The sequence below is a fragment of the Salmo trutta genome, chromosome 2, assembly GCF_901001165.1.
Source record: "Salmo trutta chromosome 2, fSalTru1.1, whole genome shotgun sequence".
Lineage (NCBI taxonomy): Eukaryota > Metazoa > Chordata > Actinopteri > Salmoniformes > Salmonidae > Salmo > Salmo trutta.
The window spans coordinates 60,091,236-60,352,076 of NC_042958.1; the positions used below are offsets into that span (position 1 = coordinate 60,091,236).

Here is a 260,841-nt window from a genome sequence, read left to right on the forward strand (position 1 = left end):
TCTCTCTCTCTCTCTCTGTCTCTCTCTCTCTCTCTCTCTCTCTGTCTCTCTCTCTCTCCCTCTCCCACAGCATGGCACAGTCTGTGGACAGTAACCTGATCGACAGACGTATCATTCAAATGCCCAGGACAGTGTAGCAGTGTATACATGCTACCTTCAGATCACATTGGGAATAGTTTTTATTTTGGTAAATGACAGAACTGCAAACAGAGTGTAACTGTTGGGGCTCTCGCACATTGCTACATACTGCCTGTCCAATCCACATTACAGTAACAACCTCTTGCCTGTTCATGTCCTCTCAATGCCCCCCGTCACAGTTTCATTTCATGACGACTACCAAGTCATATCAGATAGCTCTTCATACAACGTGGTCATATCAGTTGTGTTACTACACTGTCAGGTGTTACTGAACTGGCCCTTTCAGTCAGAGGTGAGGATGGTGAGGATGTTGAGTGTTTTCAACATGCACGCCTGTCTTAAATGTATCCAATGCATTATTTGGTGCTCTGTGGGAGTGTGTCGCTGTGACGATGGAGTGGATACAGTGTATTGATAGATCACGCAGCTGAGCTGGGTGACTTGGTGCGGAGAGACACCCTTCACACTTGCCCAGTGTGTAATCAGTATTGACCCAGGGCATGTGTGTGTGTGTGTGTGTGTGTGTGTGTGTGTGTGTGTGTGTGTCTGTCTGTCTGTCTGTCTGTCTGTCTGTCTGTCTGCAGACATGTATGGCATCCTGAAAGTGGAATTTAAGTGAAAACGTGGCGGTCATTTCCTTCTGTGTTGAACTTTACTTATTAGGTTTGACAAGGAGATCAACAGGTGGCCTAATTTATTGTTTTCTTCTCCTCTGTCTCTGGAATAAAGCAAAACAGTGAGTCATCAGTAAGAGCCTTTCAATTTCAAATGTCTCTATGAAGGTAGTCTTTCTGAGGTCTGTCTGGAGGATATAGCACATAACCGTAAATCATTTTCCATCCTCGTTATAATGCAGCAGTGCCTTGTTTGGTCTCAAGGTGTTTAAGAACCATTTCAACCTGTAGCTCTCCTGGCTATTGATGCTGTGGAACATTTTACTGCGTTACCCTTGACAACTCCGAGCAGCGACATTATATTTGACGACGCTCGGCGAGGCTAGCACGCTCTCCTTTTCTCACATTTATCAGAGAGCCAGTCATCAGTCAAACCCTAAAAGAGATGACAATTACTCAGGGGGAGGAGGAGAGTGAGAAGACTCTAAATACAGCCTGACTGCGTTACAGCCCATCTTTATCACTTTATGAATCATCAGCACAGTGGCTGTTTTTATGGTGCGTTTGAAAAAATACCATTTTTTTATGTTATCTTTCCCTTTTTTGAGGGTGATCTTTCTTTTCCCCCAAACTCAGCCTATCCTCTGATGTTATCTGTCAATGTGATCAGGGACAACCTGACTCTTCATAATGGTAATCTAGAGTCATTTGCATTGAGATGATGATGAATGCTGTCAATTAGCTGGAGGTCTAGAGGACACTGGATTCTTCAACGCGCCACTGCGTGAGTTTGCATTAGACTTCACTGCACTGTTGCTGCAGTGCCTCACTACGGAGTGTGAGTAAAGAGCACAAGAACAACACCAGTGAAAGACAGGTGGTAGTGTATGTACTGCATAGCAATTCTTCACACATCCTTTGCGCGTGAGGGTTTGGTCTCCTAGGGAGAGGTGTGAGTGCGTTATATGGCTTCCATGGATACAGGGACCATACATACAGCATCACGAGCCATGTTGTTTTGCCTGGTGCTACACTGGCGACTACCGCCATGGTGAAAGACAGGAGAGCGCTCCAACCGTCCCTCGCTCATCCAAACAGAGACCCACTCTGACCATGACTCATCATGAGAGAGAGGTCAAGAGAAGAGAGAGCGCTATAGAGAGAGTAAAAGATGAGAGAGCGCGAGAGAGGACCAGAGAAGAGGGAGATAGCGAGAGAGAGAAAAGAGGAGAGAACGAGCACAAGAGACAAGAGAGAGACTATGAGAGAGGGAGAACACAAGGGAGGAGAGAGAGAGCAATAGATACCCACTCCTGCCAGCCAGCTGTACTCAGCAGCGAGATCTAATTTGCATTAATCACCGGGCTCCTATGAACAAGTGTTTGATTAGCGTCGTCAAGAACCAGGCTGGAGGTGTGGCTAGCGTTTGATAATTATAATAGGGATCGTGTCATGTCACCCCTTTCCCAATGACCACGACGCCCAAAGACACGTCTGTCTGTGTCCCAAAAGGAACCCCATTCCATTTATAGTCTAGTACTTTTACTAATAATATATGCCATTTAGCAGACACTTTTATCCAAAGCAACTTACAGTCACGCGTGCGTACATTTCACTCATGAGTGGTCTGGGAATCGAACCCACTTACCTAGCATTACAAGCGCCATGCTCTACTGACTGAGCTACAAAGGACCACATTCTGTATGTTATTATAATTAAGTGGTTTTGACCAGGGCCCATAGGACTCTGGTTGAAAGTAGTGCATTATATAACAGGGTGCCATTTGGGATACAAACTTCATCATTCTACTAAGGGTTATTGATTTATTACACACTTTGTCAGTGTGTATCAGATTCTACAATGTACTATACAATTTTATAGTAAGTAACCGAAAGGTTGCTGGATTGAGTCCCCGACCTGACAAGGTATAAATCTGTCGTTCTTCCCCTGAGTAAGGCAGTTAACCCACTGTTCCCCGGGCGCCGAAGACGTGGATGTCGATTAAGGCAGCCCTCCGCACCTCTGATTCAGAGAGGTTAGGTTAAATGCGGTTGACACATTTCAGTTGAATGCATTCAGTTGTACTACACATGATCGAGGGATAGTACTGTGTGTAGTATAGCATTCTACCGTATACTACAAAATGTTATATTAAGCACTACACAATCGAGGGATATTACAATGTGTAGTATAGTATTCTACAGTATACTACACAATTCTATAATAAGTACTACACATGATCAAGTGATACTACAATGTGGAGTATTATATTCTACATTTAACTACAGTATTCGATAGTAAACAGTAGTATTTTTTAATGTGGGTGTATCCATCAAAACTCTTTAACCACCAAGTTTTTTGAATGTGATTTACAATAAAGACATGTCATTTCACTGTAAAAATGTATTACCTTTTATTGTGCCATGAACACAACCAGCCATGATGTTTTCATCTGATTGTTTTACATTTACATTTTTTTTTTTTAAGTGATTGTCAAACAAATCACTTCAAAAAGTAGGTTGCCTTTGCACGTTCATCCAAAATCATTCCAGCATCCAAACAGTGCACTGTGCGCCAACTTTCCTTCAATTTACAAGTGGCTGAAACTCTCAACGAAGAAAGCATCCAAGCGAGTGAAACGGCGCCCCTCTGTCTTACTATATGTAGCCCATGTATCTGATGCTGTCTGGCCAAAAAGAGTATGACATGCCATACTCTTTTTGGCTAGAGAGCATCAGATACATGGGCTACATATACATGTACAGGTCCTCTGCCTCAACAATGAGGGCAGTATTATCAGCAGCACTTATCTTTTTACTAAAGAAATGCTCATTCCGCTGTGGGTTTTTGGTTTTTCCTTTAAATTAAGATCTAGACAACCAGGTGAGGGGAGTACCTTACTAATTAGTGACCTTAATTAATCAATCAAATACAAGGGTGGAGCGAAAACCCTCAGACACTCGGCCCTCCTTGGAATGAGTTTGACAAGTGACCTAGAGTCTAAGGGCCCGGGCCTGGGTTTCTACAAAGCTAACATATGGAATTGTTTTAAGCAGTTTTATTTTTCACGTTAGGACCCCTGTAGATATAAAAATGATAATTAGATGAAACACTGAATTCGGCCATACTGCTATTAGCCCATAGAAATGCATTTATTAACAGATTCATACATGGAAAAACAGTCAAATTAAATAAAATTAAAGTATGTTTTGAAGTGTCTGTCCTGTATCTAAAAGATATAAGAAAGCTCAGTTTTTGTTATTTTATATAATTCCAGTGGAATTACCCATATACCTTTTATAAAAATGCCCTATTCACTTCAATTAATATGCCTTGAGTGGAGCATGAAGGGGCCTCAAGTGGATAATTTTTTTAAACACTTTTTTCCCCCAGCTCATGAGGCCCCTTGATGATGTGAAGCCTGAGGCAATTGCATCTTCTGCCTAATGTTTAGTCCGCCAGTGGGGGTATCCTCTGTCTGGAAATGTGGATGACTATACACTAATAATGTATCGTCCCCTCTCTCGCTACTTTACCTTTCAACTGAGCTGCGTAGCCTGCTACCAGTGACGAAAGCAAAGGCAAAAGAACAGATCATCTCCTCATCCCACACCGGATATAGCTCTATTGTGTAAAAGCCCAGGACAGCGCTGAACTGTCCCCCTCCCTCCCTCCCCTGCTCTGGCTGTCACTAAGCACCCCAATTACATTACTCTCCGTGCCTCCCGGCTGACAGCGCTATTTCAGGCTTGGGGGGCCATTTCATTCCTACTCTCTTCATTTCAGCCATTTCCTTCGTAATATGGCTGTGTGAATTAAACATGATTAGTGATGTGATATCACCGTTGTTATCATGCACGGCACTGCCTGGATATACCTGAGATGTACTGCTGAGAGAAACTATTTACCAAATGAACTTACCTAACTTTGGAGTTTTGATGACAAGTGCCGAGATCAACCCTGTGTACAGAATTGTACTGTGTATTATTACTGTGCAATGAGCCATGCATGTTTGTATCATGTCAGGCTATAGACGGTTAATGCTATTGCATCATTCCCTCTTCCTGACCTCTCTCGCTCTCTGCTCTATGCTGTGTCCAGAAGGAGGATAATGATGAAGCTTTCATTTATCTGCTGTAACTAGCCTTCGCACTCTGCTCGACCTTCACTGGCACGTCCATTGAATTTTCACTGACCTCTTAAGCAAAATTACAGTTAACTGACAAAATAAAGGAAACACCAACATAAAGTGTCTTAATAGGGCGTTGGGCCACCACGAGCCGTTAGAACAGAGTCAATGCGCCTTGGCATAGCTTCTACAACTGTCTGGAACTCTATTGGAGGGATTCTTCAACAAGGAATTCCATCATATGGTGTTTTGTTGATGGTGTTGGAAAACTCTGTCTCAGGCACTACTCTAGAATCTCCCAAGTGTTCAATTAGATTGAGATCTGGTGACGGACAAACACATATTATCTTGCTTTGTCAACTCCATAAACACTGATCTGAGTCCTGTCCAAGACTAACACTGCAGCCCCGGTAAAAATCTTCCATCCAACGAATTGTGTCTCTGTTACGGCATTTGAATTTATATGACAGCTCTTAACGTACCACAGTTTCTGTACGTAAGAGCTTAAAAATGATTTCTCAATGCAAATAAAGTTCAGTTATAGCAGAGAACGTTCCCATTAGATTAGGTTTTAAGGAAATTGAGCATCTGGTTTGGTTGAGTGGATGCTGGTGTAGTAAATTCGATAATTTTTCAGCAGCACTCATAGATGACTACTGCAGTAAGAGTGTTCACTGTTCAGTGATAAAAATAACTGTCGTTACTGTATATTATCGTTTAGCCCTTCCACTGTTCACTGAAAAAGTCTCTGTCTCACCAATTTCTGCACTATTTCCAAGCAGTTTCTTAACTTGAGATTGTGAATTCCTCACATCTGAAAATGTGTATACTTGGTGTATTGACTAAAGCTTGTAATTGAAGAAAGGACTGTGAAATTGGTTTATTAGATGAAAAGACACTAAAGCTGTCTTTAGTGATATGAAAATACTCATTCTTATTTAACCTTTATGTTAGCAGGGAGTCCCATTGAGACCAAGGTCTCTTTCCAAGGGAGCCCTGCATTAAGACGTCTTAGTAATACAGTGCATATTAGTTTCCCAATTAGTCCACACAATGTGCTAGAAAACATAATATTATTGAATTTATTGGACACCATGTCATTGACTTGGTAGAATTAAGCCTTAAGGGAGTATGAGACCAGTATGAAACCATTATTAGAACAATAATGATTCATTTAGTTGCTTATAATTTGAGAAGATCAATGAGGATAGATGGAGAAGAAAATACTCCTTGGTGACGGATTAGCCACTTTTCATAAAATGACCTCGAGACATCGCTAGAGAAACTAGCATTGTCAAGCTGTGACAGGAAATGCTCAATTAGATACAGCCAAAGGTTACCTGTTCTGTGACGTTGTAGAAAGGTTTAATATGTGCTATGATGGGACCTGAGCTTTTCTAATCAGGTCACATGGTCCTGGAAAAACTCTATACACTATACACAGATACAGAGAAAGCAACATGATTGGACGATAAAACTCACAGGGTTTGCATCATGTAGTCCTTCCCTATGGAACCATAGGCCAATTTTTTTTTAAATTAGATATTGAGTTTATTGATTAACTCCAAATAATACTTTTGGATTGAAAAAGTCTAGGTAGCCTAGTCAGCAAAAGTTTGAATATAAACCACATTTTATCCCATTCACATTTAATCACAAACAAATGGGCTATAAATACACAACGTTACGGGTTAATTTACCCTGGCCTGAGCGACAGGGTGCATAGTAGGCTAGACCAGGGTTTCCCAAATTCGGTCCTGGGGCCCCCCCTGGGTGCACGTTTTGGTTTTTACCTTAGCACTACAAATAACCAACTCATCATCAAGCTTTGAATATTTGAATCAGCTGTGTAGTGCTAGGGCAAAAACCAAAACGTGCACCCAGGGGGGCCAGGACCGAGTTTGGGAAACCCTGGGCTAGATTATGCAGCTGCTGTTAGTAGCCTGCAGTTGATCAGACTGAAAAATAGTCTTGTTCTGATCTGATCGGTCAAGACGTGCAAAGAGCCTGCAGCAGCAGCACTCAATGTGAAGGACAGAGAAATTGTGCGTGAGTTGACAAGTCATGAAGCACATCGGTCTAAAAAACAGCACTTTGCCCCTGTTTTTATCGGTTTGGGTCAATATATTTCATTAAACTACATAAAAAGGGGTGTGGCGCTGCAAATGCCGTCTCACCACAAGTTTTCTGGTGGCCCTACTGTACACAATTAGGTGAACCTCGCATACTGTATGTAACCACCAACTGAAAGTGTTGTTATTGTAGCATTTAGCATTAGCATAGTCAATAGAATAAACAGCCTGAAAGTTTTGTTATCGTAGCATTTAGCATTAGCATAGTTATTGGCTCTTTCGGATCTCTAGGAGCCTGTGTTACATAACAATGTCACTACTATTCACTACGTATCTATATCCTCGTTAATGCTAATGTTAAGTCTATGGCGACTGAGCTAGCGAAGCGAAATTAGTTATTTAGGAAGTTGCTGTGTTGGGGGAAAAAGCCTTGCGTGCTCCTATGATGAGAAACGCGGCTCGGCTCTCAACTCTCGCTCATTCCTGTGTTCCGGACAGTTTATGAGCGACCAGCGCCGGGGAATTGTAATAATTTACTGTCCATTGGGGCAGAAAGGCAACCCTATTGTCACACGCAGTTATGCAAGCGAGACTCTATTTGTGGCTCATTATGACTGGGTGGTCAACTGGTGGATTGCTGTTGGATCAATGCAGGGTCTGAGTACACTCTATTAAACAGGATGAACGGGAGCTTTCACGCTCCAGCGATGTCCAAGCTCTTGGCTCTGTATCGCAGCCTCAATGACACGGAGGCCGGGGGGTTGTGAGGGACGGTAGGCTAGCTACTGCAGGCCTTTTTCAACATTCAAACTTTTATACATTCAAACAGAAACAAAAGAAAGAGTGCCCAACAACAACTGAATGCTCAATTTTTATTATTTCTTTCCCTCCACTTTAAACTCTGTATTAGTTCTTAAACTACAGCATACATGTGTATAGCGTTTGTGGGACTCATCAGTTTCTTTTAAGGATATGAATTTGTCCCAGTATAGCAGCACTGTATAATTTCTGCCTTAAAGGGTCAATCCGCAATTGAAACAATAACAGAGTTTCACCCCGCCACTGTTTTGGTAAAAAACTGAGGGGTGGGCTGGAAAAATGTAACCAATCGCAAGTGTATAGACAGCAATATGAATGCAAGGACTGATTATAGTTTTAACCATGCTTTGAGGCTATACAGTGTTTGTTTACATTTACTTTGTTTACTGACATTGGAGTAAAACAAGCTTATACTTTGGGTTCTGATGGGGTACGACAGTTGAGCTAAGCTCATGAGGCATTTATACATTAAATTCTTCAAGAATCAATGGGTGCATATCATTCAATTATAAGTTTTAAAAAAATGGAGGTAGCAACTGCAGATTGCTCCTTCAATTGCAATAACATTAATGTAAAATTACACTAGCATTCTGCTGACCTTTTATCTAACCATGTAGCCACATCACATAAAGGCGTCTCACAAGCATCACTATCTATAGTACAATATCAGTGCTTATAGTGGTAGTCTACGGGTAACATTACAACAGCATTTTGATAACGTTCCATCTAACCCTGTGCCTTTTTTCTCCACATGTATTCAGGACCTCTAATTACCTAATGGGCTGTGCTAGGCTCAGATTGGCAGGTCTTTGGGGGCCTCGGCTGGGTCTAGGGTTTTCATTCTGGCCTCCAGGGGCCCGATACTGACAGCCAGGATCCCGAGAAAAGCTCCCGCCTGTCTGTCTATTGCCAGCCACCCCCAGGGGTGTGAAAAATAATCGGCTCAGGATCCTGTTTCCCCTCTATCACCCTTACACCCTGGCGCCCCTACTTTCCAGACCCTGACCTCTAGCCCTGGCTGGCTGAAATGATGCACTTTCTTCATCCTCCTCTTAAAAGTGCATTATGCAGAAATCGCTCCGCCATTTCCTGTAGCAAAAATTTGAATAGTTCATCTAATTTCAGTTTATTTGACAAAACAAGCAAGTATAGTGTAGAAAATCATTGTAACATCTAAACCGCTGTAATATATATTTTCCATAACCCAAAATATTGTATTTTCAGCAGTTTGAAGCTGGTGTACAAAACTGAAATACGCAAAAACAAAACTTAAGAATGTGAAGCATAGAAATAGCACACATAGAACATATCTACTGCTTCTTAGACTTGCTTGTATGAGAATGACAGATCTATAACTCACATTTATATGTGAATTTGGTCGGGTCGCTTTAAATCCTCCTGATACTGTAATCCTTCTTTATGTAGCCGCGCCCACTTGACCCAGTTCGTGATCGAGCATAATTGTTTTTCTACTTCCGGCCCATTGTCAAACAAGCAAAACCATCGTTGAATATTCAATACATTTGTCAAAACTATTAAATAAAGTGTGCAGAATTTGTAAGGTATGTTAAATTATGTAAAAAATGTAAACATGCGTTTTCACTTAGTATAAGCACTCGGAAGCCAGCGTTAGCATAATTAGTATTCTCATAGACTTAACATGGCGGGCTAGCTAATTAGCATATTAGACTGTATCATTATAGATACTGGCTGTATCCCTTTAAAATCAAATATCAATACTTGAAAGGACAATGTTGTTAGATACTGAATATCAATGACAAAAGACAGAAACGATGCCAAAATGTTTTTATGTAGATAACACTAGAATATTTGCAATCTGTTGTGCCACAAAGCTAACTAGCTAACCTGCCATGTTATAGACAAACTCCACCCAAAAACAATCTTTTGATATTTGTTTCATTAGTCCATTGTTGATATAGTCCCAAAATGTTTTGCTTGTCAGCAATCAAGTTTTCCATTGGCCATTTGATTAATTGTTCAGCAGTCTTATGGTTTGGGGGTAGAAGCTGTTAAGGAGCCTTTTGTACCTAGACTTGGTGCTTTATGGTTGGATGCCGAGCAGTTGCCATACCAGGTGGTGATGCAACCGGTCAGGATGCTCTCTGGTGCAGCTGTAGAACTTCTTGAGAATCTGGGGACCCATGCCAAATCTTTTCAGTCTCCTGAGGGGAAAAGGCGTTGTCGTGCCCTCTTCACGACTTTCTTGCTGTGTTTAGACCATGATAGTTCATTGGTGATGTGAACACCAAGGAACTTGAAACTCTCGACCCGATCCACTACAGCCCTGTCGATGTGAATGGGGGCGTGTTCGGCCCTCCTTTTCCTGAAGTCCCCGATCATCTCCTTTGTCTTGCTCACTTTGAGGGAGAGGTTGTTGTCCTGGCACTACACTGCCAGGTCTCTGACCTCCTCCCTATAGGCTGTCTCATTGCTGTCTGTGATCAGGCCGTTGTGTCGTCAGAAAACTTGATGGTGTTGGAGTCGTAGTTGGCCACGCAGTCGTGGGTGAACAGGGAGTACAGGAGGGGATTAAGCACGCACCCCTGAGGGGCACCTGTTTTGAGGATCAGCGTGGCAGATGTGTTGTTGCCTACCCTTACCACCTGGGGCAGCCCGTCAGGAAGTCCAGGATCTAGTTGCAGAGGGAGGTGTTTAGTCCCAGGGTCCTTAGCTAAGTGATGAGCTTTGTGGGCACTATGGTGTTGAATGCTGAGCTGTAGTCAGTGAACAGCATTCTCACATAGGTGTTCCTTTCATCCAGTTGGGAAAGGGCAGTGTGGAGTGCGATTAAGATTGCGTCATCTGTGGATCTGTTAGGGCGGTATGCGAATTGGAGTGGGTCTCGGGTTTCCGGGATGATGGTGTTGATGTGAGCCATGATCAGCCTTTCAAAGCACTTCATGACTACTGACATGAGTGCTACGGGGCGGTAGTCATTTAGGCAGGTTTCCTTGGCATTCTTGGGCACAGGGACTATGGTGGTCTGCTTCAAACATTATGTTAGCTAAAGTAGTCTAAAAGGCAGGCAGCCCTTACTTACTGTATGTAAGGACATTTACCTCAATACATACAGTGGGGGAAAAAAGTATTTCATCCCCTGCTGATTTTGTACGTTTGCCCACTGACAAAGAAAGGATCAGTCTATAATTTTAATGGTAGGTTTATTTGAACAGTGAGAGACAGAATAACAACAAAAATATCCAGAAAAACGCATGTCAGAAATGTTATAAATTGATTTGCATTTTAATGAGGGAAATAAGTATTTGACCCCCTCTCAATCAGAAAGATTTCTGGCTCCCAGGTGTCTTTTATACAGGTAATGAGCTGAGATTAGGAGCACACTCTTAAAGGGAGTGCTCCTAACCACAGCTTGTTACCTGTAAAAAAGACACCTGTCCACAGAAGCAATCAATCAATCAGATTCCAAACTCTCCACCATGGCCAAGACCAAAGAGCTCTCCAAGGATGTCAGGGACAAGATTGTAGACCTACACAAGGCTGGAATGGGCTACAAGACCATCGCCAAGCAGCTTGGTGAGAAGGTGACAACATTTGGTGTGATTATTCGCAAATGGAAGAAACACAAAAGAACTGTCAATATCCCTCGGCCTGGGGCTCCATGCAAGATCTCACCTCGTGGAGTTGCAATGATCATGAGAACGGTGAGGAATCAGCCCAGAACTACACGGGAGGATCTTGTCAATGATCTCAAGGCAGCTGGGACCATAGTCACCAAGAAAACAATTGGTAACACACTACGCAGTGAAGGACTGAAATCCTGCAGCGCCCGCAAGGTCCCCCTGCTCAATAATACATATACATGCTCGTCTGAAGTTTGCCAATGAACATCTGAATGACTCAGAGGACAACTGGTGAAAGTGTTGTGGTCAGATGAGACCAAAATGGAGCTCTTTGACATCAACTCAACTCGCCGTGTTTGGAGGAGGAGGAATGCTGCCTATGACCCCAAGAACACCATCTCCACCGTCAAACATGGAGGTGGAAACATTATGCTTTGGGGGTGTTTTTCTGCTAAGGGGACAGTACAACTTCACCGCATCAAAGGGACGATGGACGGGGCCATGTACCGTCAAATCTTGGGTGAGAACCTCCTTCCCTCAGCCAGGGCATTGAAAATGGGTCGTGGATGGGTATTCCAGCATGACAATGACCCAAAACACACGGCCAAGGCAACAAAGGAGTGGCTCAAGAAGAAGCACATTAAGGTCCTGGAGTGGCCTAGCCAGTCTCCAGACCTTAATCCCATAGACAATCTGTGGAGGGAGCTGAAGGTTCGAGTTGCCAAACGTCAGCCTCGAAACCTTAAATGACTTGGAGAAGATCTGCAAAGAGGAGTGGGACAAAATCCCTCCTGAGATGTGTGCAAACCTGGTGGCCAACTACAAGAAATGTCTGACCTCTGTGATTGCCAAAAAGGTACTAAGTCATGTTTTGCAGAGGGGTCAAATACTTATAGCCCTCATTAAAATGCAAATCATTTTATAACATTTTTGACATGTTTTTCTGGATTTTTGTTGTTGTTATTCTGTCTCTCACTGTTCAAATAAACCTACTATTAAAATTATAGACTGATCATTTCTTTGTAAGTGGGCAAACGTACAAAATCAGCAGGGAATGAAATACTTTCTCCCCCCCACTGTAATCATGACAGTGTCATGTACAGTAATACAGTATAACCCGACAGTATAAATACAGTACCTGTTGACCTTATTTCCCCTCTGGGGCTTGGTGGCTTCTCCTGTTCATTATAACAGATGTTGTCACTCATGGCATGCATTTGCTCTCTCTCTACTGACTCCCTTTAGGCGTTTCTGCCTGCTATTTTTAGAGCACAATTCATCAAAAACATGCTCATGTTTTTTTACACAACCACCTGTTCCCCACCTCTTCCGATGTCAAAGTGCTGTATCATTATTCTATAACTGTTTCTACCAACGACTGAGGAGTGAAGGTGTGACAATGTACAGTATATAAATAGCTGTTTCAGCTGAACATGTTAAGAATGAATTGATCTACTTTCTCAATAGAAATTGTAAACAAACATAAAACCGTAGGGTTTCATCATATCAGCCCACATCATATCCTGTTATAACCAGGACAGGGGAGCGAGTCGGAGTGTCGTGAGGCCGCCAGAGTTCTGTGTTCCTCCTGTCTCTCTGCCCTGACCTTGATGCCTTAACTGCGATATGATTGGACAGCTCCTATGGAGCCCCCAGCACTGAGCTCAGGAAGGGGGACTGTCGCAGCGCCAGCCCCAGGAAATCAGGCAAAGCCAGGCAAAACCAGACCAGGTCTGTCTGAGTACAGAGGTATACTACAAAGAAGGATCAAGGAGCTATATAATACCAGTTAACTAAATATTCTTAAATAACTTTAAAAAAAAAGATTAACTTGAAATGAGCATGTTCTAATTGACCCCAAAAAATTATAATCTAAGTTTAGCTTTCTTAATGAACCAGACAATCAGCCATTATTTCTGTCTATTTATTAAAGTTAGCTGGCTAACTCATTGATCCTGCTTTGTAGTATTTCCTTCAGGAGGTTATCAGATTCTGATTGAATGTTTTATTAATAGTCTAGTCAATGGAAGCAGTGATAGTCAGATAACATGCTGAGTTTGTGATTGTGACAGGAATGGCAGTTATAGAGTAACTGTTGTCTTCCACTTAGGTAGCATTGTGTGTGTGTGCTTGCGAGTGTGTTTGGAGCTATTTGTGGCAGGTCTGAGCTCTCTGGGAACCTTTCCTCCATCTGTCGATTCCACACAGCCTAGCCCAGTGCAGAGTACAGGCCTAATTTGACCAATAGGGTCGTTCCACAAAATGAGTGCCTTTTGCATCCATTTGATATTTTAAGTATAAATTGTGTACAAATATTGCATTTTAAAAGTCTGTTATATGAAATGAAGTGATTTTGAATATGAATAAAGACTTGCTAACGTGCTAAAAATCTGTATTTTAACATGTCCCTCTGTGCAGCCTCTGTGGCGTTTTTGACACACTTAACCCCAACATTTCTCCAAGTTTCACCATCATTGTAAAGCACTAGTTATTTTGTTGCTTTGACAAAGTCATTTGTGAAGTTGATTACTTATTTATTGTGATTAGTGAATCATTTTAAGGTAGAAAAAAAGGTCTCTTGTTTTAAATTGTGAAGTGTTCCTTTTTTAAAATAATTTCAAAATAAACATTGAACATCTAATTGTCAAATCATAGTGTAAAAACAGGTGAGCTGGTCCTACTCTTTTTTTGCCATTTTCTGGTGTTTTATGGTGGAAAACTGAGTGGGTTGAGCATAACAAATCAACGCATAGATAGATAGACAGGCTAGAAATGTTTTAACAATGTTTTTTGGGGGGAAGCTTTCATTCAATTGCCCCTCCCTGTCGCACACAACAAGCTTCCATTCCCCCTGTCACAAGGGGATTTATGGTTGATTTAAGATGAAGTCGTCAACCCTGTTACTTTGTCATTTTGTGATTTAACTTCTTGAGATGGGAAAACATGTTTTTTATTAAGTTGAACATGTGGTTTTTATGACAGAATGTTAAAATTAAGTGAAATGAAGCGCTGTTTTTTTTCCCTCACCAAGTTACACAACTCAAAAGGCACCTACCTAATTGGTGGAACGACCCATCAACTGACCCTGTTTCACACTGGCACCATGGAGTGCCTGCATACTATTGTCTGTTAGCATCTAACCAGTCTCTCTCTCTCTGACTGTCTTTCTAGCTCTCTCATGCTATCTATCTTACACACCCCACACACACACACAGTCTGTGGATATAATCAGATTTACAAATGTAATTGCACAGGGCATTTTTATTTAATTAACCTTATAGATGCAGTGTCATTGAGAAGCTCAAGAGGATGGAATATAACATTTATATTATGATTAATACAAGACAGGATGAAATGATAACTATTTTATTACATCTAACTGAGTTTAGACTGTTGAAGTCGTGCACTGTTTTCTTTATTATATACTGGTTTGACATTGAGGAACATTGTAATATGCTGAACAAGAAAACAGACACATTGCCTAACAAAAATGAATTAAACAGTGAGTCATATGGCCGTTTTGTTCAGGCATATGGTGGTGTGCCACAAGCCTCACTTGCTCGGGGCGTTTCTGGAACAGGAGAACAGGGGCCATTGATAAGGCTGGGCTAACAAGCCTTGGCACAGGACAGCCAGAGAACAACTGACAATGGCTGGGAAGGAACCGCTTACCTCTTCAAGATACGTCTTCCAATGCAAAACTGAATGAAAGACAAGGATGAAATGATTTTGTCACATTTAGAATTGATCTCAATCACAGAACTAATGCTAAGATGCTAATGTTGCAACAATGGCATATCATTTTATCCAAAATAAATGTAGCGATTATTTTACTCATTAACGGCTAAAACGCTCCAACAATCAGGCCTGTATGGACCTCCTTTGTACAATATTATTAAATCAGTCCTTTTACCATAGTATTACATCACATTATCTCTATACACCCTCTAGATTACAACAAACTCAAATCAACTTATCTTTTCATTTACCTTTATCCTATGGATCCACAGCAGGGGGCCAGGGGACCAGTGGAGTTAAATAAAGGTAAAATAAAATAAGACAACAGAGGACAGTACATGAACAAGATGTTTTACTCTCAACAACAGACGCTTTGCCTGGAAGTTAGCTGAAACCAGGGCAGGGGCCATAGCTGACCGTTGTGTCAGCCCTTTTCTCTCCGAGGCTTTACATTCATTCACTGCATCCGATCCCAGAGCGGGGCCGCTCAATGGCTCCAGTCACCAGCTCCAAAGTCCAAATATGTCCCCCATTGTTCCCGGGATGTCACGGTCTTGGAAATGAGCGGACCAAGGTGCAGCATGAGTATAGTTCCACATATCTATTTAAGTGAAACTAACAAAACAAAATAACAAAACTTACAAAGACCATGAGGACGTAGTGCCCAAACACACTAACAAACACTCAATATCCCACAAAACACGTGGGGAAATAGCTACCTAAATATGGTTCCCAATCAGAGGCAACGATAAACAGCTGCCTCTAATTGGGAACTACATTAGCACCAACATAGAAATAGATATACTAGATCACCCCCTAGTCACGCCCTGACCTACTACACCATAGAGAACCAAGGGCTCTCTATGGTCAGGGCATGACAGAACCCTCCCCCCAAAGGTGCAGACTCCGGCCGCAAAATCTGAAACCAAATGGGGAGCGTAAGGGGGGTGATTAGTGTCGGTGGCGGCTCCGGTGCAGGTCGTAGTCCCCGCCCAGACCCGGATCCGGCCATCGCGCCGGGCTGAACGCCGTGCCTGGACTGGGCACCGGCGCAAAGGAGGGCTTTGGCCATGGAGCTGGACTGGACGGCGTGCCTAGACTGGGTCCCGGCACAGAGAAAGGCTCCCGCCATGGAGCGAGACTGGACACCGTGCCTGGACTGGCCACCGGCGCAGAGGAAGGCTCCTGCCCTGGAGCTGGACTGGACGCCGTGCCTGGACTGGGCACCGGCGCAGAAGAAGGCTCCGGCCATGGAGCGGGACTGGACGCAGTGCCTAGACTGGGCACCGGCGCAGAGGAAGGCTCCTGCCATGGAGCAGGACTAGACACCGTGCCTGGACTCTCCGGACCGTTGACCTTCACTGGAAGCTCCGGGCCGTTGACCTTCCCGGGAAGCTCCGGACCGTGGACCGTCGCAGGAGGTTCCGGACCGTGGACCGTCGCAGGAGGTTCCGGACCGGGAACCATCGCCGGAAGCTCTGGATTGGGAACTGTCGCCGGAAGCTCTGGACTGTGAACCGTCGCCGGAAGCTCTGGACTGTGAATGCGCACTGGAGGTCTAGTGCATGGAGCCGGTACAGTTGGCACCGGACTGGTGACACGCACTTCAGGGCGAGTGCGAGGAGGAGACATAGGACGTACCGGACTGGGGAGGCGCACTGGAGGCCAGAAGCGTGGAGCCGGCCCAGGTTGCACCAGACTGCTAACCGGATCCTCTGGTCGAAAGTTGAGCAGAACACACTTGCACAACATCTCTCTCTCTCCCCCAACTTCCCCATTGCCTCCCTGACGGTCTCTGGCTCTTCAGGGCGAGTGCAGGGAGCAGGCACAGGACGTACCGGGCTGGAGAGGGGCACTGGAGATCTGATGTGTGGAGCCGGCACAGGTTTCACCGGACTGATGACATGCTCCTCCAAACGCCTGCGTTGCCGCATACTCCTAGCTAACTCCATTCTCCGATATCCTTCCTCACACTGTTCCATCGATTCCCAGGCGGGCTCTGACACTCTCCTTGGGTCGACCGACCACTTCTCTATCGCCTCCCTGACGGTCTCTGGCTCTTCCCTCTGCTCAGCCGCCAGCTCCATGTGCCCCCCCCAAAACTCCCTTACCTCATTTTCACGCTGCTTGGTCCTTTGTTGGTGGGATATTCTGTCACGGTCTTGGAAATGAGCGGACCAAGGCGCAGTGTGAGTATAGTTCCACATATTTATTTAAGTGAAACTAACAAAACAAAATTACTAAACGAAACAAAATTATTAAGGTCAGGGCGTGACTAGGGGGTGATCTAGTATATCTATTTCTATGTTGGTGCTAATGTGGTTCCCAATTAGAGGCAGCCGGATTTAAAGGATGGTCCGGGAATAGGCGAGCATGCACATGAAAGCGAGGAATTGCGTTTGCAGTGAGTTGCGAATAATTGTAAGGTGTGCATGTCGATGCTTTGTGAATATGCTAGTGTGCCACTACAGACAGATCTAACCTATATGTCAATGACCCAGGGTAAACCCATAGGTTCACTTTCCAAGTCAGGATTAGCAGAACTGTCATTAGTTCACTGTCTTCTGTTTGTGGATGTAACAGCATAAGGAAACTTGCATAATGCATAAAAGAGCATAAGACAAAAAAGAAAAGTAATACGCCTTGTCACTAATTTAACATACTTTACCCATACTCTTTTAATGGGAGCTGTTAGAGGAGTACAATGAACATCCATAGAATATCCCCTGAATAAATCCACTCTCATCTTAAACAAGTGATTATCATAGTCTATTTGAACAAATGTGAGCTCATTAAAGACTCCCATCACTTCTGTGCCGAGTTCTCATTTTCATTCAGGGGGCCTATGCGGTAATAGTGGGGAGGCGCTTAGGGGAACCTCTGAAATGCTGTCAGATTCACTGACTTTGGTCAGTGAATCTGACCCTGGGTTAGTGTTAGTAACATCACCCCCAGGATTAGCTAAAAGGCTACAGAAGCAGAGTGAGAACTTCCTTCATATGCTAGCAAGTGGGTGCTTCTGGAGACAGCAGACATTAAAAGGATCATCTAATTTAGTTCAGCAAAATTACATGTTTCCTTACGCACCTGTAAATGTTGGGTTCCTACGATTTCTAGCCTACACTCTTAGGGAAAAAAAGTGCTATCTAGAACATTAAAGGGTTCTTCGGCTGTCCCCATAGGAGAACCCTTTGAAGAACCCTTTTTGCTTGCAGGTAGAATACTTTTGGTTCCAGGTAGAAACCCTTTCTACAGAGGGTTCTACCTGGAACCCAAATGGGTTCTCCTATGAGGACAGCCAAAGAACCCTTTTGGAACCCTTTTTTCTAAGAGTGTGGCATCTTGATATCCCCAACTACAACAGTGGGCCTGAACTAAACACACATATTACATAAACCATCACACTTCCCTCCAAAACATTCCTAATTTCATCTCCCCCCACTACAGTGCCTTTCCCCATCAAAGAAAAACTCCTAACCTCTCTCACATTCTTTTTTTAAAGGTATCATCTGCCTCTACACCCATTGAGGACTGGTGCTGCGCAGTGCACCTTTAACCCAATCCAACACAGCAGGAGACATTGGGGTGGACTGGTGGGGTGGTGCTCATTACCAAAATGAGCCCTCGGGTGAGTCCTCATGTCACCATTAGGTTAAGGCCTTTAGAGGTATGAAAGAAGAGGTGCCAACGGATAGTGCACAGTGAGCTCTATAGCACACTAAAAGGGGAGAGGCTGCCATTAAAGTCACAATAGACTGTGAATAAGACCCAGGAAACTGAACACCCTCAGGTTTTGTCTCACCTCTAATACCTCCTGACCTTTTGTAACCCCCTAAATTGGATTGCTGATAAACATACAAATTGATCTGGGGTTTCTGGAATGGGTGGGTTTTAGGGCTCTGAGTTTTTCCTGACTCACTAGACCTGACCAGGAAAAGCTCATGGCCCTAGTAATGAGACAGTTGGAGTGATGTTGCATTGGTATGTACTAATGTAGGGTCGTGGCCAAAAGTTTTGAGAATGACACAAATATTCATTTTCACAAAGTCTGCTGCCTCAGTTTGTATGATGGTAATATGCATATACTCCAGAATGTTATGAAGAGTGATCAGATGAATTGCAATTAATTGCAAAGTCCCTCTTTGCCATGCAAATGAACTGAACCCCTAAAAAACATTTACACTGCATTTCAGCCCTGCCACAAAAGGACCAGCTGACATCATGTCAGTGATTCTCTCGTTAACACAGGTGTGAGTGTTGACGAGGACATTGCTGGAGATCACTCTGTCATGCTGATTGCGTTCGAATAACAGACTGGAAGCTTCAAAAGGAGGGCGGTGCTTGGAATAATTGTACTTCCTCTGTCAACCATGGTTACCTGCAAGGAAACACATGCTGTCATCATTGCTTTGCCCAACAAGGGCTTCACAGGCAAGGATATTGCTGCCAGTAAGATTGCATCTAAATCAACCATTTATCGGATCATCAAGAACTTCAAGGAGAGCGGTTCAATTGTTGTGAAGAAGGCTTCAGGCGCCCAAGAAAGTCCAGCAAGCGCCAGGACCGTCTCCTAAAGTTGATTCAGCTGCGGGATCGGGGCACCACCAGTACAGAGCCTGCTCAGGAATGGCAGCAGGCAGGTGTGAGTGCATCTGCACGCACAGTGAGGCGAAGACTTTTGGAGGATGGCCTGGTGTCAAGAAGGGCAGCAAAGAAGCCACTTCTCTCCAGGAAAAACATCAGGGACAGACTGATATTCTGCAAAAGGTACAGGGATTGGACTGCTGAAGACTGGGGTAAAGTCATTTTCTCTGATGAATCCCCTTTCCGATTGTTTGGGGCATCCGGAAAAAAGCTTGTCCGGAGAAGACAAGATGAGCGCTACCATCAGTCCTGTGTCATGCCAACAGTAAAGCATCCTGAGACCATTCATGTGTGGGGTTGCTTCTCAGCCAAGGGAGTGGGCTCACTCACAATTTTGCCTAAGAACACAGCCATGAATAAAGAATGGTACCAACACATCCTCCGAGAGCAACTTCTCCCAACCATCCAGGAACAGTTTGGTGACGAACAATGCCTTTTCCAGCATGATGGAGCACCTTTCCATAATACAAAAGTGATAACTAAATGGCTCGGGGAACAAAACATCGATATTTTGGGTCCATGGCCAGGAAACTCCCCAGACCTTAATTCCATTGAGAACTTGTAGTCAATCCTCAAGAGGCGGGTGAACAAACAAAAACCCACAAATTCTGACAAACTCCAAGCATTGATTATGCAAGAATGGGCTGCCATCAGTCAGGATGTGGCCCAGAAGTTAATTGACAGCATACCAGGGCGGATTGCAGAGGTCTTGAAAAAGAAGGGTCAACACTGCAAATATTGACTCTTTGCATCAACTTCATGTAATTGTCAATATAAGCCTTTGACACTTATGAAATGCTTGTAATTATACTTCAGTATTTCATAGTAAAATCTGACAAAAATATCTAAAGACACTGAAGCTGCAAACTTTGTGGAAATTAATATTTCTGTCATTCTCAAAACTTTTGGCCACTACTGTACTTACTGTACATTACTGTAACAATGAATTATGAGCCTGACACATCCTTGGATGAATGCAATACATTACTGGACAGTAGATATTTATGGCATTAGATATAGAGTATTTCTTCCTGATTTTACATTATAATGATTCACCAAATGTGCACTTCATAACCAGTAGTTGGCTTTTCCTGCACACACCTGCGCCTCCTACCCCAGGTCCCTCTGTGAACCTCAGGTGCAGAACTTACTGAAAACCTTTACTCTATCCAATCTATGCCTTCAGCCTATCCACATCACCTCTCTCAGAGTCACTGGCTCACTAATGGGCCTCCCTCACCCCCGGTGTCAGCTGGTTTGACGTATCTGTACCACTATTAAGATTAAGATCACTTTATTGGTCAATTGCACACAAGATCCAATCGAAATTTGACTTCTGCTATTAACCCAACCACTCTGAAAGAAAAATACTGTACATACACATTCAGGTTTTTTGGGGGGGGTGAGTTGTGGGGGGCTGCCACACTGGGCGCTTGCATAGCTGTTGTTGTGGGGGGGTTAAGTGTTCAATGGCATCTGGGATTTGATACCAGCAATCCATCCATCTGAACAGCATTCAGTTTTGAGCTCCTGTATCTAGAATAGGTAAGGGTTAAGGTTAGGGTAGGGATTAAGGTTAGGGTAGGGGTTAAGGTTAGGGTTTAAGGTAGGGACGTCCTAAGGAACCCGGATAGCACTGTCTGTTCTGTTTGTGCTGCCACATATGGTCATATGGTCATTGTCACGCCAAGGCTAGTACACAGTTTGGGAGAAATGTGTCGTAAGAGCCTTGCTCGAGGATTATCCATCATTGTTGTATCAGAACCTTTTGGTACGAACCAATAACAGTGTAGGACAATAAGATCCCCAGCGACGCTGCTCCATGCTCTCCTTTTTTTAGGTCTTGCTTTATTTTTGGCTTTGTCCGCCATGCACAAAAGCCCTCAAGTGCCCGTACTGATCGCAACTGTACAGCGAGCGACCTCATTGGTCCGGTCATTAAGGCGTGACAGACGGGGCTCGCTGTACCATGAAGCATCACGCCTCATATTGGGGACGTGCAGCGTCTTCTCACTGCTGAGAGATGTAATTCCTGTCACACTGAAAGACAGTGGAAGTGAAAGTGGTTATGGGTATACTGTACATTATTGTTTTCTTGCAACAACCCAAAATTATGCAAAATTGCTCAACTACATTGACAATGAGTTGTGTCAAGTTTTAATACATGCTCATTTTGACAGCACTGTCTGTACTCCTCACAAAACACCATAAGTTATAACAATGTTACCATAAATGTTTTGATATAACAATACAACATAATGTTACAACAACATTATTATAAAGTCACTACAAAACAGAAAAACCTGCAAGGCCACAGTAAATGATGAACAAACCACAGGCCACAGCATTTCATCCCTCAGCAGCTATAAAGTATCCTCTAATTAGTCTAATTGCAGTGAGAGGAAGGAGAAGGTTGAGGTGGTATGAGGGCTCCACGGTGGCACCCCTCGTCCCCATCTCTGACACATCCACCATCATCACCTCCACAGCTTTGTCAGAGCCATGTCAGCAAGTACCAACTCTATCCACTAGATCTTATTTCCTGAAAACCATCTCCTTTCTCCTGCTAGGCTCGTGGTTTAACCCCCGTGGAGAACCCATAGTGAGGGTTAAGTGAAAGTGATAGGGATAGTGTGTAGGCCTATGTGAAGTTTCAGCAGCAACTGCCTGGTGGCAGGTAGCTTCGCGGTTGGGCCAGTAACCGAAAGGTCACTGGTTCAAATACCCGAGCAGACAAGGTGAAAAAGCTACTTATCCCTAATTTGTTCCACGGGTGCCTACTACTATCGCTGACCCTGTAAAACAACACATTCACTGCACCTATCCAGTGTATGTGACAATAAAACATATACTTGATATACAGTGGATTTAGTCTACACACCCCTGTTAAAATGCCAGGTTTTTGTGATGTAAAATAATGAGACAAAGATAAATCATGTCAGAACTTTTTCCACCTTTAATGTGACCTATAACGTGAACAATTCAATTGAAAAACAAACTGAAATCTTTGAGGGGGAAAAATAAAAAATAATAACCTGGTTGCATAAGTGTGCACACCCTTAAACTAATACTTTGTTGAAGCAACTTTTGATTTTATTACAGCACTCAGTCTTTTTGGGTAGGAGTCTATTAGCATGGCACATCTTGATGTGGCAATATTTGCCCACTCTTCTTTGCAAAAGCGCTCCAAATCTGTCAGATTGCGAGGACATCTCCTGTGCACAGCCCTCTTCAGATCACCCCAGAGATGTTCAATTGGATTCAGGTCTGGGCTCTGGCTGGGCCATTCCAAAACATGAATCTTCTTCTGGTGAAGCCATGCTTTCGTGGATTTGGATGTGTGCTTTGGGTCGTTGTCGTGCTGAAAGGTGAACTTCCTCTTCATCTTCAGCTTTCTAACGGACGCCTGAAGGTTTTGTGCCAAAATTGCCTGGTATTTGGAACTGTTCATAATTCCCTCCACCCTGACTAAGGCCCCGGTTCCAGCTGAAGAAAAACAGCCCCAAAGCATGATGCTGCCACCACCATGCTTCACTGTGGGTATGGTGTTCTTTGGGTGATGTGCAGTGTTGTTTTTGCGCCAAACATACCTTTTGGAATTATGGCCAAAAAGTTCAACCTTGGTTTCATCAGACCATAACACATTTTCCCACGTGCTTTTGGGGGACTTGATGTTTGTTTTTGCAAACTTCAGCCGGGCTTGGATGCTTTTCATTGTAACCCTACCCCATAGCCCATTCATATGAAGAATACAGGAGATTGTTGTCACATGTAGCACACAGCCAGTACTTGCCAGAAATTCCTGCAGTTCCTTTAATGTTGCTGTAGGCCTCTTGGAAGCCTCCCTGACCAGTTTTCTTCTCGTCTTTTCATACATTTTGGAGGGACATCCAGTTCTTGGTAATGTCTCTGTGGTGCCATATTTTCTCCACTTGATGATGACTGTCTTCACTGTGTTCCATGGTATATGTAATGCTTTGGAAATTCTTTTGTACGCTTCTCCTGACTGATATCTTTCAACAATGAGATCCCTCTGATGCTTTGGAAGCTCTCTGCGGACCATGGCTTTTGCTCTGAGATGCAACTAAGAAAATGTCAGGAAAATCCTACTAGAACAGCTGAACTTTATTTGTGATTAATCAGAGTCACTTTAAATGATGGCAGGTGTGTAATGACTTCTATTTAACATGAGTTTGAATGTGATTGGTTAATTCTGAACACAGCCACATCCCCAGTTATAAGAGGTTATTGTAAGGTTTTTATTTTTCATTTTTCCCCCTCAAAGATTTCAGTTTGTTTTTCAATTGAATTGTTCACATTATAGGTCACATTAACAGTAGAAAAAGTTCTGACATGATTTATCTTTGTCTCATTCTTTTACATCACAAAAACCTGGCATTTTAACAGGGTTGTGTAGACTTTTTATATCCACTGTATGTTTTATGATGATGATGATATTGATAATTACTGGTCGGTGACCAAACCCTTTCAGTGATGTCAGAATCTTTGATAATGTTAGTTGATTCTGGTTTTCAGTGAAATGAACACTTATGATATTTAATTTTCACTTTCCCCTTCACTGGCTACTTGAGTAAGGCACATAACTTTCATTAGTGAAATGGAAATTGCCATGGAGTAGCAACACAATGACATACACAACATACAGTGCATTTGGAAAGTATTATGACCCCTTGACTTTTTCCACATTTTGTTATGTTACAGCCTTATTCTAAAATGGATTAAATAAAACAAAATCCTTATCGATCTACACACAATATCCCATAATGACAAAGCGAAAACAGGTTTTCAGAATGTTTGCAAATTTATCCCAAATAAAACACAAAAATACCTTATTTACACAAGTATTCAGACCCTTTGCTATGAGACTCGAAATTGAGCTCAGGTGCATCCTGTTTCTATTGATCATCCTTGAAATGTTTCTTCAACTTGATTGGAGTCTATCTGCAGTAAATTCAATTGATTGGACATGATTTGGAAAGGCACACACCTGTCTATATAAGATCCTACAGTTGACAGTGCATGTCAGAGCAAAAAACAATCCGTGAGATCGAAGGAATTGTCCGTAGAGCTCCGAGACAGGATTGTGTCGAGGCACAGATCTGGGGAAGGGTACCAAAACATTTCTGCAGCATTGAAGGTCCCCAAGAACACAGTGGCCTCCATCATTCTTAAATAGAAGAAGTTTGGAACCACCAAGACTCTTCCTAGATCTGGCCACCCAGCTAAACTGAGCAAATGGGGGGAGAAGGGCCTTGATCAGGGAGGTGACCAAGAACCCGATGGTCACTCTGACAGAGTTCCAAAGTTACTTGGTGGAGATGGGAGAACCTTCCAGAAGGACAACTATCTCTGCAGCACTCCACCAATCAGGCCTTTATGGTAGAGTGGTCAGACGGAAGCCACTGCTCAGTAAAAGGCACATGACAGCACGCTTGGAGTTTGTCAAAAGGCACCGAAAGGACTCTCAGACCATGAGAAACAAGATTCTCTTGTCTGATGAAACCAAGATTGAACTATTTGGCCTGAATGCCAAGCGTCACGTCTGGAGGAAACCTGGCACCATCCCTACTGTGAAGCATTTTGGAGGCAGCATCATGCTGTGGGGATGTTTTTCAGCAGCAGGGACTGGGAGACAAGTCAGGATCAAAGGAAAAATGAATGAAGCAAAGTACAGAGAGATCTTTGATGAAAACCTGCTCCAGAGTGCTCCGGACCTCAGACTGGGGCAAAGGTTCTCCTTCCAACAGGACAACGACCCTAAGCACACAGCCAAGACAACGTAGGAGTGGCTTCGGGACAAGTCTCTGAATGTCCTTGAGTGGCCCAGCCAGAGCCCAGACTTGAACCCAATCAAACATCTGGAGAGACCTGAAAATAGCAGTGCAGCGACGCTCCCCATCCAACCTGACAGAGCTTGAGAGGATCTGCAGAGAAGAATGGGAGAAACTCCCCAAATACAGGTGTGCCAAGCTTGTAGGGTCATACCCAAGAAGACGCAAGGCTGTAATCGCTGCCAAAGATGCTTCAACATAGTACTGCGTAAAGGGTCTGAATACTTATGTAAATGTCATATTTCCATTTTTGTTTTTTATAGATTTGCGAAACATTCTAAAAACCAGTTTTTGCTTTGTCATTATGGGGTATTTTGTGTAGATTGATGCGGGGGAAAAAACGATTTAATCCATTTTAGAATAAGGCTGTAACGTACACATTTTTGGGAAAAAGTGAATGGGTCTGAATACTTTCCGAATGCACTGTATAACTAGCCTATTAGCCTGTAACTGTTCCAAATATTGTCTATTTTTGCAGGTGAAGTCTGAGAAACAAAACCTTGCATCACATTGATTTCAGAGTCCATGCACACCCAAAGAGTCAGAAAGGAAACATACCCAAGTCTAAACCATCAATCCATCAACAGAAATGAGCACTACTGCTTCCCCTTCTCCTCTCATGTTGAATCAACAGAGAACAATGGGAAGGATCTTATGTTAAAAACAGACCAATCATAATTCTGAGTGCCCATATAGGATCTGCCGTAGTCATGTCACAGACGGTTGATATCAGATGTCAATATCAATATCAGTGTTGCCTATATTAGCTACAGAAACAGATGGACCATTATTAAATAAACATGAATGTGGGGCACTGTATTCAGTACACAGTTACATTCTATATGTATTTTTTTTTATCTGAGCCTGAAATCCTTCAAAAGCAAACTAGATATGAAGTCTGAAAGAAACTGTAAATCACTTCATTTCTGTTCATCCTCAACTTCATCTCAAACTCTTCTGAGTCATTGGGACAGTTCCTGTCAATCCCAAAGTGGATGAGAAAGTTTTATAAAGTGAAAATAGACGACGTTAGAGAGAAAGAGAGAGAGAGAAAGAGAGAGAGAAAGAGAGAGAAGAGCGAAAGCGAGTGAGAGCGAAAGAGAGAGCGAACGAGAGAGAGAGGGCAGTGTATGGTGCTGTCACTGAGGCTCAGTGTCTTTGTGTGGTGTGTTGTGAGGACTGAGCCTCGTGTCATGTTGAGTTTCCGAGGCAGCAGGACACCAGTAAGAAGCCTGGGGATTGGCCGAGCCCCCACTGATAGACCACCATCTCTTCTGGCCACTTTCAGGACAAGTGACCTTAAGCAAGAGTTACTGTTTTGAAAGAAAAGCAACATGACATTTAAGCCCCATGCAATCTTATTAATTGTATTTTTAAATCATCACTGTATGCCTAATGCATCACTGTGTATTTCATGAAAATAACCCCCAAAACATTTTCTATCATTTATTTCCCTGAGCCTCCTTTAGCCATTGAAATTATCAATCTGATCATGTAGGTGTGTTGATACAAATTGATACAAAGCCCTGATAGGATTGGCTAAACCAGGGGTGTCAAACTAATTTTGTCCCAGGGGCCGTATTCAGTCTTCAACGAGGTCCAGAGGGCCTTTCCTCGCCATCAAAATTAGCTTTGTTTTGGGAATTTTCAGTACTCCTTGACTGTCTAGCTTTAATTTGGGTGATTATTAGTGAGCTGGACACAGTCACTTTAAAGCATATTGAGTTGCCCCCCCTCCCCACTCCCCAAATAACATCTTATTTGTCTTTCTTCTTCAAAGCGGGTGGATACATATGCAAATCAAGATGACTGGTCATTGGTCAGAAAATCAGATTGTGATGTCATGCTGTGGGCCAAAAACTCCATCACACACCTGAACAGGCAGATTTTTTTTTTAAAAAGCTCTTTGACTAAAAGGGCATTATCATAATTTTCACAGTGTCAGAATGTTATTTCAACTTCATAGTGTGGAAATATCATTTAAAAAAAACTGAAAAATCACTGTCCTTTTTAATGTTATTACGGATTGTTACTCATCATTAATCAAGTAATGATTCTCATAACACTTCTTAAATAGTATTTTTTACAATAGCAATTAACCATTTATCCTGCCATTGATAGTGATCTTTACAAAGCTTGATTGACAGAATAATCAGCATGAACAAAATGTATGTAAAACTGTTTTGTTTAAGAGATGTTATCTCCTTGCCAGTAGGCACAGCAATGCTACATGACAACACAGTATTCATACCCCCAAAAATATGCATCTGGCAAGGTCAAATCTATGTGAGACACACAACGACCCAGACAACCCAGACAGTGTCTGTCAAAGTCAAATGTCCTTGTGCCTTCGGGGCTATTCCCCTCAGAGATAGAAAAAGTACTCAATTGTCATACTTGAGTAAAAGTAAAGATGCCTTAAAATACTACTTGAGTGAAAGTCAAAGTATTTGGTTTTAAATATACTTAATTATCAAAAGTAAATATTGTATTTTTTTTTTTATATACTTAATAAAGTAAAGTCTTTTTTTTTACATTTACGGACAGCCAGGGGCACACTCCAACACTCAGACATAATTTACAAATAAAGCATTTGTGTTTTGTGAGTCTGCCAGATCAGAAGCAGTAGAGCTGACCAGGGATGCTCTCTTGATAAGTGACACATCTCCTTTGCATAGAGTTGATCAGGCTGTTGATTATGGCCTGTAGAATGTTCCACTCCTCTTCAATGGCTGTGTGAAGTTGCTGGATATTGGCAGGAACTGGAACACGCTGTCGTAAACATCGATCCAGAGCATCCCAAACATAATCACTGGGTGATATGTCTGGTGAGTACATAGGTCATGCAAGAACTGGGACATCTTCAGCATCCAGGAATTGTGTACAGATCCTTGCAACATGGGGCCGTGCATTATCATGCTGAAACATGAGGTGATGGCGGTGGATGAATGGCACGACAATGGGCGTCAGGATCTCTGTGCATTCAAATTGCCATCGATAAAATGCAATTGTGTTTGTTGTCCGTAGCTTATTCCTGCCCATACCATAACCCCACCGCCACCATGCGGCACTCTGTTCACAACAGTGACATCAGCAAACCACTTGCCCACACAACGCCAAACTGCCTGGCACAGATGAAACCGGGATTCATCCGTGAAGAGCACAATTCTCCAGGGTGCCAGTGACCATCGAAGGTGAGCATTTTCCCACTGAAGTCAGTTACGATGCTAAACTGCAGTCAGATCAAGACCCTGGTGTGGACGACAAGCAAGCAGATGAGCTTCCATGAGACGGTTTCTGACAGTTTATGCAGAAATATTTTGCTCGTGCAAACCCACAGTTTCATCAGCTTTCTGGGTGGCTGGTCTCAGACAATCCCACAGGTGAAAAAGCCAGACATGGAGGTCCTACGCTGGTGTGGTTACACGTGGTCAGTGTTTGTGAGGCAGGTTGGACATAAGCCAAATTCTCTAAAACAACATTGGAGGCGGCTTATGATCGAGAAATTAACATTCAATTATCTGGCAACAGCTCTGCTGGACATTCCTGCAGTCAGCATGCCAATTACACGCACCCTCAAAACTTGAGACATCAGTGGCATTGTGTACTGACAAAACTGCATATTTTACAGTGGCCTTTTATTGTCCCCAGCACAAGGTGCACCTGTGTAATGATCATGCTGTTGAATCAGCTTCTTGATATGCCACACCTGTCAGGTGAACGGATTATCTTGGCAAAGGAGAAATGCTCACTGACAGGGATGTAAAGAAATTTGGCCACAAAAGTTGAGATAAACAAGCTTTTTGTGCATATGGAACATTTCTGGGATCTTTTATTTCAGCTCATGAAACATGGGGCCAATACTTTACATGTTGCGTTTATATTTTTCCATTACATCCTTGCCTTACCTTTAGTTGTGGCTGGAAATATGACATTCTTGCTCTGCAGCTCCAAATTTACAGAAAATATCAGTATCACAGAAGCCACTAGTTACTAGCTAAGCATTATTCAACAATGCAAGCAATTTTTCTTCTAAAATATGTTAGCTACACTGTTGAATAATTCAACCAAATTACAATCTTAATTAATGCAACAATCTACAAGCATGTGCAGACAATTTAATGGTTTATGTTCTCGTTCGTACACATATTAAATGTAGCTTGCCAGAAACAATACAGCACAGCTAGCTAGCTACTGATGCTAGCAATGTTAGCATATCAGACCCCTCTCATACAAATATGAAAGTACAGTAACGTTATCATACAGTCTCGTTCATACTATAGTACAGAGATTGCACGGTAGCAAGCTAAACAAAATAATTTTGGCATTCTCCTTAGCTAGCTACATCCTAATAGCTAGCTTCTAGCTAGTTAGTTGAAAGCTGACATTAGCTGAACTAGAAACCCCTAGCTACATTACAGTTTCAGCATGTAAAGTTACCTTAGAACAAACCAGACTTAATTTTATTAATATCATGGAAGTCATTATCTGAGGTAATTTGGACTGAAAACATTGATAATTCCTTGTTGAGTTGATCAGCTTCTTGATTACGTTGCTAGATAATATGGATTCTTGCCCCGACTGTGGCTCAGAGCACTGCAGCCAACGGGAAAAAAACACAGTTGAGTTTCCTTTTCTGAAAGCCACCACAACAATTTCAGAATGTAACAGGCTTTTACACTGTTACATTACTTGAAAATTCAATAAAACAAGTCTCAAATATACTGCTCAAAAAAATAAAGGGAACACTTAAACAACACATCCTAGATCTGAATGAAAGAAATAATCTTATTAAATACTTTTTTTCTTTACATAGTTGAATGTGCTGACAACAAAATCACACAAAAATAATCAATGGAAATCCAATTTATCAACCCATGGAGGTCTGGATTTGGAGTCACACTCAAAATTAAAGTGGAAAACCACACTACAGGCTGATCCAACTTTGATGTAATGTCCTTAAAACAAGTCAAAATGAGGCTCAGTAGTGTGTGTGGCCTCCACGTGCCTGTATGACCTCCCTACAACACCTGGGCATGCTCCTGATGAGGTGGCGGATGGTCTCCTGAGGGATCTCCTCCCAGACCTGGACTTCAGCATCCGCCAACTCCTGGACAGTCTGTGGTGCAACATGGCGTTGGTGGATGGAGCGAGACATGATGTCCCAGATGTGCTCAATTGGATTCAGGTCTGGGGAACGGGCGGGCCAGTCCACAGCATCAATGCCTTCCTCTTGCAGGAACTGCTGACACACTCCAGCCACATGAGGTCTAGCATTGTCTTGCATTAGGAGGAACCAAGGGCCAACCGTACCAGCATATGGTCTCACAAGGGGTCTGAGGATCTCATCTCGGTACCTAATGGCAGTCAGGCTACCTCTGGCGAGCACATGGAGGGCTGTGCGGCCCCCCAAAGAAATGCCACCCCACACCATGACTGACCCACCGCCAAACCGGTTATGCTGGAGGATGTTGCAGGCAGCAGAACGTTCTCCATGGCGTCTCCAGACTCTGTCACGTCTGTCACGTGCTCAGTGTGAACCTGCTTTCATCTGTGAAGAGCACAGGGCGCCAGTGGCGAATTTGCCAATCTTGGTGTTCTCTGGCAAATGCCAAACGTCCTGCACGGTGTTGGGCTGTAAGCACAACCCCCACCTGTGGACGTCGGGCCCTCATACCACCCTCATGGAGTCTGTTTCTGACCATTTGAGCAGACACATGCACATTTGTGGCCTGCTGGAGGTCATTTTGCAGGGCTCTGGCAGTGCTCCTCCTGCTCCTCCTTGCACAAAGGCGGAGGTAGCGGTCCTGCTGCTGGGTTGTTGCCCTCCTACGGCCTCCTCCACGTCTCCTGATGTACTGGCCTGTCTCCTGGTAGCGCCTCCATGCTCTGAACACTACGCTGACAGACACAGCAAACCTTCTTGCCACAGCTCGCATTGATGTGCCATCCTGGATGAGCTGCACTACCTGAGCCACTTGTGTGGGTTGTAGACTCCGTCTCATACTACCACTAGAGTGAAAGGACCGCCAGCATTCAAAAGTGACCAAAACATCAGCCAGGAAGCATAGGAACTGAGAAGTGGTCTGTGGTCCCCACCTGCAGAACCACTCCTTTATTGGGGGTGTCTTGCTAATTGCCTATAATTTCCACCTGTTGTCTATTCCATTTGCACAACAGCATGTGAAATTTATTGTCAATCAGTGTTGCTTCCTAAGTGGACAGTTTGATTTCACAGAAGTGTGATTGACTTGGAGTTACATTGTGTTGTCTATTGGGACATAAATTATGAACTTTTTCAAACAAAACTACATTTGTTGGGGACCTGGAAGTGCCTTCTGATGAAGATAATCAAAGGTAAGGGATTATTTACAATAATATACAAGAGTAGATTTGATATTAGATTGTTCCAAGATGGCGCAGACCTGTATTGCTAGCCTATTTCTCTGAGTATAGCATCCCCTTTTATTGCAAAGTGTGATTTCCCAGTAAAGTTATTTTTAAATCTGGCAATGCAGGTGCTTTCACGAGATGTTCATCTATAATTCTTTGAATGACAATATTACATTTTAGAAATGTTTTCGAATAGTAATTTAGTAAATTGTAGCGCTCATTCACCGGATGCATTTGAGGGAAAATAGTTTCTCAACGTCACGCGCCGATGTAAAATGCTGTTTTTATATATAAATATGAACTTTATCGAACAAAAGAATGCATGTATTGTGCAACATGATGTCCTAGGAGTGTCATCTGATGAAGATTGTCAAAGGTTAGTGCTGCATTTAGCTGTTTTTTGGTTATTTGTGATGCATGTGGTTGGTCGGAAAATGGCTATGTGAATACTTTGACGATATACTCCTCTAACATTATCTAATGTTTTGCTTTTGCTGTAAAGCCTTTTTGAAATCGGACAACGTGGTTCGATTCAGGAGAGGTGTATCTATAAAACGATATAAAATAGTCCTATATTTAAAAAAAAAAGATTACATTTTTCTATTGTTCGGTTATGAATATGGCGAAATGATTTTACGCTGGATGTTGATCCCGCATACGGGACGGAGAACATCAAGAGGTTTTAAGTGTTCCCTTTATTTTTTTGAGCAGTGTATAATAAAAATGCCTAAACGTTTTAGCTGTTTAAAAAACATTACTCTGCTATTATAGGAAAGTTGGGCTCAACAAGACAATTCGACTTACTCTGCTCTGCTTAGAGAGTTCAACTGCCGGGCGAGTGTCGTGCGCGACCTCTGGAGGTAGTGTTCGCGACGTGAGAAATCCTCAAGTTTACATTACAGTGACGTCTCTCGAGAATCTATACCTCTCGAGAATCTCTCAAGAATGTCCTTAATCCTCGTAAACGTGAAAACTTTACTATCTTTACTGCTGTAGCTTTTGGGTTTCTTGTTTCTCTCCTTTTCACTCTAGGGAAAATTGTGTGATCTCCTGGGTAACTGGAGCTCTGCTGAGGAGATGATCGGTAGGCAGGGGTTCTCAGGTCTAATCACACACACAATGTCAACACACTGGAAGTCTCATGACAAGATGTCGCCGACAGACACGGTTGCCCTGTTTCTAGCTCCTTGCCAACTTTGCCATATGATTTTGTTTTGTGTGTGTTATTTCTCACGTTATTTGCTCAGAACATTTCTTGTATTATTACCTACAGCCGAAAATAACTTTGGGATATTAGATCGACTGTCACTCACCAGAAATTATAGCAGAAATTGGGCTTCACTGACATGGATCCTTTGTTTGAACTTCCCGAGGCAACTCTATTCATCCTGGGGGCTGCACCAAAATGCTGAGACCAGAGAAAGGGGAAGAAGAAGTAGGGCCCTAGTCAGACTCAGGCGATGTGCATACCATCCACCGCTTCCGAGTATATTACTTGCTAACGTTCAGTCCCTGAATAATCTGAGGCCACATTTATTGTAGGTGGGGACTTTAATTAAGGAAATCTGAAGAAAACGCTACCGAAAAACACATCTCCTGTGCAACACACGCATAGAGTACTCTGGATCATTGCTACTCTCCCTTCCGGGACTGCTACAAGGCCCTCCCCTGCCCTTCCTTCGACAAATCAGATCAAGCCTCCATTCTGCTCCTCCCAACCTATAGGCAGAAACTTAAGTAGGACGCACCTGTGGTAAAGACTGTTCAACGTTGATCTGACCAATCGGAATCTATGCTTCAAGATTGTTTTGATCACTGGGAAATGGGAAATGTTCCGCTTCGCCTCTGAGAAAGGTATCGACATATACACTGACTCAGTGCCTGGGTTCATCTGGAAGAGGATAGGGGACGTTGTTCCCACTGTGACGATTAGAACGTATCCAAACCAAAATAGATGGATAGATGGCAGCATTCGCAAAAAACATATTTTGCAGGTGTAGTGAAATGCTTGTGTTCCTAGCTCCAACATTGCAGTCATATCTAACAATTCACAACACAAATCTCAAAGTAAAATAATGTAATTAAGAAATATATAAATATTAGGACGAGCGATGTCGGAGTGGCATTGACTAGAAAACATTAGAATACAGTTGAAGTCGGAAGTTTACATACGAGTTTTAATGACTCCAACATAAGTGTTTTTCAACCACTCCACAAATTTCTTGATAACAAACTATACTTTTGGCAAGTCGGTTAGAACATCTACTTTGTGCATGACAAGAAATTTTTCCAACAAATTGATTCCAACAAACAGACTGATTATTTCACTTATAATTCACTGTATCACAATTCCAGTTGGTCAGAAGTTTACATACACTAAGTTGACTGTGCCTTTAAACAGCTTGGAAAATTCCAGAAAATGATGTCATGGCTTCATCATGGGTAAATCAAAAGAAATCAGCCAAGGCATCTCAAGCCATGTCCTCAGAGCTTGTAATGTCAGTAGGCTACAGCTATGCTTTGGAGGGGGAGGGGCAGGTAGTCTACACGCACACACACTGGCAAAGATTTTCAGCTGGCAGGCAGACAGTGGAAGACGTTTCTGATTGTGTAACGCGGGTCGTATAAAGGGGACCAAGGCGCGGCGTGTGAAGTGCTCATATTACCTTTAATGAATACACTTAACAACAAAACAACCAAACAGTTCTGTCAGGTCCTACAGACAAAACGGAAAACAACTACCCACAAAAACCCTGGAAGAAAAATCCCTACTTAAATATGATCTCTAATCAGAGGCAACGAGGATCAGCTGCCTCCAATTAGAGATCAACCCAAACAATTCCAACATAGAAATAGAAAAACTAGAACTTAAACATAGAAAACATAGAACAACCCAAAACACCCCATCACGCCCTGACCTACTCTACTATAGAAAATGACATCTTACTAGGATCTTACCCCCCTCCCAAAGGTGCAGACTCCGAATGCAACATAATCAAAACCCAACAAAACAACCACAAAACACAAAGGGAGGGTAGGGAGGGTGACAAAAGTCTATGGCGGGTCAAATGCAGTCCACATAACCTTAACTTCCAGCATAGGAGGCGGCTCCGGTTCTGGGCGTACACCCCGCTCCACCCGCTGATCCTTCTGCTTTATTACCACCTGACCGTGGATCGTCATCGAAGGAACCGGACTGTAGATCATTACTGGAGGTTCTGGGCTGCGGGCCGCCGCTGGAGACTCCGGGCTGGGGAGCGTCGCTGGAGGCTCCGGACTGGGGAGCGTCGCTGGAGGCTCCGGACTGGGGAGCGTCGCTGGAGGCTCCGGACTGGGGAGCGTCGCTGGAGGCTCCGAACTGAGGAGTGTCACTGGAGGCTCCAGACGGAAAGCGACGCCGGAGGCTCCGGACTGGGAGGCGTCATAATAGGTTCCGGACTAGTGACCGTTGCTGCTGGCTCCATGCCATGGATCATCTCTACAGGTTCCGCGCCATGGATCAACACTGGAGGCTTCTTACCCTGGATTATCTCTACAGGTGCTGGGCCATGGATTATTCCTACAGGCTTTTGCCAAGGATTATCTCTACAGGTTCCGGGCCATGGATTACCTCTGCAGGCTCCGGGCCATGGATCATCACTAGAGGCTTCTTATCATGGATTATCTCTACAGGTGCCGGGCCATGGATTATTCCTACAGGCTTTGTGCCATGGTTTATCCCTACAGGCTCCGGACCATTTATAGTCCCTCCAGGCTTTTTGCCAAGGATTACTTCTTCAGGTTCCGGGCCATGGATTACCTCTTCAGGCTTCGTGCCATGGAATATCCCTACAGGCTCCGGGCCATGGATCATCACTAGAGGCTTAGTGCCATGGATCATCTCTACAGGCGTCGGACCATCGATTATCACTGGAGGCTTTGTACGAGGAGCAGGAACTGGTCTCACCAGACTGGGGAGACGCACTGAGGACCGAGTGCTCAAAGCAGCCACCGGCCGTACTGGGTTATGGATGCGCACTGGAGGGAGAGTGCGAAGAACAGGCACAGGACGTACTGGATTATGGAGGCGCACTGGAGAGAGAGCGCGAGGAGCAGGCACAGGACGTACTGTGCTATGGAGGCGGACTGGAGAGAGAGTGCGAGAGGCAGGCACATGCTCACCACAAAAAGCACGGGGAATTGGATCAGGTCCCAGTCCTGGCCCAGCCAAACTACCCGTGTGCCCCCCCCAAAACATTTTTTGGGGCTGCCTCTCGTTCTTCCCAGGTAGGCTCCGATATCGCTCGATTACCTAGCCCCAAGTCCAGTCTCTCCTCTCAATCCATTCCTGATGTGACCAGGTGTCCATTTCTGCCCGGGCACGCCGCTTGATCCAATCATGGTGGGTAGTTCTGTAACGCGGGTCGTATAAAGGGGATCAAGGCGCGGCGTGTGATGTGCTCATATTACCTTTAATGAATACACTTAAAACAGAAAACAACAAAACAACCAAACAGTTCTGTCAGGTCCTACAGACAAAACGGAAAACAACTACCCACAAAAACCCTGGAAGAAAAATCCCTACTTAAGTATGATCTCTAATCAGAGGCAACGAGGATCAGCTGCCTCCAATTAGAGATCAACCCAAACAATCCCAACATAGAAATAGAAAAACTAGAACTTAAACATAGAAATAGAAAACATAGAACAACCCAAAACACCCCCTGTCACGCCCTGACCTACTCTACTATAGAAAATGACATCTTACTTGGATCAGGACGTGACAGATTGACAGAGGGAGGGCTTTGCATAGGTGCTTTGTTGTGTTTTTTGTGGGACTGGAAAAAACTGCCCAGAGCATAAAATAATGTTACTATTAACAGGTTCCCATGCTTTTCAAATAACGGTTCTGTTCTGGAACAGTATAGATAACTTTCGTTCAGGGTTCTGATTCTGTTCCTAGAAAGTGTTTGTTTTTTCCGTTTTTTGGTTCTGTTCTCTGAACCGGTTCCAACCCCTGGAAAAGAGTTCTATGTGGATTTTTTTTCAGAGGGTTCTCCTACAGGGACAATTGGTTCTAAATAGCCCTCTTTTTTTGAGAACGCAATCAGCTATCTCAATCCTACATGTCAAACGATCATCTTTTCAATTGACTGTATCAGACTGACAGGTGTCGCATTGTGTTTGTTCCAGTGTGCCCATGGGGAGTGTTAAAGTGCTCTGAGATTTTATAGACCTCAGCGCATTTCTGCCACTTGTCTGTCCAGGAAGTCAGTGTGTTGATTTCCAAAGTTAGAGTCACAAAGTATTTGACCTTCAATTTTTCATTTTACATGGTCAATACATGGTCAATGTCCATTGTGTCCAGCTGCCCTCAAAGCAGAGTGAATCAGATCCAGGTCAAGGGTCAACAACTATCAAGAAGCTGTCATAGGCCTATACCCGAGAGGCATCTGACGCAATAGTAGAGAAATCTCATTTGTGTCTGCTTTGAGACAAATCAAATCAGTCCCTGCCCATCTTCCCACAGCACCCACCCCCACTCCACCTCCCATCTCCCCACCGCTAAAAACACACACAAAAAAACACTAGTGCTTGTCTTTTCCTACTAGCACTGACTTTGCTGATATCTACTTTATCAAGGATGAATGTACTTACTATGACTGTGATACGTGGTTGTCTCACCTAGCTATCTTAAGATGAATGCACTTCAGATGTTGGATCTTAACTTTATCACTCTTTTGTCGCGGCCTGTAATATCAGATGTAAAGACAAGATGAAATGGAGAAGAGTGAGGTAGCCTACAGAATGTAGTGCAATGGCGCATGAAAGTCCATGATTTTTTTATCTAGAGTATATTATTGAAAAAGAGGCCCTAAGGTTATGAATCAACTATCATAATTGAGTTAAATTGTGACCCGGAGTGGTCTAGCGGTTAGGCCTGCATATATAGGCCTACTGTGACTGTGTGGGTTCGATTCCAAACCATGCCCTTCTGGCACAAATAACTCAATCCCCCCCGATTGACTTGATTAAGTTACACATTTCAAATATGGACGGTCCAGGATTATTTTACCCAACGATCTTGATAAGAAATGACCATACCAGACACCAGAAGTACCAGAAGTTGACGCCACTATTTTGACGTAATTTCCTGTCCTAGAGAGGGAATGCACGTTTAGGATCCACCTCCGAAAAATTACGAAGGCTATTTATACATATTCACAAACTGCGTGTGGGAATTTCCACGTGGAGTTGATAAACCTCAACAAATAGGGCACTGACAGCTGTCAGTGTAGCTGGCGGGCATGCTAACCTTATCTACTGTGTGTTTCTGTGGGTTTAGATATGGTTGTCCTTGTTCGATAGAGCCATTGTATGTATTTCAGCGACGTTCCAATCGGCGGATTCATTGCTAAATATAAAGCAGACACATTTTTTCCAGTCTCTGAAAGACTACAACTTGTGTTGTGCAGTGCTTCGTGCTCTGGTCCCCATCCCTCTCCTAAGGCAGGCTTTTTTTTAAAGGAGGTGGACACTAACAACAATCCTTTGGGCAAAACTGAAAGAACTGACCTGACACAATGGTTCCTCTCATGAACACGAATTTGACAATAGAGCATCATTTTAGCTACATAGTGACATTCAACCATACCTTTCAACCGGAATATAGCAAAGAGGATTTGAAATAAAGGGTTGGATTTAGCTAACGTTAGAAGCTCAGCTACAGCTGACGCCAGCACTAAGAGGGCAGATTACAAATATGGTGCCTAGCTAAGTAAGTAATTTTTCCTGCAAGCCACCTAGCTAGCTAGTTAGCTAACCTTAGTCTATGTACTGAAACCCATATTGTGTATTGCTGGATAACATACTACTGTGTTAAATTGGTGCGAAATCTAATTATTTGCTAACTTACCTAGCTAGGTAGCTAACTAAACTACCGGTAGCCAAATCAATGACTAAAAATAGAAGAGGTTTTACAAGAGATCTTTTGTATTTCGACAATAAAACCTCTTCTCTTTTTAGTAGTAGATATGGCTAGCACCTAAACAGCAAGCTACAACGATACAACCAGCCACCTAAAGCTAGGTTTACCAGCAAATGTTAGCACATGACTGGAGTTGGTTAGCTAGTTAGCCTGGCACCTGCTAACTTGTTATGCGCCACGCTTCACATTTGTAACTTGTTAGCAAACATGTGTAACATCAGTAACTGTAAATCATTTTACTAGCTAGCTATGTAACAAAATTGACGAGGGTTGATATTGGTTATGATTGACTGTGGATGCATTTCAATCTCACAAAATAATAGGCATGACTTAAGATAGGATTCCAAACAGATGTAAATAACAAGTATTGCATATCCAGCAAGTTAGCTATCTAAGTTTACGAGCAAACAGTGAAGAGAAACAATAATACACAAAGTACTGTTATAATTCTCTAAAACTGAAGCTGACGAGCAAAACCGGGTCAAGACCGGGAGGAGGAAAAGAGGTCCAAGACCGAGTCAAGACCGAGACTAGAAAAAAAACAGTCCAATTCAAGACCATGATTTGTAATTTCGGCAAATCCCCATATTTCAGAACAACATATACAGTTGAAGTTGGAAGTTTACATACACTTAGGTTGGAGTCATTAAAACTCGTTTTTCAACCACTCCACAAATTTCTTGTTAACAAACTATAGTTTTGGCAAGTCGGTTAGGACAAGTCAGGCATGACACAAGTCATTTTTCCAACCATTGTTTAGACAGATTATTTCACTTATAATTCACTGTATCACAATTCCAGTGGGTCAGAAGTTTACATACACTAAGTTGACTGTGCCTTTAAACAGTTTGGAAAATTCCAGAAAATTATGTCATGGCTTTAGAAGCTTCTGATAGGCTAATTGACATAATTTGAGTCATTTGGATGGGTACCTGTGGATGTATTTCAAGGCCTACCTTCAAACTCAGTGCCTCTTTGCTTGACATCATGGGAAAATCAAAAGAAATCAGCCAAGACCTCAGAAATAAAGTGCAAATCAATCCTAGAACAACAGCAAAGGACCTTGTGAAGATGCTGGAGGAAACAGGTAGAAAGGTATCTATATCCACAGTAAAACGAGTTCTATATCAACATAACCTGAAAGGCCGCTCAGCAAGGAAGAAGCCACTGCTCCAAAATTGCGATTAAAAAAGCCAGACTACAGTTTGCAACTGCGCATGGGGACAAAGATCGTACTTTTTGGAGAAATGTCCTCTGGTCTGATGAAACAAAAATGGAACTGTTTGGCCATAATGACCATCATTGTGTTTGGAGGAAAAAGGGGGACGCTTGCAAGCCGAAGAACACCATCCCAACCTAGATCTAGCTAGCTAAAGGCATGCCATAGCAGAGCTAGTGTATGAGGGCAAATCTTTGGAGTGACCGTGGAATCAACCAATGACATTTTGACTTAATGAGTGGGAACGGTTTGACAAAAACGTATGGAAACTTGAAGACCAACAGGTCACTGCGCAATTATTGATTTAATGTTTTTATTTAACCTTTATTTAACTAGCAATAATGAGCAGTAGTTTTCCCACGGTCTAGCAAGATAGCTTTTGTTGTTGGCAAGTTTGCAGCGGCTGCAGCAGGTGTTATCAAAGAGGATGTTGTTGCTAATTTGTTAGCTTCTCCCTTTTCAAGAATAACTTGCAACAAGAAATTAAGTTTCAAATGATCATCTGGTGAGTGGAACTGTGTTTAAATATTTTTTTATTGCAGCACGCTTGCTGTTGTTGCCATCTCTGTGAAAATAACTTGTGTGTGAAACATTGTTGCATTTAAAGTGGAACTGACAGCATTTTAGCAACATGAAATCTTATTAAAATCTGTTCATGTACACCTCCAGAAAGAATAGAATCTTTAAAAAAAAATCTGACAAGCGACCATTGTCACATTTTCATAAATTCTTAGAATGTTTGGGAATTACGTATACTAAGGCATTTGTGAAAATTCTATAGCGGTTTAGAGTGGGAAAGCGGCCGCGCGTTTGGACAATTAATAGACACTGCAGTAGATACAAATGAATAAAAACATCTGTCTTGTCCAAGACCGGAGTCTACACAGACCAGTGTGCTATAGCCAATCAGAGCTACAGTAGACCTTTATACAAATAAGCCATTTTCCACACGGGCCCGCCATCATTCACTTTGAACAAGACTGTGTGGTACAGGCAGTTGCAACAGCGTGACATTAGATTATTAGAACGCATTTGCCAGAAGCCACAAAATACACCTGAATGGATTTTTGCAAATATGTAAACATCACGGGAGTCCTCTTACATTTGGGAACAGTCCTATTGCTCAAACAACCATGAAAAGGTAGGCTCTCTCTCCCTCAGTTATGCACCTCAACAACAACAAGATCAACAACTAATGTTAACCAGAGCAAGATGAACTACAATCTAACGAAGGAACATTAGATAAACCCGCTCAAATTTTTGGCCGTCAAAATTGCAATGATAAACGATGGGGAAATGTTGACTCCTCATCCTTCTGTAGCTTGCCTGCCAATGCATGCTTGTCCCAACCAAGCACCCAAGCTAACTGGCTAAAGTTGGCTAGACTTGCTAGCTAGCTACTTCCAGACACAAATCAGAGAACACCTCACTCTGGCCATTTTACTCGCCGTAGCAGAGCTGGTTAGGCTGTTTACATGTTACCTAGAGCGTTCTTGACTAACTATTACTTTTTTTGCCTACGCTTACTGACACCAGTCATATTCAGATGAGTGCTCTGAAATCGGAGTAGTTAGCCAGAGTGAATTTGCGAACGCAAGAAATATGCTAACTGTATAACAGTCGTTCAAGTTCTTGCTAGCTAACCAAATGACACCTGTGCCGCTAGCTTTGTATAGCCACCGAAAAACAATATCAGGGGAAAAAGTCAGTCACTCACCCACTTCTCCAATGGCATGACATGACATCCTCCTAGTGGCTAGCTAGCTAGCTAGCTATATAACTAACTTTAGGCTCCATGTTTTTAGTTATTAGCCAATAGAAAGGCACAGTAGCAGAATAAATTCAACCCACCATTGTTTTATCACAAAACCATATAGCAACATTTGTCCAGTGAAGTCCACAAAGCATATTGCATGTACAGTAACAGACAGTTACATGACCTACAGCATGGTCTAGCAAGTTAATGTTTCCGACATTTTCCGACCACTAAACAACTATTGATTTAGAACCACAGAAAGTTACCTTAAGTCGCAAAGAAAACAGAAGCTGCCTCCACTATTCCAGCACCATTTCAACTTCAACATTTCAACATCATTAAATCACCTCTGCTTTGTCTAATGCAGTGACCACTAAAAAATACCAAAAACAATTTAGTCCAATCAACGTAAGCTAAATATGATGTGGCTGTCCATGGTTCTGATTTCTCTTAGCGAGCATGTGTGTGCGCACGCGTTCATGCAAGTAGAAAAGTATGTTAACTCACCCTACATTTACAGAAACGCCAATTCCATCCTCCTCTCTTTTATGTTGACGAAATGGTCTATCACTCTGTTACACAATACACACATTTATTTTTTGTTGTCCTAGGCTACCTGGCTAAAATGCTTGCTCGCTAGCCTAACTTCCATTCATGGGTAACGTTAGCTAGTTAACATTAGCCTTCTACATCTAGCTACTGCACATATTGAACTTCCATCCTCTCAGGCCAGGGGCACAACAATTTATTAATTAATGGTTGGATCAGAATCGCCGTCATAATCATTTACCAGTACGGAGAATTAAGTAAAACCACAAGTCCCAATCCCTATCTCCATCCATGGCTAATTTAGGAAAGGGACAATTTTAGTTAGCTAGCTAGCTAGCCACCGGATGACAACAACACAACGAGATGCAACAATTCAAGTTGTTTCTGTCAATGACGTATGCTCTCAAAGCGATTTGATAGCAGACACGCCACATCCAAGCTTGCATTCACAGTTGAGCTCGCTCAGTTTAGCTCAACGCCGATTGGCACATTTTTTATACTTTTTTTGTCAAGGGAGCCCAAATGCTCGCTGGCTTCCTTTGCATTCAATGCTACAGGCGGGAACAATGTCATACTCATTTGGACCAGACAGTAACAGATAGACGGCCTACACGTAGAGAGACAGAGGAGCGCTGTTTCGCACGATCGGATGCTTTCACCTGTGAGATACATATTCAGCCTCTTGCAAATTGAAGGAAAATGATGAAACACAGAGAAACAAAATCTAAATTATTTTAAAAATATATATAATTTTTGGGGACCTGGCTTCCTTTGGCATCCATGAATACCTGTCACTGCAAGACCGAGACACTCAATATGTGGTCTTGAGTACTACAACACTGATCTATCTATACACAATTCCTGGAAGCTGAAAATGTCCCAGTTCTTCCATGCCCTGCATACTCACCAGACATGTCACCCATTGAGCCCGTTTGGGATGCTCTGGATTGACGTTTTAAGGTATCTGTGACCAACAGATGCATCTGTATTTGTATTCCCAGTCATGTGAAATCCATAGATTAAGGCCTACTGAATTTGTTTGAGTTGACTGATTTTCTCAAATGAACTGTAACTCAGTAAAATCTTTGAAATTGTTGCATGTTGCATTTATATTTTTGTTCAGTGTAAATATTCAATATTCATTAAAATGCTCTTGCTGCAGGATTATTTTCCTATTGTGACGAAATTGGTCAAATTAAGATCCGTCATCTGTAACTGAAATACACTGTGGTTAAGGTAATTGTTGATCAAATGGCAGTGATTATGATAATTATTATAATGAAAAAGAACAGCTTTGTCTCTTATGATGGAAATCCACCTCATTTGAATATTACTCATAGGCTTACTGTATACCAATTTGATGTTGTTATCTTTATGATGACTCATTCACACATACATTCTAACTACCTCCATGATACACAGTGCAAGACTGCTGATCTGCGATTACCTTTGTCAGCCAACCGCCTGTGTGTTAACTACAGAGGAAGGGAGATACTGTAGTTACATTACATGTGAAACACAGGAGGTTGGTGGCTCCTTAATTGGGGAGAACAGGCTCGTGGTAATGACTGGAGCGGAGTCAGTAGAACGGTATCAAATACATCAAACACATGGTTTCCATGTGTTTGATGCCATTATATTTGTGCCTTTCCGGACATTCTTATGAGTCGTTCTCCCCTCTGCAGCCTCCTGTGATGTGATATATAATATAATGAACAGGCTGTATTAATCTCCATTCTCTCCTCTCCCTTTCCTCCAGACTCCACTGTCCACTCCTCTCCAATCACGCTGCGTAATCTAGTTACCTCACTAATTATGCGCCAGAGACATTTTTAGCAACTAGGTCGTCGTTGCCATGCAGTCCCTATGACCCGTATAGACTGACTGATTGAATGTCCAGCCTATAGCTATTAGTTCAGTTTATTTAAGTTCAACTTACTAGCTAGTGCAAAGTATCCAGACAGTGTCTGTACATTCATGTAATGAGGGTTTCCCTGCAGTTTGATGGTCCACAGCACACTCATTTTTCCATTAATCTACATCTTACATTCATATTCATGTACAATAAATCAAACATTCATTCATTTCAAACATTCAAACATTCACATTCATGTACAATAAATCAAACTTTTTAAATAAATTCAAAAAGTTTCAATTTCTTATTCTTATTCATCTGTGCTGTGTCTGAATTCATTTGTATGGTTCAGAGATGGAACATTTTCAGGGAGCTAGCATTGGGATGACTATTCATCTAGAGTGTTCATTCTAACCAGCTCCTCTTATGGCTCTGCAATCACAGACACTCCAACCAAATGAATCATCCTCTGCTGGTTGAGTGCCTTGTTCCTGACCAGGGTGCCGAGTTTACCCACAGCAGAGGTCATGGCACCATACCAACCTGAATCCAAGCTAAGCCTCCTCCTCTTCCCCCCTTTCCCTTACCACCCTCCTATCTGACATTTAAAATAGAGTGCGCCACAGGTAGAGAGAAATCAGCTCCTCTTACCCCTTTCACCGATGTGATTTCTAACTTTATTTATTTATAGATAGGATGGTGACTGATGGTGATTGAGTAAAGCAGAATAATCAAAGAGGTTCTGTCTGAAATGCTAAAAAGGCTTGCAATGAAAAGACAGATTAGCATTCCCAATGAGTGGGCCGCAATGGAAAGTGAGGTGTCTTTTGTTAGTTAGAATGCGTAATGAGTAGCTAAGCTCTATCAAAAGCTTCCTCAACATCAGACCTTGCTGTGAACAACATGTGAGAGATGGGGGGGAGGAGGACATTGTCTATCCATCATATGACATATGACATGAGTGGGAAAGAAAAGCAAGATAACATTTTCACATGCTTGCCCCGAATCTGTTTGTGCTGTCTTGCCAACTCCAGATCTGGGACCAGGATAGCATTATGATGCCTGGATCCTGACTTTGTCAAAGGAGATATTTAGGTGTGCCTTGGGTCTTTGTTCTGTTCGTCCCAGTTTGTGGTTTGACTTTTGGCTTCACAAGCTGCTGCTGTGTGACATCCTAGCCCAGTGAAACCAAGGCTCGACATTGATCCTTTGATACAATGACAATGTATGGTGGTAACACACAATGACAATGTGCCAATGCTATTAATCTTTGCCTAAATTACATTTGAATTTCAGTGAATCGGAAACAGGTATCGCCTTTGTCAACTTGCATGTCACTGAGGCCATACAGATAGTGGAGGATGACCAGTCAAGTCTCCATTTTGAAGATAGACTCTGCCAGTGTCCTTACTCTCCGAGGGGGACACCAGCTCCTGTTACTTCTCTGACCATGTGAGGCTGGTCGCCTGAGACAGGGCTCTCACTGGCACCATGTGACCATTCTGTGTCACATGTCACTTTCGCCACCCCGCAAGGTGGAAAGGTTAGGGTACCTTTTGAGATTACAAGTGTCTTATCAAACATTTGAAAGGTATAGCTAGTTTAAAATGACAAGTCTATTTGAATTTGCATTAACAAACCCATTCCACCTCTTACTGAATAAGAACTTGGTAAATTGTTTTCATGGAGCATAGTCTTACAACAATGTTTGGAAACAGTCACTCTTCAAGTCAGCCAGATCTTTTTCTGTACCAAAAAATATATGATTAACACAGTAGCCTTTATATAAAATTGTATTTTATGACCTCATCCACGTTCATAATCAGGTATATACATCACCTCTCATGTTGCAGTAAGCATTACTGAGTTTTTCTCTCTCTCAAATACAGAACTACAAAGAGGGTAGGTTGTGTTTCCTCTAATGGCCGCCGGTGGTCATGGTTCCCTTGCAGACCACATGTTTCGGCTCAGTGTCCCCCTGGCTAGCTGGGTCTTTTTCCATTTTTGCCTGATGAGCCTAGCGCTGGCTTAGCCAATCAGCACGGCCTTCTCCTCACTTTCACCTTGGGTGCTAAGTTGATATGGCCCTCTGCTTACCAGTCTCCCTTCCTCGCTTTGTCACCGGCTGCCCCCTAGCCACCTCCCCACCTCTCTGCCCCCCCATGGGAGACAAAATAGGGCCCGGCCCAGGGAAGATGTAAACCAAGCTACCACAACACCAGCTCGCCCTAATTCATTATTCATTCCCCAACTTTAATGAGTTTTCCATCCACTACACACCACTATCATCTGCAATTAATGGAAAATACTGTATGTATTGTGTCCAATTGCTTTAATTTAGTTGTGGCCCGCACAATATGCTGTTATACAGTTTGAAGTTGAGGAAAGAGGAGGAAGTGTGTAACGGACCAGGAAGTACAACTTGAGGTGACATTTTTCAGCAAGGGATGGCCATAGAAATGGGAAATGAAGAAACATGAACAGGCAAAGTAAAGGGGTCTTATCACCCCTTTCTTTATCACTTTGAGTCATGCATTGTCATAAAAATGGTTGCAACTCAGAAACCATAAAGGCTTACCTTGGTATGGGAAAATATAATACTATTACTGTAACAGTTCACTGTAGCTCACTTCTCACCATGACAGAGGTACACACTTAATAGTAATAATACTTCTATATTGTGTCAAATAAATGTGCTATGGCCTGTAAGAATAGCAGAACTCTTTTTGATGCACTGTAAAAACAAATATGTTGATTCAACATACAATTTTAAGGCAACCAGCAGCGATAGGATTGTTAGTTTGCTCAACACAATAGCATTAAAGTTGATTCAACATAAAATTGTAAGGCAACCAGCTGCAATACGTTTGTGAGTTTGCGCAACATTTGGGTATACAGTGCACTTGGAAAGTATTCAGGCCCCTTGACTTTTTCCACATTTTGTTACGTTCAGCCTTATTCTAAAATTGATTAAATTGTCCCCCCCCTCTCTCTAATCAAACACACAATACCCATAATAACAAAGCAAAAACTGTTTTTTAGAAATGTTAGCAGATTTATAGAAAATAAAAAACTGAAATATCACATTTACCTAAGTATTCAGATTTACTCAGTACTATGTTGAAGCACCTTTGGCAGCGATTACAGCCTCGAGTCTTCTTGGGTATGACGCTACAAGCTTGGCACACCTGTATTTGGGGAGTTTCTCCCATTCTTCTCTGCAGATCCTCTCAAGCTCTGTCAGGTTGGATGGGGTGTGTCGCTGCACAGCTATTTTCAGGTCTCTCCAGAGATGTCCGATTGCTCTGGAGCAGGTTTTCATCAAGGATCTCTCTGTACTTTGCTCCATTCATCTTTCCCTCGGTCATGACTAGTCTCCCAGTCCAGGCTGCTGAAAAACATCCCCACAGCATGATGCTGCCACCACCATGCTTCATCGTAGGGATGGTGCCAGGTTTTCTCCAGACGTGACACTTGGTATTCAGGCCAAAGAGTTCAATCTAGGTTTCATCAGACAAGAGAAAATCCAAGTCACTGGCCACTCTACCATAAAGGCCTAATTGGTAGAGTGCTGCAGAGATGGTTGTCCTTCTGGAAGGTTCTCCCATCTCCACAGAGGAACTCTGGAGCTCTGTCAGAGTGACCATCGGGTTCTTGGTCACCTCCCTGACCAAGGCCCTTCTCCCCCCGAATGTTCAGTTTTGCTGGCTCTCAGAAGAGTTTTCGTCGTTCCAAACTTCTTCCATTTAAGAATGATGCAGGCCACTGTGTTCTTGGGGACCATCAATGCTGCAGAAGTTTTTTGGTACCCTTCCCCAGTCTGTGTCTCGACACAATCCTGTCTCGGAGCTCTACGAACAATTCCTTCGACCTCACGGCTTGGTTTTTGCTCTGACATGCACTGTCAACTGTGGAACCTTATATAGACAGGTGTGTGCCTTTCCAAATCATGTCCAATCAATTGAATTTACCACAGGGGGACTCCAATCAAGTTGTCGAAACATCTCAAGGATGATCAATCGAAACAGGATGCACCTGAGCTCAATTTCGAGTCTCATAGCAAAGGGTCTGAATACTTATGTAAATAAGGTAATTCAGTTTTTTATATTCATAATACATTTGCAAAAATGTCTAAAAACCTGTTTTTGCTTTGTCAGTATGGGCTATAGTGTGTAGATTGATGAGGAAAATAATTAATTTAATCAATTTTAGAATAAGGCTGTAACTAACAAAATGTGGAAAAAGTGAAGTAGTCTGAATACTTTCCGAATACACAGTAGCTGAACCTACCAACATAAATTCTCAAGTTGGATTGTATTTTCACTCAACATTGAATTTTGGGTTAAGTGAACATAAAATTCAACTTGAGAAAGTTTTTTTCATCTTATTTGCATATTTTGCAGTGCAAAATGTAACTCTATGACAATACATTACATATATCATAAGGCCTTTCTTTAAGGGCCTAGTTACACCCTAATGCAATGGTCTGAGACTCCTGCTTTACAGGCACATCAAGCCTGCAAGTCACATTATGCTGGTTTGCAAAGTGATGTGGGTAATTCCACGGTTACAGAATTATTCTCACTTTAAAATGTATGCCAAACAAAATTCATTGATTTCAAAGTTTAACAAACCTTATAACTCTACGCAAAATGACTACTTTTAACAATTTGCTCTAAAACATTTACAAAAACACATTTACTTGAACAGTGCAGATTGAAAGAGTTGTATGGTTTGTTCATCTAAAAATTCTGAGTTCCTGCATAATTCCGTTACACACTGAATGGCCCGTGTGTAATTCCTATTGGAATCCAGCTAAATATCCAACAACTGGAACTTTTAATCACTCAACTTGCATTGAGAATAACTGTCGGTATAGGGAAAATTGATTCTCTAGCGAGACTACCAAAATCATATAAACTGGAACAGCCATCTCAGTAACGTGTGTAAAAAGTCAAACTACTAAGAGATTGGATTAGTTTAGAAAAATGTATGTTATTTATGTTTGTGTAGCGTAAGATTAATGAACCAATCAATGTACATGCAAAAACACAGATTAAAACGAACAATTCTGATTACCAACCTGCAATAGAGCATGCTGGGAAATATAATAATGATGGGCGTGGTTTTGAGTGATTTTGAACAAACATGAATTTGTAATTTTACTCAACAAGCTTTTTCAAATTCAGCTCATTTCAAGTAGTTTGTTAAGTAAACAAACTTTAACACATGAGCTCAAATTCTTGTTCTTTTGAAATCCACTCAACTCACAGAATAATGCTGATCAAGCAATTGGTTAAGTTGGCTTTTTTACAGTGTGCTATATTTAATCCTTTCCAACAGTTCTGTAAAGAACCATAAAATACGTTTATTTATAATCTATATAGCACCAAAAAAGATTCTGCCATCGTTTCAACCCTTTTTTGGTACTACAAATAACTGTTTTTTAATGGTTCTTTATATAACCTTTATGGTGCTAAATAGAACCCTTTTCTTAAGGTTCTATATAGAACCATTCTCAAACTCAAAGGCTCTACAAAGAACCTTTTGAAGAAACATACAGGGTTCTTTATTCTGGTTAGTCATATTAGATTGGGTGTGTTCAAGTTATAAGTCTACTGAAGGCAACTACAGACGACTACGAATAGAAGTCAACAGGGGCGATGCATCTGCGACAGCTGAAAGTTGCACACTATCGTGGTTTTCCAACAGCAAAGCTCAGGTCAATATAGCAGTGTGAACGTAGCTGGCCTTGTTTCAAAAATGTTTTCTTTATAATGTTTAAATAAATATGTATCTAATCCCCAAATCACATACTCACAAACTAAAGCCATATGTGTGTACATTGTAAAATCAAATTGGTGAGAGAGATGGTCTCAAATATTACATTAATTTGTATATATCTTTGTATACATGAATCACGGCAAAATTGATTCCTGTTTCATTCACGTCTTTGGTCAGGTCAGAGGAAGAGGTGAAGCGAGAGGGTTCACTCACGCCAAAACCTGTCCACAATAAGCAAACCGCCTGCCTTTGGGACAATGGCTCCCATTGTAGTATCTCCCGCTAGCCAGAAACAACTGCAGCAACTTGAAGCTGACTTCATCAAAACCTGCATGACCTTTGATCACATGTTTTTTGTAAAGTTCATGCAGTCGACATGTAAGCGCAAGCCAGACAATTTTGATCCCCGTAATGCAACACACTTTGAAAGGCAGTGACCATCAGACAAAATTGATCCGCTCAAACGAGCTCATTGTTTTATGTTTAATTGATATTCCATAGGTGTAATTACCTACTGGGAAAAACTGGTTGAATTCAATGCGATGATGTTGAATCAACGTGGAAAAGTGATTGTTTTTTTTTAAAGTCATCAACATAAGGCACTTTTTAATTTTTGAATCTACATCCAATGACATGGTGACATTTTTGGGGGGGATTTTTTGTTGAATTCACGTTAGTTGACAACTCAACCAAATGTAAATAAAAACTAGATGTTGAACTGACATCTGTGCCCAGTGGTTATTGTGTTAGTTGACAAGCTGAATCAAGTGTGCAACTTCTGGTATAGATCAAATACATGGAAAATCTGGGGGTCCACAAGGAGAGGTTTGAGAACCGCTGATTTAGACAACAGTTCTTAATTGACACAAGGCCTTACATGAGTCTTTATCAAGACACCGTTACTGGCCGTAATCATGTGCAACAGGTTAGATAAACAGAAATGACACTCACTCATGGTTGCACAAAAAGAGCTGCCGGCCTTACATTTTCATTAAAAAAGGATCAAGAAACCTTGAATGGCTCCTCGGCTTCTTTGAGTCATTATGGTTCTATTTAATTGAATTAGGTAAGTCACTTAACAACAAATTGTTATTTACAATGATGGCCTACCCCAGCCAAACCCTAACAACGCTGGGCCAATTGTGCACCACCCTATGGGACTCCCAATGATGGCCAGTTGTGATACAGCCTGGAATCGAACCAGGGTCTGTAGTGATGCCTCTAGCCCTGAGATGCAGTGCCTTAGACCACTGCGCCTCTTGGGAGCCCTACATAGAACCATCACTCTTGCCAAATAACTACTGATGAACCCTCTTTTCTAAGTGTATAGAGCACCATATTGTCTTTAACCTTGAATTTACCCAAAAGTGGATTTTGCCCATAATATCTTATAACACCTTGACAATCGGATCAGCGGTCTTATCATATCTGAAAATACTTCAGTGGATAATGAATTACCCTCTGTAGCCCTCTTTTCCTTTTACACTAAGGGGCTGTATAAGCTTTCACTGCCGTGCCAGGCCAATAGATTGTGCGTCAATCACACAGAGAATATGCTTGTTTACATACAATGATCATGAAAAGGAGGCCACCTAAATATTTAATGGCTTCTTCGAGTTACCCATCGAACAGTCACCTTGTGACCCAGGCCTGGGATTGTACTTCAAGAGAGCCGTGGAGTCATTGTTAAACACCTCAGACTGTTTGTTGGTCTCGGACTCACATCATCAACATATACGTATGTCTGTGATTTACACAGACGCCCATTATCTCTGGACACATCACATTCCTTGGTCACACAGTTTGGTAGCACACCCTTGGCTCAAAATACAGTATCTATACTGTATGTGAGACTGTAAATGTTATTACTGTCATGCGTGTGTGCGTACTGGTAGCGAAGTCAGGTGCAGGAGAGCAGAGATTTGTGAACAGGCGCACACTTTATTGAGGCAAAAGTGCAAAACGCGCAAAACAGTCACAATAATTATGTTTAACAATAAATATCTTTGTGAAATACCACGGAAAAAAACAAACCAGTCTGGCACGTCAACAACAAACACATAACACTAACAATCTTTCACAAATACATGATGGGGAACAGAGGAATAAATACATGTAGATTGATTGGGGAATGAAAACCAGGTGTGCAGGGAACAAGACAAAACAAATGGTTACATGAAAAATGGAGCGACGATGGCTAGAAAGCCGGTGACGTCGACCGCAGAACGCCGGAACAAGGAGAGGAGCCGACTTCGGCGGAAGTCGTGACAATAACATTACATATTATACATACATATACATATTACACAAAAAGCTTGAGGCATACAATGTAGTTGTTCAGGGATAATACTTTTGGATAACTATAGAAGTTGAACTGCTCTGTCATGGACTTGTGCAAAGTCACTGTATGGATGTACACAGTCATGTATAATATCAGCAACTGTTTACTAAGAACGCAGCTCACAGTACGGCCATCTATTTTCTCCGAGTAAGGACTTGAGCCACACTTGACGGTGATGACGTCACAGGTTGCCGTCTCTGACCTGCAGCGTCCCCTGCTAGCACGGCCAAGTTATCGTTTCCTAGAGGAGAGTTCAACTACTACAGACGCTGTCACTCCAAGGTCTATGCTGTTGCACCAACAGGGGCTACAATGGTCGCTGTCTGGGTCGTGTTCATTACGTACCAAATGGAAGAAAACGGAAGAAAACGAGAAGGGACTATTCAGATGATGACAGTTTAAAATACAAGTAAAACAAAGGAGAGAGTAGGAGGGAGAGGAGAGGTTCATATAAATGCTGGTTCAGAGGGAGGGTAATTAAATGCTTAGTCATAGAACAGTAGCTCTGGGTTTTTGTGTTTCATTTCCTATTGTATCACTTGAAAAAGAAGAAGAGAAGAGGAGAGCAGCATAAAAACAGGTCACACTTTATTTGGATAATCCGGATGTTCGATCTGTAGATGCTCTACAGATGGTCATACTATCAACAAACTATCTTGATAAGCAACTGCTTGCTAAGGTTACGGTTAGGTTTATAATAAGGGTTAGGGTAAGGGGATGGACTATCCACATGAAGTGTAACCTAAAAACATCCCTACATACGATGGCCCATTCTCCTGAGTGGTGCAGCGGTCTAAGGCACTGAATCTCAGTGCAAGAGGCGTCACTGCAGTCTCTGGTTCGAATCCAGGCTGTATCACATCCGGCTGTGATTGGGAGTCCTATAGTGCGGCGCACAATTGGCCCAGAATCGTCCGGGTTTGACCGGGTAGGCCGTCATTGTAAATAATAATTTTATCTTAACTGACTTGCCTAGTTAAATAAAGGTAAATATATATATATTTTGACAGGACTTTTCTTGCTAGCTCGAATGATTAAGTGTCACTATTTGAGAAGGTATGGTCACACAAATTTCCAAGGTGACGAAGGTCCGGATGGATATTGTCATTTATCAGCGTAGTAACCCCCCCCCCACCCCCACCAACACACACACAAACTGTCCATGACACAAACTGCTCACACACCTCTTGTTGGCGGAGAGATCATTTTGCAGTTTTAAAACTTATTTCCTGTCATTCTGAACATTTTGCCATGGGGCTGAGCTGAGAGAAAATGTGCCCGTTTTAAAATGAATTTCCTGCAATTCTACACATTTTGCCATGTCTTATGTGTGTTCATATGATCAGTAGCGACCCGTCATTTAGGGCAGGTGGGGCAGGCAATAAAAACATTGCCTGTTTTGCATGTTATTTTGGCATTAATACGTGTCACATATCAGTTTGCAAACAATAAAAAAATAAAAAATAAAGTCATTGAGTTAATAAAGCCGCAGACCATCTTGGTCTCTTTTTTGCTTTCTTTAGTAAGGCAGCTCCAAAATGCAGGTCTTTCAGCGTAGCTCAGTGCTTTCTGTTGTGGTGGGGCAGCCAGTGGAAAATATGGAGAGTAGGGGTTGGTAATGTTCTCTAGTTGCGCCGAGATTGGCTCATTGTTCTGTCACTCATGGGGACACCACATCACCGCAAAATCTACGGCTAGAGCTTGCAAATTCAAGCCCCTTGGGTGCTGCCACAGCGTTACATTAGAAGTGCCCATCCAAGAAGGCTCAAGGTCATTGGCCACAGATAAAACTACGTCAAATCACGTTATATCTACCGTAGCTTTGATTGGACATCATACTTTAAAAATCTTAGCTAGCAAGCTAGCAGTCATCATCATGAATCAAGTCGACAATCTACTGGCAAATCCTTTTCATTCCCTGTCATATGAATAGAAATTATGAAGAGAAATTAGAGATAAAACGTATCAGTGTTCATCGGCCATTGGACATAAATATTACACAACAGGTTGGAAATCGCATATTCAACAATGAGTGGTTTGGAAGGAATCAGTGGCTAACTGCAAGCATTGCAAAGCAATCACTAGCCTGCTATTCAGTGGAGTGGGTGTGTGGTCCAAGTCTGGATTTAAGCGTCTCTTTTCCAAGTTTAAAAAGATGAACATTCAACACTGGCCATGCTTTCAATACAGCATGACTATGGCCGCACTCAAAACAACTAAAAACTCAGAACTGGGAAATTTCAGACTTCAGTGAGTTCAAGAAAACTGGGAACTCTGAAAAATACGTTTTGAACGGTAATCCAACTCGGAATTGCAAGTCGGGAACTCAGGCCGCTTTCTTGAGCTCCGACCTGAAGATCGCTGACATCATCATGATTCGACTTTGTTTTTTTCAGAGTTCCCAGTTGTCTTGTTAGCACCATAAATCCAGAGAATGCCAGACTTTGATGATAAAGTTTGATAACAAAATTTGCCCACGAAGGACCGCCGCGCCACCTTCCTGTTCAAGTAAGTACAGCATAAAGTGAGTCCAAAAATGTCTTTGATGTTGCTGCATTAATTATGTAATATCTCAGGGAGATATGTATACTCTAGTTAAGAAAGTAATACTAAGTGTATGTTGTGTAGTAAGATGTTAGTAGCCCATGTTCCTCATCCTAATCATTTGGTCCCTTTTCCCCTCATAACTTAGCCTACTGTTCTGACTTGGTGATGCACATGTGGCCTATAGCCTGTTTTAGAGTAATGTCATCATCAAATATTGTAAGAGCTTTCATTGTCTACTTATATGCCCCCTTTATTTATCCTACGGTTCTGACTTGGTGTACAGGGAGAATACTGTAAGAACGGCCCATGTTAATTCTGTCGCTGTACATTTCAAAAGTGCTAAACAAATAGTTACATTGACTACGTTACGGGTTGCCTCTTATCCGCTCGTCGTCCCCTTATGCCATAGTTTGTACATCTCAATTGCCAGTAGAAACCACATTTGTTTAAGCAAGTCAGCCATATTAACTATATATTTTTTTAAAGGCAGTAAATGAGGCTGAATGAACTGTTTCGCTGCCAGACAAGGCTCTGTGTAAGGGTGTTTAACTGGCGGCAGAGAAGTCAGACACAGGAGAGAAATAACTGTGTTTCCAACGGTGCAGTTTATTTACAAAACCCACCGGAAAACATAATAATGAAAATCAATGGGTAACATAACCTGACACACACCAGTACAGACGTACACATACACTTACAATAAACAATCACCGACAAGGACATGAGGGGAAACAGAGGGTTAAATACACAACATGTGTCACGGTTGTCGTCGGTTAAGGAGGACCAAAACGCAGCAGGCTCATCTTGATTTTTATTAACTATCAAAAATGAACGTACAAAAATAACAAAAAAACACGAACGATCAACAAAAACAGTCTGGTAAGGCACAAGGCGAAACACAGAACAATCTCCCACAAAAGACAAACACAAACACACCCACATATATGGGACTCTCAATCAAAGGCAAATAGACAACACATGCCTTCAATTGAGAGTCCCAACCCCAATGAATCCAAAACATAGAAACAGACACACTAGACTCAACATAGAATTCATGAAACTCACCCAGTGCCCAAAACCCCGGAATACTAAATCAAATGCCCTCCTAACTCATACAACACCCAGAACCACATAAAACAAATACCCTCTGCCACGTCCTGACCAAACTACAATACCAATTAACCTTTATACTGGCCAGGACGTGACAACATGTAATTGATGGGATTGGAACCAGGTGTGATGGAAGACAAGACAAAACCAATGGAAAATGAAAAATGGATCAGCGATGGCTAGAAGGTCGGTGACGTCGACCACCTAACACCGCCCGAACAAGGAGAGGGAACAACTTCGGCAGAAGTCTTGACACTGCTGATAGCCAGGTGCAGCACTGGTAAGGTGTTGGGGCTGTTGTTGTGACTCAGCTGTTGGGACAGCTTTATGTAGGCCCTAACAGTTTGTGGGCACCGTTTGTCACCGTTCTAGTGCAATTCATGTATTGTTCAGTGTTGCGTTGTTTAAATCAAAAAAAAAAATGTACATGCTAAAATCGCCACTGCATATGACAGCTGAGTTGCTGAAGCATTACAACAAAGTAAGTATTAAGTTAAAAGCCCAACTGAGTTCCTTAACTTGGGTGTCCCGGGGGGGTTTATTTTTCATTTTAAGACCCGGCGTAAGTACCATAGTGAGAGAGGAAAACCACAGCACATTACCAACGGGGTATTGATGGGGTTCTTCTAAGCAAACTGATTTCTGGTCTTAGTCAATCACCTCTCTCTCGCTCTCTTCAAAACCACAATTTCCTTATCTTTCTTGCCTGCTCCCTCCCTCCTTCCCTCCTTTTTTTTAGTATTCTTCCCCTCATTCATTCCCCCAGGGTTTCTCTGAAATCCCTTAAATAATAGACACAGAGTGAAGGGCTTTGGGGGCGTGTGATGGATCGCCCTCCTTCTCTTTCCAGGCCGCTTATATTCTTGTTGTGCTACCTACTACTTATCCATCATCCCTGTAATGCCACATCGCTCTCAGGCGAGAGTGTCTAAACACCTATATTTACATCAGGCAAGCATGAAAAGACAGCTTTTTCCTTATGATTCGCTTTATGGTACATCACAATGAAAATGGGTCATAGGCCTGCTCTGGGACTTTTATTTTGAACATCTCAAATCCCCTGAGGTCTGTCTCATCTATCATGTTTGTGCATAAAAGCCATTCCCCGACAGACAGACCTGGACGTGCCCATGTATGGCCAAATACTATAGTTGAACTTGAATGAACTCCCAAACTATTACCTGTAACCTGTATGGCCTTAAACAGAACTTTACATGTAAAAGTCACACTCTCAATGTAAAGCTGAGGTATGCTACAATCAGCACTTTTTGGGCTCATTGGTCACTCATAATAATGGAAAAATGATGGCGAAATAGTAGTCACTCTTGCTTATATGAATGTTGCTGTGTGAACCTGTATTCAACTACCAGTAATTTACACCAGAAAAGCCTGAAGGAACACAACAAATCATGTAATGTCTATTTGTTACCAGTACAGTCCTCCTCTTGTCTTGTCTTGAATAGAGTGCCACTGGCAGTTATATTAGCTTTGTGTCAGACAAAGCTAATATAAATGTTACTCTATACAAGACAAAGACAGAATGTCAAGTTCCCAAAACCTGCTTTAGTAACTTTTAGCACAAAAAAGAAGCAATGTTTTTCAAAAGTCTAATCAACTGTCTATCTCTGAGTGAATCTAATTTTGAACACAGTTGGAATGACCCTGTCTCGACAAGTTCGGCAGCATTTGACGTAATCTGCTTGCACCATGTTGGGTGTTGAAGGTGATTTTTTGATTTTTGTAAGAGATTTAGCCACAGGTATCCAGAATGCACAGCACGGGCTGTACCAGAGAGGGGTCAGGACAGCACAGAAAATAAAGGACTCATATTGCACTCACTATAATTTCCTCACTATGGTAATTCATCAAAAGCAGCATAAGAAAACCCCAAACATAAGCAAAAGCAGGCATCATATGCCTACCTGGAATGTAGGATGAGAAGTCATTTTTAGTCTACTCTCTCGTGAATTGAGATGCAGGTCTTCAATGTCACTGTGCAACCTTGAAACAACAATATTCATCTTCAAATATCCCAAAGTTTGCTTTCTTTTAAATCTCAGAGAACAGTTCAATAAGCTTGTCCTCTGTTTGCCACATCAGCGCAACCAAACCCTCACTGACCCCACTACCACGAACTAGCTTGTTGTGACCCCTAGTGGCCATTAGAAACGTTTAGTAAATCGATGTTTGTCCATGTTTGTCCTTTGTCCATCTCCCTATCAACAATCATCGCATGTTGAAGCGTAATATGATTGCGTTTATGGATGACTGTATGCACAAATAAATCTTCAAATCCCACATGTATGGCTCAGCAAAGTGTATTCTGTCAAGTCTCTCAGTCAGAACAAAATCTTATGACAGGCTAAGAACTGTCTTTCTAATCCAGCTCAAGCACAATATTTGGTACTATTTGCTGGTCATTCGAGTAAAAACATTTGTTTTAAACATATGCCTAAAAGTTTTCATGACTCACGTTGCTAGGTAACGACAGCTGTTACCATGGGAGAGAAGTCCCCGGATGGAGACATTGTAGCTGATTGTAGTTCTTTAACTACAGAATAGTGTCATCAACATTGATTTTCCCATTATTATATTAGCCGGGTAGAATGGTGGACTACAGTAGCTGCCTCGCCTACAACTCCTCATGACAGTGGCTGTATGAGTTGGTGCCAGAGGTGGTCTTTCAAGCGGTGTGGCAGTGGCACTTTGAAAACTTTGTGAGAAATGTCACAAACGAAGCTTTGTGATACATTTTAGGAATGGCATTTGCTAAGAAACGACATGTTGACAGAATGGAAATACTGTCGCGAAAGCACCAGCGACAGGTAGGCTAATTATGACATACTGTAATGGAACGTTTCGGGTGTATTGGAATGTTTCAAATCATTCTGTGTGGATAGAATTGCATCGCACATTGGTGTGCGCAGGTTTTGCAGTGGGTTCGTGTGTTTTAGACACATATTTCAAAAGGTTTAGTCTTAAAACATGTTATATCCGCTCTATAACCACTGCCTCTAGCTTGACGTTACTTATTTAATTGACAATTTCCTCAGTTAACATGGAACGCTTAAAAGAGGTAGGCTATGCTTTGTTTTGATAACTAAATTATGCGTACAACATAAGTGTGCTTGTGAATGTAGTGGTCAGAGAGCCTTGCTCAGCTGAGTGAGAGTTTCTATTTGAACTGCAGATGGAGGATGATTCTATATATAACATGAGTCATGCAAGAGGACTACCTGGTCTCCCACCTCAGCCCCAGGCCTCTAGTGAAGAACCGTCAGAGCTTTACCAAGTAAGACCTTTATGTAAAGAAGCCAGTCCCTAAAGTGCTATTGATAGGTGGAAAAGTATTACTGTGTTCCTTTGTGTGCATACCTACTAGGACAATTCCATGTAATTCCTGCAAGTTAACTCATTACTTTTAAATTGTTCCAGATTGTTCTCAGGCACAGCCATCACCCACCCATCCTCCAGAACACCTCTTGGACTCTGGCTGTCCCTTATAAGGAGCAACGGCACCATCGCACCCCCAGTGAGTCCATTGGGAACAACTACAGCCCCCAGGCTCGTCACCTGAAGATCAGAAACCTACAGAGGAGACCTGGAACCGTCAAAGACTCACTTGTGGATGTACCTGCACCTTGTATCCTTTTAACATTTTCATATGCAAATAATTCTTATTCTGATTCATCCCATTGTTGCTACTTTGCTGACCACCTGATCGGTGCTGAATTGAGTGGCATCAAAACAATAATATCCAAAACAAGATAGAACATTTTATCTTAATTTTCATTTTAGCATCTAGCCCAGCTGAGAAGAGGAAGAGACTTGCCCCCAGGGGATGGTAAGATGCCTATCAAATACATCAACATTAAGTGTTGACCACTGAAATCTGGACAAAGGGGTGTCATTGAAGTGGTCTTTGTAATGCTTTGTCATCTCAATCCCAGGGATTCAGCTCCTGACACCTCGATCTCACCTGGACTTAAGCTCAGCCCCAAAGAGCCTCTGCCCCCCATCAGCCGACCCCTGACCCCCAAACAGCAGCTGGACATCATGCGGAGCCAAGAGGAACAGATGTGGCCTTTTGAGACAGAACCTACAGAAAGAGACCTGGAGGTAAGCATCCAGAATAGAATAGATAAGGAAATAGAATAGATAGGGAAATAGAATGGAATATGGAAGAAAATAGAATAGATAAGGAAATATTATATATTATATAGAATTACATAGAATGTAATCGAATAGAGGAGAATAAAATAGTGGGAATAGAATAGAGCAGGCAATTAGAATAGTATAGCCTCCAGTCCATTCAACCAATTTAGTCAGTCAATTGTTCCATTGCTTTCACTCTTTTGGCAGCTTGTTCATTTTGGATGTTTACTTGATGTGAAGTGTTTTGCTGGTTTCTACAGAGGTACGTGTACTACATTAGTAACGGCGTCCACAGCCCAATGCTGGCCCACCAGCCTCCCCAGCAGATTAAGAACATAATGAAGCTCCTGCCCCCTGGCATTCAGGACAGCAGCAGGGACATGGAGATACTGAAGGGGAATCTGCTAGACGAGGTCAACAAAGACTACGGCTTCAGTCTCAGGAAGAGCATAGGTAGCAGGAGGATTTGTTACATGACTGCAATGTTTCTTACATGTACTGCAATACTACTTTCATTTATTAATACACTACTTGTAATGAGTGTACTAATAATGTAGATAGTCATTTTAATTTTACTATCCAGTAACAACTTAAAAGAAGATAGCCTACACATATTCACAAACATTCCTATCAAAACAATGTGGTTGTCTATCAAATCACCCTTCCCCCACTGAAAGTTCCCTTGCCTCCATGTTTTCTGTCTCCCTTCTTGGATCCAACCAGTTGACTACATCCTGAGGGACCCGTCGGAGAGGCAGCGTTTGTTCATCTCCAGCATCCCCAGGCCCTTCCCCAGGAGGGTGATCCGAGGGCCCGTCCCCTGGGCCTGCAACTACAGCCAGGCCCACACCTGGCAGAGCCAGCACCTCTTCACTCTCAACCCCATGATGGTCCACCTGCAGGACCTCTGGGTGAACAGGTAGCCTAGAAGCCTGAGCAAAGACTGGCTTAAAATGAGCATCAACTGTAACCATCTTCCATTTTGTGTCAGGGTTTGTAGTTCCAGTAAACTAGGTAACAAAATGGTTTGCATAGGTTTACATTCCCCTAAATCACAGATCACATTTGGTAGTAGGTCTATGTGTGGCAGAATACACTGTTGCTCTGGCAACCAATCTCATAATGGCATATAAACTGTTTACCAAAAAAAACATAAGGAAGCAAAACTAAGCTCAGTACCATAAAACAAGCTAAACAATTGTTTAAATGCTCTAAGAGCTAATCTCCTCTCTGTGGGTCAGAAGATGGAGTTTCAGATACAGTTTCTTAATGGACTTGCCTGAGCCTGCATGGTGCTCTGTTGATCTCCTGTTTTGACCTGCATTAGTTGATCAAACCAAGTGAATCACCATGAACCCCTACTGTTAATAACCATGTCTTAAATGTCTTAAATAAGAGTTGATCGGTGTGTGAAATTAAAGTGGACACACAGTTCAGATAATACAAGTTAACCCTTATGTCTCTCTGTCTTTCTTTCTCATCCTTTCAGTTTCTCCTCCTTGAGGTTTGTGAGACTAGGGGACCTTTTCTCTGCCAACTTCCCCCTGCTGCCCACCGAGTTTGAAGACCTGATTCAGAGACAGTGCCAAATCACCAGGGACGACCTGGCTAATAGGTTAGTAGCCTACTGTCTTCAGTCAGTCAGTCAGGCAGTTAATCAAACAATCAGTAAAACAGTCAGTCAGCCAGCCAGACAGACGGGTAGAGAGTCAGTCAAGTCAGTCAAGTCAACCAGATAGACAGACAGTCAGAGCCTGCAAGACAGTCATTCAGCCAGGTAGACAGACAGGCGGGTTGACATACAGGTCGGCAGGTAGGCCAAGGTCTGCATGGCTAATCCCGGTGTTGTAGTGAGAGTCTCATGTTTTCTCCTTGTTCACTGTGTCATACCCCTGTCGTGTCTTTCTTCTCACTTAAGGATTCCATTGCAACCTGCTGTGTTTAGAGCAAGGAACCAGTAAACATGATTTGTGGCTGAAATATGAGCCATTGAAATTTCACAAAAATGTGTTGATTTTTATTCTGAGTTTGTGCCTTCTTGGATACCATTGTTCTCTGATAGTTCAGTCTCCCTTGCCAACCACAGTAGAGCCAAAGGAGATCATGTTCTGGTGTGATGCTGTTGAAATGCCAAAACATTGCACCAGTTGCTAGGTTTCGTCCTTTTTCTGGAGGTGGAAACTACGCCATAGAGTAACATACATACAGGGGTATATGTGTAACAACAATAGTACACACATACAGGGGACCAGCAAGCAAGCAGCTACTGTATCAGACCACTGTCGGCGTCAGAATGCTGGTGGCAACTTTCCTATCAATCACTGGTGGCAAAATGGTGTCACACCGCTGCCAGAAAGCCTCTATTCAATCACCGGGGGCATATACACTGAACAAAAATATAAACGCAAAATGTAAAGTGTTAGTCCTATGTTTTATAAGCTGAAATTAAAGATCCCTGCCATTTTCTATATGCACAAAAAGCAAATTTCTCTCAAATGTTGTGTACAAATTTGTTTACATCCCTGTTATTGAGCATTTCTCCTTTGCCAAGATTATCCATCCACCTGACAGGTGTGGCATATGAAGAAGCTGATTAAACAGCATGATCATTACATAGGTGCACCTTGTGCTGGGGACATTAAAAGGCCACTGTAAAATGTGCAGTTTTGTCACACAACACAATGCCACAGATATTTCAAGTTTTGAAGGAGCATGCAATTGGCATGCTGACTGCAGGAATGTCCACCATAGCTGTTGCCAGAGAATTTAATTTTAATCTCTCTACCATAAACCGCCTCCAATGTCGTTTTAGAGAACTTGGCAGTACGTCCAACCGGCCTCACAATTGCAGACCATGTGTAACCACACCAGACCAGGACCTCCACATCCGGCTTCTGAGACCAGCCACCCACACAGCTGATGAAACTGTCAGTTTTCACAACCGAAAGAATCACACAAACTGTCAGAAACCGTCTCAGGGAAGCTCATCTGCGTACTCGTTGTCCTCTCCAGGGTCTTGACCTGACTGCAGTTCGGCATCGTAACTGACTTCAGTGGGAAGATGCTCACCTTTGATGGCCCCTGGTATTCTGGAGAAGTGCGCTCTTTACAGAAGAATCAACTGTACTGGGCAGATGGCAGACAGCGTGTATGGCGTTGTGTGCGCAAGTGGTTTGCTCATGTCAACGTTGTGAACAGTGGCGGTGGGGTTATGGTATGGGCAGGGATAAGTTACGGACAACGAACACAATTGCATTTTATTGATGGCAATTTGAATGCACAGAGATACCATGATGAGATCCTGACGCCCATTGTCGTGCCATTCATCTGCCGGCATCACCTCATGTTTCAGCATGATAATGCATGACTCCATGTTGCAAGGATCTGTACACAATTCCTGGAAGCTGAAAATGACCCAGTTCTTCCATGGCCTGCATACTCACCAGACATGTCCCCCGTTGAGCATGTTTGGGATGCTCTGGATCGACGCGTATGACAACATATTCTAGTTCCTGCCAATATCCAGCAACTTCGCACAGCCATTGAAGAGGAGTGGGACAACATTCCACAGGCCACAATCAACAGCCTGATCAACTCTATGCGAAGGACATGTGTTGCGCTGGATGAGGCAAATGGTGGTCACACCAGATCTGATACACACCCCTACCTTTTTTTAAGGTATCTGTGACCAACAGATGCGTATCTGTATTCCCAATCAAATCCATAGATTAGGGCCTAATAAAGTTATTTCAATTGACTGATTTCCTTATATGAACTGTTACTCAGTAAAATCATTGAAATTATTGCATATTGTGTATATTTTATTGTTCGGTGTACATACAACAATCCCTCATTTGGACTATATGAGACCCCATTGTCTGTGTCTTGCAGGTGGCTGCCACGCTGTGTGTCCCTGTTTGTCACCTACAAGGACCTTTGGCTGCCCCTGGTGCCCCAGAGTGACCACGTGGCCCCAGTCAGTGCCCAGGAGTTCTTCTCCTGCGTGGCCGCCCTCATGTCCCTGCAGCTCCGGAGCTTGATCATTGCCTCCCTGCAGGACCTGCTCCAGTTCTTCACCCTGCACCAGGTCTGTCTAACCACTCAACTCTGTCAGGGTTCAACCACGGTTCAACTATCTATACAAGGGGTGTCAAACATAGCCCATTCAAAACATAGTAAAATAAAAGTCAAACATAGCCCTTTCAAAAGCGAGCCCATTCAATCCGGCCTCCACAAGTCTGGTTCATCCTTGGGAGCAATTTCCAAATGCCTGAAGGTACCATGTTCATCTGTACAAACAATAGTACGCAAGTATAAACACCACGCAGCCGTCATACCGCTCAGGAAGGAGAAGCGTTCTGTCTCCTAGAGATTAATGTACTTTGGTGCGAAAAGTGCACATCAATCCCAGAACAACAGCAAAGGACCTTGTGAAGATGCTGGAGGAAATAGGTGCAAAAGTATCTATATCCACAGTAAAACGAGTCCTGTATCGACATGACCTGAAAGGCTGCTCAGCAAGGAAGAAGCCACTGCTCCAAAACCGCCATAAAAAGCGGAGTCCGGTTTGCAACTGCACATGGGGACAAAGATCGTACTTTTTGGAGAAATGTCCTCTGTTCTGATGAAACAAAAATAGAACTGTTTGGCCATAATGACCATCGTTATGTTTGGAGGTAAAAGGGGGAGGCTTGCAAACCAAAGAACACCATCCCAACCGTGAAGCACGGGGGTGGCAGCATCATGTTGTGGGGGTGCTTTGCTGCAGGAGGATCTGGTGCACTTCACAAAATAGAAGGCATCATGAGGGAGGAAAATTATGTGGATATATTGAAGCAACATCTCAAGACATCAGTCAGGAAGTTAAAGCTTGGTCGCAAATGGGTCTTCCAAATGGACAATGACCCCAAGCATACTTCCAAAGTTGTGGTAAAATGACTTAAGGACAACAAAGTCAAGGTATTGGAGTGGCCATCACAAAGCCCTGACCTCAATCCTATAGAAAATCTGTAGGCAGAACTGAAAAAGCGTGTGCGAGCAAGGAGGCCTACAAACCTGACTCAGTTACACCAGCTCTGTCAGGAGGAATAGGCCAAAATTCACCCAACTTGTTGTGGGAATTTTGTGGAAGGCTACCCGAAACGTTTGACCCAAGTTAAACAATTTAAAGGCAATGCTACCAAATACTAATTGAGTGTATGTAAACTTCTGACCCACAGGGAATGTGATGAAAGAACATAAAGCTGAAATAAATCATTCTCGCTACTATTATTCTGACATTTCACATTCTTAAAATAAAGTGGTGATCCCAACTGACCTAAAACAGGGAATCTTTACTGGGATTAAATGTCAGGAATTGTGAAAAACTGAGTTCAAATGTATTTGGCTAAGGTGTATGTGAACTTCCGACTTCAACTGTACATTTATAGTCAGTTCACTCTGTCCCTCTTGCTAAGAGTCATCGAAAGCTAGACATTTGGAATATCAAAAATCCCAAAAGCGATGGATATTGGACTATTTTTAGGCAAATCTTGACGGCGAGGAAATATAACCAATTTTAAATGCGTCCCACTGCACCTCGTTGAAGACGAATGCGACGTTTGGGTTAAAATTAGTTTAAAATCAAATCTAATTACATTTTATTGGTCACATACACGTGATTAGCAAATGTTATTGTGGGTGTAGCGCAATGCTTGTGCTTCTAGCTCCGACAGTGCAGTAATATCTAATAAGTAATATCTAACAAATTATACAACATTTAGGTCAGGTGAACAAAAGGACTTGGCATATACAAGATAGCACTGATAGAGATGGCAGCTTCGCTTCAAGTCCTTAGGAAACTGTGGAGTTTTCTGTTTTTTTAATGTGTTATTTCTTACATTGTTAGCCCAGAAAACCTGCAATGTTATTACATACAGCTGGGAAGAACTATTGGATATCAGAGAGACGTCAACTTACCAGCACTACGACCGGGAATGTGACTTTCCCAAAGCGGATCCTTTGTCTGTACCTCTCAGGGCATTTGAACTGATTCCAGAGGCCGACCTAAAAAAAACGCCGTCGGAGGAGAGGGTGCCGGAGCGGTCTTCTAGTGAGGTTTCGGATGCGCACACACCACCCACCGCTTCCGAGTATATTACTCGCTAATGTCCAGGTCCTAGTTAACAAAGTTGACGAAATTAGGGCAAGAGTTGCTTTCCAAAGAGATATCCGGGATTGTAACATACTCTGTTTCACGGAAACATGGCTAGTTGGGGACATACTGTCGGAGTCCGTTCAGCCAACGGGATTTTCAGTGCATCGCACCGACAGGAACTAACATCTCTCTGGTAAGAAGAAGGGCGGGGGTGTATGTTTCATGATTAACGACTCATGGTGTAATTGTAACAACATACAAGAACACAAGTCCTTTTGTTCACCTGACCTACAATTCCTCACAATCAAATGCCGACCGAGATTTCTCCTCGGTTATCGTCACAGCCGTGTATATCCCCCCGCAAGCGGATACCAAGACAGCCATCAAGGAACTTCACTGGACTTTATGCAAACTGGAAATCAAATATCCTGAGGCTGCATTTATTGTAGCTGGGGATTTTAACAAAGCTAATTTGAGAACTAGGCTACCTAAATTCTATCAGCATATCGATTGCAGTACACGAGCGAGTAACACACTCGACCACTGCTACTCTAACTTCCGCAAAGCATACAAGGCCCTCCCCCGCCCTCCTTTTGTCAAATCTGACCATGACTCCATGTTGTTGCTCCCCTCCTGTAGGCAGAAACTAAAACAGGAAGCGCCCGTGCTTAGGTCTATCCAATGCTGGTCTGACCAATCGGATTCCACACTTCAAGATTGCTTCGATCACGTGGACCGGGATATGTTCCGGGTAGCCTCAGACAATAATATTGACGTATATGCTGACTCTGTGAACGAGTTTATAAGGAAGTGTATAGGAGATGTTGTACCCACTGTGACTATTAAAACCTTCCCTAACCAGAAACTGTGGGTTGATGGCAGCATTCGCGCAAAATTGAAAGCACGTAACATCGCATTTAATTATGGCAAGGCGACTGGAAACATGATCAAATACAAACAGTGTAGTTATTCCCTCTGTAAGGCAATCAAACAAGCAAAGCATCAGTACAGAGACAAAGTGGAGTCGAAATTCAATGGCTCAAGCACGAGACGTATGTGGCAGGGTCTACAGGCAATCACAGATTACAAAACGAAAACCAGCCCCGTCGCGGACACCAACAGCTTGCTCAGAGACAAATTAAACAACTTCTTTGCGTGCTTGGAGGATAATACAGTGCCACCGACACGGCCCGCTACTAAAGACTGTGGTCCCGTCGATGTAGATGGGGGGTGCACCCTCTGCTGTTTCCTGAAGTCCACAATCATCTCCTTTGTTTTGTTGACTTTGAGTGTGAGGTTGTTTTCCAGGCATCACACTCCCATAGCCCTCACCTGCTCCCTGTAGGCTGTCTCGTCATCGTTGGTAATCAAGCCTACTACTGTTGTGTTGTCTGCAAACTTGATGATAGAGTTGGAGGCGTGCTTGGCCACACAGTCATGGGTGAACAGGGAGTACAGGAGGGGGCTGAGCACACACCCTTGTGGGGCCCCAGTGATGAGGATCAGCGGAGTGGAATTGATGTTTCCTACCTTCACCCCCTGGGGGCTGCCCATCAGAAAGTCCAGGACCCAGTTGTACATAGCGGTGTCAGGACCCAGGGCCTCGAGCTTAATGATGAGCTTGGAGGGTACTATGGTGTTGAATGCTGAGCTATAGTCAATAAACAGCATTCTTACATAGGTATTCCTCTTGTCCAGATGGGATAGGGCAGTGTGCAGAGTGATGCCGATTACATCGTCTGTGAGTTTGATGCCCCAGCTCTATAGTTACACACATGGTTTACCCTAACTCGATTACACCCGTTTGATCAGACCAGATCCGCTCTACACTTGATATAGAAACACATACTGTGCCTATATATATCAATTAGTTCATTATAAAGAAAACCAATGTTATTTTTTCTGTTCTCTATGATTTGTTGGACAGGACGGGAATGACTTTGGTGAAGTGTTTGATGAGATGCGCTTCGTGCAGCCTCAGGTGCTGCTGGTCAAGCTGAGGGTGGAGGAGCCTCGCATTGTCTTCCTGCCCAGCCTTCAGGAATGCTGGGAGCTCATCCACCGGGGCTTCATGGAGATCATCAAGAGCGCCCAGAAACTCCCACGGGTATAAAAAAAAAACTCTCAGCCTCCTGTCCTTTCAGTTCTTCATTATTAATGTTCAGTTGTTTATCTAATCTGTTCAATCTATTTCTGGAATTAAAACATTTCCAATATTAACAGTTTAAAGGGGCAGTGCAGTCCTGTTTAGTTATGATATTTCCACCCTATGAGGTTGAAATAAAACTTTGAAATTGTGAAAAATATGATAATGCCCTTTTAGTGTAAGAGATTTTGAAAATAAATCCTGGAATTTCAGCCTGTTTAGATGGGATGGAGTTTTTGGCCCACATCATGACATCACAATCTGATCAGATTATTCTAACCAATGACCAGTCATCTTTTATTTGCATATGTATCCTCATAGTTTGAAGGGGTAAGCGGGGTAGGCTCAGAGTCTAGGTGTTCCTAACCACACAGACTGATAATTGAAATGGCAAAAGGAGGCTCAGGGAAATAAATGATGAAACAAATATTTTGAGTTATTTTCATGGAAAAAACTCACAGTGATGTATTAAACATACAGTGATGATTTAAAATTGTAATAAAAAAAGACTGCATGTGCACTTTAAAATCGTTTATTCACATTTGTACACATTGAATGTGACCTCTGTCTACAAAAAAATATATATAATTAATCTGTTCTGGTGCTCAACATGGAAATGATTGTGACTGACAGTTTGTCTGGTCTTCTCTGTACAGGTGGAGTGTAACCTATTCCCAGAAATCCAGGGACAGGGCCTTTATCTGCACTCCGTCAGACCTGACGAGCTGCTGGTCACAGACCTGATCAATAGAGCCAAGAGCATCTTCCAGAAGAACACTGTGGGACCAAAGAAGTATGGGGACATAACTAAACCTATATTACCTAAATTTCAGTCAACTATCTGACATTCTACTTTCTTCCAATATTTTTATGTTAACCTGTTTGGTGGAGGAAGGCTCTTTTAAGAAAATTACTCATTGCAATGTTTCAATATGATCTCCAGGTACCTGAACGTGTATAAGAAGTACAGCAACCTACTAGACAACACTGCAAAGCAGGATATAGTGGCATTCCTCAAAGAAAAACACTCCCTGCAAGGTTTTACTAAGGTAGATTTGCCTCTCTGCCTTCCTTCCTTCAAACACTACTTGTAGACCTACAGTACCAGTCAAAGGTTTGGACACACCTACTTATTCAAGGATTTTTCTTAATTTTTTACTATTTTCTACATTGTACAATAATAGTGAAGACATCAAAACTATGAAATAACACGTGAAATCATGTAGTAACCAAAAAAGTGTTAAACAAATCAAAATACATTTTATATTTGGGATTCTTCAAAGTAGCCACCCTTTGCCTTGATTACAGTTTTGCACACTCTTGGCATTCTCTCAACCAGCTTCACCTGGAATGCTTTTCCAACCGTCTTGAAGGAGTTCCCACATATGCTGAGCACTTGTTGGCTGCTTTTCCATCTCAATTGGGTTGAGGTCGGGTGATTGTGGAGGCCATCTGATGCAGCACTCCATCACTCTCCTTCTTGGTCAAATAGCCCTTACACAGCCTAGAGATGTGTTGTGTCATTGTCCTGTTGGAAAACAGGATGGGATGGCGTATCACTGAAGAATGCTGTGGTAGCCATGCTGGTTAAGTGTACCTTGAATTGTAAATATATCACAGACAGTGTTACCAGTAAAGCATCCCCACAGCATCACACCTCCTCCTCCATGCTTCACGGTGGAAACCACACATGCGGAGATCATCCGTTCACCTACTCTGCGTCTCACAAAGACACGGCGGCTGGTTTCTTTGCGGCAATTCGAACATGAAGGCCTGATTCACGCAGTCTCCTCTGAACAGTTGATATTGAGATGTCTGTTACTTGAACTCTGTGAAGCATTTGTTTGTGCTCCCGCTCCCCCTGTCTGGCATTCGAGGGCGCCAGGCTGCCTTCATTACGCACACCTGTCACCATCATTACGCGCTGCCGCGCTCATTGAACTCACCTGGATTCCTTCACTTTGTTGATTGCCCCGTCTATATCTGTCTGTTCCTCCATTGGGTCCCCGTGTCAGCATTATTGTCATTATTTTTCCCCTGTCCAGACACTTTTCCTGTTCTGTTTCATGTCCGTTGTTTATTAATGTTCACTCCCTGTACTTGCTTCTCATCTCCAGCGTCGATCCTCACAGAATGGTGACACCACTAAAGGAAGCATCAGGGAGTTTTTGGTTTTTGTTTTGGTTGGTGACGTCGGGTCCTGGTGCCGTCGTCGTTAGACCTCAACTAGCTCGTCCGGCTTCCACGCCTTAGCTGGCTCGAGAGGTCTTCTTGCCTCGGTTGGCTCGGCAGACGCCCACCCCACGTTATGCTTCAGCCGGCCCATCAGGCTCCCACGCCTCAGCGGGGGGGATCAGCTGGATCGTCAGGTTCCCACGCCTCTGCCGGCTCGTCGGTCTTCTATGCCTCAGCCAGCTTGTCCAGCGCCCATGCCTCGGCCGGCCCATCAGGCTCACCCCGGGGGGGGGGGGGGGGGGGGGGGGTACTGTCATGCCTGCGCCCGCTCCCCTTCTCTGGCTCTCGAGGGCGCCAGGCTACCTTCATTACGCACACCTGTCACCATCATTACTCGCAGCAGCGCTCATTGGACTCACCTGGACTCTTTCACTTTGTTGATTGCCCCGTGTATATCTGTCTGTTCCTCCGTTAAGTCCCCGTGTCAGCATTATTGTCGTTGATGTTGCTATTTTTCACCTGGCCAGATGTGGTTCATGTTCTGTTTCATGTCCGTTGTGTATTAAATGTTCACTCCCTGTACTTGCTTCTCGTCTCCAGCGTCGATCCTTACAATTTGGGCTGCAATTTCTGAGGCTGGTAACTAATGAACTTATTCTCTGCAGCAGAGCTAACTCTGGGTCTTCCTTTCCTGTGGCAGTCCTCATGAGAGCCAGTTTCATCATAGTGTTTTATGGTTTTTGCAACTGCACTTGAAGAAACTTTCAAAGTTATTGAAATTTTCCGGATTGACTGACCTTCGTGTCTTAAAGTAATGATCGACTGTCGTTTCTCTTTGCTTATTTGAGCTGTTCTTGCCATAATTGTGGACATGGTCTTTTACTTAACAGGGCTAACTTATGTATACCACCCCTACCTTGTCACAACACAAATGCTCAAACGCATTAAAAATCAAATAAATTCCACAAATGAACTTTTAACAAGGGACACCTGTTGAAATGCATTCCAGGTGACTGCCTCATGAAGCTGATTGAGAGAATGCCAAGAGTGTGCAAAGCTGTCATCAAGGCAAAGGGTGGCTACTTTGAAGAATGTAAAATATAAAATATATTTTGATTTGTTTAACACTTTTTTGGTTACTACATGATTCCGTATGTGTTATTTCATAGTTTTGATGTCATTACTAATATTCTACAATGTAGAAAATAGTAAAAATAAAGAAAAACCCTTGAAGGAGTAGGTGTGTCCAAACTTTTGACTGGTACTGTATAACGTAAGAAATATTCAACCATTTAACATGGATTGCACTGTCAAGCTTTATATAGAGGCTATTATTCGAATGGCGAAGTTGGAGATCGGATGATAACGGCTACTTCTACCTACCCCTTCTCAGAAAATCGAGGGTGTGCAGCAGTTGTGGAAGGAGATTGCCTCAATGCACATCACGGTGCCCCTGTCCATGTTTTGCCTGGACGTTCTGAGCCTGAACAAGGACCTGTGTGACCGCGCTGAGAGGCTGAAGGACAGGCTCATCGTCTTCGAGGTGGATGAGAACCGAGAGCTCAACAAGAGGTGAGAGAGGGACGAACTCCTTATGTTTTAGATAGAACTACACTACCCATAAGGCCACACGTTACGCAAAAAGGACTGGATGGTAAATCCACTCATTCACAGTTGACTCAATTATGTAATGCTCCTACTATTGTGTACTAATGTTACTACTACCTTTGAAGTTTTTGACTTATAGCAAAGAGCTAAATCTCCCTTAGTGTTGGAAGAAAATAATCGGAAATCCGATTTTCTTTTCCTAGCATCTGTCACCGCTATGACGAGATCGCTGCAACCATCACAGGGGCCCCAGGCAACACGGAGGAGCTGGTGGCCCTGAACCAGTACCTAAAGCACACCAGCGAGGTTACCGTCCACAAGCTGAAAGATGAGATCAACGAGGCCGCCAACCGCCTCAGCTTCCTCTTGGACTACGCCACCCTGCCTCGTGCGTAATGGAGGACATCCGTCGATAGTTTACAGTTGGGGATTTGGGTATAGAATTGAGATGCACTGAGCAGATATGTTGTTTGGTCATGTAGAGTAGAACACCTGTCGTTCTAGGAAACACATTTCTGCATTGGGATTTAAATGGGAAAATCTTATGGATAATGCCTTTGAAGTGTTATTGCTTATTGTGGTGGAGGTTTTGCATGTTTAGTTCTATACCTACCATGATATCTCTGTGCTCTCTCTCTCTCTCCAGACGATGATGTGAAGTTGAACAGTAGTGTGTTCCACTGGCCAGAGCAGATCCTGGCTGTGTTTGAGATCAGCAAGAGCCGTCTGGCCACCAGGAGAGAACATGCTGAGGACCACCTCCTCAAGAGGTAGCTTACACACCAGTACACATTGACAGTCCTGACCCTAATAAGGCTAATCCTCATCCCGAACCATCATGTCAACTTTACAACTGGTACCTCCAATACTAAACCTTGCATGGAGACATCTTCTCTTCTCTTTTCTTTCACTTCTTTCTTCTCTATCTCTCTCTCTCTCCCTGCCCTCTTTCTCTTCACACTCTTCAAACTTCACCGTAATGCCCTAATACTCTTCACGAAATACTCACTAAACCCAAACAGAAATACTAGACCAAAACCACAGACGTCTTATGTCTCATGCTGAGTTTCCTCTCCTGTCTCTCCTCCTCAGGACAGCAGAGTTTGACCAGATGTTGCAGTGTGTGGGGAAGGAGGTGGAGGCCTTCAAGAAGAAGGAGCTGATGAGTCTGGAGGAGATGAAAAACAACGTGGAGAAGCTCAACGAGCTCACCTCCTGTCTGGACGCCGCCGTCACCGAACTGGACGTGAGTGAAAGGAGAATCGGAAAATGGTTCAAACTGAATCGTTTTTTTCTGTTTATGAATTGTTTCACTTCACTATCTCAGTTTGGACCTGCCTTCACTGAAACTGCTTGTAATGAGGAGCAATTTGCGAAACGAATTTGTCAGCCATCGGATCACCTTGTGGGTTTTGTTGCTGTGTTTGCTGCTTTTGCTACTGAATGACTTTCATATGGTATTGGTTTGTCGCCTTCTCCTCTCACCTCCAGGACATCAACAAAGAGGAGACTCTGCTGGAGAAGGAGCAGAGCCAGTTCCCCATGCTGCAGACCCTGATGGGCAACAAGCAGCCCTATGACCAGCTGTGGACCAATGCCCTCAACTTCCAGAACAAATCAGAGATCTGGATGAACGGTACAGAACTACACACAGGCCATGTTGTAAAACATTTATCAAGATGTATCATAGTTTTATGATAAATGTCAACTGGTATTATAAGTTTAATGGTTCCACGCATAAGATTTTTAAAAGAAAGAACTGCCGTAATAACTATATATTTTGTTTCTACACATTGTGGTCTGAAATGATTGTTTGTTTGCTTACTTGTTTGTGTACTTTCTCATCTTGCGCCTCACTCCCCAGGTCCCTTCCTCCACCTGAATGCTGAGAAGATCTCAGAAGAGCTGGTCACTATGTGGAGGACTATGTACAAGCTGACCAAGTCCTTCTCCGACCTGCCAGGGCCGCGCCGCGTGGCCGACAGCTTCAAGATCAAGATCGACAAATTCAAGCAGCACCTGCCCATCCTCACCACCATCTGTAATCCAGGCATCAAGGACCGTCACTGGGAGAGGGTCAGTACCCTGACGCTCCCTCTCTGGAGCTCTGAAGCAGAGCACCAACACTGAACCAGAAGACAGAATATAATGTGTTTTTAAGGATTTATGTATGATAACACATTACAAAACACTGTCAGCTTGTCCTAAAATTGGAGTTAGTCTGAAAACGGGACGTTATTATCATTAACAGTCAGTAGCCAAAGTACAACTCTTATCAGTACCAGACAGTTCAACCTCAGATAAGATGGTCAGTGAGTCCTGCATACCTGTGATCCATGAAGCTGAGAAGAATAATTGGTGCTTCTCTGTGTCCTGTTTTCAGATCAGCACCATCGTGGGCTTCGATGTCAAGCCAGATGTGGACACCTCGCTGTTTAACATGGTGGAGCTGGGTCTGTCCAAGTTCTCCGACAAGTAAGAACCCCTCATTCCCACACTACACTCTGCCTTAGCATTGCGATAGATAGGAGGGAACTGAAATCCGAATAATTGTTGGTGAGAAACAGGGACTGTATTGGTGGTTTATTACCATAATGAGATTCAATGTGGTATAGTGTTATACCAGTAGCACCTTACTCGTTAATACCGTGGCAAGGAAACAAAACACAAAGCGGATTTTACTTCTTTAGGAAATCAGCCCTAATATTGGAAACAAGCATCATTATGTTGTCATCCAGAGTCACATCCATTTATTTTCCAAACTATAGCACACAATATTTTACATACAGCAGGTTTATAAAGGACCAAAGAGTATAGTCTGCTTCGTGTTTTCATTTTTGCTATGGAAAGAATATTGCGATACTGGTATCGTCCCAGCCCGAGTGATATTACCGTTTTCAGTGGGTTTCTGCTCTTTTCCGTAAATGTGTTATGTTGTGATTTGCTACTCAATGTGAAGCTGTCTCTGACTTTTCCTTCCTCAACTCTCAGGCTTGAGGAGATAGGGGGTTCTGCCAGTAAGGAGTACTCTCTGGAGAAGGCCATGGAGAAAATGAAGACTGAATGGGCTGAGCTCCGCTTTGCCTTCACTGCCTACAGAGACACGGTAAGCAGCAGCAGGCACGCAAATGCACACACACACACACACACACACACACATACAGTATTAACTAATTACAGAATTTGTCATCTGGACTTTTAAATTATTAAAAAGTAACCAAGTATGCCAATATTAGATACTATTACACCCTAGACAGGATCAACTTTCTTAAAGGCCCAATGCAGCCGTTTTTATCTCAATATCAAATAATTTCTGGGTAACAATTAAGTACCTTATTGTGATTGAGCAATTTCTCAAGCAAGACCAAAACAAACAGCTCTTACACTAAATGGCCATTATCATAATTTTCACAATTCTACAGTATTATTCCAACCGCATAGTGTTGAAATATACAGTACCAGTCAAAAGGGGTTTTCTTTATTTTAACTTTTTTTTACATTGTAGAATAATAGTGACATCAATAATAAGACATCAAAACTATGAAATAACACATATGGAATCATGTAGTAACCAAAAAAGTGTTAAACAAATCAAAATATATTCTTCAAAGTAGCCACCCTTTGCCTTGATGACAGCTTTGCACACTCTTGACATTCTCTCAACCAGCTTCAGAGTCTTGAAGGAGTTCTCACATATGCTGAGGACTTGTTTGCTACTTTTCCTTCACTCTGCGATCCAACTCATCCCAAACCATCTCAATTGGGTTGAGGTCGAGTGATTGTGGAGGCCAGGTCATCTGATGCAGCACTGTATCACTCTCGTTCTTCGTCAAATAGCCCTTACACAGCCTGTATGTGTGTTGGGTCATTGTCCTGTTGAAAAATAAATTATATTCCCACTAAGGGCAAGCCAGATGGGATGGCGTATCACTGCAGAATGCTGTGGTAGTCATGCTGGTTAAGTGTGCCTTGAATTCTAAATAAATCAATGATGGTGTCACCAGCAAATCACCCCCACACCATCACACCTCCTCCTCCATGCTTCACGGTGGGAGCCACACATGCAGAGATCATCCGTTCACCTCTGCGTCTCACAAAGACTAATGTCCATTGCTCGTGTTTCTTGGCTGAAGTCTTTGGCAAATCTCTGGGCCTTCCTCTGACACCGCCTGGTATAGAGGTCCTGGATGGCAGGAAGCTTGGCCCCAGTGATGTACTGGGCCTAACACACTGCGTAGTGCCTTGCAGTCGGAGGCCGGGCAGTTGCCATACCAGGCAGTGATGCAACCAGTCAGGATGCTCTTGATGGTGCAGCTGTAGAACGTTTTGAGGATCTGAGGACTCATGCCAAATATTTTCAGTCTCCTGAGGGGGAATAGGTTTTGTCGTGCCCTTTTCACAACTGTCTTGGTGTGTTTGGACCATGATATAGTAGTAGTTTGTTGGTGATGTGGACACCAAGGAAGTGGTTTCTTTGCAGCAATTCGACCATGAAGGCCTGATTCACGCAGTCTCTTCTGAACAGTTGATTTTGTGATGTGTCTGTTACTTGAACTGTGAAGTATTTGTTTGGGCTGCCATTTCTGAGGCTGGTAACTCTAATGAAGTTATCCTCTGCAGCAGAGGTAACTCTGGGTCTTCCTTTCCTGTGGTGGTCCTTGCCAGTTTCATCATAGCTTTTGATGGTTTTTGCGACTGCGATTGAAGAAATTTTTTAAAGTTCTTTAAATTTTCCTGGATTGACTGACCATGTCTTAAAGTAATGAAGAACTGTTGTTTCTCTTTGCTTATTTGAGCTGTTCTTGCCATAAAATGGACTTGGTCTTTTACCAAATAGGGCTATCTTCTCTGTACCACCTCTACCATGTCAAAGTTAAGTTGTAGTAGGCTGCTTTGTTCTGGAAGTGTTAGAATGGATCCTTCAGACGTTCCAATGGTTGCTTGAAGGGATCTTTCTCGTGTCTTTTGTCAAAGTTCTAGACTACATTACATTACCCAGCTGCAGACTGAGAATGTTTGGTATAGTCTTTGCCTTCTTCACTCGTCGAGTTTCAGAGGGTCTTAACCATTTTGTAACATTCAGCTCACGCTGTCGGTCATGCTGGTCTGTATTTAAATTGCAACCATTTCAACGTATTCAGCTCGCGCTGCACGTATACTGGTCTGTTGTAAATTTCGTTAGCAGTCCTTTTATGCACTCGCCTTGGAGGGCGGTTCCATCACGTTGCCACAATGTCTGTGCTCACGTGGGCGTGGTCACTGACTCGGCAAAAGCTTACATGAAAAACAATTCTCATCTAGAAGGCCAAAATCACATTTAATCTTTTCACAACTAGTTTCATATTTAATCATATAAGTTTTACAACATTTAGAAGCAAATCTGATAACTACATTGTGAAAGCTCTTGAAGATACAGTTATCTTGCTATACCATCCGTAATGACATCACAAAATGCTAAATTATATGACATGATTATTGTTTCGATCCCCACCAACCATTCCCCACATTGTTTATGTTAGAAATATTGTTTCAATATCCAATCTTTTTATGTTAAAGTACTGCAAAGTCTCTCTCTATTCTAACACTCAGACATTCCATTCTCAATACTGCAAAGGCAAGAGAGAGAAAGTTTACGATAGGTCATTAAAATCATAAAACCGCCCCCCCCTTCCTCTCTGGTGGGAGAGGGGGTGGGGGGGCTCTCTTTGATCCTCACTCAGGAGGAAAAGTCATGACAAGGTGTTTGAGAGAATACCAAGAGTGTGCAAACCTGTCATCAAGGCAAAGGGTGGCTACTTTGAGGAATCTCAAATATTTAACACTTTTTTGGTTACTACATGATTCCATATATGTTATTTCATAGTTTTGATGTCTTCACTATTATTCTACAATTTAGAAAATAGTCAAAATGAAGAAAAACCCTTGAATGAGTAGGTGTGTCCAAACTTTTGACTGATACTGCATATAAAACACAGGGAAATCATGTTTTTTACAGCACTGGGCCTTTAATAGGCCAGACTGGTTCAGTTTGATATGTGCTGTGTGATGTTGGGTGTGGAAAGAAGCCATCTCTTATTCCGCATGTGTGTGTGTGTGCGAGTGTAGGGTACGAGTATTGTATCTGCAGTGGACGACATCCAAGTGCTCCTAGACGACCACGTCATCAAGACCCAGACCATGCGAGGGTCACCCTTCATCAAGCCCATAGAGGCTGACTGTAAGGTAGGATCATCACACTGCCACCTGTCATCTGTGGTCTACTGGATTGGGTGACATCCCAGTTGAGATCATTCATGGCCATGAAAATTGATACTAGCCAATGTTCTCCTGTAATGTACGTTCGCATTGTACATTGTTCGCATTCATTCTAAGGGTTTTTAAATCTTTCTGTTTTTCTCACTCCTTCTTTCTTCTTTCTCTTACCTCTTACTTTATTTATCCTTTTCACTTCAATCTCAAATCTCTATTTTCCCTTCTCCCCCCCGTTCTCAGCAATGGGAGGACAAGTTGCTGATGATGCAGGACATCTTGGACTCCATGTTGAAGTGTCAAGCTACCTGGCTCTACCTGGAGCCCATCTTCAGCTCTGAGGACATCATCGCCCAGATGCCTGAGGAGGGACGCAAGTTTGCCATCGTGGACCGATACTGGAAAGATATCATCGCCGAGGCGGTGAGACACACACGCCCCCGAAATTACTGTGTGTGCGTGTGTGTGCGTGCCTATATGTGTGTGGGGATTTCCTTATCTTGACCAATACCCTGTATGTGTGTGTTCAGATGAAGGACACGCGTGTGCTGGTGGCCACAGACCAGGCCAACATGCTGGGCCGTCTCGAGGAGGCCAATGTATTTCTGGAGGACATCCAGAGAGGCCTCAACACCTACCTGGAGAAAAAGAGACTATTCTTCCCCAGGTAACTCGAACAACTATTAACATTCTCTTTGAAATTGCATGTCACTTTGACATACTCATAAGTATAAGTACCACTGTATGTTATTGCTCACATGAAATTTGTGTATTTTAGCATTTACGTCAATCTTTTATGTATTCATGTCTATGGGAGACTTGTGAGTTAAGATTGTGCAGCCCATTTAGCCCTTGAAGAGTCAGGCCTTTGGAGAACTGTCAGAACTGTCAACTGATTTAGTATTTAACTGGTACATCTCAATTCAATCACAGTGAATGGCTTATGCTCCAATCAAAATGCAATGAGTCGGAGGATGTGTCTGAAAGAGCACCTTATTCCCTTTATAGTGCACTACATAGGGAATAGGCTGCCATCTCGGACTCACCTCTGACTGAATCTAATCCACAGGTTCTTCTTCCTGTCCAACGATGAGTTGCTGGAGATCCTGTCAGAGACAAAGGACCCGAGGCGTGTCCAGCCCCACCTGAAGAAGTGCTTCGAGGGCATCGCCAAGCTGGAGTTCACCGAGGACATGGAGATCACTGGCATGATCAGCTCTGAGAAGGAGTTAGTGCCGTTTAGCACCAAGCTCTACCCTGCCAAAGCTAAGGTACTATTGTAGGACACACACACACGCATTCAGGCACACACACACACACACACACACGCTGATGTGACTGTGTGGTGTGGTCCCATGCAGGGCATGGTGGAGAAGTGGCTACAGCAGGTGGAAAGCATGATGATGACCAGCGTTAGAGATGTCATCCACAAAGGAGTGGACCAGTATGTCGAGGTACAGTAAAGACATAAATCCAATTTAGAAAATAAAAAAAATGTCAATTGAAATGTTTTTGGACAATTACAGTTCAAATGTATTATTTTTGATGTATTTATTTTTTACGCGTGATTATTTTGCAGGTCCCCAGGAAAAAGTGGGTGTTGCAGTGGCCTGGTCAGGTTGTTATTTGTGCCTCGTCCATTTTCTGGACCAGTGAGGTCTCTGAGGCCATCGAGACCAATACCCTCCACGTGAGTCACATAATACAAAACATTACCAAAGACAGTACAGTATGAAGATAGGCAGAAACTGCATCTCCTCTGGAAATCCCTGATCACTCTTGTAGGCAAGTCAAGGCGACGTTGGCTAGCTAAGCTCATGCACAGAAACACGTCGTCGGGTCTAACAGTCGTCTTGCGTCGAACTGCGCATGTGCAGGCCGTCAAATCAAAGGCACACCTTCGATGTAAAGTTTTTTTTGTTGCAAAAATGAAAACGTGTCAGTTTGTCACTTTCATGAGGTTGGAGTAATAACATGTTCAACTGCTTAAGACATTGGGTCCAATCTAGGTTGTGCCTTTAGATTTCGAGAAAATTAAGTACATTTCTTACTTTTTAAAATTAGATTTAACCTTTATTTAACACGGCAAGTCAGTTAAGAACAAATTCTTATTTACAATGACGGCCTACACCGGCCAAACCCGGACGACGCTGGGCCAATTGTGCGCCACCATATGGGACTCCCAATCACGGCCGGTTGTGATACAGCCTGGAATCGAACCAGGGTGTCTGTAGTGACACCTCAAGCACTGAGATGCGGTGCCTTAGACCACTGCGCCACTCGGGAGTCCAAGCAAGAATGTTTCACTTCTCTCATTGACTTCTCTAACCACAAACCCCTGCTTGGTCTGCTTCGCAAGCGTTCCTGGAAGTCTTGCGATGTTGCGCCTCTGTGTTTAGAAATTCAGTGGTATTACTCTACATCCTTATTCACCTAATGTAGCCCCGCCTACTTGTCCCAGTTGCTGATCAAACGCCCTTGTCTTTCAACTTCCCTCTAATTAATTAACAGCTTTGCACACTCTTGGCATTTTCTCAACCAGCTTCATGAGGAATGCTTTTCCAACGGTCTTGAAGGAGTTCCCACATATGCTGAGCACTTGTTGGCTGCTTTTCCTTCACTCTGCTGTCCAACTCATCCCAAAACATGTCAATTGGGTTGAGTTCGGGGGATTGTGGAGGACAGGTCATCTGATGCAGCACTTCATCACTCTCCTTCTTGGTCAAAAAGCCCTTACACAGCCTGGAGGTGTGTTTTGGATCATTGTCCTGTTGAAAAACAAATTATAGTCTCACTAAGCGCAAACCAGATGGGATGGCGTATCGCTGCAGAATGCTGTGGTAGCCATGCTGGTTAAGTGTACCTTGAAATATAAATAAAAACTGACAATGTCACCAGTAAAGCACCATCACACCTCCTCCATGCTTCACGGTGGGAACCACACATGCGGAGATCATCCGTTCACCTACTCTGCGTCTCACAAAGACACAGCGTTTGGAACCAAAAATCTAAAATTTGGACTCATCAGACCAAAGACTGCCAAGAGTGTGCAAAGCTGTCATCAAGGCAAAGGGTGGCTACTTTGAAGAATCTCAAATATAAAATATATTTTGATTTGTTTAACACTTTTTTGGTTACTACATTATTCCATATGTGTTATTTCATAGTTGTGATGTGTTCACTATTATTTTACAATGTAGAAAATAGTAAAAATAAAGAAAAACCCTTGAATGAGTGGGTGTGTCCAAACTATTGACTGGTACTGTATGTGTTGATCCATTCTAAGGCCTATGTGGATAAGAGCAATGCCCAAATAGCTGACATTGTGGAGCTGGTGCGTGGGAAGCTGAATGGAGGGGCCAGAATGACCTTAGGATCTCTCACAGTCATTGATGTCCACGGTATGTCCCACTTTTTCCTTTATATTAGTTCTTCTTCTTCTTCTGAGTTCACCCCAGAGGAAGTCTGTGCCAAATCTCTCACACACACACTTTTTCTCACTCACACACTCTCTCCTCTCTCTCCCAGCTCGGGACGTGGTAGCTAAACTGGCTGAGGACCGTATCTCCTCCCTGAATGACTTCTCCTGGATCAGTCAGCTGAGGTACTTCTGGGAGGACGGAGATGTGCGCCTGCGTATGATTACCACCACTGTCAAGTACGGCTACGAGTACCTGGGCAACTCCGGCCGTCTGGTCATCACCCCACTCACTGACCGCTGCTATAGGTCAGTCATCAACTGTAACCCCGACTTGGTTGACTTACCACTAACATAGTAATGACCATGGGTATAATGCAATGATACATACATGGGCACAGTTGCTGGACATAACTTTATTCCATATGGATTTGAAAGGTACTCTGTCTATGAAAAGAGAACAGTCATGTCATATTGGAGGTTGCATGTTACATGTTCCCATAGGACACTGATGGGTGCCCTGAAGCTGAACCTGGGAGGAGCCCCCGAGGGCCCTGCAGGGACAGGCAAGACTGAGACCACCAAGGATCTGGCCAAAGCTCTGGCTAAGCAGGTACATGATCATTTTTGTATTGTTTAACCTTTATTTAACTAGGCAAGTCAGTTAAGAACATTCTTTTTTTATATAATTTGTTTTTATTATAGGAACACAAAGAAAGTACAAATAAAGTTTTTAAAAAATAACAACAAAAAAGATCTGGCAGTTACAGTGCACGTCATACCTTCATCATATTAGTTACATTGACATCTTTGAATTAGACCTTTTTCAAGTACGAAACCCCTTTTTCCCAGTATTCCTGACCTCTCTCCTCTTGTGTTCTTAAAGCAAAGGTCATACGCTCCATGTGGTGTATTTCTTTTACAATGTCTATCCATTGTGTCACTGTGGGAGGGTCTTTTTGTAGCCATTTCCTAGTGATAGCCTTTTTACTGGCTGCCAGTAGGACCTTCAAGAGGTACTTTTCTCTATTGTCTAAGTTATCAGGTATTTCACCCAAGTACAAAGAAATGAATGTTTGTTCTATGTCAAATCCCATTATTTTTCCAATGTTAGATCTTATTTCTCCCCAGTAAGTTTAGATTGTGGGGCAAGTCCAAAAGATATGAGAGTGATCCAACCTCAATAGACCGCATTCCCTCCAACAAGGGTCTAGGGAGCCAGTCTGTTTTGATTTCAGTTTAGGTGTTATGAAGAAACGTATAACATTCCTCCAACAGAATTCTCTCCATGACCTTGATTTGGTGGAGCTTTGTTGAGTCTCTAATATGTTAAGAACATTCTTATATACAATGAAGGCCTACACCGGCCAAACCTGGATGACGCTGGGCCAATTGTGTGCCACCCAATCACGGCCGGTTGTGATACAGCCTGGATTCATACCAGCCTCAAGCATACCTCAAGCACTAAGATGCAGTGCCTTAGACCACTGCGTCACTCGAGAACCCTACTAATGCATTACTGTCTTAACTTTTCACCCAAAGTTTGTTCAGTCTTCAGGTATCATATTTAATTGCATTCATTCACTACAATTTGATTTGTTATGTCTTGTTCTTTGCTTCTCTCAGTGTGTGGTGTTCAACTGCTCTGACGGCCTGGACTACAAGGCCATGAGTAAGTTCTTCAAAGGACTGGCACAATCCGGGGCTTGGGCCTGCTTCGACGAGTTCAACCGAATCGAAGTGGAGGTGCTGTCTGTGGTGGCCCAGCAGGTGCTGAGTATCCAGCAGGCCATCGCCAGGGACCTGAAGACCTTCATGTTCGAGGGGACCGAGTTGTCCCTCAATCCCACCTGCTCCGTCTTCATCACCATGAACCCTGGCTATGCAGGCAGAGCAGAGCTACCAGACAACCTCAAGGTACAGTACACCTACCACTGACTATAGGATCAACAGTAGTTATTTGAAACTTAAAAGGGATAGGTCACAATTGACATTGTATAGTTCAACTAGTTTTGCATTAGGTTTATTGCAAGAAAAACAATGAGATTGGGAGTGTGGAGCTATCAATCTTCTCTTGCAGGTTCTTTTCCGTACGGTGGCCATGATGGTGCCTGACTATGGTCTCATTGGTGAGATCTCACTTTACTCTGTGGGCTTTATCGAGTCTCGTAGGTATGAATCATACTGACATATAACTCATCTATTGTGGTTGTCTTGTCATACATAGTTCTCTAACTTCTCACGTTGACTCAAAAAAACTAAACTTTCTTGGTGTTCCTATCAGTCTTGCCGGGAAGATTGTGGCAACCTACCGCCTGTGTTCAGAGCAGCTGTCCTCGCAGCATCACTACGACTATGGTATGCGCGCCGTGAAATCAGTCCTGACTGCCGCGGGGAACCTAAAACTGAAGTACCCGAAGGAGAACGAGAGTGTTCTGCTGCTCAGGGCACTGATGGACGTCAACATGGCCAAGTTTCTGGCCCAGGATGTGCCTCTGTTTCAAGTAATGTTGCTTATGTTTCAGCATTATTCAGCTTTGTCACACTGATTTGGTATACCCTGATTTTGTATATCTTATCAGGCTGTTTTTTTACATAATTTCTCTATCTAGGTAACCAATGCCATCATTGTCACACAGCAAATTCTCCAGTGTTAAATCAACACTGAGAGTTAAATTTAACACAGTTCCAGTGTCCATATGGGTCCACACTTTTCAGTGTTAAATTACCACTTTGCATTTCCCAGTGTGCCTTTCGAGTGATGAGTTACCACCCATGACTGTATTTGTTAGTGAGAGAGAAATGGTGGTTGCATTCATTCATGTAATGTAATGTTCAGTCCTGTGGCCTTTACCAGATGAGATCCTAAGCAAATATGTTATCATTAAAATTTTATTATTACAATAAATATTTCATAAGGCCTTATTTTGAGCGCCTAGTTTTACCTTAATACAGTTGCCTCAAACTCATTGTTTACAGGCCACATAAAGCCACATTATGCTGGCTAGCAACGTGATGTGTAATTCCTATTAGAATCCAGCCAGAGTGGGGATCTCAAATATTTGTATTCACCTACAACTTGCATTTAGAATGACTGCCAGATTTGAGAAGAATAAGATATGAGATTACCTAAAGCATCTTAACTGGAACAACCATTTCAGTAACGGGTGCAACACGTCCAAGTAACAGATTGGATTAGTATGGAAAAATATATGTTATTTATATTTGAGTAGCATACAGCAGGTAGCCTAGTGGTTAGAGCATTGGGCTAGTAACCGAAAGGTTGCTAGATCGAATCCTCGAGCTAACAAGCTAAAAATCTGTCATTCTGCCCCTGAACAAAGCAGTTAACCCACTGTTCCTAGGTTGTCATTGTAAATAAGAATTTGTTCATAACTGACTTGCCTGGTTAAATAAAAAGTTAATCAACCATGCAAAAACATAGATATTGAAATAAACAATTCTAAAAATACACCTGCAATAAGAGCATGCTGGGAAATCTGATAATGATGGGTGTGGTTTTAGTTTAACTCTTGTTATTAAAACCAACACTGGGGTTCATTTACACCAATAAGTGTTAATTAACATTTACAGTGCTAATTTCACTCCGGAATTAACAGTAGAAATGTTACACTGAAAAATCAACACTAGGTAACACTATGCACCCATGCACCAATGTCATCATTACAAACTGAGTAATTTTATGCTTCTCCACAGAAGCAAATTCTGTCAAAGCTTTCTGTTAGTGCACATTTAAACTGTCGTATCTCTGTCTTTCACACATGACTGTACGTTTGAATTGTATCCATAGGGTATCATATCGGATCTCTTCCCTGGGGTGGTCCTTCCCAAACCAGACTACGATCTTCTCATGCAGGCCCTGAATGACAACATCACCAAGCTCCAGCTCCAGCCCGTGCCCTGGTTCATCGGCAAAATCATCCAGGTCATCCAAAAACAAAATGGCAGCATTTCTCTGTCCTTCTCAGTGACACTGATGCCTCAACCTCACCTATTAAATCGAAGACATTGTGGTTGAATAAGGATCAATGCTGTAATCAATGCTGTAATGCTGTTCTCCCTTTGGTTCTTTCGTGTTGATAGGTGTATGATATGATGCTGGTGCGTCACGGTTTCATGATCGTGGGAGACCCTCTGGGTGGGAAGACCTCTGCCTATAAAGTCCTGGCTGGGGCCCTGGGTGATCTGTTTGAAGGTCAGTCCTACCAGACAACAACTTTATGACATCGAAAGTCCACATTATCAAGCCATAAGTAGCGTCAGTTTTGGCAACAACAAACAAATTGCACCAAAATATGATTCACACTTTATATTCTATTTTTATGGTCGCCATGTTTCCATCCTCTTTACCCCCAGCTGGTCTGATGGAGGAGTTTGCGGTCGACTACCGGATCATCAACCCCAAGGCCATCACCATGGGCCAGCTGTATGGTTGCTTCGACCCGGTCAGCCACGAGTGGTCAGACGGGGTGCTGGCCGTCTCCTTCAGGGAGCAGGCCGTCTCCTCCTCGGACGACCGCCAGTGGATCCTCTTCGACGGGCCCATCGACGCGGTGTGGATCGAGAACATGAACACCGTGCTGGACGACAACAAGAAGGTAAGGAGTTAGCTTCATAAACTAGGTTTCCATTCAATTGGCAACAGATTTTCATGCAAATATTCTAAAATCTACAAAAAAGATTTTCCCACCAGAGATGTTTTTCCATCAAATTGACTTATTGGGGATAAAAGGCCAAGCATCGATCTTAAAGTCATCAGAATACGACCCTCAATATTTATTGGAAAGGAGCATCAAGCTCATCACCTTGCACTTTCACCACCCTGTGAAGTTCATCATAACTTATTTCATCTGTAGCCTAATAAACTGCATGCTTTCCCGAGTCGTATTGTGACCCCAAGTTTACTTCTGTATGATGGTTATTATATCAATATTTGCGCATATAAGCGTTTCCACCGCCATTTCTCGCATTATTAATTTTATCGACACAAAAATATCCCACCTTGTCTGGCGTATTTTGTTTTGTCGACATTTGGAAAAATTTACCGACAAAGTCGCTGTTTCTATTAAAAAAAATGTATCTGACATGTACTTTACTTTCATAAAAAGGTTGGATGGAAATCTGGTTATAGAGACACATAACATATAAGCTTTATAATATGAAGTTATACAGGCGCATACGTGCGTATAACAACTACTGTAAGCATGTCGGCTTTGAGTAAATTGAGTTTTCTTTTTACTTCTTCCAGTGACTACAAGTCACCTTTAACCATGATTTGCCCTCTTTGGACAGTAGTACAGTGTCCATTGATTAAATAACGAGTGCCCTGTTTGTCTAGTGCCAAACACTAAGGTAGGTTTTGTACTTTGTTCTCTGTAGCTGTGTCTGATGAGTGGCGAGATCATCCAGATGAGCGCTAAGATGAGTCTGATCTTTGAGACGGCTGACCTGGAGCAGGCCTCCCCAGCTACGGTCAGCAGGTGAGTGGGGGTAGGGGTTTTCGAGAAGTAGTGTCCTCAAATTCAATATGTTGTGGCTTACTGTATTTTGTGACTGGAAGAAAGGAGCAAACCGTTCTGGTTGGTTGTTGAGTCAACCAGTGGTAGTATAGCAAGTTGGTTGCTGGTTGTTGATACTTTGATGAAGAAATTATTGTTCTGCTTTTAGGGGTGGATCTTAACTTCCACTTAACTTGAATGTTCACTTAGTCATCCATTAATGTCAATGGAAAGCGAAGTGAAAATTTGACTTAGGTGGAAGTTAGGATTTGCCCCTTAATGAATTGTACATGGCTGGCTGACTGTCCTTATATCTTCAGATGTGGTATGATCTACATGGAGCCTCACCAGTTAGGCTGGGCCCCTCTCAGAGACTCCTACATGGACACCTTGCCTGAGAGCCTGAGCACTGAACATAGAGACCTGGTGAGAACAGACACATAAAAAAAACACTGTTTTCTTTTTTGTTTTACTTAAGGAAGGTCAATTTGAATATTCCTATATAATTATCCCCATACAGTATAATCAATGACTTGTACCACGCTTTGTCCACTGGGTTATAAGACACATTTTGGTTGAATGCATTTAGTTGTGCAACTGACTAGGTATCCCCTTTCCATTGTATTATGTGTGACACACCATCTCGTGTCTTTCTGCAGATTGTAGACATGTTCAACTGGCTGGTCCAGCCCTGTCTGGACTTCATCTCCAGAGAGTGTCGTTTCCTGGTGTCGACATCCCCCATCCACCTGGCTTACAGCCTGATGAGGCTCTACACCTGTCTCCTAGGTCAGCCAACACACAGCTGTTTCATGATACAATGTCCGAACTATGAAGTCCAAACATAAACTGTGTTATATCTGTCTGGAGACGGTTTAGAAGACCTTTCTTATTGATTGATGACCTTGACTGCATGTACTGTATGTATGTGCGTGACTGCGTTCCTTTGTGTGTGTTGCTGCGCATGTACTGCTTCACCAGACGACATCGCTTCATCGGGGGCCGATGGCACGGAGCCCATGTCCAGTCAGCAGGTGACCATGTGGCTGCAGGGCCTGTTCCTATTCGCTGTGGTGTGGAGCGTGGGCGGGACCATCAACGGGGACAGCCGCAATAAGTTTGACGCCTTCTACAGGAACCTGATCATGGGCATGGATGACAACCACCCCCGGCCCAAAAGTGTCAAACTGACCAAGAACAACGTTTTCCCTGAGAGAGGTGACATGACCCTATCAATGAGTTGTGCTGTGACTGACAACCATACCTGACAACAGTCAGCCATTGCTGCTTAAGACATAACTTTTTAGCCGTGCTTTTACCCAGGGAGATTTTAGTTCTCTTAGGCATATGATCTACTTGATTTAATTCATCCCTTTCTAAGTATCTTATTTTATCGCCTTTTATTTATTGCTGCGTTAGTCTCTCGTATCCACGGTTATCTTACTATTGTTTTACTATTTCAATTTATCTCATAATTTTATCGGTCTATCTTGATTTTACATTTGCACAGAAACGTTTTTGGTTTTATCTTCTTCACGTTGTATTATTTTATTTGTTAAGCACCTTGAAATGCATTTGTTGTAAGAAATGTGCTATATAATAACGTTTGATTGATTAATTATTGTATTGAGCAAGTGAAAGAATCAAAGGTACAATTAGTCATATTTTTCCCTCCTCTGTAGGCACCATCTATGACTACTACTTCCACAAGCAGGGCACAGGGCAGTGGAATACATGGACTGATTCCATCACCAAGGAGGAGTCCACTATTGCCGCTGGAGCCAATGTCAGTTGTTTACCTGAGAGTGTGACTGCTTGACAGGGTCAAATGGAGCTGTAACTGGGTGGCCATGTTCTGTAAAATCTCTCTTCTCCTTGTCAGTTTACTAGTGATTGGAGGGGTTCAAATGGGAGTAACCAGGTTGTCATGCTCTTTAACTAAAATTCCCCTTCTCTCTCTCTCTCTCTATTCCCCCTATTAGGTGTCAGACCTGATCATCCCCACCATGGAGACAGCCCGTCAGCTGTTCTTCCTGCAGACCTACCTGGCCCACGAGGTGCCCATGCTGTTCGTGGGGCCCACCGGCACGGGCAAGTCAGTCATCAACAACAGCTTTCTGCTCAAGCTTCCTAAGGAGCGCTACACACCCAACTGCATCAACTTCTCGGCACGCACCTCAGCCAACCAGACCCAGGACATCATCATGGGCAAGCTGGACCGCCGGAGGAAGGGCGTGTTCGGGCCACCCATGGGAAAGAAGTGTGTGGTCTACGTGGGTAAGGAATGAGTAGGGCACTCAGTGGAGCACGTTACTGTGTCCATGCTACTCAATGCTTAACACAGGTGCGTCTGACATGGCCCCCTATTCCCTATATAGTGCACCATTTTTTTCCCTCAAAAGAAATAGGAAATAGGGTGCCGTTTTGGACACAGCCAGTGTCTCCCCTACCATTTCACCTCAAAGAGTGTATGAATCCTCAGTTCCTTGGTTCCTCACGTCCTCTCTCCTCCCCTCCTCAAAACCAATTACTGTATATGAATGGACAAAGCCATTGATCACGTGACACCATTCATTTCTATATAAAGACTCAATAGCGCATTTGAAGCCAAAAAAGTTGGTTAAGATGGCATCTCATGGATAGATAACATGCGCAGTTTGAGCTATTACAGGAAGTGACATTGCAGGCTAGCTTAGTCCTGCGCCCTCTCATTGAGTATTTCAAGTCGAGTGCCGACCAAGGTACTGCAGGCTGCAATTAGCAACTAAATTATCCTTAGAACTTCTTCTGTGTGTGGTTCAAGGACATACATCTGGTGTAATAGAAGCAATTGTTGGTACCATGATTGTCTTAGAATTGTTCATTTATTTACACAAAGATTATCCACGAAGATTGTTATTTTCCCATTCACTATAATGGGGGATCCTGTTTTCTGCAAACAATGCCTGCAGTACCACGGTCAGCTTTGAACTGTGTGGTTTTAATGAGAGGGGGCAGTCGTTCTCCCATGCTCAAAACGCATTGTTGAAGAAGGTCAGAGGGGAGGAACCTTGAATTTTCTTCTCCAATACATTTTAAAAAGTGGGTGAGGAGAGAGGATGTGAGTAATCAAGGAAATACAGTTGAGATTCATCCTAATGACCTTTGATCTATCAGATGACCTCAACATGCCTGCCAAGGAGATCTACGGCGCCCAGCCACCCATCGAGCTGCTGAGGCAGTGGATCGACCACTACCACTGGTACGACAAGAAGGACACCTCTAGGATTGACCTTGTGGACATTCTGTTCGTATCCGCTATGGGCCCCCCTGGTGGGGGGAGGAATGACATTACAGGTACTCTTTCTTTGCCCTTCAGTACTGGGTCGTGTTCAGTAAGGCACATCAATTTGTGTTTCTTATTGAAAAAGTTGTGGTATTAGCTCTCCATTTTAAAACATTTTCTCACGTTTCGATCGTACTGAACAAGACCCTTTGCTTCAGGGATTTGGTATGCATAAATTGTTTTACCTTTCAAGTAGGTAGGTTTTCTCAAGGTGCATATCATTTTGTTGTAAACGTTTACCAGTTAGTTTCTCTTTTAAATCATAGGCCGCTTCACTCGTCATTTGAATATTGTTTCTATCGACTCCTTTGACCATGAGACGCTGAGCAAGATATTCACCTCCATTACCGACTGGCATTTTGGCAAGGGATTTGATGCTGCTTTCTATAGGTGAGATGTCTAAAAGGTATTCTAACCTACAATTGAGAGGCTATGCAGTTCTAAGGCCCATTTATGTTTTAGAGTGATGAACTTGGTGATGAACAGAGACATGAATTAATATCTGTTAAACGAATGAAATGAAAATGATATCTGTTCAATTAAAACAGCCCCTAAAAGGCTTGTAACCAACAATTTATGGAACCAACAATCTCTGTTGTTGAGGAAAGGACAGAGAGAGCCTATATGTGGGACCAATGGATCATCTCACTCAATGGGATACATTCTGACCTCTGACTTACAGTGCATTCGGAAAATATTCAGACCGTTTTACTGTTTATACATTTTGTTACGTTAGTCTTATTCTAAAATGGATTAAATCAAATGAATTACTCATCAATCTACACACAATACCCCATAATGACAAAGCGAAAACAGGTTTGTAGATTTAAAAAAAAAAAAAGAAATAACTTGTTTACATAAGTATTCAGACCCTTTGCTATGAAACTTCAAATTGAGCCCAGGTGCATCCTGTTTCTATTGATCAGTCTTGAGATGTTTCTACAACTTGATTGGAGTCCAACTGTGGTAAATTCAATTGATTGGACATGATTTAGAAAGGCACACACCTGTCTATATAAAGGTCACACAGTTGACAGTGCATGTCAGAGCAAAAACCAAGCCATGCGGTCGAATGAATTGTCCGTAGAGCGCCGAGATAGGATTGTGTCGAGGAACAGATCAGGGGAAGGGTACCAAAACATTTCTGCAGCTTTGAAGGTCCCCAAGAACACAGTGGCCTCCATCATTCTTAAATGGAAGAAGTTTTGAACCACCAAGACTCTTCCTTGAACTGGCCGCCCGGCTAAACTGAGCAATCGAGGGAGAAAGGCCTTGGTCAGGGAGGTGACCAAGAACCCGATGGTCACTCTGATAGAGCTCCAGATTTCCTCTGTGGAGATGGGAGGATCTTCCAGAAGGACAACCCTCTCTGCAGCACTCCACCAATCAGGCCTTTATGGTAGAGTGGCCAGACTGAAGACACTTCTCAGTAAAAGGCACATGACAGCCCGCTTGGAGTTTGCCAAAAGGCTCCTAAAGGACTCTAAGAACATGAGAAACAAGATTCTCTGGTCTGATGAAACCAAGATTGAACTCTTTGGCTCGAATGCCAAGCGTCACGTCGGGGGGAAACCTGGCACCATCCCTACGGTGAAACATTTTGGTGGCAGCATCATGCTGTGGGGATGTTTTTCAGCGGCAGGGACTGGGAGACCAGTCAGGATCGAGGGAAAATTACAGAGAGATCCTTGATGAAAACCTGCTCCAGAGTGCTTAGGACCTCAGACTGGTGCGAAGGTTCACATCCTAACAGGACAACGACCCTAAGCACACAGCCACGACAACGCAGGAGTGGCTTCGGGACAAGTCTCTGAATGTCCTTGAGTGGCCCAGCCAGAGCCAGAGTTTTTGCTTTGTCATTATGGGGTATTGTGTGTAGATTGATGAGGGGGAAGAAAGCAATTTAATACATTTTATAATAAGGGAATAACATTACAAAATGTGGAAAAAGTCAAGTGGTCTGAATACTTTACGAATGCACTGTATGTTGTCTGTGTGTCCAGACTGGGGAAGATCATGGTGCAAGCCACCATGGCTGTCTATCAGGATGCCATGGAGAGTTTCCTGCCCACTCCCTCCAAGTCCCACTACATCTTCAACCTCAGGGACTTTGCCAGGGTGATCCGTGGGGTGCTGCTCAGCCCACCCACGCACCTCCAGGCAAGGCCAGACGACAACAGCTCATAACGTTTATACAACTTCTATATACATTTTTTACTAAATACTTTACCTTATAAAAATACAAATGTATGGAGATTCTAAACGTTTTATATTCATTTATGTATGATCTGTTTCTGTGTGAGCAGGAGGGAGACAAGCTGATCCGCCTGTGGATCCATGAGGTCTACCGTGTGTTCTACGACCGCCTCATCGACAACGAGGACAGAGAGACATTCTTCAACATTGTCAAGGAGAGAACCTCCGGCTACTTCAAGCAGAGCATGGATAAGGTAAGTTCCACATTACACTTTTTATTCATTCACAGTTCTTCATTGTTGGATGGTCATTGTCTTTCAAAGATTTACCATGTTTCTTCTGTCAGGCTTCTGCGTTAGTGTATGTGGGATTTATTTTAAGGGACTGAATTGAACTTCGTCTGATGGTTACTAGTTCAAGAGCAATGCACATGTTATTAACTCTAAATCCATTCTACTGTCCCCTGTTGTATGTAGCTGCTGACCCACCTGACGCCTAGCGGCAAGGTTGTGGATGAGACGATCCGCAGCCTGTTCTTCGGAGACTACGCCAAGCCCGACTCGGACGCCAAGGCCTACGATGAGATCACCGACCTGCACGTTCTGACCAACGTCATGGACTACTACCTGGATGAGTTCAACAACATCAGCAAGGCACCCATGTCCCTCGTCATGTTCAAGTTTGCCATCGAGCACATCTCGCGTATCTGCCGTGTGCTCAAGCAGGACAACGGGCATCTTCTCCTGGTGGGCATCGGGGGCTCAGGACGGCAGAGCGCCACCAAGCTGGGCACCTTCATCAACGATTACGACCTCTTCCAGATTGAGCTAACCAAGGTAACCGGATAAAGAAAACTCTGAAGGTTAATGAATGTAGCTTAGTGAAAAATAGCGCCACCATATGCTGGTCTCCGATAGAGGTGCCGGTTTAAATATATAGGTAAGAGGACTGATAATGACCAGCAGGAGACAGGGATACAATCCACACTTTATTGCCACACCAAACAGACACACAACCTTACAGAGGAGGTGGTAGTGGTAGTGATAGTGGTTAATGGTCAACAACGCTCTAAACACCAGTCATTGAGTCCAGAAGAAGGATTTTCCATTTGGAAAGGTTCCAGATGTGAGTTGGGGTGGAGGACAAGAGTTTAGAGGTTGTCTCAACCTGCCCTCCTGGAAACAACTAAAGAGTCCAACCCCAGGCTAGGCACTGATTGGCTGGCTGGGTCAGCTGACTCTGTTCCCTGGCAACCTGGTCCCTAACACATAGGTGTGAAGGGGCCTTCTGCAGCAGGACAAAAGACTCAGGCTGAGGTCGAGGGGTTGGTAGCCTACCTCAGCTGTAAGAAGTCACAAAATAAGAAGTCACAAAGTCCCAGGGCCAGTAACGGTTTTCTACAGCCGCCCCAAAATGTCGCCACCCTTTCAGTGGAATCGATGGAGCGGGCAGTGAGGGACAAGGTGCTCACAGGGTCTGTGAGGCTGGGCTGTCTAGCAGGAGTCAGGGTGGTCCATGCCCGTGCTGCTGGAGGTGTCCAGGCTGGTGGAGGAGATCAGCCCACCGAGGCGGGCCAGGTATCTTCAGGGGAGAGAGTGCTGGTTGGGTGGTGGCTCTCCCAAGGGGACAGGATGTGTATCCAGTTCCGGACCGAGAGGAAGGCCTAGATCTGGTCCAGGCGGTAGATCCAGGGTTGGCGCCGAATTAGGCGGTGTCCTGAGGGTGGTATGGAGCCTCAGACCCAGTGCTGGTTGTGGGTCTGGCAGTGGCGTTTTCTGCCCACATGGGCCGATGAGAGCCATAGTGGCAGGACTGGCGCTGGGTTAGATGATGGTGTTGGTTCTGGGACAAGAATAGATGGCAGACCCAGGACTGGAGCTGAGTCGGCCAGTGGGTCCTGGACAGGGCCGGGTAGCGGACCCAGCGCTGGGTCTGGCGATGCGCCCAGTTCAGGGCTTAACTGGTTCTCGAGAACGGCAGTGGAAACTGGGACCAGATAGTGTGTCAGGTCAGCTGACTGCAGGTCCAGAGGACATGGTGCTGGAGGTTCTAGTGCTGGATGGGACGTCGACTGGGACTCTGTCTGACGAGTCGGCTTGGGCGTCAGGTCCAGGCCAAGCAGGTCTGCAAGGGCAGCAGGGAGTGTAGGGACCAGCACTGGAGTTGAGTCCGGTGATGGCTGGTCCAGGAGAGACACTAGCAGGAGTGTGTCCTCAGGTTTCAGTTGTGGTAATGACTCAGGCACCGGTGGCTGCAGATCCGACTGGCAGTATGCAGGTAGAGGTAGAGTAGGCTTGAGTGCTGGTGGTTGCTGGTTGAGCTGCAGCTCTGGCAACGTCTCGACTTCCTTGAGCTCTGTTGGCCACACGGCAGGCTGCAACACTGGCAGCGGCTTGTCTTGCTCAGATGCTGCTCGTATTGGCACCAGCTGGGGTGTCGAGGGGAGCTCGGCCTGCTTCTGGAACAACTTGGGCCTCGGTAGCCGTCACGGGACAGGCTCGGGCACTCGCAGTCTCTGGTCTGGCTGAACCTCTGTCGTTGGGTTGGCTGACTGGAGCACATTGGATGGGACTGGGCGTGGCTCTGGTCAAGGACTGGCGACAGGAGTTGTGGAGGCCGGGTTGGTGCCGGCCTGGGTGTGTGAAGGGATGCCCATCGTGGCATCGCTTTTGGTGGCAACCCGAGGCTGGACCACTGATTGGCTGACCGGGTCAGCTGACTGTTCCCTGGCAACCTGGTCCTGAACACATAGGTGTGAAGTGGCCTTCTGCAGCAGGACAGTAGACACAGGTTGGGGGTTGGTAGCCTACCTCAGCTGTAATGAGTCACAAAGTTTGTCTCTAAATCCCAGGGCCAGCGGGAGGGTTTGAAAGAAGGTTCTGAGAAGTACTCACGGGTAACTGTGAGGGTTTTCTTCGACTTTCGAGGTCATGCTAATTAGGCTACGTATCTTGTGTAGTCTTGATGATGGTTTGCATTTGTATATTGTATGTATTATATGTATTCCCATTTGGATTGTATGTTAAGCGCCTTTAGTGACCAAAGTACAGTCAGTCCTACCCATTCTTTTACCCGTCTGATAAAGTCCATGAAAGTCTGGAAATAAGTCCATGAGTCCAATTCATTAATTTATTCACCAAGAACTACGGAGTGTCGGAGTGGCGCGACGACCTAAAGCGGTTGATGCTGAAGGCAGGCCTGCAGGGCAAGAACATGGTGTTCCTGTTCAATGACAGCCAGATCAAGGACGAGGCCTTTGTGGAGGACATCAACATGCTGCTCAACACAGGCGACGTGCCCAACATCTTCCCAGCCGACGAGCGCGCCGACATCATTGACAAGGTACAGGGCATCGCACGCGTGGAGGGCAAGAAGATCGACGCCACACCACTCTCCATGTACAACTTCTTCATCGAGCGTGTCAAGGCAAACCTTCACATTGTGCTCGGTGGGTACCTTCAACATTTCATACATTTAGTATTATTACCAGGTTACCCCCCATACTTAATCTCCTTACTGGTAATTGTGATGATTTCAATCCCACATTAGAGTTAACTTGATTTAAGAGTCTTCATGTCTAAACAGTGATGGTGTTTGTCTTTGGAATAGCAATGAGCCCAATTGGGGACGCCTTCCGAAACCGGTTGAGGATGTTCCCCTCCCTCATCAACTGTTGCACCATCGACTGGTTCCAGGCCTGGCCTAAAGACGCCCTGGAGATGGTGGCCAACAAGTTCCTGGAGGACGTGGAGCTGGAGGACAACATCAGGCTACAGTAAGAAACTGATCCACTCATAACATCCAGCTAGTGTGTCTCCCTCTGTAGATTTAGCTACAAGCTACGAAATAGCTATTAGCTGCTAGGCTGCTAGTAATCTATGGTAGGCTACTGGACTATCTAATAGTCAACAGACTAGGTACTTAATATTCAATTTCTCTTCAGGTTTCTGCAAATTCATGACCACACACTTAATGAAAATGTACATGAGCTTGACCCTTGTCAATTTATTGTGACAGAAAGGGACATCGTTTAACAGTCACAACTCCCCTCCCATTTCATGGATTTGTTTTACCAAGTCAGTGATTTGTGTGTCTCTCAGTGTGGTGGAGATGTGTAAAACCTTCCAGGAGAGCGTGGGAGGTTTGTCCGAGAGGTACTTCTCTCAACTCAGGAGACACAACTATGTGACGCCCACGTCGTACCTGGAGCTCATTCTCACATACAAGGTCCTGCTCAACTCCAAGAGGAGTGAGGTGGACACTCAGAGAAACCGCTACATTGTGGGTCTGGAGAAACTGTACTTTGCTGCATCTCAGGTAGGATAGTTTATTGAACTAAGTCTACTTACATAAGTCCCATTTCTATTTGCTGAGTTACAATGCTTTGGTACAGAGTTAACAGACAACTATGGCCTATTTTGACATGTGATTGGCGGAACAATCCCCATTGTGAGAATTATGAGGCCTCGGTATCCCATCATCACGTCTTAAAGATGCACTGTGCAGAAATTGGTCCGCCATTTCATTGTTGCTAAAATGTGAATTTCTGTTTATGTGACAAAACAAGTATAGAGTAGAGAATCATTGTACCATCTAAACACTGTGAAATGTATTTTCCATAACCAAATATATTGTATTTTCAGCTGTTTTGAAGCTGGTGTACAAAACCAAAAGTAAAATATGTTTAAACAAAACTTAAGAACGGGCAGCATAGAAATAACACACATAGAACAGATATCGCTTCTTAGAGACTTGCGTTTGATGAGAATTACAGATCTATAACTCACATTTCTATGTGAATAAGTTACATATTGCAGCTTTAACCCTTTAATGTACAATAAGGCCTAGTTAATCAACACAAAGAGCAAAAACTCACATTGTAAAGTCCCTAAATTGACTAACATTATGTTACAAGCCTTAAGCACGTTGCCCCTTCCATCTGAATGACTCCACTCCATGTTGGCTCCACAGGTGTCGATAATGCAGGAGGAGCTGACCGCCCTGCAGCCAGAGCTGATCCAGACATCAGCTGAGACAGATAAGATGATGGTCAACATTGAGAAGGAGACGGTAGTCGTGGATGCTAAGAAAGAGCTGGTGTTGGCAGACGAGAAGGTGGCCAACGACGCTGCTGCAGCAGCCAAAGCTATAAAGGTACGTCTACACTGTCACTTTACAACACCTTGTATCATTCAGATCGACTCACACTAGAATTATAAAGACGATATACTGTAAATTACATATTTGGCGTTGCACGTTCCAATTACAATTAGCTCGGTATCTGTAATGTTAGAACTGCTAGTAAGGAAGAAAATGTTGACATATGACAGTAGTTTCTATATTAAAAGTGAGTGACTGCCTGCTGTTTGTGTTCAGGATGAGTGTGAGGGTGACCTGGCGGAGGCTATGCCTGCCCTTGAGGCTGCCTTGTCAGCCCTGGACACCCTGAAACCCTCAGACATCACAGTGGTCAAGTCCATGTCGAACCCTCCAGGTCTGGTCAAACTGGTCATGGAGTCCATCTGCATCATGAAAGGCATCAAGCCAGAGAGGAAGCCCGATCCTGGTGGCTCAGGTAAGCACTCATTGCACTGTAAAGAAGACACTGTTATTGTATAATCAAATTGTAATGTACTGTATGGGCCTAGTTTAAGTGTTTATCATCAAACTGATCATTTATGTAATATTAAATTACATACAGTGCCTTGCGAAAGTATTCGGCCCCCTTGAACTTTTTGACCTTTTGCCACATTTCAGGCTTCAAACATAAAGATATAAAACTGTAATTTTGTTGTGAAGAGTCAACAACAAGTGGGACACAATTATGAAGTGGAACGAAATTTATTGGATATTTCAAACTTTTTTAACAAATAAAAAACTGAAAAATTGGCCGTGCAAAATTATTCAGCCCCCTTAAGTTAATACTTTGTAGCGCCACCTTTTGCTGCGATTACAGCTGTAAGTCGCTTGGGGTATGTCTCTATCAGTTTTGCACATCGAGAGACTGAAATTTTTGCCCATTCCTCCTTGCAAAACAGCTCGAGCTCAGTGAGGTTGGATGGAGAGCGTTTGTGAACAGCAGTTTTCAGTTCTTTCCACAGATTCTCGATTGGATTCAGGTCTGGACTTTGACTTGGCCATTCTAACACCTGGATATGTTTATTTGTGAACCATTCCATTGTAGATTTTGCTTTATGTTTTGGATCATTGTCTTGTTGGAAGACAAATCTCCGTCCCAGTCTCAGGTCTTTTGCAGACTCCATCAGGTTTTCTTCCAGAATGGTCCTGTATTTGGCTCCATCCATCTTCCCATAAATTTTAACCATCTTCCCTGCCCCTGCTGAAGAAAAGCAGGCCCAAACCATGATGCTGCCACCACCATGTTTGACAGTGGGGATGTTGTGTTCAGGGTGATGAGCTGTGTTGCTTTTACGCCAAACATAACGTTTTGCATTGTTGCCAAAAAGTTCAATTTTGGTTTAATCTGACCAGAGCACCTTCTTCCACATGTTTGGTGTGTCTCCCAGGTGGCTAGTGGCAAACTTTAAACGACACTTTTTATGGATATCTTTAAGAAATGGCTTTCTTCTTGCCACTCTTCCATAAAGGCCAGATTTGTGCAGTATACGACTGATTGTTGTCCTATGGACAGAGTCTCCCATCTCAGCTGTAGATCTCTGTAGTTCATCCAGAGTGATCATGGGCCTCTTGGCTGCATCTCTGATCAGTCTTCTCCTTGTATGAGCTGAAAGTTTAGAGGGACGGCCGGGTCTTCATAGATTTGCAGTGGTCTGATACTCCTTCCATTTCAATATTATCGCTTGCACAGTGCTCCTTGGGATGTTTAAAGCTTGGGAAATCTTTTTGTATCCAAATCCGGCTTTAAACTTCTCCACAACAGTATCTCGGACCTGCCTGGTGTGTTCCTTGTTCTTCATGATGCTCTCTGCGCTTTAAACGGACCTCTGAGACTATCACAGAGCAGGTGCATTTATACGGAGACTTGATTACACACAGGTGGACTCTATTTATCATCATTAGTCATTTAGGTCAACATTGGATCATTCAGAGATCCTCACTGAACTTCTGGAGAGAGTTTGCTGCACTGAAAGTAAAGGGGCTGAATAATTTTGCACGGCCAATTTTTCAGTTTTTTATTTGTTAAAAAAGTTTGAAATATCCAATAAATTTCGTTCCACTTCATAATTGTGTCCCACTTGTTGTTGATTCTTCACAACAAAATTACAGTTTTATATCTTTATGTTTGAAGCCTGAAATGTGGCAAAAGGTCGAGAAGTTCAAGGGGGCCGAATACTTTCGCAAGGCACTGTAGATGAAACAGGAAATTATGCACGAAAGCAGATACTTTTCTGTAAATATGTTTGAAAAAACATGGGCTTAATTTTGTGTTTTTCCTATGTTTGATTATTTGTGTTACAGGTAAGATGATTGAGGACTTCTGGGGCCCCTCCAAGAAGCTCCTGGGAGACATGAAATTCCTGGAGAACCTCAAAGCCTATGACAAAGACAACATCGCTGCCGCCAACATCAAGAAGATCCGCGACAAATTCATCGACAACCCCGAGTTCCAGCCCTCCATCATCAAGAACGTCTCCTCTGCCTGTGAGGGCCTTTGTAAGTGGGTGCGGGCCATGGAGGTGTACGAGCGTGTGTCCAAAGTGGTGGCCCCCAAGATAGAGAAGCTGAAGGAGGCTGAGGAGGAGCTTGGGGTGCAGATGCAGATGCTGTCAGTGAAGAGAGCTGAGCTGAAGGAGGTGGTGGACAAGCTCCAGGACCTGAACAACACGTTCGAGGCCATGTGCAACAAGAAGAAAGACCTGGAAGAAAACATTGAGCTGTGCTCCCAGAAGTTGATCAGGGCAGAGCAACTGATTGGAGGGCTGGGTGGGGAGAAGGACAGGTGGACGGAGGCTGCCCGGCTGCTGGGGATCAGGTACACCAACCTGACAGGCGACGTGCTCCTCTCCTCCGGCACCGTGTCCTACTTGGGGGCCTTCACCGTGGACTACCGTGTGGAGTGCCAGCGGGAGTGGCATCTGCTCTGCCAGGCCAAGAAGGTGCCATGCTCCGAGGACTTCACCCTCAGCAACACCCTGGGCAACCAGGTGTCCATCCGGGCATGGCAGATCGCTGGCCTGCCCGTCGACTCCTTCTCCACTGACAACGGAATCATTGTGTCCAACTCACGCCGCTGGCCCCTCATGATCGACCCGCAGGGTCAGGCCAACAAGTGGATCAAGAACATGGAGAAGGCCAACAAGCTGGCCGTCATCAAGCTGTCAGACGGCAACTATGTGAGAACACTGGAGAATTCCATCGCGTTCGGCACCCCTGTTTTGCTGGAGAACGTTGGAGAAGAACTTGATGCAGTACTGGAACCGGTGCTGCTGAAACAGACCTTCAGACAACAAGGTGTGGAGTACATGAAGCTAGGTGAGAACATTGTGGAGTACTCCAAAGACTTCCTCTTCTACATGACCACCAGCCTGAGAAGCCCTCACTACCTACCCGAGGTGGCGGTTAAAGTCTGCCTGCTCAACTTCATGATCACCCCACTGGGTTTGGAGGACCAGCTTCTGGGTATCATGGCCGCCAAGGAGAAACCAGAACTAGAAGAGAAGAAGAACCAGCTGATCCTGGAGAGTGCTGCCAACAACAAGCAGCTGAAGGAGATTGAGGATAAAATCCTCAAAATCCTGTCTTCCTCAGAGGGTAACATCCTAGAAGACGAAACGGCCATCAAGGTCCTGTCTTCCTCCAAGGTGCTGTCTGAGGAGATCTCGGAGAAGCAGAAGATTGCTAGTGTCACAGAGAAGGAGATTGACGACACGCGCATGGGCTACCGGCCTGTGGCCGAGCACTCGTCCATCCTGTTCTTCTGCATCTCGGAGCTGGCCAACATAGAGCCCATGTACCAGTACTCGCTCACCTGGTTCATCAACCTCTACCTGCAGTCCATCGCCCAGAGCTTGAAGAGCGACGACCTGGCCACCCGCATCGAGAACATTGTGGAGCATTTCACCATCAGCATCTATAACAACGTGTGCCGATCGCTCTTCGAGAAGGACAAGCTGCTCTTCTCCTTGCTCCTCACTGTGGGCATCATGCAAGGCAAGGGCCAGGTGGACGACACCATCTGGCGCTTCCTCCTCACCGGTGGCATCACTCTGGACAACCCCGACCCCAACCCCGCTCCTGAGTGGCTCTCCGACAAGTCCTGGTCAGAAATCGTAAGAGCATCCAAGCTGCCAAACTTAGAAGGTCTCTTCGAGCACGTCCGAGACAACATTCCCAAGTGGAAGAAGATCTACGATTCGGGGAAGCCTCATAAGGAGCAGCTGCCTGACAGCTGGAGGATGCTGGTGGGGATGCACCGCATGGTGGTGCTGCGCTGCTTCAGGCCGGACAAGCTGGTTCCGGCGGTGCAAGAGTTCATTGTGGACAACATGGGGCGCAGCTACATTGAGCCCCCGACCTTCGACCTGGCCGGGAGTTACAACGACTCCAACTGCTGCTCTCCTCTCATCTTTGTGCTCTCTCCAGGATCTGATCCCACTGCGGGTAATTCATTAGAGATACCTGTGACTTTTGAGCTGTATTCTGTGCTTTAACTTAGGTTTTGGATATTTATTTGGGTTTTTTGTGTCCTGCTCACTTACCTTATTGAATTAGGATGCATCAAGAAATTATTCAAACTAAACTAGTCTTTAAACAACTTTACATACATCTGTTATACATCTGCATTAAAGAGGTCACATCTGATTGGATTTTTGAGTGCTCAAAAGTTCATACCAGTACTTAAATGTTCCTTTGGTCTCCAGGTCTGCTAAAGTTTGCTGACGACCTTGAAATGGGGGGCAGTAAAACCCAGACCATCTCCCTGGGCCAGGGCCAGGGACCCATCGCAGCCCTGATGATCAATGCTGCCATCAAGGATGGCACCTGGGTGGTGCTACAGAACTGTCATCTGTGCACCAGCTGGATGCCCGCCCTGGAGAGGATCTGTGAGGAGGGCATCACCCCCGAAAACACCAACCCCACCTTCAGGTCAGCCGTTGCAGGGCAGGGGGAGTTTTTATCTATTATAGCCATTGGCCAGGCAGTTGGTTTGTAATACCCTGGTTGTAATACTCTGGTTGCTTATGATCCTATACATTTGTATTGCCTACAAATAAAACCAAGAGCAACAAACTAAACTAACACTATCATTGCTAACTTCACAGGTTGTGGTTGACCAGTTACCCGTCTGACAAGTTCCCAGTCAGCATCCTGCAGAACGGGGTGAAGATGACCAACGAGCCGCCTAAGGGGATGAGGGCCAACCTGTTCCGCTCCTACGTCAGCGACCCCATCTCCGACCCCGCCTTCTTCAACAGCTCCAAGAAACAGGAGGCGTGGCAGAAGCTGCTGTTTGGTCTCTGCTTTTTTCATGCTCTGGTGCAGGAGAGGAGGACCTTCGGACCTCTAGGTGAGACTCTTCTATAGTTCTCTTTTCTTTATTTCTACCCCTTTTTTCTTAAAACAAAATGTATTCCCCTTCTCAGTTACTTCCAGTCACTGAAATTGTATTTTGGTGTTTTCGCTCATCCTATACCCTTGTTCCTTCTCTCTCTCTGGGGAAACACATTTTCCTCCAGTATACGTCATGATGAACGAATAATGTCACTGCATTGAATATCCTCTCTTATAACTTGAGTTAAAGGGTCAAAACTTGTCATTGTTTGTTTTCCGCATTTGACCCCAAGGTTGGAATATCCCGTATGAGTTCAATGAGTCTGACCTGAGGATCAGTATGACGCAGATCCAGATGTTCCTGGATGAGTATGAGGAGATTCCTCTGGAGGCCCTCTCCTACCTAACTGGTGAGGCTCTCAAAGACACAGCTGTGTGGATTAGTATAGAGGGAGAGAGAGACTGTATCACATAGCAATAAAAGAGGTTCATTCTCTGTTTGTATCAGAGCATAGGAGGGTTTACTAACCTGAACTAGTGGAAGACGGACACATACATTTTCTCTCTCTCCCTTTCAGGTGAGTGTAACTATGGTGGCAGGGTGACGGACGACAAGGACAGGCGTCTGCTGGTGTCTCTACTGTCCATCTTCTACAGCAGGGAGCTGATTGAGCAGGAGGGCTACCACGTGTGTGAGGGAGACATGTACTATATCCCCCCTCACGGACCGTACCAGGTACTACTGTCACCTCCGTCATATCTTTATCCATTTATCATACAAGATGGCGGACTGTCATATCCATTGTCGATGATATCTTTATGCTGTTGCCCTTAAGGTTCAGATATTTGTTGTCGCCTTAATGATTCAGGGGTCAGGAAGTGCATTGGGGGTAGAGGGATCTGATCCTAGATCTGTGGTTAGGGGCAGTCTACTGGTATCTGCTTAGGTTTTATCACACCCTCTTGTATGGAGCCTCTGGACCACATTGCCAGGTCAAGCATAAATTGGCATTTAGACTGCTAAATAATTTGTGAAATAGTTAAACAAATAGCTACCTGAACTATCCGCATTGACCCTTTTTGCTCTTCACATACAGTGCTGCTACTGCCACTTTATTCCTAGTTACAGTATATGTACATATTACCTCAATTACTTCGTACCCCTGCACATCGACTCAGTACTGGTACCCCTTGTATATAGCCACGTTATAGTTACTCATTGTGTATCTATTACTTTTATTATTAAGTGTATTATTTTTCTATTATTTCTTTATCTTTTTTCTCTCTGCATTGTTGGGAAGGGCCTGTGAATTAGCATTTCACTGTTAGTCCACACCTGTTGTTTCCGAAGCATGTGACAAATACAATTTCCTTTAGATTTGAACTAATTTGTACTGTTTGTCTTTTCAAGACCTATGTTGATTACATCCGCAACCTACCCATCGCGGCGGAACCTGGCGTATTTGGACTCCACAGCAATGCTGACATCACCAAGGACAACCAGGAGACCAATCAGCTGCTGGATGGAGTGCTGCTGACACTTCCCAGGCAGACTGGAGGCGGGGCTAAATCCCCTCAGGTTAGCTGGACAGTGGACACTAGGGTTGAATGGCGGGAACCCGGTTACTGAGATTTACCGGGATTTACGGTCCAAAACAACTCCCTTTTCCCAGGATAAATAACTATGAGAAACCGGTAAATTATAAATTATTTACATGAACAGCATGGTGTGAAATGGAACTGTTAAATTATATGCGAAGTCTAAATCTGGCGTCTCTATGGCCTCTGCATGATGAATCACCAACGCTCAGGGTGGGGACAGACAGCCCATCTCAGAATGGGGCACAGTTCACAATACATGTAGACTTATCATGTCATCATGGTCATTTTCTTGTGACAGGTAAACCTGCATTTGCTGCAGCAAAGCCTATAATACAGAACTATAAAGACCGAATGAGCATCTAATTTACCCATCTCCGCCTGGCTTTCGGGGGTCACCTTATTTCTTAATTGTGAAGATTAGTTTTTTTAATTAAAGCTGCACAGTTTTAAAACAGCGTAACACTTGAATATCGTTGCTTTAAATCAGTACAAGCGCAAGCAATCTCTCGCAGTCTTTCTCTGCCTCCATCAACTCCATTCAAATCGCATCCAAAATAGATAATGCTGTTCTAGATTGATATACAGCCCTATATATAGATGTCCTAGCCTACCTCTTTCAGGTAATACATTCAATGCCATATTAGCCTTATATTCAGCCAATTAATGATGGGTTATGCATAATAAGCTTCTAACTTATGTCTCTTGCGCAATACGCTCGCACCTGTGCTCCGCTGGCCTCTCTCCTTAAAAAAACGCTCCTTAGCTCTTGGAGTCCCGTACAGGAAAAGCTAGACTAGAATAGCTTGCTGGACATTACTTTTTCTAGCCTTTCTTAAATCAATAGACTATTCGAAGAGGGACGGAAGCTCTTGTTTGCTGACGGCACAATCATTTGGGCTTTTCTGAGCTTGGGATTATTAAATGTCTTTAATGTAGGGCTCATAAAGTGGATTTAATTTATAACTCATCAGTCTCAGGTAGAATCAGGGTTGAATTTTTTATCAAAGCTCTAATCAAATCCAGAGAGAGGCTTATTTATATGCTTTATAACGCTTTTTAATGACACTTCCGGTTTTGGCGGGAAATACTACCTAGGAGAAAAGTGATTTATTCTCCGGATGGAACATTTGTAAAACACCGGGAAAATATTCAACGCTAGTGGACACTTCTCTGTGTGATCGAACCCTGTTCATTCTCACAGACCGGCGCTTTGTGGATAAAAAGTTGTGATGCCTCAGAACAAGCCCTGAGATGTCAGCTCTGTACAAAAGCTTCAATTGTTTTGAATTTATTATACTGGTAGTTATATCTCATTGATTACTACAGGAAGTGGTTGATGAGCTTGCGGAAGACATCCTGTCCAAGCTGCCAGCAGACTTTGACATCCAGATGGTGATTAACAAATACCCAGTGATGTATGAGGAGTCCATGAACACTGTGCTGAGACAGGAACTGATCCGCTTCAACAGGTAAATATCATGATCTGGAATAAAGAAACAGGGGTCAGGAAGTGTAGCGTTTCAAACTGATACAATGGGCACATAAAATACTTACTCTACATCTGGCCATGGCAATTGGAGTCTTATGGTCAATTGATTAAACGCAAAGTAAAATGTTTTGTGTCCCACATAGGGTTGCAAAGGGAGGGTATATTACTGGTAACGTTCAATGATTTTATAGACTTTATCACGTGACATCTAGTGGCCTTTTTGGATACTTCAGAGTATCACAGGTGTCTGTAATTATCTCTGGCCCTCTGTGTGGCCTTATCTGTCTCACTATTGTTTGTGGAGATATGCTCTGATGAAAGTCGACTGACCGAAAGCTCAGCCTCTATTCAAATAAATGGGCATCTGACTGGAAGTGTGCAGAGACTTTTTTCCCCCTGTTTCTCCAGTGTAGCATTTTGCCTCCAGCACCTTCACTAATCAGTTTTGAGTGTGCAGTATTTTCTGCCTATTATCTACATGGAATTTATCATCACATGTAATGTTTATAAAGTAAGATGATTTTAAAATAAAAAAATTGAATGACAAAGCTGTAAAACATTATCCTAAATATAACCCATCAACTCAGTCAATATCATTGGTGTTTAATAAAAGGGTTTCAGCATGAAATATCTTTTACATTTTTATACACTTTTACTATGTCAATTTGTCTTTGTTGTAAATATTTTGGTGCTAAACTGGTGGCAGTTGTGAAAAATAGTCTATAGTTGGTAGTTTCATTGTTGATTAGATGTTTTTTTCATTAATTAAGCTATTTTCTCTTGAACCATATGGTCTATCCACCGGAAGTTATTTAAGTATAAATTACCAACGTTGCCATAGATTACAATAGATTCGGTAAATTACCGGTAGTTTTACAACACCAGTCCCACATTTAATGACCACTATAAGCAGTTGATTGGTACTCTGTGTACAGGCAGTCATTACTACACAATCATTACATGCCTTTTTGGCTATGGGGAATTTGGGATTAGCAATTATGTGTTCATAACATGCTGATAATGATGCTTTGATCCCCTCAGGTTAACACAGGTGGTACGCATCAGTCTGATAAACATTGGAAAGGCTCTCAAGGGTCAGGTGGTGATGTCTTCTGAGCTGGAGAACGTCTTCAACAGTATGGTGGTGGGCAAGGTGCCAACCATGTGGTCGGCTAAGTCCTACCCGTCTCTGAAGCCTCTGGGCAGCTACGTGTCCGACCTCCTCGCCAGGCTAAAGTTTCTACAGGTCAGTTATGATCGCCAAGAGAGTGAAGATCCTGAGCTGCTCAACCCCAACAATATACATTCAAATGTGTTTGTATGTTCAATTAAAAGTTGTTTTGAGGACAGGGATTTTGTTTCCTGTGAAACTGTTGCTTCTGAAAGACACAAATACTGATTCATGGGAGTTGGGCTGTGTGTTTGACAGGACTGGATCAACAATGGGCCACCACCAGTCTTTTGGCTCTCTGGGTTCTACTTTACTCAGTCCTTCCTCACAGGAGTATCTCAGAACTTTGCCCGAAAGTATACCATCCCCATCGACTTCATTGGCTTTGAATTTGAGGTAAGGGAGTACAATGTAAACCTCATCTTTGTGTCCAGTGAATGCATGGCATGACTTCCCTGTCTCTATCAGATGACCAAGCAAGAGACCCACATGGAGAACAAGCCAGATGATGGGGCCTACGTGAAGGGGTTCTTCCTGGAGGGGGCACGCTGGGACCGGGAGAAGATGGTCATAGGAGAGTCCCTCCCCAAGATCCTCTTTGACCCCCTGCCCATCATCTGGCTCAGGCCAGGAGAGATGTCAAAGTTCCTGCATGAGAACATCTACGTGTGTCCCGTGTACAAGACCAGCGCCCGGCGCGGAACCCTGTCCACCACGGGCCACTCCACCAACTACGTAATGCCTATCGAGCTTCCCTCCGACCGGCCGCAGAAACATTGGATCAACCGCGGGGTGGCCTGTCTGTGCCAGCTGGATGACTAGGCACAGCTCTGCAGACATCTTGCAGGATGTTAGATATGAGAGACAGACAACCAACTCACTCCTTTTAAATAGCTATTAAAGGCAGAATTGTATGCTGGATATTTTCAACTCGATTTCTTGATATTTTTGAAGATTGCACAGGCTGTCATATAGCCTGGATACCAGTCTCTTTAGCTAACATTCCACTCCTTGACACTCCTTGTCATTGCCAAAGAGACTGGCCTCTCAACGTTCAATATGCAGCCGGATTTACGGCACAGTTGCTGGTTGGTTGTTGGAAACAACATTCATATTTTCCATGACAATGTTATGGAACATGGGGCAAATTTGGCACAATATAGAATTAGAATTTAAACAACGGCAACAAACAAAACCGTTACGACCTGCTGCGGTAATTTCCTGGTGAGAAGCCGTGTCAATGCAAGATCATGTTGCTCAAATTGGCTGGAGAGGACTCCATAATGAGAGTGAAATAATGATACGTAAAATATTAGACTACAAGAGTCAATCGAGCTACGTTTGCTTCATGTGCATCCCATTAATGAGAGGAAAGAAACGCAAAACTGGCACCTGTCGTCAATGTTTTGTACAACCAGTTTGGTCACTTATTTTGAGCAACTAAAAAGAATATACACTACCGTTCAAAAGTTTGGGGTCACTTAGAAATGTCCTCGTTTTTGTAAGAAAAGCAACAAAAAAAAGTCCATTAAAATAAGATCAAGTTGATCAGAAATACAGTGTAGACATTGTTAATGTTGTAAATGACTATTGTAGCTGGAAACGGCAGATTTTTTAATGGAATATCTACATAGGCGTACAGAGGCCCATTATCAGCAACCATCACTCCTGTGTTCCAATGACACGTTGTGTTAGCTAATCCAAGTTTATCATTTTAAAAGGCTAATTGATCATTAGAAAACCCTTTTGCAACTCTGTTAGCACAGCTGAAAACTTGGCAGGTGTTGTTACACGTCGTCTGCCACTGCAAGGACAATCAGCTGTCCATCCTGTCTCCCTGTTGCGCTGTCTTAGGCGTCTCACAGTACTGACATTACAATTTATTGCCCTGGCCACATCTGCAGTCCTCATGCCTCCTTGCAGCATGCCTAAGGCACGTTCACGCAGATGAGCAGGGAACCTAGGCATCTTTCTTTTGGTGTTTTTCAGAGTCAGTAGAAAGGCCTGTTTAGTGTCTTAAGTTTTCATAACTGTGACCTTAAGACACTAACAGCTTACAGACAGTAGGCAATTAATGACCATCCACAGGTGCATGTTCATTAATTGTTTATGGTTTATTGAACAAGCATGGGAAACAGTGTTTAAACCCTTTACAATGAAGATCTGTGAAGTTATTTGGATTTTTACTAATTATCTTTGAAAGACTGGGACCTGAAAAATTGACGTTTCTTTTTTTTTTTGCTGAGTTTATATTAGAGGAAAGAAGCACCTTGCTCTTGCTTGCTGGATATAAAATAGGCTACAGCGTTCACAATGAACTGGTGGGGAAGTTTAGGGCGAGAGCTTCTCTGGTATAATGTCATCACATTAGGGCTGGTGGTAAAAATGCAATAAACGGGAATCCTTTGTGCTCCCCGTGCCCAATGTTTATGTTCACAATTAAATGTATTACATCAGAATGCCCAATGTTACATTGTTTCCAATCAAATGTATGAATTAAATTAGAACGTTTTCCTATCAGTTCAATTTGCATAAACATTGTGATTGGCTGATAGCTGTGAAGGTTATCGAATCCTCTGATCTCCTGGAGCTCATTAATGATAGAACGTTGATATTTGAATATTGCGGAAAGGCCGGTCTCTTTGGTAATGACAAGGACTGGCGTGTTAGCTAATGACACTGGTACCAGGCTAGCGAAGCTAGAAACAAAAAAGACATTACAACCTGTGTTGTAATTACACCTTTGGGATGGGATTGGAACGCCAACTGCGAGCCAGGCCTAATTGCCCAACATCAGTGCCTGACCTCACTAATGCTCTTGTGGCTGAATGGAAGCAAGTCCCTGCAGCAATGTTCCAACATCTAGTGGAAAGCCTTCCCAGAAGAGTGGATGGGGTTGACTGGCTCTGTGCAGGCCAGTCAAGTTATTCCACACCGATCTCAACAAACCATTTCTGTATGGACCTCGCTTTGTGAACTGGGGCATTGTTATGCTGAAACAGGAAAGGGCCTTCCCCAAACTGTTGTCACAAAGTTAGAAGCACAGAATCATCTACAATGTCATTGTATGCTGTAGCATTAAGATTTCCATTCACTGGAACTAAGGGGCTTAACCCGAACCATGAAAAACAGCCCCAGACCATTATTCCTCCTCCACTAAACTTTACAGTTGGCACTATGCATTGGGGCAGGTAGCGTTCTCCTGCCATCCGCCAAACCCAGATTAGTCCGTCTGACTGCCAGATGGTGAAGTGTGATTCATCACTCCAGAGAACACGTTTCCACTGTTCCAGAGTCCAATGGCGTCGAGTTTTACACCACTCCAGCCGACACTTGGCATTGCGCATGGTGAGCTTAGGCTTGTGTGCGGCTGCTCGGCCATGGAAACCCATTTCATGAAGCTCCCAAATAACAGTTGTGCTGACGTTGCTTCCAGAGGCAGTTTGGAACTCAGTAGTGAATGTTGCAACCAAGGACAGAACATCTTTTTTTGTGGTTGCACATGAAATCTAAATCAGTTTTACCTTTAAAACTGGAAAGCCACTAAAAAAAAAAAAATCAGGCTTTTCTTTTAAGAGAGTAGCCTACTAATCTTTAACTGGTTATAGTAAGACATTGTTCCTATCAGTTAAATCTAACAGTTGATAAACTGAAGGTGGTGGTAAATGAATAAAACCTTTGTGTGTATGCACTCTAATGCACTTTACTCAATAAATCCTTAAGTCTATTTTTCAACCCGACAGAGTTCATCTGAATTTTTTGTAATTCCTTGAAAGAATGAATGCAGAGGAGTGGTGCTTTTCAAAACTCAATTTATTGAAATTATAAATATATTCAAAATAGTATCATAAATCTTTATGGCTACTTATCTTACAGGACAGACAATTCTGACATCCACATAACAGCTCTTGTCAGGAATCACATGCATAAATATACTTGGTACAGTATACTGTTGCATAGACGTAATGGATTGAATGCTACAGTGCAGTTTACAATGCAATGTGCTTGATGAACATTGATTTGCGTGATGAACAATGGAAATAAATGACTTTTTTCGCCAATATATAAGATGGATTTTCAACTCAACTCCTGAGATCAGCCAGTGACTCTCCTCCTGTCCTTGGTAACATAAACCCTTCACAAGAATATAGAGTTCATCTAGTATCAGCTGTACTATCAGCTGTCCTCATGTGACTGTAAGTAAACTGGCTTGGCCTGCTTCCTCATGCGTTGCTTTGCTTTCAGCTTACCGCCTTTCTGGGTTGCCAGTCCCATTATAGGCAGGTAGATCTGCAATGAAGGGTATAGAAGCGAAATAAAACCATTACATTAGATAATAGTGAAATTACACAATATTGCCTGAGATATATAAACATTTCTTCTGGTTTAGATGTCTGTCACTTACAGGTCTTGGATAGGGATTCCTGTAATAAAGACCTGTGAAACAGAGTGGGGAAAAACATCACTCAGATTCTCACACCAAAGCATTTAAGTGTGAACTCTAAAACGTCTCTGATTTGTCCATAGATTATTACTAAATGAAAGAATTTGAAAATGTCAACCAGGCTTTTCTTGACACTCACCAATTTCTATCCTTGCCTCACATCCTGCTAAGCACTTCTTTATTGATTCCTGATCTGTCAACTGAAAGGGATACATAGAACAACAGATTAATCAAACAGATAAAGATGATACTGAGCTACACAGACAAACATAGGGTATGTCTTTTTACCTGTTGGTTCTGTCTGAAGAGGGTCTGGGCCTCCTGGACAATGTACCTTCTGTCGCTCACAGTGTCTTGTGGGAGTGTGGACGGCGCCCCAGGCGATCCGTAATACCCTAATATACAGTGACAGGACCTGATTACGTGTGGCTGTCGTCGATGTGAAATGGCTAGTTAGTTAGCGGTGGTGCGCGCTAATAGCGTTTCAATCGGTGATGTCACTCGCTCTGAGACTTGAAGTAGTTTCCCCTTGCGTTGCAAGGGCCGTGGCTCTTGTGGCGCGATGGGTAACGTTGCTTCGGTGGGTGTCAGTTGTTGATGTGTGCAAGGGTCCCTGGTTCGAGCCCAGGTTGGGGCGAAGAGAGGGACGGAACCTACACTGTTACATAAAAACAATACAAAGCAGAGAATAGAAAAAATATATGGAAGGAGTAACTTGCCCTATATAATTAACACCAGACTCAATCAAAGGATCCAGAGTACCGCAAAAGACTGGGGGCCCCGTTTGAATTGATATAATCTCTGATCAAACATCATTGAATAGGTAAAAACATATACGCCGGTTGGTGAAAGTAAAGAATCCATTACATTGCTTTGAATGATTACTTAAACAGAGGTAGGTTTAGTGCTGGAAATATGGGTAAATAATACATGTACATGCATGTTTCAATAAACCACTAGGTGGCGATATAACATCTGAAATGAAGTAATAGTAGCAGAGACTAGATAGTTCTTATTATAAACTGACAGCCATGGTATATCAGACCGTATGACAAAACATTTATTTGTACTACTCTAATTCCGTTGGTAACCAGTTCATAATAGCAATAAGGCACCTGGGGGGTTTGTGATGTATGGCCAATATACCACGGCTAAGGGCTGTATCCAGGCTCTCCGTGTTGCGCATAAGAACAGCCCTTAGCCGTGGTATATTGGCCATATACCACACCTCCTCTGGCCTTACTGCTTAATTATACATTAGTGGACTAAATAGCTACTTGCTTCTTCTACAACTACAGCCCTTCACTGGTTTCCACAAATACAAAGTAAGGGAAAGGAAAGGGAAAGGGGGATATCTAGTCAGTTGTACAACTGAATGCCTTCAACTGAAATGTGTCTTCCACATTTAACCCAACCTTCTGAATCAGAGAGGTGCAGGTGCTGCCATAATCGACATCCAGGCTATAACGTAAAAATGTATGAAAACAAAAACGAGCTTTTTGGTCTTAATTTAAGGTTAGCGTTAGGCTTAAGGTTAGCAGTGTGGTCAAGGTTATGGTTAGGTTTAAAATCACATTTTAAGAAGATCAATTGTAGGGTTTATGATTTTTGTGGCTGTGGTAACTAGTGACGACCGTTCCCCAGTGACTGGTTAAAAATAAAATCAAGTTTATTTATAAAGAGCTTTTTACATCAGCAGATGTCACAAAGTGCTTATACAGAATCCCAAACTAAAACCCCAAACAATACAGATGTAGAAGCTGTCTTATGTAGACTAGAATTATGCTGTGTTCAAAACAACCGGAAACTCGGAATCTCCAACTTCAGTGTGTTCAAGACAACTGGGAACTCTGAAAAAAACATGCTCTGACTATGAAAAATCGTTTTGAACGGTCATCCAAGTATTAATTCCAACTCGGGAACAAAGGCCTCTTTCTAGAGCGCCGACTTTCCGACCTGAAGATCACTGACGTCATGATTTGACCTAGTATTTTTCAGAGTTCCCAGTTGTCTTGAAAGCACCATTCAACCTCAGGAGGCGGAAGAAATGTGGCTTGTCACCTGAAACCCCCACAAACTTTTACAGATGCACAATTGAGAGCATCCTGTCGGGCTGCATCACTGCCTGGTACGGCAACTGCACCGTCCACAACCGCAGGGCTTTCCAGAGGGTGGTGCGGTCTGCGCAACGCATCACCGGGGGAAAACTACCTGCCCTCCATGACACCTACAGCACCCGATGTCACAGGAAGGCCAAAAGGTTCATCAAGGACAACAACCACCCAAGCCACTGCCTGTTCACCCTGCTACCATCCAGAAGGCAAGGTCAGTACAGTAAACATCTCTTAAATAATTATGAATAGATCCACCATTGAGCACAAAAAAAACACTTGTTACAGAATATATTACATAGAAATAACATCTGTCAGACAAACCATGCCTGACAACATGATCCAATAAGACAGAAAAATAGAAGAACATTTAAAGGCTGGGACCTGAAAAATAGCTTCTATCTCAAGGCCATCAGACTGTTAAACAGCCATCACTAACACAAAGAGGCTGCTGCCTACATACAGACTTGAAACCATTGGCCTCTTTAATAAATGGATCACTAGTCCCTTTAATAATGTTTACATACCTTGCATTACTCATCTCATATGTATATACTGTATTTTATTCCATCTATTGCATCTTGCCTATGCCGCTAGGTCATTGCTCATCCATATATTTATATATTCTATTCCTTTACTTAGATTTGTGTGTATTAGGTAGTTGTGGAATTGTTAGATTACTTGTTAGATATTGCGGAACTAGAAGCACAAGCATTTCGCTACACTCGCAATAACATCTGCTAACCATGTGTATGTGACCAATAACATTTTATGATTTATAATGAGCTGATTAATGTTGAAAAGTGTACTTTTCTAGGAACTCGGGAATAAAACCGGGTCAAATATTGACTTAGTGAAAGTGATCTTCAGGCCGGAGCTCTAGAAAGACGCCAGAGTTTCCAACTTGGAATTCCGAGTTGGATGACGGTTAAATTATTTTCCCAGTAGGCGCTTTTATTTTCCCAAATTCCTAATTGTCTTGAACGCACTTAAGTCAGAGATTTCCGAATTCCTAGTTGTTTTGAACGCGGCATATATAGCTAGTTAGTTATCTAATGCCATGTTCAAAACAACTGGGAGCTCGGAACTCCGAAATGTCCAACTTCAGTGCGTTCAAAACATCTGAAAAATACGAGCTCCGACTGGGGAAAAAAATCGATTTGAACAGTCATCCATCTTTCTAGAACTCCGAAGTTCAATGACGTGATAATTTACCTCGTATTTTTCCGAGTTCCCAGTTGTTCTGAACGTGGCATAATGGGGTCTGTGCGTCATACCTATGAATATGGCTAACGTGAGCTAGCAGGGTAACAAGGCAAAGTACCTGGCTAATGACACGCTTATCGTTCATTTAAAACGAACGTCTAGGTTAGGAATATCTAACGCTGTATGTTTACATTGCAATAACACCATGTCACAATGCTAACTTATCGAATAGTAGTATTCTCTGGCAATTATTACCTGACCTACCTGCTGTGCTGTTAGCTTTTTGACAACATGTCGCATCGAAGTGACGATTAAATTGACGTAATTTGAGAGGTGTGTTCGCAGCAATTAGTGTTGCAAAGTCGCTGCGAAACAATTAAATAGTCAATTTTTCATTCACTTTTCAAAGCCCTTCAAGTTCAACCCCAAAGACGGTTTCACCAAATATTATGTTAATTCATGTTCGTTGGGTTTTAGCTGTATTAGTCAGGTTACCAGCTACTACAATTTTGAACTAAATCTAAACAGGGGACCCCATCCATACAGATCAGTGGATGGTATAGTTGCTAGCTGTCTAACTGGTGCTCTGTTGGGAGGAAGTGATGCAGGGAAAATCCACTCAATGACTAAAGGGGAAACACAAAGAAACTATAAGCCTTTCGTACTGGTTCATCCGACTTTTTTTTAGTAGTCAATTTAAAGTAAAAGACAGTCGTCTAGGGCGGTTGTTTGCAAACCAGGTGAGTTCTTATCAGGCAAAAGCCAACTTAAACGCTCGTTTTTGTTTATGGTGCTGACTTGCTACCTACTAGCATTAGCTGGCTAGCTTTTTAGCTAAGTGGGGCTGATTGTGTCGTTGTGTCCTAAGTTCGCTATTTGTTTTACTGATGTTATTGGAGTGATGTACGTTATTTTCTCGACAATCAACTATTTTTAAGAGGTAACGTTACCTATCCTGTTTGTGTTCTAAAATAGTTTATATTTTTATGGCATACTAGATTGCTAACTTTACAGATAACTAGCTAGCTACATGATGACGTGCTAGCTAGCCAGTCGGTAGCTAAGTATGATGGTGGCGAAGTGTAACCAGCCACAAACGAGGCTATATTATTAACAGGGAACTTAGCTGCTGTTGTTGTTAGACAGTCAAGTTGATTAGGTTACCATGTTACCTGTTTCTTTGTTTGACCAGCTATGTTAGCCAACGTTCAGATGCAAACTAGAACTGCACAGCTGAGCTAGCTACCAAGTTTAAAGATTCTTGTTGGCAGTGTTATTTTGATAAATGGGTTGCTAACAAAATAGTTAAATAGCTAGATATTCCCCACAGTATATACATGCCGATGTGTTCCTAGTCAGCTAACTACAACAATAAAGTCCATCATATTAGAATGAGGTGAACGTGGTTGAAAGCACTGCAGGCTTTCCAGGTGTTTTGCCTGTACATGTCCACGGAAGTTTCATTCCTCATGAATAGTTTCAATAAATGTGATCAGGGGCTTTTCGTTTGTTGCAAAGTGTTTTATCAAATCATGAAAGACAGGCACAAAATAAAACACCAACTAGTTGAACAAGAATGGTAGTACAGTAGTTGGCTTATGAATCTTGCAACAGCTGGAAGCCATCATGAATTCCTCGTTGAGTAACAGAATATTTCAAATGTAGGCCTATGTAATTAAAAGGTCTCTAACAAAGGAAAGGGCTAGGCATATTTATCTCTCTAGTTTCCTGCATTCAGTGGTGGAAAAAGTACCAAATTGGCATTCTTGAGTAAAGGAGCCTTAATAGAAAATGACTCAAAAGTGAAAGTTGGCCAGTAAAATACTACTTGAGTAAAAGTCTAAAAGTATTTTGTTTTAAACATACTTACGTATCATAAGTAAATGTAATTGCTAAAATATACTTGCGTTTCAAAAGTAAAAGTATACCTTTCTTTTCAAATTCCTCATATTAACCAAACCAGGTGGCACCATTTACTTAGATTTTTTTTATTTACCAATAGCCAGGGACATACTCCAACATAATTTACAGATGAAGCATGTGTTTAGTGAGTCCGCCAGGTCAGAGGCCAGATACCCCAAAAAACGAAAGTAGTACTTTCAAGTATTTTTTACTTAAGTGCTTTACACCACTGGCTACTTTCAATTAAAAGTAGTTCATCCTTGACACAATGCTACCCTGCTGTGGAAATGCATGAAGTAAATGACTGCTTTCTCAATCTGAAATGACAAATTCACAGCAAGTTTATACACTGAATCTACATATGGGCGAATGATACCCCTGTATCACATTATGCTTATTGTGACAAGATGCTGTGTGTGTTTCAGCATTGCCGATGTTAAGGTCACCACAATGGAGCAGAAAAAGATGACACCTTCATCTAGAGTGATAAAGGCGTTCTGAGGAAGTGTCTGTAAGTACTTATTATCAGAACCAACCCATTTCTTAGCTATTGCTGAGCTATTCTGGTAGCGTATTGTGCTGGCCAGTAGTATGTATGAGCCGGACAACGTACATTTCAATTTTTGTGTTTTATCTGGTGGTTGTATCTTGTGGTTTTTAAGGTAAACAACATCTTGTTGTAGCTGTAAGTATTTTAGTCAGTTATATGGTAACCCATGCTGTATTAGGCTCTTCTCTATAAGTAGTTATTCAGCCCTCTAGTTGGATATGAACCCTCCTCTCCATGGTACAGTACCAGCTTCAAAGCTTCTATGGTAACTGGGCCAGGCTTTAAACTGCCAGACACTTCACCCTTTTCTGTTGGTGATGTATCCTACTTATATGGTCTTCATATGATTTTCTTATTTTAGCATTTAGCAGTTGTCTTCTCTAGTAATTATTACCTCAGTGTTGTGGCTTTTGACCCTTTGTGACTAACGGGTTTGTTGATTCAGTGACTCATTGTCACTGTTGTTGTTGACCCCATGTGACTGTGTTGGACTCCTCCTCTGTTCCAGGGCCCAAGGGCATGTTGAGACGTCTCACCAGGCCAGAGCAGAGGCGTCTTGGTGGGGCCTGAAGGAGGGGAGGACAGACTGAGAGGACCAGAGAGAGAGACATGGGCCAGTGCGTCACCAAGTGTAAGAACCCATCGTCCTCGCTCGGCAGCAAGAGTGGCGACAAGGAGCAGGGGTCCAAGTCCCACCACAAGAAAAGCGGGGGAGGAGGGCACAAAGAGGAGCCTGGCACTGTGTGCAGCAAGGCCTCCAGCGAGCACATGTTCAACGGCACCAAGACCGCCATGGAGGTTACCGTGGAGACCACGGTGATCCCTGTGTCGGCCATGTTGGGGGACCTGAGGAAGGAGGACCGCTCGGTGGCGGATAGGGAGGGGCCGTCCTTGCTGCGCATCGAGGACCTCTTCTGCTGCTACAAGGACCCGCATGAGGATGCCATCTTGGAGGAGGGCATGGAGAGGTTCTGCAATGACCTGTGCGTGGACCCCGCCGAGTTCCGCGTGCTGGTCCTCGCCTGGAAGTTCCAGGCGGCCACCATGTGCAAGTTTACAAGGTAAGAGACGGGTTGGGGATGAGATCGGTAGGAGTAGGGATGAGACAGACGATGCTTCATCAATGTTTTAGCCTGATATTCAGAAAACATGTTCTGAGAAGATTCCTCAAGTCATTTATTGGTCCAAAAGAGACCTGATTAGCCTGTAATATTGATTAGCATGGCTGATTCAATGGCTGATGTTAGACATCTGATCAAATTTCTAAAATGGCTACTGCTGCCCTGCACTGTATGTTTTAGGCTAGCTTCCCCTCTCACTGTGCAGTGTTTCATTTAACATTGGTCTGGCTGGCCACCCCACCCCCACTTCTCTCAGCAGCTCTGCAGCTCACTTGCTAGCTGACAGGTAGGGGGCACACAGGAAATCGAATCAGACTCTGACACTGCACTCTGTAATGAGTAGGGATTCGACAGAGTGTCTTTCTCTGATTGTCTATTGCTCAGATGATTTTGTCTTCTCAATTTTCATGTAATCTTGTACCTAGTCTGAAGATTGTACCTATTACCGTCATTTGACCTATTAACAAATGTTCTCATCTGAGCTACCTAGAGCCAGAAACTTGAAATGTTTACTGTTGCTTTGCTGTTCACACCAAGTCTGATGTCATGTCTGCTGAATAAAAGGGGGTGGAAAAGTAATGTATATCTGGCCAGGGACTCATGCTGAAGTGACAGCAGAACAATGTGGCAGGATGTGGTTAAGTTAGTCAAATCCAATGTTATTCGTCACATGCTTCGTAAACAACAGGTGTGGACTAACAGTGAAATGCTAATTCACAGGCCCTTCCCAACAATGCAGAGAGAAAGAAGATAAAGAAATAATAGAAACACAATGACAACACGGCTATATACAAGGGGTACCAGTACCAAGTCGATGTGCAGGGGTATGAGGTCATTGAGATGGATATGTACGTATAACTAGGAATAAAGTGACAGATAGTAAAGAGTAGCAGCAGTGTATGTGATGAGTCAAGAGTTAGTGCAAAAAGGGTCAATGCAGATAACCAGGCTAACTATTAAACTATTTAGCGGTCTTGTGGCTTGGGGGTAAAATATGTTAAGGGTCCTGTTGCTTCCAGACTTGGTGCATCAGTACCGCTTGCCGTGCGGTAGCAGAGAGAACAGTCCTATGACTTGGGTGGCTGGAGTCTTTGACACATTTTAGGGCCCTCCTCTGACACCGCCTGGTATAGAGGTCCTGGATGGCAGGGACCTCGGCCCCAATGATTTACTTGGCCGTACGCACTACCCTCTGTAGCGCCATGCGGTTGGATGCCAGTCAAGACACTCTCAATATGTAGCTGTAGAACTTTTTTTGTGAGCATTAATTTAAAAACATTTACTGACAATTTAACACCTTTTTGAACATGTTTTCCAAAACAAGTCCTTAAAAATCTCATTACCGCAATGGTCTGAAAACGTCAAGACCATTAGGAAAGTTAATACATTTTCAGATTTTTTAAATGGATTATTGACAGTCATGCACAGTTACTTGAAACTCTGAAATAATATATATTTTTAAATGAACATTTATTTGATTTTGACTGATTTCTCTCATTACTGCAACACCTTCCGCAATCTACAACCTAATATTTTTGATATTTCATTGAAACCTGACATATTTTCTAAATTATGTGGCAAGCCTGCATTTAAAAGCAAACTACTATTTTTCCTTTCATTAAATGAACATAAAATGAACACTTGTTGCGGTAATGATACATATGTTTCGGAAATAAGGTTGATGATTTCGGTAATGATAATAAGTATACTAAGACTGGGGTATGGTTAAAAACATAACATTTAATGTAGAAGATAAATGCGATAATATTGGCACAATCATGGTTTCAAGTTCAATCGATTAAATTTTGCAGTGCTTCAACAGTACATAACAAACATAGGCTAAAAACAACACATACAAGAACATTAGAACAGCACACGATATCGTCACTACACACACTATACGTACAGTGTCCCTTGGGGATGATGTTTCTATGACTCCAAGCCGGTGCAGCTCCTTTATCTTCAAGCCAAAGTTTTCATGCGTTTTACAAGCACATGTTTCTCTGTCTGTGACTCTTCGCTGGCCAATCCAAAATGGCTTAAGTTTAAACAATTGAGCCTTGGAAAGGTTGTGCCTTGGGTTCTCAGACAGAAATCTTCTATGAAGATTTTCCATATTGTCCGTTAAGCCTCTCTTACGGAATATCTGGCCATTTTTCAGAATTTCTCTGGATTTCACATTTATTACAGTGGAGACTTCATCTTGACAAGTTTGTGCATTAGTCTTCTCTGGCTGTTATTGGGTAATGTTCTCTAATGACTTCTCTTTGTAGTTTTCTTCTGGACCTCTCTTCCTTCCATGTTGACAATTACCTGCTCCCTCTTGGCCATCATCTCAAGTGTTTTCAGTCTTTTCTTTAGGTTGACCATCTCTTTGGTCCTCTCCAGCAGCTTCTCTTCTGTGTGATTTGTTCCTCTTTTTGGGTGATTCCTTTGGGGTAGATGTCGTCATTGGTCCTGGTGTCTGAAGAGATGTCTCTCTTCTTTTAGGAGTAGAGTTGACGGCAATTATTTATCTGCTGATGTGAGAAAGTCTGTTCTCTTGGGGAGGCTGTGTCTTGAGGATTTTGAACAACTTCTTCATTTTTCTTCTTGAACATGTTGAAGTGTATCATCTTCCTGGCTTGATGGTGTTATGTCCAAAATAGCTTTTAGCTGTTTCTTTCTTCTCTAATACATTTTTGTTTTCCCGCCACAGTTTTTTTTCTTTTCATGTTGCTTCTTTGTCAGATCTTCAGTTTTCTTGATTTTACAATTTTGCTTTCGTTTTTGATATCTGGAAATGGGATATCATAAGGTGAATGCACCAATTTGTAGGTCGCTCTGGTTAAGAGCGTCTGCTAAATGAAACATGGGAAAAATCTTACTGTTATGGACACATCATCCTATAGTAGAGACTGAATAGCTTACTAACTGTGTGTGTGTGTGTGTGTGTGTGTGTGTGTGTGTGTGTGTGTGTGTGTGTGTGTGTCCTATAGAAGGGACTGAATGGCTTACAGACTGTGTGTGTGTGTGTGTGTGTGTGTGTGCACATCCTATAGTAGGGACTGAATGGCTTACACTTAAACTGTGTGTGGACATCCTATAGCATAAACGGCTTACTGATTTTGTGTGTGGATGTGTAGACTTCCTAACACTGTAGGGTATTGACTTCTTATAGACACTGTATGAGGGCATAGGCTTCCTATATACTATATATATGCTAATTACGCTTGCTGTAACCTCTCCAACCCCTAACCTCTCTCTCCTTCCTTCTGTACTCTTCCAGCAGTTCTGGGTTGGTGTAAACTTTTTCTCAAAAGTTTGTTAGCCTAGCCTTCGCTAAAGATTTATTTTTGTCACTTGCTGACTGTCTGCAATTAAACAGGACATAAAGCAAAATATCAACAGTTAGTAAATAATATTTAAATTCATATTTAATTATATTTAAAAAATATAGTCTATGATTAAATTCTCATTACCGAAACAGTTCTCCCTACATTGCAGCATTAAATGAGAATGGTGTTGTGAAGGATGAGGAACCGTAGCATGTTTTGCTAACAATAGAGAAGACATGATGACTAAGCAAATTTTTAATCAATGTACATAATTAGACATTAATGAAGTATATTTTCATAGAAAATTTAAAATCTAAAATTTTTCTAAATGTGGAAAACTACCTGTATCGGTAAAGATAATCAATACTGTCGTGTACGCAGTCTGCCAAGAGAATGTTTAACTTTTAACTGGAGAAATATAAAGAGATCTACTAACCTGGTAGCCATCTTGAATGTACTGGCAGATGTGTGGCTTCATTCAAAATCAAACTTTATTTAAAATTCTCTGTGTGTGTGTAAACAGTCCTTCAAGGATGAGAACATCAGTCATGGACACTTAATTTTTCCAATATTTTTTCATTATTATTATAATACATGAATATTCAGTTAATCATTTTTTCTGTCATTTGAAAACATCTAGTAGAACATCCATTTATTTTTTTCAGAATATTTTCATTTTACTCTGTTTTTAATTACAACATAACATACATTCCAACAGAGCTGGACGCATTGCGGTAATGAGAATTTTAGCAGAAAATGCAATAAAATAAAAAAATAATTAATTCCTACGTTGAAATTACTCTTTGCGCAAGGTAGAGAACACTTATCTTTATGATATTTTGTTATATTACTAAATTACATGTTTATATTTAAAATCATTACTGCCATGGTATTTTAAGGATTTCATGAGAATGACCCAATAGCGAAACAGTCCTGTAGTTTAGTATCCGCTTCATTGGACCACTTCCGTATTGAGCTCGTCACTGGTACTTCCTGTTTGAGTTTTTGCTTGTAAGCAGGAGTCAGAAGGATAGAGTTATGGTGAGATTTGCCTAAAAAACGGTAAGAGAGAGCTTTGTATGCATCTCTGTGTGTGGAGTAAAGGTGATCTAGAGTTTCTTCGCCTCTGGTTACACAGGTGACATGCTGGTAGAAATGAGGTAAGACCGATTTCAGTTTTCCTACATTAAAATTACTGGGCACTAGGAGCGCCACCTGGGTGAGTATTTTCTTGTTTGCTTAAAGCCCTGTACAGCTCGTTGAGTGCGGTCTTAGTGCTAGCATCAATTTGTGGTGGTAAATAGACAGCTATGAAAGATAGATGAAAACTCACTTGATAAATAGTATGGTCTACAGCTAATGATGTATTCTAACTCGGGTGAGCAGAACCTCGAGACTTCCTTAATATTAGAGATCGCGCACCAGCTGTAGTTAACCTAGAGACCCCCCCCCCCGGGCTTACCCGACGCTGCTGTTCTGTGCTGCCGATGCATAGAAAAACCAGCAAGAATATTATCCATGTCCTTGTTCAGCCAAGTTTCCTTGAAGTATAGGATATTACAGTTATTCCGGCCCTGTTGATTTTATAGTCTCGATCGTAGCTCGTCCAGTTGGTTCTCCTGTGATTGTACCCGTGTGGCTCAGTTGGTCGAGCATGGTGTTTGCAACGCCAGGGTTGTGGGTTCGATTCCCACGGGGGACCAGTACGGGGGGAAAAATGTATGAAATGTATGCATTCACTACTGTAAGTCGCTCTGGATAAGAGCGTCCGCTAAATGACTAAAATGTAAATGTACATTCACCAGTAGAACAGAGGGTAGAGGCGGCTTATTCACTCGCCGCCGTAATTTCATCAGGGTGCCCGCACGTTGGCCTCTAAATCGCCCGTCTCTTTCTCTTCTGCATGTCGGGGATTCAGGCCTGGCCCGGGGTGAGCAGGGGCCCGTAAAACGGCCGCTATACAGTCCAGCGCCATTCTCATCAAGGGGGCTTCTTGCCCTTTCTCTCCTTGTGCTCTAAAGTGTGCTCCTCTTTATCAGAGACTTTAAAAGGCAGTTATTTCTGTTTTTACTTTACCTGACTTCTTTATGTTGAGGCCCATGTGATGTTTATCAGAGTTAGCTTAGTTGGGAAGCTTTTGCCTTCTAACTACTTAAAATTGCCCAAGTTATCTTTGTTGCCAAAAATGTAAGAAACTGAAAGGTTTTGCTCCCTATGACTCATTGCCCTGAGTCAAAGGTTGATATTATGTTGCGTTCTCTAATGCAGCCCTGTTTCTCCCCTCCTGTCTGTAGGAAGGAGTTTGTGGATGGATGCAGGGCGATCCAGGCGGACAGTCTGGAGGGTATCTGCTCCCGGTTCACCTGCATGCTGCTGGAGGCGCAGGGCGAGGAGAGCTTCAAGGACCTGTACCGCTTCACCTTCCAGTTCGGCCTGGATGCCGAGGAGGGCCAGCGCTCGCTTCAGCGCGACATCGCCATCGCTCTGTGGCGCCTGGTCTTCACGCAGGACATGCCAGCTATCCTTGAGCACTGGCTGGACTTCCTCGGCGAGAACCCGTCGGGCGTGCGGGGCATCTCGCGGGACACCTGGAACATGTTCCTCAACTTCACACAGGCCATCGGGCCTGACCTGAGCAACTACAGCGAGGACGAGGCCTGGCCCAGCCTCTTCGACACCTTCGTGGAGTGGGAGATGGAGCGCAGGAAAAAGGAGGTGCAGGAGGAGCAGTTGAAGAGGGCAGAGGAGGAGGAGAGGGGATGCACTGAGACCGAGGGCTCTCCCTCCAGCACAGACGGACTTGAAACAGAGAGCGGATGGGGCTCACAGACCTGGGTGGGCCACTGACTATGGAATTCTGGGAAGGAAGGCAGGTCGGGGTTGGAGGATTCTGACCTCTTAGTGAACTGTACATCTGTGAATCATTGGATGACAAATTAGTATTAACATTACCATTATTTCTCTCGCTCCTTTTCTGTTGCGGTGGGACAGGGTTCCCTTGCACCCTGCTTTATTTCTGGTTATTGAAAGGGCTCTAAGAACTGTATTGTTTTTAAGCACGTCTATTTAAGTTATTTGTTTTATTTGTCTTTAATGTGCTTTTTTAAAAGTAATTTGGACATGTGGTCCATTTTAATCTTTCCCAACTCACAAAGAAAGCTCAGTATATAGGGTTGCTTTAAAAACCAGGTGCCAGAAAGCCATACCAGTCTCATTTTCCAGCTCGCATTGACCTGGAAACACTGGTGACTGGACCTCTCACCCAAAGACGTAGGCTTATTAAATCCTCATATTGCATTAAGAAGAAGGGAAATTGGGACAATCTATTTGTCCTCAAATAACTCCTTATTACCAGAGACTGAGCTTTATCTTTATGGGGTCAGTGAAATCAACTTGATTGAAATTGTTTTATTTTGGAACAACATTTGAGTGTGGATGAATTGGCTTTCATTTTGAAATGTGGACTATTTAAAGGGTTATATTCTTGGCTTTATTGCCTCTAGTTGTGATGACCAACCAAGATTTGTTCAAGACGTGGTCGTACTCGAGTGTGCATAATGTCCTAAAGTAAAAATTGAAGTGAAGTGACAGTGAAAATACCTTGTTACTATTTTTATTCTATTTATCTAAATAAATTTGTTGAAGCTATATTCCAATAAGTCCTTTAAATTTCAAGTTGATTTCTTTGAAAATAATCACACCCTTTTTTTCTCTCTCTCTTCTGCAGTGTAATTTATGAAAAAGTTGTTGAGTGCTCTAGACCGCGGTAGTGTCTTTAGCTTATTCTAACTACCAGGGCTTGGTTCCATTTTGGTCCCTAGCCCCTGTCCCTTTAGTGTTCACGGATCCCAAAGGACTGAACACATGTAAGCAAAGATGGTATTGGCCACCACCCCACCAAGCCATTCGATGGACTGTGGACTTCTACCTGAAGTTATAGCTTGCACATATGCAGTCATTTCAGATCTGTGAATAGGACAGAATGTGACTGTACCTGGGCTACATTCAGGACTGTTGTGTTAGGTCATTACAAAGCTTTTGTCCCTACCCCCCTGTCCTTCCATGGAGGGCCGAGTATCTGCGGGTTTTCTCTACTCTCTTGTACTTGATTGATTGAATCGAGGTCACAAATTTAGTAAAGAACAACCCTCACCTGGTTGTCTAGGTCTTAATTGAAAGAAAAAAACAGAAACCCACAGACACTAGGCCCTCCATGGAATGAGTTTGACACCCCTGCTTTAGGGACTCTGTTGTTAGTTAGAATAAGCTAAGACCTTACCAAGTTTGCAACAATCTTACACCATTGGACAGCTATTAACTCTAGTTTTGTGGGCATGTCAAGAATGTGTGTCGGCTGCTAGTGACTGTTGTGTTAAGTGCACAAAACACAATGGCCCTCCTAGTCACCATGCTTGTAATGCTCTCATTCATGTCTGCAGCTTCTAAACTATTCACAACTGTTGAATTATAATTAAACAGAGCCCAGGCCTTTTGGTGACAGTGGATCATTGTTAACCAGGTGTATTGGCTCATTGAGTGTCTGCAACTGAGTCCAGTGTGGTCAGGGGGTGCCCTTGTGAGGTTTACATTTTCCTTTGCCCTTTTTATATAAAATGCATTGATTTATAATGAATAAAACCATGTTCCAACTTTTGACAGTGGACCACGAAATGCATATGGTGAGTTAAATTTTGTTTTGGTGGTGTCATTGTCCTGTTTTGGTGGAGGGTTTGCAGTATGGCTTTTGAGGACATTTGAACACGACTCGGGCATCTGATCTGACAAATCTGCTATTTTCTAATATGTCCCAGGATGGTCCTTGCCCTGGATTCTACTTTTCAAACAAAATGTTTTTCTTTAGAAATATAACTTTTTATTGATACCCTGGTGAAGTTTGAGAAAATTGCAAAAAATTGTAGCTCTGATATGGCCATAATAGAGTATAATCTATTATGGTTAGTAGGGGTTGCTGGGCAAAGTACAGTATTTGTCGCTCTGCTGTAGTGTATTTGCTGTAGGCAGGCAGTGTACACACAACATGGTCCTCCTCCTCAGGGGGTGTGTCCAACACAGGGGCTTTCGCTATTGGTGGATGTTTCTCCTGGTAACCAGCATCCACTGTTATCAACAACACTGGACACACGAGAATCGGAAACTTCATCTGACATCGAGAAACGGCGTTAAACATACCCGTGAAAATATATATGAATTGTGAGTATTTTAAACATTTAACCAAAGTGTACCATGTCTAAAAACAGGAAGTTGATAAAAAATAATTATGAGTGGTAAACTACCTTAGCCTAGTCATTCGTTAGCTTAGCTGGCTAGTTTAGCTACAGTTTATTGCTGCAGCCAGCAACATCAGCTAGCGACTTGCTAGCTGCATAGCCTGCACAAATAAAGCTTACTATCTAGCTAGCTATGTTTCTTAATTCACCGAGTGAGCTAACTTCAACATCTGGAGTGCGTTGTTGAAAAATGTATGTGAAATGCAAAAAAAACAGCCGTTGTAACAATGACCAAGAATGTAGCCAGGGCCAGAATTTTAGCAGCGGCGTGCAGTTTTTGCTTATGCGGGGGAAAATAATATATTTCTGGTGCGGCAACATTGTTGTCGGACTGTCTTCATAAAAGTTCATAATCTCGGTTAATTTCTATTTCCTTGCTACAGAGTTGAATTTAGAAAATCGTCGTGGATTGGCATCCTCACAAAATGTGGAATTAGGGCTATGTGAAAACCAGTGTCTGTGATCCCACAATGGATAAAGTGGTGAGTTACGTTTTATTTTATATTCAAATAATTGGAGAACACAGTAGCTGAGGTCATGTGGATAGACGTCCACTACAAAAAGGGATGGCTTTGCGTCTCACTGCCATGAGACAGTGTGCCTACTACTCCCCACCTCTGAGGTGGGGGATTTTGGTCAGGGGCAGAGGGAGCCTTGTAAAGGAGATGCATATCCTGACAAATATTAAAAAGATGAATAAAACGTTTTTAGGTTTTTAATGTCATGTCTGTGCCTCTTTACCACATTTTTTTTATGATTTGATTACCTACATTGTGACAAGAAACTCGAGCACATTTAGTATTTTGGGTATTTTGTAATGATCCCCATTGGCCAGGGTGGGGTACACGCATTCTTGTAGGCTATGCTCACTCCATAATGTGGTTTATGGATTTCAATTGATTCGATGTTTGGCGCATACAAGGATGCCAGTCTGTTGGAGTTTCTTTAAAATATATATATATATGGATCTGGAATTACATAATGTGTGCGAATAACCCTCTTTTCAATAGATGTCGTACATGGTCACTTGCCAAAGTCAGTATTGTACCTGTTATAACACAGTCATATATGAACCAGAATCGGGCTTTATGGTGAATCTCCTTTTAAGCCCAGGAAGCAGCTATTCAATTTGCCATTCACTAGCTTTTCAAGCGTATTAATGTTAAAATGCATTCATTACTCACCAAATATGGAGTTTTGATTACCAACTATAGTCATGTGTTGCCACCACAGCGGGTATGTAGATCCAGAAAAGGTTTAAATAAAAATGTACCGAGAAAAAAATATATACTTTTCGGCACCTCCAATCACTCACATCCCAAGGATCTCAGATTGCTACAACATCTCAATCAATACATTGAAGGCGTCGAAGAAGCATTCTATTTCGGTTGCATGTAATTTTTTACTTGGACCTTTTATGGAAGTACATACCATCCGTGACGGCAGTAAATTAGGATAGTTGCTAATCGAAACACCATATTTGGTCAGTAACAAACTTATTTTGACATTGTTAAGCTTGAAAAGCTGTTGAATGGTCGCTGCTTCCTGGGTTTAAAGGATATTCGCCACATCAACATCTCCTGCAAGACCAGATTCTGGTGGTTCTAGTCATATAGTGCATCTATTCTGCTGTTCTCTTTTCTTCCTTCACCTTTCCCCCTCTTCCTCCAGTGCTCCTGCAGATGTTGAAGCCTAGTTGGCTGCTAGACTTATGTAAGAGAGCTAGTGATTTCATCCCCTTTTCGGGTGATTCCATGCCAGCATAGGCCAAAAATATTTTGGGTATCTCTGATTGTTCTGGCAATTCTTACATCAACACTTCATTGGAAGGAAGAATGTTTGACATGCTTTTTACATTTTGTATCACAAATCTGTGAACCATACATGATACAGACAACATATTGGTGTTATACTGCTTAGTGTATGCTCTCAAATATGGAGTATGTCTAGATTATGAAGGGGGAAAAATCACATTCATTTATTCAACATATAAAAATAGTAATACTGTATCTCAAAAGTGCCCTTTTAGATTTTTCATATTTTTAGACATATTGTTAAGAACAATATAGGCTACTCTTCAAACGTCAAATTTCCAGAGTGGTCTCTCTGGTCATTTTAATGATATGACCCATTTTATACATAGGTGAATGACCTATAGTTTATGTTTCTAAGGCAGCAGGTAGCCTAGTGGTTAGAGCGTTGGACTAGCAACCGAAAGGTTGCAAGATCGAATCCCCGAGCTGACAAGGTAAAAATCTGTCGTTCTGCCCCTGAACAAGGCAGTTAACCCACTGTTCCTAGGCCGTCATTGAAAATAAGAATTAGTTTTTAACTGACTTGCCTAGTTAAAAAAATTAAAATTAACCAGTCACAGCCCTCCTTTAGGATTGCACATTCTGCAAATCACCAGCAGACTTCTGTTTTAATCCATTTTCCCATACAGTGTGTTGATGGTGCTCATAAAGTTGATCATAACTTCAGAATGAGCAGAGAGCCCACTCTGGAAATGTGTAGGGTATATCGTTCCAAACAATGTCTTTAAATTCTCAAAATCCAAAACGGTACTTTTGAGCGTAATATTGTTATTGATGTTTATAATGTTGAATAAATGAATGTGAAAATGTATATTTCAGAATCGAGACATACTCCATATTTGAGAACACACTATAAGGAGTATAATGAGACCAAGAGTTTGTCTGTATCATGTACAGTTCATGGATAATAAGGTCTTACAGTGAGACGAATATAAAAAGCATGTCAAACACGCTTCCTCGCAATGAAGTTTCAATGCGAGAACTGACAGAACAATCTGAAATGACCCCAAAATATTTTCGGCCTACGTTGGCGTGGAATCGCCCTTTCACAACCTGCATGAGCCTGTGAATTTGCTAGCTTGGTTATATTGAATGTCTTGCTATTGTCAATACTCAAACCAGAATACAATCCCCATAGCCTATCCATTATCTTCATTTCAAAGATGCAGTCTGATGCTAAACATACTCCCATTCAAAATGGTTGACGTTATCTTATCATTTGACACGATCTGTTTTTGGTTTTTCTCGTCACATTTCAACTTCAGTAGACTGAGCGCATGACTATAGAGTTCACACTACATTTGCTACCAGAACATCCTTTCTGTCTTTCAATGTTATGTCTATGGTAAGTAAACGTATTGCAGTGTTTTAGTGTTTCTTGTGTAACGCATGAGCCTATCTCTTATTAATTAACTCCATGCTAATGATGAGTATAAAGTCATTTGTATGGACTTTTAACCGAAATAAGAATTTGTGGATTTCCATATCGATAACCAAAGATTACGCCCACGCTATTTGTCAAGATTTCAACGTGTCATCTCAACCTGGGGTGGTATTTACTCAATTTGAAGGCTGGTCACCTAGGCTATGACAATGAACAGGGTTAATGATTCATCTTGATTCAAGACTCTGCACCTCTTCTCAAAAATAATCACTGCAGCGTGACCCACAGTGTATTGTGATACTGTACGTGTTCGCATGGCTTCTTTGTCTGACACTGCTTCCTGTTGTTGTCTACCTACCTGTGAAGGAGAACCAGAGGTGTCAGGGAGGCTTTGCTGCTGAAGAGATACTGGATGAATATTTAATCGCCCTTCAGCACAAAAACAGGTGAACTGTGAGGCGGGCACGGGCCTTTGGGAGAGGCAGCTCCGGTTACGCTGAGAGGACACAGTAGCTGACTATCAATAGGCTTATACTCACACACATAGGGTAGACTTTGGTTGGTTCCTCGTGCTGAGAGATTGAATGACACCAATGATGTATGATATTACATGCAAACTGTATGAGGACAATTTGGTTTCCATGGAGTAGGCTTCGCTCGTTTGACCTGCTTGCATATATAACATAATGCTCTCTCACATGCATATGAAAACAGACTTCAAACATGTTTTTTTTCCCATCTCATTTTCAAGTGTAAATTCATAAACCACTTTTATATGAAAATGTGTGTATTTCCGAGGGATGAGTTGACCTTTAACCCATAGGATCTTAAAGAGACTGAAAACTAAAGAGCCCAAGGAGATCGAGCTAGAGCGTCTGGAGCAGGGCTTCTCCATCTATCTGAACGGCGCTAATGCTAGCAAGCAGACCAAGAGACCCTGCCAGAAGTCTTTCACCTCGCCACCGCCGGCTCTGAGAGCTACACACACGGCTGGTACGCAGCATGCAGGACAAAAATAGATCCGCCAACAACTTAGCACTAAAATATATTATTTCAGTGTCCCATCAGCAACTGAGTATAGACTACAACCCATCTCTGCTACAGTACTACGTCCTTGTTATGCTATTGTAGATTCTGTCCCGGTTTGTTACTAATTTATGACTAAGCTAATGTTTGTAGCATCCCTGAACACCAACCCCGTCCCTTAGTTAGCATTTAGCATAGTATAATCCTGTACCCATAGCTGTTGAGCAAATGACAATAAGTGACAGTTGTAAACCAGCGGCCATTTTCCCCTCCTCTGTTTGTTATGGAACCATCTGTGTCTGGTTCTCCTCTTCCTCTGAGGGCGGACTTGACTGCTCATGTGCAGTGTCTGTGTTCTCACTTTCTCTGACTCATCACCAGATGCCTCCAGAAGGGGGTTACAGCTAGCAGAGGAGGAGACCTACAATCTGGAGGTGAACAGCAGCAAGAGGAGCCAGACCGCCCCGGGAGAAGTGCAGAGGAGAGAATGGGTTCAGGTACCGCCATTCTAGTTAGTCTACACCTTTGAAAGAGAATGTCTAGTCATTCTATTTCTATAGTATCTGGTCATTCTACGTCCAATGGGTGATGCCGACAACCCTGTTGTGGTTGAATAGATTTAGTGAACGAATCAACGATCACAGACATAGGTTGTCACAAATGGAATAGAATGTAGTGTATGTGTTTTGAATAGTGTTCTATTTTCATCTTTGCAGAAGTCGGTCAATATTCGAACAGAACAAGGACCCTGTTTGCGGATCTCTCCAGAGAGACGGTACTCTGAAGACTTTGAACCCTACGACAGTATAGAGATGGAGGTACAGTAGGAAGAAAACAACGGTCCTTTGTAGCTCAGCTGCATAGCGCTTGTAACGTTCAATTCCCGGGACCACCCATACGTAAAATGTATGACCGCATGACTGTAAGTTGCTTTGGATAAAAGCATCTGCTAAATGGTATATATTATATATAATTCCCACCAGGCTCATGCGTGCGTGGCTGTGCACTGTTCTTCAGCATATTTCCATACAGCAGTCAGTCTGAGTTTGCATGATTTGCATCTCACTCTGCTCTGTCTTCGCCCTGTGCCTCTCCAGCGGTCGAGTCCCCGTTCTCCTCGTAGCCCCCCGCGAGACTCCTGTAAGGTGTCACGTTCGTTTGGCTCCAGGGCTGATGGCCGAGGAGGTAGCCAGGCGGAGCCTGAACATCAAAACGAACGGGTCCTACTCAACATCGACGAGGTCAAGGTGTGAGGTCAACTGTTTCTCTCTCTCTCTCTCTCTCTCTCTCCCTCTCTCCCTCTCTCCCTCTCCCCCCCTTCTCGCTTTCCTTTTTCTCTCCTCTTCTCTCTCCCCTGTAGCGTATTCAAGACACTGATCCAGGCTACCAAAGTGTAAGAAATACAGCCATCTTCACCATTTCCATCTCACCAGATTACATGTCGCAGTAAATCATTGAATTCTATTCAGAGTGCTGACTTAATTTACAACTTTTTTTAATTTCCTCTTACGCCAAGCAGACATTCCCTTCAGAGCAATATAAATCAAGGCACATAAAATGTATAACGGCCCTGTTTCTTCAACCTGCGTTATAGCTCAGTGTTAACCTTGTTTGTGTTACATATGGTGGCGTGAGGGTGAGAGCTGAGGCGTTTTTCATTTTGGTCACAAAACGGGATGAAAACATATTTTGAAACTGAGGAGGAAAAGCCCGTGGTTGTCTGATAAGAAGACCAGTTTCATTTCCATTTCAACTCAATTGAACATACCCTTGGTGTTTTTTGCTGCTCAGGTGCTTCGACGGAGCCTGGAGGTGAGCGTGCTGAGGAGCAGCAGGGGGTCGGCGGGGGAAGAGTCGGACGAGGAGTGGGTGGAGGAGCAGATCGAGAGGGAGGAGAGCACGGAGAGCCTGGAGGAGCTAGGCCTGCCTCCCTCCTCCAACAAAACATCTACTGACACGAGTCATCCGCGAGTAACTGGGCCCAAAGGCTGCCTTCGCGACCCTGCAGAGCTCATGGTGTTGGACTTTGGGCCCTCTCCTAAAGGTACTCCCAGCAATACGGATTACAATATATTCATGTTATTCAGCGAGGGATGCATCTTAACATTCAACTATAGTGGCTTCCTTTCCTTGTCCCCCCTTCATTTGCACTGATCTTAAATGATAGGATAGGTGAAAGCAATATGTTGGATGCCTACTTAGAATTTACCTATCCAGATGTTTGATGTCATTGCAGTTGAAGGGAAGGAGACATGTAGAAGACGCCTGTTAAAACCTCTCTGGGATATGTGGGACGCTAGCGTCCCACCTCAACAACAGCCAGTGAAATTGCAGGGCGCCAAATTCAAAACAACAAAAATCTCATAATTCAAATTCCTCAAACATACAAGTATTATACACCATTTTAAAGCTTAACTTCTTGTTAATCCAGCCACAGTGGTGTCTGATTTCAAAAAGGCTTTACGGCGAAAGCATACCATATGATTATGTTAGGGCAGTGCCTAGTCACAAAAAAACATACAGCCATTTTCCAGCCAAAGAGAGGAGTCACAAAAAGCAGAAATAGTGATAAAATTAATCACTAACCTTTGATGATCTTCATCAGATGGCACTCATAGGACTTCATGTTACACAATACATGTATGTTTTGTTCGATAAAGTTCATATTTATATCCAAAAATCTCAGTTTACATTGGCGCGTTATGTTCAGTAATGTTTGCCTCTAAAACATCCAGTGATTTTGCAGGGAGCCACATCAATTTACAGAAATACTCATCATAAACATTGATATAAGATACAAGTGTTTTACATAGAATTAAATATACACTTCTCCTTAATGCAACCGCTGTGTCAGATTTCAAAAAAGCTTTACGGCAAAAGCACACCATGCGATAATCTGAGTATAGCGCTCAGACACCAAAACAAGCCATACTGATACCCGCCAAGTTGTGGAGTCAACAAAAGTCAGAAATAGCATTATAAATATTCACTTACCTTTTGATGATCTTCATCGGAATGCACTCCCAGGAATCCCAGTTCCACAATAAATGTTAGTTTTGTTTCGATAAAGTCCATATTTATGTCCAAATACCTCCTTTTTGTTTACGCATTCAGTTCCCTATTCCAAATGCAGAAGGCGCATGCACTAAGTCCAGACGAAAAGTTGCATTACAGTTCGTAGAAACATGTCAAACGATGTATAGAATCAATCTTTAGGATGTTTTTATCATAAATCTTTAATAATATTCCAACCGGACAATTCCTTTGTCTTCAGAAATGAAAAGGAACTCAGCTCGCTCTCACGGCCGCGCGCATGACTGAGCTCATGCCATTTTTCCAGACACCTGGTTCAAATAGCTCTTATTCTCTCCCCATTCACAGTAGAAGCCTGAAACAACGTTCTAAAGACTGTTGACATCTAGTGGAAGCCTTAGGAAGTGCAATATGACCCCACAGACACTGTATATTGGATAGGCAATCACTTGAAAAATTACAAACCTCAGATTTCCCACTTCCTGGTTGGATTTTTCTCAGGTTTTTGACTGCCATATGAGTTATGTTATACTCACAGACATCAATCAAACAGTTTTAGAAACTTCAGAGTGTTTTCTATCCAAATCTACTATAATATGCATATCCTAGCTTCTGGGCCTGTGTAGCAGGCAGTTTACTCTGGGCACCTTATTCATCCAAGCTACTCAATACTGCCCCCAGATCCCAAAGAAGTTAAGAGATTTTATTGAGATGCAGCCCGGAATTTGCTTCATGTTGTCTCTATTCCTTTACGTTTCGTAGACCGTTTCTTCCATTATGTTACAGGCCGTAAGATCGAGCGTTCGCTGTCGGCCAAGAGGAAAGACAACATGGAAACCTACGTCCCCACCAAGCCTCTGCTGGTGAAGAGCAAAACTCTGGACAGGCCCTCTTCAAAGGAGTGCAGGGATGGCAGAGATCCTCAACGTATGTTCTGTTCTTCCCTGTATGCGTGTCATTCATAAACCTCAGAGGCCTCAAGAATATGACTCTCTTCCCCCCCCTCTCTCTTTCTCTCTCTCTTTTCCCCCACCCTCTCTCTCTCTTCCCCCACCCTCTCTCTCTCAGGGCCGAGGAGTCGCGTAGAGCGCCCCCTGTCTGCAGCAAGGAAGGCCTCCCAAGAGGAGCGCGACTCGGAGGAGACGGCGTGCAGGGTGCTCCAGGCCCTGCAGATCGAGAACAGCCCGCTGCAGAGCCCCGAGCCCAGGGCCTTCAGCCGCACCCCGGTAGGATAGATAACAACCATAGAATGTAATTCTATATCTATAGGCACAATCAGGGGTGTGTCGTTCTAATCTGTCTGCTGTAATGATTCATGTTTTACATCCTAGCCTAGCCCTATCTCTCTTTATTTTCTCATCTTTTCTACCTTTACTTGAACCTGGTTAGGCTACCACCCTATCTTAAGTCTAACTCCGTTGTGCTCCTCCATTCTAAATCCACAGGTGAGAGGACACCAGATGATGAACGGCTCGCTGCGTGACGACGATGACGACAAAGATGAAAGTGGGGTGTCCAGAGCCATGCAGAGAATTACCCTCATGGGTCCCAGGTAGTGTATTGCAACGTTACACGCTAGTGTCATTGCACACTATGCGTTAGGTGTTGATCCTTAATCACTATATGGAGAGGAAAAGGGAAGTTACTATCTAAGTCTATACCAGGGGTGTCAAACTCATCTTGCCCCGTGAGCCGCATTCGGTTTTCACCGAGGTCCGGAGACACACTGGAAATGTGTTATATTTTCTCAAAATGTGCAAAAAATAGTCATCTATCCATCGTTTTTTAGAATTTTCGACGCTCCCTGACTATTCAGCTTTCGTTTTGGTGATTCTTAGCAACCTGGAAAGAGGGTAGAGACTTTATAAATGTAAGTCCAATATCATTTCTACACAGTTACGGTTTGGTTTGAGTCATTCTAATGTAGACTGATGTTTTTACTCAAACCACCCGCAGGCCGCATTGAATGGGCTCGCGGTCCATATCTGGGTCTATACTAACCCTTTGACTATCACAAAGGAAAAAAACATTGAATGTCTATGTTCCAATAGTGTCCACACTAGCATACTACAGAGAAAGAAACCATCTATAAGGTATGGATATCGGGATGTGGCCCAACGTAGTCTTGTCTGGTGACAGTTCAGAATGACACTGGCATCGCTAACTCCCTCATGCCTGTGTACTATGTCCTTTCCCTTGCTGGGATGAGAACGCCATGTACAGACTCTGCAGTACAGTAACAAAAAACGTGTGGTAATGCAGTACGTCTTGGATGGCCGGCACAAGAGCACCAGTAACTGTATACTTCCGACCGAGGCTCTCTAACAATCAGAAACGTGTCGGTGGTAACCTAACCGCTCTGACCTTGAAGCGGGTTTAGTCAGCAAAGCTGTAGGGAGTCTTCAATAACTGTCAGTGACCGTGCATACATTTCCGTAGATGATCACCAAGAGCAAGGTCAAAGACTATTGATGTGGTGAAAGACACAATACAATTGAGGACTAATCATTTTCTTCCAGGCAACAGCAGAGACTACTGAAGGCGTTGGAGAAACTGGAGGCAGGCACACACTTTGACAGCCCTCAGACAGTGAAGACAGACAATAGCAAACCACCGGTGAGTCACTCCATCAAATACCAGGGCTAGGAATGACTAAGCGTAAAACAACTAGACGAGACAAACAGTGAGGCTCAACATGGAGAGAGAGAGACACACAAAGAGAAGATCTACCAGCGTTCTAATTATATTTTTATGATGCTAAGAATACACTGTATGAAGTGACGGCTTGACTCGACTCATGAAGTTCTGCTGTTGTCATGGTGGCAGAAGAGGCGCGTCTCGGCCGAGGCACCGCCCACCGTGTACGTCACCATGGAGATCCTAAGTAACTGGGGGAACAGGGGCCAGGTGGGGCTGACGGAGATGCAGTTCTTCGGCCCAGGGAACAGGAAGCTGTACGTGTCGCCACACGACCTGGACATCCGGAACGCCGACTACCCTGGGAACCTTGGAGCGCTGGTCAACGGGAAACCTAAGGTGAGTTGAGCTCTGCCCCCAAGCCTTTCTAATAACACTAATTGAACTATTTGGAAAGGTTTTGGCGCATTGTGTTTACTATTCATGCATCATTTTAGAGGGATTTTTGGTGACCCTTCCTGAGTAGATACCCTCTTCGTAATCCATTTATAAAGGCATTAGAACACTGCTTCATAAGGAATCATGAGACAGCTTATGAGCTGTTATTCGCCTATGTCGTGCATGACAAAGCATTTTGCATTGGTGATATAAATACGCTTTATACCCATTAAGCGCTGATCATAGTCCAAAATGTGTATGTCCACACGGAAATGTTCTAGAATATTGGACCGTTGCCTTTCATGCTTTTCGAACTCTCAGCGCGGCTCAAGCTATTTCTCCAACCGTCACCCCATTCAAATGAATAGAAGACGCGTACGAGGAGCCACGTTGGTTGGGAATCTTGGGGAGGTGAGCGGTCGTCCCCCGCGGACGGTGTCTCAGTAGCTACAAACAAGGTTAAATAAATAAAAAAGAAATAGCTAGGTCGCAATGGACCGCCGGACTATCCAAGCTTGGGACTCTGAATTATACTTTGGGAAGAGGGCCTTCAAAGTGTTACCGGATTATATTGGGTCTCTGGTCATTTTAAGGGAATGTATTCATCTATTTTCTGACTTAAACGGACTTCTTTTCTCTATGTGTTGTTGCGTATTGTTTTGACCGCCAGACCACGAAGGAGCGTCATATGTGGACCTGTCCTTTCCATCCTCCGGTCCAGCTCTACTTCATCATCAGGAACACGGAGCGCTCTCCGGACTTTCAGATATCCCGGATCAAGATCTGGAACTACAACAAGAGCATCAATGTAAGAGACCAGACTGACAGGTTGAGTATGAAATGGCACCCTATTTCTCCTTATGTCGTGCACTACTTTTGGCCTGAGCCTTTGCGATAGAGGTTGCCGGTAGGTTGCCAGTTCTCGTGAAAAGGGTTGCGTTAGGTGAAGATTCGAATGGAATCTGATAGAAATGGTACATAAGTTGTTAGCACGTACTGTGTGTGCAACCCTTACATATGCAGCCTCTGATTGGTTCATCACGCCAGTCCTAGTTCAGGGGTTACCAAAACACACTCCATCATTTGTTAACAGTTGCTCATAAATCCAGCTTGCTTCAGCCAGCCCCAGTCATTCTAGAGGGTGACCACCATATTGGCAGCAGGCTTTAGGAGGGAGGGTAGTTGTGTTTAACCAGTGGCTGTGTGAGCTGCCAGTCAGTCCAAATGTGGAACAGTGAGAGATTAACCCTGGAGGATTAGCCCGGGTTACTGCTTCTGCCTCCCGCCCTGCTGCTGTCACGAACGGGACTGACGGGGCACGAAGCCCAGGCAACCAGGGCTCTGTCTGGAACTATGGATGTTGATATTGACAGTGTCTCTGTTCATTGAGTCCGTTTTTAGGGTACTGGCAGTGGGTTTTAAGCTGCGAGGTAAGGAGCAGTGTGATACAGTTTGATCCGGTGGGTGGAGATGCACTGATTTTAATGAGCAGGGACTGAGGAGATTTGAGTCTGGTTTTAGCCATCCACTATGTCTGTCTGTGTGTTGGTAAGGAGGCTACTTACGGTTAGCTTTACAGTTGACTATGTCTGCACGGTTAGCTTCGTTTCCCCCAGGTATGTATGAACATTGGGGCCTACAGCTAGGAAGCTCCTTGGTTAAAAGTATGGTATCACTTTCAGTTTCAATGTTGATCTAGCGATCATGGTAACTTGAATATTCCGCGTCATGGTAACTTGAATATTCCGTCTCTTTGACATTTCCCTCTTCACCTCTGCATTTCATTTTTTTTTTTTATGTATTTGACTTGGAGTTTGTTTTAATGTTTATTTTCTTACATGATATCAATGCATTAACTAAATATTGCCCTGCTTAGAGCCTGAAATAGCCGTACTGTTCTTTTTCAGGACCTGGACATTGGCGCCCGGCATGTGAATCTTTACCTCAACAGCACGCTGGTGTTCGAAGGCGAGCTGGACAAGGGCTGTGGCAACCAGGTTTTCGACTACAGCACCAGCATTGCCCTCCAGGCACTCCAAGTTCCAGAATCTTTCTCTCCCAGCCCCATGGCGTCTGGACACGGTCTCTGTGGCGCCAGCCCACAGCGCCATTATGACAGGAGCGTGGAGGGGAACGACGGAGGGCACCATCGTGACCCCAACCACGAACTCTCTCTCGCTGAGGGACTAGCGCAGGTCAGAATAGACTTACAGGATAAAACGTACAACCCCGCCACCCCCATGTCTACACACCGTCCCCTACAGAAGGACTCCTTTGACATGGACCCACCGGAACCGGACCTCCCCCACCCCCCTCTGAAACAGCAGCTGGATCAGTCGGGTCAACCCACAGAGCGCACAGTCACCACCCAGCCTTCCTCCTCCAGGACTCCCCAGTGGCTACAGCCCCTGGCCCGGAGCGCCCCCGAGGGCTGCGAGGCTGGGAGGGAGAGGCCCCTCTGGCTAGTTCCCCAGCAGTCTGTGGAGTCCAAACCTCCCCTCCCCCAATCCTCCCCCACCTCGGTGCTCCCGGAGCTGGGCTGTAACCCGGGGAGGGTGTGTCGGGGGGTGGAGAGGACTGTGAACGGGGGCCAGGGGAGTGCAGACTCTCTGGACCTGGGAGGTGACCTGCTGGAGGAGCTGAGTGACCAGCAGCGCCAGGACCAGCCTGTTAGTGGACGTAGGAGCTCAGCCAGGCACAATAACACTAGTAGTACCAGCAGCAAACCAGCAGTGGAGCACCAGCATGGAGCCATTGGACTGTCCATAGGTAGCTAACCCAGTGTGTATGCTATGTGCTCGTACCTGTTGTGAGCCATTCCATACCTTTCCATAATTTTGCAGCTCTTTTATCTACTCTGCATACGTTCATTTGATTTCATGTAACCGTCTTAAGGTCGGAGACAGAATGATTTCTAGTGGGAGACTGTTTGTCTACTTGCCTTAGTCTTGCAACTCAATAATGACCCCCCCCCCCCCCCTCTCGGGATCTGACATTAGTTTCCCAATGTTCTTGTCAACGGCATACCAGACATATCTTTATTTGTCCCTAAATAAGATTATAGAGCAGACAGATTGCTTCATCACATCAAATCTACATCCTATAATAATCTCTCTCTATCTCCCTGACAACCTACTCCCAGCCAGACCCTTGAGTTATGGGTCATCCCCCTCCGATCTGGAAACACACAAGGCACATGCCAGCTGGCTCTGACAATATATATTGTGGACATATCACCCTGAAGTGGGTCAAAGACTCTTTGACCAGAATCACACCAGCTGTCGGAGCTGGGCTATTCAGTGTGAAAATGACATCAACATTACCATGACTTTAAAAAAAAAATACAAATAATAATGATTATTGCGAGCCATAACTTTAGTAGTATAAATCCTACTTTCAAAATTATATATAGTACTACAATGTATAAACCAGCCCCAAAATTATATAGAGTAGTACTACAATGTATAAAACGGCCCCAAAATGACCTTGCTTTCTTCCCTATTGCTCTTAACTACACTTGTATTATGTACTCTGCACTGTCTTTGAGGTAACATGAGAGTGTATGTGTTGATTCCACAGAGGAGCCAGGTTCAGTATCGGGCAGCAGCAACCGGTGGCAGCAGCGTACCCCCCGGGCCCATCTCCGCAGCCAGCAGGACCATGACGACACCCTCATGGAGTCCTGGGACTCCCTCACCAAGTTCAACCAGTGCCAGCGTGGTCGCATCTCCAACATGAGCTTCGAGGGCGACATATTTGACGAGTTCCTCCAGCGTTCCTCCAGAGCCGCCACTATTGCCATAATCCCCTCCCCCGGCCCAGGAGCCTCCCCCTGCAACCCCGTCCCCCACTCCTCCCACCTCTCCTCCCCCGCCCCTCAAGGGGGCCTCTGCAATGACCCAGAGGATGACCTTTCCGCCGAGCCAGAGCGCGAGGAGGAGTTTGAAATTCCGGTCCTCCCACGTGGTCAACGTCTGGTCATTAACATTTTGTCCACGTGGGGCGATCGCCACTATGTGGGCCTCAACGGTCTCGAAGTCTTCAGCTCCAGCGGTCAGCCCCTCCTTCCCACCCGCATCCGCGCCGACCCGCCTGATATTAACGTGCTGCCTGCCTACGGAAAGGACCCGCGTGTGGTCACCAACCTGATCGATGGCGTCAACCTCACACAGGACGACATGCACCTGTGGTTGGCACCTTTCACCCAGGGGAGGAGTCACGTGATCTACTTGGAGTTCGCCGGGCCGTGTCAGGTGGCCATGATAAGAGTGTGGAACTACAACAAGTCCAGGATCCACTCGTTCAGGGGGGTGAAGGAAGCTGAAATGCTGCTGGACGGGAGGTGCATCTTCAGGGGAGAGATCGCCAAGGCATCAGGGACACTGTCTGGAGGTAGGGGAGCATTAGTGAGGGACAGGCTCTCTTCTATGACACCCAAATGGGTAGTTCTATTTCATTTCAGCAAGCCATGACACCCACCATCTCAGATTGTTCTGAAATGGTTTCTTTAGTTAGAAATGGATAAGATAAGCACTCTTGCAACATTACATTTGAACTCAGAGAAATTCAACTAATTGATCACACCCAAATTGGCCATTTCAATTTATAGGATTCATATAATATTCAATAAATATAGTACCCAACGTCCGATTTGGACCAAACCTCTTAACTATGATTAAGCCACCCACTGACCCCCCCAACCCCAACCCCACGCCAAGCCCACCCCAACATCCAGTATACAGCATCAGTTCTCTATGTTTGACAAGTAGTATGAAGCTGTGGCTTGGAGTATTGTTTATTCATACTGTGTAATGTATTCTCAGTGAATTTGGTGATATTTTTTTTCCCGTTTAGAGAAATTATATGTTGAAGTCGCTTGCATTTCCCCCATAAATGTGTGTTAAAGTACCAGGTTTTGCCCACTAGATGTCGCTGTTTCTTCCACTGCCACACCCTTTTATCCATGTTGCTGGTCTCTTGTATTTATTAAATGGATCACAACATTGTCTTTGCAACTTTGCATAGAAAACCAATAGCTTTTGCTCATGATGAAAATAAGTGGTGTTGTGATCCACACAATTCAAGCCAGTCCTCCATGAAAGCAATTAAGTTTGTCCTTCCATTAGTCTTAATCTGTGTCCAGGAAATGGCCCCTCTGTGTGTAGTTTATTCCCTTCAAAAAAGGTCTGTATTAGACCATTCCAGGTGAACTGAATTGCTTTCTTGGAGGACTGGCTTGACTTGTGAGGATGACCACACAATTTATTTAAATCACCAAAATGCAATCTGGGAATGACAAGAACATTAGAACTATTACGTTAGATTATAGAACTAGAGCATTTGTTTGGTGACAAAATAGGTTTAGTGTCATTTGTTTGCCTCTAACATACTGAATTCTACCTCCACTAGGGATTATTCATGCCTATCCCTAACCTCCACTGCTCTCATCTTAGGTCTGGACCAGTTCGGGGACACCATCTTGTTCACCACGGACGATGAGATACTGGAGGCCATGTCGCGCTACGACGAGACGTTCTGTGGGGAGGCACAGGGCTCCGAGGGGCTGGTTGGATACGAGGAGGAGCTGCAGAGGCCCCGCACGGCCGACGGAGAGGGGGAGGAGAGACCTTTCACCCAGGCTGGCTTCAGACCCGAGGACGACCTCACGGTGAGTCTGACCGGACTGACTTGGACTATACAGTGTAAACGTGGAACGCCTTGATTGATACAGGACATGCAGGTTTTGTTCCAGCCCAACACTAACATTTCTGATTTCTATTCACTGCCATTTTTCAGTTAAACCTCCATCTGAACCCTACTGTTGGTCAGTCTGAGACCCTGGAGCAGATCCCAGGAATGTACAATGGGAAGTGTGAGTACTCCCTTCTAAATTAGTCAATTCACACATTTTACATACAGGACTGGCTTTTTATGTCTGTAAAATATAGCTAGCTCAGCTTGTTCCACACTGACTCTCCAAGCTCTCTCTCTCCCTCTGTCCCTCTTTCCAGGCCTTAGGATAGAGTTGAGTATGACATGGGGGGACTCCCACTACGTGGGCCTGACGGGGTTAGAGGTGGTGGGGAAGGAGGGGGACAGCCTGCCTCTGGACCTGACCATGTTGGACGCCTCGCCACGAGACCTCAACGACCTGCCTGAGTACGGCCAGGACACACGCACCCTCGACAAGTCAGTACTGTGTGTGTGTGTGTGTGTGTGTGTGTGTGTGTGTGTGTGTGTGTGTGTGTGTGTGTGTGTGACTTCACAACGCTGACAATGTAGATGGATCTAACTGCGTACCCTCTGAGGATGTATTTTAAGACATGAAAAGCCAAAGTGATCTAGTTAACTTGTCAACGACAACAGCGTTGCAAGGGATTTTATTGAACTGACTAACTTTTATGTGTCTATCATGTCAATGTTTATTATAGCTTTGTTTCGATATATAGCAGTGGTCGTCCACCCTTCCGTGATAGGCAGGTACACCTTAGACAGTCATTAAAACAGTCATGGGTGGCTGGTAGGCCCTCATATTAACACTCATAATCTATGAATCCCATCGAAACTTCACCTCTACCCTTTCCTACTCCCTCAACCAGTCCTCCTCCCTCCATTTTGAAATGCCAGACTGGAGTAGGCCCGTACCCTCTTCTGGCCCCGCCTCCCGGGGCCCCTCACCAGTCCAGACCGATGAGCAAGCGGCTCCTCTCCCCTCCTTCTTCTGGCTCTCGTTATTCAGGTCGGAAGAAATAGTGCTGGTCCGTGTTCATCTGGAGCATGTTGGCACTCATTAGGTTGATGATGTACAGGCAGTGGTCCTAGAAGATGTCCCTGCAGTTCTCCACCAGGAAGGGTCTCACTGGGTAGGAGATCTCGTCGCCCATGTAGGAGCAGGTCAGGTGGAGGCAGGTGATCACCACGTCCTGCAGCTCTCCACCAGGAAGGGTCTCACTGGGTAGGAGATCTCGTCGCCCATGTAGGAGCAGGTCAGGTGGAGGCAGGTGATCACCACGTCCTGCAGCTCTCCACCAGGAAGGGTCTCACTGGGTAGGAGATCTCGTCGCCCATGTAGGAGCAGGTCAGGTGGAGGCAGGTGATCACCACGTCCTGCAGCTCTCCACCAGGAAGGGTCTCACTGGGTAGGAGATCTCGTCGCCCATGTAGGAGCAGGTCAGGTGGAGGCAGGTGATCACCACGTCCTGCAGCTCTCCACCAGGAAGGGTCTCACTGGGTAGGAGATCTCGTCGCCCATGTAGGAGCAGGTCAGGTAGAGGCAGGTGATCACCACGTCCTGCAGCTGGTGCTCCGTACTCTCAGAGGAGACCACCTTGCGGTATAGTTAAACGCCATGTTGGCCGGGGTGTTCTGGTTCCCCCAGCCGTGATCGAGCAGGAAGCGGTCCACGCTCTGATGCTCCAGCCCTGGGTCGTTGGGGGACAGGTTCTGGAGCCGGTAGCAGTGCTGGCACAGGAACTCACCCAGGCAGCGCAGCAGCTCGCCAGGGAAGGCCTTGACCATCACCCTCTTGGGCGTGTCGGGGGCTGTGTTGGAGTTGGTCAGGGGGGCCTTCTCGACCGGCGAGGAGGCGTTGTCGGAGCTCTCGATGAGGTCTGGGGGACACTGATCCTGGGTAAGGGTGGACAGGTTGGTGCATGACTGAGGCTTCTCCAGGTTCTGGTTGTTGAGGTGGGTCACGCTGTTCCTTCTTGGAGCCCTCCTTCCGCTTCTTGTTGATAAGCGAGTGTTGCTTCAGGTTCTTGTCTTTGGCGTTGTTGTAGTTCTGAACGGCCGTGTCGTGGCCCACCGTGACCGTCCCATCTCCGGCCGCCTTCTGATAGCTGGGCGAGAAAAACTGCACATTTCTCAGGAGTTGGATCAGGATGGCTCAAGAGGCAGTCTGAGCAGATTATGTCATCAGAAGGGGCAGGAGTGACGTTGGAAAACAAAATGGAAACTTTTTAGCCATTTGAAATGCATGCCAATTTTCCCACTCAGTCAACAGCATTGTGAATCGGTCAACATTAGGTTTATCAAGTCGTTATGTCGAAAATCCAAAGAATTTAAAATAGTTTCTTTGTTGATTTGAAATAAAAAGACGCTTTGTTTAGCCGTAGGCTTTGGTTTCAAGGCGGTTATGGTTGTGTACATCGGCTGCCGTTCAAGGTTCTGAGATGGAGTGTCCGCGTCGCAGTAAAGAGGCATGTCATAGAAGCGATGCTGTGAAAGATGAAGTGTGATGTTCGCCATTGTGGCTAACGTTGTAAACGAAATAACTTAGCTTGTCGGTGGCTGCTAGTGCTAGCAAACCTATAGTGTTGCAATTCAACGCGTCAATTGACGGATAAAATGTTTTCTGACGAGTTCTTGCATTGATCTGGGTCAGTGGAACCTCCGTTAGCGTCGCGCCTGCTCTGTAAATGCGCAACTAAAGTAAATTGCCTTTTCATGTCAAATGCAACATGAGGGATAATGAAAACTTTGTGCGTCCTCAGGACTGAGGGGTATACTACAAAACCGCTATCAAGGCGTTAGCCAGCCAACTTGCCTAAATATACTGGTATAACTTTTTCTTTTGTATAAAGATAAGCTTGAAATGGAAATGGTCTAGTTAGTTTCACAAACCAAAAGACTGTATCTAAGTTGAGCTTTTTTTAGTAGCCATAAAATTAATGTTTTTTTTCTGGTTGCTTATCAAAGTTGATTCTGCTTTGTAGTATACCCTTCTGTAGGCCAACAACAGTGCACAACAAAACCGCCACTGAAAAACGTAAACAATGTCACATGGCGTTTGAAGCAGCAGCAGCTCAACGCACAATCATAAAAAACGAAATGTAAACGTTTTTTTTTTATGTATTTCAAATATCATGCTAATCCTTGCATGGAACAATTATGTATTTTAAAAAGTTTTTTTTCTTCTGAAATACACACTGTAAAAACAAACCAAAAAGTTAACACGTACCTCTACTGCAAGGATAAAAACAGTCTAAGGTGCCCCAAGTATAACAAAGTGTCTCAAAAATACTAGGTTTTCATGTCCATTATGCTGCAGAATGACATGTACATAACCAGTGAAGTGTCTGTCTCTCTCTCCTCTGTCCAGACTCATTGACGGCCACAACATCACCACTGAAGACCAGCACATGTGGCTGATCCCGTTCTTCTGTGGCCAGCACCACACCCTGACAGTCAACTTTGACAAGGCCCATACAGTGGCTGGCCTCCGCATCTGGAACTACAACAAGACCCCAGAGGACTCCTACAGAGGGGTGAGAGAGAGTCACTTGTTTAATCACTGGGATGGAGAACTTCCTGTCTTTTTAGTATTCTGGTGGAAGTGTCAATTGAAATGGAAATTTCTGGGTCCTGTAGGTTGCCTTTGTATTTCAGAGTTGTCATTAAATATGTGGTGCGTTGTAGTTGTACAAATCTATGCGATGCCCCATAAGAGTGCATATGCAATAACTGCCATAGATCTTTAAATAGCCCTGAATATTGACTGAGAATGTTGTTTAAGGGATGAATCCTTATTCCCCACAAAAACACAATTCTAACCATGATACCCATTTATTGTCCCTATTCCTGTGGTCTCCAGGTAAAGGTGATCCATGTGTCTCTGGACAATATACTCATCTCTCCAGCAGAGGGCTTCCTCATCAGGAAGGGACCAGGGAACTGTCACTTTGACTTTGCTCAGGAGATCCTCTTCATCGACTTCCTCCAGGACCCCACCACTGGCCTGGTCAACAGCAAGACTACAGCAGAGGACTCGGCCTACACACTGAAGTGAGTACTTGTAGGCTAGTCTGATCCCAGATCTGTTTGTTCCGTCTTGCCAATGACCAAAAGAGTTGGCTAAACAGCACAAACAGATCTAGGACCAGGCTACTTCTAGGCCACATTACAGTAGGAAGGTGTTTAAAGTAATGGCTCTGTTGTGATTTCATCAGACTGTTTTAAGGGGTCCGCATGCTTTCCAGCTGTTCGGTAGATTTGGTGCATATATTATGACATCATTGTGACGTTTTTGTTCATTTTGGACTCCGGCAAGGGTTTTTTCGGCTGTTCGGGCACACTACATTTTTTCTGGAGGCGAGCCGAAGTCTACGCCCCCTCGTCTGTGATTTGTTGTCATTCAACGAGAGACGACTCGTTTAAACATTTTCATTGAAAAATATCTGACAGATTTCTTGAGTTATCTTAGATTAATTCAGACTATTTTGAGGAAGTGTATACTGGCTACGGTGTCTCAAAATGGACAAACAGTACTATTGACGTTTTTTTTACTAGTTTTTGAAGCGAATGTCTTTCAAGGGAGTATTCAAGCACACTCGTTCTGTTCGGCCCAGCCAGACTGAAGCATGCTGATGCCTTTAGCGTCTCGTAAAATAGCATTCTGTCCATTATCCGCACTGTGCCAAACACTTAGTCATGCATCAAAAGTATGACGAATTCATATGATAATTCATATAGAGTGGCTACAGATACAGAGTTTCTGTATCCCAATTTGCCCAGGCTAAAAACACAGATGTTTTTTTACAGAGCTGAGTGCCCACTCTGCTGCCTACGTAACTGCTGTGCTGAGTGCCCACTCTGCTGCCTACGTAACTGCTGTGCTGAGTGCCCACTCTGCTGCCTACGTAGCTGCTGTGCTGAGTGCCCACTCTGCTGCCTACGTAGCTGCTGTGCTGAGTGCCCACTCTGCTGCCTACTTAGCTGCTGTGCTGAGTGCCCACTCTGCTGCCTACGTAGCTGCTGTGCTGAGTGCCCACTCTGCTGCCTACGTAGCTGCTGTGCTGAGTGCCCACTCTGCTGCCTACGTAGCTGCTGTGCTGAGTGCCCACTCTGCTGCCTTCGTAGCTGCTGTGCTGAGTGCCCACTCTGCTGCCTTCGTAGCTGCTGTGCTGAGTGCTTCGCTGCCACTCCCCCCTCCTCGATTGTTTTGGTCTGGTCACTGGTGCAGTGGCTATTTTAGCATGTACATCTTGGTGGAGCAAAAAAGAACTTTTTTTTTGCATGCCAGCAAAGCAACTACACAACACTAACAATACATTAATTGCGCTATAACGGTGACAAACGGTGCCCACAAACTTCCTACATAAATCTGTCCCAACAGAGCTTTCTTTTCAGCACCATGGAGTGAATCCTTACCACCGCTACACCTGGCTATCAGCGGAGCCTTGTCTGGCAGCGAAAAAGTTCATTCAGCCTCATGTACTTCCTTTTTAAAAAACATAGATGATATGGCGCACTTGCTTAAACAAATGTGGTTTCTACTGACAAATGAGATGTACAAACTATGGCATAAAGGAAACAATGAGTGGTTAAGAGGCAACTCGTAATTTCGATTACGACATTAATGAGCGAGCTAAGACGGGCGTAGTCAGTATAACTATTTGTTCAGCACTTTTGAAATGTACAGATACAGAATTCAGAACATGGGCCGTTCTTATAGTATTCTCCCTGTACACCAAGTCAGAACTGTAGGATAGATAAAGGGGGCAGGCATATAAGTAGACAATGAAAGCTCCTACAATATTCAATGATGACATTTCTCAAAAACAGGCTATAGACTACATGTGCACCACCAAGTCAGAACAGTAGGCTAAGTTATGAGGGGGAAAGGCACCAAATTATTAGGGTGAGACACATGGGCTACTAACGTCTTGCTACACAACATACACTTAGTATTACTTTCCTAGCTACGGTATACATATCAACCCTGGCGTGTTAAATAATTTATGCAGCAGCATACAAGACACCTTTGGACTCACCTTGTTGTTCTGTGCTCACTTGAACAGGAAGGTGGCGCAGCGGTCCTTCTTGTCGGCAAATTTTGTCATCAAACTTTTTCATCAAAGTCTGGCATTCTCTGGATTTATGGGGCGTTCAAGACAATTGGGAACTCTGGGGGGAAAAAACAAGGTTGAATCATGACGTCAGTGATCTTCAGGTCGGACCTCTAGAAAGAGGCCCGAGTTCCCGACTTGGAATTCCCGTTCAAAACGTATTTTCCCAGTCGGAAGGTCGTTTTTTTCAGAGTTCCCAGTTGTCTTGAACTCACTGAAGTCTGAGATTTCCCAATTCTGAGGCTTCCAGTTCTTTTGAACACAGAAGAAGCCATGCTGGATTGACAGCCTGGCCAATGTATTCAACCTTTTCTGGCCCATGGTGTTTCATGTGAATGTTTATCCTTTCAAGCTTGGTAAATAGACCCTTAAACCCAGACTTGGACCACACAGCCTCTCCACTGAATAGCAGGATAGTGATTGCTTTGCAAAGCTTGCAGTTAGCCACTGATTCTTTTCAAACCACTCATTGTTGAATTTGCATTTCATACTTGTTGTGTAATGTTTATGTCCATTGGCCGATGAGCACCAATACGTTTTATCTATAATTTCTCTTCATATGACAAGGATTGAAAAGGATTTGCCAGTAGATTGTCAACTTGATTCATGATGATTACTGCTTGTCTAGCTTGCTAGCTAAGATTCTGAAAGTATGATGTTGACATGATCAGTCCAATCAAAGCTACTGTTGATATAATGTGATTTGACATAATTTTATCTGTGGCCAATGACCTTGAGCCTTCTTGGATGGGCACTTCTAATGTAAATCTATGGCAGCACCCAAGGGGCTTGAATTCTCGAGCTGTCCGTGTTGATTTTGCGGTGACATAGTGTTCACCTGAGTGACAGAACACTGAGCCAATCCCAGCGCAACTAGAGAACATTACCAACCCCTATGCTCTGTATGTTCCGCTGGCTGCCCCTCCATCACAGAAAGCACTGAGCTAGGCTGAAACACCTGCATTTATTTTGTAGTTGCCTTACTCAAGAAAGCAAAATAAGACCATGTTTGTATGCAGCTTTATTAACTCAATGATTACATGTTTTTACATTGTTTGCAAACTGATATGTGACACGTATTAATGCCAAAATAACATGCAAAACAGACAACAAAAAATAAATTCCATTATTATTAGTTTTTTTGTGGCTAAATAGGTGGGGCTCAAAACAGGTGTGCCTGCCCTGAATGACGGTTCGCTACTGCACCAGTGTAACCTGCAAACTTCATATTGTACACAAAACTGTTCGGGGGGGGGTCAATGTAAATTGCCCGGTGGCGATTTTATTATTGTTCAGCAGTCTTATTGCTTGGGGGTAGAAGCTGTTGGGGAGGCTTTTGGTCCTAGACTTGGCGCTTCGGTACTGCTTGCCGTGTGGTAAAAGAGAAAACGGTCTATAACTTGGGTGACTGGAGTCTCTGACAATTTTATGGGCTTTCCTCTGACACCGCCTATTATATAGGTCCTGGATGGCATCAAGCTTGGCCCCAGTGATGTACTGGGCTGTACGCACTACCTTCTGTAGCGCCTTACGGTGAGATGCCGAGCAGTTGCCATACCAGGCGGTGATGCAACCGGTCAGGATGCTCTCGATGGTGCAGCTGTAGAACATTTTGAGGATCTAGGGACCCATGCCAAATCTTTTCAGTCTCCTGAGGGGGAAAAGGTTTTGTCGTGCCCTCTTCACGACTGTTGGTATGTTTGGACCATGATAGTTCGTTGGTGATGTGGACAACAAGGAACTTGAAACTCTCGACCCAGCTATTTGCATGTTTTACACAAAATACATTATCGACATGTTCGTACAAACTTTGTTGTCCGTGTTGCAGACATAAGCACGACACAAACAGGCAGTCTAGTGATTTCATGTTCTTCTTAGCCGCTGAGTTACATGCAGCTATTTACTCTCGCCACGATATCAACATATGGCGTAACTATGGCACCAGATGACGCAAAACGAACTTGCCCATTGTCAAGACTCTTTTTACCCTGTCCGGATACACGCTCGGCTGCCTAGAATGTTCGGCTGCCCAGAGGTGGAACATAGCAAGACACAGACACGCAGTCTAATTAGCGATTGAATGTTCATTTTTCATCAGCATTGGCTATGCAGGAGGCAGACAGGTGTTCCTTTTTCACTAACTACGATATGGTAACAACTATAAAGATTACACAAAATGGGTCCAAAGTGTAGGGACTGAGTCCTGCTTGTGCAAACCGTGATAGCTGTCACAAAAGACTGACAGAGAAGATTTGTAACTTTCATAATATATATGTTCGTTCAAATCTCCTCAGGGTTTTTACTTCAGCTGTTCAGAAATATGAAGGGAGGGGGAGCTACGTTAGAAAAAACAATGTGTGCATAAAATAACACATGGGCAGAACGTGATCCGGATCCTTACCTTTAAAAAATATGTTTCTGCAGGGGCGGGTGGTGCGTGGGCGAAAGCTCAGTTTCCGTAGCCACGGCTACAACTACAGTACTGCTATACAATATGAGATATAATCTTAAGGTTTGTGTCTTGTGTGGTTTTCAGAGCTGGTTCCAAAAGACAGGAGCACGCCAGCATGGACTACGAGGCCCCCATCATGCCTTGTGGATGTATCCTTCCTCCTGCTGCTCACAAGAAATAGTCCCACAGAACACAGTATGCCTTTACTAACATAACATGTCACCTTACATAGTCCCCTTACATGGACATGCAGAAATAATGCGACCAGTGGATAGAATTGACCCCAACAATAAATAAATCACCTTATAGTGGATAAAATTGACAAATATTATTATTGTTTTGCTTTTCGTAAATGTCATTCCAACCAGTTTTGCCTGCTGGGATACTGTGATCTGGACAGTCACTAAATGACTTGATGACTGCCAAAGTCCTGAGTGTGTACATGGCTCCACGTCTCTCTTCCTTAACCCTTGACCCACCAGTCATCTTCCAGCTGCAGCTGCTGACCACCTGGGGAGACCCCTACTACATCGGTATGAACGGCCTGGAGTTCTATGACCAGAACGACGAGAAGATCCCCCTCAGTGACAACAGTATCTTACTTACAATGTAAACACCACACACACACACACATACACACACATACTGAGAACCATCACTGCTGCATTCTGCACTTGGTGGTCGCTAGTCTCACTAGACCTGACTGGCTGAGCTTCACTATATACAAAAGTATGTGGACACCCCTTCAAATTAGTGGATTTGGCTATTTCAGCCACACCTGTTTCTGACAGGTGTATAAAATCGAGCACACAGCCATGTAATCTCCATAGACAAACATTGGCAGTAGAATGGCCTTACTGAAGAGCTCCGTGACTTTCAGCGGGGCACCGTCATAGGATGCCACCTTTCCAACAAGTCAGTTCGTCAAATTTCTGCCTTGGTGCTGTGAAGTGGAAACGTCTAGGAGCAACAACGGCTCAGCTGCAAAGTGTTAGGCCACACAAGCTTACAGAATGGGACCACCGAGTGCAGAAGCACTTAAAAAGCATCAGTCCTCGGTTGCAACACTCACGACAGAGTTCCAAACTGCCTCTGGAAGCAACGTCAGCACAATAACTGTTCGTCGGGAGCTTCATGAAATGGGTTTCCATGGTCGAGCAGCCGCACATAATCCTAAAATCACCATGCGCAATGCCAAACGTTGGCTGCAGTGGTGTAAAGCTCGCCTCCATTGGACTATGGAGCAGTGGAAACGCGTTCTCTGGAGTGATAAATCACGCTTCACCATCTGACAGTCAGATGGACAAATCTGCCTGGGTTTGGTAGATGCCAGGATAACACTACCTGCCCCAATGGATAGTGCCAACTTAAAGTTTGGTCGATGAGGAATAATGGTCTGGGGTTGTTTTTCGTGGTTCGGGTAGGCCTCTTCGTTCCATTGAAGGGTAATCTTAACGCTACAGCATACAATGACATTGTAGACAATTCTGTGCTTCCAACTTTGTGGCAACAGTTTGGGGAAGTCCCTTTCCTGTTTCAGCATGACAATGCCCCCACAAAAAGGGTTTATCGAGATCGGCGTGGAAGAACTTGACTGGCCTGTACAGAGCCCTGACCTCAACCCCATCGAAACACCTTTGGGATCAATTGGAACGCCGACTGCGAGCCAGGCCTAATCGCCCAACATCAGTGCCCGACCTCACTAACGCTCTTATGGCTTAATGGAAGCAAGTCCCTGCAGCAATGTTCCAGCATCTAGTGGAACGACTTCCCAGAAGAGTGGAGGCTGTTATAGTGGCAAAGAGGGCAACCAACTCCATATTAATGCCCATAATTTTTGAATGAGATGTTCAACGAACAGGTGTCCACATACTTTTGGTCATGTAGCTAGCGTGATACCTCGAGTCTGACCAGAGACTGGTCACCAACCCTGGTCCTGGAAATCCACAGGGTGTATAGGCTTTCGTTATAGCCCAGCATTAAAACACCCGATTAGTTGAATCCGGTTTGTTTAGTGCTAGGGTGGAACGAAAGCCTGCTCTCCCTGTACTGTCATCACTATCTGGCCAACTTGCAAAGTCGAAAACTCTGCCTAGTTCTATAATTTATCTTCTTAAATTCTGATTTTAGACCTAACCTTAAACACACTGATAACCTCACACTTAACCCTAACCTTAAATGAACACCAAAAAGCAATTTTATTATAATTTTTATTTATTTTCATAAATGTCTACAATATAGCCAATTTTGATCTTGCAGCTTGGCCATGAAGTAGGAACCAAAGCCGGGACCAAGTTTGGTAAAATCCCAAACAAAAAATGTACCCTGAAATAATTAAAGGGGGTCTTCTAGTGGAGGAAATGGAAATGGCAGGAGTAAAGCCATAGTAGACAACACAGATTGGCTGAGTCCATTCTTTAACAGTGCTTCTCCTAGATATCGCTGCATTCCCAGACAGTGTGAATGTCCTGGACAGTGTGAACGGCGATGTGAGGACTCCAGATAAGCTGGTAGATGGCACTCATGATGGCAGACACATGTGGCTAGCACCGGTACTCCCCGGACTGGTGAATCGCGTGTATCTCATATTTGACCAGCCAGTGACCGTGTCCATGATCAAACTGTGGAACTACTCCAAGACACCACAGAGGGGGGTAAAGGAGTTTGGGGTAAGTCAGTCTTCTGTTCTCTCTCCTCCTTCGTACGGTAACACTGACCATGTTCATCAGAGAGACCCAGAATTTAGGACTTTGGAACAGAGCAGAATATTAATAATTTCTGACAACAACGGACTAATAAAGTGCTCTTATTATTCTTACTATACACTCTTCCCTAGATATTTTATGTAAACAATAATATGTTCTCTGTTTAACTTTCTGGGTGAAAATCAAAGCGAATAAATGAATGACTTACTGTTAGAACCAATAGGAACGTCTGTCCTTGAAAAGACACGAGAGTTCCTCCACTATGCTTCCCACAGTCTCCTGTGGGTAGCGTAATGGACGCCTTTTAGCCTTCCTTTGTGTCTTCCTTCGTGTCTTCCTTTGTGTCTTCCTTCGTGTAGCTGTTAGTCGATGACCTCTTGGTGTATAACGGCGTCTTGGACAGCGTGAGCCAGGCGGCGCGGGGCATCCTGCCCACCTGTGACCCGGTGTTGCCCTACCACACTATCCTCTTCACCGACAACGCCCGCATCGCCCACCGTGAAAGGAACACCGTAATCAGGTAACCAAGCATGGGATTGGCTGCTGTAGCCTGATATCAGCAAATGATTTGCTCTGCTGCCTGTTCATCAAAATTCACACAGGTGCAGATTGGTTTGGCTGCTTTGGCCAACAATTTGCACACATGGTTATTGGTTCTTCTGTCCAGCTGTTGTCAGCGTGTTCATAGTGGCAGAGTATGTGAAGTAATTTACCATATTCATATGTTGTTTACGAAGCATGTGACAAATAAAATTTGATTTTAAATGAGTTGTTTGAAATGGAAGGAGACTGTGTAGGATAGTGGAGGAACTGTCATGTCTTTACAAGGACGGACATTCCTATTAGTTCTAACAGTGAGTGATTGGCACTGAAGTCTTTTTCTTTGTTAAACGGAGATGTGCTCTCTCTACTCCAGCCCCCGCAGTAGTAGCAGACATCACGATCTGAAACAGTGAGTAACAGAGTCCCAGATTGGCCTTGTGTCAGTCAGCCCTCCCTCAGGTTGCGTTCATATCCCCAAGTCACCCCAGTCATCCCAACCTCCAACCCGCAGCTTAGCTTGTGATGCCAAGTTCTTCAAGTTCCAACAGACCTCCTGGTCCCTTGTCACTCCACCTCTCTGTAGCTTCTTTGTAGGACATAAGACGTGGACCTTCGAGCTTGCTTGTCTGTCCGTCCTCCATTTTGTGTCCTCCGTGGCTCCTGTGCTCCAGCCTTTCATATACCCGGCCAGATTATGCACGGGCAGAAATGAAACTGGTTTGTTTTCCCCTCCTTGTTTTGTTTTGCAGCAACTATGTGGAGGACCAAGATGTGAAGATGACCAATGAGAATCAGATAGTCCATCACAACAAGAAGAAACAAACAGCTGATCCAGGTAGCCAATGCAATTCATTCAGAATTTCTTTGTTCAGTAAATATACATTTTAAAATACCACGTGTAATACAATAAACAGTGAGGAGCAAATTAAACAAAAAGCTTTAACTACCTTGTTACATTATCGATATTGTTAGAGGTGATATTTCTACACTATTATTGACCCAAATGTTTCGGTGTCTTTTAAACATACCAAATACAACAAAACATCTGTGTGAATGTCCCCCCTGCCTGCTGAAATGCAAGGGGAGAAAATACACTGCTCAAAAAAATAAAGGGAACACTTAAACATAGTTGAATGTGCCGACAACTTTACATAGTTGAATGTGCCGACAACAAAATCACACAAAAATAATCAATGGAAATCCAATTTATCAACCCATGGAGGTCTGGATTTGGAGTCACACTCAAAATTAAAGTGGAAAACCACACTACAGGCTGATCCAACTTTGATGTAATGTCCTTAAAACAAGTCAAAATGAGGCTCAGTAGTGTGTGTGGCCTCCACGTGCCTATATGACCTCCCTACAATGCCTGGGCATGCTCCTGATGAGGTGGCGGATGGTCTCCTGAGGGATCTCCTCCCAGACCTGGACTAAAGCATCCGCCAACTCCTGGACAGTCTGTGGTGCAACGTGGCGTTGGTGGATGGAGAGAGACATGATGCCCCAGATGTGCTCAATTGGATTCAGGTCTGGGGAACGTGTGGGCCAGTCCATAGCATCAATGCCTTCTTCTTGCAGGAACTGCTGACACACTCCAGCCACATGAGGTCTAGCATTGTCTTGCATTAGGAGGAACCTAGGGCCAACCGCACCAGCATATGGTCTCACAAGGGGTCTGAGGATCTCATCTCGGTACCTAATGGCAGTCAGGCTACCTCTGGCGAGCACATGGAGGGCTGTGCGGCCCCCCAAAGAAATGCCACCCCACAGCATGACTGACCCACCGCCAAACCGGTCATGCTGGAGGATGTTGCAGGCAGCAGAACGTTCTCCACGGCGTCTCCAGACTCTGTCACGTGCTCAGTGTGAACCTGCTTTCATCTGTGAAGAGCACAGGGCGCCAGTGGCGAATTTGCCAATCTTGGTGTTCTCTGGCAAATGCCAAACGTCCTGCACGGTGTTGGGCTGTAAACACAACCCCCACCTGTGAACGTCGGGCCCTCATACCACCCTCATGGAGTCTGTTTCTGACCGTTTGAGCAGACACATGCACATTTGTGGCCTGCTGGAGGTCATTTTGCAGGGCTCTGGCAGTGCTCCACCTGCTCCTCCTTGCACAAAGGCGGAGGTAGCGGTCCTGCTGCTGGGTTGTTGCCCTCCTACGGCCTCCTCCACGTCTCCTGATGTACTGGCCTGTCTCCTGGTAGCGCCTCCATGCTCTGGACACTACGCTGATAGACACAGCAAACCTTCTTGCCACAGCTCGCATTGATGTGCCATCCTGGATGAGCTGCACTACCTGAGCCACTTGTGTGGGTTGTAGACTCCGTCTCATGCTACCACTAGAGTGAAAGCACCACCAGCATTCAAAAGTGACCAAAACATCAGCCAGGAAGCATAGGAACTGAGAAGTGGTCTGTGGTCACCAACTGCAGAACCACTCCTTTATTGGGGGTGTCTTGCTTATTGCCTATAATTTCCACCTGTTGTCTATTCCATTTGCACAACAGCATGTGAAATTTATTGTCAATCAGTGTTGCTTCCTAAGTGGACAGTTTGATTTCACAGAAGTGTGATTGACTTGGAGTTACATTGTGTTGTTTAAGTGTTCCCTTTATTTTTTTGAGCAGTATACATGTTTTTTTTTTAAACATGGAATTTCTGATGTTTTATCTATTTTTGTGTGTGAACAACCCTTGACTTTTTTGGACACTATAATTAACCAAAACCATATTTGGTTTCCCATCTTGCAGCGCTTCGGCCTAAAACCTGCATGACAGACACTGGAAAGCTGGGGAAAAGGAGGTACTGACAGACGGACTGACAGGCAGACGATCAGAAAGTCAGATGGTGGTTGGTGTCTCACTGGTTAATTGTAGGGAACAGTAATGAAGGGATGAGGATTTACTGACTATCTGCACTATCCCACTCGGGGGACTTTTAACACATATCCTTGACCAGCCGAAAAGAAAACAACTCCCATTGTCTTCCATCAGTCATTGCACTATAGTGTTGCCTAGTGACAGCTCTTGTGTGTGTGTGGGGTGGGTCTACTTTTGAAGAGGCTTGTACAGAACACATTGGGTTTGTATCCATCCGCCCACAGGATTGGCCTTCCACTTTCTGGTTGGATTGGTTCTCTTGTCACTCCGATCTCTCTAGACTCCTACAGGTGTATAGTACCTGTGTAATACTATATCAGATTAATAGTACCTTTGAGGTACTACATCAGATGTATAGTACTTGTGTAGTGCTAACGTTACATCCGATTAGTAGTCCCTGTGTAGTAGTACTACATCACATAATAACTGTGTAGTACTACATCATATGTACAGTACCTGTGTAGTACTACGTCAGTACTGCATCGCACACGTAGAACCTTTTTTGTAGTAACTCCAGTTGCGATTGTCCTTTTCACAGTGTCAGAGTGAACCTATATTAGGCTGCTATGTCGGCCATCTTTGTGCCTGGTGATGTTACTACTCCTGTCTGTCGCTGCTCCTCTTGATGTTGTGCTGCGTTCTCCTGCCACTCGTGGTGCAGAGCTACTCAAAGATCAACTCCGTGGCAACAAGTACGCTCTTAATAGATGGGATCCAGATCCTACATTTATGGATGAGTTGTGTTGATGAAAGGCCTAGTTTTAATAGCCCCTAGCCTAGTGGCATAACACACGACAATTGAGTAATGCACCTGCAATGTGAACCAACCCCATCTGAATGCTGTGCAGTAAACCAGTTCATATTTTCTCTAGTCTAATATCTCACAGTCGAATGATTTTTCTAGGTGTCTGTGGTGTCGGATGGAGGTTTAACCTTTGAAAGATTTATAACGCAGGGTGGATAATATGACTGACTGTTGCATGAAGTAGAATCAGGCATCGGTACTGAGTATTGGTATGAAGCAATAGGTCGGATACAGTTTTAAGCCATCCTAGGCCGCTGCATTTGCTTAACACAAAAACAGTACACTTGCTTAGATATACATTTTGCAATCCTGAATATATTAATATATAATATTTTTGATTAAGTAATATATCAGTGAAACTATAGACGTTCAACACTATGTATTACAAAGACATGTTTGCAAACTAAGTGACCTTTATTGAAGTTGTTTGATATGCAAACAGTTATTTGAGACACCCACTTGTAGCAATAGTTGTAGGCTAAAATATTGTTATTTCCAAAAGTTTAGATATATTATCAAGATATACATTGTTGTGTAAACAACATTTTGGCCTTTAGTTGAAAAACACCTAAGAATATGTAACCATATGTAACCAGAAATATTTAATATGCAAACACTGAAAACATACCTCAAATAGGTAAAATGTGATCTTTACAAAGGGATGGATCTTTGCTGAAACCTTGAATGTTTGAGTATAATCTATAGTTGGCGTGGTATACCTTATACCCAGTAGTATTTTGTTGCATGGACAAGTTACCACAGTTGTGGCTTCTGTTACAAATTTAAAAAGGTAGACCCTTGTATTTTCAAAAGAATTTGCTGCTTCATCGAGCCACAATATAGCCTATTTCTTACTAAATACTCTTGTATATGATAGAGGAGTTACATGGTTTTTTTTAAATGCAGTTTTATGTATTTGATTTTAAAATGTCATTCTGTGGGTATAGGCTTCACACTGCACCTCAGTCATGCTTTGAGTGATGGTGTTATTACTGTTAAGTGTGACATTCCGTGTTGAAATATTTTTATTATTTTTTTAATCTTGTTCAAATAAGTGTATTTTATTTGAATAAATAAAATGAAATCCTTTTAAAACAAGTGACAGTGAGTCTTGGTGTCATGATGTCATGTAATGCTGCTTCTCTTTAATGCCCCCCAAAAATATATGGACTCTTCAGTTTGATAAATATCGCCCAAGACACTTTAATGCAGAATCTGCAACACAATTATTCTCTTTGATAAGGAATGACTACGGTATTCAGTTATACTCTGCTCACATTCCAAAGGAGTAGTGGACGACCGACCTGGAGTCCTACTCATACAAACATATTGCCATGAAGTACACTTCTTTGGAGATGCCATTCAAATTTTCCCTGGGAAGGTCCCCTCCTCCCTCTGGTCGTCCCATTTCTGGATCTGGGGGACAAACGGGTAAAATAAACATTTACTTGACAGACCAGACCAGTTAAAACCCCTACATGTTGACGTAGTTGTAACAGACCAATTATCCTGCATGATTTTTATTCGATTTGGATTGGGTATAGTAATACAGTATCTCATTTTGCGAAAGGTCAATGAACTCTGAGAGGTATCACATGTTTGAATATTAACTCTGCTGACTAAAGAGTTTGCCTTTTCATGGCCACTATTTGCTTGACTTGATAAGGCCGGAGTCATGTATAGCTCAGAATAGGGCTAGCTGAATAAGGCCTGAGCTTTTTTCTCCAATAATGCTTACTGTCTGTTGTACCAGCAATAGTTGACGACAGACCCCCTTCAAATGATGTCTATAACCCTTTATAACCCTTCAAATGATGTCTATAACCCTTTATAACCCTTCAAATGATGTCTATAACCCTTTATAACCCTTCAAATGATGTCTATAACCCTTTGAACCCAGTAACCTCTTTAATAAAAAAATAAAAAAGCCATGCTTGAAATTCAGTTCAGTGTAGCAAATCACACTATGTACCATAATAGCCTGTTGTTTTGCTTTTAAAGTGAATAAAAATGTGTAAGAGGATGAACAATGGACACATGACCTCAAATGACCTCAATGTACTTATAGACCAGTCAGTCAACCCACAGTTTATCAATACTGTAGGTCTACTTCAGAAATCCTATCCAATTCACTTAAGGACTTTTAGCTAATGAAAAATAATATCTTAAAAGCATTACCCAGGAAATGGGGCACAGTGATTTGTAGACCCTCTTATACCAGTCACACGGGGCAGTGTCGACTCCTTTGGCGTCCAGGGATTTTTGGCAGCGATGATAATCTATAAATATAGCAACAACAATGGGGATGTTGGGAAAAAATGTGCACGTCAATGTCTACAGGGCAAGGGTTGTGGTCTTGTCACTGGTCTTGTGTAAATATACAAAATTGGATTACAGTCCTCTAAAAAGATTAAGGTCAGGGTCTTTAATTGTGACCCTTATTTTACCAGATAAATGAATCACCTTTTTGACACACATTCTAAAATAGAAGTTTTCCACAAGGACATGGTTCTGTCCCACAAAATTAATTGGCACACACTAAACACATTCACAATTAAGAAAGGCACTGGGTAAATACAGGATTTATCTGTACTTGCCTACGTGACTGGTATGACGACAGGACCAGTCCTAGACTTTGACCTTGGAGTCTAGACTTACCCAGATAGTTGTAGAAGCAGTTCCTTGTCTGATTTTGATTGGGGAATCTGGCATCGAAGGGAGCAGTGCGGTAGTTCTGGAGCTTAGTCGCAATATCCTCTGCCATTTTTAGTTCTGTCGGGAAAACATGCTTGAATGAGGAGGATGCAAGAAAATGGAATAACCTCTGTCAAAAGCCTACAATGACGCTATCAATTGAAGGCAGGGCCCACCCCAGGCATAAGCGACATAAGCAGTTGCTTAGGGCTCCCGGCAGCTAGGGGGCCTCTGACCAAAAAATTTAAAGAATATATATATGTATGTATGTATGTATGTATGTATGTACGTACGTACGTACGTACGTACGTACGTACGTACGCACGCACGCACGCACACACACACACACACTATATATTATATATGTGTGTGTGTTTATTATACATTTTTGGCAACTGTTCTCACCTTACTGAGAGTAAGAATAATAGAATATAGCAGGTGCAATTTCGAAATGTGGTTGTGCATCAGCAGTTTTTCTCTTATTATGTCAGTCACTAACAGTCACTCAATTAGCCATGTCAGCTGACAATTTTTTGATTGGTAGTTAGTTTAGCCAGCTATCTAAACTTGTAGTAATCATGGCCGAAAACCGACTAGATACGCAGGGCACGTGTCCATGGGCCCTAACCTCCAGGGGGCCCATTTTAATTTTGTTCATCATTCTCACTCAGATAGCATAGTAACATTGCATAAGTCATGGCAAAATGTTTGGAATTGCAGGAAACTAGCCTTAAAACTGCAAAAAGTTCTCTCCACCCCATGGCAAAATAGGTAGGATTGCAGGAAATTAGCTGTAAAACTAAAGGACAAAATGTCTCTGCCCCATGGCAAAATGAGTAGAATTGCATGAAATGTGTTATAAAATTGAAAAATGTTATCTCCCCCATGGCAAAATGTGTAGAATTTCCGGAAATTCGCTGTAAAACTGCAAAATGTTTCTCTCTGCCCCATGGCAAAATTAGTAGAATTGAAATTCAGTAGAATTGCATGAAATTTGTTATACAATTGCAAACTGTTCTCTCCGCCCCATGGCAAAATGTGTAGAATTGCAGGAAATGTACTTTACAACATAAATGTTTCTCTTTATCGTCAAAAGGGGGGGCCACTAAAATGTTTTTTCACAAGGTGCCCCCCCAACCAAATCTCGCTTTGGTCCCCAAAAGGCTAGGGCCGGCACTGAGTGAAGGTGACTATAAAGCTCCTTAGCACGTATGATGAGGCTACGTTTAGGCTACACCACAGACAAAATAGTCTCATTTCAATTGTCTACGACCTAAGTGTCGATTTTTAAGGAAAAGAAGCAATAAATATAAGTGGGGCGTGATATAAGTGGGGCGCCACAAGCCTAATGCAATGGCCACTTTTCTACATTACAGAACTTAATTTGACGAATTGGTATTTAGGTACAATAATACAGAAATAGAATAGGTTAATAGGAACGCCAATACAATGTTCTTAAGCATAATCACCCATATCTAAGACGTAGCCTTCTTAATCATAACCACTAATGAATTAGTCCTAATTACGTTTTTTTGTCTGTTAATTGAGAGTGTTGTATACGATAAATAAGTCACTCGCAAGCAAATTAGTAAATAAAAAAACTAGGCTAATGATCGACTTGTTTGCTCATGGTTTCATTTTCAGAAGCTTCCCACGATAATTAAAACACTATATTCGTGTTGCATAAAATATTGTGTAGGACCTAAATACATGCTGATTTTATTTAGGCTTATACTAAAAATGTAACAAATATTTACCTTTGTGGCAAGTGCTGCGTTGTTCAAAGTGACTATTGTACTAACGATGATGATACCCGAACACCACGCGTGGGTTACCTTGGCTGATGACTGGAGTGCGCCCTGGCGCGCGCGCTGGTCTTGTGGATGTTGTAGCCGTGCAGTCCTATCAAAACGGTATGGCGGACGCAGGTCACATTGGAATGACTGAGATAGTTTAATCATGTGCAAGATCGATCACATACAACTAAGGATAAATCACTGGAAACCTTTTGTTTTCCCAAAAATATGGTAATTGCCATCATTTGTGTGATATTATAGGTGTATGGAAAAACATGATAGCCTACATTTTGCAGTTGAGGAAGTGGCAGTTTAACAGGAATTCTGTCCGCTTGTTACTAGTAGATCATTGATATAGGCCTGGCCTAATGCCAAAATAGGTTAGATAAGACAGGAAAAAGTTTGTATTTGTAAATAATAACTGTAATCTGTACCGTATGTTACACTGATAACTTTTGGGGAGAGAATTTAATAAAGATAGGCTAGGTTGAATGAGCTGAATTTTTTATTTTATAAGAACTATAGCCAGCTGTATTTGGGTACCATTTTGGGACATGGATGGATGCAAATCCATTGCCAAGTTAAAGTCACAATTGATGCTATCCAGATGCGCCTATTGATCAATCGATGGATATAGATGGACAGACATCCATCAACACATGCGCGCTATCATTCGTATGTCTGAGCTGGCTTAATCGCTCTGTCGGTTTGTAAAACAATAACCCTTCCCTACACTATAAAGATCATTTTCAAATGAACCCAAACAAACGCCGAGAAAACCGTCACTGCGCAACAGTCTCCACCTCTTCAGACATTGAACTTTCCCTTTTCTAGACGAGTCTGCTCTAGACCCGAGTCTACGGCGCTGCATCTCAATGCAAGAGGCGTCACTGCAGTCCCTGGTTCGAATCCAGGCTGCATCACATCCGGCCGTGATTGGGAGTCCCATAGGGCGGCGCACAATTGGCCCAGCGTCGTCCGGGTTTGGCTGGGGAAGGCCGTCATTATATATAAGAATTTGTTCTTAACTGACTTGCCTGGTTAAATAAGAATAAATTGAATGCAAAAGAATGTCGAACAGCTTCGCTCTTTGCCACCCCTATAGGACTCGGTCTAAAACTCCGCGAGGAAAGATGTTACATTCTTCTCCTCAAAAAGGATCGGAAAAAGGATCGGATATCTGTATCCAAATGCCTATACCCAGTGCAAGTCATGGGGAAACATATCATGCCAACAGACACAACCGCGGTGAGACGTGAGCGCTCGTTCTCCCTCCCAGCACCATGCGTAAAGATTATTCTGCGCATGCCAGTGCTCTGCTCAGTGCGGAAACTATAGCCTACAGTTCTAGGTATATCATTGGGCGCGTTTGAGTGGTAAACCGAAAGTAGACTGTAGACGGAATTCGAGGAGTGAATTCGGGGGAGGTACATATGCAACGACAGCAAGTCAGACAACTTCTGCTGTTCTAAGAAACCTGACCGTTGCAGACATGGCATTCGTCTTTGTTATTGTGGATGATATCAAAAATCCACTTCTCCTACATGAAGCTGAACATGATCAACAGGAAATTAGATACCGGCCCAAGCTCTTTAACATTCACAAGACTTGTTTTGTGTTTTTGTGATGGTTTTCTCAATATATAACCAGGTGGAATGTATAGGCTACTAGAATGAGAACATGTGTTTTTGCAGCATATGGAATATGCTCTGTTGATTGCCATTATTTCATGCCATTATTTGTACCTTCCTCATTAGCATTTGTGAATTGTAACAGGTCGGATTAGATGGAGTCCATAAAGATTCTTAGTGTGTGGTAATTGATTGCATGTCAGCATCACTACAGGCTGGAGTGTAGTTCCTTAATTCTCAATGTTTACGTTGCTTTTGTCAGTAAGCATGTAAATAACATACTTTTATACAATCACATGAAGGACAAAACACTCACTGTACAGAAACAGATTAGACTATACATGTACATCAGCTCTCATACCGGCTAAACAATATGAAAAGGATTAGACTATATGTATATCAGTTCACATAAATTACTGGGTAAACAATATGCCAAGCAGACAAATGCGCTTGGTATTCACCCACGAGTGGTGTCTGGGGTACTTAAGGGGCTCATTAAGGGCCAGTTTCCCGGACAGATTTAAGCCTCTAAAATTGCTAGTGTAGAAATCCCCTACAATAACCCATGTGTAGTCTACAATATGTTTACTGAACAAAAATATAAACACAACATGCAACAATTTCAAAGATTTTACTGAGTTACAGTTCATATAAGGAAATCAGTCAATTTAAATAAAATCATTAGGCCCTAATCTATGGATTTCCCATGACTGGGCAGGGGTGCAGCGATGGGTGAGCCTTGGAGGGAATAGGCCCACCCACTTGGCAGCCAGGCCCACCCACTGGGTAGCCAGGCCCAGCCAATCAGAATGAGTTGTTTCCCACAATATGGCCTTATTACAGACAGAAATACTCCTCAGCACCCCACCCCCCTCAGCTGATCCCGCAGGTGAAGAACCCGGATGTGGAGGTCCTGGGCTGGCGTAGTTACACGTGGTCTGCGGTTGTGAGGCCGGTTGGACGTACTGCCAAATTCTCTAAAACAATGTTGGAGACAGCTTATGGTAGAGAAATGAACATTCAATTCTCTGGCAATAGCTCTGGTGGACATTCCTGCAGTCAGCATACCAATTGCACGTTCCTTCAAAACTTGAAACATCTGTGGCATTGTGTTGTGTGACAAAACAGCACATTTTAGTGGTCTTTTGTGCACAACATTTGAGAGAAATACCCTTTTTGTGTGTATGGAAAATTTTAGGGTTTTTTTTTCAGCTCATGTAACATGGGATCAACACTTTACATGTTGCGCGTTTATATTTTTGTTCAGTGTATTCCATTTTATTAACACACTTAATAGACGATCCAGACATTTGCATTTGTTTGGTGAAAGCAATATTGCAGACAAGACAAATTGTAGGCTATAACATAGGGACAACATCACATTAACATCTAGATAAATACATTAGGTATATTGTCACGAGTAGGATATTTAATTTATTTATGCTAGAAATTTGGATCACATGTATATGCCTATGTAATTCAATTGTAAGGATAAAAAATGTATTTAAATGCTAAAGTCATCCACCCAGAAAAGTAAACATGCATTGCTAATAACCAATGATAGGTGGCCACATCAACCATTTATGAGCATGTAGTGCCTTTTGCTTCCAAGAAAACAGAAAAAGGTTGTCTTCCATAAAGCTTTGGTTCCGCAGAGAAACTGCAGATATTTACAGTCGAAAGTGCATGACGTTTGATCACATGGTTGTTGTAGTCACAAGTCTGACCATTTTTATACCCATAATGCAACACACTTTGAAAGGTGTTGGTCAACGTCTTGACAAAAGTGATCCAATCGAATGCGCTCATTGATTAAGTAATAAAGCTGGCCCTAGTGAGATGTGACCGACTCATCCAACTCTGAATTTCAAGTCGGGAACTCGGGGCCCCTTTCTAGAGGTCTGACTTTTTACGACCTGAAGATCACCGACGTCCAGTGGTGTCAAGTAACTAAATAAAAAAATACTTTGAAGTTCTACATAAGTCGTTTTTTGGGGCTCTGTACTTTACTATTTATATTTTTGACATCTTTTACTTCACTACATTCCTAAAGAAAATATGTACTTTGTTTTTAATCATACATTTTCTCAGACACCCAAAAGTAGCCTACGCTTTACATTGAGAATGCTCATGCTGGACAGCATTTATGGTCCAATTCAAGCACCTATCAATATAACGCATTGTCATCCCTACTGCCTCTGATCTGGCGAACTCAATAAACACAAATGCTGTTTTTGTAAATTATGAGTGTTGGAGTGTTCCCCTGTTTGTACATAATTTAAAAAAAATAAGAACATTGTGATATCGGGTTTGCTTAATATAAAAAATGTGATGTACAACTTTTACATGTTATAACAATTTAGTACTTTTTCAACTACTGTACATTTAAAACCAGATACTTTTACTCAAGTAGTATTTTACTGGGTGACTCTTTTTTACTAGTCATTTTCTATTAAGGCATCTTAACTTTTACTCAAGTATGACAATTGAGCACCTTTTCCACCTCTGCAGACATCATGATTTGACCTCGTATTTTTCCAGAGTTCCCATGCTGCGTTCAAAACAACTGGGAACTTGGAAAAATAAGGAGGTCAAATCATGACTTCAGTGATCTTTAGGTCGGAAAGTCGGAGCTCTAGAATGAGGCCAGAGTTCACGAGCTGGATGACCATTCAAATCGATTTCCCCCCAGTCTGAGCTTTTTTTTACGAGTTCAGTTGTTTTGAATGCACTGAAGTTGGAGATTTCCAAGTTCCCAGTTGTTTTGAACGTGGCACCAGTTATGCTTGGAGCAGCTTGCGGATTTGACAGATCATGCAGTTCCACCTAGTCTGGCTGATACGCAACTACACAGCAAGTTGTGACTCAAGTCAGGGACTTCGAGAGCTGGGGGGGGGGGGGGGGGGGGGGGGTTAAATACTACAAAATTAGGATCAATGAGTTAGCCAGCTAACTTGGCTAAATATTCTGATGTAACTTGTTTTTTGAAAGATAAGCTTTAAATGGGCATGGTCTAATTTATTAAACAAACAAAAACATATCTAAGTTTAGCTATTTTAATGAACCAGAAAATCAAGTTATTTCTGGTTGCAGATTCAGCGATAGAAATATAAAGGTCATTTCCGATTGAGCGGACATGTAGCGTTTACCGTGAATACAGTTTCCGCTAAAGCGCGAACAATGCCTTTACATTTCAATCACGCTGCAAAGCTGAACTTCTGTGATACAGATTGAATAGAAACCTAAGTTCCTCCTCCAACACAGCAAAAACAAAAGCTTTGCAGGTGTCGGCTAGCGCAGATCTGAAAAATGTTTTTAGAAATGAATAGATAACTAAAATGAGAAGGAAAAACCATCTCAAAAAGAAGGTTCAATATATTCATGTATAAGGCAAACTATAAAACCCTCATTCCCGTACAAGTTCACATTAAAGCCTATATTTGTTTGAAAGAGATGGGGGGGTAGCCCATAAGAATTTTCTCAAGCTTTCCTTTTCTGTCATCTTTTGCCTGATTTGAACGTCAACACACAGATCACCAGAAACGTTCAACTTTCAAGTCTTGAGTCCCTCATACAGGGCTTACAGCTCTTTCAATGTGCATTTAAAAAGACCCTAATTTACACCAACTTGGAATAGTACTGTACCTGCTACTAGTTTCATCTGATTGTCATCTACCACAGTACCTCTGGCTACAATATAAGGCTATGACTTGTAATTTTATATGGAAGCAGTACCCTTAAGATATTTCCACTAACCACAGGGTTGCCCATGCAGCTCTTTGGGGCTTTTAGTGCCTCTTTTTGTTGCATAACAATCACTTAGTCACTTTAGCCACCTTTACAGAGGCTGAAGTTGCTACAGCAAAGGTTTCTAAAAACTATCCCACATGGTAGCCTACTAGCTGTGCATAAATGAATTCAGACACAGTACCTCATAATACCATATTGCCTGGTTGGTATTCCCTGGCAGTCTTCGTGATTAGTGCAGTTATTGGTTGCATAGACCCAAAGCCAAGTCTGCCTCTACCTTACCTATTTCCGCGCTAAGAAAACTGAGCTAAATTAATCTGATTGTCATGATGGGACAGTCGGAATACAAGGTCAGCAGAAGAAGGTTTAGTAGTCAGCTTTAAGGTAACCATAGCTACACAGTTGGTTGATTGTCAGCAGTAACGGTTGTCATATCTATTGTAACACAGTTTCGATATCAGTAGCAATGTTGTCATGGTAACAGTGGCCTGTCACTCATCGCTGAAACGCAGTCTCTGGAAGGCCTCTTTGATCTCCTCGTTAGTGTCTTTGCTGCTTATGGAGCCCAGGCGGAGGACCCGGCTGTCGGTGACATCCTGTTTCAGTTTGCGCTTGCTAAGGTCCACCGTCCCCTCGGCCCCCTCCCCCTCGGGTCCCGTCAACATGATGTAGCAGGCGTGGCGCCCCCACTCCAACAGGGTGGCTAGGACAGGCAGGAAACACATGGACATCAAGTCATGTAGGCTTAGAGAATAGTCATTATCCTCAAGTACAATAGACTAGGGCTGTGTCTGAAAACGTTACTAGACGTCAAATCCTTTTTCCCCTCAATTCCTCACCTCCCTCTCAAAGCGCATCGGAGGAAAAGATCCAAGGTCCCTCCTCCTCCCTGAGGGCGGTGCGGTAATAACGTTTTCAGACAGCCGAGCTATTGAGACGGTTCACTGGTCCCGCATAATGACATTGTTTCGCTCAATCATGTAGCTCACCTTTAAATGCAATGATGTGGTCCATGACGTTGCTCTTCTCCAGGAGAACTGTGGAGTAGTGGGGATACAGCATGTAGGAGCGCCGCTCCTCACTCAAATCCCTCTGGTAGGAAAGCATTCCTTTAGAAACAGGTCAGCGTGTCTAAAGAGCACCACTATGACAGATGTGAATGGGATCGACCTGGGATCGAACCCGGGTATTCTGCATGCCACCAGCCTGTGCTAGCCCACTGAGCTGAATCCTAGGCATTAACTCGGGAAGCTAACGCAAGCCTTCAGATTCTCAGGCTAAGGTTCCGTGAACACAGAGGAAGATGTAACGAGATGAAGATCAGTGAATGATCCGTTCTCATAGAGTCACTGTACTCACTGTAGCGTTGGCCTCGGAGGGCATCAGCCCCCAGAACATGAACACAGAGAAGGAGTTGATGGTGTTGACTGAGGCTGGCTTGGGTGAGTTGGGGCTGGCCAGTAGGTTGACCTCCCACAGTGTGCCTCCAGTGTTTCCGTCCAGGATCACCACCTACAATGCACACAGAGCAGGGACAGATGTCGCATTCAATGCAAATGCAGCTAGGAGTGGAAAAACAAAAAGGGATGAAATACCAAGCAGGTAAGTTGAGTCTCTTCTATTGCTTCCAAGCTGGTCCCCACATACCCTTTTAATGCGGTTGCCAATGTCCTCCTCGATCACTATGTCGAGTGTGCCATCTTTGTTGAAGTGGCCAAAGGAAGGCTCGCTGAGGGGAGAGGAGAAACGTACAGTACCAGTTAAAAGTTTGGACACACCTACTCATTCAAGGGTTTTTCTTGATTTTCTACATTGTAGAATAATAGTGAAGACATCAAAACTATGAAACAACACATATGGAATCATGTAGTAACCAAAAAACTGTTAAACAAATCAAAATATATTTTATATTCTTCAAAGATGCCACCCTTTGCCTTAATGACAGCTTTGCACACTCTTGGCATTCTCTCAACCAGCTTCATGAGGTAGTCACCATGAATGCACGTGACTGTTAATTGAAATGCATTCAAGGTAACTACTTCATGAAGCTGGTTGAGAGAATGCCAAGCGTGTGCAAAGCTGTCATCAAGGCTAAGGGTGGCATCTTTGAAGAATATCAAATATATTTTGATTTGTTTAACAGTTTTTTGGTTACTCCATGATTCCAAATGTGTTATTTCATAGCTTTGATGTCTTCACTCTTATTCTACAATGTAGAAAATAGTAAAAATAAAGAAAAACCCTTGAACGAGTAGGTGTGTCCAACCTTTTGACTGGTACTGTACTTAAAACCCTCCCAGTCAGTACACGACATTGGCCCAAACACCTTGGTTATCACAGTTGTCGTCACACACACACACGAGGAATTCAGAGCGTGGCAATTTATTATAAATGTTAAGGAATACAAGGAGGTTGTTAGTCCTGATATGACCATTCAAAACTGTTTATTGAGTAAGCTACATGACAATGTTAACTAACTAATCAGTGTGTAGGGTGATGACGGTTTTTTTAACCTGAGGACTGTGCTGGTGTTGACTCTCCACAGTAAGTTCAGACTGTCGCCATCTATCAGCACCACACTACCCCCAGTGACCAGTAGCAGGTTGGAGCGACCCTCTGCCTTCCCTGTCCTTAACACGTATCTCAATGACCCAGACCTGCAGGGGAGGAACGGCCATCCAAAGGAAAGACTCCATGTTAGCATTAGCAATTCATTTCAGTCCATGGTCCAGGTTATTGAACATAAGACATGAGAAATGATAATTTAACCACTAGACGTTTGGTATATTGGTGTTGTGTTTTACCCCAAGCTGTGACATTTTGAGGCATTGTGAGAATTGTGTATTAGCGTCTAGCTGCTGCGCCATCTTACTCATAGATTGATACAAGGCCAGAGGAGTCATTGGCTTTGCGCTCCCAGTGCTTGTCCTTCTTGAGGCCTTTTTCCATGCCTGCCTTAGCCTGGGCTGCAATGCTCCACAGGGCCAGGCCATACAACCCCGAGTCTGGGGAGAGGGGACAAAGGGCAGTGACAACAGTCATAACATTACACTGACATCAATATGCTGTGGGCTGTAGCCAACTAGCCATATAGGACCCTTAAATCAATATACTGGGATAAATCACTGACCATTGGACAAGGTCACATACAGTAGGACTGAAATCAATGTGTTCTATCACATAGAATGTTATGAGAATAGTTTGGTCAGTGAGTTATTGACAGCAGATCTATAAATGAACTCACTAGCAGGCTTTGGCAAATGGCTTGCTCACCTTTCTGGAGCAGTACATAGTTGGAGCCTTTCCCTGTGGAGTGGAGGAGATGCATGGCACACTCAGCGGTGTCAAGAACCACCTCTGAGCCAATCTGGACACCGGTCTTCCCTGAGAGGATCGCCAGCTGTGTCTAGTGCGCAACGAATAACAATTGAACAAACTGTCTTGAGGTCTTCTGTTGAAAGGTACTGGCACAGAGGTTGGCATTTCATGTGTGAAGCACACATTTTCTCATGCATTACTGTCCTGTGTTTTAAAGAAGAGGTATAAAACGGAAACAGTGAAAAATCCTATAATATCGCATACTCTAGTCTGAGTGGTCGTCATACGGAACACAGCTGGTGAGTGCGACTAGACTGAGACATCGAGGACGCCTCTGAGGTTTACCTGCGTTGGGCTGGGCGCCACCAGAGCCACGTCGCTTACCCCGTCCCCATCCAGGTCTGAGACACTGAGGACCGGTAAGGTACTCCTCAGGTTGGGAGGCTCTAGCCGCGCCCACGTCACCACTCCTGTACAGAAATACCAAGTATTCAGAATGCACTCACAGCTACAACCCCCCCTCCATCATAAATCATGAAAGTTTTCTTCGAAGTGAGTCAGGTTACAAAATAGTGACGAGAGACAGACCAAACTATCATACATTAGAGGCACATATTTGCGATTTACGAAAGACGTGAGGAGAGAAAGCATGAATACTTCAAGTGTGAAGTTCAACCACCATTGTGGTGGAAAAGGTGTGAAAACATGACTATACGTTCCTGCTCAGGTGTTGTTTGTGAGATAGTAGAGAGAGAGGTGAGTAAACGAGAGAGTCGTGAATCGGAGTCACTCACCAGTGTATTTGTCGATGGCAGTGAGCTGGTTGGAGTGGGACAGCAGGCAGCCCCTGTCGGTTTCTCCAAGGCCGTCCAGGCCACACTGGGCCCAGTGGAACTCAGGGGCCAAGGGCCGCTCCCACAGAGTCTCCCCGTTGGTCCCTGCTACCGCCGACACAAACACACAAGGTGTGTCCAGACCTGGAAGTCATACAGCACACGTGAATCTCACAGACACTGCCAAGCTACAGATTTTACAATGACACAGCAGACAATATATTGGTTAGAACAATTACAGTAGGAATTAGAAAACAGTATCTCTGTATTGAGGAAACTTTAGCTTGTCTTCTGGGAATCTTTGGCTGGCAGCCTCTACTTTTACTGGAATCTCAAACCATTCTACAAAAGCAGCTACATACTCCTCATTATTATGCTTAAATGCCCAATGCAGCCATTTTTATATTAATATCAAATTATTTATAAGTAACAATTAAGTTGCTAACTGTTATAGATTTCCATTCAAAGTTTTTTGTTAAAAAAATTCTCAAGCAAGAATTCTGATAGGACTTTCTTGGAGTGATCAGAATGTTTTATTTTATTTAACTAGAATGGGGATGTCACCATGAAAACTCCCACCCATGCAAACCTGCTGATTAGAAGGTCCTGTGTAGACTGTATTTTAAACCAGAAGCTATCAGGAAATAACACAATATTTGTTCAACCTTTTAGTGTTAGTTTCATCAGCTATCTACAATATGATACTTAAACACAGGGAAAACATAACTTTGACTGCAATGGGCCTATAGCAAGACAAAGCATGAAGCATTTGCTGTAAGACCTGTATTCCTAGTACCTTCAGCAAAACAACTAATGTTCTGACTGCCCTCCTGGGCCTTCAGGACAAACAACACGTCCAACACTTTGTCTTTGCTTGCATCCTCAATGGCCAGGAAATCATAGGTGGCTGTGAGAGAAAGGAAAGGAAGTAAGTTTAACCTTTTGGGAAAAGAAACAAACAGTACATCTAGGGTTGTTTCCCCAGACAGTTAAAGCCTGGTCCTGTACTAAATGCTATTTTCATGGAGATTGAGACTTTTCTGTCCAGTCCATAGTGCAAAACAACACAGGGGTTAAATAACTTCTTAACTGGCCTTCTCTGGTCTATTGTGTCACTGTATCTCTTCCTCACCTGCTTGGGGGAAGGTGCGGTTCCAGAAGGTGAGGTATTGCGGACGGACGGGACAGGGGATGATGAAAGAGAAGGCGAAGACGATGATGAGGCAGAGGAAGAGGGAGAGGAAGAAGGCAGCCGTCCTCCAGTGGGACAACTTGGCCAGACCCAAACTCTTCTTCTTGGTCTGCACTGGTGGTGCCGTTCCACCACCCTCAACCCCATCCTCCTCCCTCTTCAGGGGGTCGGCTTCTGTGGCATGGTCTGTTGGCTCCATTATCTCTTCAGCAATGTGTCATAGCCCGAACAGACCTAAACACAGAGAAAATGTGGTGCAATGGACACAAACCTATACCGCCTCCTCAGCACTGACACAGTACCAAATGTATTCCTGTCTGCCTGTGGGACTCCAGCCATTTCCACACTCGCACCATCTCACTCCAAACCTTTTCAAGTTTGCCTCCAGAAATTTCTGAACAAAACAATAACATGCTTATTAACCCATGACCTTAGCTAGCTAGATACCATGTAACAGCATGCACTATTTATATCCTGAGGTACAATTTCAGTGTTTAATTCTAGATACCCTGACTCCGTTTGGGTTCTGGATTCACCACTTCCGTAAACAAAGAACTAACTAATCTCTCATTAACATATTGTCGTGGACAGATGAAACAGTAAAATAAACTTTCGCGAGAGAATTTTACTTCTGGGTAACCGAGATTAAGAATCAGCTGGCGTTATTTGCCTGCGGTAATAATGCATAACATGTCAATTTAGCGAGTTAATTTCATTGAAAGCCTGGTCAAGTTACCACAACTTCTAGCTAGCTAGCTTAGATAACAAGCTAGTTAACGTTAGATAACGCGTTTCAGGCTCAAAACGTATTCGTTGGCATTCTCTCAGACTAGACTAGCTAGCTAACTATCTAGATAGTTTCACCATTCAATTTCGAGCCCTTAAATAAATGTCTAATTTATTTCAAGTAATTGATTTATTTTTTTATCTTACTTTAGAAGCTACTTCTGTCCGTGTCTTTGTTTGATCGAGAACTGTCAATCCAACTTCACCTGCGTAAACAATTCACACCTTGACAGGCCCTACTTGCTATGGTGAAATAGTAATTGCAATCTGGGATCATTGGGACGACCCAACCTTACCCTTTTTACGTTTCAGCTTCAATGGGGATAGGGACATCCCAAGGATCCCCGATTGCATGCACCATCGTGAAACGAGCTAACTTGAGGCTGTGGCTGTGATTGGTTCGTTACCAAGCCACTCCAATTGGCCAATTCTAGCATAGAGGAAGTGTCGTCATTTCCTTAGCAAAGAAAGAAGGGGCTGACGAGATCGTTGAAGAAGCTTGTCCAAATAATACACATATAGCATTAATAATATAGGATACCATCGATCGTGGAACCTTCTGTTTTGTGTGAAGCTTTGAAGAATTAACCCACAGCAATGTCGGCCCAAGCTCAAATGAGAGCTTTGCTCGATCAACTAATGGGGACAGCGAGGGATGGTGAGTAGCAAAACGGCGGTGACTAGCTTGTTAGCTACGTTAGCTTGCTAGCTAAAAGATGGAGCCATTCAGAGATACTTTTCTAAGGCTGCGTTTACACAGGCAGGCCAATTCAGTTTTTTCCACTAATTTGTCTTTTTACCAATCACATGAGATCGTTTCACATCAGATTGTTTTCAAAGCTGATCTGATTGGTGAAAATACGAATTAATTAATTAGTGGGAAAAAATCTGAATTTGTCTGCCTGTCTAAACGCAGCCTAATATGTGTGAGCCAGTGGCTTGCACTTAGCCTTCTAGCTAGCTAGTTGACTATCTAGCTAACTAGTTTTTGTGGCGTGTTTCAGTTGGACATACCTTGAATGAATGGTGCACAAGAGGACGGCTGTGTGACATAAAATCAGCTCAATCATGATTTGTCGCCGGCCAAGTTGTTGTTTCGCGATTTAATGTTTGTATCCATAGCAAATGACGTCCACTCTGGCATTTATTGTTGATAGACCAGCTGGCTAGATAAGTAAAGATCATGTAGACGCCCCCCTGGGGGACCCTGAGTTTTCAAATGGTCCCTGAAAAAGCGGGGATAAAACTCATGTATTAACTAATACATTTCAATCGTATGTATTTTCACTACACACATCCACGTTCTTATGTTGTTAAGTTGGATACATAGCTAGCCAGGGTTGGGGTCAATTCCATTTAAATTCCAGTAAATTCCGAAAGTACACATACCATTCTCTTAAATACTTTTCGATTAGATTTTTTTTAAATTACAATTTGGTTTACTTTCTGAATTGACTGGAATTGAAACTGAATTGACCCCAACCCTGAAGCTAATTATATTTAGCAAGGCCTACATACAGTATAGGATAACAAAGCTAGCCTACCTTGTAAATACTAAATAGTCAGTAAGGATATCTAGAGAGTCTGCACGTCCTTGACAGGAGGTTAAAACAGTTAGTCATACAGTGCACAGTATCTAGTATTGTGTAGCATTTGTACAAGCACCACTTCCATAGTAAATGACGTATCTGGCTACAAGGATACTAGCCCTACAAAGCTTGCTGTCACATACAGTCAATAACAGTAAGTACAATTATTTTAACAGTAGCCTTCTGTCTTAGGTCATTCTATAGTAACAGCTTGTGAGATATGCACCTGACCTGTTGCTCTACCTGTATTTAGCAGCACGTGTCCCACGTTGGACGGTATCCGTAGACGGTTCTGATAAAAACGTTGTTTGCCGTGCCCAAGAAAGTATTACATCCAATTGTTTGATGCTACTTTCACCCCCTCCAATCTAATTCAAAGATGGATTCACGCTCTTGCTTCTAGACAGGTAAACAGACTGTCTGCAATCATACCACTTCCTGTCATGAGCACTAGCCCAACGAAACGGGCACGGTGCTGCCAACCTCTGCAGCGGCTGCGATACCCATTAATGTTGCTGGCTGTGTTCGAGAGCATCACTCTTGACGTACCACGGGTAAATTGTGACCGACTGATTGATCTACAAGTAATAATGAGTCGTTATTTATGATGCACGGTGATTTGTTGGTCACTCGGCAGTCGCCTGCACTGTCGGACAAGACTATTTTGTTGATCTGTGTGGGTGGCTGCACCATGCCCATTTTCTGTTGCTTCTGCTCGTGACATGAAGTGTTATTATTACAGACAGTCTGTATTTACCTGTCTAGAGGTGAGTGTGCCATGCGAGTGCACAGCCCGGGAATCCATCTTTTGAATTAGTTTGGAGGGGGTGGAGGTAGCGTCAAACAATTGGATGTAATACTTTCTTGGTCACCCCTCTGCGACACAAACAACGCCTACTCTCTACCGATTTTAGGCATAAGGTCCAAAACAGGTACAGCAATATCTCTCAAGCTGTCGCTATAGAATGCAATTAATCCCGCCTTATTAATAAATGAAAACATTAATAAAGGTGTCGCGTTAGGCTACAAGGATACAAACATTGAAAACATAACAGCTGCCATTTAGTAAGGATGTCATGTCTACAATGGTGACATGTAAAGTCGGATAAACTGACTTCAGTCCATGGTTGTTTTTTGGGCTTAATCAGCCTAACAAAGTGAGTTTGTGACGAGTGAGTTTGTGTGTGTGTTGAGACGAATACAAATTCTTCCCGTACATATGTTGCATACAAACTGAACAATTGTGGCCCCTTTATTTTATTCATAAAGGTTCAGTGTGTCTTTGCCAGCCTACATCAATCTGCAAAGGAGTTGCAGAAAAGCCTCATGTTCATCGAGCCGTGAGTCACACATGATTTTTAACGCTGTTATGAATAATAATAATCCAAACAATTGTTTTCTTTCCCGGAAGTTGTACCTTTTTTTTTTTTTTAGCATCACAACAATGGATATTAAAATCTTCAATGACACTTTGAATTACAATTTGGAAGTAGTTGCAGCTTGAATTAGGAGGTTGCCCGGCTGCGTTGAAAGCCACGTTTATTGTCAAGCAGAGACAATATTAGCCATCGAAAAGCTTTGCACAGATCTTTACAATCTTACTTGTGTATCATTCCACACTTCCTTACTACAGGTTTGTGCAAGAACTGTTCCCATTTACACTTTTCTACAGCGGGTTTAAAATTCTGCAGCTGAGGTCTTGGAGAATGCGGATGGGTACAGTATGTTGCAGCTCGCAGTGTGTATAAAACTAACATTTTTCTTGGGTTTTCTTTCAATGTTCCATTTGTGTCAGGGACTTCGTTGGCGCCAACTATAGGCTAGGCCTGAATCTATTTTAAATGGTCTCATTTTGTTGAAGTTAGGAGATCTAACTGATGCCGTAACAGCTGTTGCAGTGACACAGCCCAGTTAAGCTGAGTGACAATGTCATGAGACCAAGGGAGCCTCATGAGCCTGTCCCTGTCACTCGTTAAAAACACCCATACAGTAGGCTTACAACCATTTGGCTGTTGATTTTTCTATAGGCCTATATTCTTCAGTTGACCAGGTACTTTCAGAATGCCATGACGAGAGTGTCAAGTCACAGTCTTAGCACAACCATATTCTTAATGTAGTATCGAGGCTCTGGTAAGGTAAGCCTCTTGGTTACAGCAGAAAACCCAGCAAGCCTTAAGGGACACACCACTCTGGTCCCAATACAGGCCCCATTGTTTACCAGATAAAACGCTGACTGGTAAACCTGGGTCAGGTTTAAGATGACCTAAGGTTCAGCTTTAAACACGTAAAAGTGTTTTTACGAAGCCACATTTTGGGATATCTTAAGACAAAGTGGATGTCGTTGAATTCTGTCCAAAGGCACACATTCTGTCACTTGATGCATTCTAGCTGAATATATCTATGTTCATTTCACCCCAATAAAGAGTCCCAAGATGCAATTGTAAAAAATGATCAAATCTTTGCCCCTTTACCCTAATATGGGTATAAAGCGTTGGATACCTCGCTCTAGTGGACCAATAGCTATGTGAGCTATTTCTGACTGTTGCTTTTTGCATGTTTCAGGGGACGAGACGCGGCAGAGGGTCAAGTTCACCGACGAGCGGGTCTGCAAAAGCCATCTCCTGAACTGCTGTCCCCACGACATCCTCTCTGGAACTGTAAGCAGACTAATCAGCAGTTCAAGTCTAGTCAGTAATATTGGTTGATCGATTCTGAATATTTTAATGCAGTGACTGTAAACGACTTTCTAAAGTCGTTTGCCGCAGACTATGCAGGAACTATGGCGGTGTCTTGACTAGCTGACTGACTTCATTAACAGCGTATGGATCTGGGAGAATGTGCGAAGACCCACGACCTGGCGCTCCGGGCCGACTATGAAATCGCCTCCAAGGCGAGGGAACTCTTCTTTGAGCTTGACGTAAGTGATGTCCACAGTCAGTTCAATGAAATACAACTTCATTCATCCCTTCCGTGCCATGTCATTTGTACTTCTTCTGTACTGAACAAAGATGTAAACGCAACAATTTCAATGATTTTACTGAGTTAGTTCATATAAGGAAATCAGTCAATTGGAAATCAGTCAATTTCATATGACCAGGAATACAGATATGCATCTGTTGGTCACAGATATCTTAAACGTAGGGGCGTAGATCAGAAACCAGTCAGTGTCTGGTGTGACCACCATTTGCCTCATGCAGCGCGACACATCTCCTTTGCATAGAGTTGATCAGGCTGTTGATTGTGGCCTGTTGAACGTTGTCCCACTCCTCTTCAATGGCTGTGCAAAGTCACTGGATATTGGCGGGAACTGGAACATGCTGTCATACACGCCGATCCAGAGCATCCCAAACATGCTCTGGTGAGTATGCAGGCCATGGAAGAACTGGGACATTTTCAGCTTCCATGAATTGTGTACAGATTCTTGCGACATGGGGCTGTGTGTTATCATGCTGAAACATGAGGTGATGGTGACTGATGAATGGCACGACAATGGGCTTCAGGATCTCGTTACGGTATCTCTGTGCATTCAAATTGCCATTGTTGTCCGTAGCTTATGCTTGTCCATACCACAACCCCACCACCACCTTGGGGCACTCTGTTCACAACGTTGGCATCAGCAAACTGCTCGCCCACACAACGCCATACACGTGGTATGCGGTTGTGAGGCCGGTTGGACGTATTCGGCTTATGGTCGAGAAATGAACATTACATTCTCAGGCAACAGCTCTATTGGACATTCCTGCAGCCAGCATGCCAATTGCACGCTCCTTCAAAACTTGAGACATCTGTGGCATTGTTTTGTGACAAAACTTCACATTTTAGTGGCCTTTTATTAACCCCAGCACAAAGTGCACCTGTGTAATGATCATGCTGTTTAATTAGCTTCTTGATATGCAACATCTGTCAGGTGGATGAATTATATTAGCAAAGGCGAAATGCTCACGAACAGGGATGCAAACAGATTTGTGCACAAAATGAGAGAGATATGCTTTTTTTGCCTATGGGAACATTTCTGGGATCTTCTATTTCAGCTCATAAAACATGGGACCAATACTTTGCATGTTGCGTTTTTATATTTTGGTTCAGTGTTGTTCATTTTACCTGTGCACCAGTCCGTGTTCCATTGACTTGTATGGAGATGACTTTTCTGTGGTTGACTGTAGGCTGTGGATCACCTGGAGTCTTTCATCGCTGATTGCGACCGTAGAACAGAGTTGGCCAAGAAACGACTGGTGGAGACTCAAGATGAGATCAGTGCGGAGGTGGCTGCAAAGGTAAGAGAGCAAGATGAACCTTGTTGTGGAATGTAAGGACATGTTGTTGGAAACGTTCTGATCCAGACTGATTTTGTGTGTGTGTGACTCTCCAGGCAGAGACTGTCCACGAGCTGAACGAAGAGATCGGGAAGCTCCTGGCCAAGGCAGAGCAGCTGGGAGCCGAGGGGAACGTAGATGAGGCCCAGCTGATCCTACAGGAAGTGGAGAAGGTCCGCAGCAGGAAGAGGGACGCCGAGGTGAGGGGTTGTTTTCCTCACAACGCGTCTAGTTTCCATTTAACTCATCCTGACTAGAAACCTGGGCCGTGTTCATCAGGGCACATCTTAGCAAAAACATTTTGCAATGGAAAATTCAAATTACGTTGTTATTGTACAACTTTAGGGGGAACCATCCGGTTTCACTTAATTTTCACCATACTGAACTCGACCCCATTCTTTCCTTTGCCCGCTCATTCTCTTTCATATTTTCTGTTCGCTGCTTCTCAGGAGGAGTACAGAAACTCCATGCCTGCCTCCAGTTTCCAGCAGCAGAAGCTCCGTGTCTGCGAGGTATGCTCGGCCTACCTGGGTCTCCACGACAACGACCGTCGCCTGGCCGACCACTTTGGCGGGAAGCTGCACCTGGGCTTCATCCAGATCAGGGAGAAACTGGAAGCCCTGAAGGTATGCTCTGAACCACCGTAGACCATATAGGTTGCTGAATATTATTATTATTATAGATTTTTTTTATTACGTTTTTTACTGATTTCACATTTTGAAGATTATGCAAGGACATTGCCAACGTCTGTCTTTTGGGATTCCTTTGAATTTTGCAGTATGTACTTTCTGACATTAGAATTTATTAACACGAGAACAAATTCATGTTAAGACTTCGGCTAATGCCATTGCTCACCATTTTTTTAAAATCAGAAAACAGTCATTGACAAGCAGGAGAAGAGGAACCAGGATCGTCTCAAGAGGAGAGAAGAGAGAGAGAAGGAAGAGAGAATGAAGAAGAGGTGGGTACAGGACTTAACTTTTCAGAAATAATTAAATTGACATGGGCACATGTTTTATAAACATGTTGGTGGTGATGGCAGAACTTCTTTGGAAAAAATATATTGATTTATGTACTGTATGTGGAGGCAAATTAAGATTTTCAGTGGCATCTTAATTGTTTTCTGTCGTTTTTATAGGACCAAATCACGGAGCAGGGAACGGAGCAGGGAACATAGGTTAGTATGGGCCCCCAGCCATCTGCTGCCATATGAACTATATTAGATACACAATATCATAGTTTATTACTGTATATAGGACTTTTCTGTGTCTGTGCTGCAGGTCCCGCTCTCGCGAACGTAGGAGACGGCGTTCCCGTTCCTCATCTCGCGAGAGGCGGCGTTCCTCCCGCTCGCGCTCCAGGGACCGGGAGAGGAGGAGACGCCACCGCAGCCGCTCCCAATCCTGCAGCAAGGGCCACCGCCACGAGCCTAGCACCAGACACAAGTAGGAGAACACACACACACACGCACATACACACGTCATCTCATTACTCAGACATGTACACAATAATAAAAGTTCTTCTCATAATAAATGCACGTTAGATGTGTGTGAAACAAGACTGTGTGGAACGGTTCCAGGTCGTCCAGGGATCGAGAGCGCTCATCCAGAGACCATTCACGGGAGCGAAGCAGGAAGAGGGGATCCTCCGAGCGGCGGCAAGACAGCAGGGATCAGAACGGGAGGACGGACTCCCGCCGGGCGCAGGACAGGGACAGAGACACCGGGGACCTCTGAGGACTCTCGCCATCCATCCTCAAAACACAACCTCCTTTTCTCTCTTTCATACCTGTCCACATATCTATAAGGACTCTCTTAACAGCAATGTCCAGAGATGTTTTGATTTGACAGATATTCCAGCCAACCCACTGTGTCCCAAATAAATAGAGCTTATATGACCACAAAGGTGGGTGTGTGTATATATTGTATATACAGTACCATTCAAGGGTTTTTCTTTATTTTGACTATTTTCTACATTGTAGAATAATAGTGCAGACATCAAACTATGAAATAACACCTATGGAATCATGTAGTAACCAGAAAAATTTTAAACAAATCAAAATATATTTTATATTTGAGATTCTTCAAAGTAGACACCCTTTGCCTAGACAACAGCTTTGCACACTCTTGGCATTCTCTCAACCAGCTTTGAGGTAGTCACCTGGAATGCATTTCAATGAACAGGTGTGCCTTGTTAAGTTAATTTGTTGTATTTCTTTCCTTAATACATTTGATCCAATAAGTTGTGTTGTGGCTTTTTGACTGGTACTGTATATATTTCAAGCATTCAAATATATCCTGGGATAAGGGTGTGGGGGATGGTAGTTGTTGAACGTTGTGGGGGTGCACAAAGTCCTGCCAGCATATGTTTTAAGTGATGGTTGTTGATTGCAATACATTTGATTTTATATATATATATATTCTATGAAACGATCCTAAATAGACATTTTAAGTGGTAGCTATAGAAAGGATAAATGAATGACCATTGAATGAACCATAAACTTAAAGAATAGAGCATTTAAATGTTTCTGTGTTTTGATACTGTTATTTTTAAGCTGTCAGGATTGCTGTGCGATTGAGACACTGCTTAATCATACTTCCTGCATACTGTCCTGGGTCGTGTTCATTAGGCACCAAATGGAAGAAACCGGACTGAAACAGGGAGGGGTCATCTGGATTTGTCCAATAAGAAAAGCACATTTTTGCTTTCCCGTAAAAACGCGGCGAAAGGTTTTCAATTAGTGCCCTAATGAACACGACTCGGCATACTGCCTTAGATTGGCTTCTCTCTGCAAGGCTTTCTTCCCTTCCTTGAGGCTATTTCACAATGCTGGTTGCAGTAATTTGCCATTTAAAGTTGCAAAAAATATTTAACATACCAGTAATCATAGGTCAGATATGTGCAGAACAGATAAGATTGATCAACTAAGACATATTGTTGTTTGACTTTTGGAAATACAAAAGGAATTTGATCAGTTGTGAACATTAGTGAGCTCATTTCTGTCAGCTTGTGAAATACCCTTTGCTTCTATAGTTGTGGCCTAGACTGACTGACGGGACATTTATATCTGGAGAGATTGTAGCAGTTCGATTGAATATGTCATAATACGGACAGGGTTTTCTTACGCTTTCGATTTTATTGTCCTTTGTGTTCACAAATGGAGTCTCTTTTTTTCTTTTAGAATTTTACAAGTTTGTTCCAAGTTTTCATGTCATGTGAAGTCTGTATTTGTGTGTAGTAGACATGATGGACTTTGCATGTCTCTCCAATGGATTGAGTAGGAAATGCTGTTTTGGATTGAGAATGACTGTATGTGACCCTAGAAGTCAGTTACATTACCCAGGAAGTCATCTACTTTACCCAGGAAGTCAGCTAATTTACCCAGGAAGTCAGCTACGTTACCCAGGAAGTCAGCTACGTTACCCAGGAAGTCAGCTACGTTACCCAGGAAGTCAGCTACGTTACCCAGGAAGTCAGCTACGTTACCCAGGAAGTCAGCTACTTTACCCAGGAAGTCAGCTACTTTACCCAGGAAGTCAGCTACGTTACCCAGGAAGTCAGCTACGTTACCCAGGAAGTTAGCTACTTTACCCAGGAAGTCAGCTACATTACCCAGGTAGTTAGCTACGTTACCCTGGTTTTGGACTATGACACTTGGTGCTGGGAACAATATCCTAAGTACCTGCTTATGTTCATTTTACTTTCCAATATGTTGATGCTGAATCCGCAGCTTGTACATCTTCTGAATATGTTGGTTCATGTATGTCAGTCACTTGAAATTGGATGCAAACCCATATAAAGGAATGCATCACTTTTCCTAATGGGTGCCAGCTCTAGTATTGGCCAGGTCTGTTTGTATTATTTTGCTAGAAGATGATTTTGTCTGAAGCCTGAATAAAAATCCCAGAATTGTATTAATCTATTTACCTGAGATCTTTGCTCAGGGCCTAAGTGTAAAGTTTATGTTCTACTCAAAGAAAATGATTTATCTTCTAATATATTGTGTGGGTGTATAAATAACAGACATAAACAAGACGAGTAGATACAGTATACGTTAAGTTAGTCTGCAAATAGCAGGTGTAATTGGTACAATGCGCAAATGATTCTAAGTCAACATAGAAAGGAGAGAATATTCTAGAATATAGCAAAGATTACAGATGCACATTGTTCATTGGCTTAACAGAGGACAATTTATCCTAAAAAGTTTTAACTGAAGCAAGCATTTGCAACAAAAGCAAAGCCTTGATTCAAGACTGCACAGTCTGGCTTGAAGAGCAACCATAAAATGAATATTTGCATCATGTTACATGTGACAGTTTTTGAATGTTTGTTAGATAGAATCAAGCCAGTGTGCGGGCATTTTTCTCTCTTAGTTGGGAGTCTTCTTTATGGGGGAGTGACACGTGATGTCTGAAACGTGGGTCTTATAGTGTGCTACTCTCCAGCTTCAGATCCATCTTCATCTTCTGTTTTTCCATCACTGCCTCCAGCTCAGTGGCCTTCCGGGCATCCTGGGAGAACAGAACTTCAAATTAGTTCAAAACGTGGAAAGACGACACGACAGGGACATTATGGATTTAAAACTGCGTACGACTGGAGTAAAACTGTTGGGAAATGTATTAGTCTTATGCGGAAGTTAATACTGAGGAACACTGCGATCATCATAGGTTGCCTACTAAAGAATTCCCACGTGTATTAACAAACAATAGGCGGAGCAGTACCTCCAACAGTGCTTTCTGCACAGTGAGCTGGCTGTACACTCTGGCGCCCTCGTCTGGTAGGACTTGTCGTAGGTCCTCCTTGTTCAGAGAGAAGAGCAGGGCTCCTGTCAGCTTTCCCAGTAATGTCACCGTCCTAAGCGGGGGAGGCACACAGCTAGTCAGTAACCTTACTCAGACATTACCCTTCATTTACCTGTCACATTCAATCATCCATGAACAACTCAGTCATCTCTGTATAGGAACTAGACAGATCGACTTAGTCGCAAAGGTTACCGAGTCCAGATCTTAAGGAATATTTCAGGTTCAACCAATTACAATTGATTTGTTAGAAATTAAATGAATATCTGTATATTGCGACAAATGCCTTTGAACAGATCAGTAAGCAATACATAAGCAGTACCTACATCTTGGAGTTACTATAAGTCCACTATACACGAGAAGTACTCATGACCAGAATAGGTCCCTGATTGGAATGTGATCAGTATTGAGTTTGTGGTTGGTGAGGGTCACGTCAAACTCACGTCTCGCTGAAGCCCTTCCCCCTGAGCCACTGCTCCACCTCCTCGGGGGGTGAGTTGTAGTCCAGGGGGACCAAGGTGTCCGACGAGCGAGGGATGACCAGTGGCTTGTTCAGGTTGGCCTTCCCATTGGTCAGTCTCTGGAGCAGTTCGTCATTCACCATCATGGCTGAGGAGAGTTTTTACAATGCGTTAAAGTATTCTCTAGGTCTTTGTTTGGCTTATCTTGCTAAAACAGAGCAGTCAGAAGACTTTCCTGTCATAAGAATGTAACCAAAAGGTTGCCGGTTCAAATCCCCGAGCTGACTTGGTGAAAAATCTGTCGATGTGCCCTTGAGCAAGCCATTTAACCCTAGTTGCTCTGGATAAGAGCGTCTGCTAAATGACTAAAATGTTTTTATGTAATTTACACAGTGCAAACAAACAAACACTCCCCCCCCCTCCCTGGAGCCTCCCTCACACACAATTGCGCGTGGACACAGACACAAACACACATTGACATAGCAGAGCAAAGACCAAGAGCGTCTCTGTGTAGTGCCGTGCCTGAGTATCTCCTCTGACATACACACACGGTGCAGAAATAGACTGTAAATCCTCTCAGTATAGTGTGATACCTTTGTCGGCGTCATCTCCGGCTGGAATGTGTTGGCTGTATTGGTTGTATGACAGTGGGCGAGGGCGGTGGTGCGCTGAGGGGCTAGGAGTCAAGGAGCTAGGGTTAAAGGCTGGAGGGCTGGGAGGAATGTGAGTCTTGGTCAGGCCAGGTGAGACCGGAGGCTGGACCAGAGCAGAGGGGAAAGGAAAGGGAGAGGGAGCAACGTTGAAAACACTGATATGGATATCGAATCACTGAAATTAATACCAGTACCAGTATCTGGGTGTGGGTGAAGGAACGGGTGTTGTTTGTATTACATTGGGCTGTTACCTTAGGTTCTCTCATGGTGACAGGGCTGTCTATGTGAGCCACTGGCTCCAGGATGTTGAATGGGACAAAGCCAACCTCGTTGAAGCGATTACGACACTTCCACCAGCGTTTGGAGGACTCCACAACCTGACCACAGTAAAGGAGAGGAGCCAATGTTTATACAGAGAATAATTAAGGAAGAATAAAACAAGTGATATATTTAATTGTGTAGTATTACACAACTCACAATTTCCTATCTCTAGAAGTGATAGCTGTTGCCAAGGTAACAACCAGTATGTACAGTTGAAGTCGGAAGTTTACATACACTTAGGTTGGAGTCATTAAAACACGTTTTTCAACCACTCCACAAATTTCTTGTTAACAAACTATAGTTTTGGCAAGTCGGTTAGGTCATCTACTTTGTGCATGACACAAGTCATTTTTTCAACAATTGTTTAATGACAGATTATTTCACTTATAATTCACTGTATCACAATTCCAGTGGCTCAGAAGTTTACCTTGGCCTCTAAACAGCTTGGAAAATTCCAGAAAATGATGTCATGGCTTTAGAAGCTTCTGATAGGCTAATTGACATCATTTGAGTCAATTGGAGGTGTACCTGTGGATGTATTTCAAGGCATACCTTCAAACTCAGTGCCTCTTTGCTTGACATCATGGGAAAATCAATATAAATCAGACAAGACCTCAGAAGAAAATTGTAGTGGGTGCTTTGCTGCAGGAGGGACTGGAGCACTTCACAAAATAGATGGCATCATGAGGAAGAGAAATTATGTGGATATATTGAAGCAACATCTCAAGATATCAGTCAGGAAGTTAAAGCTTGGTCGCAAATGGGTCTTCCAAATGGACAATGACCCCAAGCATACTTCCAAAGTTGTGGCAAAATGGCTTAAGGACAACAAAGTCAAGGTATTGGAGTGGCCATCACAAAGCCCTAACCTCAATCCTATAGAAAATTTGTGGGCAGAACTGAAAAAGCGTGTGCGAGCAAGGAGGCCTACAAGTCATCCTGACTCAGTTACACCAGCTCTGTTAGGAGGAATGGGCCAAAATTCACCCAACTTATTGTGGGAAGCTTGTGGAAGGCTACCTGAAACGTTTCACCCAAGTTAAACAATTTAAAGGCAACACTACCAAATACTAATTGAGTGTATGTAAACTTCTGACCCACTGGGAATGTGATGAAAGAAATAAAAGCTGAAATAAATCATTCTCTCTGCTATTATTCTAACATTTCACATTCTTAAAATAAAGTGGTGATCCTAACTGACCTAAGACAGGGAATTTGTACTTGGATTAAATGTCAGGAATTGTGAAAACTGAGCTTAAATGTACTTGGCTAAGGTGTATGTAAACCTCCGACTTAAACTGTATGTACAGTATGCCTAGAATCTGGCAAGGACAAAGTGTACTTGTGCTATGCATCAATATTTCTTTCCTAGGTTTTTTAACTCTGGCTTTACTAATGCTTGATTGATTTATTTTAAAGCCGGATTTTGTACAGTATCACCAATATTGCCGGATTGTGTACTGGATTTTTCTCATTTACAAATGTAGGATCTTAATTCGATCACCCTGTTGCAGGAGAACTTTCCTGCAATGCAGGAAATGTAAACCTTGCAGTGTATTTGAGGTTTAAAAAGGCTTCTGATTATAATCAACATAATAATTCACATTTCCTGTTGCTGCAGGATTACTTTCCTGCTCAAGCAAACTGGTTCAAATTATTATCCTACATCTGTACCAACCATGTGTCTTATTATTAAAAGAGAGCCAAGCCCTAGAAGACTAGCTACCAGGCGTGTGTTGTTCAGGAACGCTCCTGAATTTGTCTGTTGTGTAATATTACCTAATGCCACTTAATGACTTTTCAGATGTTTACCTCCAGTGTATCTCCCTGTTGTACTGACAGCTCACTGTTGTTGCGGGCCACAAAGTCATAGCTGCAACTGTACATCCTCTCTCCCTCGGGGGGTAGGACACTGCTATCCCTGAGAGGAAATGAGTGTATTATTGATATAACTGCAAAATAAAAGTAAACAGCACAAAAATACCCCCCAAAAATGTTTGACTTGAAAACATACATTTCATTGCTCTTAGGGGTGACTGGAGGTCCAACTGGCTGAGTAGGTTGCAACTGAATTATAGAGAGAGAGAGAGAGAGAGAGAGACAGAGGGGGAAAGGGGGGGGAGGAAGAGGCCAGAACAGCAAAGAGCACATTCATATGATGTTACACTCTTTGTCAACTCCTCAATGTACATGATATACATGGATGTACATCTCTCTTATTACAAACCTCTTGTTGTTCCCTCAGGGCTTCATGTTTGTGTTGTGACTCAACCGGATCCTCATAAACCTGCCTGTCTGCCCTGGAGGCCTCTGGCTTCCACCCGTCCAGAAATACCGGTGTGTATGTGGCCACTGGCCCTTTGAGCTGGGAACTGAGAGGAGAGAGAGCAATTGCTGACCTTTAACAAACAAATATTGTAATGAATAGTATGGCCAGTGACATAGCCTAGAAAGGAATTTGATCATCTCTCTCCACAGTACAAATACTGTACTATTTCAGTGGCTGGCTGAGTAAATATTGACATTGTCATGTCATGCTGTGTCATCATGTCATGTTGCTCCAATGTCACAGACCAAAAGCCACAGAGTCAAAGGAGAGCCTTATGAGCCTGGCACACTGGCACATGACCTGAGACAACAGACTGCCACACTCAATACCCCAATCATACAGGTCTATGGGGGCATCAAGTGTTCTGTAGTTGTCAATACTGACCGTGGGAGTGTCCAGTGGGGCCCCAGAGCCGTCCATAGCAGCCTCTCCTCCTCAGACAGGTTGTCTTGAAGCAGGGTTACGGCTGAGTTGGTCAGAGCAGGACTGGTCACTGAGGCCCCTAGAGCAGGGCCCCCGGTAGTCCTCACCAGCTGGTGCCACAGAGTAAAGAGACCACAGTTTAGATGAGGGTCAGTGGAAATAATGGGTTGACTGAACAAATGGCAACAGTAGATTCATTTTGAAGGGCAATCTAGGCCTAATGAACTCTAAGGGCCGGTTTTCCCAGACACAGATTAAAGTACTGGACTAAAAATCATTTTCAATTGAGATCGAAAAGCGCTTTTCAATCCAGGACTAGGCTTAATCTGTGTCCAGGAAACAGGCCTTATAATATATTGGCAACCGCTGACTGGTATTACCCAATATGTAAATGTTATTACATGTCATTATATATCACCATAGTGAAAAGATTGTTCAATATGGGTCATGTGCGGTTTCACCATCTCATCCCTCTCAGCAGACAGAAATCTACAGATAAACAAGCCGTTACACCTCTCTTGGTTTCTCCCTGTTTCCATGAAGGTGTGCCAGGATACACACACCTAAGCTGCCCGTTTGTCCAATTCCACCCTCTATTCTTTCATGTAGTGATACATCGTTTTATAGGCAGGCAGTTCTTACACTGTGCCAACCCTCTCTGAGTACCTGGCACACCTGAACATATTTCCTGTGCTTATCTTTACCATCTTCCATTACACTTCAATTTAAACATTTTTACTTCACAGTCATACCACACTTTTGGGTTAAATTGTGTCTTAATGAGTCGGTTTATAATGTTTTTGCCAACAAATACTACCTTATTTATGTGACCCAAGTCGAAATATGTGATAACACACTGGGCACTACCTTGTGCAAATATTGAACAGCACTCAAAATATATAAAGTTTCTTTTTCCAGTAACACTACCTCCCCTCTGTGTTGAAAACCATTCAATTGTTTCAACACAGTACATACTTATGTAGCAATACACACTATATACGGACAAACACACTGTATGTACAAATAGACAGAGCCTGCATATAGTCTACCTACAGTAGCCTAGTAAGTATACAACAAAAGTAAGTCACAAATCAACATGACATCATTATAAGAGTACACAGCCATTCAGGACAGATTGTTCCTCAACAATCTAATTCCATAACTGAGTAGACATAACAAGGATACTTATTATTATGTAAAAGCAATTTTTTTTAAAGACACTAGCTACTTTTATTCCGCCCCTTCCGGTCATAAATATCTAATCCTGTGTTGACAGCAATAGCAACGTGCGTTGTCCCCATAGTTCTCTCCCTCCAGGCCTCTCATAACCAGCACATAAGCAATGGGTATAAAGGTTATCACTGTTGACTCACCATATCTAGAGGTTTGAACACATGGTGGAGCAGCTCTTCTGAGGATGGGTTGGAGATGGAAGACTTGAGACGAGCCTGGGAAGAAAGATGATGAGCGGGTACACAGTATCTCAACTGTTTTGTTGACATAACAAGAGCTTGAAAGAAATGTGGAGTAGTCATGGCGATGTTCCCTTTACTCACCAGTAGGCTGAAGCAGTACTTCAATTTTTGGAAGATGTCCATGAATTCTTCTTCAGGTGGAGGGCGAGCTTTTGCAGTAAGCAAGTCCTCTGTATTTGAGAGAAAAGACACAGGGAACAAAACACACCTGAAAAGATCAGCGATTTCAGCTTTGAACGGCATCTTGAGTTGAACCAGTTTAGGTCACTTGGCCAGAAAACCTATTGTTGCTCAAGTGAACTTTCTTAACGTTGAGCCCTATAGGGTACGTGAGTTGCTTATCCCTCTTACCCTCTGGTGTTTGCTTGCGACTTTTCTTCTTCTTCTTCCTCTGGCTTAAAACTGAGGCAGCTTCTGCAGTCTGTTGGAGCTTTGCCATGAAGACCTCAATGTCATCAAAACAGTGATTAAGGATCCCCTGGAGTTTAGACGCATGAGAAAAGAGTTAACCCTACAGTGAAATTGTGATGAAACATATCATATTGGAATTTGAAAGCAGATAATGGTATTATTATGTACCACTTCTTTCTCAGCTCGTAGAAAAGAGCTATCCGGTTGTTGCCCGCTGTTGACGCCATTCGCTGTTGAGGACATAGAAGAAGATTCAGAGCGTCCATTCCCATTCATTACCTTGGTTGGAATTTCCTGCATTTCGAATTCCTGCCCCCTCTAACTCCGGACACACCTTCCCCCAACACACACAATGCAACCTTTATACTCACGAGAACCTTTCACCTTAAAGGGGCAATCTGCAGTGCTACGTTCTTTTTTGGAATGATACATGTATGATATGTACTCATTGATTTGATATCATGGAGGGTCAGTCCTTGCATCCGTAGCTCCGTCTATGAATTTGAGAGAGGTTACATTTCTCCAGCCCCATCCCTTTTTACTGAAAGGCGGGGAGTTCGATTTGTTATTGTTTCAACTGTTGTTTGCTGGTTGAAATACCTCTACCGGTGCTTAATTTCCCTCCCTCCCTCCCTCCCTCCCTCCCTCATCCTCTCTTTTCCCCACTCTTCCCCTCCTAGACAATTCGTTTCAAAGCATTTCATTGACTTGGCAAACATGTAAATTGCAGGAGCATGCACAAACAAGATGGTTCCTGTCTTCTTGCCTCTGATTCCTGGGTAGGGTGGAGGGTTGGCAGGTGGGGCATTGGGAGCATGTGGAATGGGGGGACTCGGAATTCCGTAGGGGTCCATCATTGCTCCTTTGGTATTTTGGGGAAGAACAGGGTCTATCGGAGGAAATCTGGAGGAAAAGGAGAGAGATTTTTCGGGAAATCAAGACATGCTATATCATGCACCTTTCTACCTTCCAGGATAGTTTTTGTAAAGCAACTTTCTCATTTGACTTCATGGTTGGAATTCAGCTGATAAAACACAAATTAAGCTATAGTCAGTAAGGTCAATATCCTAACTTGCAACAAAGGCCTGTCGTTATCATAAATATGATTCATGCAAAAATGTCAATGCTGTTCTTAGGTCATCATGGCTGTTGCTGATAACAACCATTCATTCAACCTCATAAGAAACGCCCTTCACTAAAGGCATAAGAAACATATTGAATCTCCCTGGTAAAGAATTATCGACATATGGAGTCAAATGTGCACAATTCGGTATCAATAGGTCATTTTCTGATCATCTGATAAACTGAAAAGAAAGCACAAACAATCTCTATCTGTGCTAATCTAGCGAAAATAAACTTTTTTAAACATAAAATGTCAGATTTAACAAGCAGAGGTCCCCAGATTAGTTCTCATATCAATATCAACATAGGCCCACTGTGACTAACACACGTCAACTCACATATACAATTTTCTATAGCTAAAATGTCAAACTTTAGTCAGAATTGGCACAAACGATTTAGACAAAGAGTTCTGTCACATTTGTCACGTTTGTAGGTCGAGACGTTGTTTGACATTGGTTTGTTTGCTAACCCTCGAGGACAAACATACTGTACACAAAGTAACACCTACTCAACAGTATGCATTTCAATGCGGTGCAGCAATTCAGAAATGTACCCCAGGTAGCATCTTAATTCTAGCTTACCTTTTCTGTGTGTCCTTTAAATGTCGTTTAACTGTGTGTTTCAAAGCATTTCTGAGTTTAGGCCTGCATCAGTGAACCAGCACCATTCGCTCTCTCCTCGCCTCCATACCACAATGGCCTTGTTCTCTCTGTCACACCTTCTTAAGTTATGTAGAAACCAGTCAAACAAGTCTGTCCTCCCTCGTTCTCAGCTGCTCATTCTCTTCACTCTCTCTCTCTCTCTCTCTCTCTCTCTCTCTCTCTCTCTCTCTCTCTCTCTTTCACTCATACAGAAACACAGTGGATGGTACACTCTTAGAAAAAAGGGTTCCAAAAGGGTTCTTTGGCTGTCCCCATAGGAGAACCCTTTTAGGTTCCAGGGAGAACTCTTTTGGTTCTACCTGGAACCAAAAGCGTTCTACCTGCCACCAAAAATACTTCTTCAAAGGGTTCTCCTATGGGGACAGCTGAAGTTCTAGATAGCAGCTTTTTTTTAAAGAGTGTAAACAACATAAGTCAGTCATGGCTGTAGGACCTTCCTACATCTTTTAAATCTCTCTCTGTGCCCCTCTCGCTCTCTCTGTCTCTCTCTCCTCCATGAAGGACAATAACAATCACAGTACCTGAGGGCCTCTGGGCGCTTCTTGGACCTCAATGAGTAACCTGACACTGCCCTTGTGATGTCGTCACGAATTTGCTCCGCCTGCGAACACAACCATCAATAAGAGACGTCACTGTTGTCCGGTTCAACCTGAACTACAGTGACAGCCCATTTAGAATGCATACCGTATCAGGTAATCCCAGGACAGGCTCATATAGTTTATGGAAGCATGTTATTCAGATGTAGGATCTTATTTTGACCATCATGCATTGAGGTTTAAAAAGGCTTCTGTAGTACGTAATTTCCACTTTAAAATTTCAGACTTGTTTTTCCCTTATGATTTGTCCGTTAATTATAATACACATGCTAATTCACATTTCCTGTTGCTGCAGGATTATTTTCCTGCTGTAGCAAACTGACTCAAATTAAGATCCTACGTCTGTAACTAGGGTCAGGAGTTTCGCCTGGTCTGATCTCAGCATTTTCTGAAGCATCCTTAAAACACCCATACTGCTGCACTCACCCTTACTGTCTCACAGTTGAAGAAGAGAACGTCAGGCTTTGTCTGAGGTGCGCTTTGGCAAACGAGTAACAGAAGGGATGGAAATCGTTTCTCAGTGAGGATGGCGTCACAGCGATGGATAGATGAAACTGGATATTTCTCCAACTCATCCTGCATGAATACAATACAATCAACATTTCAAATGACTGGAACTGCAACGCCTCACATATAACCATAGCTAATGTCTATTAGAAAACAAGATCTGAAGACTAGAGCGCTTTTAAATCAGCAGCATCATGAAGGTCATATGTACAAGCCTTAACCGAAATGTAACTTGTCTTTGTTAATTAATAAGGCATTGTCCTACTGTTCGCGCATCTCATGTAAATCAACTTTTTAATTGTGACCCCCCCTCATGTTGGAGTCCTCTGTTCCTTTGTCCACAGTCCCTACATGTATATCATGCCACATGTATTGGTAGGGAGATGTGCAAAGCATTATGGGTACTGTAGTAGATAATGCTACACAACCCACCTGGCTCTGTGTGTCTCTGAGTCGGAGGGCCTCAGGGCTGATCTCCAGAACTATCTGCTGGCTCCACAGCTTCTCCGCCCGGGCCAGTCGGGACAGACAAGACTGGGCCTCATCCACACTCTTCACCTCCCCATCCTGCTGTGAGAACGTCACCAGGTGCTGCACAGGGAAGTGAAATGAAGAAAAAAGATCTTCCTAGGTCTGTATGTTAATTACATGGGTATATCACTTGAAATGTTCTGATGTAATACAACTTAAATAATGTTCAAAACACTTACATTGATAAGATATCGCGAGACGTCTGTCATCATGTGACTGTCACTTGATAGATGTCTGGGTTTTCCTGGAGGCAGAGTAAACCGGTCTGAGGAAAATTCTTACTTGGTAAGGATGAGGACCATTGTAAGAATGATGACACTACAGAGCCTCTCATTCATAAACGATTTAGAACTGTGTAACAGAGGGTGTAGTCAAAATAACTTTGGTCTATGATGGGTGTAGTTCATTTGGTATTGTCAGTTATCAATGAGTCTTAGAATCCAACTGCTTTGACTTGAGCAATTAACTGTCCTGAGTATAATGTCCTCTCACCATAGATGATGTCACCCGGATGACCCGAGAGGAAACTGAAAGTCTTCACCTAGAGTTCCTCCCTGTGTCAGTGTCGGGCTGTCCCTCACTCACTGACCTGTGACTTGCCCACCCAACCAGTTTGACCACAGTACTGTAGTGCCACCTGTTATAGCTCAGTCATTGATCTGCCTGATAACTCAAGTGACTCCCCCAATCACATTCCGGAAAAGTCTGAGTAACTCACATGCATAAAATCCATTCATACTTGATGACTTGTTTTATGTTCCGGAAAAATCTTTTAATATCCCAAGTCTGTTCCCATCAGCAGTCAGGAATATAATAATAATAATAATAATGTGGTCTTATTTCTCATGTAAGACTACATAATGACCCCGAACATTCCGTTTCTCTGCACATGTTTTCATACCAAAATGTCCTTAGCATATGTCATAGTAATAGTAAATATATAGCCTAAGACCTGATGTTGAATTGTACAGTAGGTGCCATGATGTACAGATGTCACATATTGTCAAGAACATTTATGAAATCAATACCACTAGAGTGAAATTTCATGCAATCTTTACGTAGCTACCAGAGCATCTTATTTCCACCTCATCAATGTTGGGGTTAATCTTATTGTGAGAGTGCATGACAATGCTTCCGAAGAGAGAATAAATACATTTGTTTTACAGCATAATGGTTGCTGTATTGAATCTGTGAATGCATGTTATGTGTGTTCTAATCCCTTACCTCCAACCCTTGACCTGAAATCCACTGGATCCCAAACAAAAGGTAAACAAACAAAATCAGGAAAAAGTTAGTTGCCTCTGATTTAGCCTTCTATTAGATATGTCTTATTTTAGTAAATCAAAAAGTCAAAAATATTTATACCAAAGTTGAGAAATGTGTCTCATTCAGTGTGGCAGCAGCTTTCTTAATCCTGTTCCTGCTCTCTCTGTCACTCTCTGTCACTCTCTGTTACAGTAAGGCAAGGATTTCCAGTGGTGTGTCACCTAACCCAGCCCAGCCCAGCCCAGTACACTCCACCTCAAACATTTACACGCACACACACACACACACACACACACACACACACACACACACACACACGCACACACACACACACACACACACACACACACACACACATCAATGGAATGTTACACACACACACATCAATGGAATGTTATTTATGTCTAGGTACATTTAAGGTGGGCCTTTTTGGATAATCAACAAATTGAGGGAGCGCCTCTTTACTGGAGTTTCAGGTAACAGAATATTGAGGACCCTTACAGAAAAAATGGCACATGTGAACACTTGAGCACATGTGATCATGTGATTTTATGTGAGGGGTTTTGGGGGACATGAAATCACGTGATCACATGAGATGTGTTCACGTGAAATTCATGTGATTTTTCCATAAGGGTATTTCAGTGGGCACTTTTTGCGTAGTAACACAACTGTTGTTATTTTAATGGCGTGATAACACACATATTATTATTTTATGGGAATTTTTTGGAACACTTCACATTTGTTAAATTTCATGTGAAATCATGTGCAAGTGAAATTTCACAAGTGAAAACATGTGTAAACATGTCTTTGGAACGCTTCACATGAGATTTTGTGGGAATTTGATTATCGGGCCCGGGATGCTCCAGTGGGAGGAGTTTGAACTGGGTGAATATTTTGGGACCAGGCTGCCTACTGGGCGTGAGCCCGGTGCCCCATTCAAAGCCCACGGCAAGGCTCGGCTCCAAACAAAACCCTATGCTGCTTTGTTTACATGTCCCAAGAAGCAGATTACTGTTCATTTAACAAAGGGCGCTCCTCCCTCACCACTTTTGCCCATTCACGTCACATGCCATAGGCGGGTATACCTCGGCTCAGGTTATTAGAACTCCCTCTATTTTTTCACACGTGCTCACATGTCGTCACATTTAGTTTCATGTTGTCATATGTTGCTTTATATATTGTCACATGTTATCACATGAACTTCACATGTTATCACATTTAACTTCACATGTTATCACATGAATTTCACATGTTATCACATTTAACTTCACATGTTATCACATGAACTTCACATGTTATCACATGAATTTCACATGTTATCACATTTAACTTCACATGTTATCACATTTAACTTCACATGTTATCACATGAACTTCACATGTTATCACATGACCTTCACATGAGATCAGGTTAAATTCCTGTGTTTTTTCCATAAGGGTGAGGACCATGTTAGGTTTTTTGTAAGACGTTCTCAAGACATTTGTTTTACCAGTTGTCAGGACGTCAGGTGATGGTCCCAGATGGTCCCAAACACAGGAGGTTGTTGGCACCTTAATTAGGGAGGATGTTTCCATGTGTTTATACCATTCTTTTAGCTCCGTTCCTGACATTATTATAAGCCGTCCTCCACTCAGTAGCCTCCACTGGTCCCAACCATACCAAACCATTAATGATAAAGTAATGGGATGGTGGTTTTTAAGTAAGTAGTATGCCGTTCAGCTAAAAAAGAATACCCCACATCCTCACCTGGGATTTGAACTCAAAACCTCTGGATTTGAAGTGTGCTGATCTTTCCGTTGTACAACATTCATTACATATAATACAGCTCTACACTTAGTGAGTCATTTGTCATCTGCACTGCTATTTTAGCTACCAGTTAATCAGACTTTTCTCGCATCATTGATTTAATTTACTTATTTCAGCAATTTGAGGGTTTTCTGTATAGTTTCCTAATGTTGGTGGGGTATATTATTTTGTTTCAGTGTTACTACTGAATCACTTCGATAGATAAAATAGTTTTTCATTAAGGTATTTTTTAACAAAGCTGAGATTTACTTTTGAAGTCCACAGTGTAGAAAATAGTCCAAAGTGTGAAATCAGCCATTGACATAGAGGTGATGGCGTAGCAGCAAGAATGTTGCGAACCAGGAGGTTGTGAGTTCAAATACCGGGAGAGGACAAGTTGAATAAGAAGGACTGTATAAACATATGTAATGTATGTCAAAGTCTCATGAATATGTATGTTGAAATAACTTTGTGTTAAAAGCACTGTGTGTTGTAACCACTCATTTTTGTTGTGAAGTGCTCCAAAAACACGTTTCACATGATTTCACATATTCCCCTTGAGTCCTACAGATATCAAGTACTATTTGAAGCTGAATATGTCATAAGATACATTTGTGCGTTTGTTTTTCTTTTTTGCTGGTGGCTCACTCTCTGATGATTAGCCTAGTGTAGATCTACAAATGTCTACAGGATGAAATACTATAGCCATGATAATTCAGAGGCATCACTAACACTATTGCCAAAAGCTTGCCAGCTGTAGAATAGAGCCCATGTCTGTCATTGAGCTTGGTGATTTGGCCAAGTTCCAAGTTATGGCCCATGGTTAAATCCACAACATTTTCTGACTGGAATGTTATACATACGGGTGGGGCTTCAGCTTGTACTCTACCAATAATGAATAGATAGGCGGAGCCCGTTTAAATTGATTGACAGTACACGTTGCCCTTGTCTGGAACAGTGGAAAATGGCGGAAGCGGATGTTCTGTTTGAATCAGAAGGCGTGTCGAGTGGAGGTGAGAATTAGAATAACTGGTTTACAGTGGCGAATGCAAAAGTAAATAAGAGAAGTAAAGTGGTGGTGAAAACTAGTGAAAAATAATAAGGCTTTTGGATCGATGTTGTTACATTACTTTTTCCACATTTTATTTTAAAATGGATTCAAAAAAAATGTTTCCTCATCAATCTATACACAATACCCCATAATGAAAAGCAAAAACTGCTTTTTAATTTTTTTTTACAAATGTATGAAAAATAAAAAACCCTTTGCTATTGTCACGACTTCTACCGAAGTTGATGCCCCTCCTTGTTCGGGTGGTGTTCGGCGATCGACGTCACCGGTCTTCTAGCCACCATTGATCAGTTTTTCATTTTCCATTGGTTTTGTCTGGTCTCTTTACACACCTGTTTCATATCCCAGTAATTATATGTTGTGTATTTAACCCTCTGCTTCCACTAATTTCTCTGTCGGTGATTGCTTGTTTGTTATGTACGTGTTGTTAATCTATCGGTGTGCGACGGGTTACTGTTTACCCGGATTGTTTTTCCTATGTGGATTTTGGAGTTAATTTTGGAAATAAATACTAAATTTTTTAACCACTCTGTTTTCTCTTGCGCCTGATTTCCCTGCCACCTACATACACGGACTATGAGACTTGAAATTGAGCTCAGATGCATCCTGTTTCTACAACTTGATTGGAGTCCACCTGTGGTAAATTCAATTGATTGGACATGATTTGGAAAGGCACACACCTGTCTATATAAGGTCCCAAAGTTGACAGTGCATGTCAGAGAAAAAACCAAGCCATGAGGTCGAAGGAATTGTCCGTAAAGCTCAGAGATAGGATTGTGTTGAGGCACAGATCTGGGGATGGGTACCAAAAAATGTCTGCATCATTGAAGGTCCCCAAGAACACAGTGGCCTCCATCATTCTTGAATGGAAGTTTGGCACCACCAAGACCCTTCCTAGAGCTGGCCGACAGGCCAAACTGAGCAATCGGGGGAGAAGGGCCTTGGTCAAGGAGGTGACCAAAAGCCCAATGGTCACTCTGACAGAGGTAGAGAGTTCTGTCTCTGCAGTACTCCACCAATCAGACCTTTATGGTAGACAGAGACAGAAGCCACTCCTCAGTAAAAGGCACATGACAGCCTGCTTGTAGTTTGCCAAAAGGTACCTAAAGGACTCTCAGACCATGAGAAACAAGATTATCTGGTCTGATGAAGCCACCATTGAACTCTTACAGCCTGAATGCCAATCGTCACGTCTGGAGGAAACCTGGCACCATCCCTACGGTGAAGCATGGTGATGGCAGCATCATGATGTGGGGATGTTTTTCAGCGGCAGGGACTGGGAGACTAGTCAGGTTCGGGGGAAAGATGAACAGAGCAAAGTACAGAGAGATCCTTGATGAAAACCTGCTCCAGAGTGCTCAGGACCTCAGACTGGGGCAAAGGTTCACCTTCCAAAAGGACAACCCTAAGCACACAGCCAAGACAATGCAGGAGTGGCTTCGGGACAAGTCTCTGAATGTCCTGGAGTGGCCCAGCCAGAGCCCGAACTTGAACATCTCTGGATAGACCTGAAAATAGCTGTGCAGCGACGCTCCCCATCCAACCTGACAGAGCTTGAGAGGATGTGCAGAGAAGAAAGGAAGAAACACCCCAGTACAGGTGTGCCAAGCTTGTAGAGTCATACCTAGCAGACTCAAGGCTGTAATCGCTGCCAAAAGATGCTTCAACAAAGTACTGAGTAAATGGTCTTAATACTTATTAATTTGATATTTCAGTTTTTTATTACATTTGCAAAAATGTCTAAAAACCTGTTTTTGCTTTGTCATTATGGGGTATTGTGTGTAGGTTGCGGGAAATAAACAATTTAATACATTTTAGAATAAAGTTGAAACGTAATTTTGAAAGGAATCAGGCGGTCTGAATACTTTCCGAATGCACTGTACAGTACGTGAAGAATTGGATCAAGTGGTTGGTGCACAATGACTGATCCGCATGGTAGATGGAGCGCGGAAGTCCACTCAATCCATTCTATTGGTTTTTGATAGTCTCTCCCTTCTCACGTATATTTGGGTTATGAGATTCCCTGTGAGAGCCTTTGAACCCAAACCCATGCAGCGTGCTAAATTCTAATTATTTGGTCAAGTGTATGTAGACGGGAGGAGTACCATATGCCAGCTGATCCTTTGTGGCTCAGTTGGTAGAGCAGTGTTTCTTAAAATATGGGTCGCGGACTTGTTAATGGTGGATCACGACGTTAATGTATAACTATTTAATTCATTACTGGGATTGTTTTGGCCAAGTGCAACTGCGCTCTCTGTTTATCAGCGGTCTCTGCTCAGTTTGGCAGCAGCGCGAGTAGGAGATGTCCATGTTCTTCGCTGTTTACCGGATCTTTTCTTTCTGCAGTTTTCTTGAAGATCACTCTGCGACCCACACGCCGTAGGGCTGTCGTTCAAACCACTGACTTGTTATTCCCACTCGCCATCTCACACCGATCTCATGAAATGGACTTATGATAGCCACAAGTTCCGACTGAGCTCAATCGTCATGAAACGCAAATAGTGATTACGTTTTCTCTTTCATACAAACTTTGAGAAATAACGAGGCGCGCCCACAATGTGTTTTGTGTGGGTAAGTGCTTAGTAATGAGTCTCAACGAACAAATTAATAAAACGACAAGTCCTGACCAAACATCCAGGCACAACATGACGGTAAACCCAGGGAGTTATTTCAGGACAGGGAGGAATGCTTCAGGAAACTGGGAATGTAAGTCAACTAGCAAGGCATTGCCATTTTATAACCGGTGATAATAAGCAGAAATAAGGTAGTAACTTACTATCTCATAGTAGTAGATGTGAGTTTCACTTTCAAATAAACCCTGGCATTGTAACTTTACACAGCTAATAACAAACGTTAGCCAAAGCAAGCTAACGTTAACTAGCAACCCAAAGAAACAGTACAGATAAAATTATCACATTTTATTGTAGAAATTATTGTTGAAAACAAGTCTAGGATGGAACTGTTGCTGTTACAAGTAATACTTTTTATTCTGAACTGGAATAAACAGATTGATACTTTTTGAGACAAACACGCACACAGTTCTGGGTTGCTCATCTGCAGCAGGAAGCGGTCTCCTGCCTGACAGAGAAAGCAGTAGATGTTCTGATCCAGTTTGGCACCACATACCTATGCAAGTTAGGGTTCTCAAGTACAGAAACAGTGTCAATGCTGAGCATGACCTCAGTGTTGCACTGTTAAAAACTGAGCCCAGAATAGACACGCTTGTTGGAAACTTCAACCAGCCACACACCTCTCATTAGGACTACCTGGTTAAATAAAGGTGAACAAAAAAAGAATAATAAAAAGACTGTGTTCTGTGTTAGGTGATCAATCAGTTTATTCCAGTTCAGAATAAAAAAAATATGTATTTTAAGAGCAACAGTTCCAACCTAGACTTTCTATCAACAATAATTTATACAGTAAGATGTACAGTAGGCCAGATCATTTTTTATCTGTACTGTTACTTAGGGTTGCACGATCAAAAAGCCTGTGTGTGTGTCTGTTCTGTAATACATCTGTGTGATGTGATCAATCTGTTTATTCCAGTTCAGAATGAAATTATTTATTGTATTTTAACAGCAACAGTTCCAACCTAGACAGATATATGAGTGTTTTTAATGGGGAAAAATAAACATGAAAATGTTGCTTTTTTTTGTTATAAGGGAAATGAAATGTACCGATATTTACGTATAGTTGCATATTTTCCTAAGCTTGGGTCCCAGGAAAACACAGCATTTCTCATTTGGGTCCCAGGCTGAACCCCTGTGGTAGAGCATTGTGCTTGCAATGCTGTGGGTTTGATTCCCATGGGGGACTAATACAAAACAAGTATGAGAACGTATGCACTCACTACTGTAAGTCACTCTGAATAAGAGCGTATGCTAAATTTCACTATCTATTGGATAGTAATAATAGCCACCTCATATCACTAACAGCAGTTTGTTTGGAAATGTTTTGTAGCCTTTGTTTTGACACGTTTCAGAAGTAAATTAACTTGGCAAGCTTAGCGTTAGACAGAGAGCTGACTAAAAGTTGGCAAACATTAGCTATTATTTTTGCCTCAATCAAGTTAGACCTGAATCAAATGATTAAACCATCGGCCAAACGATTCAAGATTGATATTCTGACGTTTTTTCAGTGCAATGTGAGTTGTATTAGTCAGTATGTCATTGTAACGTTATTGATCTGTCAGTTTCCCTAGCTAATTCCCTACTTTTTCGGACACAGTAATAAACAGCTCTAAAGTTACAGGCTTCCCTGTCATGGTGCACGGTAGAGGTCTGCGCAGGACCGATTTCTTCATCCCGCTCCTGCCCAGACCCTCTGGCTTTCTGTCTGACTCCCACCTGCTACCGCAAGAACTGGTCCCAAACCCAACCGCAGTCCCGCAACGTTATTTTAGGCATATGTGAAGCAGCTCACCTGCCAGCTAAGGCCCCAGCAATTTTGAGCCCTATAGACAATATAAAATGCTCAAAAATAACTTCAGAAATAGGTTGAATTACCAGAGATTCTCACATGGCCCTTACATTGTATTATTGGGCTATATCAGCCAATATTGCAGATATTGTTTGAAGAGAGCAGAGTTGGAGAGACTTGCACTTTCTCTCAAGCTATTTTTATTGCCTACGTTTTAGGAGTGGGAAGATTTTCAGACGGAGAAATATGGGTGATCAATATTTAAGCCTATTTATAGGCAATGTGGTAAACTATAGCCTAATCATAGGCCTATTTAGGAAGTACATTTCCTTGGAAAGATAACTGTCCCATGCTTCTCCGCCCATGTACAGTTGAAATCGGAAGTTTACATACATTTAGGTTGGAGTCATTAAAACTCATTTTTCAACCACTCCACAAATTTATTGTTAACAAACTATAGTTTTGGTAAGTCGGTTAGGACATCTACTTTGTGTATGACACAAGTCATTTTTCCAACAATTGTTTAATGACAGATTATTTAACTTATTCACTGTATCACAATTCCAGTGGGTCAGAAGTTTACATGCACTAAGTTGACTGTGCCTTTAAACAGCTTGGCAAATTCCAGAAACTTATGTCATGGCTTTAGAAGCTTCTGATAGGCTAATTGACATCATTTGAGTCAATTTGAGGTGTACCTGTGGATGTATTTCAAGGCCTACATTGAAACCCAGTGCCTCTTTGCTTGACATCATGGGAAAATCAAAAGAAATCAGCCAAGACCTCAGAAAAACAATTGTAGACCTCCACAAGTCTGGTTCATCCTTGGGAGCAATTTCCAAACGCATGAAGGTACTACCTTCATTTGTACAACCAATTGTACGCAAGTGTAAACACCATGGGACCACACAGCCGTCATATCGCTCAGGAAGGAGACGCGTTCTGTCTCCTGGAAATGAACGTACTTTGGTGCGAAAAGTGCAAATCAATCCCAGAACAACAACAAAGGACCTTGTGAAGATGCTGGAAGAAACAGGTACAAAAGCATCTATATCCACAGTAAAACAAGTCCTATATCGACATAACCTGAAAGGCCACTCAGCAAGGAAGAAGCCACTGCTCCAAAACCCCATAAAAAAGCCAGACTACGGTTTGCAACTGCACATGGGGACAAATATCGTACTTTTTGGAGAAATGTCCTTTTGTCTGATGAAACAAAAATAGAACTGTTTGGCCATAATGACCATTGTTATGTTTGGAGGAAAAAGGGGGAGGCTTGCAAGCCGAAGAACACCATCCCAACCGTGAAGCACGGGGGGTGGCAGCATCATGTTGTAGGGGTGCTCTGCTGCAAGAGGGACTGGTGCACTACACAAAATAGATGGCATCATGAGGAAGGGAAGTTATGTGGATATATTGAAGCAACATCTCAAGACATCAGTCAGGAAGTTAAAGCTTGGTCACAAATGGGTCTTCCAAATGGACAATGACCCCAAGCATACTTCCAAAGTTGTGGCAAAATGGCTTAAGGACAACAAAGTCAAGGTATTCGAGTGGCCATCACAAAGCCCTGACCTCCATCCTATAGAAAATGTGTGGGCAGAACTGAAAAAATGTGTGCGAGCAAGGAGGCCTACAAACATGACTCACTTCCACCAGCTCTGTCAGGAGGAATGGGCCAAAATTCACCCAACTTATTGTGAGAAGCTTGTGGAAGGCTACTCGACACGTTTGACCCAAGTTAAACAATTTAAAGGCAACGCTACCAAATACTAATTGAGTGTATGTAAACTTCTGACCCACTGTGAATATGATGAAAGAAATAAAAGCTGAAATAGATCATTCTCTCAACTATTATTCTGACATTTCACATTCTTAAAATAAAGTGGTGATCCAAACTGACCTAAGACAGGGAATTTTTACTCTGATTAAATGTCAGGAATTGTGAAAAACTGAGTTTAAATGTACTTGGCTAAGGTGTATGTAAACTTCTGACTTCAATTGTATGTGAGAATGCTATTCATTGACTACAGCTCAGGGTTCAACACCATAGTGCCCTCCAAGCTAATCACTAATCTAAGGACCATGGGAATAAACACTTCCCTCTGCAACTGGATCCTGGACTTTCTGAAGGGCCGTCCCCAGGTGGTAAGGGTAGGTAACAACACATCTGCCACGCTGATCCTAAACACGGGGGCCTCTCAGCGGTGAGTGCTCAGTCCTCTCCTGTACTCTCCGTTCACTCATGAGTGCATGGCCAGACACGACTCCAACACCATAATTTGCCGATGACACAACAGTGGTATGCCTGATCAACGACAGCCTATAGGGGGGAGGTGCTAGGACAACAACCTCTCCCTCAACGTGATTAAGACAAAGGAGATGATTGTGGACTACAGGAAAAGGAGGACAGAGCATGTCCCCATTCTCATCGATGGGGCTGTAGTAGAGCAGGTTGAGAGCTTCAAGTTCCTTGGTGTACACATCACCAACAAACTAACATGGTCCAAGCACACCAAGACAGTTGTGAAGAGGGCACGACAAAGCCTATTCCCCTCAGGAGACTGAAAAAATTTGACATGGGTCCTCAGATTCTCAAAAGGTTCTACAGCTGTACCATCGAGAGCATCCTGACTGGTTGCATCACTGCCTGGTATGGCAACTGCTCGGCCTCTGACCGCAAGGCACTACAGAGAGTAGTGCGCACGGCCCAGTACATCACTGGGGCCAAGCTTCCTGCCCCCCTGGACCTCTATACCAGGCGGTGTCAGAGGAAGGCCCTAAAATTGTCAGACTCCAGCCAACCTACTTCTCTCTGCTACCGCACTGCAGAGGTACTGGAGCACCAAGTTTAGGTCCAAGAGGCTTCTAAACAACTTCTACCCCCCAAGCCATAAGACTCCTCAACATCTAATCAAATGGCTAACCAGACTATTTGCATTGCCCCCCTTATTTTACTCTGCTGTTACTCTCTGTTTATTATCTATGCATAGTCACTTTAATAACTCTACCTACGTGTACATATTACCTCAATTACCTCGACTAACCAGTGCCCCTGCACATTGACTCTGTACCGGTACCCCCTGTATATAGGCTCGCTATTGTTATTTTACTGCTGCTCTTTAATTATTTGTTACTTTCATTCATTTTTTTATATATTTTTTAAAAACGTTGTTGGTTAAGGGCTTGTAATTAAGCATTTCACTGTACGGTCTACACCTGTTGTATTTGGCGCGTGTGACAAATACAATTTGATTTGATTTCAGAGATAGATGGGAGGGGTTGAGTGGAGCTGAAGGATGTTGTCCATTAGTTTACTACAATTAGGAGAGGGATGGTAGGGTTAGGTGAAAATAATAAAAAATTATATATATATATATATATATATGATGCGAAAATTACACTGATGGAAGCCACAATCTATCTGCAATATTAAAGCTGATCTACCCCATTAAAATATATATATTATGTCCCCCCCACTTCTAAAACCGAGTCATTACAAGGAATCCTGTCGATGAATGCTTCGTAGTCACAGGCACCTGAGCCTGTGTAGGGATGTGATTTGAATGTGACTGAAGGAGTGGGGTGGTTATGATTTATTTATGTATTATCTTGTTTCATTACCCCGTACAGTAGGTGGCGGCAATACACCAATAGGTGTAGTCTGCAGTAAAACTTTAAAGACGAAGAAGTGCCCTCGCATCAACGTGGCGTTTGTGTCTCGATGAAATTGAAGACTTTTTTTTTAAAAGTTAAGAGAAAGAACTATTCTGTTACGCCAAGGTATTTATAGTCATTCATTTAAAGCATAATATCATACTGTGTTGCATTATTGCTTTTATTTGAGAATAAAAGACAGACTGTTTAGATGGCGTAAAATATATGGTTCTCGAAGTGCATGTTTTTACCTTTTGAAATAACATGAGAAATGGCGAGCATGTTCACTACTCATTTTTTTCTAAAGTTATTTTATACTTGTGCATTTAGCACATCATTTTGGGGGTTGCATTGTTGTACTTGGACGCCGCTGCTTTGTGAACCGCAACAGTTGTTACATCAGATTCTTTAGTTTAGCCTGCTTCCCAGATTAGACTAGTTTGAGTTGTGTTATTATATCTACCTGGAATGATGAAGTCGTCATTCATATTTTTTCAAGTAACTATCAAGTAGGCCGAGTGTTAACTCTAAACTATGTAATAGAAAGCTAAAGAAAAAACAGGACATAAAGGACAACAGCACACGCAGAAAGTTGGAACGTGGTAGAGGTAGGTATTTGCCATTCCATGGGAAAAGGAAATGTGGGTGAACAGCAGCAGTCACAACAAATTACTTGCGTTACTAACCATTATATAAGGTCTATGACTCTGGTTTAAATAGCAGTGGCATCATTATGGGGCTATCATACAATATGCTATTTACATTGTTTTGTCTAATATATATACTTTTTAAACGAATGACAATTGCTTGTGGTTTTTAAATATTTGAACGTGTTCCGTAATATTGTTGTGCAACATTTTACATTCATTACATAATATAGTTGATTCACATCAATACCACCTTAGGCAGATGAGCGTATTTATTTTAACCCAACAATAGTAGGCTTAGTAAAGCTATCGTCCAAGTGACAGCAAAAATAAGGTTAATATTTTATTTTTGTGTTAATATTTCTAAAGAAATGACAGAAATAAAGGAAAAAAATATGTTGAAGCTGATTGAGTGGTTTCAAACATAAACCGACAAAATTCTCACATTCAGTACAGAATAATTTTGTTGCGCCTAAGAATAATTGTAGCCACTGCCCCCATAATACGCGGCAGTGGAAATACACACGCCCACACAAAAAACTCCGCGTGTTTTCTTTGAGGTCCCGCATGAATCTGATTCATATCTACTAGATCTATTGTTCGAACCAGAATAACTTTTCATGTGAATTTGTAAGCGATCGCTCACATATTTTGATCCCACTTCTAGCTACATCACTGCGCAGGGAATCTGGTTGAAGCTGCGTTGTTGAAGTTGGTTTTGGTGGATGCCACATGTTGCGTTACTACTGTTAGCTAGCTAACGTTAGCTAGCTTGGAGTTTCTTTTTACGTCGCTGGCGGTCCTTACCCACGGTTCCTACACTGGAAATATTGAATTAACATAGAGGTCAGGTGAGTCTTTTTCAACATGAAGACGTGCAATTTTAGACAGATGGGAATTGAACTGAGTGGCGTGTTGCACTTAGCTGATGCAACCGGGTAATTTCACCCATCATTGTCAATGTCTTGTATGTGCTATTACTATAGCGGGCCACCAAGCCACCTGTAATGTTTTGTGATAATAAGAGTTTGATGCTTCTACATGTAAAGGACTGGCGATTATCTGGTGATTAAAGAAAATAAAAAACATAAGTGGTAATTGGATGAGACAATGTCTTATGTTGTCACGTGGTGAGTGCACCTCTTTCCGAATTGTCTGGGTGTTGTACAGTGCTGTGTTACAGTGGGAGCTGGCTACATAATAGAGCCCCTAACCCCAAATAAGTGTCATTTAGCTGTAGGGTGATTCCATTTGATTTCAATCACATTTTGACAGCTGTTAGGGTTGCGTCAATTCGAATCTGGTATTGGAATAAAATAGTCAGTACAGAGTAACTACTAATTTCTTTGTACTTTAATTAATGCAAACTCTTGCATGGTAAATATGATGTTCGTATATATGGGCTCACTAAAACACCACGCAGGGCAGACAGAGAACTAACTATTCAACCACACATTTCTTCTTTAATACTCTTGACAGAGCTAGTTCCCGCTCCTTGCTGGGCCTGTCAGAGTAGAGGCTGGGTGTGGTTTAGACTTACTCCAGCCTATCGTTGGCGTGCAGGCTGGTCCCAGCCTCCTGGCTCATCACATGTTGCCAGGCGTTGGATCTTATCTTCTTAGTGTTTACTCAAGAGTCAGCAACCACTCAATTTCCAGTGATTGACTGATTCAGTTGTTTCTCCATTCTATCTCTTCCTCACATGCTCCCCTTGATTGGTTTCACAACCTCCTATCACTAAGCCAGCTGCCTACACCTTGTTACACAATGTTCTCTTTGTCTACCCATTATGCTGTCCTGTTTAAGTTCTGATATATTATAAACCATAATTATAGTTGCACATTCAATATCTGCAGAAGCATAAAACCGAAAAATGACTCCACACAGCACCCCCTTTTGATTGGTCATGTGACACGAAAATGGAGGTCCTCGGCCGCTGAGGTTTAAAACCCCTACCCTAACCCTTACTTTAACCATTTTAAATTTAAACTACAATTGGGTAGGACCGTCCCAAGGATCCCAGGTAACATGGACAAAAATAACGTTTCTACCTATGAACAGGATCCTTGGGACGGCCCAACTCTGACGTCACCCCATTGAAGTTGACATTTAAAATGGTTAAGGTTAGAATTTAGGGTAAGGGTGTCCCAAGGATCCCGAATTGCACTAACCCCCACTCCAGTTGTGGGTTTGGCCTAAGAGAAAACAATGAATATGCAGAAAAAAACTCATCCCTACTGTAAAATATAGTGGTGGATCTTTGATGCTATTTTGCTTCCACTGGTTCTGAGGCCCTTGTTAAGGTTAACAGCATCATGAACAAGTATCACCTTTTCTGGCCATGAGTTCATATTCCCAAAGTAACAATATAACAACCATGCCCGTCTTTCATTTATTTGTGCCTATTAGGGGAGGGTGCTGAATTATTGAAAACAGGGGTTCCAATAATTTTATTGCTTCTCAAACAATCTTTCTTTGAGCAATTATTAGTATAAAAAAGTGAATGTAAAAAGTAAACATTCAATACAATAAAGCTCAGTATTTGTATTTATTTTATACCATCTTTTTTGCTCATCTTTGTCAAGGTATCGGAGAAATCCAGCCCCACTGTATTGGCCCATAGTAGAAGTGGTCAGAAAATAACTTTTTGGACCCGTATGCCAACACAAAGTTTACCCATTTTGAATAACCTACCATGAGACACCCATGTCTCCATCGGTTGAGACACCGCATACTCTTGAATACAGGGTGGGTGTAATTTTCATAATACAAATATAATTCATAGAAGGACCTATCCCTTCAGACCACTGCAATTTAGCTGGTACATCGTTGACATTTTAATTGAATTGACATTTTTGCTTACAATTGCTATCACAAAGATGGCTGCCTCTCAATCCACTGTTCAACTTAAATGGTAATGCCTATTCTATTATCTATATTTCTATTTCTATCAGTTTCCTATGGAAGTTTAACAGTAATTTAAAACCACTGATATTGTCATTTAAGGCAACATTCGCTGGACCTTCAACCATCTTTGTGCTACCATTTTGAATGTTGACGTTTACATTTTAAACCCACTTTAGTACGTTTATCAGTCTAAACATGACACCACCACACTGTATTCAGAGCATGTTGACTTAACTGATGACACAACACAAACACCTCTGGGGAAAATAAGGTCAAAGCTACAGCATATGAAGAAAACATTAGAATTGGGAGTTTACCACTTTTTTTAAATAATTGACATTAAAGGTAAAAAAATTGAATCAATTATCAAATAGTTTGACAATCCTATTTGTAAGCTTTTAAATAATACCAACTCAACCATTTTATATTTTCCAGTGATGAAGACTTGGATGTTTCATGGTAGGGTGTAGTATGCAAAACTTGGAGCCCCTCTAGCTCCTAAATGTTTTGACATTCAGGTACAAAAAGTTATTTTCTGACCACTTCTACCATGGGCAAATATGTAGCAAAAGTTTTATTCAAATCCAAAGGGGTGCAGTCAACATGATTGAAATCAAATGGACCAACACTGTAGCTAGGGCTGCACATTTTGGGGAATATTCAGAGGTGGAAACTTTCTGTGATTTGAAATAAAATGGAACAACCCTGTAGCTAGGGTTGCACATTTTGGGGATTATTCAGAGGTGAAAACTTTCCATGGGAGTTAACGGAAATGTAGGCAAATTAATATTAATACCATTTAAATGTCGATGTTTTTTGCATTGGATATATTTACCATATCATTTGGAGAAGAACATAAACCTTTTACCTTATCATAAGTAGACATAATTGCAAATTATTAAATCCTTAGAAGAAAAAACAATTTAAAAAAAAACAATTGAGTTACGAATTTAACTTGAATTAAATGAGTTGACTTCACATGGGATGATTTCACTGAACATCAAAAGGGAATATTGAATGTCCCCAATGATCTGTAAAATGATAACCAAAGCTTTAGTTTCTAGACTATCATCCTCTCAGGCTTCCATGTCTTCTCCCTGGACCTCCTCAATGTCCACCTCTTGAACATCAGACTCTGAGGCCTCATCTTCACTGTCACTTTCCAACCTTGTTGAGGATGGCTTGTTATCAGGCTCAAAAAGCCTAACATTTGCCGGATGGCAACCACTTTTTCAACCCTTGTATTGGTCAGCCTTTTGCGTGCTTTGGTGTGTGTGTGTGTTCCCAAACAAGGACCAGTTGCGCTCTGAGGCGGCTGATGTTGGTGGGATTTGGAGGATGATGGAGGCAACAGATCCACTTTGTCCCTTCCACCAGGTGGCTCATATGATATGTTGGCACGACTGCCATATTGCATCTCCATCCCAAAGCCCTTACTTGGAAGTGTACTTCGCCAGACTGCCAAGAACCTTGCCCTTATCCAGGCCAAGGTGGCGAGACACAGTATTGATCTCTGCACCAGACAGGATGCTCTTGCCAGCATACTTGAGGTCCAACATGTACGCTGCGGCGTGTATGGGCTTCAGGCAGAAGTCTTCACGCTTTTTGATGTATTTCAGAACTGCAGTTTCCTCTGCTTGGAGCGACAGTGAAGTGGGCAGGGCAGTATGGATTTCTTCTCTTACATCTGCAAGCAGTCTGAACATCAGACAGGATGGCATTGTCTCCCTCAATCCGTGCAATGGCTACTGCTATAGGTTTCAGGAGTTTCAGGCTGCTTACCACTCTCCCAAAATACATCATCCAGGAGGATCCTCTTGATGGGCTGTCCATATTGGCAGACTGATATGTCCATTTCTTGGAGAGACTCCTTCCCCTCAGACAGACTGTCAAACATGATGACAACACCACCCCAACGGTGTTGCTGGGCAGCTTCAATGTGGTGCTGTTATTCTTCTCACTTTGCTTGGTGAGGTAGATTGCTGCTATAACTTGATGACCCTTCACATACCTAACCATTTTCTTGGCTCTCTTGTAGAGTGTATCCAATGTTTTCGGTGCCATGATGTCCTTGAGCAGATTCAATACAAGAGCAGCACAGCCAATGGGTGTGATGTGAGGGTAGGACTCTTCCACTTTAGACCAAGCAGCCTTCATGTTCGCAGCATTGTCTGTCACCAGTGCAAATACCTTCTGTGGTCCAAGGTCATTGATGACTGCCTTCAGCTCATCGGAAATGTAGAGACCGGTGTGTCTGTTGTCCCTTGTGTCTGTGCTCTTGTAGAATACTGATTCAGGGGTGGAGATGATGTAGTTAATTATTCCTTGCCCACGAACATTCGACCACCCATCAGAGATGATTGCAATAGTCTGCTTTCTCAATGATTTGCTTGACCTTCACTTGATCTCTGAACTCTGCATCCAGCAAATGAATAGATAAAGCATGTCTGGTTGGAGGGGTGTATGCTGGAAGAAGAACATTCAGAAATCTCTTCCAATACACATTGCCTGTGAGCATCCGAGGCATACACAGCTCGAGCAAAGGCTGTGTATGACTACGTTCCTCCATTGAGTCAAAACTTCTGATTCCTGGAGGACTGTGAGCTGTTGCTATCTGATTTTTAAAAAATCATTTTCACCTCGAATAGAAGTAGAGGGACTTTTGACTTTTGTTGTGAGCGCTGAGGGAACTTTATGCACTTGGCCAGATGATTCTGCATCTTTGTTGCCTTCTTCGCATATGATTTGGCACAGAATTTGCAAATGTACACGGCTTTTCCTTCTACATTAGCTGCAGTGAAATGACTCCACACATCAGATAGTGCCTGTGGCATTTTCCTGTAAAAAAACAAAAAAAACAAATACAATTTCATATACAGATAAATAGTTAAGCAGTTAGATTAAACAACTGCTTTGTAAGAAATGTTTTTAAATGAAACATGTATGGAAACAGGTGAATTAATTAACACTCCTCAGTTAGCAGGCTCAAGTAAGCTAAAACCCACATGGTAGCAAAAACTAACTAGCAGAAATTGTTAAGCAATGATTTAAACACACTTTGCTGTAGGCTACTATTTACTAGTTAACAAAAAATCATGTATGTCATATAAAATATATTCACCCCACCCAGTATTGTAATCCAAACTTACCAGAAAGCATGTAGTCCTTGGCTCAGACAGTATAGTAGTGTGGGCTCAATAGCATCTAATTAGTGTGAAAGATCTTGAGAATCAGCTGTACATGTGATGGAAGAATGCACTGTGCATGCAGAGGGTTGCAATTCCATTGAATTGAGGATAGTTTAACCAAAATATGCCACAAGACCTAGAATTGTCTTGTGTATCCCACAAAACAGGTTCGCTGTTATAAGCTAACTTTTTTGATGAGTTTAAGCAACATTACCGGGCGTTACCCGGTAATGTTGCTTAAACTCCCCCCCCCCCCCCCCCCCCCCCATGGAAAATTTCAGAAACATTTTACAGAAATTTACCAGAAGGTTTCCGACCCTTTGCGACCCTACCTGTAGCTAAATGCTGCCACAGTGAACCACTAAACAGAAAAGTTTTATGAACTTGGTGAATTCATGACAATGAGAGGAGGGGGTGGGGGAGGCTACTACAAATAGGGTAAGTCTATTTGAATTCATCACTTTTTGACAGCACCCCTTTTTGATTTGAACGAATCCTTCCACACATTTCCCTATTGTAGAAGTGCTTAGACAGTGACTTTTAGGGCCTGAATGCCAAATCATCCAAAAGATAAAGGTACTTACTTTTGGTCATGTAGTGCACAACTATGTGGACACCTGCTCATTTGAACATCTCATTCCAAAATCATGGCCATTAGTATGAAGTTTGGCCCCCTTTTCTGTTATAACAGCCTCCACTCTTCTGGGAAGGCTTTACACCAGATGTAGGCACATTGCTGCAGGGACTTGCTTCCATTCAGCCATGAGCATTAGTGAAATCGGGCACAGATGTTGGGCGATTAGGCCTGGCTCGCAGTCGGCATTCCAATTCATCCCACAGGTGTTCGATGGGGTTGAGGTCAGGGCTCTGTGCAGGTCAGCCAAGTTCTTCCACACCGATCTCGACAAACTATTTTTGTAGGGACTTTGCTTTGTGCACGGGGGGCATTGTCATGCTGAAACATGGAAGGGCCTTCCCCAAACTGTTGCCACAAAGTTGGAAGCACAGAATCGTCTACAATGTCATTGTATGCTGTAGAGGCCGACCGATTAATTAGGGCCGATTTCAAGTTTTCATAACAATCGGTAATCGGTATTTTTGGACACTGACTTGCCGATTTAAAAATAAAAATAAAAAATGGTTTATTTTTTGCAATATTAACCAGGTGAAATTGTCACTTCTTTTGCATTCATTGCACGCAGAGTCAGGGTATATGCAACAGTTTGGGCCACCGACTCGTTGCGAACTAATTTGGCAGAATTTTATGTAATTATGACATAACATTGAAGGTTGTGCAATGTAACAGGAATATTTAAACTTATTTAGACTTAGGGATGCCACCCGTTAGATAAAATACAGAACGGTTCCGTATTTCACTGAAAGAAAAAACTTTTGGTTTTCGAGATAGTTTCCGGATTCGACCATATTAATGACCTAAGGCTCGTATTTCTGTGTGTTATTATATTATAATTAAGTCTTTGATTTGATAGAACAGTCTGACTGAGCGGTGGTAGGCAGCAGCAGGCTCGTAAGCATTCATTCATTCAAACAGCACTTTTGTGCGTTTTGCCAGCAGCTCTTCGCAATGCTTCAAGCATTGCGCTGTTTATGACTTCAAACCTATCAACTCCCAAGATTAGGCTGGTGTAACCGATGTGAAATTGCTAGCTAGTTAGCGGGGTGCGCGCTAATAGCGCTTCAAACGTCACTCGCTCTGAGACTTGGAGTAGTTGTTCCCCTTGCTCTGCATGGGTAACACTGCTTCGAGGGTGGCTGTTGTCGATGTGTTCCTGGTTCGAGCCCAGGTAGGAGCGAGGAGAGGGACGGAAGCTATACTGTTACACTGGCAATACTAAAGTGCCTATAAGAACATCCAATAGTCAAAGGTATATGAAATACAAATCGTATAGAGAAATAGTCCTATAATAACTACAACCTAAAACTTCTTACCTGGGAATATTGAAGACTCATGTTAAAAGGAACCACCAGCTTTCATATGTTCTCATGTTCTGAGCAAGGCACTTAAACATTAGCTTTCTTATATGGCACATATTGCACTTTTACTTTCTTCTCCAACACTTTGTTTTTGTATTATTTAAACCAAATTGAACATGTTTCATTATTTATTTGAGACTAAATAGATTTTATTGATGTATTATATTAAGTTAAAATAAGTGTTTGTTCAGTATTGTTGTAATTGTCATTATTACAAATAAATAAATAAAAAGCGGCTGATTAATCGGTATCGGCCTTTTTGGTCCTCCAATAATCAGTATCGGCGTTGAAAAATCACAATCGGTCGACCTCTAGTATGCTGTAGCGTTAAGATTACCCTTCAATGGAACTAAGGGGCCTACCCGAACCATGAAAAACAACCCCAAACCATTATGCCTCCTCCAACATAATTTGCAGATGGCATTGGGGCAGGTAGTGTTCTCTTGGCATCGGCCAAACCCAGACAGATTTGTCTGTTGGACTGCCAGATGGTGAAGCGTGATTCGTCACTCCAGAAAACGCGCTTCCAATGGAGGCGAGCTTTACACCACTCCAGCCGACCCTTGGCATTGCGCATGGTGATCTTAGGCTTGTATGTGGCTGCTCGGCCATAGAATCCCATTTTCATGATTCTCCCGACGGAACGTTCTTGTGCTGACGTTGCTTCCAGAGGCAGTTTGCAACGGATTTTACACACTTCAGCACTCTGCGGTCCCATTCTGTGAGCTTGTGTGGCCTACCACTTCGGGGCTGAGCCATTGTTGCTCCTAGAGGTTTCCACTTCACAATAACAGCACTTACAGTTGACTTGGGCAGAAATGTGATGAGCTGACTTGTTGGAAAGGTGGCATCCTATGACGGTGCCACGTTGAAAGCCACTAAGCTCTTCAGTGATTCCATTCTACTGCCAATGTTTGTCTATGGAGATTGTGTACATTTAACCTTGTGTTTTAGGTTATTGTCCTGCTGAAGGGGACAATTATCTCCCAGTGTCTGGTGGAAAGCATACTGAACCAGGTTTTCCTCTAGGATTTTGCCAGTTTCTTTTCCAGTGATGAAGACATGGATATCTCATTGTAGGGTGGGGCATCCAAAATAGGTCAACTTTTAACACCATTGTCTCTTGAATGTTTTGGCATTCGGGTCTAAAAAGTCACTTTCTGGCCCCTTCTTTCATGGGCAAACATGTATGGAAAGTTTTCAATCAAAAGGGATGCTGTCAAAAAGTGACTCAAATGGATTTACCCAATGCACTTTGAGCTTGGTGTGCCCACTTTCAATTCACCCCATGCATGTAGTAGCCTAGATGCATGTGGCATATTACTAGCCACAATAAACTTTATGGCTGGGATGATAACAGTATCACAATCTTTTTTTCCCATGGCAAATATTGAAGCAGACAACTCTGTTCCTTTAATAACCTGCTGCATGTAAAATATTGTGTGCTATAGGTTGTAAAATAAATTGTCATCCAGATACACATTTAATCTTTGTTTCCAACATCAGGGTTGTTTTTCCGAAAGAAGTTAAATCTGCTTGGTGTCTGGTTTCCTTGCCATGATACTAATGAGTGTCCCGATACTGGTATTGTCCCGGCCCTACTAAATTATGTTCTTTCCATCTTTTGATAGATGGAGAAGCCTCCCCTGCCCAATGACGATTACATGGCGGTGACACCAGAGACTCAGCTGGGCAGCTTGGCTGGCGAGGATAGTCAGGAGGGCGTAGTGGAGCCCCCCGCCCGGGATGGGTGGGACAGTAAAGTGGAGTATTTCCTGGCTCAGGTGGGGTTCAGCGTTGGCCTGGGCAACGTGTGGAGGTTCCCCTACCTCTGCCATCAAAATGGAGGAGGTGAGGATGGTGTCAGTATCAGTGGGGTTAACATTTCAATCATTAAGCAGCCACTCTTATCCAGAGTGATTTACAGTAGTGAGTACATACATTTTCGCATTTGTTTTCTCACCTGGTCTAGGATCAGTTTAGCCTTTTTCAGATCATAATGAATAAGATTACATGGATAAGGGAGACCTGATCCTAGATCAGCACTCCTACACTGAGATATGTTATAAATACTGGCAAAGGTCTGAGGCGGCAAACTACTTGAACATTTTCCTCTAATCTTTGCTGTGAATGCATTTGTCTTGGAAAACAATAACTCAGTATGCCTTTTTAGTGCATCTTCAAATGTCCTAATGGATTTGCCAATAGGATTCAATTACTATCCTCACTGTCATATTAACTAACACTTGGCACAAGGCCAGTTTTGTTTTTAGCCCTCATGAACACTTCTATCTTTTTCTCCTTCCCACAGGGGCCTTTCTCCTCTTGTACGTGCTGCTCATGATCCTGGTGGGCATTCCCCTGTTCTTCCTGGAGCTGGCGGCTGGTCAGTCCATCCGGCAGGGCAGCATCGGGGTGTGGAAGCACATCTCTCCCAAGCTGGCGGGGATCGGCTACTCCAGCTGTGTGGTGAGAGATTAAACAATGTAGCTGTCCGCTAGTCATACAAACGCGGTCACCTGGGGCGGATTCATTGCGCCAATTCTGTTGCAAAAACTCTCTTAAACGAAACAGGGAGGATTTACCTGAGTTTGTCCCAGAGCAAACGAGTTTCTATCGTTTTGTTTTTATACGGATTCCGTAATGAATACACCTGACCTGACCCCACATGGCCCAAGGTCAAGGATTAGCAATGCTTCAGTTTGAGCACGAGATTTGAAATCCTATGGGCGCATTGCATTTGACTTTACATAACATCACTAGACCGGAGGGCGTTCTAATTGAGTTCAAATTTGTATCCCCAACATGTTATAAATATCAGGGCGTCGTACGAACATGAAATGCCTGGTAGGAGATCCTGAGGGAGACAACAATGTGTTACTAACCCATGTAAACTTTTCTCCTTTTCAGGTGTGTTTTTTTGTTGCTCTCTACTACAACGTGATTATCGGCTGGAGCCTTTTCTACTTAGGAAACTCATTTCAGTATCCACTACCGTGGCAAGAGTGTCCTGAACACGGTAACATAACTGGTAAGTAAACACTCCCATAGCAACGACCCATCAGCTGTGTCTGAAAAGCCGTCGTATTCCCTTCAAATCAAATTGTTATTGGTCACATACACATGGTTGGCAGGTGTTAATGCGAGTGTAGCGAAATGCTTGTGCTTCTAGTTCCGACAATGCAGTAATATCTAACGAGTAATCTAACCTAACAATTTCACAACAATTACCTTATACACACAAGTGTAAAGAAATGAATAAGAATATGTACATAAAAAAATATATGAATGAGTGATGGTATAGAACGGCATAGGCAAGATGCAGTGCATGGTATAGAGTACAGTATATACATATGAGATGAGTAATGTAGGATATATAAAGTGGCATTGTTTAAAGTGGCTAGTGATACATTACATCAAGATGGCAAGATGCAGTAGATGGTATAGAGTACAGTATATACATATGAGATGAGTAATGTAGGGTATGTAAACATTATATGAAGTGGCATTGTTTAAAGTGGCTAGTGATACATTTATTACATCAATTTTTCCAGTGGCTTGAGTTAAGTCAGTATGTTGGCAGCAGCCACCCAATGTTAGTGATGGCTGTTTAACAGTCTGATGGCCTTGAGAGAGAAGCTGTTTTTCAGTCTCTCGGTTCCAGCTTTGATGCACCTGTACTGACCTCGCCTTCTGGATGGTAGCGGGGTGAACAGGCAGTGGCTCGGGTGGTTGTTGTCCTTGATCTTTTTGGCCTTCCTGTGACATCGGGTGCTGTAGGTGTCATGGAGGGCAGGTAGTTTGCCCCCGGTGATGCGTTGTGCAGACCTCACTACCCTCTGGAGAGCCTTACGGTTATGGGCGGAGCAGCTGCCGTACCAGGCGGTGATACAGCCCGACAGGATGCTCTCGATTGTGTATCTGTAAAAGTTTGAGTGTTTTTTTTGTGTCAAGTCAAATTTCTTTAGCCTCCTGAGGTTGAAGAGGCGCTGCTGCGCCTTCTTCACCACGCTGTCTGTGTGGGTGGACCATTTCAGTTTGTCCGTGATGTGTACTGAACTTTCTACCCTCTCCACTACTGTCCCGTCGATGTGGATAGGGGGGTGCTCCCTCTGCTGTTTCCTGAAGTCCACAATCATCTCCTTTGTTTTGTTGACGTTGAGTGAGAGGTTATTTTTCTGACACCTCACTCCGAGAGCCCTCACCTCCTCCCTGTAGTCCGTCTCATCATTGTTGGTAATCAAGCCCACTACTGTTGTGTCGTCTGCAAACGTGATGATTGAGTTGGAGGTGTGCATGGCCACGCAGTCGTGGGTGAACAGGGAGTACAGGAGAGGGCTGAGAACGCACCCTTGTGGGGCCCCAGTGTTGAGGATCAGCGGGGTGGAGATGTTGTTACCTACCCTCACCACCTGGGGGCGGCCCGTCAGGAAATCCAGGACCCAGTTGCACAGGGCGAGCTTGATGACGAGTCTGGAGGGTACTATGGTTTTAAATGCTGAGCTGTAATCGATGAACAGCATTCTCATATAGGTATTCCTCTTGTCCAGATGGGATAGGGCAGTGGGATGGCGACTGCGTCGTCTGTGGACCTATTGGGGCGGTAAGCAAATTGGAGTGGGTCTAGGGTGTCAGGTAGGGTGGAGGTGATATGATCCTTGACTACTCTCTCAAAGCACTTCATGATGACAGAAGTGAGTGCTACGGGGCGGTAGTCATTTAGCTCAGTTACCTTAGCTTTCTTGGGAACAGGAACAATGGTGGCCCTCTTGAAGAATGTGGGGACAGCAGACTGGGATAAGGATTGATATGATATAAGGATTGATATGTCCGTAAACACACCAGCCAGGGATGGGCAACTTTGATGTGGGTGGGGCCCACAAAAAAATCTGAACTCATCATGAGGGGCCACAGTGGCTCATGGGTCTGCAGTACCCACATTGACAGCGGCAATTTTTTATTTTTTTTGCAATTTAAAATTTTACTTTAGGGTGGAGCCAAATGTCTTCAGTTTTTTTTATGGTATTTGATGGTCAATGAACCCCCCCCCCCATCGGTAATTCGACCATGCTTTACCAGCCAAATTTTTTTTGCTGACATGAGCTAATTGAGTGACTGTAGCACTCTGATGCGCGACCACGTTTCGAAATTGCACCTGCTGTATTCTAACAGTCGACAAACAGTAAGTTGAGACCCCGACCAAGTTCCCCAAAAATATTTATACTATATATAACTTTTTTGTGTGGAAATTGATCCTCAGGGACCACCAGTTGCCCATCCCTGCCCTATATAGTGCACTACTTTTGAGCAAGGCGGCACATAAAGTGTACTATATAAGGAATAGGTTGTCATTTCGGATGGAACAATCTTCTTCCATATTCTTTGCCTAACATTTTCACCTGACCATTGCTTTGTTTCTTAATCTCAGTGAAGGAATGTGTGGCCAGCGGTGCTACCACCTACTTCTGGTTCCGGAAGGCTCTTAACATCACCGACTCCATCAACGAGATGGGCGAGTTTAACCTTGTCATCACCTGCTGCCTGCTGGCTGCCTGGACCATCGTCTGCTTGGGCATGTTCAAGGGCATCAAATCCTCTGCCAAGGTACTGAATGTTCTGCTTAACTTCTTGAGGCTACCTGGGACGTTAGCGTGCCCCCCGTGGCGCACCCTATCAACAGCAGGTGCATTTCAAGAGCGGCAAATTTGAAACCAAATAAATGTACAAATTCAAATTTCTCAAACATACAACTAACTTACAGCCTTTGAAAGATAAACATCTTCTTAATCTAACCACGTTTACCGATTTCAAAAAGGTTTTACGGGGAAAGCATAAAGTTAGGTTATGTTAGGAGAGTACATTGACAATAGCGGTGTGCAATGCATTGTCGATTCAAAGACAGGCTTCACCAAAACCATACAATCAGCTAAAATTATGCACTAACCTTTTACAATCTCCATCAGATGACACTCCTAGGACATTATGTTAGACAATGCATGCATTTTTAGTTCTATCAAGTTCATATTTATATCTAAAAACAGTGTTTTACTATGGCGTTGATGTTCAGGAAATCGTTTCCCTCCAATACCGGCAGTCAAGTCATGACAACAAAATAATTAATTAATATTAGAAAAAATTGCTAAAATATTATATTGTCATTCAAAGAATTATAGATTTACATCTCTTGAACGCAATGGACTTGTCAGATTTAAAATTAACCTTACTGGGAAATCACACTTTGCAATAATCTGAGCACTGCGCCAGAAAAATACGCATCGCGATACAGACTAACCGCCATGTTGGAGGAATCTAAAATCGAAAATACTATATAAATAATCCATTACCTTTGATTCTCTTCATCAGATGTCACTTCCAAAGAGTCCCAGGTCCATAACGAATGTAGTTTTGTTCAAAAAAGCTCATCATTTATGTCGAAAAACCTCCGTGTTGTAGCGCATGATCTAAGCCAGCCGGACTTCACTTCACTTCAAGAACGGAAAAAATATATTTCCGTTCGTTCAAACATGTCAAACGTTGTATCGCATAAATCGTTAGGGCCTTTTTTAACCAGAACATGAATAAAATTCAAGGCGGACCATTGGGTTTTCTTTTAAAACGTTTCGGAATGAGAGTACCCACCATCAAATCGCGCGCCAGGTGTCTAATGGGCCATCGCCGTTCCATGGCTCTTATTCGGTCAGATCTCACTGTAGAACACTCAAAACACTTTGTAAAGGCTGGGGACATCTTGTGGAAGCAATAGGAAGTGCCAGAATATTCCTCCTTCCCTTTGTTTTTCAATGGCATAGGCTCAAAGTCAATTCAACACATCAGGTATCCACTTCCTGTCAGAATCTGTCTCAGGGTTTTGCCTGCCAAATGAGTTCTGTTATACTCACAGACACCATTCAAACAGTTTTTGAAACTTTAGGGTGTTTTCTATCCATATATAATAAGTATATGCATATTGTAGTTACTGGGTAGGTGTAGGAGGCAGTTAAAAATGGGCACATATTTTTTCAAAATATTCTCAATACTGCCCCCTATACCCTAACAGGTTAAAGGGGAAGTTTGTCCAAAATCCACTAACTCCCAAGTGATTCCATACTGAAAGAGGTCAATTATGCCAACAAAGGGAATCATGATCTGCTGGCACATTGTAGAACAGCTGTCCACAGGCAGAAAGTGTATGATGTGCAGTGTAGCCCAAAGATATTGCTTTTGTTGTGTTGAACTTGACAGTAACGTGTGTGAGTGAGGGGGGATTATTTAATGTTTTACTCAGTGAATGGTATTTTTGCACATATGCAGCCTTGTGCACTTGATCAATGTCTAATAGAATAGAATACCTGATTGTTTCATTCTAGTTCTACGTAAGATGTTTTTTTTCCCAAATGCAGTATTTAGATGTGTGTGTGTGGTCACAAGCATTCTATTATAAAGGCTCTCATGGCTAACTGCAATATTAGTGTATTGTTTTTTCTCAAGACTTGACTGTCATTTGCAGTAAAGTCTATGCAACAAATAACATCGGATTGCTTTCTTTACATTTTTTAGCTGTGAGTTAGGTTCACATTAACCACTTTTTATTTCACACACAGACTGATCATGTAGATCATATTCTTTGTTGTTTAATTAATTCCCTGTAGCTCAGTTGGTAGAGCATGGTGTTTGCAACACCAGGGTTGTGGGTTCGATTCCCACTGGGGGCCAGCACAGATAAATAATGTATGAAATGAAATGTATGCATTCACTACTGTAAGTCGCTCTGGATAAGGGCGTCTGCTAAATGACTAAAATGTAATGTAAATGTAATGTAGTTAAAACCTACATTTCCCCCCTAGCAGGGATTTTCTGCGTGATTCAGTGGGGGGAAAAAAAGTGTGGAATGACCGTTTTCCCTGCTGTAAGCCTTATCTACCCCTCCTCCTCTTCTCGTCCAAGGTGATGTATTTCTCCTCGGTCTTCCCCTACGTGGTGCTGCTGTGTTTCCTCATCAGAGGGCTGATGCTGGAAGGGGCTGCAGAGGGCATCAAGTACATGTTCTACCCTAAGGTATCATCATCATCCACCCAGCACGCCTGCTTAAGCACACACTTATAACAAACCCTGTTAGTGTGTTTTGTAACTGTTCTTCTGATTTGCTCCAAAGGGGTATGTGGTTCATCATTTCTCAGCTTTTGAAACCATGGCAATTAACAAACTAGATACATTTTGGTCATGTAGTGTATGTGGACACCTGCTCATTGAACATTTCATTCCAAAATCATGGACATTAATATGAAAGACTTTCCATTAGACGTTGGAACATTGCTGTGGTGACTTGCTTCCAGAGGCAGTTTGGAACTCGGTAGCGAGTGTTGCAACAGACGTATTTTACACGCTTCAGTGCTCGGCGGTCCCGTTCTGTGAGCTTGTGTGGCCTACCACTTTGCATCTGAGCCGGTGTTGCTCCTAGACTTTTCCACTTCATAATAACAGCTCTTACAGTTGACTGGGGCAGAAATCTAGCAGGGTTAACTGACTTTGTTTCTCCACTGACTCTCTCCCCCTCGCTCTTTTTTCCCCCTCGCTCTCTTCACCCCCCTCTTTTCTCCCTCCAGCTGGAGATCTGGGGTGAGGTGCAGGTGTGGCGCCAGGCAGCAACGCAGGTTTTCTTCGCCCTGGGCCTGGGCTTTGGCTCGGTCATCGCCTATTCCTCCTACAACCCACGCAGCAACAACTGCCACCGCGACGCCCTCACTGTCTCCACCATCAACTTTCTCACCTCTGTCCTCGCCACGCTGGTGGTGTTCGCCGTGCTGGGCTTCCGCGCCAGGGAAGTCGCCATGCGCTGCGTGACTCAGTAAGTGTGCTTTTTTGTGGGTTTTTTTGCTCAGAACTTGGGGGCCAAATAAAAACGCCCACGGGCCACCAGTTGGAGTAATCTATTAAATGTCATACCTACTCGGTCAGAAAACTCTGGGCCGTTGCTAAAATGTACAATGAACTGACTGCTTGTTCTCCACCCTCCCCTCTCTCAGTAACTTGGAGAAGCTGTCGGAGCAGTTCTCAGTGGGCCCTCTTGACCGGGACCTGCTGCCCGTGTTCAACATCTCTGACCCCAGCTTGGAAGTCCTGGAGGCCTACAGGGAGTGGTTCAATGTTCACGGAGCCAAGGTCCCTGGCAACCTCACCGACTGCAGCCTGGAGAATGTGATGAACAAGGTAAACGGTTGATCTTGCGTTCAAGCCTGCCTCTTCTTCTACTGCATCTCACTCTCTATATTCTTTGAGTTACAGCTTTGCCCTCTTTATTTGGAAACCAAACTAACCTGCCTGTTTGTTGCTCCTCCCACTCATTATGAATTAACAAATTACATTTTAGTAGGTTTATAGCTAAAATGTGTATATAAAATGTAAAGGTAAAGTTTGGATCTGTTGAGATGCTATGTCACGATAAATGTAAGTCTCCCCTTTGGCCTCTCTCGCAGGGTGTGGAGGGCACAGGGCTGGCGTTCATAGCCTTCACAGAGGCCATGACTCTGTTCCCGGGCAGTCCCTTCTGGTCAGCCCTGTTCTTCCTCATGCTGCTCAACCTGGGTCTTAGCACCATGTTCGGCACCATGGAGGGCATCCTCACACCCCTCACCGACAACTTCAAAGTGCTGAAGCGCCACAAGACCATACTCACAGGTAAAGAGTGTCTCGTGACCCAGTCAGGCAGCCTGTGAGTTTCTGACCTCAAGTTTGTGAATATATTTTTTTATCTACCAATTTTCCTTGACGAGGAAATTGATAGATTCCCGTTCAAAACGGAACTGCAATTTAGAAATAATAATTCCAGCGCAAAAAATCTGACATAACTATACTACACTGTAAATCTAGAAATATACACATTGATCGAACTGTTTGATGTACAGTGCATTGGGAAAGTATTCAGACCCCTTGACTTTTTCCACATTTTGTTAAGTTACAGCCTTATTCTAAAGTGGATTCAATTGTTTTTTTTCTCTCATCAATTTACACACAATACCTCAATGACAAAGCAAAAACAGGTGTTTAGAAATTGAAATCACATTTAAATAATTATTCAGACCCTATACTCAGTACTTTGTTGAAGCACCTTCAGTGCTTCACAAGCAGTGTGCAGAAATGTTTTGGTACCCTTCCCCAGATCTGTTCCGACATAATCCTGTCTCGGAGGATTATGGACAATTCCTCTACTTCATGGCTTGGTTTTTGCTTTGATTTGCACTGTCAACTGTGGGACCTTTATATAGACAGGTGTGTGCCTTTCCAAATGATGTCCAATCAATTTAATTTACGCCAGGTGGGCTCCAATCAAGTTGTAGAAACATCTCAAGGATGATCAATGGAAACAGGATGCACCTGAGCTCAATTTAGTCTCATAGCAAAGGGTCTGAATACTTATTTACATAAGATATTTGTTTTTCATTTTTAATACATTTGCAAACCATTTCTAAAAACCTGTTTTCCCTTTGTCATTATGGGGTATTTTGTGTAGATTGATGAGGATAAAAAATGTTTTTTTAAATAGGGCTGTAACGTAACAAAACGTTGAAAAATAGAAGGGGTCTGAATACTTTCCGAATGCTCTGTATTTGTTGCAATTTAAGTCACCACCATATTTTGTTGATGTAGCCTAGTTATGTAGGAATCTGAAGCACTATTGGCTAACTGGTAAATTGTTGAGGTTATTACAGTCTAGTGAAAATTCAGTTTTTACTGTATGATAACCTGCTTATAGAGTGACTGGGAACATATCAGATTCTCCTCTAAACAAAGCAAGGAGCGGAGATTCAGCACCATGGATAGCGCCGCGGTTGATCAATTCCTAGTGAATCTAAGTCCGCCATGCTCTTGTAGTGTAAATCATGGAACAATGTTGCAAATGTCTACCCTATTTCGGACCCAGTGTATCAACCGTTTTGTTAACAGTGAGCGAGAAGCGCACATATTTTGAGCCTCTGCCAGTGCCACACTGGTAGTATGGAGATTGTCTACCGTAACTGTCGGTCTCGTTTAGCCTATTCATGAAATTCAGCAATTCAAGCCATGAAGTATTCTATTGGGGACTTGATGTCGAGTAAATATGGCAGGCTGTTAGCGTTGTGATGACTGGTCTTATGTATGAATGAAGCCAGAGTTATGTCCAGTTCATGTAGCTAATCGCACGTGCCCATTTTGCATTAGTGTGGTATAGCTATTGTATATTATTGGTCCCGTCATAATTTTCCTCAGGAAACAGGAAGGAGCTTGGTCGAGAAATCTCGGGATACTGTTTACCGGTATTAAACCCTATTTGGGAACCACTAGAAGAAAACTATAGAGGTCAAGTACAATAAAGGCTTATTCACGTTGGCAGTCAAGTGTCTCAAATCCAATATTGTTCCACCTTCGTAGGTGGTTTGAAATCAGATATAAATCTGATTCCTGTCCATGCGACTTGTCTGAACGGTCAAATCGGATTTATTTGGCCTCAAGTGGTTTTTAGACTTATTTGGCATGTCTTGTTGCTTGCTAGCTACTCTGAAGTGTTCTTACATTATGATTTTGAACATTTAAAAAACTGGGAAACGTCCATGGCAGGCTACATGAGTGATGGGAAGCACGAGCACCACTTAAGTTGTTTTTAAGTATCCCTATATTTCTATTATTACGGGGCTATCACTCTTATTAGTGCGCCTGCGCAGCAGTCTCATTGTTGATGAACCTGGCCTGAGTGCTATGGCAACCATGTAGTGTGCTAATACAGTTTAGTAAACGTTAAACTGGAACCTTGTCAGTGTGTCATTTCGAGTTAACAACCACCACCACTGTGCACACGTGTTACGAATCCCTTTGGCCCTGCAGTCTAGGGTGGATGGATATGAGACCCGTAACGTAACTCGTGCAAATTATAACAGTCAAAAGGAACAGTGAGAACTAATAACCTCTCTCGGGTATGTGGGACGAAATCGTCCAACCTAGTCAACAGCCAGTGGAATCGAGTGGCGCGATATTCAAAAACCTTAAAAATGCTATTACTTCAATTTCTCAAACATATAACTATTTTACACCATTTTAAAGACAAGACTCTCGTTAATCTAACCACATTGTCCGATTTCAAAAAGGCTTTACAACGAAAGCAAAACATTAGATTATGTCAGGAGAGTACCCAGCCAGAAATGATCACACACCCATTTTTCAAGCTAGCATATGTCACAAAAACCAAAACCACAGCTAAATGCAGCACTAACCTTTGATGATCTTCATCAGATGACACTCCTAGGACATTATGTTATACAATACATGCATGTTTTGTTCAATCAAGTTCATATTTATATCAAAAAACAGCTTTTTACATTAGCATGTGACGTTCAGAACTAGCAAACATACCGAAAACTTCCGGTGAATTTACTAAATTACTCACGATAAACGTTCACAAAAAACATAACAATTATTTTAAGAATTATAGATACAGAACTCCTTTATGCAATCGCGGTGTCCGATTTTAAAATAGCTTTTCGGCAAAAGCACATTTTGCAATATTCTGAGTAGATAGCTCGCCATCACGGGCTAGCTAATTTGACACCCACCAAGTTTGGCGTTCACTAAACTCAGAATTACTATAAGAAAAATTGGATTACGTTTGCTGTTCTTCGTCAGAATGCACTCCCAGGACTTCTACTTCATCCACAAATGTTGTTTTGGTTCAAAATAATCCATAGATATGTTCAAATATCCTCTGTTTTGTCCGTGCGTTCAGGTCCCTATCCGAACGGTGACGCGCGGATGCATGACGTGACAAAAAAATTCAAAATATTCCGTTACCGTACTTCGAAGCATGTCAAACGCTGTTTAAAATCAATTTTTATGCGATTTTTCTCGTAAAATAGCGATAATATTCCGACCGGGAGATGTTGTTTTCGTTCAAAGACAGAAAGAAGAAAATGGACTCTTCACGTGCACACCCGTGTCATTGTTCTCTGATCGACCACTATCCAAATGCGCTACTGTTTTTCAGCCAGGGACTGCAGAGTCATCATTCAACGTTCTGGCGCCTTCTGAGAGCCTATGGGAGCCTTAGAAAATGTCACTACAGCAGAGATCCTCTGTTTTCGATAAAGAGGCTATAGAAGGTCAAGAAATGGTCAGAGAGGGCACTTCCTGTACAGAATCTTCTCAGGTTTTGGCCTGCCATATGAGTTCTGTTATACTCACAGACACCATTCAAACAGTTTTAGAAACTTTAGGGTGTTTTCTATCCAAATCAAAATTATATGCATATTGTAGTTTCTGGGCAGGAGTAATAACCAGATTAAATCGGGTATGTTTTTTATCCGGATGTGAAAATACTGCCCCCAACCCTAGAGAGGTTAAATCTACCGTCAAACACTCATGGTTCATTGTTTAAACACACAGTAATGGGGAGGGGGGGAAAGGGGCTGAGCTGGACCCAAGGAAAGAAACAAATATCCAAAAACACCCCTAAGCTAGACTTGCCTGCTTCAATACAGCTAGCTAACCAATAAAATACAGCAGGTGGTCCGCCCAGTTCTAACTAGTGTTCTTAGACAAAGTATTCCTACGGGTAATGTATGCCCATGGGCGACTTGGCTTGGTACCCCCTTTTCCTACCATCACACCAACAGTCAAACACCATAACAAAACACTCACATAATACCAAACAAATGTGACATGTAGGAGCAAAAAAACTAAAGAGCTCAATCCAAAGAGAGATTCAGAGAGATTGAGCTATTGAGAAAACTGACTGGCTTTTTAAACCAAGGGAAAGGGGATGTGATTGGGTAAGAGAAAAGAAGCAGGTGTCTTCAGATTAGCGACTGATTGGTGGCACCTGTGAATAGGGCAGAAGGAAAGAAAATACACACACAGGATACCTGTATCCATAACAACACGCCTGTCGCTACTATGACAACTAGTGTAGCCATGTCAGCAAATGACTGCTGTCTGAACAAACACATCCGATTTGGTAACTTGTAATTGGTGTTTAGACTGTCAGTATTTCAAAAAGGATTTGAAAACAGTCGAAGTTCGGTAGCCCGAAGTCTACGCCCCTTCGTCGGTGATTGGTTAACAGTACTTACTACTCCCAGTAGGAGTGGGACATATGGACGGGATTATTCAATTAAGTGTTTGTAATTTAATGAGGGAGGACAATTTCATGCAACATTTTTTCACTTGAGAAATACTGCACCAAACATCTTAGTCAGGCAAATTTACATTTAACTAAGGCCTGCTTGGTAAAAACATCAATGAATTACAGATTTCTTGATTTGTCTATTTTGAGGAAGTGTATCCTGGCTAAATTGTTGCTATGGTGTCTCAAGAAGGACAAACATTGCCACTTTTTTTCTTGTTTTTCCAAGCAAAGGTCTTTTCAGAGAATATGTGAGGCACAGACGTTCGCTTCGCCTAGGCGCAAACCAAATTTGAATATGCGGTCACGTTTTATAAGATGGCATCATAATGGGGCCTGACTGTTAGTCCTGACTCCTCTTTAGTAAATATGCCCAGTATATCTGTGTGGGATCTGTAATGTTTTCCCTCTGTCCCCCAGTGTGTAGCTGCATCATCGGCTTCCTGATTGGCATGCTGTTCACTCAGCGCTGTGGGAACTACTTTGTGATGATGTTTGACGACTACTCCGCCACCCTGCCCCTCATCATCGTGGTGGTGTTTGAGTGTTTCAGCGTGTCCTGGGTGTACGGCGCTGACCGGTAAGAACCTATTAGCTACAGTGACTGCATAAACCGCATGGCACACTTCAGAAATTAGATGAGACAATTTATTTCACGAAAGCGGAATATTCATTAAAGACATCCTCCGGTGCTTTGGCGACTAGTAAGTATTTTTTGAAACCTCCCCTTTTTAGTGATGTGTCAATGTGTAGTTCATACATGCATAATCTATGAGCATATTACCTAAATTAGCCACGAAGTCCCTAGTTTTAAAGCAATTGTTTTTTGGAAGATGTGCGGTGCCATTTTCCCTACATTTACCCCCACATGGGCCAGCCCCCTAGCAATTCGAGTTACAGCCAATGAGCTTCAGCCCCTCGCCATTTGAGTGACAGCTAGCAAGACACACACACACACAGTAGAGCCAGAGAGAGAGTTATGACATGGTGCACATATCTGAAATTCAGGGACCACTTTTGGCTCGTGGGTGCTACTTTCAGAACTACTGGCTAAAAATGGTACAAAAGTACCGAAGAATATCTTTAATGAAGAAATGTAATCATACTTGAATTATTCAAGGTAGAACGAAAGTGGCTCCAAATGTGGATTTAAAACATTGATCCTTCAGGTTGACTCGCTGTGTCTGTTTCCACTGGTCTCTCACTGATCATTGCCTTGTATATCTGAATGACCAGGTTCCTTGATGACATAGAGAAGATGCTGCACTGGCGCCCCCCTGTGGTCTATAAGTATCTGTGGAAGTATGTGTGTCTGCTGGCCATGCTGGGACTGCTGGGAGCCAGCCTGCTAAAGATGTGCTTCAAACGGCCCACCTACACTGCCTGGAACAGAGAAACGGTTAGGCAACGCTAGGCTGCTCATTGTCCTCTCACTTTGGATCGTATTATATTTAACCAATAAGACCAGAGGGTTTGGTTTATGGCCAATATACCACGGCTAAGGGTTGTCCTTAGCATGATGCAACACGGAGTGCCTGGACACAGCCTTAGCCATGGTATATTGGCCATATAATCACAAACCCCTGAGGTGCCTTATTGATATTATAAACAGGTTAGAAATGTAATTAGAGCAGTTAAAATAAAAATGTTGTCGTACCTGTTGTGTACGGTCTGATTATACCACGGCTGTCAACCAATCAGCATTCAGGGCTCGAACCACCCAGTTTATAATTGCATTTAATCATCTCGGTCTCTCCCTCAGGCCTCAGAGGTGACTCTGGACTACCCTGACTGGGCCCTGGGCGTCTTGGCTGTTTTGATCATATTCGCCACGTTGCCTGTTCCCCTGGGCTACATCCACTCCACCCTGAGAAACCGAGCTAGACGCAACTCCATAGGAAGTGGCCTGGGAACCGACATGGGGGGCGTATACACTAAGTGCAGCACCGTGGAGTGTGACACCCCCGTAGCCGCCCTATTGGACGAACACCTGGAAAGGAATAGAATACCTAAGGATTCTTCCTTGCCATTGGGCGAGGAGAACCTCAGGCTCCTCCCACAGAGGGAAGGGGCAGAAGATATAGAGGATTCAACTAGTGTGTGAGGGGGAGGAAACGAGGAGAGAACAACAGAAGGACTAAAAGAGGGAAATATGAGCTGCTAGTTGGCTTGATGTCAGATGTTACATCATGGTACCACGAAAGAATGTATACTGACGTATACATAGAAAAATATAATTTAAAGATAAAATTACTAGTTTTAAAAGATCCTCTGCTTTCAGACGTTCTCTCTATTTTAAATAATATGAATGCAGCCATGTTGGGTTACATTTCATTTTTTATGCTATATTCCAGAGAGGTGAAAAACCCCTAAGGCTCAAACTGTTGTTCATAAATGTGGAGCCTCAAATGTTCAAACCTGCAACCCACCTAAGGTATTTTTCCACACCACTTTACTTGGTTGCTTACAGATAAGGCTCATGATATGGGGCGGTAAATAACTCTTAAGGACTGGAATATTCCCTCCCACCACAGGTTGGGTGGAAAAGTAAAGTTCCACTGTGCGATTGTGTTTCAAAGCGAAAGCAGTTACACAGACCGCCCCTGTAACATGTCCTACAAATATGTGTCGAGGTAACTTGGTGAATGCAGATGCAAAAGGGGTGACAAAATATTTTCCTGTTTGCCTTCAGTAATAATTCCCATACAGAGCAGAAGTCATCCACGCACTTGAAAAATGGCGTGTTTTTTTTTTTTACCTAAATGTTAACGATCCTTGCCAAATTGTATATTGTGCCACTTTGTTGGTAATATGTAATTTTTCCTGCTTTTCACTTTGAAACACAATCAATGGAACTATACTTTTGTGCCCAACCTGTGGTGGAAGGGACTATTCCAGTCCTTAAGGCTCATGATATGGGGCGGTAAAGAACTTATCTGTAACTAAGTATGGGATGTTAAGCATAACGGTGTGGAAAAACACAATAGGTGGGTTGCAGGTTTGAACGTTTTGGCAACACATCTCACTTATAAACAACAGTTTGAGCCTTAGGGATTTTATTGACAAAGCAGAGTTGGTAGTAAGGTGACAGTATCAATTTGATCAGTATAGGATCATGAGCACCTGTTTGTGAAGTTGGTAAATGAATCTCCGCACACTCAGGATCAATTTCTTTAGGCTGCGCTTTCGGTCGTCAGACATTCATCAGAGCGTGAATGATTTCTTTACTCACATGGTTACAATTTAGCTTCCTTTTACTTGAGCCTATTGGTTTAGATTCAGTTTAATGTAAGTGACATTTTTCAAAGTGGCTCCGTATCCTCAATGCTGAATTTTGTCTGAGGATATGAGCCATGAACTTGACTTAGTAAGGTCCAATAGTATTTGGACAGTGACAATTTTGTTTTGGCCCTGTACTCCAGCACTTTCAAAATATCTATGGGATTAAAGTGCAGAATGTCAGATTTAATTTGTGGGTATTTAGATCCATATCGGGTGAACCGTTTTTGTACATAGTCCACCAAAGTATGGGGACAAATCCACTTGTGTATTAAAGTAGTCAAACGTTCAATATTTGGTCCCATATTCCTAGCATGCATTGGCTACATCAAGCTTGTGACTACAAACTTGCTGGATGCATTTGCAGTTTGTTTTGGTTGTGTTTCAGTTTATTTTGTGCCCAATATAAATGAATGGTGAATTGTCATTTGAGTCACTTTATGTAAATTAGAATGTTTCTGAACACTTCCACATGAGTCAGTCTCTAGGATTTAGTGGGTCTCTGAAATGCTACTGTCTAAATACTTTTGAACCTCGCTGTACATTCCACTTTACTTTTAGATGGAATTTGATGTTAAGTATTTTTTAATTTTTTTTACATTATTCACATTGTGTTAAGATACACTTTCTCAAAGTACTATTTATACAAATGTGTAATATAATTCAAGTACTACTTTTAATGTTTCAGCCATATTTTTTAAAAAGCTATCCTTAGTGTATGTGTTTTTTTTTTTTTTCAAAAAGAAAAGCATCAGGCTAGAATTATGGTTGACTTTTCTGATTTGTGCTTGTATTTGAAATGTTTTGTTGCCTTAGCACAGGTGTCAAACTCATTCCATGGAGGGCCGAGTGTTTGCTGGCTTTTGCTCCTTCCTTGTATTTGATTGATGAATTAAGGAACTCCTCACACCTGGTTGTATAGGGCTTAATTGAAAGGAACAACCAAAAATCTGCAGGCACTAGGCCCTCCCAGGTTGATTTGACACCCCTGCCTTAGTGTCTATCTGCAGTTGCCACAAATGTTGGGATTTAATAAATTATTGACTTGGGTTTTAACTTGAAATATACTTATTCCTGTTACCATATTATAACTTATTGATTATAATACATTTATATGTAGGGGTGACTAGAGAGACAAGGGGAAGTACAGGAAGTTTCTTCAGACATGTTATTGCTGAATATCAATATTTCTAAGGAAGGAGGTAAAGCGGAACAGTTCACTTCCTGATTAAGGCAGGCCAGTTCCTGTGAAACTAGGACCAGGAGGGATGTGGAACTGAACTTGAGGTAAGGTCAACAGTTGAAGATAGAAGCACATGCCTATGAAGGTTATAAATTTAGGCAGGGCCATGACAATACCAGTAAGAGGAACAGATTGGGAACCCCTGGTCTAAGAAACAAACGTTTTATGCCCACGACCCCATTTTGATATCTGAAAATTCTCATGACCCCAAACATGAAGATATTGTAATTAACAGCCAACGTTTACTTTTTTATTTGGTGCTTTGGCAGTCAATTGACTAACATTCTAACGGTAGACTATTTCACCATCGCATACTGTTAATGTGGGGCTATGACAATTGCAGTCTAACGTCCTTTATCTCACCCCCACTAATGAGGTGGGTGTGCTTGATGCAGTGGCCGACAGGGAGCACCTTATCTCTGCTGTCACATCCAACCTGGATTGAAATGTCGTTTTAATGCAGTCGAGAGCACTGAATCCAGCTTCACAAAGATATGAGCTGGCGAATGGTACCATGAGTTTTATGGTGCTTTCAAGACAACTGGGAACTCTAAAAAATACGAGGCCAAATCATGACGTCAGTGATCCTTAGGTTGGGAAGTCGAGTTGGTTGAACGTTCAACTATTTTTCCGAGTTCCCAGTTGTTTTGAACGAGGCATTAATGCTCAGAAGGAGATTGCAGGGTATTCGGTTTGTCAGGATCTAAAACTCCTCCATAATGACCCGTGAATGCGTTGACCCGTGGGGCCCCTGGCAAGATGTCGCCCGTACCTAAATCCGCTACTGATTTGTATTAGTCTATAAATACATTTATTTTCCAAAATTCGTAATTTCTCCCATGTCTTATTCGACTAGTATTTTTGAAAGCGTAAGGATAATAATTCAGCCATAGTTGTTCTGAAATGTGTATTGCTTGCCAACATTTTACTCCCTCTGTTTAGTAACACACATTAATTATTAATAACGGTTGCCTATCCTGACGAAGTTTGTTCTATAGAAAGTATGACTCTAGCCACAAAACCATGAGATTTTCGACAACACCGGCATGTCAATTTAGCCAGGATCAAAGTCAAATGAATTGGTAAGTAGTTCCAAAGTGCTCTTCCAAGTGTTGGTGAGCAGTCATCCCTCGTGTGGGACATTTACTGATGCTGTTTTCTGTTAGAAACGTGGACAGCGGAGGAAAAACTTCAATAAGAATTATTTCCTCTGAATCCACTGATTCGGTCAATCTGTGTAATGTTTTTGTATTTACCGTGCATGCTTGCGTTCAGTTTCCCAGCCTGTTACATAGGCAAGAATACATTTTATTTTCATTACACAGAAAGTCAACCAAGTCATTTGTTTTACATCCATTGTGAATGACAAGTTCCTCTCTCAATGCGAAGTCTTTCCAGCACTCCCCCTCGATAACTAAGCCTCGGTGTGAAATAGAACATTGTCATGCTCTGATCCCATATCTCCACATCGTTTTGCGAACAGGCGTGCGCGCAGTGGATGTGGTTTGATGTACAGTATATAGTTTACAATCAGGGTTGGAGAGTAACGGATTATAAAAATGGTAACTAAACCGTTACGTTACCAGCAAAAGTATTGTAATCAGATTAGATACTTTTGAAAAACTCGATTACTTTTAAATTCAGAAACGATGTTTGCGAAAAAAAATCTTTGACACTTGTTTTCTCAATGACATTCAAATCAGCATTAAAAAAAGGCGCAAGTTTAAATTTGTTCCACCTTTTGTTCCATCCAGGCTGTATCACATCCGGCCGTGATTGGGAGTCCCATAGGGCGGCGCACAACTGGCCCAGAATCGTCCGCCAGCGTCGTCCGGGTTTGGCCGGGGAAGGCCATCATTGTAAAATATGAATGTCTTCTTAACTGACTTGCCTAGTTAAAAGGTTAAATAAAAAGTCTGACCACAAATTAGAGACCACTATGATGACACACAAAATGGGTTTGATGGATCGCGGTAAAAAAAGTAGGAATAGGCTTTTGTAGGCTACAGTCCAGCCTATGGAATACAAGTGGGGCTTTTATTGCTCAATCTAATTCATGCTGATAAAAAAAAAAACTCTCAAACTTGAGACTTAAAGTTGCTACATCCATTTTTGGACTTATAAATATACACACACACATGTACAGTACCAGTCAAAAGTTTGGACACCTAGTCATTCAAGGGTTTTTCTTAATTTTTTTACATTGTAGAATAATAGTGAAGACATCAAAACTATGAAATAACACATATGGAATCATGTTGTAACCACAAAAAAAAGTGTTAAACAAATTAAAATATTTGAGATTTGAGATTCTTCAAAGTAGCCACCTGTTGCCTTGGACAGCTTTGCACACTCTTGGCATTCTCTCAACCAGCTTCACTTGATTGGCTCAAACACATTAAGAAGGAAAGAAATTCAACAAGGTACACACGTGAATTGAAATGCATTCCAAGTGACTACCTCATGAAGCTGGTTGAGAGAATGCCAATAGTGTGCAAAGCAAAGGGTGGCTACTTTGAATAATCTGAAATCTAAAATATTTTGATTTGTTTAACACTTATTTCATAGTTTGACGTCTTCACCATTATTGTAGAAAATAGTAAAAATAAAGAAAAACCCTTGAATGAGTAGGTGTCCAAACTTTTGACTGGTACTATATATCTCCATTGATTCTTGAATAATATAACTTATAAAATGCCCCATGAGCTTAATTCAACTGTCACACTCCATGAGAACCCAAAATATAAGCTTGTTTTTCTCCAATGTTTGCAAACATTGTAAATATAAACAAACACATGGTTAAAACAATAATTTTGATATCATGGATGGTCAGTCCTTGTATCCATACCTTTGGCTATTAATCTGAGAGTGGTTACATTTCTCCAAGCCCATCCCTCAGCTTTTTACCAAAACAGAGGTGGGGTTTTGTAAATGTTACATCTGTGGATTTGCCCTTTAAACAGCTGCATATTATCAGGATATCAAAGTGTCACCAACAAAAATGTATACATTAGGCCTATAGCAAATGCAGAAGACATTTTTCACATGTAAATAGCACTTTTCAGTAGTGCTCCATGCATGCCATGCCATGAAAGCAGCATTTATTTTTCAACTCGAATCAATGAGCCTTTGTTTTGGGGTTATGCTCAGGTAAAACAATTTGGCTAATCTATACTTCCATATTGCCAAGTCCTATTCTTGAAGATCAAGGGGTATTACATTTATTGGAATGAATGGAATTCTGACTTTGGTTATTAATGTAAAGTTGTAATTTAATCGTATATGTATTATTATATGTAGTAGAAAGCGATGGGTTAGAAGAAGCCTACATAACCAACCCATAAAGTCAAATCATCCATATATGGCCGGCTATGTAAACTTCAACATTGATTTATCTTGCAATAGATGTCATTCAATTGGTAACATACATTTGTCTTCTAATGCCTCTAAGGGGAAAGTAATCTAAAAGTAGCTGAATGTAATCAGCTTGTTACTGAGTGTGGGTAATAAAGTTACATTACTGATTACAATTTGACAGGTAACTAGTAACTAACAGATTACATTTAGAAAGTAACCTACCCAACCATGTTTACAATCGAAGTTACCTGCTGCAGTGTACCTCAGAGTTCTGTGCTTAGCTCTTTTGCCACCAGTTGTTCTCATGTATCATACAATGAATCCATGTGGCAGAAAGAAACACATTCATAAAAAGAGTGCAGAGGCCTGCCTGCCTGCCTACCCGCCATAGATGGAGCCCCATCTGTGCAAAAGCCCACCATTCGATCCCATGGAATCTGTTTTCGTCAATATAGCCATGCAGCACACTGAATATCCCCTGTGCCGTTTCATGCTCTGGAATCGTGAGACGGAACAATACGTCCTTGTGAATAGCATACCCCAACATGTACAGTGCCGTTTAAAAGTATTTGCCCCTTTCAGATTTTCTCTATTTTTGATATTGAACATTATCAGAGCTTCAAGTATTGGCAACCGAGGTGTGTACGGGTGGGAAAGACCAGCATTTGGACCCACCTGGTGCCTAAACCACTCATTATAAGGTGTGGCATCTCTCCACATAGACTTAATTGACTGCAGCTGCACATCTTGTACAGTTGGCTGCAATTAGGGTGGAAGAACATGGAGAGGTAGTGGCATTCAGAGAGGGGGAGAGAGAGAGCCGCGAGGAGGACACACCGAACCTGTGTCACAAACATTGCACCAGTAAGCACCCAATATCGAAGGTTTGAGTCTCTGGGTAAAAGATTATCTTCCCCAGTGATTTAAGTTTACGTTCAGCTACTGCCATAAAGGGCCAGTTGTTGATTTAGAGTATTTGCCTTATTTTGTGAGAACATTCTTTTGGGACATGAAGATTCCCCAAGCTACCTGTGAACCATTTTTGAGTTAATACATCCCCTTTGAGTGCTGAACTGCCTTGTCTGCCTCTTGGTTTTGTACTACTACACATGACACACTCCTCCACCTACAGTGTTGTTACACAACCAAAACCTACAATTAGATAAAGCCAACCTGAGTTTACAAATAACAAACAAAAGTATACTTATTTTATTTCATTAACAAAGTTATGCAACACCCAATTCCCCTGTGTGAAAAAGTAATTGCCCCCTTACACTCAATAACCGGTTGCGCCACCTTTAGCTGCAATGACAACTAAATGCTTCTTGTAGTTGTTGATCAGTCTCTCACATCGCTGTGGAGGCATTTTGGCCCACTTGCATGCAGAACGGCTTTAACTCGGCGACATTTGTGTGTTTTCAAGCATGACATTATGGGACACATCTCGTACAAAATTTGACTCAAATTTGCCAAAAAGCACCTGGAAGATCATCAAGACTCTTGGAAGAATGTTCTAAGGACATATTAGTTAAAAGTATAACTTTTTGGATGACATGGGTCCCATTATGCCTGTCAAATACCAAACACTGCATTTCACAGTGTTAGCGCTGTGCAGTTTATAACCAATGCAATAAACGATACAAAGTTCACCTTTTTAACATGCAACATGTCAGGATCCTGTTGGTGACAACTACTATGGTTTCTTAAACATTACTTCCTTCCATTCTTCTTACTGCCTCCAGATAGGAGACATGCTGGACAAGTATCCTATCTATTCTTGCCACGTTGGTCTCCTTCACCCTAACAGGGCACTTCCTGAATTCGGGTGCATGCTCACCACCTAAATTGCAGAATTTCGCTCCAACTGGCATACGATATTCTTCCTTTCTACATACACTTGTTTAACCTTTATTTAACTAGGCAAGTCAGTTAAGAACAAATTCTTATTTTCAATGACAGCCTAGGAACAGCCTTGTTCAGGGGCAGAATGACACATTTGTACCTTGTCAGCTCGGGGATTCAATCTTGCAACCTTTCGGTTACTAGTCCAACGCTCTAACCACTAGGCTACCTGCCGCCCCATGTCCAAATAGTTAACATTTATCACACTGCAAAGGTTTGGGCACGAAGGCTCTTACAGATTATCTCACATAACCCAAATATACATATGACGCTGCAAGGAGGAAAGAACAAAAGAATGGATGGAGTCGGCTTCCTCACTCCAGCCACCATACTGGTCAGTCGGCATGCACCATAGGCGCCCTGCTTCGCAGATCCACACACGATACATTCTAATATCTTTTTCAGGTGCAAAGCGCTCTCCTGCTCCTCAGACACACAAAAATACAAAAATAAACCCATGTCTTGTTATTTTCACTGTTGTCACCTCATCCAACACATCTATGATTTTTATCGAGACTTCAAACGGATCTCCCAGGTATTTCGATGGATCTAAAATCCTCACTCTGACTAAACGAGTCAGAACTAAGCTTGGATTTACTAGACTCCACAACCACTTTACTTCTCGTTTCCTTTTTTTGTTTGCCACTGTAATCCATTCCTTCTCATCTCCATTCAACGTGCAATTAATTTGAAACAAAACATCCACCTCCACCATCTTCCCAGACCCCCCTCCTTGATAGATCAGTGCTAGAGGGGTCACTAAAGACCCTGGTTCGATCCTGGGCTGTAACACAACCAGCCGTGATCGGGAGTCCCATAGGGCGTCGCACAATTGGCCCAGCGTTTTCCGGGTTAGGGGAAGATATTGCCAGGGTAGGCCGTCATTGTAAAATAGGAATTTGTTCTTAACTGACTTGTCTGGTTAAATTAATTAAAAATCAGCACTGCCACAAAGTCAACATTTCCGCCTAGTCCACCAATCAGATGAGGGAGTGTGATGACGCGATTTCCGGTTCACGGGAAACGCCTCATTTTCGAAATGGCATATGGAGTCCCAAGTTTGAGGGCCAAATAACTAAATACGTTCGGGAAAAATAATTGGCAACGTTACAAAAATTCACAAAAGGTTTCCATCCAATTGGTGACAGATTGATCCAACTTTGATGTAATGTCCTTAAAACAAGTCAAAATGAGGCTCAGTAGTGTGTGTGGCCTCCACGTGCCTGTATGACCTCCCTACAACGCCTGGGCATGCTCCTGATGAGGTGGCGAATGGTCTCCTGAGGGATCTCCTCCCAGACCTGGACTAAAGCATCCGCCAACTCCTGGACAGTCTGTGGTGCAACGTGGCATTGGTGGATGGAGCGAGACATGATGTCCCAGATGTGCTCAATTGGATTCAGGTCTGGGGAACGGGCGGGCCAGTCCATAGCATCAATGCCTTCCTCTTGCAGGAACTGCTGACACACTCCAGCCACATGAGGTCTAGCATTGTCTTGCATTAGGAGGAACCCAGGGCCAACCGCACCAGCATATGGTCTCACAAGGGGTCTGAGGATCTTATCTCGGTACCTAATGGCAGTCAGGCTACCTCTGGCGAGCACATGGAGGGCTGTGCGGCCCTCCAAAGAAATGCCACCCCACACCATGACTGACCCACCGCCAAACCGGTCATGCTGGAGGATGTTGCAGGCAGCAGAACGTTCTCCACGGCGTCTCCAGACTCTGTCACGTCTGTCACATGTGCTCAGTGTGAACCTGCTTTCATCTGTGAAGAGCACAGGGCGCCAGTGGCGAATTTGCAAATCTTGGTGTTCCTCCTCCACGTCTCCTGATGTACTGGCCTGTCTCCTGGTAGCGCCTCCATGCTCTAGACCAGGGGTGTCAAACTCAAATACCCAGTGGGCCAAAATGTAAAACCTGAACAAAGTCGCGGGCCAACATTGAACAAATGAACCTTTTAATATGGACCCAAACAAGTTTTGCTTTAACATTGAATATGGAACAAGCATCACTTATTACCATACAATATATCATTTAATAGTGGAGACATGCAAAATCGAATTTCAAATGAAAAAACACATCAATGGCATTCATTTATTAAATAAATACAATTTAAATAAAAATCGTATGCCTCTTTTCTATTTGCAGCCTTCTGATTTAAATACCAAAATAAACTTTTTCCACTGGCTAATAATTTTACAAATAAAATGATAATAAATCAATCAACCATTCAAGCCCATGCCTTGTAGCAAGAAAAAGTGCACAAAGAAAACGTTAATTTTGTCATGTATTTGTCATGGTGTTTCGTTTCATAGTGTCGTCTAATGTTGTACTCCTTACTTACAGCCACGTTGACTCCACAAACAAGACAAACAGGTTTGTCTTTTACATATGTAAACAGATATTCTGCTCTCACTTGTCCAGAAAGCTCCTGTTTTCTGCCTTTCTTTTCGCCATTTTTGGGAAGGGATAGCGCGCTGACAGTTGTAGCGTCTATGTTGCTATGACTACTGTCACAGAGGAGAGGGCGTTTCTGGGTCCTGTCCTGATTGGCGCGCGAAAACAACAGCAGAGCATTATGGGATTCATAGTATTAGCGGTGAATGCGCTGTATAATACCGGCGGGCCAGCTCTAGTAGTAATTTGGTATTGTCTCGCGGACCAAATATAATTACTTCCTGGCTGATGTTTTGGTCACTTTTGAATGCTGGTGGTGCTTTCACTCTAGTGGTAGCATGAGACGGAGTCTACAACCCACACAAGTGGCTCAGGTAGTGCAGCTCATCCAGGATGGCACATCAATGCGAGCTGTGGCAAGAAGGTTTGCTGTGTCTGTCAGCGTAGTGTCCAGAGCATGGAGGCGCTACCAGGAGACAGGCCAGTACATCAGGAGACGTGGAGGAGGCCGTAGGAGGGCAACAACCCAGCAGCAGGACCGCTACCTCCGCCTTTGTGCAAGGAGGAGCAGGAGGAGCACTGCCAGAGCCCTGCAAAATGACCTCCAGCAGGCCACAAATGTGCATGTGTCTGCTCAAACGGTCAGAAACAGACTCCATGAGGGGGGTATGAGGGCCCGACGTCCACAGGTGGGGGTTGTGCTTACAGCCCAACACCGTGCAGGACGTTTGGCATTTGCCAGAGAACACCAAGATTGGCAAATTCGCCACTGGCGCCCTGTGCTCTTCACAGATGAAAGCAGGTTCACACTGAGCACGTGACAGACGTGACAGAGTCTGGAGACGCCGTGGAGAGCGTTCTGCTGCCTGCAACATCCTCCAGCATGACCGGTTTGGCGGTGGGTCAGTCATGGTGTGGGGTGGCATTTCTTTGGGGGCCGCACAGCCCTCCATTTGCTCGCCAGAGGTAGCCTGACTGCCATTAGGTACCGAGATGAGATCCTCAGACCCCTTGTGAGACCATATACTGGTGCGGTTGGCCCTGGGTTCCTCCTAATGCAAGACAATGCTAGACCTCATGTGGCTGGAGTGTGTCAGCAGTTCCTGCAAGAGGAAGGTATTGATGCTATGGACTGGCCCGCCCGTTCTCCAGACCTGAATCCAATTGAGCACATCTGGGACATCATGTCTCGCTCCATCCACCAACGCCACGTTGCACCACAGACTGTCCAGGAGTTGGCGGATGCTTTAGTCCAGGTCTGGGAGGAGATCCCTCAGGAGACCATCCGCCACCTCATCAGGAGCATGCCCAGGCGTTGTAGGGAGGTTATACAGGCACGTGGAGGCCACACACACTACTGAGCCTCATTTTGACTTGTTTTAAGAACATTACATCAAAGTTGGATCAGCCTGTAGTGTGGTATCCACTTTAATTTTGAGTGTGACTCCAAATCCAGACCTCCATGGGTTGATAAATTGGATTTCCATTGATTATTTTTGTGTGATTTTGTTGTCAGCACATTCAACTATGTAAAGAAAAACGTATTTAATAAGATTATTTCTTTCATTCAGATCTAGGATGTGTTGTTTAAGTGTTCCCTTTATTTTTTTGAGCAGTATATTTGTAAAATATATTTTCCTTTATTATTAATCTCCTAACCCTACCATCCCTCCACTAATTGGAGTAAACTAATGGATAACAACACTAAGTCTTCTACTTCCAGCTTATACATACTATACACATTTTACAGACACAGTATATTTTACAATAGTTATGTTTTGTTTGTTTTTAGTATCATCCTTCAGCTCCAGTCAACCCCTCCCATCTATCTCTAAACACCATCTAGTTTTGATTTCCTATTGCCATACATTTTTTCAACTGTGCTGTGATGTTTAACAAAAGTCCTTTCTATTGTCATAGATTTTACATATTGTAAATGTAAAAAAAAACATTTTTGCTAAGAGTATTATTATATTAAGAGTATTATTATATTGTTGATTGAATGACTATGACCTTTTAAATCACCCAGCAGTGCTATTTGCAGAGGGGGACATAACTTGGCAGGGGTTCTGGGGTCCTCAAATTTTTTGGGGCATCTAAAGCACATTTCCTGCATTTCTACACAATCTAATATAACCCATGGCCCTTCTAGTCGTCTCTATTTAGAACAACAAAAAGTAAGCAAAAATGCCCACAGTCAAGCTAGGTAAGAGATTATTAAATATGTTTAAGTGATTGATAAGACCGAACTAGATCCATGATTATTCAATAATCAATATTGTGTTGCACCTTTAACCAATAGCCTAACAAATTAACAACTCTTACAAATAAAGTACTTTAAGAAATCCTCTGTCAAATTTCAGCCAGACTACCCAGACAAACCGAGCCACCTGACCCCCACCAGCCTAGTCAATAACTCAACTCTCTCCCCAAAATAACTTCCTTCCCATCTTTTTTTTATGTCTCAAGGGGAAACACACAGACAAAAACAGTACACCCTCCATACAATTAATATCGTAGGCCTAATAGTACTGTAGAACTCTTTTTACTTGCACATAATATAGCTGGGTCACCCAGTCCTGCCCCTAGGGGTCCACGGCCCTGTAGCGCCCCAATCCAACACACCCCACTCAGCTTTAGGATCTTAGTGAAACATTCATTATTGGTTTCAGGCGTGTTAGGCCAGAGTGACAACAGCACAGCAGACCCCCAGGGCCAGGACTGAGCTGCCCAGCAGCTAAAGATTGCCTAAATCTCCCCTGACATAGGCATGTTTTCAATACAGACTCCCTTTGTGTTACAGTATTCCACATAAGGCATCCAGACCTCATGAAAGTTGCACAGTATACCCTTAATCTTAAAACAAATCTAGTGATACTGTACATAACTTGACATTTATTCTATACAGTGTGGGAGGATAACCAACCTCCAATTAATGGCAATGCATTTAAACTCAGCAAAAAAAGAAATGCCCTCTCACTGTCAATTGCGTTTATTTTCAGCAAACTTAAGATGTGTAAATATTTGTATGAACATAACAAGATTCAACAACTGAGACATAAACTGAACAAGTTCCACAGACATGTGACTAACAGAAATGGAATAATGTGTCCTTGAACAAAGGGGGGGTCAAAATCAAAAGTAACAGTCAGTATCTGGTATGGCCACCAGCTGCATTAAGTACGGCAGTGCATCTCCTCCTCATAGACTGCACCAGATTTGCCAGTTCTTGCTGTGAGATGTTACCCCACTCTTCCACCAAGGCACCTGCAAGTTCCCAGACATTTCTGGGGGCAATGGCCCTAGCCCTCACCCTCCGATCCAACAGGTCCCAGACATGCTCAATGGGATTGAGATCCGGGCTCTTCACTGGCCACGGCAGAACACTGACAGTCCTGTCTTGCAGGAAATCTTGCAGGAAATCTTCCCTGTAACGCACAGCATTGATATTGCCTGCAATGACAACAAGCTCAGTCCGACGATGCTGTGACACACCGCCCCAGACCATGACGTTCCCTCCACCTCCAAATCGATCCCGCTCCAGAGTACAGGCCTCAGCGTAACGCTCATTCCTTCGATGATAAACGCGAATCCGACCATCACTCCTGGTGAGACAAAACTGCGACTCGTCAGTGAAGAGCACTTTTTGCCAGTCCTGTCTGGTCAAGCGACGGTGGGTTGGTGCCCATAGGCGACGTTGTTGCCGGTGATGTCTGGTGAGGACCTGCCTTACAACAGGCCTACAAGCCCTCAGTCCAGCCTCTCTCAACCTATTGCGGACAGTCTGAGCACTGATGGAGAGATTGTGCATTCCTGGTGTAACTCGGGCAGTTGTTGTTGCCATCCTGTACCTGTCCCGCAGGTGTGATGTTCGGATGTACCAATCCTGTGCAGGTGTTGTTACACGTGGTCTGCCACTGCGAGGACGATCAGCTGTCTGTCCTGTCTCCCTGTAGTGCTGTCTTAGGCGTCTCACAGTACAGGCATTGCAATTTATGGCCACATCTGCAGTCCTCATGCCTCCTTGCATCATGCCTAAGGCACGTTCACGCAGATGAGCAGGGACCCTGGGCATCTTTCTTTTGGTATTTTTGAGAGTCAGTAAAAAGGCCTCTTTAGTGTCCAAATTTTTCATAACTGTGACCTTAATTGCCTGCCTTCTGTAAGCTGTTAGTGTCTTAACAACCGTTCCACAGGTGCATGTTCATTAATTTCTTATGGTTCATTGAACAAGCACGGGAAACAGTGTTTAAACCCTTTACAATGAAGATCTGTGAAGTTATTTGGATTTTTACCAATTATCTTTGAAAGACAGGGTCTTGATAAAGGGACGTTTCTTTTTTTGCTGAGTTTATGAGCCACTATAAATGCTAGGTGACAGTTTCTTCTGATAACAGTCTACAGTATCAACATTTCCAAGCAAACAAAAACCGGGAGAAGGGAGAATCTGTAAACATACTGAGATAAAAGAACACACTCTTTGCCAGAATTCAGCAAGCCTTCACAAGACCACAACATATGCAAATATGTCCACTTTCGTGCTTTACACCTACAGCAAAATATTTTTCTTTCTGAGTGCATGATATTCAGTTTCACTGGCATATAGTACGTTCTATGGATGGTCTTAAACTGCAGTAATTTATGTCTGAGATTATATGAACATGACTGGGTATTCTAACATATCTGTATCCATTCATCATCATCAATAGTGTCTCCCAGGTCTTCCTCACATTTTTGTTTTACATGTTTTGTGTCGTCGGGAAAAGCCTTAATCAACCCTTGATACAGTTTGAAAATCGACTTTGGAGGTTTGTCAGACTGCCTTAAAATAGCATCTGGCTTGTCCAGTGTTTGCTGGACAGAGAGAATAAAGTGTTGTATCTACAAAAATTCACCTCACCTCTGTCACAGACTGGTCTTCCCTGGCTGCCTGACTCTGCTGAGACCCCTGTCACCATCTGATCCTTCTAAACTGAGGCATGATTAAGAATTACCTTGGTGTACATTTATACATTGATTCTATTCATGAATAATATAATGGTTCAATAATTGAAATGACCATTATTCCCAGATCCCAGACTGTAGCTTTAATCTGCTGTCCTGTAGCTACTGTAGGTCTACCCATCATCTGAAGATGAAACTTTGTATCAATTACTGAATATACTGCAAAATTCACCTGATCTCCGTAGACTGGTCTTCCCTGGCTGCCTGACTCTGCTGGGACCCCTGTCACCATCTGATCCTGCTAAGACACTATGAGCATAGCCTGCGGGTCCCATCAGAGATCATTGCAGCGCGGTCTGAATTTTTCATGCTGCAGGCGGGAGCGGCTGTCAGACAGACAACCTTGGGATATTTTATTTTTTTGTCCCACATATTATTTTGAAACGGTCCTCTTTCTGCTTTGTGTGCGATAGCCTACCTATTCTATTAAAAGCACATATTTTTTTCGCATTATTCACATACTCAAAATTCGCTGCTTCAACTTCAGTAGCCTACCTCTTCTAATTGGGCGTGAGAGTTCAATTGTGCCTAGTATATGTGGTCTCATTGAAATAGAGTAGGCTGCCTACATGGGTGGAGAATCACGTGGCAGTTAACTTGAATATGAAATTCACTTAAATATGATTAGACCGTAGTTTACTACAGTCTGTAAATAAATCTTGATAATGAAAAGAAGTAGAGACTCAACCAATGTGAGTCAAAGTGCAATCAAAAAATGTAACCATGATTGAAAAGGAAAGGGCACAACGTGAACATAGGTTAGGCTACCATGGTGAGCGAGCATTGTGCCCGTTGTACCCATTTATTTGTCTCTGCCTGCAAATCGTCCTCCCAAAAGGTAGGCTATATCCTATAGGACTGTGCAAAACGTCGCAAGTGTCGCTGTCATCATTTTTGTTGCTTCCAGTTCAGTAGCCATACCTGTGAGATCAGGTGCGCGTGTGGTCTTAATTAAATAGAGTAGGCTATAGCCTATGTATACATGGGTGGAGAAGCACGGGGCAGTTATCTTTCCAAGGAAATGTACTTCCGAAATAGGCCTATGATTATGCTATAGTTTACTACATTGCCTAGAAATAGGCCTAAATATTGATCACCCATATTTCTCCATCTGAAAATCTTCCCACTCCTAAAAGGTAGGCTATGAGAATAGCTCAAGAGAAAGTGCAAGTCTCTCCTACTCTGCTCTCTTCAAACTACATCTAGCATATTGGCTGATATAGCCCAGTAATACAATGTAAAGGCCATGCGAGAATTCAACATATTTCTTAAGTTATTTTTGCGCATTTGATATTGCCTATAGGGTGCAAAATTTCTGGGACCATGGCTTACAAGTGAGCTGCAACACATATGCCTAAAATAACATTGCGTGACTGCGGTTGGGTTTGGGACCAGTTCTTGCGGTAGCAGGTGGGAGTCGAACAGAAAGCCAGAGGGTCTGGGCAGGAGCGGGATGAAGAAATCGGTCCTGCGCAGACCTCTACCGTGCACCATGACAGGGAAGCCTGTAACTTTAGAGCTGTTTATTACTGTGTCCGAAAAAGTAGGGAATTAGCTAGGGAAACTGACAGATCAATAACGTTACAATGACATACTGACTAATACAACGCACATTGCACTGAAAAAATGCCAAAATATCAATCTTGAATCGTTTCATCGTTTGATTCAGGTCTAACTTGATTGAGGCGAAAATAACAGCTAATGTAAGCCAACTTTTGGCAAGCTCTCTCTCTCTAACGGTACATCAACTGTCAAGCTTGACAAGTTAATTTACTTCTGAAACATGACAAAACAAAGGCTACAAAACATTTCCATACAAAACAACTGCTGTTAGATAGTAATAATAGCCACCTCATATCACTATCTGACAGATAACTAGAGGCTAGAGCTGACCTGGCTGTGGTAGCTACTCACTAGTGTAGCTTATTCACTTCAGTCAAGAGGGGATGAAACATTAGCTAACGTTACATGTCAGTTACAATACTAGCTCAGCACTGCAAATGAACACTAGTTTAGTTTTTTTTCTGTTAAGTTAAACAGCAGTTACCTTGCCAGCTACATCAGTCAACTAAAGAGTAGCCAGTTTCTGTTTTGCTTCCTTTTACAACTTGGTGAAAGATTGCAACGCGTACACACTACTATGCTCAACTCTCCCGTGCTGGTCCAGCCAGCCTTCCAAAAGCTTTGCCTTCACACCACCTGTCAGCCCGCTCTGTGGTGTTCGCGTAGTCCTAATTCCAGTCGGATAGACACTCCAACCTGACCGCTCTGAGGTGTCCGCAGGGTCCTAAAGCACACCGTTGCCTTGTTTTGTATCACATTCCAATGATGAAACTGGGGGGGGACAAAAATGCAATTTCAGAATGTGGGGGGGGACATGTCCCCAGTGAAAGTTGTGCCCCTGCTTTTGGGATCCACCCTTGTAAATGTAATTTGCATAATAACACGCAAGTGGAGAAGGACTGTTGAAACTGGGGACTTGGAAAAATACAAGGTCAAATCATGACGTCAGTGATCTTCAGGTCGGAAAGTCGGAGTTCTAGAAAGAGGTCCGAGATGCCGAGTTGGAAGTCCGAGTTGGACGACCGTTCAAAAGATTTTTCCCAGTTGAGTTCCCAGTTGTGTTGAACGTAAATTGCCTGAAGTCAGAGATTTCCGAGGTCTTGAAATCCCAGTCCCATTTCAAGTAAGCGCACTTTCATCCACGTTCGCGCTTCTCGCTGACTCTCCTACATTAACTTTGAACTTTTTCAAAAGCAGGCGAGAGAGAATGGAGGAGACAGAACACTGGGAGGGAGCTAATCTAATTGATAAAAGGCCACAATAACGGTCGTTCGAGTGGGCGGGATTTAGAGCAAAGACGCACCTTTCCCAAGGCCATCCATGCGGCTATGGTTGTGCCAAAATTAAACCCCCATGTTTTCGTTCAAACTCTTATTTTTTCTCTCTCACAACATAAGCCGTGGGCGGCTTCTGTTATGAAAAAGCAGTGGCCCGGACCTGCGGTTGTTTTTCACAACAGAATCCGCATACTGTTTTTGTTGTGAGAGTAAAAATATAGTTTGAATGAATACATGGGGCTTTGCCCCCACCCCTTCCCCATACAGAGCCTATCAGTCGATATAATCAAGAATTATCATCAGAAATCACACAATGTAAATCAGACAGAGGGGCTAAGCCTTGCCCGCTAGTTGGTCAGACTGGTTCAAATCCTATTAATATCATAATTTCAGAGTGCAATATGTTTACAATAGGTAAAAAGCATCAACCACAGCTGTTATTACACCCCATACAAGTTAGTGGAGGTAATTACAATTTTCATACATTTTTGATTGTGCTGTAACTAAAACTAGATCTTCTGACTTCCTTTTTCTTCAAGGTCAAAGGTAACCCAATCGCATTGTTTTAAAAATTGTTATTTACAATGCTAATGTAATGGATTTTAAAAAACAATTATACTGGGATAGCCCGCGAATATGACCCATAGTAGGGGATATCATTTGTTGAATAGGCCTATGATCAATTTCACATGATTTTCAATTTTTCATCAAGAGTATTTTTGACTTAAATGTCCCGGGCACGGTGTTATTTCCTGTCTTGGGTGTTAGGCTGCATCTCATTTCTCTGGCTGTGTCTTAATTAGTTTCAAGTTTTAATGTCACATGCACAAGTACAGTGAAATGCCTTTCTTGCAAACTCAAAACCCAACAATGCAATAATCAATAACAATGTATTACTAAAAAATAAAACACAAGAAATAAGAATAGGGAATATGAAATAGACAATAAAGTAAGTAAGTAACCATACTATATACAGGAAATATTTCCAATACCATATTTACATGTGGAGGGATACTGGAGTGATGGAGGTAGATATGTATAGGGGTAAGAGGATTAGGCAAAGTGTGCATTAGTACACTTGCTCGCATGGATTTAAACTCCCTCTAGCCAATGCTTACACCATTCCTATACTTTTAAATCTATGAGGGAGTGTGCAAGTGCAAAAGCTGAAGAACATACGCACATCCAAGTACTTTCCGCAGGTGCTGGAGTTGTAGGCATCTCATGGATTTTATTTATCACAACGTTTCGACCCTTAAGTCTTCATCAGGCATCCAGAATCAGGATGCACCCTATGTCCTTACGCCTGAAATGCACTCTTGATCACTCGCCTTAATAAATTATGGTGGAAAATCCCCCTATCCCTTGTTTACACCAATCAAATGAGATGATAATTGGGATGAAAGGAACAGATAGACAAAGCCATGATCTAATGTGGCTTATATAGATAAACTAGGCCAGTGGTTCCCAACCAGGAACCAATATCCAAAGTGGGTACTTGGAAAGACTATTTTCATATGCCTACATGTAAAATGTATATGTGGGGGTACTTTGGGGCCACTCTGAGTAGAGCAAGATGTGATTTGGGCTACAATGACCAAAAAAGTTTGGGAACCACTGGACTAGGCAAGTATTAGATAGTATATTATAACAATTCCAACAATAATCATCCATTAGCCAAGATGCCCAATATATACCTGTCCCATGCTTGTTGAAGAGTATCATCACCTGTCTCTGAAACCATTTCAGACTACTTATGTCTGTGCGAAGCACAACTTCCTTCCCATAACCGTCTTTAGATTCCCTATAAGAAAACAATTGAGAGTGTAAGCAATGTACCTCCACTGGTCATCTATTATGGTTGATAACTATGTATCAGATCATTTGAATGTAATTACTATTATATCTGCATTTAGAATAAATCAAACCTAGTTGTCATTGTCTTTTTTTCTTTAAGAGAGATGATCTTTTAGAAGAAAACAAGCAGCGCTGGTTTACAGAACTCTGACTAGGGGCCGGGAAAGGGTTGAGGGAGCTACTACACACACCTGCAGTGGAGCTGGAATGTCCACCACCAAATGCCATCTGCAGTGTGTGTGGAGTTTGGAGGCTGATGATCTATGGCGCTGTGGGGATTGTGTCTCAGATAAATATTTCTGTGCCACCTGTGCTGTGAGAACTCCCAGCACTCCCAACATTCTCCACCAGTTGGAGTTATGGAACGTAATGTATTTTATGTTATGTCAACAAACCTGTCAACTTCTGGCTTAAAAAATTGCTACTGCACTGTACTAATATACTGTAGTAACCTGCTGCACTCTACTTAATATACTGTAGTTACCTATTGCACTGTACTTAATATGCTGTAGTAACCTACTGCACTGGACTTAATATGCTGTAGATATTTACTGCACCTGTTTTAATATACTCTTTTTCCCTACTGCATTGTACTTAATATACTGTAGTTACCTAATGCACTGTACTTAATATACTGTAGTTATCTACAGCACTGTATTTAATATACTGTAGTTATCTAATGCAATGTACTTAATATACTGTAGTTATCTACTGTACTGTACTTAATATACTGTAGTTATCTACTGCACTGTATTTCATATACTGTAGTTATCTACTGCACTGTACTTAATATACTATAGTTATCTACTGCACTGCACTTAATATACAGTGCATTCGGAAAGTATTCAGACCCCTTGACTTATTCCACATTTTGTCACGTTACAGCCTTATTGTAACGCCGTGTGTGTAGGTGGCAGGGAAGTCAGGCGCAGGAGAAACAAACTTGGTGTAACTGGAGTAGTTTAATAAAGATAAAACAAACTCCGAAACCAAAGTACATAATAAAATAAACGTGTGTACAATAGCCCGTCGCGCACCAATCCAAAAACACGAGCACATAACAACAAACAATCTCTGACAAGGACATGAGGGGAAACAGAGGGTTAAATACACAACATGTAATGAATGGGATTGGAACTCCATCCATTTCAATGGAAATAGTCCGGTGGCCATTTGATTAATTGTTCACCAATCATATGGCTTGGGTGTAGAAGCTGTTAAGGAACCTTTTTGTCCTGGACTTGGCGCTCCGGTACCGCTTGCCGTACGGTAGTAGAGAAAACAGTTTATGACTTGGGTGACTGGAGACAATTCTTTGGGCTTTCCTCTGACACTGCCTATTATATAGGTCCTGGATGGCAGGAAGCTTGGCCCCAGTGATGTACTGGGCCATACGCACTACCCTCTGTAGAGCCTTACTATCAGGTATGAAGGTAAGACCCAGATGCAGACCATGTTGAATAAACAATAGTTTAATATCCCAACATGGGCAGGTAATAGACAGGTCAAGGCAGGCAGGGGTCAGTAAACCAGAGGTGGGGCAACAGTACCGGGCGGCAGGCAGGCTCAGGGTCAGGGTTAGGCAGAGGTCTTGGATATGGGGAACGGGCCAATAAATTGGGGGAAGAGTTTGTGGGATTCCCCCTGGAGGGGCAGATCCCGGGTGGATAGCCATACCTTCTGCCCGAGATGATACCAGGGAGCCGGGGTCCGATGGCGATCTGCTTGTCGTCGATACCTTGAGGTGGTCTTGAGGGCCGACCGGGCTCTCCTCCAGGTATGACGACAGCGGCGGACAAACATCTGGGCAGAAGGTATGCCAACCTCCTCTCCTCAGAAGGTATGCCAACACTCAAACGGTGATATGCCCTTGGCAAAGCAGGGAAGGGTGTTGCGGGTGTATTCCACCCACACCAGCTGCTGGCTCCAGGTGGAGGGGTTGGCGGAGACCAGGCAGCACAGGGTGGTCTCGAGGTCCTGGTTGGCTCGCTCCGACTGGCCGTTAGACTGGGGGTGGAACCCGGAGGACAGGCTGGCCGATGACCCAATGAGGGTGCAGAACACCTTCCTGAACCGAGATGAGAACTGAGGGCCGGGGTCAGAGACTATGTCCACGGGCAGTCCATGGATCCGGAAGACGTGCTGCACCATGAGCTGGGCCGTCTCCGTGGCAGAGGGTAACTTGGGGAGAGGAATGAAGTGGGCGGCCTTGGAAAAGTGATCCACCGCGGTCAGGATGGCGGTGTTGCCATCAGACGGGGGGAGACATGTGACAAAGTGATGTCATTGAGTCTCCGGTAGTCAATGCACGGGCGCAGGGTCTTGTCCTTCTTTTCCACGAAGAAGAACCCTGCTCCAGCGGGAGAGGAAGAGGGACGGATAAATCCAGTAGCTAGGGAGTCCCTAATATAGTTCTTCATAGCCTTGGTTTCAGCTCCCGACAGCGAGTATAGACGCCCCCGGAGCGGCGTGGTGTTAGGGAGAAGGTCAATCCCGCGGTCATAGGGGCGGTAAGGCGGAAGGGAAGTGGCCCAGAACTTGCTGAACACCTCCCGGAGATCCTGGTACTCCGCAGGAATGGCAGAGAGATCCGTAACCACCTCAGAGGACCCAGGAAGACGTCCCGGGGCAGGTTGTGCCGACTTCAGACAATGGGCGTGGCAGAATGGACTCCAGCCCATGATGGCACCCATAGACCAGTTGATGAGTGGGTTGTGACGCTGGAGTCAGGAGAATCCCAAAACCACTGGGATCTGGGGGGAACTGGATGAGCAGGAACTGAATGGTCTAGCTGTGATTCCCTGTCACCCGTAGGTTGATGGGAGTGGTGTTATGGGTAACCCGTCCAATGCTCCAACATCCATGGGAATGGAGAGGGGCTGAGTGGGTATGTTCAGCTTAGAAGCCAGAGTGACGTCCAAAAAGCTCTCATCGGCCCCAGAGTCAATGAGGACTCGGAGAGATTTGGACCACAGCAGAATGACATGAGAAATGGGTGCAAGTAAGGGAAGCAGAAAAGTTCCCCATATGGCCCACCATAGTACTCACTCCTACTGGTGAGCCTGGTCTTTTACCGGGCACGAGGACACAAAAGGACCAAAAGTCCTGCAATATAGACAGCTCCTTGTGCTGATCCGGTGTTGCTGTTCCGCTGGGGATAGCCCAGCCCTGCCTAGTTGCACGGGCTCGGGAAACAGTGCCTCTGCCCTCCTCGGTGACTCTCGAGGAAGGTCAGGAAATCTTGGATGCTCTTGGCCACGGGACCGTCGGGGACTTCCGGGATGACTCGGAGGCGAGGTGGAATCCCTGGACGTGCGAGTGAAATACATTTTTTCCCTCTCCATCCGTCATTCCCGCAATCTACCATCGATACGGATGGTCAAAGCGATGAGGGAGTCAAAATCTGTGGGTAACTGCGGAGCCGCAAGCTCATCCTTAACCTCCTCCGAGACGCCGTGCAGGTACATGTCGAACAGTGCTTCTGGGTTCCACACACTCTCCGCTGCCAACTTGCGGAAATCCACCGCGTAGTCGGCCACAGTGCGGGCATCCTGCCAGAGCTGGATTAGCTTCCGGACAGTTTCTCTCCTAGAGAACGGGGCATCAAAACCTTCCTCACCTCTCCCACGAACCCCTCCAGGCTCGCGCGTATGGATGGCTGCTGTTCCCATACGGTGGTAGCCCAGGTGAGAGCCCTTCCAGACATCAGCGTGATGAGGTAGGCTATTTTGGAGCGATCCAATGGGAAGGAGGAGGGCTGAAGCTCGAAAATGAGGGCACACTGAGCTAAAAACACCCAACAGGTGCTCGGCTCTCCAATAAAGCGTTCCGGAGGAGGTAACCGGGGCTCCCAGGAAGGTGGAGTGGCCAGTGGGGCGGCGCTGCTAACCGCTGAGTTGTTGAGGGGCAGCTTACCATGGTTGAGCAGCATGTCCAACGCCTGGTAATGGCGCTCAGCCAACGTTTGGACCCCCTCCATTAGCCCACGAAGCAATTCCTCGTGCCTATCAATGGAGGGTCCTTGGGAGGAGATGGCGTTGCGCAGCTGGTCCAGGTCTTCTGGGTCAGGGTAAGGCAGAGGTCGGTAATCCAGAGGGGAGAAAAAGCACAGGTCGGCAGGCAGGCTCAGGGTCAGGGGCAGGCAGAGTGGTCAGGCAGGCGGGCTCGGAGTCAGGATAGGCAAGCTACCATAAAAGCCTGATTGGTGGGGTGCTGCAGAGGTGGTTGTCCTTCTGGAAGGTTCTCCCATCTCCACAGAGGAACTCTGGAGCTTGGTCAAAGTGACCATCAGGTTCTTGGTCACCACCCTGACCAAGGCCCTTCTCCCCCAATTTCTCAGTTTGGCCGGGCAGCCAGCTCTAGAAAGAGTGTTGGTGGTTCCAAGGCCACTGTGAGCTTGGGGACCTTCAATGCTGCAGAAAGGTTTTGGTACTCTTCCCCAGATCTGTGGCTTGACACAATCCTTTCAAGGGGTCTGTAGTTATCTACTGCACTGTACTTAATATACTGTAGTTACCTACTTTTTTCATTGTGTTGTGCACATTACACTGTATTCCTGCACAAATGACAACTTAGATTTTTATTTCATTTGATCTAGTTTACCATAACCCTGTTCACTCTGTTGTTATGATGAAAATATGTCATTTTGAAAGTTCTTAGAGACATGTATCTCACCAACACTTGTGTAATGTTTAGCAATGCAATCTAAGAAACGGAATGTCCTCATTTCAGGAAGAGCTCAGGACGTCTGGCTGCAGTTCTGCAGCTGTGAGCTGGAACCTGTCATCCTAACCACTGGCCTAGTCTGTCTACATAAGCCACATTAGGTCATGGCTTTTTCTATCTGTTCCTTTCATCCCAATTGTCATCTCTTTTGATTGGTGTAAACAAGGGGTTGGGGGATTTTTCACCAAAACGGTTATACCAGTCATTTAATATATTCATTTGTGTGATCAAGAGTGCACTTCAGGATTAAGGACACAGGCTGCATCCTGATTCTCTACACTTTTTCAGAAGTGTGCACTTGCACCATCCCCGTCATGGATTTTAAAGCATAGGAATGGTGTAAGCATTGGCTAGAGGGAGTTTAAATCCATGCGAGAAAGTGTACTAGTGCACACTTCGAGAGAAGCGTGGATAATTAAGACTCAGCCAGAGAAATGAGATATAGCCAGTGGTGATCCGCCATTGAGGACAGGTGGGGCAGAGCATGCTTTGCATGTTATTTTGGCATTAATACGTGTCACATATCAATTTGCAAACAATAAAAAAAAAACATTGAGTTAATTAAGCCGCATACAAACATGGTGTATTTTTTTGCTTTCTTGAGTAAGACAGCTCCAAAATGGAAGTGTTTCAGCCTAGCTCAGTGCTTTCTGTGGTGGTGAGGCAGCCAGTGGAAAATATGGATCGTAGGGGTTGGTAATGTTCTCTAGTTGCGCCGTGATTGGCTCAGTGTTCTGTCATTCATGGGGACGCAAAATCCACGGGGAGAGCTCGAAAATTCAAGCCCCTTGGGTGCTGCCATAGATTTACATTAGTACTGCCCATCGAAGAAGGCTCAAGGTCATTGGCCACAGATAAAATGATGTCAAATCACGTTATTATCTACCGTAGCATTGATTGGACTGATCATGTCAACATCATACTTTCAGAATCTTAGCTAACAAGCCAGACAAGCAGTCATCATCATGAATCAAGTTGACAATCTACTGGCACATCCTTTTCAATCCTTGTCATATGAAGTGAAATTAGAGATAAAACGTATTGGTGCTCATCGGCCATTGGACTTAAACATTACACAACAAGTTGGAAATCGCAAATTCAACAATGAGTGGTTTGGAAGGAATCAGTGGCTAACTGCAAGCTTTGCAAAGCAATCACTAGCCTGCTATTCAGTGGAGAGGCTGTGTGGTCCAAGTCTGGGTTTAAGGGTCTATTTTCCAAGCTTGAAAGGATAAACTTTAACTCGCAACACATCATGGGCTAGAAAAGGTTGAATACATTGGCCATGCTGTCAATCAAGAATAACTTCTGTCGCGTTCAAAATAACTTGAAACTCGGAGATCTCAGAGTTCAAGACAACTGGGAAAATACGTGCTACAACTGGGAAAATATGTTTTGAACGGTCATCCAACTCGGAATTCCAAGTCAGGAACTCAGACCTCTTTCTAGAGCTCCGACCTGAAGATCACTGACGTCATGATTCTACCTTGTTTTCTTTCCAAGTTCCCAGTTGTCTTGAAAGCACCATAAATCCAGAGAATGCCAGACTTTGATGACAAAGTTTGATGACCAAATTTGCCCACAAGAAGGACCACCGTGCCACCTTCCTGTTCATGTGAGCGCAGTACAACAAGGTGAGTCCAAACATGTATTGTATGCTGCTGCATAAATGATGTAATATGCAAGGGAGATATGTTTTCTGTAGCTAATAAAGTATTACTAAGTGTCGGTTGTGTAGTAAGCTGTTAGTAGCCCATGTGCTTCACCCTAATAATTTGGTCCCTTTCCCCCTCATAATTTAGCCTCCTGTTCTGATTTGGTGGTGTGTAGAGAAATGTAATCATTGACTATTGTAGGAGCTTTCATTGTCTGCTTATATGCCCCCTTTATTTATCCTACGGTTCTGACTTGGTGTACAGGGAGAATACTGTAAAATCGGCCCATGCTGAACAAAAAAATTATGTTTTTAGTTTGCCCCACAAAGATTTACATTCTAAAATCGCCACTGGATGCAGCCTAGCACCCAAAACAGGAAATGACATCATGTCATGGTTCCTGGGAAATTTAACCCGAAAAGACTGCTAATGCAAAATTGCAAATCATGTGAAATTGTTAATACATTCTGATCGAATTGCACTCATGAAAAGTTATCCCTGACAAACTAGTTCAGGGTCCAATAACAGCAGTGGTTGATGCTTTTTGCCTACTGTAAACATTGCACTTGGAAATTATGGTACGAATATTTGATTTGAACCTTCTGACCAATTAGTGGGTGAGGCGGTGCAACTGTCTGATTCGCGTCTTTCTTTTTCCCAAGGCAGTTATGCCAAAACCACGCCCCTATTGGCTAGCTAGCGTTGTCTCACTCATAGGCAATCAGCGCAGAGACCTTCCAAGGTAAGGATATAAAGTGTAATTTAACAATTAGCTGGCTACCATAATGCAAGCCTATTATTATCATGTTTGATAACATTTGCCCATATATTTATTTTCAGTTTCAATGAGTTGTAAAAATGTCTCAGAGAACTCTGCTGAATTCCCTCAATTGAAGGTCAGCTAAATTAACCTAGGCTGCTTAACGTTACTTAACGTTACTAGCTCAGTATTTGAAGTTGTTATATTATCATTAGTAGTATATTATCAGGTAAAAGCATATACTTAGTATTCATAATTTCTCAAATATGTATTAGCTAATCATTCAGTAGAATACGCTATGCTACAGCCATTCAATCTGTCTTTGAGCGTTAAGGGACGTTAATGGTTAGCTCGTTCCACAACATTATGTTATTATATTTTTCTATCTTGAAATACAAGGGCAAATGTTAATCAGTGACTGAAATTTCGCGCTGCGTGATATTCACTTCCGGACTTGGAGAGCGCTCAAAGCGTTGTAGAACGCTCCTCTGAATAACGGGGCGTGGTTTTGGCTTAACTGCGTTGGGGAAAAGAAAGACGCGTCTGATTCATATCGCGTGATTTCTGATGATAGTTATCGATAATAAAGTGACTGATTGGTTCTGTATGGTGGCCAAAACCCGCATGTTTTCGTTCAAACTCTATTTTTACTCTCTCCCAACACAAGCAGTGGGCGTCTTCTGTTTTGAAAAACAACTGCAGACAGCCCGGATCCGTAGTTGCTTTTCACAACAGAAGCCGCTCCACTGCTTGTGTTGTGAGAGAGATTTTTTTTTTTTTTTTACTTTGAACGATAACATGGGGGTTTGGCCCATCAATAGCCACTGAAAATGTGTCTTATTTTTTAGGGGATAGATCAGCTATGAAATTAGAAGATAGAATTGGAGTCTATCAAATAACATTACTTGCACAATTTTTAATTCCCTTTTTATTCATTATTTTTTGGTTGGTGGAAAACATAATTGTATATATAACGTTTAAAAAAAAAAATTGTACTGGACACCAAGTGTATCGCCAATCAACCAATCACTCCAATCTTAATTCCAACACTCAGATGTCTCAGATGTCCATCAACCCATTACCCATCTTTCCCAGTACACTACCGCTTTACTATTTCCTTTTGCAATACATCTTTCTATTTCACTGTGATGTTTTATGAGGGTCTTGAATATTGCTAGGTGTACCATTTCTACAGAGATTTCCCTAAAAATAAATACTTTATCTAAGAGTATAATACATTTTCCCATTGATTG

The 260,841-nt window shown here is 43.1% G+C and overlaps 9 protein-coding genes, 1 long non-coding RNA gene and 1 pseudogene across 20 annotated transcripts; 5 read left to right on the forward strand and 6 right to left on the reverse strand.

Moving 5' to 3' along the window:
- Positions 1-58,702: 58,702 nt before the first annotated feature.
- dnah3 (dynein axonemal heavy chain 3) lies at positions 58,703-109,241 on the forward strand. The gene is made up of 61 exons (XM_029708933.1): positions 58,703-58,954; positions 59,320-59,421; positions 59,565-59,772; positions 59,928-59,973; positions 60,080-60,248; positions 60,545-60,737; positions 61,008-61,203; positions 61,774-61,899; positions 64,176-64,371; positions 68,348-68,527; positions 69,223-69,359; positions 69,510-69,615; positions 72,135-72,313; positions 72,553-72,737; positions 72,996-73,119; positions 73,442-73,595; positions 73,841-73,985; positions 74,214-74,425; positions 74,733-74,824; positions 75,341-75,455; positions 78,455-78,571; positions 78,842-79,021; positions 79,129-79,265; positions 79,668-79,869; positions 79,960-80,052; positions 80,178-80,288; positions 81,885-81,999; positions 82,127-82,325; positions 82,521-82,629; positions 83,643-83,933; positions 84,097-84,188; positions 84,301-84,520; positions 85,828-85,962; positions 86,121-86,232; positions 86,394-86,635; positions 87,417-87,517; positions 87,856-87,961; positions 88,195-88,324; positions 88,517-88,753; positions 89,218-89,321; positions 89,518-89,812; positions 90,692-90,871; positions 91,127-91,250; positions 92,864-93,020; positions 93,167-93,310; positions 93,533-93,892; positions 96,198-96,504; positions 96,666-96,831; positions 97,157-97,373; positions 98,028-98,210; positions 98,433-98,631; positions 100,497-102,638; positions 102,899-103,124; positions 103,301-103,545; positions 103,823-103,939; positions 104,108-104,265; positions 104,941-105,108; positions 106,458-106,600; positions 107,662-107,866; positions 108,050-108,187; positions 108,260-109,241. Exons 1-61 carry the CDS (start codon positions 58,889-58,891, stop codon positions 108,611-108,613), a joined length of 12,192 nt encoding a protein of 4,063 aa, XP_029564793.1. The 5' UTR covers positions 58,703-58,888; the 3' UTR covers positions 108,614-109,241.
- Positions 109,242-111,586: 2,345 nt separating this feature from the next.
- lyrm1 (LYR motif containing 1) lies at positions 111,587-116,225 on the reverse strand. The gene is made up of 6 exons (XM_029715036.1): positions 116,218-116,225; positions 115,808-115,917; positions 112,524-112,630; positions 112,375-112,435; positions 112,197-112,228; positions 111,587-112,081 (listed from the first exon to the last, which is right to left on the reverse strand). The coding sequence occupies exons 1-6, from the start codon at positions 116,223-116,225 to the stop codon at positions 111,968-111,970; spliced, it is 432 nt and encodes a 143-aa protein (XP_029570896.1). The 3' UTR covers positions 111,587-111,967.
- Positions 115,930-127,113, forward strand: dcun1d3 (defective in cullin neddylation 1 domain containing 3). Of its 2 annotated transcripts, none has more exons than XM_029708965.1 (4): positions 115,930-116,292; positions 117,880-117,965; positions 118,513-119,065; positions 124,737-127,113. In XM_029708965.1, exons 3-4 carry the CDS (start codon positions 118,614-118,616, stop codon positions 125,287-125,289), a joined length of 1,005 nt encoding a protein of 334 aa, XP_029564825.1. In that variant the 5' UTR covers positions 115,930-116,292; positions 117,880-117,965; positions 118,513-118,613; the 3' UTR covers positions 125,290-127,113. The 2 variants fall into 2 exon arrangements, with proteins under 2 accessions (XP_029564825.1, XP_029564835.1); XM_029708975.1 differs by lacking the exon at positions 115,930-116,292 and adding an exon at positions 116,385-116,492.
- Positions 120,846-122,956, reverse strand: LOC115159370 (uncharacterized). The gene is made up of 2 exons (XR_003868880.1): positions 122,879-122,956; positions 120,846-121,965 (listed from the first exon to the last, which is right to left on the reverse strand). It is a non-coding gene; the product is annotated as an uncharacterized LOC115159370 (long non-coding RNA).
- A 435-nt stretch (positions 127,114-127,548) lies between the features above and the next one.
- katnip (katanin interacting protein) lies at positions 127,549-160,393 on the forward strand. 2 transcript variants are annotated; one of them, XM_029708943.1, is made up of 27 exons: positions 127,549-127,653; positions 128,114-128,212; positions 131,295-131,374; positions 131,752-131,921; positions 132,336-132,451; positions 132,671-132,772; positions 133,052-133,201; positions 133,746-133,998; positions 135,774-135,914; positions 136,056-136,213; positions 136,433-136,539; positions 137,507-137,603; positions 137,814-138,023; positions 138,733-138,870; positions 139,970-140,831; positions 141,642-142,454; positions 143,516-143,730; positions 143,859-143,934; positions 144,074-144,251; positions 147,163-147,328; positions 147,655-147,845; positions 152,445-152,509; positions 152,843-152,953; positions 154,797-155,029; positions 155,425-155,585; positions 156,358-156,443; positions 158,362-160,393. In XM_029708943.1, exons 2-27 carry the CDS (start codon positions 128,201-128,203, stop codon positions 158,418-158,420), a joined length of 4,950 nt encoding a protein of 1,649 aa, XP_029564803.1. In that variant the 5' UTR covers positions 127,549-127,653; positions 128,114-128,200; the 3' UTR covers positions 158,421-160,393. The 2 variants fall into 2 exon arrangements, with proteins under 2 accessions (XP_029564803.1, XP_029564813.1); XM_029708953.1 differs by having other exon boundaries at positions 137,817-138,023.
- Positions 144,578-146,309, reverse strand: LOC115147997 (cyclin-dependent kinase 5 activator 1-like; annotated as a pseudogene).
- An 80-nt stretch (positions 160,394-160,473) lies between the features above and the next one.
- Positions 160,474-164,093, reverse strand: cox6b1 (cytochrome c oxidase subunit 6B1). 2 transcript variants are annotated; one of them, XM_029708997.1, is made up of 4 exons: positions 163,825-164,093; positions 161,954-162,067; positions 161,474-161,574; positions 160,474-160,711 (listed from the first exon to the last, which is right to left on the reverse strand). In XM_029708997.1, the coding sequence occupies exons 2-4, from the start codon at positions 162,057-162,059 to the stop codon at positions 160,658-160,660; spliced, it is 261 nt and encodes an 86-aa protein (XP_029564857.1). In that variant the 5' UTR covers positions 162,060-162,067; positions 163,825-164,093; the 3' UTR covers positions 160,474-160,657. The 2 variants fall into 2 exon arrangements, with proteins under 2 accessions (XP_029564857.1, XP_029564847.1); XM_029708987.1 differs by having other exon boundaries at positions 163,747-164,090.
- Positions 164,094-166,670: 2,577 nt separating this feature from the next.
- On the reverse strand, positions 166,671-175,566 carry fam234a (family with sequence similarity 234 member A). Its single transcript, XM_029709044.1, has 12 exons — positions 175,443-175,566; positions 174,450-174,743; positions 174,114-174,224; positions 173,279-173,461; positions 172,830-172,954; positions 172,440-172,572; positions 172,039-172,171; positions 171,680-171,823; positions 170,814-170,895; positions 170,526-170,678; positions 170,156-170,258; positions 166,671-169,869 (listed from the first exon to the last, which is right to left on the reverse strand). Exons 2-12 carry the CDS (start codon positions 174,706-174,708, stop codon positions 169,658-169,660), a joined length of 1,638 nt encoding a protein of 545 aa, XP_029564904.1. The 5' UTR covers positions 174,709-174,743; positions 175,443-175,566; the 3' UTR covers positions 166,671-169,657.
- Positions 175,567-175,741: 175 nt separating this feature from the next.
- Positions 175,742-183,101, forward strand: luc7l (LUC7-like (S. cerevisiae)). Of its 2 annotated transcripts, XM_029709063.1 has the most exons (11): positions 175,935-175,953; positions 178,154-178,224; positions 179,447-179,541; positions 179,703-179,801; positions 181,048-181,158; positions 181,254-181,397; positions 181,647-181,823; positions 182,070-182,158; positions 182,336-182,374; positions 182,478-182,642; positions 182,777-183,101. In XM_029709063.1, exons 4-11 carry the CDS (start codon positions 179,706-179,708, stop codon positions 182,931-182,933), a joined length of 978 nt encoding a protein of 325 aa, XP_029564923.1. In that variant the 5' UTR covers positions 175,935-175,953; positions 178,154-178,224; positions 179,447-179,541; positions 179,703-179,705; the 3' UTR covers positions 182,934-183,101. The 2 variants fall into 2 exon arrangements, with proteins under 2 accessions (XP_029564914.1, XP_029564923.1); XM_029709054.1 differs by lacking the exon at positions 178,154-178,224 and having other exon boundaries at positions 175,742-175,953.
- A 2,139-nt stretch (positions 183,102-185,240) lies between these two features.
- LOC115159373 (epidermal growth factor receptor kinase substrate 8-like protein 1) lies at positions 185,241-196,903 on the reverse strand. 2 transcript variants are annotated; one of them, XM_029709020.1, is made up of 20 exons: positions 196,853-196,903; positions 196,712-196,735; positions 195,667-195,731; positions 195,389-195,547; positions 194,876-195,025; positions 194,375-194,454; positions 192,836-192,972; positions 192,238-192,299; positions 192,010-192,136; positions 191,740-191,828; positions 191,557-191,631; positions 190,145-190,293; positions 189,659-189,803; positions 189,446-189,498; positions 189,244-189,352; positions 187,362-187,487; positions 187,051-187,213; positions 186,440-186,605; positions 185,919-186,051; positions 185,241-185,708 (listed from the first exon to the last, which is right to left on the reverse strand). In XM_029709020.1, the coding sequence occupies exons 3-20, from the start codon at positions 195,697-195,699 to the stop codon at positions 185,622-185,624; spliced, it is 2,043 nt and encodes a 680-aa protein (XP_029564880.1). In that variant the 5' UTR covers positions 195,700-195,731; positions 196,712-196,735; positions 196,853-196,903; the 3' UTR covers positions 185,241-185,621. The 2 variants fall into 2 exon arrangements, with proteins under 2 accessions (XP_029564880.1, XP_029564890.1); XM_029709030.1 differs by lacking the exons at positions 196,712-196,735; positions 196,853-196,903 and having other exon boundaries at positions 195,667-195,744.
- Positions 196,904-202,242: 5,339 nt separating this feature from the next.
- LOC115159404 (sodium-dependent neutral amino acid transporter B(0)AT2) lies at positions 202,243-234,901 on the forward strand. 6 transcript variants are annotated; one of them, XM_029709082.1, is made up of 12 exons: positions 202,243-202,313; positions 218,052-218,271; positions 218,732-218,889; positions 219,331-219,451; positions 221,849-222,024; positions 224,365-224,475; positions 225,024-225,265; positions 225,444-225,627; positions 225,894-226,095; positions 230,987-231,146; positions 231,803-231,965; positions 232,329-234,901. In XM_029709082.1, the coding sequence occupies exons 1-12, from the start codon at positions 202,293-202,295 to the stop codon at positions 232,668-232,670; spliced, it is 2,100 nt and encodes a 699-aa protein (XP_029564942.1). In that variant the 5' UTR covers positions 202,243-202,292; the 3' UTR covers positions 232,671-234,901. The 6 variants fall into 6 exon arrangements, with proteins under 6 accessions (XP_029564942.1, XP_029564974.1, XP_029564951.1 ...); XM_029709114.1 differs by lacking the exon at positions 202,243-202,313 and adding an exon at positions 207,678-208,291; XM_029709091.1 differs by lacking the exon at positions 202,243-202,313 and adding an exon at positions 207,679-207,809.
- Positions 234,902-260,841: the final 25,940 nt, after the last annotated feature.

Coding starts and splice junctions, on each gene's coding strand:
- dnah3 (XM_029708933.1), top strand. CDS start 58,889: ATGGCATTTGCTAAGAAACGACATGTTGACAGAATGGAAATACTGTCG. Junction 82,000..82,126: donor CACAGTCATTGATGTCCACG/GTATGTCCCACT, acceptor TCTCTCTCCCAG/CTCGGGACGTGGTAGCTAAA. Junction 98,211..98,432: donor CAGCAGCCAAAGCTATAAAG/GTACGTCTACAC, acceptor GTTTGTGTTCAG/GATGAGTGTGAGGGTGACCT.
- lyrm1 (XM_029715036.1), bottom strand. Junction 112,436..112,523: donor TCTTCAGACAGAACCAACAG/GTAAAAAGACAT, acceptor TATCCCTTTCAG/TTGACAGATCAGGAATCAAT. Junction 112,229..112,374: donor TGAGGCAAGGATAGAAATTG/GTGAGTGTCAAG, acceptor TCTGTTTCACAG/GTCTTTATTACAGGAATCCC.
- dcun1d3 (XM_029708965.1), top strand. CDS start 118,614: ATGGGCCAGTGCGTCACCAAGTGTAAGAACCCATCGTCCTCGCTCGGC. Junction 119,066..124,736: donor ACCATGTGCAAGTTTACAAG/GTAAGAGACGGG, acceptor TCCTGTCTGTAG/GAAGGAGTTTGTGGATGGAT.
- katnip (XM_029708943.1), top strand. Junction 132,452..132,670: donor AGAGGAGAGAATGGGTTCAG/GTACCGCCATTC, acceptor TCATCTTTGCAG/AAGTCGGTCAATATTCGAAC. Junction 155,586..156,357: donor GAAAGGAACACCGTAATCAG/GTAACCAAGCAT, acceptor TTTGTTTTGCAG/CAACTATGTGGAGGACCAAG.
- cox6b1 (XM_029708997.1), bottom strand. CDS start 162,059: ATGGCAGAGGATATTGCGACTAAGCTCCAGAACTACCGCACTGCTCCC. Junction 161,575..161,953: donor CTGCTTCTACAACTATCTGG/GTAAGTCTAGAC, acceptor CTATATTTATAG/ATTATCATCGCTGCCAAAAA. Junction 160,712..161,473: donor CACTGTGCCCCATTTCCTGG/GTAATGCTTTTA, acceptor TTTGTCCCCCAG/ATCCAGAAATGGGACGACCA.
- fam234a (XM_029709044.1), bottom strand. CDS start 174,708: ATGGAGCCAACAGACCATGCCACAGAAGCCGACCCCCTGAAGAGGGAG. Junction 172,172..172,439: donor CTATGTACTGCTCCAGAAAG/GTGAGCAAGCCA, acceptor CCCTCTCCCCAG/ACTCGGGGTTGTATGGCCTG. Junction 170,259..170,525: donor CCTCCGAGGCCAACGCTACA/GTGAGTACAGTG, acceptor CTTTCCTACCAG/AGGGATTTGAGTGAGGAGCG.
- luc7l (XM_029709054.1), top strand. CDS start 175,893: ATGTCGGCCCAAGCTCAAATGAGAGCTTTGCTCGATCAACTAATGGGG. Junction 175,954..179,446: donor AATGGGGACAGCGAGGGATG/GTGAGTAGCAAA, acceptor TGCATGTTTCAG/GGGACGAGACGCGGCAGAGG. Junction 182,159..182,335: donor GAAGAGAGAATGAAGAAGAG/GTGGGTACAGGA, acceptor TCGTTTTTATAG/GACCAAATCACGGAGCAGGG.
- LOC115159373 (XM_029709020.1), bottom strand. CDS start 195,699: ATGATGACAGACGTCTCGCGATATCTTATCAAT. Junction 186,606..187,050: donor CGGAGATGACGCCGACAAAG/GTATCACACTAT, acceptor AACTCTCCTCAG/CCATGATGGTGAATGACGAA. Junction 185,709..185,918: donor TGCAGAAAGCACTGTTGGAG/GTACTGCTCCGC, acceptor CTGTTCTCCCAG/GATGCCCGGAAGGCCACTGA.
- LOC115159404 (XM_029709075.1), top strand. CDS start 211,037: ATGTCTCCATCGGTTGAGACACCGCATACTCTTGAATACAGG. Junction 218,890..219,330: donor TCGGCTACTCCAGCTGTGTG/GTGAGAGATTAA, acceptor TCTCCTTTTCAG/GTGTGTTTTTTTGTTGCTCT. Junction 219,452..221,848: donor TGAACACGGTAACATAACTG/GTAAGTAAACAC, acceptor TCTTAATCTCAG/TGAAGGAATGTGTGGCCAGC.